Below are 288,358 nucleotides of genomic sequence, written 5' to 3' on the forward strand. Positions count from 1 at the left end.
TGTGTGTGTGTTGGGGTCAGTTGGTTGGACAGATGGTGATAATGAGGTTGAGTTGCTGGGTGCATCAGCAGGGTGGGTGGGTAGGATGGTTGGTAAAGGAGAGGGTGCAAGGTTGTTGGGTGTGGTGTGCGGAGTGGCTGAGGGTAGGTTGTAGGGGTAGATGGGTTAGTCAGTGGATGCTTTTGTTGTGCTGGGCGGGTAGGTGGCTGGATATGTGGGTGGTCGGAGAGAGGTCGTTAAGTTAGGTCTGGATGGGATAAGTTTGGTGGGTGAGTCGGGTTCGAATGGGTGAATGGGATGGGGGAGTGAATGGGGTTGAGTAAGAAGGGTGGCTGGGCATTTAGATGGCGGTTGGGTCAGTGCGAGCAGTGGGTGGATAGGATGGGTGAGTGGTCAGGATGGAGTGGGTGGGCAGGGTGGATGAATGTTCAGGGAGAGGTGGGAGGGTTGTGAGAGTAGATGGAATCAATGGCATTGTTGGGTGCCCAGGGTGGGTGGTAGGGGCGGTTGGGCAATGTAGGTAGTGGGAATGTGTGGGCAGAGTGGGTTGCATGGGTGAGTGTGCATTATGGGTCAACAGGGTGGCTGAGATGATTGGGTGGCCGAGTTGCTCTGGGTGGGTGGTCGGGTTGGTGGGTAGGGTGGTTGGATTGGCTCAAGGTGGATAGGTGAGTGGGTGGATGAGTTGAGTGGCATTGTTAGGTGAGCTTCGTGAGTGGCATTCGTGAGTTAGCAGAATAGATGGCTGGGATCAGTGGGCTGGATGGATCGCCCAGGTATCTGGGAAGGATGAGTGGTCGAGGTGAGGTAGGTGGGTTGCGTTGGACAGGATGAGTGGGTAGGTGGATGAATGGATGGGTGAATATGTGCCTCCCCCAATGGCAGGGCAGGAGAAGTACTTATATGGTTAGTAATCATATAATTTTTTGCTATTACTTCAATTTTAGTATGTTGTTTAGAATGTGTTGGACAAATAACTGGACACAAATCTCTATACATTAGCGTCTTCAATTGAAATCTGCTAAAACTTCTATATAATTACTTTTCATGGAACTGAATATGGATTTATGCACGTGATAATACTCCTGATACTAGGAAAAATGAAAGTAACATTCCATGCGGCAAGACGTGAGATTGAGCGCAGCTTCATATCTCTGATCCATCCCACTAACATATCAGTCATTGGTGGGGGTAAGGAGAGAGAGTTGAGGGGTAGATGTGTGTGATTAATTGGACCTCTAGTGGCGAATTACCCCTCTCCTGAGTGATGGAAGGAACCTTTGTGAGCAGGTGTACCTTAGGTAGAGCATATGATGTGGTGGGAGTCGATGCCATGGTTTTCAAGGATTCTTTATCTTCAGAGGTAATTATGTCAAGGGAAACTACTATTTTAATGAATCTAGTTACTTTATCTTCTCATTTCATAATCAAAGTGAAAACTGTAGAGTATATTAGTTTAGTTAATTTAGTGAAGTTATTTATTGTTTTACTTATTTTAACCCGCCGCATTCCGGCAGTTTTTTCACCAGTGACCCCCCCCCCCAAATCCGGGTAGATTTTCGAAAAGTTTTTTTTTTTTTTTTGCTAAAACCTCCGCTTTTTATGAGAAACATCGATAATACAGAGAAAGTGCATAGTTGAGTTTAGAAATACGGCAGAAGTAAGAGTACCTTTACCTTGTTACCGCGTTCACCAGGCTCAAAAGGAAACGTTTACTATGGGAGGGGTAGCTGTTTCAAACCATACATAACTGGTTAGATATTTTTTTATTTGGTACGAATTTATATGTGGTACAAGAGTATATTGGTTTTCAGACAATAATATAGGCGATATAAGCGTTGTTCACTCATCAAAAACATCAACATATGGCACCTTCTTTTACAATGCTACCACCTTATCACTTCTGCTTGTTTCTTCCTCTGGCTTATTTCTTCCTTTGTCCTCCACCTCAAGAATCACTTTCACCTTGAATTTTGTCATTGGAGAGACCATGGTGCAACATGTCTTTACTGGCCAGGTCACTGCTAACAGGTGAGTTGCTGAGAAAATGGCGTGTGGGGGGAGGAGGGGGGGTCAGGTGGAGCCAGGCATTATCCCCGCCTGGCACTGGGCAGAGGAAGGTCTCCCACATTTGCCTACCAAAAATCACCCGTGAAACTTAAAAAAAATGCAAATGATTGACCTCACAATTACAAAATGTATGGATACATCGTCAGGTGTAACTGTGACAAAACTTGGTGATGTATCCATACGTCTTCGGGAGCCTCGGGTTAAGGATACAATCAGACTTGTTCATAGGGACGACTTCCTTACCTGTGTTGGAATGATGTATAACCACATCCTTTAGCCCCTAAGCATTTTGTGATGGTTATATCCGATGCAAAATTGGTGGATGGGGGTCCAAGGGCCGGCTATAACTGTAAGTGTTTTTGCGCCACAGTTCGAAGTAGCCTCCACTTGATCTCATCACCAAAGGGTGGGGATAGCCTCCCAGCACCTGAGGCAAGCATACCTCAGTCGTCTCTGTGATCTGCCAGGTGTAGAACAATGTTTTCTTAGGTCTCTTGTCTGATTCCGTTCCCACCTTACTTGCACCCTTGCATCACCCACCCCTGCCAAACCTCTTTCCAAGAATACTAGAAAAGGGCTCAGTGATAGTGCCATAAGGCATGACTTAAATGTAACAGTGTATAGTTTATCTAGTAATGAAGTAAGTTATCACACTGAAGGCAAAGCCTTAGTTGGCACTGCAGGCACATGCATGAACACCTCCTCACTCTCACCGAAAATTAGTCCTTTTCCTCACGTCATATACTTTCGAGATATAAAGGTTTGAAAATAAGCAATTTTCAGCTCTTTCTGAGAAACTGCCCGTAGTGAAGTGACAACTACGGTAAAAATTGCCCAGCGTGTGGGAGTTAAGTACAGTATAAATTTTTGACTTGTACATTTTTGTAAAATATGTGTTAGTGTGTAGTCTTATACTGTTTTACTGTATTTCTTTTAGATCAGTGATGATATTTCATACGTTGAAACATCTGAAATAAAGATACATCTCATTTCTACTCTCATTGTCCTCTTCCTGCTCAAGCTGAGGTTCCCTATGAACACCCCAGTACCTGATGTTTATTAGTCATCAAACACACACACACACACACACACACACACACCATTAGGATGGGAATGTGCAAGGCAACTCATTATGGTAAAGGTGTAAGGAGGCCTGCTATTTAGCTTCTAAGATCTCATTCCCCGCCACTTAACTCATCACTTCCGGGTGACATGTATAGATGACAACCCAGGGACGTCTGTGTGGCACATATACATGATCTAGTGTGTTGCAACATTGTCCGAAAATATTGCAGGTTATTTTCACCACACGCAGCCACTGGCAACCCTCCTGCATGCATCTGAGTTACCTGCATACAGCGGTAATGGATAGACCTATGCAAAAAGTTTTCCCAGTGTCCAGATCCTTGGCTGAGTGCCAGCAGCCACTGACTTCAACATTAATGAAGTTTAAAGGCCAGAAGAGAAAAGGCCTTAGTGATAGTGTGATAGGAAGAGAACTTGAGGTGACATCATCGTCAATTATGAGTGGAGAAAGTGTCTCTTCCTCTGAGGAAAGTGACTGCCATGTTGAGTGCCAATATTTATGCATCGCATGAGGAGGGTAGATCACGTGAGTCCTCCACTGTGCACCCATCATATTCCCCTGTACGTTCATCTGCTATTTCCAATGATGAGAATGGTTCAGAGGGTATTGACGATCCTGGAGAGGGGGATATTGGCATAGATGAGGAGATGGAAGAGGAGGTAGGGAGTGGAGAAAGGGAGGAGGTGGAGGAGGGAATGAGGAGGGAGCGAGGTGCAGATTCTTGCATTATTGCTGTGTCTATTTACGTGAATAATGGAAGCAGAAAGTTTGTTTCATGATGAAATCAATGCCTTATTTCTTATTGAAAGTTTTCCTGTGTGTATCTTTGTTATGATGAAAAAGTACAAGTCACAGGGGAAAAATTCTGTTATAGTGGAAAATATGTTGGAGTGGAGTAAGGGAGGAGAAAATGCAGTGAGGCAAGCCTAGCACCACCGCTGTGTCCATGTATGTGAACAAGGGAAGCCTAAATTTTGTTTCATGATGAAATAAGTGTCTTATTTTTTTATTGTAAGTTTTCGTGTGTGTGTATACCTATAATGATGAAAAGTACAAATCACAGGAAAAAAAATTCTTATAGTGGAAAAATTTTTCCTGGTAAAACCGGACTATTTTATTGAGAGAAATCTTAGCAGATAAAGGTTAAATATGTTGATATCCATTCTGCTGTACACCTATACTACCTTAGTGAAGTATAGGGTCCAAGGCTAGACTGTCGTAATCCAGAATATTCAAGGACGAAAACCTCCGTCAGGCTAAGGTGGAGGAAATATGCTATAGGAAATACTATTAGTGGCACAGAAGGTTTTGTAGCACTTCCTCCTAAGCATCATATGTTGCATATTTTATTACACCAATGACATTCTCTTGTACGTTATCTATATCGTTTTACACTGAACATGTTTTGCGTCAGTGATTACAAGAGTTTACTGGGGTATAATGTGAAGAATAAATCGTAATGGGAGAGGTCCTACGAAATTTCCAAAGCAACTTAAAATATAACTCATAGTTATGACAGGCTATTGACCATACTTGCATTTGTCCGTGAATCTCGGGGTCTTGTCTTCTGTAGGTGAGGCGAGGGAAGGGGGTCAGTTTAAGACATTTATCTCTGTCTGTCCCATTGTTAAGCAAATATCCAGTGGTCATTCCTTGGACGCTGCAATCCTCTAGCGGTAATATGCAAATGAGGAGAGGAATGTTATCTTCTTTTACAGGGAAGGAGACGACATAGAGGAATGAAAATGATACCGTTTTCACAGAAGTAAGAGAATATGAAAACGATTACCTAAGCTACAGGAAAGCTAATTATATAAAATCAATAATGGTTTGAAAAGAAAATTGTAAGACTTCCGAAGAAAAGTAAACGATACCGGAGATTTTATGTCCGATTCTGCTTTATGGGAAAATGCTCTTATATGTGAGGACAAAAAATTTTATGAAAGATGCAGAAAATAGAGGAGAAGGACAGTGGCATGAAATTGATGGAAATGAATTGCAGGGCTCGATGGGGTATAAGAATATTAGCTAAGTCTACTAATACCAAGTCGGTTCACTTTCCGTCAGTGCGCAGGGAGGCGTGGCTTGTGTGACGTCAGCTGGCTTAAGTAACAGAAAATGTATAAAAGGGCAGACTCAAATTAAACATTTATGACAATGGAAAATGAAGAAGGGGAAGAAGTGTGGACTCGTTTAACCATATAATATAGCAGTAGGTTCCCTCACACACTTCAGTCCCTTCCCTCACTTCTCCTGACTGAAAATGTGTCATGATCTGATAAGTGGAGCAAGCACACACTCACCGTCATGGTCAGGAGTCAACTGAGGACTGAGCAGAAGTTTCAAGCCAGAGCCAGTCGATGTCACTCCAATGCTCCGCCCCCTGCGCGAGTTCAGAAGGAAGTGATCCGACTTGGTTTTAGCAGACTTAGAATATTAGAATAGACACCACCAAAATGTGCCAGGTTGGCAGTTTTAGCAGCTTATAATGCAATGAGGGATATATATAAAAGGAGGTTTTTGAGCATAGATGAAAAAAAATGAAAATGGACGCAATAGTATACGACTAAAGTTTTTATTGTTTTACAGCAAATATTCCTATATGAGACCAGGACATAATTAATCTTCAACCGGAGAATGGTATGCGGCAACCCAGAGGAGATACCACAAAGTTAAGTCCAGTTACTCTTTTAGTATACAGCGAAAATTCCTTTATGAGGGGGTGATACTGTTCTTGGGTTCGAATGGGAAATGAGGAAAGAGACCCTGTGCAAACAGAGACAGAGAGGCGAAATTTACAGCCCGACTTTTATTATAGTGTTTATCAAGGAAGTTGGTGGTGAAGTATGTAAAAAGCTGTATTTACTGGGGAACTTGGCAAAACAACAGGAGGCCTGCAGTGGACATGTTTATTATGAGGTTCTATGTTTACAGCGCGGTTTCGCATTTTGGCGGGAAGGAAGTCCTGAGTCAGGGACCCCTTATCTAAATGATAATACTTCCTACAATAAATTCATACAGTATTGTAACATCCTTCCCTTTGTAAGAAATAAATAGAACAGTGTATTTGTTTGTTGTTGGTAAACCCCAAGCTGCCCCACCTAAGTGTGCCCCACAGGTGTGAACAAAGTGTACCATCATACATGCCTAGTACCATTACTTTGATACTATGTAGTCCTTCAGTCTTTCTGGCATCTTGCCTCTTGTTGTTCTATGTTCCCTGCCACTGCTGTATGCCTCTTTTTTTGGACTGCTCGAAGTGACGGAACATGGGTTTTCACCATTAATGGCTCTACGAAAGTCAGTTGGACTATCACTTCCCTCGAGCTGATAACAACCCTGTTGTCTGTCAACTGAGGGCTTCTCTTTGGTCTCACCCATATTGCCATTTCTGTCCTCTTTTGTCTTCATTATGTGTCGTCTATTTCTCCTCAGAACACCTGATTCTCCCTCCACCAGGTATGACCTCTCATCAAGTTTCTCCACCATCGTTCCTGGTTCCCAGTGTTTCCTACCCAATACATACGGCTTCATGAGTACTTGGTCTCCCTCTACAAGTTTGTCAAGACCTCTAGCACCCCTGCCAAAATACCTTTTACTCCTCATGTTCTTCCTCTTTCTCTCCCTCTGCACTAGTTCTGTGTCTAAGTAGATTAGATACTGTAGGCAAGAGAGTACGTGTCCTACGTCCCAATTTGCATTGGGCAGGGCTGCCACTAGTGTCTTGTGTGGGTGTATTTCTGTAATCTAATATAGCCAACCAAGGATCCCTGCCACTCCCAACAGCCTTCCTAATGAGGCGCTTTGCCATTTTGACAGCTGATTCAGCCTTTCCATTTGTTTGTGAGTGGTGTGGGCTGCTAGTCCTGTTTTCAAAGTCGTATTTCTGGGCAAATTCAATGAACTCTTCATTCACAAACTGTGGTCCATTGTCAGAGACCACAATTGAGGGCAAACCATATCTAGCAAAATGGGCCTTCAATTTTCTTATAACAGTAGTAGCCCGTAGATTGTCTAAATGATCAATTTCCAAGAAGTTACTGAAGTAATCTACAGTGACTTAATAATTATAGCCCTTTATAGTCATTAGGTCCACACCCACTTTGTCCCAAGGTCTGTCAGACAATTCATGAGGCATCAGGGGTTCCTTCCTGTTGGCAATAGGGAATGCATTACATGTTTCACACATAGATATATATTGCTTCACTTCGGCGTCCATGCCGGGCCAAAACACGCATTCACGTCCCCTTCTCAGACACCCTTCGATGTCTAAATGTGAGGAATGGATGGCTTCTTTAGTTATTTTTATCATGTTGAAAGGTATAACAACTCTGTTACCTTTGAAAATTAGCCCATTCTGTATGGTTAGCTCATCTCTGCAGTGAAAGTATGGCTTAACAAGCGGCTGCACGTCACTCATATCTTCAGGCCACCCATTCAGAATTACAGCTTTAAGGGCCATCAGTGATTCATCTCTCTCTGTCTCTGCTCTTATTTCTGCCAATCTCCCTTCCCTGATAGGCAGGTGTTTTACTGCATTGATGAGCTCGAATTCTATGCCAGGAGGGTCACGGGTGTTGGACAAGAAGGCACGTGAAAGCGTCTCCGCCAAGAACATTTCACTACCTTTTACATGTCTAACTTCAATATCATATTGTAGAATATTCATCAACATACCCTGAAGGCTTTTAGGAGCATTGCATAAGGGTTTCAGATTGATGCTCTCCAGGGGCTTGTGGTCACTCTCTACAATGACCTTTCTACCAAAAGCATACTGATGAAATTTGTTCAAAGCAAAAACAAGAGCTAGAGCCTCTTTTTCAATTTGTGCATATCTTGTCTCTACATCTGTCAAGGCTCTACTGGCATATGCAAGGGGTTTTCCATTCTGCATTAGAGCGGCCCCCAAGCCTTTCTGGGAAGCATCACACTGAATAGTTAGGTCAATCTTGGGATCAAAATATTGCAGAACAGGGGCCTTAGTAATTAATTCTTTCACACTGCGGAATGCCTCCTCCTGTTCAGAGGACCAATTCCATTCTATGTCCTTGCATGTCAGTCTTTTTATGGGTTCCATCACATCAGACAAGTGAGGTAAGAATTTCCCTAAATAGTTTACCATCCCCGAGAACCTCTGTATTTCAGTTACATTGCTTGGGGCCTTCATTAACTTTATAGCTTCTACCTTTTGGGGATCTACTTTCTAACCATCATTTGTAATTCTGTGCCCCAGGAAGCTGGTTTCACTGTTCCTCAATTCAACTTTCTTTCTGTTAAGCTTGATATCCTTTTCTTTACACCTCTCCAACAATTTCACTAGTTTCCTATCATAATCTCTAAGTGCTTCTTCATTATTGTCACCAATTCTATACACAAGAATATCGTCAGCAACACAAACAATACCGTCTATGCCCTCTAGAGCCATGTTTAACCTCTTCTGGAATACTTCGCTGCTCACAGCAAGACCAAATGGCAGCCTAAGCCATCCGTACCTTCCCACTGGGGTTTGGAAGGTGGTGAGTGAACTGGATTCTGCGTCCAGCTTACAGTGCCAGTAACCATCTTTAAGGTCTAAACTAGAGAAGAATTTTGCCTTCTGCAGCTCTGGAAGTATCTCCTCCAGGATAGGCAAAGGATGTAGCTCCCTTCTGAGAGCCGTGTTCAGTTTCTAGGGTCTATGCATAAACGCAGCTCACCTGATTTTTTGGAAGCTGCAACCATTCGATTTACCCATTTGGTTGGCTCATTCACTTTGGGTATGACTTTCATCTCCTCTAGTTGCTGTAATTTCTTACACACTTTGTCTTTCATACTTACAGGGACCCTACATGCCTGTACTGTCACAGGTCTAACATCCCCATCAATAGTTAAGTGTACCTCATCTGACAGGGTTCCTAGGCTGTCATCAAATACATCCTCAAAATTCCTAAATACATCATGAACAGCACTAATGTTTTCGTAGTTCACTGTGATTAACTCCATGTCTTCTGAAGTTTCCTTACCAATCAGTGGCATGTATTCTTCCTCCACCACAATAAACTCCACCACATAATTCTTGTTGTTCTTACAGTTCTCTATTTCTAGACAACACTTACCAACAGGTGTGATCTTGGACCCAGACCACACTTCTAAAGTAGAATCACAGGGCTCTAATTGGACATTAGACACATATTTGCGAGGTAGTACATTCACGCTGGCCCCACAATCTACCTGAAACCTTACAATGGAATTTGCAACCTTGATGTCAGTTTTTACCAATTTCTTGGCTTTCTGTCCATTATGTTCATCAGATACAGTCATTAGGTAATGTGTAGTTCCTTCACACTCTGATTCATCTAAGCATTCATCTATGGGATGTACCCTAGCTTTACCTTTTGACTCACTATTAGTACACTTTATTGCAAAGTGTCTTACCTTACCGCATCTCGTACAGGTTTTGTCATGAGCTGGGCACATATCCTTACGCCACACATGTTTCCTGCCACAATACTTGCACTCTTTCGGGTTTGCAGGCTTGCTCTCCTGCCTGCCGGTGTTTTTCCTCCTCGGAAGTGTGCTGCGTGTCTCAGGGTGTCTGTCGCTGATCTTCTGGATGATTTCTGCATTATTCTCCTTAAATATGTTCATCTGTTTCCATGTAGCCTGGTGTGTAACACATATGTCCAATGTCTTCTTTAATGTCAGGTCCTCTGCATCAAAAAACTTCTGCCTGAGAGTGTCGTCACTGCAACCAAAGCCTATCTGGTCTTTAAGCTCCTTCTCTGCTTGGTTTTCATAATCTCAGTCCTTCACCATGATCCGCAGTCTCGTAATGTAGGAGTCCAGTTGTTCCTCAGGTCTCTGCATGCACCTCCTAAATTTATATCTAGCTGCCAACTCATTCTTACCAGGAGCAAAGTATTCATCTAACTTCTGGAGTACAATTTTCAGTGTAGGCTCAGAAGTGCTGGCCAAGTCAAGGGAGTTATATACTGCAAGCAACTCATCACCCCCCCCCCCATGTCAGTAGTAGTGCTACCTTAACATCTTCTGGCTTTTTATTCTTCTCTGACGCAAGGAGGTATAGCTCAAACTTCTGCTTAAATGTCTTCCACTCCCTGTCACTGTCATTACTTAGACACAGGTTACTTGGTTGGTTAGGTCCTTCTGCCATAGTTGCTGAGGTGGTTCTGCTTTCACTGGATTTACGATATGTAGGCTTAATGTCACCTCACCAGCAGTTGTCTCCGTCTTCTAGAGGCTGTAGGCTTCGTATTTAAACCGCTGCCACCATGTAAAAAGCTGTATTTACTGAGGAACTTGGCAAAACAACAGGAGGCCTGCAGCGGACATGTTTATTATGAGGTTCTATGTTTCCAGCGCGGTTACGCATTTTGGCGGGAGGGAAGTCCTGAGTCAGGGACCCTTTATCTAAATGATAATACTTCCTACAATAAATTCATACAGTATTGTAACAAAGTAGATAGAATGATAGACTGGGGCTGCAGGGTCGCGGGGTTGATGTTGGCTGTTGTGGGGAATTTTAACTTGATATCACTGCGTTTAGTGCTCATATATAGCGCTGTGGACACGTTCTAAAATTACCCAAACTAATATCATATTACCAAATCTAAATTAAATAGCCCTAGCGTATTCAGGCAGAGCTCACGGGCACAAGTACTTAACTGATGGCATCTAGGGGCTATTGTGGCTCAGTTTTCGGCTGGTGTGTGCTATTATGTACTGTTGGACTCACAAACACGTTTCCTGTCATATAAGCAGACCTGTATTAAAAAAAAAAAATCCCGATGAAGCACAGCTGTATGCAGTAAGAGAAAATAGAAAATGATCTAGAGTTGGAAGCGAGACAGAGGAGTATCTTTTTTTTTTTTTTTTGCCTATCGACCATTGGGGCCAGAGCCCCTGGTCATTGAGGCCGTATATATATACTGTATATATATATATATATATATATATATATATATATATATATATATATATATATATATATATATACAAACACACACACTTCCATACACACACACACACACACACACACACACACACACACACACACACATATATATATATATATATATACAAACACACACACACTTCCATGCATATATACAGACACACTTTCATGCACACGTACATATATATATATATATATATATATATATATATATATATATATATATATATATATATATATATATATATATATATATATATATATATATATATATATATATATATAATTTTTATTTTATTTATTTTTTGTATTTTTATTTTTTTAATTTCTTTTTGGTTTTGTATTTTTTAGACCTTATATTATAAAGAAAAACCTAATGAAAAGACCCTAAAACTAATCACCTAACAGACAAATCGCTAACCTATACTAATTCCTACAGAGACAAATAGCTAGACCTACTGTACACCAATGGTAAAAATACCCGGACCAAGAGAACACCATCGACTGCAGATATGTAATGCCTTTCTACATTTCATACTTGCACTCATCACCTGGTGACTGTCAGTCGAGGCACAATCTAATATAGGGGACATCAATATATATGAAAGAGAACCAGACGAGTCAGGAACATTTCCATGTACGTCAGCTGTCGGCCCTAATTAGAACAACTTCAACAAGGTTGTATAAGGTATTTACATAACATGTACAAATAGTGAAGGACCTCGCCCGACAGACCACCATCGACTGCAACTGCCCAATACCTTTCTACATTGCACACTTGCACTCATCAGCTGGTGACTGTCAGTCGAGGAACGGGGTTTAATGTAGGGGACATTAATATTAGAAATAGATCAGTGGGAAGGAGGAACTATTTCAAATATGTCAACTGTCGACCCTAATTAAGAGTACAATATATACATAATTACAGTCAATAAAAAAACAAAACCATATAGTAAAAAAGTCACATCACTCTGATCAGTCCGGTCTCTCTCAAGAAAGCCATCAATTTCTCAATCATAACAATGTCCCCATCACCCAGGATGGCGGAAAGGGTGAGGGGGACGCCTGCTGCGCTGCAGTAATTTATAAGTGAAGCACGTTCACGAATAAATCGCCGACAGCGCAGGATGATATGACTGATAGATAACACCGCATCACAGATGACAGTGCGGTGGGAATCGTTTTCCCATATAAGGTTTCATGTGCGTAAGCATGGTAGGATTAAGCCGTAATCGCGCCAACACTTCTTCATCCAGGCGACTGGGACGGTTGGCAGTGGCCCAGTCGCTCAGGTACGGCTTACACGTTCGAATATTTAGTCTGGTCCACTGACCTTGCCGCAGAAATTTATTGATTTCTTTCCGAGAGAGAGACTCGACCGTAGATCACGAGGAACGTCCCAAGTCTTCTCGAGCTCTACAGCCGACTTTGCAAGAAAGTTAGCCTGCTCATTGCCGTAGATGCGACAATGACCAGGCACCCTGATCAGCGTGCATGACTTGTTGCATGAATGCAACGTATTAACAATGCAGTCCTGGATCTCGTTCGAGTCCGTAGTGCAAGATGCGATTGCCTGAAGGGCTGACTTCGAGTCTGAAAATATGACAAATGAGTCATGCTGAGAATTTAGAGCATAGTTTATGGCAGTGTCAATAGCAAATGTTCGGAGGTAAACACAGATGTATAAGTCGGCAACCGATTCCTGAGGGCACATTCAGTCGACCATACACTAGCACCCACACATTCACTCGACTTGGAGCCGTCGGTGTACAATTGGTTGGACCCCAAGTGACGAATGATGTTACGAAACAAGTGGTGGACCTCCGCCTCCGGCGCCTTGGCCCTTGGTGCTGGGAGCCATGATACATCAACAGTAAAGCCGGGTGGCTAGCAAGGCGCTATATTTTTAAACACCAACTTGTCACAGTCATTGAGGTCCACACCAAGCTCCTGAGTTAGTAAGTGGAGGCGAACGGCAAGTGGCCGACGCATCCCCCGCAGAAGATGGTGGTATTGACATTGCCGATATTACTTTTCCTCGATGTTCTAAGTCCATAGCAGAGGAGTATCGGTTTTGTCAGCTAATAAAATCATCAGTACCGAGGAGTTAGCAGATATGAATAATGTAATGGGAGGGTATGACTACGTATATATATGTATATATATGTCAATGTATATACATATATATAATTTTGCCTTAATGACCAGGGGCTCCGGCCTCAATGGTCGATAGGCAAAAAAAAAAAAAAAAAAAAACATTAGGGAGCGATGCATCAGTCCCTTGGAGTCATGCAGGAGAGAGGTATATCTAATGTAATGCCATTCACGTCTCATTCTGTCTCTCTGTCTGTCACACACACACACACACACACACACACACACAACCAAAGGAATGTAATGTAGGGGCAGTAAGTACGTACGCTACATATACATCTATCTGTATCTATATCTATAAGTCTATCTGGTGGTAGGTGAGGGCACTCACCATCCACTCACGATGTAGTGCTGCTCTCCGGTCTCTGCCCTTTCCTCTCCTCCATCCTCCTCCTTCCATCCTCTTCTGTCTTTCTTTCCTTCATTCTTTCCTCGTCCTTCTGCCTACGGGTGATTTTACGCTTCCTCTTCTGTCTTTCTTCTCTTAATTTTTTCCTCTTCCTTCTGCCTGTGCGTGACTCTACATTGAGTGACAAGTCAAATGGTTTCCTGTACACCAGGAAACCATTTTCTGTGCTGGGTGGTAACCATACAACCAAATTTTGGCGTCTGGTGGTTTACTGGGTAATTACGGCGCTCCAATCAGATTGAACCGATGAAGGTTTATATCCAAGGGATAGTTGGGTTTATTGCTCACGTAATGCCGTGAGTAAGGCTGGTCACTCTCATCTTAAATGTCAGGACCAACTTGCCTAGCCTCGGGCTCCTCCGCTTCTCATGGGGCAACATGGGATTGGATGATATATATATATATATATATATATATATATATATATATATATATATATATATATATATATATATATATATCATTTCCTGTGGCACCCCACGGGATGCATAAGGCCTCGATGAACTCTCTCCACCAATATTTGTCTCTTGCCATCTCCTTCAGGTCCCACCAACACTCCACTCCTGCTTCTCTTTTCATTGTCCTCAACCAGGTTTCCCTCGGCCTACCCTTACCTCTTCTTCCTCTAGCAGTCCACTCTGGCACATCCTGTATTAAACTGCCTTCTTTTCTGTATATGTGCCCCAGCCACTTCCAACGAGACAGTCTCACATATTCATTAACTGGTTCCACACTCGTAATATCCCTTACTCTTTCATTTGTAACTCTGTCTTGCCACTTTACCCCAAAAATCTTTCTTAGTATTTTATTCTCAAATCCTAGTAATTTCTGATCTGTTGCAATTGTACTGTACCATGACTCATGCCCATAAATTAAAATTGGTCTAACCATGGACTTGTAAATTTTCACTTTAGTATGTACCGAAAGCATACTTCGTATTATTATTCCAAACAGAATTCAACATTCCAACAGCTCGACAAGCCTGTCTAATCCTCTCCTCAATTTCATTGTTTAATGATCCGTTAGATGATACTATCGTTTCCAGATATTTAAAGTTTTCTACATTGTTCACCACATTATTCCCAATTACACAATTGATTTGGTTCTCCAAGTTGATATTAATAATTTTAGTCTTTCCACAATTTATTACCAATCCCACTTTTTTTCCTTCCTCCACCAGACAATCAAGCACCCTCTGCATCTCATAAATACTTCCGCAAATCAGTACAATATCATCAGCATAGTCCAAATCCATCAGCCTCTTTTTTTCTTTCCAGTTAATTCCTGCACCTGTTCTTTTTACAGTTTTTCTCATAACATAATCCATAACCAAAACAAACAGCAATGGCGAAAGAACTCCTCCTTCATTCACGCCTGACTTAACTTCAAATTGATCACTCAAAGAACCACCCACCATTACCTTATAAAACGTACCTTCATGCAGACTTCTAATAATATTTACAATTTTTCTTGTATACCATAGAATCTCATAATTTTCAACATAGCTCCACGTGAAACACTATCAAACGCCTTTTCAAAATCCACAAAACACATGTTAAGTGGCATTTTCATCTCATTAGCTTGTTGCATTAGATGCCTTACAATAAAAATCTGATCATTACAGCCTCGACCCTTTCTAAATCCCGCTTGTTCTTCTCTTAAAATTTTATCAATTACTGGCTCTATGCTGTTCAACAAGATAATGGAAAACACTTTTGCAACTACAGGTGTCAACGTTATCCCCCTCCAATTACCACACACACTTAAATTTCCCTTTTTTGGTATTTTTATAATCACTCCATTTTTCCACTCTTCTGGAGTTCCACCATTGTCCCAAGCCACATTAAAGAGTTTCAAAAGCGCATTCATCAACTCATCACTTTCCACCTTAAGCATTTCAGGAAATATTCCATCCTCTCCTGGGGCCTTAAAATTCTTTAACTCCTTTATAGATTTTGCTACCTCTTCTAAGGTTATATCCCCTGTTTCTATCTGCAGATTTCTCTCGGCTGGCAAAATGTCCTCTTCAGCTGGGATTGGTCTATTTAGAACATACTCAGTATGCTCTTTCCACCTTCCTTTTATATCCAAATCTTTAGTCATCAAATTACCATTTCTATCTCGTACAGGAATTTCCTTCCTTCTCTTTTCAGTCCCAGTTAACTCCTTTGTATATATATATATATATATATATATAATCTTAAATGTCGGGACCAACTGCCTAACCCCGGGATCCTGAGCTCCTCATGGGACAATGTAGGATTGGATGATGGATATATATATATATATATATATATATATATATATATATATATATATATATATATATATATATATATATATATATAAAACAGAGAGAGAGAGAGAGAGAGAGAGAGAACGAACAGACTCTATGCTAGCAAAGACACTAATTTGTATCTAACTATCTATCTATCCATATCTATCTGTCTTTCTGTCTATATCTACAGTATATCTATATCTATATCTTTCTATCTATCTGTCTATCTATCTATATATCTATCTATATCTATCTATCTATCTGTCTATCTATATATCTATGTCTCTCTCTCTCTCTCTCTCTCTCTCTCTCTCTCTCTCTCTCTCTCTCTCTCTCTCTCTCTCTCTCTCTCTCTCCACAGTTCTTTAAAGTGAGAGCTGAATCATATCACCTTTATAATCCGAACTTAATCATACGTGTTTGTGTGACTCTCGATTCTTCTAGTAGGAATTAAAGATGAATGCAGGGAGTTTATCTTGATTTATTATATTCAGAGAAAATCTTAAGTTGAGCAGTGTATGTATTACAGAGACTGAATACACTAAATAAGTCTAGCTGGACCCCTCTTCTTGTTCACTCTCTCAACTACCTGTCGGTTCTAATGCTAGCCTCCTTCTGAACTCTGCTTCCTAAATTCTGGTGTAGTAGGGGTCGTGTCACGTGTGTTACACTGTGGTTGGAAAGTTCTAGAAGCCTGTGTGTGAGTATGTGTGTATGTGTGTGTATGGTCACGAGGCACTGTCGTGTGCCTATAAAGCATTCCTTGAGTTAAGAGTGTGTAAGCATGTTTAGCATTGCTCGATTCTCGCAGACACAATACCTTCTCATTATCTGACTTGCTGCTTCTATCTGTCTCTGTCTATCTATTTATCTATTTATCTATTATGATTTATAATTAAAATATGGAGTCCTGACACTGCTCGGCCACGTACTGGAGGTCCTCCGACAGCAATCATCTTTGACATTTACTAATCTAATCTAATAATATTGATTATAATATTGTATACATATAATATTCATGTTAATATTGTACTGATCGAGTAATATTACATTTTAAACAAGTTGTATACATATTTGAATAAATGCAATGGTTGTTGTATGACATTTTATAAGAGGTGTATGTATAACAGACATACGCATATAATTGTGCAATGGTAATACTGCTAGGTTATTACATTACATATTGAGTTATCCCTTTAGAAATGTCTAATATTTCACCTAACTTGTATGATGATTCTGGTAATACAGAATTGTGGTAAAATTGTAGTAACATTGTGGTAATACATAATTGTAACATTGTGAATTGTTACATAATTGTATTGTAATTGTTACATTGTAGTAACATTGTAGTAATACATAATTGTAATATTTTATGAATTGTTACATAATATTGTGGTAATGCATAATTGTGTTGGCCTTATAATTGTAGTTACATTTTGTTAATGCAACTGTTACATAATTGTGTTGGCCTTATAATTGTAGTTAAAGTTACATAAAAGTTACATCTTGTTAATGCAACTGTTACATCATTGTTACATATTGTTTGTAGTTACATATCGTTTGTAGTTACATAATTGTAATAATTGCAGTCCTGACACTGAATCCGGTCATGCTGCGGTCGATGATGTGCCATGCCACTAGCTTGTGGAGACAACAATTTGCTTTTTGTTTCACATATAGAAGGAGTTTATGTGATGATGTGCCATACCACTAGCTTGTGGAGACAACAATTTGCTTTTTGTTTCACTTATAGAAGGAGTTTATGTGATGATGTGCCATGCCACTTGCTTGTGGAGACAACAATTTGCTTTTTGTTTCACTTATAGAAGGAGTTTATGTGGTATTTTGGCATTTGTAGTAACACTTACACTTATTTTCATTTGTTTGTTTATGTGATCTTACTCTATTTCTTTTTCTTTCTTTTTTTTTCTTTCTTTTTTTTCTTTGTATGTATTGATTTTCTATAGTTTGTTTTTCTTCGTTTGTCTACGCTTTCTCGGTGTTGTTCGAGGTTGCATAATTGCTGGCTAATTTCTTTGGGACCCTTTCTTAAGGTTTAGTTTATATTGCACAGATATTACTGAAAATGATATTATATAGCCCCATATTTTATTTTATATAAAAAATATATATACACTGTATACAGTATTAACTATATACACTGACTTTCTCTTCACTTGTACCCCTCGTGGGCAAGATATGTGTCAGCACTGTGTGGAAATCATTGTCTTCACGATTGTGTGGAAGATGTTGTTCATTCTTGCTAACGTCAGTTATGTTGGCCATATATATTTTTTCTTTTCCTGGTTTTCCTTGTAATTTAATTTATCTGTTTCCACTAGGTAGCTTTAATTAATAAATGTTTTATACAGTTCTTTTAATCGCTCACTGAGTAACTGTGATGGTATATTTTCTTCATTACTTTGTAGATGTAATAATGTACAGCTGTATGTATGAAACACGAACTTTATGTAGGTATAAATGGTAACACTCGTTGGTAGTAAATAAATGCTATAGTAAATGAATGAATATATACAGTGTAGAATATTTATTGTTGGTGCAAGTATTGAATGACTGAATTATGAAGATAACTGAAGTAGGTATATGTATTTAAGTTGTAACTATACAGCACGTTTTATATGTTTGTGCAAAATGTGTTGTCTATCACTGTGTATTGTATAAATGAAGTAACTATGTAACTCACTAATTTTTACCGTGGTGGAAATGGTGTGAGTGGTGTTGCACGTGGTGATATCGTTGTTCTTCACGGGTTGATTGATGTGTTGTGGCGTGTCAGACACACGACTTGGCGTCGTCTCAGCACACGTATGGTGACGTCGACTTCCCACACTGGTAGCTGTGGTGAGTAAATGAGTAGCGATGAGTAACTTCAGTGAAGATAAGTGAGTAAGATGAGTTGTGAATATGGGCTTGGTATTTGCTTCGTCGTCTTGACCTCTTCACTCCTGCGTCAGCGGTGGAGGTTGGGTGGATGTAGCAGAGAGAGGAGGGTGAGGTCTGGTGGTTGTGAGTTGTAAGTCGTGTCTCATTCTTCGTTTGTTAGTTTTGTTTTTCTTTCTCGATGCATTCGCGGTCCTTTTTTCTTGTGATTTACTCGTTGTGGGATGAAGACTGCCGCTACTTGTAGGTACGTGTAGAAGATTATACAGACGACTCGTAGAGTTGTTACTTGTAGTTGATCGTAGATTGTTGTAGTTCGTTGGTTCGTCATAGAAATTGCAAGATTGTTTGTATCAGTATTTTGTTAAACTACTGGCAAGACGTCCTGTGACCTCTTCACCTCTACATCAGCATGATGATCGGGGAGACGGAGGGGGCTGGTTGGAGAGAATACTGTCAGGAGCTGGTTGTGAGTTGTTGGTTGTGAGAGGTATTTTTTGTTTTCAATCTTGATATTTTGTAGGAATTCACTGTAGATTCGTAGACGAGGTTCATACGTTCGCTGCCGCCATATCTCACAATAACTTTGTAGCTTCTTGTAGTGAAGTTTTGTGAATTGGTTATACATATATTAGACTTGTGGATGAGCAGTTGTTATACGTGAGTAGCTTTGTAAGTAGATAATCTTCGTTCCCATTTGTCATGCAATGACAGGAGAGGTAAAGAATAGTATGGGACTATTTTTATTTGTCTTGGAAATATTAACAAAGTCTCTCACACACGAATGAAGTATAAGTAGAGTTCCGCGAGCTACCTCCTTGTCTCTCTCTCTCTCTCTCTCTCTCTCTCTCCCCTCTCGCCCATGTTGCTAGGCTCGTTCTCCCTACTACCTGCCGGTTCTATGGCCTGCCTCATTCTGAGCTCTGATTCCTAAATTCTGGTGTAGCAGGGGTCGTGTCACGTGTATTACACTGTGGTTGGAAAGTTCTAGAAACCTGTGTGTGAGTATGTGTGTATGTGTGTGTATGGTCACGAGGCGCTGTCGTGTGCCTATAAATCATGTTTAGCATTACTCGATTGTCGCAGACACAATACCTTCTCATCATCTGACTTGCTGCTTCTATCTGTCTCTCTATCTATCTATCTATCTATTTATCTATTATGATTTGTAATTATAATATGGAGTCCTGACATATGCGAGAAGTCATATCAATTTATGCATTAATAGCCATGGAAGCATAAACACATTAATATCATTCAGGTTTGGTTCCTTCACTCAGGGAAAACACCGCTTATGGATGCATTGTCAGTTAAGCGAGAGGACTTTGCACAATTAGGGGATGCCTCAACAAACAGTTTTTTTGCGGATTTCTATTAACTTTTATGTATTTTATTAGAAATATTGTTGCATATCTGCCGAAGCAATTTATCCTTTGATATGTTTATGGGTGTGATTTTTTTCAACCTTTTCCGAGATCCTGTTCCCATCAAGAAAACTACTGTTGATAAAGAGTTATGAAGTAACTTCATTAACGCCAGTCCAACAAAGCTATTTACTTCATGCCATGAGGAGTCTGCAGAATTAACATAAGAGAATTAACATAAACAGTAAGAGACTGAATAATAGTTACTTGTGATTGCCAAGGCACTGTACATCCGTCCCCGGCAGTCATTTTAGTGCTGACGTATAAACACAACAGGATATCTTGTCAAGGATGTCACATGTCAAATTTGGAGTAAATCGGGTGAAAACTATATTATGCCCACTTGAAATTTTAGGCCCGACCCCCCTACCGCTAACTGGGGGATGGGGGTGACAATTCTGATGTAATGAAGCATGTTATAGGATGCATATTTGATAGATGCACCTTAAGGTTTTGGTTTCCTGTCATTATGACGAATATGAAAGAAGCTGTGGCGAGAACACAGTTTTTTTTGTTTACATTTTTTAGGCCTGCAGCCTGGGCCTGGGCCCAAAATAGACCAAAACTGAATCAGATAATCAGAAGGTCATAGCCCATCATCTTTGTAATTTTAGTCAAAATCGCACCAGTAGTTTTTGCGTAAAGTTGTTAACAGACAGACAGACAAACCGAGTGAAAAATAATACCCGTCCCCAAGCCCCTCCTGGGGGGGACGGGTAACCAGGAGATGAAGACCTAAGAAGTGTTGAGAGATATACATACTCATGGCAGCCTGTTAGCACAGTATCGGTACCAGTTCATGACCAGGAAATCAAACGTATAAGAATGGGATGCAGGGTTCATGGTAAACAAAGTAATACGATGAAGGACAGGGGTTGCCTTTGTGTCAGAATAGATAGCATATAATCATATTTTCCTTGCTGTTCTAACTGAAGGTTCAGAAACTTAATTTAAAAGTATCCTTGAAACTAAACTTAAGAGCGCTCACTTCAGAGGCAAGTTGAAAGGATTAAGTTAGGCGTGACATGATGAGAAAAAAAAGGGGGGATGGGAGCTTCGTGGATAAGGGAACAGAAACAAGTGAACATAATCTTCCTTATCAACAAGCCGAAATGAATATGGACAGGGCATGCTTTTCGTAGAGGAGAGAACATATGGAAAATCCGTGTTATAAAGTGAGAGGAAAAGACAGGAAACATGACAGTGTGAGGAAAACTGCTTATTTCCTGGAGATGGACAAAAATAATATGAGGAAACAAGTCAAAGTGAACTACAGATGAGGTACTTGTTTTGCAGGGGTCTGACTATGCCTCTGCTGCTGCTACTGATGATGATGAGTATGATGATAATGATGGTTACTTCCACATTTCCTTTCGATATTGAACAATAACCGATTGCTGACAAGCCGAGGGCAAAAATAAATAAAAAACGCTCACATTATAAAACCCCTCGAATATTTTAGTACTCTATGAGATTCTTTTGAAAATGACTTTTGAACAGGAAGATAATTGTTTTTAACCTAATGTTTATAGCATTTAAATACTGAAGGAAGGAAGTAGACTCTGTTATGTTCATACGCACATGGAGACCATATTTGCAATTTATATTCTACAGTATGTGTAATGGTAGTAAATTATTTTCATAACAAATGATAATGTATTTACTTTTAATGTAAAGTTTCTACTGGTAAATCCTAGCATTCCCTTAGCCTTCCTGGCTGATTCATTGGAATGTCAGGAGATTCTAAATTATCTTTGCCACTGTCATATCTACAGTAGGGCTTTAGTGTTACTGGACCCTTACTTTATGCTCAGATATTTAAGTTAATAATTCTCACTTCGACTTCCCACATGCAGCACCTACATTTTTTCCACGTTATCTGGTGGTTGTCAGTTTTATTAACCCTAAGTTATTTTGTTGTAATCTTTTTGTATTATGATCCTATTATTATTATTTATTATGGTATTCATAATATTTGTATTATCCACAAATTTTTATATATAGCTATTTAAGTTTTACATCAATATCGTTATTATAAGTGTGAACAAAAATGAATTTTACCGTATTAGCCTATATATGAATAAATACCCGCCGCATCCCCACCGATTTTTCACCAATGTCCCCATCGCAATCCAGACCTTTTTTTTTTTTTTTTTTTTGGCTCAAACCTCAGCTTTTTATGAGAAACAATGGCAAATCACAGACAAAGTGTTCGCCTGAGCTTACAAATGGGCTATACAGGTGACCCTTTAAACACCTGTACCGTGTTATCTGGAGCCTCGCTGCAGCTGTCACGTTTCCTATGGGTAGCTGTAACTATTGCAAACCACTCAGAATAGGTAGATACTTGTTCATTTGGTACAAATTAATATGTAGTACAAGACTATGTAGGTTTTCACGCAATAATATAGGCGATATAAGAGTTCTTTCACTCACTGAAGACATCAACATACCGCACCTTCCTTGGCGACGTTACTTCCTCATCACTTCTTCTTGTTTCTTCCTCTGGTGCCACATAATCTTCCTCCACATCATGTTTAACTGGGGAATCACTCACACCTTGAATTTCGTACCATGGCGCGACATGTCTTTACTGGCCAGGTCACTGGTAACAGATGAGTTGCCAAGACAATGGCGTCCTGGGGCGGGGGGCGGCGGGGTCACATGGGGTAAGGCTGTGTCCCTGCGTGGCAGTGGGTAGAGGAAGGTGTCCCGCGTATGCGTACCAAAAATTACACGCGAAATTTGAAAACTGTGCAAATGACTGACCTCGCAATTGCAAAAGCTATGAGTATGTTGTCGGGACTGAGCGTGACAAAACGTTGCAACATTTTTTTTTTTTTTATGTGACCGACTCTGGGCATAGGCTTCACAGCCTGCTTTCAGGGCCCAGTAGTCCTCCTATGTGCCGCACACCTCTACATGTCACCACTTCAGAGCTAACACCCACCGTCCATACTGAATACATGCTAGGGCTGTCTCACAGGACTGGTGTATTGGTATTAGTGGGGGTATTTTTACGACATGTCGGCGGGTCTTCTGGTTCTGGTAGATCAGTAAAGTCTGATATTTATGAAATTCAAATCCTTAAATTGTTCCCTGCCCCAGCGGGATTTGAACCCGGGTCCGTTAGGACTGCAGACAAACTCTCTACCGATTGAGCCACCGCCTCTCCCATACGTCACAGGGACACGGCGGTTTAATGTAAATAATAAACAGAAGAGGCCCCCAAACTGAACCCCTGAGGCACATCGCCACCCTAAGATGTAACATTTGACCGTTCGTATGTAACTGGCATTTGACAGCTAAAGTGCCACTACAGTATATAGTGCTAATCTTGCTGTAAATTTATCCTGTTTTTACTGGTTAACACGGTATTACTGATTTTAGTGCGGTCCAATGATTTTTTATACTTAAGTTTTTAAATCATAGCTAGATCAGTATCATCAACATGAAGAGTGCACAGGGGTGAAGTTACTTAATCACGCATTACTATCGTCAGTATCAGTAGTGAATAGAAATAATATGAAGGTAATCACACATCAGCATCGCCGTTAAAAACAGAGAACGGATAGGCCCCCAAACTGAATTCTGCTGCAAACCACTACTTACGGATACCCATGGAGATTCCCTAGTAACTAATGCAGTTTATCTCCTCTCATATAATCAACCTATTTAACTCGGTGTGTAATGTTTAATGTTTAAGGAACGATTATTTTTCCTGAGGTACCTTATCTTGGGGAAGAGAGAGAGAGAGAGAGAGAGAGAGAGAGAGAGAGAGAGAGAGAGGCGAAGACAAGAGATGTAAGGGAAAGAAACTGAAAAAGTCAAAATGAAGAGAGTAAGCGTTAAAAGAAAATATACTGAAGGTCACACTAAACTCAATTTCTCCAGCACACACACACACAAAATCACAGTGCATCTCCCTCTCTCTCTCTCTCTCTCTCTCTCTCGTGTGAGGTAGTTCCAATCGTTCTATCTTTAAAGCAAATTATTCTCATCACCCACACTTAAGGAGATATAACCTACATCTGCTTCATGACAAGTTGGGCCGATTTACTGCTTAAAGGTTTGCCGCGTCGCAGTGTCGAATTAAATGTGGGAGTAATGGGAGTTTAACAGGAGATGTTTCGATGTCGGATTATATGGGGAGTAACAGGAGCTTATGGGGACTTAATAGAAGAAATATAAGTGTTTAATGGGAGGGTAACGGGAGCTTAAGAAGAGAATCTTCGTGTCGAATTAAATGGGGGAATAATAGAAGCTTAATAAGAAGGTCCCAGTGTCAGATTTAATGGGGTAGTAACAGGAGCTTATTAGGAGAGACAAGATTAACAAACACAGATGAGGATATATATTTTTAATAATGAGAGAAAATTAAATATTTCTGTAAACAGAGGAGAGAGATACATTTTATTATCAGCATTAGGAGGTTTGACTACAGATCTAAATCAAAGGACAAAATTATTAACAAGAGAGATCACTTGCGTTTGCTGATCGTGTCACTCACGCTAAGATCCTATAATCCACCATATAATGTTAGATTAATACTGTATTGTTACTATGAGACTAGCACAAGCCTTTAAACAAGTGGATCATATAATTCTCTCGTCCTATTAAAACGAATACTCAAGCTTTTTCCCCACTTGTGTTTGCTTACAGTGAGGTTAGAGGGCCTGAACATTCTTTACGAACGCGAGGTTATATGACTCTTTTACTAGAGGAATCTGTTAGAATGAGAAGGGTACTAGATTATTTAATAAGCAAGTGAGATCTAGGAGGAATTTTCTCTTTTACCGGGAAGAAAGAGCTAACGCTATCCATTATGTTTATCACTAGGGTAGCGTTGCAAAAGGACGGCTTAGTACTTTCCCCAACCAGACTACACCCTCCATTCTTCATATTGGATCTTTCTCTTGTTGGCATGGAAGGCTTCTTATCACTTTTTCCTTATGTTAGCTAAGTCTCTCTGAAATCTATACAGTTTGGATCAGTAGCATAGAAAAAATTATACTAAAGTGCAACATAATGAATAAATCGCTATGAGAAAAGTGCTACGAAATTTCCCATACGAAAGAGAACACAAATTTTTAATATCACCACTTGGCACGATGGCGGCAACTCTATTACTCTGCTACCAAGACACGACCAGGACTATCCCCATATTTGATTAGCATGGGAGTCAGTTTCTTAAGTATATATTTTATACAAAAATCATTAACGACCAAGGCGTAGGCATTGTTCACTGTTTTTCTGTTTATCTTTTCGAATTTTCGTATACACTGTTTGACACTACGATTCAGGTTGTAGATTATACTCGTATGTCCCAGATCCATGTCATCACTAGCTGTATTTTATTTATTTATTTTTCATAGGACGTTTCGTGTATCCTTACACATCATCAGCAGCTGTAAAGACAGATACAATACACTATAAAACATCTGACATATACAACATATACCTATATGATAGGCTACATATACAGATACGACATGTACTGTACAACATCGACTGATAAAAGCGTACAGTTAAAAGTGGATAGATAAAAGAGCCAAACCTTACAAGTGTAGCCAGTTATGAGCTACAGTTAAAAGTGTATGGATAAAAGAGCCAAACCTTATAGGTGTAGTCAGCTATGAGCTACGTGGCTGACTGCGAAGGTTGTATGACTGAGTGGGTGTTTGTGGCTGTGTAGTGTTGCCACTCCAGTTGTGTTACTGTATGTGGGATGGTCATTGGCAACTGTCGCTGCTTGTGGTCGGGTCTTTGTGTGTTTGAACAATTTAAGGATACGGTCTTGTCCGGTGGTTTGGTTGTTTATGGCCGGTGTGTTTTCACATATGAGAATTGCTTTTGCAAGTTGTAGTCTGATGTGGTCAATGGCTACGCCTTGGTCTTTAATGATTTTTGTATAAAAGAAAACTTTCTGCCGAAATATACATACATACATACATATCTGTCTATCAATCTATCTATCTATCTATCTGTCTGTCTGTCTGTCTATCTATCTGTCTATCTATCCATCCATCCATCAATCTATATATCTATATCTATCTATCTATCCATCTATATATATATCTATATCTATCTATCTATCTATCTATCTATCTATATATATATATATATTCTGAATTAGGGTGACCCAAGGATGGTTTTAGGTGGTCAAAATTTAGATCTGGGTCATCTGAGGTCACTGTAAGAGTGTTTGCTCTTTTGGCTCGTGCAACGCCGGGTATTCCTGCAACCCAGTTTTTGGCATGGAGACTCACTTGACATTCAGTTGGACATAGGCTATGTGAGGTTGATCTCTGAAGTCATTTGAGGTCACCGGTTGGTCATTTGAGGTCACAGGTTGTAGTAAACAAGTGCACACAAATACTGTGCGTTATTCTGTGAAAGCTGAAATAGAAAGTTCCTGGACCAACTAAAATCCCTCATCGAAAGCATTAGAGGTACATGGTCTTTGTAGAGCAGAAAGACTAAACTAGAACAAATTGGATTAGAGTATTCGTCTTTTTGGCCCAAGCAACGCCGGGTACCCCTGCTGGTATATATATATATATATATATATATATATATATATATATATATATATATATATATATATATATATATATATATATATATATATATATATATAACGAATAATTTTTCTGGACGTCTTCCTAACAAGTTTTTTTTTTTTTTTTTACAATTTATACCTAAGCAGATAGAATAGATAGGCTAGGTATGTGGAAGGTATTAAGATTATATGGAGTGGAGGGGAAATTGTTGAGTGCTGTGAAGAGTATGTACGAGGGAGCTAGGGCTACGGTGCGAGTGGATGGTAAGCTGAGTGAGTTCTTTGAACTCAATGTGGGACTGAAACAGGGTTGTGTGATGTCTCCATGGCTGTCTCCATGGCTGTTTAATATATACATGGATGGGGTTGTAAAGGAGGTGCAAGGTAGGGCAGTGGATGTGGGGGTGGCTCTAATGAATGAGGGTGGGATTTGGAAGATTCCGGTGTTGCTGTTTGCTGATGATACAGTATTGTTGAGTGAAGATGAATGGGAGTTGCAAGGTTTGGTGAATGAATTTGGGACAGTGTGTAGGAGGAGGAATCTGAAAGTTAATGTAAACAAAAGTAAAGTTATGGTGTTTGAGAGGAATGAATTCACAGAGTGTGCAGTGAGGTTGGATATTGAAGATATGGAGAATGTGAGTGCATTCAAGTACTTGGGTAGTGTGATGAGTAAGGATGGAACTTTGGGGATGAAGTGCGTGAAAGGGTACAGCAGGGAAGGAAGGTTGTTGGTACACTGAAAACAGTGATAAGAAATAGGGAGGTGAGTATGGAAGTTAAGAAGTCACTGCATGATAGTATTGTGATCCCAACCCTGACGTATGGAAGCGAGGCACGGACCTTGCAAGAGGGGAACAAGTCAAGAGTGAGAGCAGTGGAAATGAGTTACTTGAGAGGAGCATATGGAGTGACATGGAGGGACAGGTTGACAAATGAAGTGAAGGAACGTTGTGGGGTGGATGTGGATGTGGTTGAGAAGATTAGGAGAAAATTACATTGAGGTGGTTTGGACATGTGAAGAGAATGGAGAATGAAAGACTGACTAAGAGGGTGTATGTAGGTGAGGTGGAGGGAGGGAGAGGGAGGGGTAGACCGAGGATGACGTGAAGGGATGGAGTTTACACAGGATTACACAGGAAAGCAAACAGCAACAGACCTTATGGTCCTTTCGAGGCTGCTTGTTAGAGAAAACTATGACTACAAGATCTAACTCTACATGCTGAAGGATAAGGATAGTAAAGCAAGAAGGCTCCCCCCAACACCAAACCCTCCAGGAAAAAGTGAGAAAAACCACCATGCAGCATGGAAAAACTGACATGGAAATTTTATAGGAATCACTGGAAAGGAAAAGTCACATTCTATAATATGTTATCTATAAGCTACCCGATAGAGTAACCTGAAAGAGAAAGTAAACAAATAAAATAATAGTTACGGCATGACATTATAAACCGGTACATTGAGTTAATGGGAAGTCTGTGGACATAACGTGGAAGCTACACACTGCACAGTGTGGATGTTTAGGGGTGGTGCGGCAGCCTTGTCTGGCGCTTTTAAGGTAGGCAGCAGTCAATCAGGCCCTAGCTGCGTTTGCTCCACTGAGACAAGGAACTCTCTCATGTGGAACAAGTACACAAGTTTCATCCTGAAGCAGTGACCCCTGGTACTTTAAAAAAATCCCGATGGTGGTCACTTGACTAACAGGGACCCTCAGTGATCCACATCCCATCACAGGTCGAAAGTAAGAGTAGTGACCATTAACTCAGGGTTATCTGTGCAGATCCTAATCTGTGCTTATATTGCTTTCTTTGCATTGAGGAGATTGAAAAATATATAAGACGGGTGTCTTAGATAAAAGGGGACTGCACAGTGCACAGTGTGGATGCGCAATGCACAAAATGGATGTTTAGGGGTGGTGCGGCAACCTTCCCTGGCGCTTTTTAGGTAGGCAGCAGTCAATCAGGCAATAGCTCCGTTCACTCCACTGAGACAAGGAACTCTCCCATGTGGGACAAGTACACAAGTTTCATCCTGAAGCAGTGACCCCTGGTACATTAAAAAAATCCCGATGGTGGTCACTTGACTAACAGGGACCCTCAGTGATCCACATCCCATCACAGGTCGAAAGTAAGAGTAGTGACCGTTAACTCAGGGTTATCTGTGCAGATCCTAATCTGTGCTTACTGTATATTACCTCATTTGCTTTGGGTAAATCGAAAAACGTATAATGACGTGACGTGACGCTATGTTAAGTTTACGGGGTGTCCTGTAGACACGAGGGGACTGCACAGTGTGGATGTTTAGGGGTGGTGCGGCAGCCTTGCCTGGCGCTTTTAAGGTAGGCAGCAGTCAATCAGGCCCTAGCTCCGTTCACTCCACTGAGACAGGGAACTCTCCCATATGGGACAAGTACACAAGTTTTATCCTGAAGCAGTGACCCCTGGTACATTAAAAAAATCCCGATGGTGGTCGCTTGAATAACAGGGACCCTCAGTGATCCACAGCCCATCACAGGTCGAAAGTAAGAGTAGTGACCGTTAACTCAGGGTTATCTGTGCAGATCCTAATCTGTGCTTACTGTATATTACCTCATTTGCTTTGGGTAAATCGAAAAACGTATAATGATGTGACGTGACGCTATGTTAAGTTTACGGGGTGTCCTGTAGACTCGAGGGGACTGCACAGTGTGGATGTTTAGGGGTGGTGCGGCAGCCTTGCCTGGCTCTTTTAAGGTAGGCAGCAGTCAATCAGGCAATAGCTCCGTTCACTCCACTGAGACAGGGAACTCTCCCATATGGGACAAGTACACAAGTTTTATCCTGAAGCAGTGACCCCTGGTACATTAAAAAAATCCCGATGGTGGTCACTTGAATAATAGGGACCCTCAGTGATCCACAGCCCATCACAGGTCGAAAGTAAGAGTAGTGACCGTTAACTCAGGGTTATCTGTGCAGATCCTGATCTGTGCTTATATTGCTTTGTTTGCACTGAATAAATTGAAAATGTATAATATCGTGACGCAACACTATGTACGGGTACATTGTTTACGGGGTGTATTGTAGACAAGAGGGGCATGAACTTACATGTACCGTAGCTATAAAAGCAAGTTATTCGGAAAGAAAAAGAGTCAGCTGAGGATTCTCGTGCAAATACTTGTCTAATTTGTTTTTGAATGTCTCAATTGAGATACTGTTCACGGTATCTGAGGGTAATCTGTTCCAGATATTTACAACTCTGTTAAAGAAGAAGTATTTTCCTTCTTGGGATTGGAATCGCTTTCCCATAATTTTGCAGCCATTACTTCTGGTTTGACTAGACCGGTCTATATCAAAATATTTATTCATGTCTACGTTGTCATATCCCTTCATGATTTTGAAAACTTCAATAAAGTCCCCTCTTAACCTGCGCTTCGTTAGGCTAAATAATTTAAGTTCTTCAAGGCGTTCCTCATATGGTTTGTTTCTAAGTCGTGGTATCATTTTTGTGATTCTTTGCTGAATTTTCTCTAATTTTTCAATGTCCTTTCTGTAGTACGGAGACCAGAATTGCACACAATACTCAAGATGGGGGCGCACTAGCGAGTTGTACAAGGCAAGTATGACTTTTTCCGATTTAAACTCGAAAGTTCTTCCAATAAAACCGACTAGCTTGTTTGCAATTTTAACCGCATCGGTACACTGCTTGCTTGGTTTGAGGTCATTTGATATTATCACACCAAGATCCTTTTCACTGTCTGTACTTGATAACTGAATATTGTTCATTTTGTAATTTGCATGGACATTGTTACTTCCAATATGAAGTACTTTACATTTTTCTGTGTTGAATTTCATTTGCCATTTTTCTGCCCAGCTTGCTAAAGTATTAAGGTCATTTTGTAACTGCTGCCACTGTAATTTTGAAGTGACTTTACTGGTTATTTTAGTATCATCTGCAAATTTGGATACTTTACAATTTAGACCCTCATCAATATCAGTTATACAGATAATAAAAAGTATCGGTCCAAGTACTGAGCCTTGGGGAACGCCGCTGATCACATTACGCCATTTGGATTCCTTTCCGTTTATCACAACTCGCTGTTTTCGGTCTGAAAGCCAGTCTTGTAACCATTTTTGCGTATTTCCTTTTATTCCATGTGCTTCTATTTTTCTCATGAGACGCTTGTGAGGGACAGTGTCAAATGCTTTCTGAAAGTCGAGGTAAATTATATCTACTGCTCTTGAGTCATCGCATGATTTGTAAACATCATGGAAGAAGTCCAGTAAGTTAGTTAAGCATGAACGACGATGTCTGAATCCACGCTGCGAGTCTTTAATTATATTTTCTTCTAGATAATTAACTATTTTATCTCTTATGGTTTTTTCCATTAACTTGCACACTACTGATGTTAAGCTGATTGGTCTGTAATTTCCTGGGTGCAACTCATTTCCTTTTTTGAAAATTGGTGTTAAATTTGCTAGTTTCCATTCGCATGGAACTTTCCTAGTACTTAATGAATTATTGAATAAGACAGAGAGTGGCAGCAGTAACTCATGTTTTGCTTCTTTGAGAATTCTCGGTGATATTTTATCGGGGCCAGGGGTTTTGTTTATGTTCGTACTATTTATGGCTGAAAGGATATCGTTATTATGGATAGCATAGTTACTAAGGACTGTGCTATTTGCTAGGTTTGTGGGTAACAGTAGGTTTCTGGTGGTGTTTTCTACTGTAAAAACAGACGCAAAGTAATCGTTAAGAATGTTTGCCATTTTGACGTCATTTTCAGTGTGTTTGCCATTGTTTGTTTCTAGAGGACCTATTGATGTAGCCATAACCTTTTTCTTTCTAATGTAACTGTAAAATTCTTTAGGATTTGATTTGCACGTATTAGCAATGTGGATCTCCAGTGCTCTTTTGGTTTGCTTAATAAGTCTTTTCGATATGAGGCATACATTATTGTACTGTAATTTATCATCATTATTTTGTGTAGCTTTAAATTTATGGTATGCCTGTTTTCTGGCTATTAAGTTACTTTTTATTTCACTGGACCACCACTTTGGTTTACTATTTCCAGCTGGACGTCTGTTATGTAGTGGCACACATGACTTTACCACTTCATTAAATTTTTTGGTGAATATTTCCCATGCTTGGTTTATGTCATCAGTTTCAGACATTTGATTCCGATCTGCAGTTACAAGTAGTGCTCTGAGCCTGCTGAAATTAGCTCTACGATAATCTGGGACCTTTTCTTTGCTCTCCGTTTCTTTTACTTTTTCAGTAGTAATATTAAACTGTATAGTTCGATGATCACTGGAACTAAACTCAGGTCCTATTTCAACGTTGTTGACTAGGTTATCATTTGTAGTCAAGATGATGTCTAGGATATTGTTTCCTCTCATTGGGTATTCTACGTGTTGGGAAAGGGCGCTTTCTTGAAGATTCGTATAAAGCTCTTGTCCTGAGTGTGCCGTCAGTGGTTCACCCCACTTTGTTACCGGTATATTAAAGTCTCCAAAAATTACGCTATCCTCTTGACAGCAAATTTCCGCAATTTGATCATAAAGTTTTTCATCTGTCTCAGTTGACTGTGCTGGAGGACGATAGATGAGACATATATTTATTTTGTGTGAATTAATACTTAGCTGAACATAACTGGCATCTATGTTGGTAATACTGGGTTTGGATAGCACAAGAGGATGGAGACTAGTTTTCTATCTATCTATCTATCTATAGCCCGACGCCCTAATCCCGCAAAGGGTGGCCGCAGACAAAACGCCTCCAAGTCGCTCTGTCACCCACCATTTGACTACCCTCCCCCTAACTCACCCCCCCTCCCTCATATACCTCTCAACTCCATCCCTCCACCTCATCCTCGGTCTACCTCTCCCTCTCCCTCCCTCCACCTCACCTACATACACCCTCTTAGTCAGTCTTTCATTCTCCATTCTCTTCACATGTCCAAACCACCTCAGTGTATTTCTCCTAATCTTCTCAACTAGTTTTCACACATAGTAAAACACCGTCACCAGTTTGATGTGGTCGCTCACAGCTGAAAATATTGTACCCTGTTAATGAGTATTCTGCTAGAAAGTCACGGTCAGATGTGTTAATCCAGGACTCTGTGATGCCAATGATGTCATAATTTTCTAGGTAAATTAGAGATTCTAAATCCTCAAACTTGTTACGTAGACTACATGCGTTAACATAGCAGACTCTAATTCCGTTCCAAACAGTTGGTGATCTGACTTTGTGGGTATTTACATTAAGGTTACTGTTCCTGGCCGTGCCGCGTTTTTTGATCTGAAGAGGGTGACTTTATTGTGTAAAAGTCTACCTAGCCGTGCCGCTCCTACTGAGTTCAAATGGAGACCATCTTTCTGGAATAGAGTATGTTGCTCATAAAACTGGTCCCACAGATTGACAAAGTCGATTCCCTCTTGTGTGCAAAGAGATTTGAGCCGGTTATTTGTGCTGAAGGCCTTATCATAGAAACTATTTTCTGCCTTGATCCTTGGGAGTATACCAGATATTATCACATTAATGGTCTTAGTTTTGAATCGTTTGATCATTTCATCATACTTTGCTTGCAATTCCTCTGGTCTATTGCGCTTCAGATCATTTGTACCAACATGGATAACATATAGAGTTTGATCATTTGCGTCTTTTGTGACCTCATCACAGGCTTCTGTGATATCACATAGTCCACCTCCTGGAAAACAGTACCTCTTTCTGCTGATGGGGGTGCGTCCACAAAATTCCTCCAGCTGATTGCATACAATAGAGTCCCCAATAAGCCTTGTTTCTTCTGTCTCATTAACCGCTTCGGCAAGGATCTGGTAGCAATTATACGTAGTTATGGGAAGATGCTTCCTCGTATCTTTTCCAGGTTTTGCGCCATTTCTTACCATAGTAAAGGGGACTTCGCTTGGCGAGGAACGTACTGAATCGCTGGGTGAGGAAGATGCTGGAACACTATTATTTGTAACTGCCTGATGGGCAGGGGCTTGTACGAGCTCAGTTTGTAAGCTTCTTCCTTCTCGAGTGCTGTTGCTGACTCCTACATTTGCCACTACAAACTCTTTCAGTGTCTCAAACTCTGCCTTGAGTTGAGAGGTATATGAGGGGGGGGGGGTGAGTTGGGGGGGGTGAGTTGGGGGGAGGGTAGTCAAATGGTGGGTGACAGAGCGACTTGGAGGCGTTTCGTCTGCGGCCACCCTTTGCGGGATTAGGGCGTTGGGCTATAGATAGATAGATAGACAGATACTAAGCACCTGCTATAATACATGTAACATACAATACGTCAATGTTATTTAAACAACACATCACAAACATTAAAAATAAAATAACACCAAGACACAATGCCTTGAGGTCACTTGCCCAGACAACATTTGGACACAACAAGGAAACCACCACCACAGTATACAAACAATACATATGTTCAGTGATGAATTATGCAAGCCCTGCTTGGGCTCCTAACCTCACTAAAAACACATACAACACGCTACAGACCATACAGAACAAGGCCCTAAAAATAATCACAGGCTGCACAGCTACTACACCCACAGACCGCCTATCTCAAGAAACCAAAGTCCTCAAAGTCAAGCATCACCTAGACATGAGAGGCACTCAAATTCTTGCTGCAGCCTCCACAAACCCACAACATCCACTATTCTGTATGGCAGCACATCCACACACACACCAAGGAACATCAAAACAACACCTAGCACACGATATCAGACATAAATACTATCATCTCTCTCTCCTCGCCTGCCTCAGACCAGCTTCCAGACTCAGATCACGCACCGCTCCGTTCAGTCACTTAAAGACAACACAACTGCATACACGACCTCGATATCCACCCTTCTGAATCCTATCTCCCTCGTGAGGACAGGGTTCACCTGGCCAGGCTGAGATGTGGACATCATCCAGCCCTCTTAATTTAAGTTACCGGAAGAGGCTGGACGACTCCGTCGCTGATGCCTGTCCAGAATGTATCACAGCACCCAATACTATTAAGCACATTATGGAAGACTGCATTGCACACAATCACGAACGCCAACAACACAGCACACACTCCTTGAGAGCTCTGTGGGAAAGCCCGGTCTCAGCCATGGCCTTCCCTACGGACTCAGGGCTGTTCGGCCAGACTGCCTAGGGAACAACAATTACTACTACTGCTATAATACATGTGATTTTTCTTGACATTTGTTCCTTCATAACAGGGATTATGTATGCAAATAGATAGATAGGCAAATAGATAGACAGACAGAAAGATAATCAGATAGACTGACAGACAGACAGATAGAAATAAATACATCAGTTGCGATTTTTTTACATGGGGCCGGAAGAATTGACAAAGAAGAAGAAGAAAAAAAAAATGTAGATCTGTCACTAGAGTGCCCAGCGATAATGGGTATCACTTCCATTATCTCATTATTCAAGCATTTGTAATTCAGTGCCCAACACCACAATCGAAGTACTCAGCAATAAACTCCCTTCGCCTGAAGTTGATCACTCAAAGCTTGTAGGATAGTCACTCCGCTGACGGCCATGGTAAAGAAATAAAAGATGAAGAGGCAGCAGGAACTTTAACCTTTATCTTGTGCGACGTAATACTCGTATATACTTTATCCATCCACTTCTACCTTCTAATCATCATCATCATCATCATCATCCCAACTCTAATTCCCATCTAGGGGTTGCGGTGAAGCTAAAGAGATGGAATGAAAAGTAGTCAGTGCATCTGTGAAATTATTTAGTGACCTAGCAACTGAAACATACTATAAGTAAAGACTATAGGACTGGACAGGGAACCAACAAAATCTATGAGATTACACATTCTCTCTCTCTCTCTCTCTCTCTCTCTCTCTCTCCTTGCAATAAACAACAGAACCTGCGCATCACGACTTTCCGCTTGCACACCCTTTCGGCGCATTCCTCAGTAATGAGAGAGAGAGAGAGAGAGAGAGAGAGAGAGAAAGAGAGAACACGTCTGGCTTATCAAACAGTTATATGAGTCTCACAGTCACTCACACATCACCCGTTTCTGAACTTTTGCCTTCATCTCATAAGCAAGAACGAATGAATATGTATGTGCTGTGTTTTGCTTTTTTGACTTGCTACAGCGATAATGAAAAATTATAGCCGTTTTCTTTGTTACGGTGCCAAAGGCAGTGTGTACATATTTAGTGTGTTTTATTACACTGAATGGTATCCTTTCCAGACTGGAGTCACTTAGCGTGTGCAGTGACGGCGGTGGCAGTAGGTGACGTGCGTGTGCCTCTGTTTTACCGTCATAGATAACTGATAATCGATTAGTTCCGTATAGTGGCCGCCCACAAGGAAAGGGGCTGGGGTGGAGCTAAGGGTGGCTGCATATGCTTCTGTCTGGGGTGGAATGAGAAGACATTGTTGATAATTGCTTGTGCAGTACAAGGATGGTTGGGGTTCATGGTATAAGTAAACTTCAGTAGTTCCTTACACCTGGTGGACTTACACCGTAATTTGTCGTAGCTAACGACAGATGATATTATTCAGCTTAAGTGACACCATCTCAGGCGGAAGTGGTTACATCCTTCCGTATTGTGACTTTTTATACTATTCTGGCTAATACCTCCTTGGAGCGTGACGTCTTGTATTTAAGGGGTTACTCATAGGAATTATGGAAACCTTACATAACTTTTTAAGGATCTACAATACCTATCGACACTAACATATCAGTACATTATTAAGAAAGAAGGTGTGGGACTTAGCCGCCTCCTTTGTATCCCGCTAACCTCCTTTCACATCTGCAAAGGCTAGCGGTAAGGAGGGTCAATTACGGAGGTGACGTGCGGTACAATGCCTGACGGTACAGTGCCTGGCGGTACAGTGCGAGACACTGACGGTGCAGTTCTCACGCCTGATTTAGAAAGTCTTCTGGAAGAATGAACTGAGACGGACACAGTGGGATAACTGACAGGCTGACTGTTCGGACGAGAACAGGGACCCTAATCTTTCAGCCCGTGTTATGGAAAGCCTCTGAAGGGATCACACAAACCATTACCACGTACTTTATGACAAAATATTGTCACTCTATCCATTAGTTTTGAAAAACCTACACATATTTGCCTGTGCCAGTCTTTGCTCAGCTGATGGCGGCTCTTCATGGTACACGATTTCTTGCAGCATTTTTGTCTCGTTTCCTGAACCCGGAGATAATATCGTAGGACTTTATATCAGGTCTCTTTATTATATTCGTGATATCATCAACCAGTTCTTACTCGGCTTTGGGGAGACTGTTCGCACTGGAGGAGTTCGATACAGCCTACATTTACCTTTCACTACAACAAGTTTCCCAAGAGCTGAGGAAAAAAAAAAAACTTTGGAGGTAGGAAGAATATAGTAATAATGCGCCTAACCTGATTGAAGGAGTTAAGTCTACCTTTTGATTATCCATCCTCCATATTCTCCCCTCTGTATCTCTAGTTTTCGCCCACCATTCTCTCTATATTTCCATGCCACCTTAACCTCCCCTTACGCATTAACAGCGCATCAAATTCCCAGCCGATCTCTGCTGCTCATTAGCAATAATTACATTTCAAATCTTTCATTCAGGAACGCGCTACACATCCATCTTACTATAGTATCTTCATTTCTGTACTGTATATGCAGGCTTGCGGATGTCGTCCTCCTTTACTGCTGGTGTTACTGCCATAAAGCGATAAATTTTTTACATACAAGCATATAGTGTGTACCCTTAGTCCACTGAGTGTCTAGAGAGAGAACAGTTCCTTAACTTTCACCACACAGTTGTAGCCATAACCCCACCCCCACCCCTAAAACAAAGATCATGTCACTCAGACAACAGAAACCCTTTACACACCATTACTCTCTCTCTCTCTCTCTCTCTCTCTCTCTCTCTCTCTCTCTCTCTCTCTCTCTCTCTCTCTCTCTCTCTCTCAAATGATGATTTAATAGGTAAAATTTTGTATAATACTCCTGGCAGCAATAAAATGTGTTCTAACTCGAATGCTGTCAAATTTAAATGAATTGTAAAAACATAGATTGATAAGTTGTCAGATACACTATCTGACACAGCATCTTTAACTTATTAACTTCTGCCATATCAGAGAGTGACATTCCCTGATTTATGCAGTTTTTCTATAACTGATGCATCTATCAAGTATAATATATTCGCCTACTTCATTATTTCTTTCAAAATACAGTTCTCATTAACTTATACATAACCACTATTTCTTTCGATCTATGCTACTCGTTTAACTTAAACATAACCAGAAAATTGTTATACAGGCAAGTCATTTCAAAGGAATGCTAATGCCTATTAGGCTTACCTTTTGTTCACTTTACCAAGAATTAAAGTTCTGTTAATTTATACAAATTATAGTTGATTTCAAAGAGGATTATTCAGGTTTGTCTCAGGCTGTACAGCAATTTTTGTTTTATAAAGTTTGATTTTTACAGTGTGTTTTAGTGTGAAGTTATGTGGATACTTAAGTCTTACAGATGTATGATATCTATATTTTCTTTCATATAATACTGAGTTGCTTTGGATGGAGATGATATATTTATGTCACTGACACAAAATTACTCGAAATAAATAGCTTGATATTTACCCTAATACAAAAATCACGACTTTTTTTTCAGTCCTAGCTAGTAATGAAGGAGTAAGGCTTGTTATCTGCTCTAGTCCCATCTGATCAAACAGACTGTGGCTGTGATAGGGGAAAGTAATTATAATGAGCACTGTTGTCACCCCAGATGCCTTTATAACGCCAGGGACAGACAGGCATATGAGGTGGCAGTGTGATCTGTGCATAATGATATCCGGCACCACACGCACCCATTAATAAAGCCTCATGTACTGTTCAGGCAGGCAGGCAGGTAAGGAGGATGGAAGGAAGACGGGCAGGGTGGGCGGAAGGGAGGAATGAAAGCAGGCAGATATGCAGACAGGCAAAATATACAGAAAAGATACAAGGTAGGAAAGATGTAAATAGAACCGGAAGACAGAAGGACAAGCAAGAAGGTAATATGGAAGGAAGGAAGGAAGGAACACATACAGTCACGGGCAGACAGAAAAGAATTAAAACATAGAAGCAGAAGAATATGACAGGAAAGAAATACAACGAAAATCTGGGCAAGCATGTAGACTGAGAGATAGGAGGGAAAGGAGGCAGACAGACATGATAGACAGACAGACAGCAAGGAAATGGGACAGGGAGGCAGGGAGGCATTTTAAAGTGAAATAGTTTAGGATGAAAAACTGAAAAGAAACAAGTAAGAATATGAGGTAGGAAGACACAAAAAGCAGAGGGGGAGAGAAAATACAAGAAGTATAAAAGAGGGACGGTAACAGGGCATGTGGAAAAAATATACAGGAATACAAGTAAGTAAGAAGGTAACCAGGCAGACATTCAGGCAGACAAGTATGCAGGTAGGGAAGTAAGCACGCGGAGGAAGGTATGCAGGTAAGTACTCTACTGTATTTACAGGTAGGTGCATAAGATGTGTTCTACCCCGACACGTCCAGACTGTCGCGACGACACACCAAAAATCTAGAACACTAGAGTGCCCACCACAACCCTCATATAGCCGCATATACCCACCTCACCACGAGGATACATTTGCCATACAATGCCTTAGAACTCGGGCGGTTTGTATCTTATTCTTGCTGCCTCGATATTGTTGGTGTTAACTTAACCCCTTTGTGACTGGGACACATTTTTTTTTTTAAATACTTTATTCTGTGGCGGAGGGGACACAATCTGGCCGCACTATGGGGTGGTACTACTACTCTGCGGCCAGGTTGTGTTAGGAAGAATACTGCCACCGTACTCCCTGCGTGTCGTAATAGGCGAGTAAAATGGGTGGGGCGAGGGGACTAGGGACCCCCTCCTCTGTTTTTTAGTTCCTAAAAAGAGGCAGGCCAGAGAAAGGGATGGGGGATTGAGTTATCCCCGTACCCTGAAGATTGGGTCTATGAATGTGCGTGGATGTAGTACGATTGAGGCTAAAAGGGAGGAGATTGGGAGAATGTTTGTGAGAAGAAAGTTGGATGTGTTAGCTTTGAGTGAAACGAAGATGAAAGGGAAGGGTGAGTCTATGTTTGGAAGTGTGACTGGAAGATTGTCTGGTGTTGATAGACGAAGGGCAAGAGAAGGTGTGGCCTTGTTAGTGAGTCCGGAAGTATAGCAGTGTGTGATTGAATGGAAGGAGGTGTCATCGAGACTGATGTGGGTGAAAGCGAAATTTGAACGGGAGTTGTGGGTGCTTGTGAGTGCATATGGGCCTGGTAGTGAAAGGGATGAAGAAGAGAGGGAGTCTTTCTGGAATGATGATGAGTGTCTGCAGAGTTTTGGAGCGAATGTGAATGTGGTAATGATGGAAGATCTGAATGCTAGAGTGGGAAATGTAACAGTTGAAGGCGTAGTTGGTATGCATGGTGTGCCTGGAAGAAATGAAGATGGGGAACGAAAGATAGGGATGTGTGTTCAGCGAGAGATGGTGATTGGAAATACGCTGTTTGAGAAGAAAGATATTTATAAGTATACATGAGTGAGACAGGAGGGTGGAAGGGTTGTTGATAGAGCTTTGATGGACTATGTGGTTGTGTCTAGGAATATAATAGGAAGATTGTTGGATGTGGGAGTTCTGAGAGGAGAGGATGGAGGTATGTCTGACTACTACCTGGTGGAGGGAAAGTCAAGAGTAGGTATGAGATGGGTGAAAGCCAGGAGAGTTAGGTGTGGCAGGGAGGTTTTGAAAATGAGTGAGTTTGGATAAAAGAGAGAAAATGATAGAGTATCAGGAGAAATTGAAAGATGAGTGGAACGCAGTGAAAGATCAGGAAAATGGCAGTGTGGAGGAGGAATGGCAGTTGTTTAAGAGTGCTGTGGTGGGGCATGCAGAAGAGGTGTGTGGTGTGAGACGTGTAGGTGGTGGTGTAAGAAAAGGAAGTGAATGGTGGTGCGAGGAAGTAAGTATGACTGTGGCAGAGAAGAGACATGCATATGAAGTGTGGCTGCAGAGGAAGGATGAGGTGTCATGTGAGAGGTATAAGGAAAGGAGGAATAGGGCGAGAAGAGCTGTGCGTGATGCTAAAGTGGCAGCAGATGATAGATGGGGTAGACGGCTAACTGAGAATTTTCAACAGAATAAGAAAATGTTTGGGAAGGAGGTGAAAAGGGTGCGAAAGGGAGAGTCTGGGAAGGAAAAGCGAGTAAAAGCAGAGGATGGAAGGATGTTGACTGAGATGGATGCAGTAAGGAAGAGATGGGCAGAGTATTTTGAAAGATTGGTAAATGTAGAGGAGGAAAGGGTGGCTGAGATTGTGGCAGATGGAAGGGTGCAAGGAATAAATGTGTTGGGAGAGTTGAATGATTCTTTGATCACGAAGGAGGAGGTAGAGAAGGCAGTAAAGGAGATGAAAACAGGGAAAGCTGCAGGTATGGATGGGTGTGCTGTTCAATGCCTGAAGGGTGGTGGAGTGACTATTGTTGACTGGTTAGTAAGATTGTTGAATGTGTGCTCTGTGAAAGGTATGGTGCCAATTGACTGGGCAAGTGCTTGTGTGGTCCAGTTGTATAAAGGCAAGGGTGATAAGTATGAATGTACTAGCTTTAGAGGTATAAGTCTGTTGAGTGTTGTAGGTAAGGTGTATGGTAGAGTGTTAATTATGAGAGTTAGAGAGGGTACAGAGGGAGCAATTGGTGATAAGCAGTGTGGCTTCAGGAGAGGGAGGGGATGCGTTGATCAGGTGTTTGCTGTGAGACAAGTGTGTGAAAAGTATTTAGCGAAAGGCAAGGATATGTTTTGTGCATTCATGGATTTAGAGAAAGCGTATGACAGAATTGATAGGGAGGTTTTGTGGACTGTTATAAGACTGTATGGACTTGATGGTAGGTTACTAAAAGGGGTGAAAAGTTTTTATTTCAATAGTAGAGCGTGTGTAAGAGTGGGAAATGCTGTGAGTGATTGGTTTCCCGTGAGAGTGGGGCTGCGACAGGGATGTGTGATGTCGCCTTGGTTGTTTAATATTTATATGGATGGTGTTGTAAGAGAGGTGAATGCAAGTGTTTTAGGTGGAGGTCTGAGTCTGATGAATGTCAATGGTGGAGAGTGGAATCTTAAGCAGCTGCTGTTTGCAGATGATACTGCACTGGTGGCTGATTCAGAGGAGAGATTGAGTTGGTAGAGGAGTTTGGAAGGGTGTGTTAAAGGAGGAAATTGAAAGTAAATGAGAATAAGAGTAGTTATGAAGTGTACGAGGTTGGTAGATGGTAGGGGGATGAATATAGTTTTGAATGGTAAGTTGCTTGAGGAGGTGGAGTGTTTTAAATATTTAGAGTCGCATGTTGCTATGGATGGAAGAATAGATGCAGAAGTGAAGTTTAGAATAAATGAAGTAGGGAAGGTGCTGGGAGGAATGAAAAAGTGTTTAGATGTCGTTCGCTTAGAATGGATGTAAAAAGAAGGCTGTATGAGGGTGTTGTGGTACCGACTGCGTTATATGGGGCTGAAACATGGAATATGGGTGTAGCAGAGAGGAAAAGTTTGAATGTAATGGAGATGAGGTGTTTGAGGAGTATGTGTGGAGTGACGAGTATGGATCAAGTGCGAAATGATGAAGTGCGAAGGAGAACTGGAGTTGTTCAGGAGATGGCTTGTAGAGTTGAGCAGAGGGTGTTACGATGGTTTGGGCATATGGAGAGAATGAATAATGAGCGATTGGTGAAAAAGATAACTGGATCTGATGTGAGAGGTGTAAGGCTGAGAGGGAGACCACGAATAGGATGGATGGACAGTGTGAAGAGAGTGCTGGATGTGAGAGGGATGTCTGTTGAGCAAGGAAGAGTGGCTGTGCGTGACAGAAATAAATGGAGAGAAATTGTGAATGAATAAATGATGACGCAGCCCTGAGGGGATATTCTCCCGCATTTGGTCTGATTAGCTAGTCAGGTCAGGTGCGAGTAAGGGGATGGGTCTATTATGATGTGGCAGGGGTAAACCAGCTCTGCTGTCAGGCCCTGCTGAGGATGTCACTGATTGCACTGCGCAGTTGACCTATGTGTTGTGTGGTGCGGTGAGGATCTGTCCCTTCTCCCCTTTGGGGCTAAGATGCGAATGAATGTGTTTGAATGGATGAGTAAATGGGGAGTGTGTCGTCCTGTTTCGGCTACCTCCCTTTCCATGGGGCAAGCAGCCTAGGTATATAGATAGATAAATAGACCAACATTAGGTGACAAGCCTTGTTGGGCATAATGGGCACTATTTCTACCACACAAACTAATTAACTACGAGATGTGTCTCGTAAGTAATTCTTATCAAACCTTGATTGCCTGCTTGTGGCGGAGCTTCCTTCTGTGGGTCCCCCCCCTGGTCACTTGTATCCTCCACCCCGCCTTTCTCTCTCTCTCTCTCTCTCTTGAAGCACGCACACTGCTGATTGAGAGAGAGAGAGAGAGAGAGAGAGAGAGAGAGAGAGAGAGAGAGAACATTACCAAGGCTGTCATTAAAGTATAAACTGATAAGGTAAAGCCTGAAATTAACGACTGGGATATATTGTTATGGTACGAAAATACTCATCATAAGAAAGCTGTCTGTAATATTCATTCATTCATTCATTTCCAGACGCCATGTATCCCAAACGGGGTGGCCAAGGGCTTAGAGTTAATTGTTTTACAGGGAGGGGCACTAAACCTCCACCAACCCCACTTGACACGTAGGGATACCAACAGCATCTGGTGTTCCCAGGCGGTCACCCATCCAAGTACTAACCAGACCCAACGTTGCTTATATACGAGAACAATGTTAATGCCAAACGTAGTTCGGCTTTGTATCATCGGGAAAATGTAGCCTCATATGAGAGAAATAATTAAATTACTGCAGCAGATACTAATGCCAAATACTGTCGTTTAATTTTCTATTTTCAAGTGAAATACGTTGTTGTGTCGCATGAATAATTAGATGGAGAATACGTTCATTTTGGGAAGAAGGTAGGTAGGTTTCGGTAACCAACATATATAAATCAATGTCATGCAAAAAAATGATCGGCCGGCTATGTTCTCTCAAGGGAAATGCTCAGTAAATAGAAAAGAACATTTATATTACCAAAAACTTGTCGATAAATAATGATAGCACAAATTGTTCCTCTCACTGACGAAACAACTCTAGTTAGTATTATGTTCCAAGTGTTAGCAAACAAATATTTTCATCCCGCTGAGAATACGTAATAGTTTTGTGAGAGTTATACTGTCACCAATATCTCTCATGGTCGGAACAACTCTAGAAGTCTGTTCCAGCTGGCGTCAGACGATTTTATTTTATCATCATACTATTTTATTCAGCTTAGTATGGGTTTTTCGAAGTGGCAGAGTTGAATATAGTTTCATTGACTCCTCCACTTGTAAGGGATCTCCTTACCATAGAAAAAATGTCTGATAACAGGAGGATTTGATAACAGGAGGATTAAATACATAACAAAGTCATGTTACTTAAATGTTTAACTGTTTCAATACAGATTTTTAATTACTTTTTTTTTAAAGTGTATTCTTGGTACCTCCAAACGATTACATTTACTTAGGGGAAACCTTTTATGCTTAAAGGGTTAATGAAGGCAGCATCCCTATGACTCTTAGAAGCGATTCTATAAGAAGTGATATTTCATTTTTCATTGCTCATTCTAAGATGTATATATTTCACTTGACAAAACATACCAACAAGGAAAAGGTGACAAAGTTTTCAGAAAAAAAATTATATCATTCTGACTGGCGGACGGGCGGGGAAGTTTCATCAGAATCCATGTAAGAATTGGAGTGTTTGTTTTCTGGTATCATTGGCATTGGTCCTCCCCACTTGCAGCAGGAGCTGAAGCTGTTCCTTTTTGTGTGTGAGCCTTTGTTTATAGTTCTGCACATGAACCACTCACCGTTCAGCTAAAACATTACAACTTGCAAAGGCATAACACACTGTTGGGCTTTTGTTTGTACCGATAGGCTCCTTCACTCTGCATGATCCCAACAGAGGAACTCTGTCAATCTGCAAATTTGTCAGCAAATTGAATTCTTCGTCCCAAAAGATTCTAGAGGTTTTCCACTGATCCCTCTCATGTCACCTGCAAGCTGCTATGGAGGATCTTCAGTGCGATCTTCATCTTCCATTGCCTCGATAATTTTTCTTTAATACTTGACTGTGGTTTTCGGATCAAAGAGCGCCAAACCCACAGGTTTTTCATTGAGATACTATAAGTGAGAAGAGAAGTCAATAGAAGCAGCTTTTCCAACAGTTTTGCCCATGTAGTTTGTAGGATAGTTCAAGAGTTCAAGGTCATTTGCAGGTGTGGTAGATGCAACAGGTCCTTCAGTCCATGCACACGTTTAGATAGTGACCATAAAGCGACACGTTGACTGCGTTCTCTGGACGCTGCTGATGTCAGCTGCATTTGCCATAGTAAGTGTCAACCTTGAGAAAACCAGGTGCTTACCATTCAGTCTCTGCCCTCCAGACTTCCCATTGATGCTTAGTGGCCACAGTCTGACACTTGTCACCCTTCACCAGTGTCTGGGGGTGTGGTTTGACATCAGGCTTATCTTCGCTAGGCATGTCAAATATCTCCGTGAGCGGGTGGCCACCCACACGGCTGCCCTCTGCTACCTCTCGAGATGCAGTCTCGGGGCGTCATATGCTGTCTTGAGACCTTTATACATGCATGCTATCCGATCTCTTGTGGATTACAATGCGGTCTGCTTCATCAATCTTGCCCCATGTTCCACTCGATCTCTGGAGGTGCTTCAAAAAGATGCATTGTGGGTTATTCTGGGTGCTCCCTGCTGGACCTGTCGGCTTAATTTACGTGTGGAGAGTGGCTTTCCCTCCCTGGAGCATCGAAGAGCATTGAGTGTGACAGTGGTGACGCTTAGGCTGCTGTAACAACAGCCTCACCTACCTGTTTGTGATCTATTGCAGCGGCTGTTAGATAGGCCCCCTGACCTGCTCCCCCAACGATATTGGGCTCGTGCCACAACTGCTGTTCTCTACAGCTTGGGTGTGGCACCGGAGGTATGTCGGGATCCCGACTTGCCTTGTTCGGATAATACTGCTCCATTTCCCTGGACACCTCCTCCTTTTGACATGTGCCCTACCATAGCGAAACCTCGACACTCCATTCCTGCCATCCTCTGGCAGAAGGGCCTCTGTAGGATAGCTGCCCTACACTCCCCTGACTCTGCTACGTACCTTACTGATGGCTCGGTCTGCCCTGATAGCTCTGCTGGCTCAACTTTCACCTTTGGGATTTACACTGAATCATGGCACATCTCCACAGGTTTCTCCACTTTTCAAGTTGAACTTGTTAAAATACTTGGTGCATTATGCCACGCTCATCTCCATCAGCATCGATGTGTTGTCATCCGTACTGACTCCCTTTCATCACTTCAGGGCCTGCAAACATTCTCTCTTACAGAAAACACATTTCTACTCACTGCCATATACACCACAGCGTCTCTCATCACAACAGAAGGTGGCTCAGTAAATCTACATTGGCTTCCAGGACATGTTGGAATTGCCGGCAACAAGCTGGCTGATCCAGCTGCATGCTCCAAGTGCTCCCTTCTGGAAGTCACATTTCACCTATGCCTCAGTACCTTGCACATCCTCTGCGGTGTTTCCAACACTATCAATAGACTTTCCCGTGCCAACCATCAACTCTGAATCTCAGAGAGTTCTCGGTCCGCTTCTTGGTACAGCCACATCCTATACTCCGATTTCGACTCCCTCTGGCCTGCCTAATTACCTACTAATAAGACTCCGAAGACTGCATATGGGGTTTCTGTGCTACAAGCAAATTGCCAGTTTGGAGCCTGACCCGTGGCCCATTGCCTTGAGAGAAATGACGAGCCTCTTTTACACTACATACTAGAATGTCTTGCTACCACCCTGCTCTGATCTTGACCCGGCTGGAACTTTGATTGTTCGGGTGATGACATTGTGAATGCAGCGGGCATCATTGGCAATACACTCCTCCACATACTTCTTAACACGGTCAGGGCTTACCCTCCCCCTCGTTAACGATAGCAGGCGTGTGCATAGCACAACTCTCTGACGGGCTCTCTGTTTGCCCGAGTCCCAGTTAACTCGGGACGAATATTACAACAACAGTAACAACGTCGCAAGAGGCTTAATATCAAGGAGAAGATGACTGCTACTATCCGTCATGCACAGTGTAGGTCTCTAGGAACCATAAAGTGCCTGCCATATGACGGTGTTTCGCCATGAGGAATGAATGCTAGCTTGAAAAGCTCGCAACAGTCATGTGGTTCTTTGTTTGGTGCTGATCCGAGCAAAAACTTCATAAACTTCGGGCCATCAGCATGTCCAACGATGAACAGATCATTCAACATCATCTATGAATTCCTTTTCTCTTTGCACGGGATAGATGAGTGTCGATCTTGTCTCTTTTCTTATTCATTTCAGTACCATGCAAAATCTCTCCCTGTTTATGTCACTTATCAACTGCTGCAGTTGTCAAGCTGTAACACTCAAAAGAATGAAGTCATCTGCGAACCTAAGGTTACTCAGATATTCATCTTCAATTCTAATTCCTTTATTGTTCTAGTCAAGTTTTCTAAATACTTCTAAGAATGTTGTAAACAGTTATGGTGAGGTAGTATTACCGTGTCTTGCACCTTTTTTACTGGGATTTTTTCCATCATCTGTATGGAGCTTAAAGGTCGCTATTCCGTCTGTGCATATGCCTTCCAGTATTCTGCAGTTACTCTCACTATTACACTTTGTCTACAAATTGAACTCAGTACCACTTTTGTTTTTTACTGAGCTGAATGCTTTTTCTTAATCAAAGAATGCGATACACAGAGTTTTTCTGAACTCATTTGTCTTCTCAGTTATTTGGTTTATTTTATGTATATGATGGATGAATGGCAATCCACTTCAAAAGTCTACTTGTTCCCTAGACTAGTTAGGGTCTAGCACGTCTGATATTTCATTGGTGGTGCTCTTCATGAATAATTTTTATAAAACTGACAACAGGCTAATTGATCAGTAATGTTTTAAATATATCAAGTCTCCTGTCTTGCGTATTAAAATATTACTGCATTTTTCCAGGCTGTTGGAACTTATCCTTCTCTGACACATTTCATAGAGTGATTTAATATATATATATATATATATATATATATATATATATATATATATATATATATATATATATATATATATATATATATATATATATATATATATATATATATATATATATATATATATATATATATATATATATATATATATATATCAAGTCTCCTGTCTTGCGTATTAATATATTACTGCATTTTTCCAGGCTGTTGGAACTTATCCTTCTCTGACACATTTCATAGAGTGATTTTATATATATATATATATATATATATATATATATATATATATATATATATATATATATATATATATATATATATATATATATATATATATATGTATATATATATATATATATATATATATATATATATATATATATATATATATATATATATATATATATATATATATATAAGGGCAATCTTTCCTGTATCTTTAAATCTACTGTGATACCATCTTCTGATGCCCTTCCTTTTTTTGTAGTTTTTTTGTAGTTTTCACAACTGTTTTTGTCTCTTCTATTGTTAGCTGTAATTTCTGTAGATACAGAGTTCCCCACAGTGCTTGGTCTGTTGTCTTAGTTATATAGATGGCCATAGAATCCTTACACCACATTGATTATTTCTGCCCTAATATCAGTTATTTCACCATTTTTTCAAGCATATATCTAACTTGTCACTATCCTTATCTCCTGTTTGCTGTCTTCATGCTATTTCCTGAGATTGAAACTTCTTTATTTCCTGCATGTTGTGTTTTTGCACATCTTGCTTTTTCTTGTCAAAGGTCATTGTTAATTATACGGCTTCTGTTAGGTATTTACCTTCATGTTTTTACGTTTTCCATTAAAAGTTTCGTTTCGTTTGAGGGTTTTCTGTTCGGTTGGTTTACTGCCTTCCATTCTATCGAAGTGCTGTTTCCTTCATTATCTTGGTCAAGTTTTTATTTCTTTGGTCAACGTCAAGGTATTCTTCTTTGTTAAGAATTGCATACGTGTTATGGATGCTGATACTTAATTCGGTTTCCTTATTACACCAGCTAGTTAAGTCAAGAAGCATCGTTCGTATGAAATTATTCCTTTCTCTTTCCTTAAATTCTTTCTCAGTTTACATTTAATCATTTTGTAATCACTGCCAACATTTACTAATACATCTTCGGATTATTACATTTTTTGTCGACCATGACATCTTTCATGATGTCACGTAGGTTTGTATGAAATCAGTCTCATTTTTACCCGGACTGGAGAAATCCAATTTCATTTTCTATATGTTCTCTTCTCATAGGAGGTATTCATAATTTTCATTGAGTTTCTGCAAATTCTACCAGAGCTTGACCTCTTTCATTTCTTGAATCTACACCATGATTTCCAGCTGAAATTTCTCAGTTTTTCTACTTTAGCATTGAGGTCACCAATGATCACAGTATAGCATCACAGAATAGTGGGTTTTTCCTTTGTCAATAGCTGACTACACAATTTCATAGAACTTAACGGCGTTCTCATCACTATAACTATTTGTTGACACATACTCTTGAACTGCATTTAATTTGTATCTAATGTACGAGGCGCCTAGTGGCAGAGTGACGTATGCACCAGGGTGCAGATGCTCAAAACTTTAGTCCCGGTCGTTGCTCTCCAGCGCGGTACTAAGTCATCAGCTATGTTCACAATGGCTGCCGTCTGCAATGTTCAAAACAGTTTGGGCGCCATGTTGTGACGTCAGCGGGACTATCTCTGGTCGCAACTCCATCAATATTTACGACTGGTTCCGAGCAGTCCTAAAGCCCATTCAGCACGGTCGTAAGGAAGCTTTGAGCCTCTCATCAGCGTTATCTACCCCTCAAAACATTAGTTAAGGCAAGTGTTTGTAATGCATACAAGCATATAGCGGTATTTTATTATGGCAAGGATCACAGGGAACTCTCTCATGCATAATTTGAGCTTGGTTATCGAGTTTTAAGTGACAAGCTATTGAGGCCTCTTATGAATTGTAGATGTGCAGCATAATTTTATCTCCTGAGACTGTGAAAGCCTCCCTATGATGCCACATATTTGCTGTAAAATGTAGGCTACTCATATATTTTCATTAGGTATGGCATGTGAGCTGTTTTGCTTCTACAAACCCTCGTTCTAAGTTAGATGTGGGCAGAATTGGTATTTTTTCTGGCATATTACAGTTTAGGACACTTCTGGAATTTCACATTTTAACCTCCATTCTCTAGAGTATGCATATTGAATTCCAGAGGTGTCCTAAACAGTTAATTTACTTTCTTTTTTTCCTTTAGGGACCTTTCATTAAAACTCACAATTTTATTATGACCAGTATGTGCTGTGAAGTGATAGGTTAGGGTCTTCAGGTAAGGATAGGGTAAATGTTTACAAGTGCACCTGCCTTCTGGTAATGAATTTGATATACCCGTAGCTCAATAGGTACATCTTGATGTTTACGTAAAATAATTCTAATTCATCCATGGCAAAATAAGTCTTTGAGATATTAACAAAAACCCACCACCACTTTGCACTTAGCTTAAAACCTAACCTAACCTACCCTAGTCTAATCAGAAACCTAACCTAACATTACTTAACTGCACCCCACTGACCTAAAAATAACTTAATTATCGCCGTAATCATGAGGTCTTGGCTTGACAACCTCCATGCAGGTTTGGGGTTTAGGTTAGGTTAGTTAATTTAGGTAGATTAGGTTAGATTGGGACTAAAACATTGATAGATAGGCCTAATGGTTATTAAAAAATATAAAATGTCAAAGATTATAAATTAGAAAAGAAAAACATTGCAAATCAGGTCTTAAGGAAAAAATTTCCAGTTTATTGACTAAACTGAATGCTTGAATTTTGTTTTTACGTCCGAAACATCACGTTGAATTCCATTGACAGCATTGACAGGATTAGTAACATACTGCCAAGCTGCCGCCTTCATCCTGATTTCCGTTGCGGCACTGCCAAATGAAAATTTTCCCAATATAATGTCTTGCTTCTCTGCAACACTTGTTGCCATAGCCAGCAGCTTTGCATCAGTGAAGTTTGGGCGCCGAGGTCTCTTGGCTTTAGGTTCACCTTCCATTGTGCAGTAGGCTAGTATTAGCAGACAGAGAGGCATGTGGCGAGTATCTAGACTGTGGCGGTGATTTTTGTTGTTACCAGCATGCACGTGTTGTCTGTTTAGAAACAACCTCCTTGATTCTAATTGGCTGCCTTTTTTGTCACACTGATTCTCATTGGTTGCTATCAGATCAGCTGGCGAACTGCCTGCCCTCTGCCACGTGATGGAACTAACACTTATACCCGCCCTACGACTGACCGCTTCTCGTTTGAACATTGATGGAGGCGGTCAGTCATAAGGCGGGAATAGCTTAAGACGGGACTAGAGGAGCGACCACCGACAGCGGGACTGAGATATGACCAGTTTTGAGTATCCGGCCCCAGGGGGTTACTTTTGAGTAATTAAAGCTAAAATCTTCAAGAATGTGTTATAAAAGGTATAAAGAAAAAACTAATGTTGTTTTACATCAAGGTAATGTTCTCAAAAAATGCAATTTAATGAAATCATTGTTTACAAAAAATAACAAACAAAAACCAAAACCGAACACACAAATGCACACCCCCCCATTGGGGGTCATACACAAAATATTAACATGGGTTAAAATTGTGATCCAAATAAAAGTAAACAAAAATTTATAAGTTATGAAAGTTTTTTATTAATAATGCGGCTTTTTTATTTTTGAATAATTTCTATATTGTAATTTTTTTATTAAATCTATTTTCCTGGATTATTACATAAGTTATCTAATCTACAGAGTGATTCTGGGTGCTTAATATTATAATTTCAGTATTCACCAATCCAATTCTGATGTGTGTCGTACATGTTGATGTTGTGTGGGGGGAGGGGGGGTACTCATCGAGAAAGTACTCTTATAATACTGTTCTTAAGGTATCAGTATGGCAACCCTCACTCATTCGCCAATCAGCTACCCGCCCAACTCTCTCTCTCTCTCTCTCTCTCTCTCTCTCTCTCTCTCTGATTTATAGCTTTTATAAAATAATTCCAAAATCATTCCATTCTAGTCTAAATTACAGTATGCTAGAATCATGCTAAACCTTCTAATATGCTAAAAAATATTCCAGATTCGAAAATTTGATCAATATTATGCTAAAAGAATATAATTATGCTAGATATGGTAACACTGCTTGTGGGGAACTGGCTGAGGCTGGGGGAAAGTACTGAGATGTGGCCTCCCAATGGCTAGCCGCTTGTGGAGCATACATCCTTCTGCCATGTGGGAGCAGACTTCATCTGTGGGTTTTCAAGGCCTAAAACATGCAACGTTTGCCCATCTGCCAGCCAGCCATAAGGGTCCTTTTTGTATGTAGCTTTATACAGGGAGGATCTAGAAGGCTCCACCTACATATTGGCAGGAATAACTCACCATAGGCCATTTTTGGCGCATACGTCACTCTGCCGCTAGACTCCTCATATAATTTTACTGAGACAGTAGGTACCCAAAAATTTATGCAAAAAATTCCTACAATTCTCTCCTCAAGATGTTTGTTAACTGCCTACTTCATGCACTTTCTTGCTACATCAGCTTTGCCTCTCCAATATAATACATGTCCAGAGTTTAATATTTGCTGCTCTTCATCTAATCTCCTAATTTCATTTAGTTCTACAATAGCTCATCTGTAGTGGGTAGTTGTTCAAGCAGTACTAACAGGTCAGCTTCCATTCTCATAGTCCTGGTATTGCAGGTGCAGATGTTCATTAACCTATTATGGCCTGCTTCTTAATACTGCAAATTCTTTGCATCCCCTGCTCCACAATTGTCCTGATTGCCACCATGAACATGAATTCTTTTGCTGTTGCGTGCTGGGCGCCTTTGTTTTGGATGTCTGTCCATGGTTTTGTCTGGCATACAGACAATATACCCAATCTGGCTGACGTTTGACTCAGGTGGAGGGAAGTGCTTTTAGTCCAACTGCTGCTAGTAGTCCCTTCTAGTATGTTTGCACACACACACACACACACACACACACACACACACACATACACGTATGTGTGTGTGTGAATGTGTAATTTGGCCATATTTGAAGTGGTGTATGCCTTTCTGCAATGTAACCCCGAGGAACACATGCATAACACTAGATACAGCCCCAGCCAGTTTCGCATTATACTGCTCATTTCTTCTAAAATCAGCCTTCTCGTGTCCACCCACTAACTACCACTACTTCTTTTAGGTATTCTGCCTGGCAAGATTTGTGGTGTTTCTTCACAGTGCCTTTTAAGGTTAATACAAATTGTGTCAACACTCACTGTGCATAGCGATGCAGTATGCAATGGGTTCACTATTCTTTTAAAATTTGTAGTCTGCCAAATTTTCTGCAACTCAGTAGATGTAACAAGTGCTCGTGGGCCCTTTGGGCCCCTAGCACTTTCTCCTGTGGAGGGCTCTCGCACTTATGTGCTGTTCTAGTGTAACTTTGTCACTATCGGCCGTCAAGGCAACATTGAAGGTCCCATGCTAATCAGTTTATGTGCTGTTCTAGTCTAACATTGTCACTTGGATTTTTTGCAGCTAACCAATTAATTGTGTTATTTGCAGCTTCAGGAATGGAACCCAAGTTGTCCAAACGCAAGTCCGAAGTACACACACACAGACACACGACTACTGCCACAGTTTATTTTAGTTCTACCTCTGGGTAAAAAATTCTACAGAGATCCTATGCCGGGCCTCGGGAGCAGCGGTTTCTGGTCAGAATGTGATTGCTCATTAACCCGCCCCATCCCGACCACTTTTCCACCTCTGACTCCCCCCAATCCCAACCATTTATGGAAAATTTTTCTTTTTGCTCAAACCTCCGCTTTTGGTGAGAAACATTGAAAATTCATAGAGAAATCGCTCACCTGAGGTTTAAAATACTCGATCCAGGTAACAGTACCTCCTTACCTAATTGGGTTTTCTAACAGGCTGGCACCAAAGAAAACGAGTTCTATGGAGGGTAACTATTTCACACCGCTCATAAACGGTATTTATTTATTTACTTGGTACAAATTTATATGTAGTACGAGAGTATATTGGTGTTCAAACAGTTATATAGGCATTATAAGCAATGTTTCACTCACTAACTCATCACCATACCTGACCTTTTTTTGCCACATTACCTGATCATCATTTCTGACTGTTTCTTCCTCTAATGCTATGTAAAGTTTGTCCTCCACATTGTCATTGACTGGGAAATCACTCTGGCCCTGAATTTCGTACCGTGGCAAGACATGGCTTTACTGGCCAGGTCACTAATAACAGGTGAATTGCTGAGACAATGGCATGCAGGGGGGGGAGGAGGTCATGCTGGGTAAGGCATTGTCCCTGTCTGGCATCTTGTAGAGGAAGGTGTCCCGTGTATACGTACCAAAAATCACTTGTGAAAATTGAAAATTGGGCAAATTAGGGACCTTGCAATTGATTCGCGTTTATGTACGTCGACGGGATTGGCAGTGACAAAACGTGTGGACGTTAATTCACGTCGACGGGAAGCTTCGGATTAAATATAATAAAAGTTTTTCAATCGTGATGGGACCAAGGTTTATCACATCAGTGATTTTTTTGCGATTTTTGTGCCAATTTTGGTGTGATTTGAATGTGTAGTTTTGGCAGCCCAAAATACACACACACACACACACACACACACACACACACACACACACACGGCTAGTGCTATAGTATATTAGATGAGGACGATTTAAGCAAGTAAGGTATAGCAGAGGCATTGGGTGGAGCCAAGAAATTCGAAAGATTGCATTGTGAGTGGTTAGATGTATGGCTCATTTCACTGGATGCTCTAATATCTCCTGCTTTTGTACTGTTACGTTACTGGTTCTTAATGATATCCAGTCCATTTATGATACTTTCAATAGCGTTCGGTTCATGATTAGGAGTAAGAGGAGGGAAATAAGTATTGGAGACACATATGAGGATATTTTGCATCAGAGTAACTTACACTTCATTTCCTTTACCATGAAGGTTCGTGCTGAGATATTTGGACAGGTACAGGAGGGCAATGGAGAAAAGTCTGACTTGGGACAAGACTATTCCTGATCGGTTTCACCATTATTTTCTTCAGCGGAAATGGTTCCTTCTATCCACTGAAGAAGCTCGCCGGGAAAATCGGTCAGTAATACCGTTGTGTTCCTAACGTGTGTTTTTCTGCGTCACCCACCCATAAAGAAGAATATAGAAACATGTGAATTATTGGCCACCACAACCTCTCATTCCATATTATGCGTGAATACAACCGGGCCGTGCGTGAGATATGTATGAGTCTCAGGCAGCAGAAATGCATGTTAGATTTACTTCATATGTAATAGGAACATCAGGCAATTGAACTGCACGTGAGATATATAATATGAGTCGCAGGCATAATACTTGCACTCGAAATATCTAAGCAAAGTTAATCTCATGCAGAATAAATGCACGTGAAATATCTAAAGATTATGAAGCTCAAGCAGAATAAATGTACACGAGAATTATAAATAATAAAAATCTTATGGAGAATAAATGCACGTGAGGATTAAAAGTAAAGTAAATATCAAGTAGAACAAATGCACGTGAGACTAAATATATGGTATCCCTCCTTAGTCGTTTCACTACTAGTAGGTTCTCCTAAGCTTAATAAAATCGCCAAGTGGTATCAAGGATAGGTTTGATGCAGTCTTAGCATCTACCATTTATATAATGACATTTTATTCTGTGTGATGCCACATGACCTTTTTCGGTCGAAGAAGATCCCTGCCGATAAAGGGCTAACCTTTTCACTACAAAGGGAGTCTCCTAAGGTAAGTAAAATCACCTTGTAATTGCAAGAATTTAAAAAGATCTCACCTCTCGAGTAGCACAAAAGGCATAGGGATCTTGTATTTAGTCTAATTTTAAAAGTCTCCAGTTCAGCAGCTTGAGGTGTTATGCAATGGAGGAACCGGGACTCCCATATTATTCTATAAGACATTCAAGGTGGGATTTATTTAGCCACAAGTGACTGGAGAATTCCTGGCTGAAATATGGCAGTAATTTTTGGCTATGATAATGTGCTGGGATTCCTGGGGTTTTCTTCTTGGCCATGTGTATAAGTGGATCCAGCTTAATTACTGTGTGCATCCTAACAAAATTTCTCACACACACAACCTTTCTTCATCTCCGCTCAACTGTCTCCCCCTCCCCATTTTTCCCATATCCTTGTCTCCTGTTTTTTCCCTCTTCCCCCCTCCCCCTCCTTCCTCGATCACTCGCATCCTTCTCTTCTTCCCTTCCCCCACTTCCTTCTCCTCTCTTCCCCCACCCCCTCTTCTTTCCCCTTCCCTTCTTACCAACCCCCAACCCTCCCTTCTTCTTCTTCCCAACCTCTTTCCTTCTCCCACTCCCTCCTTTTCCCTTCTCTCACCCCCTTTTCTCTTCCCCTACCTCCTCTTCTCTCCCCTGACCTTCTCACCAACCCTCAACCCTCTTTTCTTTCCCTTTTTCCCAGCTTCAACCCTCCCTTATTTCCCTCCTCCCCTTCCTCTACACTATCCTCATCCTCTTCCCTCTCCCCGCCCCCAGCCCCTCCTCATTACTGCCCCTCCCCTCTCCAACCCTCTTCTTTCTCCTCTCTCCTCTCCCCTTTCCCTTCCCTTCCCAAATTCTCGTTCTCTCCTTCTCCTCAGGCCCTAATCTCTGCTGCATGAGATACAAAGATTCTTAAAAACAGTTAGTTTATAATCCATTTATACGCACGTGGATAATACTCGTACGTTTCAGCAGACAAGGAGAGAGCTATTTACCATTATATTTACATATGATCTGTGGCAGCCTGTATGTTTACACATTACTGTAGGAGTTATGTATGTATATGTGTATCCTTGCGGTGGGCTGGGATGCGCAAAACTTGGAAGGCAGTATACGGTATGCATGCATATAATTTTGGCAAGTCCAGAGAGGAAACAGTTTCAGTGAGAAGTAACCCCCCCCCACCCACCCACTCAGTGCTACGAACATGTGCTTAGGTGTGAGAGATTTCTATTGTACGGTGTGATATGCATGTGGAAGCGCTCATGTCTCTAAGAAATAAACACACACACACACACACACACACACACAGATGGAGTGGCTGGTAAAAATAACAACTGGCAGAACTTCATCTGGAACGACAGACGAACACGGAAAAAATTATTCTATCTAAAAATATTAATCATCATCATCATCATCATCATCATCATCACAATTATCGTGGATGTTTGCGTGAAAAGAGTGCCGGATAATTTAGCTCATAATTCTTGCTGGCATATCTCGCGTTACTTGTGACTGGAGTTAGCTCTCTTGCTAGAAAAAGACTAATCTATCTCTTTGTTGCTACACAAAATTATGGTAATGCACATTATTAAAAGTGTAGCTCTCTTTTGCCATGGATAAAAGAGGGTGGGAGATTGATTTTTCTCATGCTTATAAAATATGAATTAGTTTCCGACCAAACTATAAATAATCTTGTCGTGCCAGTGATGTGCAAGGTAGTTCAGTCGTCTCAAGATATTACAAGACCTAGTTGTCGTTTGTTCGTAAAATACTGAATCGGGCTCCCTTTATAATTCTCTCTCTCTCTCTCTCTCTCTCTCTCTCTCTGTATATATATATATATATATATATATATATATATATATATATATATATATATATATAATAATCATGAGTTAAGTGAAAATAGTGCGGTTAATTTAGTATGAGATGTGAAGAGAGGGAGAGGCTGTTGTATTGCCACTCCGACTTTAGTTGGTTTTAGGTCTCTTTTGCTAGTAGTAAAGGTTAAGAGAAGAAGTTTGTACCCGCTTGGTACAAATGAAGGACGGAGGTACTCTTTATCTTATCGTGTTTGTGAATGGTTATGATGTAATCCTCTCATACTTGTAAAGGAATCTAATCGTTTCGTGATGGTAGAAGACGAATCTGTCTCTCTCATTCTAGTGAAAGTAAGGTAAAGGTGAATCTAATCCCCGTGCATTTCATAACTTTCTCATCTCTCTCCAGCTAACCCTCTTTGCTAGTCTAAAAAAAAAAAAAAAAAAAAATCGAATTCTTTTTTGCCAAGGACACCAAGGATATGTTCTCTTGCTATAAATCATTCGTTTTAACATGGCCCAGATTTTTGTCCCATTTGTAACTTATTTCGCGTAGCTCACTGGCAAAACAAAATAATATCGTGGCTCAGCATACCTTCTGCAGCACTGCGTCGTGACTAGCACCATATTCTAGTGTTAATCTCTTGTTACAACTCTGCATTCTAGGTGAAGGATGACAATGTTAGTCCAAGGTAGGGTGAACAGGGTACATACCGGTGTGTGTGTGTGTGTATATATATATATATATATATATATATATATATATATATATATATATATATATATATATATATATATATATATATAATCGGCATCTACATCCTGTAACATTCCACTTCAAGAAAAGCCTCTCCCGAACGTTTCCACATGGTTTTCTTTAGAATGAAATCTGTTTTTTTAAGCAAGAAACAAGGAACCAAAGGCCATGAGCCCGCAAACAAACTGTTCCTTCCAAGAGAAAAACAAAATACAAGAGAAAGCCAAATTCAAGATCCGATCATTTCGAGATGCCTGGATACACTGCGTTTGAAAGACCGGAGATCGCAGGAAGCAGGAAATACAGACAGAGGGAGACAGTTCCAGAGTTGACCTGTTGCATAAATGAAGGACTGGGAGTAACGGTTAACTCTTGCATTAGAGAGATGGACAGAAAAGGGATGAGAATTTGCTGCTAGACGGGTGCTACGCGCCTGTAGTAGAGATGAAGGAATGCAAGCAGATAGTTCAGAGGAGCTGCCAGCATTACACATCCTGGCTGGGTTATGATTCAGGTGGGGCATTGCTTTTGGTCTGACTGCTGCTAATAGTCTGACTGTTTCACAGTCGAAGCAGTACTCAAGCCTGCTTTCCATCGTATGGTAGCATTCTCACGAGCCGGCTCGTTTCCATCCCTTCTCCACATTGGCCTATAAGTAAGTCTCGCTTAGTTGCAACTACTGTCATGATCTGTACCAGTGGCGGCTCCTACGGCTGACGCCAAAACCTTAAACGCTCACCTCTCGATCCCTTCTATCTCACCTGGGCTTAAGGACTTGTATGGCGAAGCCTGTTGTGCCACATGATGTCAAGTATCGGCAAAATGTTTGTGCTCCATATACCATTATAAAGACTAGATGCTTCACCAGGATTCCAACTTCCATGTCCACAGTCAACCCTCCCTCCCTTCCTCACCAAACATCCCAATCCTCTCCATCACCTGTTCCACTTACTATCCAACCCACCCTCAGTATGTCTGTCCGCTCCCCTAACATCTGCTTCCCGTTAGCTCTTCTCCCCCTCATTAGCCTTGCTACCTGCTACCTAACCAGGGCCGTTACCTCTGTCGATTAAAGGCTATCACGCTGCAATTAAGAGCTTTCTATCAAGCACCTGACTGCAGTGGCCTCCCTCTTCTGCCCGTTCCTACCTACCAGGCTACCTGCTTGCTCGACCTTCTAGTCAGCAGCTTTCATCAGCCTCCTCTCATTATTCTCTCACTCTCTCCTCCACTTTCTTTATTTCTGTGTTACTCAAGACGCCTATGGCGTAGAAATGGTAATCGCATTAGTTTCTATATGTGTATCAACGGTTTTAGGTACTGTATGTATGGTAACAAAATATTTATTGAATTCTTGACCAAACTGAATCGAAACATTATGTACGTTGTGCACAAATCCGGGAGGAAATCATGTAATTTTGGTGCAGTTCGATCAAAGGTGAAGGTTATGCTGTTGGAACTTCGTAGCCACCATTTATATATATGTAACTCTTTAATCTTGTAATAGGTGAGTCTTGAGTTTTGGTTAATGTTATTTTGGTAATTGAAGAGCAGGAAGAGTTAAACATGAATACAGGGAGTTGATCTTGAATTATTATCTTCAGAGAGAGTCTAAGTTGAGCAGCATATGTATTACAAGGGACTTAATATACTAAGTCTAATTGGACCCCTCTTCTTATTCACTCTCTCCACTACCTGCCGGTTCTATGGCCAGTCCCTTTCTGAGCTCTGATTCCTACATTTTCGTTTAGCAGGGGCCGTGTCACGTGTGCTATACTGTTGTTGAAATGTTCTAGAAGCCTGTGTGTGTGTATGTGTGTGTATGGTCACGAGGTGCTGTTTGTGGGCTATTGTGCTGGTGAGACGCATTCTGGAGAGGTGCTAACGTCATTTCCTTTTGGCCCCTAGGTTAGACACTGACCTAACCTCTAGACTATATATGTTGCTAGCTATTATGTATTAAGATATTTTAGAGTCCTGACATCGCTCGGTCACGCAGCTGGCAGTCCTCTGACATCAATCATCATTGGCATATGCTAATCTATTAATATATAATATTCTCCTTCTTCATTCTTAATACACAATGTTGATTATAATATTGTATAGGTATAATATTGCAATGATCCAGTAATATTACATTTTAAACAAGTTGTATACATACTGTAATTGAATAAATGCAGTATAGTTAAATTGATTGTATAACATATTGTAAAATGTGTATGTATAACAGACATACGCATATAGTTGTGCAATGGTAATACTGCTAGGTTATTACATTACATATTGAGTTATCCCTTTAGTAATGTCTAATATTTCACCTAACTTGTGTGATTATTTTGGTAATACAGAATTGTGGAAACATTGTGTGAATTGTTACATAATATTGTAGTAACATTGTGGTAATACATAATTGTAACACTGTATGAATTATTACATAATATTGTAGTAACATTGTGGTAATGCATAATTGTAACATTGTTTGAATTGTTACATAATACTGTAGTAACATTGTGGTAATGCAAAATTGTAACAGTGTATGAATTGTTACATAATATTATAGTAATATTGTGGTAATGCATAACTGTAACATTGTATGAATTGTTACATAATACTGTAGTAACATTGTGGTAATACATAATTGTATCACTGTATGAATTGTTACATAATTGTGTTGTAATTGTTACATATCGTTTGTAGTTACATAACTGTAGCAAGTGTAACATAATGCATTCGTTTGTCGTTACATAATTGTAATAACTGTAGTCCTGACATCACTAATCCGGTCATGCTGCGGTCGATGATAGTGATGATGTGCCATGCCACTGGCTCGTGGAGAACAATAATTTTTTTTTTTTTTTTTTTCACTTATAGAGGGAGTTTATGTGGTACTTTGACATTTGTAGTAATACACCTATTTTCATTTGTTTGTTATGTGATCTTACTGATTTTTTTTTTTTTTATGTATTGCTTTTCTATAGTTTATTTTTCTTCATTTGTCTACGCTTTTTCGGTGTTGTCTGGGGTTGCATAATTGCTTGTTAATTCCCTTGGGACCTCTTTTTAAAGTTTAGTTTATATTGCACAGATATTACTGAAAATGATATTATATAGCCCCATATTTTGTTATTTGTATAAAAAATATATATACACTACATACAATATTAACTATATACACCGACTTGTTGTTCACTTGTACCTGTCGTGGGCAATATATGTGTCAGCACTGTGTGGAAATCTTTGTCTTCACGATTGTGTGGAAGATATTCATTCTTGCTAACGTCATTTGTGTTGGCCATTTTTTTTTCTTTTCCTGGTTTTCCTTGTAACATAATTTGTTTGTTTCCACTAGGTAGCTTTAATTAATAAATGTTTAATACAGTTCTTTTAATCGCTCACTGAGTAACTGTGATAGTATATTTTCTTTATTACTTTGTGGATGTACAGTTGTATGTATGAAGCACGTATTTTATGTAGGTATAAATAGTAACACTCGTTGGTAGTATATAAATGCTATAATAAGTGAATGAATATATACAGTGTAGAATATTTATTGTTGGTGATTATTTAGTGATTGAATTATGCAGATAAAGTAAGTATGTGTACGTAAGTTGTAACTACACAGCACGTTTTATATGTTTGTGCAAAATGTGTTGTCTATCACTGTGTATTGTATAAATGAAGTAATTATGTAAGTCACTAATTTTTACCGTGGTGGGAATGGTGAGAGTGGTGTTGCACATGGTGATAGCTTTGTCCTTCATGGGTTGATTGACGTGTTGTGGGGTGTCAGACACACGTTGATAGGCGTGGCATCGTCTCAGCAAACACGTATGGTGATGTCGACTTCCCACAGTGGTAGCTGTGGTGAGTAAATGAGTAGTGACGAGTAACTTGAGTGAAGATGAGTGAGTAGGATGACTTGTGAATATGGGTTTGGTATTTGCTGTCGTCGTCTTGACCCTCTCGCACTCCTGCATCTGCAGTGGAGGTTGGGGGCGGTTGGAGAGAGTGTTGGGGTTTCAGTGCTTGTTGGTTTGGTCTTGCTTTTCCTTTACTTGTTTTGTTTTTTATTCTTCTTGCTGATACTTGAAGTTGCGTGAAAAAGATGACAGAGTCTTGTAGACTTGTTATTTGTAGTTAATTATAGAGCTGTTGATCCTCACTCGTAACTCGTCATTGCTACTGTATGCTCGTAGACTCATAGACTCGTAGACTGTAGAACTGGAGCTGACCTTTGTTACAGGTTCGCCTGCTTTTGTAGAAATGATATTTCGTAGACGTAGAGTCGATCTATACTGCCACCACATAATGTTGGAACTTAGTAGCCACCATTTCTATATATGTAACTCTAATCTTGTAATAGGTGAGTCTTGAGTTTTAGTTAAAGTTATTTGGGTAACTGAAGAGCAGGAGGAGTTAAAGATGAATACAGGGCGTTGATCTTGATTTATTATCTTCAGAGAAAGTCTAAGTTGGGCAGCGTATGTATTACAAGGGACTTAATATACTAACTAAGTCTAGTTGGACCCCTCTTCTTATTTGCTCTCTCCACTACCTGCCGGTTCTATGGCCAGTCCCTTTCTGAGCTCTGATTCCTACATTCTCGTTTAGCAGGAGCCGTGTCACGTGTGCTATACTATTGTTGAAATGTTCTAGAAGCCTGTGTGTATGTGTGTATGTGTGTGTATGGTCACGAGGCGCTGTTTGTGGGCTATTGTGCTGGTGAGAGGCATTCTAGAGAGGTGCTAACGTCATTTCCTTTTTACCCCTAGGTTTGACATTGACCTAACCTCTTTATGTATTTGCTAGCTATTATGTATTAAGATAGTTTAGAGTCCTGACAATGCTTCAGGGGCAGCCTTCTTTCATGACTTAATCCATCTCCACTAAGCTTGGCATATACATTGCATGTGGGGATGGGAAGAAGTGATTCAGAGTTTATGCACAACAAGCATCGACCAAAGTCACGGGCCAATGTAAAAGTTGGGATGCTGTGTCGCTGTGCTGGCTGAGCACTTTGGATCTAGTTTTTGTCTGTCTTTCTCTGTCCCATTTTAATTCTCATTCCATCTCTCTTTCTGTCACTCACTTTCTGGTTACCCCTCTATTTTTTCTATATTTTCATTACTTCTTTTTTTCTTTCACTCTCTACATCAAGTATTATATTTGAGTTCCATGTCGGCTGCTCGACGTTAAAATTGTACCACCTATGTACATGCCGTCCACTTAAATGCCAATCCGAATACACACAAACGAATAACAAGCAAATTTTAAACAATGTTGTACGTACTAACGTTCTTGATTCCACCATGTCGCGAAAGGTGTACTGGAAAGAAACAAAAAAATCGTTCCAAAAAACTCAAATATCAAAATATACAATTTCACTATATTTGGTATTATTCTCCATTATCTACCTATTCTCATGGGGTTATTTGTTGTTGGACATGATGTGAATAGAGCATCAAAATATATGTACGTATGCAAAGCCTACCTCTAATTGGACTAACTTTCTGTTTGATCTCTTTCGGCGCATATCTCCCAGTTCATCATCATCATAAGCAGCAGCAGCAGCAGTATCAAAAGCATAATCTCATACCCATTCAACAACAACATGGAGTGGGGATGATCCATATACAAGAAAGTTTAACGTACAGGAAAGCTTCCATCAAAGTGCTCAGCATAAACCGGTCACCCCTCCTTTCACTCATCATTCAGGCTTTCATATCGACGACATCTTAAATCGACTTTTTATAATAAATAACGTGACATTCTCTCATTTCATTACCTGTCCATACCCTCTGACTCAAGCATATTCCGTTCAGCGCAAGGACTTCATTTACGAGTATGTTTTATGTCCTAAGGTGAATAAAATTCCCTGGTTGTAGTAAGAATATAATAAAATATGGTACGATTCTAAAGATGATCATAATCTCTCTCTCTCTCTCTCTCTCTCTTCCTATCATCTCAGTCCGTATTTCTCTCTCCCTCCTTACTCTCTCTTTCTCTCCCCTCCCCGTCTCTTCTTCCCTTCACCAGTCATCATTCGTCCATCAGTCCCACCCTCTCTTCACTATTCTCCCCCTCACTTTCCCTCTCCGTCACCTCCCAACCATCTTTCATGATTCATTAACTCAATTATGCTCCATCATCCACCTTGTTTATCGATCAGGAATATCTCAGACGTGATGGATGCTGGACTTATCACGCGAGGTAAAAGTGAAAAGTAATGAACTATGTAGTCAAACTTACATTCTGATTGGTTGCCAGACCCATCTAGATTAATTTATTTATTTTGTTCCTGAGTAGTCTTTTTTAATAACAGTTTGATGAGGGGTGATTAATTATGAAAAATTCTATACACCAGTAATGAATCAGACTGTATAATGATACAACTTTCCATATGTTTACTAAATTTGTACTTTCAAAAGGAGCTCGTTACAATGACATCATCGCCATCATTCCACCCTGGGTGGATTGAATCCATGCATAAGAAGAAGGAAAATACAAAACTCTGTAACGTACTCTACCAACGAAAGTGTGCCTCGTCTTCACTCATGCAGCATTTAAGTAACTGAAAGGATCTATGAATATACTAAAAACACTAAATTAAGGACACAAATAGGTAAGTATCATAATGCCGTATCATCATCGTCATCATCATCATAACTGTCATACTTCTTATCGGTAAAATATGGGGACGTTAAAATTCAGGAAAAAAATGCAAAATTAGGAAAATTATCAGAAGGCTACCCAGTGAAATAGGCCACACAATATTTCAAATATCATTCAAGCCTTCGAAATCCTGGCTCCTCACAGGCAGAACCATCCGTTCATATATTTTTATTTACTTTTCCTGTTTGAACGAGCTTCATTCCCCGATGCTGAGTCCTGTGAGGGATGGCCCCAGCAAAATTGTTTTAAAGCATTTATGTCAGCTGACTAGGAAGTTCTATTCCCACGACACGCCATCCTCCTTCATATAATTTCCTACTTTAACCCCTACACGCCGGGGGTTTTCTGACATCGCCCACTCCTCCTTGCAGGGGATTTCTGTAATTTTGGAAAAAAATACCTTTACTTCAAGCCTTAATATCTGCCAATCTATAATAGCTTGAGAAAATATTAAAGATACATAAGATTCACCAACTCCTCCTCTTTCAAGTGAATGTATCCCCATTTCTCCAGCTGGTCCTGTCGTTGAGTAAGAATAAGTTAAAGATGATTGGTTTTCCATGTTTTGGCAGGCTGTTTCCAAGTGCGCCCCACTGGCAGTGACTGGCTAGCTTTGGCAGCACTGACTGGAGTGGTGATTGTAACACTGCCCAGCCTTCCTTCGAGAAACCCAGAATTTTCCATTCAATCTTCGAATTTTCCTTGTTCACTATCATAAAGATGAGTCATCACCCTGTTCGTGTGGCTCCCCATAGGGTTTTCTGCCCATTTCATAGAGCCACTATGCTCCATGGGTGTGTGGGAAAAGAAAAGCTCTTTGATTTTCTGTACTCATTTCTTGCGTCAGTTATAACAATTTCTCTCTACTACGGGACTTTTAATTGCTCTTGACATCACAATTACGGTTAATTGCACTTTGAGAAGCAAATGCTCTGGTTGTTTCACGCAGTATGGTTGAGTATGAGGTAATTACATGTACTAAAATTGTGACTATTTTGTACTAATCTGGGGCATCATGAAAATATTACTAATGTTATACACAACTTAAATTTTTTTTTTTGTACTTCACATCAGAAATACGCTTATTCTCAGATATTCACCATTTTTTTCTGAGTAACGAGGGAAAAATAATTCGCTGTATCCAACCAGGTCATTTTCTTTCTCGCCAACACCCTCCTGCTTTTCTTTCATGTAGCAGGTAGGGTGACTCAAGGTATTTCCAATCATTGTTTTACAAATTACGATAAACAGTAACACTTATTGCATTGCACTTGTAAAACTTGTTACCGATATAAAACACTTACCAGTTGATCATACCACTTATTAGATATATCTTACATTTTTATCTATCTATCTATTGCCAGACGCCATAATCCCTTACGGGGTGGCCATTTGACTCTGAGTTATTTGTTTTACAGGAAGGGGCACTAACTCTCCACCAACCCACTTGACACGTAGGGAGCACGTGTGGTTTGGTTATATGGTTACCACCCAGCGTTGTAAATGGTTTCTTGGCTTACAGGAAACCATTTGGCTTGTCACTCAATGTAAAACCACCTGTAACGGAAAGAAAATGAATAAGAAGTGACAGGAAAGATAGGAGAAATAGGAAGAGAGGAGGGCAGGCACAGAAAAAGAATGATAAAGGCTAAGGAAGAAGTAGGCAGCACTACATCAAGTGAGTGGATGATGGTCGCCACCACCTACCACAATTACATTTCACTTATGTATAATAAAAGCACATTTGTGCATACTTTCTTTTAAGAGACAATGAATGGAGACAGTAAAAACAAAGGAAATTTAAACAAAAAAGTCCATGTGCCTATAGGCATCCTCCATTCATAAAATATTTATAACAACTGGATTTAAATAAAAGTGAATTAAATGTTTGTGGGAAGCAACTCCCAGGGAATGAATTCCAGAGAGTAGTAGTTCTGGGGATAAATGAATTATGACAGGCAGAGGTTCTGCATTGTAGAGGAAAGAGTCGGAGTTCATGGGCACTCCTGGCTGCCCGAGTATTTCGGGAGAAAATGTGAAGGGGAGGCACAATTGAAGCAAGTTCGTCAATGCACGTAAGGTAAAAATAGTGCCAAAATAATGCTAAAGATGCAACGTCTCTACATACTGATAGTGGAGGAAGGTCCTGCCTAATGGCAGGATTATTGATTAATCTAGGGGCTTTATTTTGAATTTTGTCCAACTACCTCAGTGCAACTGCTCCACATCCACTCCACAGTTGTACACAGTATTCAGTCTGAGAACGCACATGACTTTTGTATATTGTGGCCATTCTGTTTACTATTTACAATTTCCCACACACCTGCTCAGTCACTGAACCCCTTCCCCGGCTAAGGGCAGACCTCTCGCGGGGGTGAATGATGCAATCGGCCCCTCGCATGGGGGAGCAGAATCAGACAAAGGAGGATGAGGAAGACATCACTCTATACTCTACCAGTGCTGTGTACAGACTGAGCACAACGTCGCTGGGTTACCTTGGTTATCTACCTACACTATGGTTGTCATAGAAAACGGTTGTGGGTTCAAAGGGTGGTGGGGAGACGCTTGCTGCTGTAATGTCAACCAGCACTGCTGTGTGCCCAAAACTGTCATGGTTATACACGTCAGCCAGTGCGTAGGGGTTAACTCAACAGCTTCATGGTCGTCCTCTTTTGCCGTCGACTGCCTTACTCCTGGACATTCTTTGGCCCAGTTATGCATTCTCCATTTGATCCACGTACATGCACTGATGCTTTCTAATTTCTTAAGGTCTAGAGTCAAGACTCGGTTTTGAACCCAATCTCTGATTTAAAATCTGGATTACAGTATAATCCCAGATCACAGGTATTCAGAATGAGGTTTTGAGTCGCTGAGGCCGGTTTAGTCCATATCCGCGGTTTAAACCACCTTCAGGGGGTGGATTGACGAGACATCAAAGCTGGCAAGTGTCAACATGTATACAAGATTATTCTCTTCAAAGACTTCTGCAGAAAGGAGAGTTTGTGGAGAGGAGACTCCTGATTGAGCAGCATGATAATGTCATAACATTAAGTGTTAAACTTCCTTGTCCACTCTACGTTGAGAATGTTGTGCAAATAGTAAGGTATTATTATCGTCATTTACTACTCTATCATAGGACATTTCAGTCGAGTAAACAGTAGCCTATTGATACAGTACTTGTGTTCATCAGAGCTTTGTCTGTCGTGCAAACAGTAGCCTATTACCGTACTACCATACATCTGTACCATGAAATTTTTTATTGTGCAAACAGTGGACAAGTATTACCATACTTTTGTAATATAACGTTTTCATGAAATGTTTTCTAGTATCCAGAGTTCATGCTTTATCAGAAATTTAGACTTGATTCAAAGATGCATAGGTAATAGTAGTTCATATCAATTAAACGGGCTATTTAGAATGCCGCCATCCCCGTAATGCACTAAGACAGATGCAGTTTTATATTATTTCCGTCAACTTGCCATATTTTTACAGTGTATCGGTAATGAACAACTGATAATAACTATCACATTAAGACTTGCATGGTAATGAAAATCACATCTGGCAGATAGAGTAAATGTATATGTGGTAATAAAGAGATAATGAACCGCAAATCAAAAGAGTTTATGCACCCCACTAAAGGCTGTAACTTACCGGTACAGCATTATTCTTGAATAGCCGTGGACTTTTTTTTTTTTTTTTTAATTCCCTCGTGTTATAATGATATTTCGTTCTTTACTGGATTACTTTTTGTTATATCAATGCACTTGGGCAGGGAACTACTTTTTTTATTGTCTGTTTAGAGGTTGGTTTTCCCACCACATTCAAATCCCAGGTAGGGAAAAAATGAGTGCTGATTGGCTGTGATCACCGGGTCTGAATGCGTTCCTCAGTCTGAGGTTTAAGTCCCAGATTATTCCATCTCGGATTATGTATGACATAATCAAGGAATTTGAATATGACTAAACACTGGGCCTTAATCAGGGATCGAATAATCCCCAATCCATGGTTTGAACGTGCCTCAAACCCGAGGTTTAAACCGTCGTCATGAATTAGGACCGTAGTTTTTGATGGATTCATCTTCATGTCCCATTTCTGGCTTCACTCATATATACTTGAGTCTCTGTTCAGAGAGTCACAGAAAGTTTGACAAGCCATAAGTGAAAGAATGATTGAAACTGGAGTGGCATCATCAATTTCAGTAGGGCCTTTGGACCCTCTCAAGAAGTGGCGGCTGTGGCACTTTGGAGCTGCTGATTGGAAAGCCCTCAGGCAGTACTGTACTCTTTGATTTTCCCTTGAACGATAACTGCTTCCATGGCCGTCAGCTATCTGAGTGTGCCTTGTGCATTACGGAGGTTATTCTCTCGGACATGGAATCATGCATTCCTTTCTCTTATTCTGTGCCTAATGCAAAAAAAAAAAAAAAATTGGTTCAGGTAGTGGGGTGTTCGTAGGGAACCTCAATTTCAGAAGGAAGAGGACAACGAGCTTTGACGTGAGCTGCATCTTTATTCAAACGTTTCGACATTTAAAATGTCATCATCAGTGATCTAAAAATGGGAAACAGAAAAGTCAAGTCAAAACACCAAAAACGCTACATTGTGCATATGACGAAAATAAAATAATGGGATGGAAAAAGTATACTAAAAGTTACATAACATAAAGCGGTACTGCAGACAGTGTTATTTGGAGATGGATTATGGGACTTTATATATATTGCTTCTAGCAATCTTAAGTTATTATTTGATGAAGAAGCTAATATTTTAACATACTCCCTTTTAACTAAGACATCACAAGATTCACAATGATCTCTTACTGCTGTGTGAGGAGGGGACCTGAGTCGTCGGCCTGTCCTGCTCGACTGACCCATATATTCATCTGTCCTAACCTTGAAAGCACGGATGTGCTACCAATATGCCCGGCCTGTCAACCTGGGCAAGTGAGGCAATAAACAACAGACGAACAGAGGTCTGTCGGAACAGGGCCTTTAAAGTGAAAAAGTTAGCCAATTTTGAATAAATTACTTAGTATAATCTTAAAGTAAATTTGAGGATAAAATTTAACAAGGCTATGAATTAAAAGGTTTTTCAGTTGAACCGATATATCACCCGAGTAGGGTAAAATGAGATAAATTACTTCCTTACTAGCAGTAGAGATTTTTCTGTTTCCCACTGTTAGATCACTGATGATGAAATTTTAAATGTCGAAACATTTGAATAAAGATGCTGCTCACGTCAATGCTCGTTATCCTCTTCCTTCTGAAAAACTTGTTTTATATCACGTTTGTTCTAATACTGTCCACAACAAAGAGACGCCCTACAAATGGTTCCAGAGTCAACCCACACTTGAGTCATATCGCTCTTATGTTTCTGCCCTGAATCGAGCTAAGTCTGTCCCTCACTCTGCTACAATGTTCAGTCGTATTAAATGCTCTGAATTCTCTAACTCAAATTCTTTGCACTCCTTCTGGTACCTTGCCAAAAACGTTTCTTACAAGTTTATTTCATTATCCATTCCTTCTCTTTTCTGCTCTGATAGTTCTGTAACTGTTTCCACTACTGAAAAAGCAGAACTCTTTTCTCACACATTCTCCTCCACTTCCATATTAAACTATGCCAGTGCTGTTCCTCTATCACTTCTTCCCTCTGACTTCCTCATGGCTGACATTAAAACATCTTCAGCTGATGTATTTTCTACCATCACTGTCCTGAATACTAACAAGGCATATGGGACTGATGGGGTCCCTCCTGTTGTCCTCAAGAACTGTGTTTCTGTGCTTACACCCTGCCTAGGTAAACTCTTTCGCCTATGTCTGTCAACTTGTACCTATCCTTCTTGCTGGAAGTTTGCTATCATTCAGCAAGTCCCAGAGAAGGGTGACCATTCCCAACCCTCTAACCATCGTCCAATTGCTTTAACATCCTGTGTCTCAAAAGTTTTTGAGTCTATTCTTAACAGAAAAATTTTAAAGCATCTTTCCTATCACAATCTTCTTTCTGATCGCCAGTATGGGTTCCGTCACGGACGCTCCTCTCGCAATCTTCTCATCTACTTTTCAGACTCCTGGTCATCCTCCTTTCGGGACATTGGCAAAAGCTTTGCCATTGCACTTGACATCTCAAAGGCTTTCGATCGAGTCTGACATAAATCTTTAATTTCCAAACTGCCCTCTTACGGTTTCTAACCTTCTATTTGTGCCTTCGTCTATAGCTTCCTTTCTAGTCATTCTATAGCTGCTGTTGTATACGGCCATCGTTCTTCTCTTAGATTTGTCAACAGTGGTGTTCCTCAGGGCTCTGTCCTATCACCAATTCTCTTCCTTCTATTCATCAGTGACCTTCTGAGCTGTACATGTAACCCTATCCACTCGTACACTGATGATTCCATCCTTCACCTTTCCATTCGGTTCCCTCAATGTCCATATCAGCAGTTACTTCAACAAACAAAGACTCAGTTTTTACACCTATCAACCCGGCAAAATCTTCCACAGGAGTACCCTCTAATATTTAATAATATCCAGCTCAATCCTTTATCATCCTTGAACATACTTGGGGTTTCACTCACTCGGGACTTATCTTGGAAAGATCATATTACATCTCTTGTAAACTCTGCTTCCAAGAGATTGGGTGTGCTAAGCCGACTCCATACCTCCTTTACCGCTGCACAGTTGTTGACTTATACGCGGGTTTTATTCGCCCGTGTGGAATCCAACTCTCATGTGTGGGGAGGCTCCCCACATACAGCTCTTCTCAATAGGGTGGAGTCAAGGGCTTTTTGTCTCATTAACTCTCCTCCTCTTACTGGCTCCCTCCAACCTTTGTCTCTTCACTACCCTGTTGCACCTTTATTTCTCTTCTGTTGCTACTTCAATGGTCACTGTTCCCCTGAACTGTCTGCTTGCATCCCTCCACCTCTACGACAGGCGTAGCACCCATCTAGCAGCAAACTCTCATCCTTTTTCTGTCCACCTCTCTAATGCAAGAGTTAACCGTTACTCCCAGTCCTTCATTTATGCAACAGGTCAACTGTGGAACCGTCTCCCTCTATCTATATTTTCTACTTCCTATGATCTCCAGGCTTCCAAACCCAGTGTGTCCAGGCATTTCGAAATGAACAGATCTTGAATTTGGCTGTCCATTGTAGTTTTTTTTTTTTTTTTTTCATGGAAGGAACAGTTTGCAGACTCCTGGCCATTTGTTTTTTCTTCCTTGCCTAAAATAAGAAAAGGTATTTAGTATGCCTTAAGTGAAATTTTAAATGCCGGTGATGAAAAAAAGGAGCAAAACCAATATTTGGCTTGTTGGCCAACCAAGTGAAAGACTACTTGGAAGAAAGTTACCTTCTTGTGGAGAAGTGTTAAGCTGCCGTCACACTGGGACAAAGGTGGGTAACATGCTAGCCAGTTTTGCGACCCACTAGCCAAACTAACTCACGGTGAGTGAGATTTCGCCTGGGAGGCGAAATGGATAACAATTCTCGCTCACAGTTTATTGGTGGAATTAGAATTCGAATGAGCCTATCTTAATTTTGTAATTGGTGAGAAACTATTCTGTTATTCACAGAAGGAAACTTTAACTAAAACTCTTAACTAAATACAATTTAATTCATGTGGTTTATTCATTTTTATTTTATTTTATTTTTATTTTTTGTGTGTGTAACATGAAATAAATATTCGGACACTCAGGTGACCAGCCACGAAGGCTGTCTGTTTTGTCTCCAAACAATAAGTAAAAATCAGATTTCGATATGGATCCTGCGGCAAAGAAAACTCTAGAAGACTGCTTTGTGGCAGTGGAGTTGCTAAAGTATATGAGGCGGTTACAGAAATTGAGGAAAAGGGATTGAGTACTGCGTGGTGGTTTGTTTACAAATGACCTCAAGGCGCCAAGGCGGACGACACTGTTAACCGTTTCGGCTCATAAAAACACACGAGTATGACGGACACTCGACTCTGCTAGCCGTTTTCACTCGCAAAACTGGCTCCCATGTTAGCCACTTTTGGTCTAATGTGACACCGCCTTTAGCACGGCTTTTCTACCTCATGTAAACAGACACGAAGACTGAGGGATTCAGCATGTGTTCTGTTTGAGGAACTAGGGTGATTTTGGGAGAGAGCTCGCATTTCCGCATCTGAGCCACGGAATCGTTTCCCCAAAATAGAATCTCTCTATAAAGAACGGAGAAAGTTGGAGAAGAGTAAGAGCCAGAATTCAGAAAGAGAGGAGAAGAAGAGAGAGAACTTCCAAGAACTGATGAAAGATCCTTTTGACACTGCACACACGAATGCCTTCGACCTCATCAGAAATCGTGAGGATAATGAGTTTCTTGTGGTTCAGAGGAAGAAAGGGAGGCGAGGCTCTGTGCTGGGTATTGATGTCAAACTCCACCGGAAAGAACGAAGACAGAGACAACAGACTGAACAGGAGAGAAGAGAGCGTGAGGAATGTCAACGAGCAGTAAGAGAGGAAATAGAGGAGTTGGAGGAAAGCCCAACTAGTGATGATGACGAAACAGGTGACAATTATACGGATAGAGCAGGTCCTTCCTTTTCATTTGCAGCTCCTCCTCTGAAATGCCAACGAGCATGAAAAACAGTTGTCACTTCTTCAGTTGCTGCTGCTTTATATCTGACCAAGACTTCACACAGTGCTGCAGCCCAGGTGCTTGCTGCGACCATTTCTGCCTGTGTACAAGATCCAACAATGTATACTGTTTACAAGCAAAGTATCCTCTGAGATCAAATCAAGAGTTGAAGGCTATCTCCAGAATGTCTGAAGAAATCATTCCATCCAACTGTGCCACTTGTAGTACACTGGGATGGAGAACTAATTCCCTATACAAAAGGAGCAAACCTAAGTCTACTAATACCAAGTCGAATCACTTCCTTCTAAAATGACTCCAAGCTGTCGCAGGGGACAGAGCATTGGGGTGACGCCGACTGGCACGAAACCCCAGTTCAGTTGACTCCTGACCATGGTGGGGAATGGATGCCTGCTCCACGAAAGTATAAACACTACGTTCACGACACGACCAGGTGTGGGGATGTGAGGGAAATATGAGAGTGTGAAGGAAGGTATGAGGGTGTCAGGGAGGATTTGGGGGTGTGAGGGAACTTCCCTCACACTCCCATATTCTCCCTCACACCCCCACACCTTCCCTCACACTCCATACCTTCCATCACACCCCCACACCTTCCCTTAGGGAAGGTGTGGAGTGTGAGGGAAGGTGTGGGGGTGTGATGTAAGGTGTAGGGGTGTGAGGGAACTTACTGCTAAATTATGGGGTTAAACGAGTCCACACTTCTTCCCTTTCTTCGTTTTCCCTTATTATGAATGCTTAATTTGAGTCTGCCCTTTTATAAATTTTCTTTTACTTAAGCCAAATGACGTCACACACAAGCCACGCCTCCCTGCGCCCTGATGGAAAGTGAACCGACTAGCTATCAGTAGACTTAGGAGCAAATGTCACTGAATGACTTACAATTCTCATCTCAGGCGATGGAGTTTCAAAGCTTTTGAATATACCCAGTTTGGAATCAAGGGCAGGAAAAGCCATTGCTAATGTCATCAATAAAATTTTGAATAACTGGGGTACATCTGAACTTGTGGTAGGAAAGGCATTCGACACCACGGCCAGGAATACCGGACTGTGGGCAGGGACGTGCACCCTTATTCATTAAAGTTGCGCAAGGATCTCCTCCACCTGGCTTGTGGGCATCACATTTTTGAGATCCTTGTTCAAAAGACCTTCACCATTTGCCTTGGACCGTCCTCTGGTCCCGATATTCACATATTCAAGCAGTTCAAAGCCAAGTGGAATACTGTTGACACAACACTCTTTCAGACCTTGAATGACAATGAGGAAATGCCGGTGATTGATAGTGTGCAGTGTAATGAGCTCATAGCATTTTGTATGAAACAGCTGTAAACAAGCCAACCTCGAGATGATTGTCGAGAGCTGCCAGAACTGTCCATTGTTGTCTTTGGTGGTGTACCGCCCCGTAGAATATGGTTTCAGTGCCCTGGTGCTTGCCACCATGCCAAATGGATGGTGAAAGTTAAATACAGCATCAAAGTCTATCTTTTCCATCATCAAACAAGCATCAGACGGAAGCAAGGCCAAGGATTGAAGCAGTTTGTTGTGCACATCATGAAGCAATACCTGAAATCATGGTTCATGGCAAAAAAAAAAAAAAAAAAAAAAAAAAGCTCCAGAATCGATCTGAGACTTCTCCAGGAACTGTCACTTTATCGTGGTAAGGACATATCACAAGTCTGCTTGAAAGCGTTTGGTCATCACTTGTGGTATTTGTCAGAATAATTAGTTGGATTGGCAGTTTTTGATCCAACTATTTACCCTTAAGAGAAGTGAAAAATGGTGATGACTCTTAACGAAGAAGGAAGCAAAGATGAACTAAAGACAGCAACAGTTAAACTTGGGGTGACAGCACTGAATCAGAAAACAATTTCAAGTTTTGTGACCAGTAACACCAAGAAGATCTACACACTGCTTGGCCTGCCTCATTCATTCTCAGAATTCGATCCATCCACATGGGAAAATCGTGATGATTAGAAGGAAGCTGAGCGCATCGTCCAGAGGCTACAGGTAAGTTGTAACAAATGACTTGGCTGAAAGAGGGGTAACACTGATTCAAGAGTTTAATCCAGTGTTGACCAAGAACGAAGATCAAGGCAGTTGCTTCTCCAGGTCGTTGAGCAACACTGGCAAGTGCATCCAGATGCGAAGAAGGTCACAGTTGGCCGCAGTAACAAGCTATAAAACTAGGCAACAATGAGTGAGAATTGAGTTCCCATGATACATCCCCCAGTGAGGGGTTAACACTTTGCAAAGAGGAGGACCTACAGTAGGTAACCCAATGGCACATTAATATTACGCCATAGTAGTATAACTTTGAACATGATGCAGCACCAGTTAAAATTATTTAATATACATGAAGATATGCATACACCATTTTTTAATCAATAGGAATGAAGGCCAGCAGCAGCTGAAGCTAATTTTTCAAGTTGAAAAATAAGAACCACCCTAATATATATATATATATATATATATATATATATATATATATATATATATATATATATATATATATATATATATATATATATGTGTGTGTGTGTGTGTGTGTGTGTGTGTGTGTGTGTGTGTGAATTAAATAACAGAACAGAGGAGGAAACAACAAATGAATAAAAAATCCATACACCAGATTAATGGCGTCCTTCATTCATAAAAATCTGTACCAGTTGGACTTGAACAGCTGCAGGTTGAAGTGAGGGGGGAAACAGTTCTGAGGAAGCGAGTTCCAGAAAGATGCTTTTCGGGGAATAAAATAATTCTGATATGCAGATGTTCTGCAATGTGGCTGTGTGACATTCCAATTTTGAGCACTACCAGATGCTCGTGTAGCACGAGGGAAGGCGTGGAGAGGTGGCACAATGGATGCAACTTCGTCTGAGCATTTGCCATAAAAGCATCTGTAAAATAATGTAAGGGTGCCACATTCCTTCTTACTTCTAGGGGAGATACTTTATTTATAATAACAGGGTTATTAATGAGTCCCAAAACTTTGTTCTGAATTTTGTCTAGTTATTTTAGTCCAACCTCTCCACATCCATTCCACAAGGGTGAGCAATATTCTAGCTAAGAGTGCACATGACTCTCTCTGTCTCTGTCTCTCTCTCTCTCTCTCTCTCTCTCTCTCTCTCTCTATATATATATATATATATATATATATATATATATATCATCCAATCCTACATTGCCCCATGAGGAGCGTAGGAGCCCGGGGCTAGGCAGTTGATCCCGACATTTAAGATGAGTGTGACCAGCCTCACTCATCCCTGAGTGGCATTACATGAGCAATCAACACCAACCATCCCTTGGATATAAACCTTCACCGGCTCAATCCGATTGGAGCGCAATAATTACCCACTAAACCATCAGGTGCCAAAATTTGGTTATATGGTTACCACCCAGCGTAGTAAATGGTTTCCTGGTGCACAGGAAACCATTTGGCTTGTCACTCAATGTAGAGTCACCCACAGGTTGAAGGAAGTGGAAAGAATGAAGGAAAGAAAGACAGAAGAAAGAGTGTAAAGTCACCTGTAGGCAGAAGGACAAGGAAAGAATATTATATATATATATATATATATATATATCTATATATATCTATATATATATATATATATATATATATATATATATATATATATACAAGGAAAGAATAATATATATATATATATATATATATATATATATATATATATATATATATATATATATATGTATGTATGTATCCCCCTTCCCCCTTTTTTTCTCGCCATGCAGAGAATGTGCCCAAGAGACCATAAGTAATGTAGAACTGCAAATCTCGTTTAACCCAGCCAGTTTAATTGCCTGTAATTTTATGGTAATCAAATGTAACCTGAGGCGAGCAACTTGTTAGGGCACCAACTCCTCAGAACTCCCAAAGTAAGGCCCGGATCGTCACAACTTAGTGAATGAAATGAACACAATGAGCACAATGCATTCGATGTGCATGCCTTTTAAGAGAGTTAGTGTTCAGGTTAATTATGTATGTGCTGAATACCCCAAATTAACTGATACACAGGATTCTGATGTTAATGGAAGCAGGCAGTCCAGCATGCTTTTTCGTCTTGATGGTGGTTGTGGTGGAGTCGACAGTGCGTAAGAGGGTACGGAAGATGTGGAAAGATTACGAGCAGAGAATGGTGAGATGCAATGACGGAGAAGAGCTGGAAACTCCAGGTGTAGCCTTAGCAGTCTTTTAACACGATTTTATATCACCTGCAGGCCAGTGCAAAAGTCCTTGTGAGTGCAATGGTTCTCTTTATCGTCATTCAGGGATACTGAAGAAAGAACTTGGACTTGTGTACTTCATTGGTGATACTCTCGAAAGTCAATCAGCATAGGTTTCAGTATTTGGCCTAGGTGTGGAGATTACCCAAAGAGTGAACATAGTCCTGGTTAATGGGAAGAAGGTGGCTCCTTGTTGTCTTCGTGGCTGGTGGATCACATCAATTAAGTTAGTTGTAGCTTCAAGGTGAAATAAAACAACTCAGGGTTTGTAAGTGAACTGATGAATCACATTAACAAAATTGGCTGTAGCAGGTTGATGAGTAGTGACTGCTGCAAAGATGTAAGGTGAAGATCTGTAAGATGATTATGCTGGCTTCATAGGCCAGTTCTGCTGGCCTTTAGTTCTATGCATGCACCCTTACTGCATGGTAGGTCATGTTGTCCTATTCTGAACTCATGGCAGACCTAGGGAAATTATGTCCGAGGGGCCTCGAGTCGAAGGTAGAAAATGGTAAATAGTAGTGGGACTGCGGCTGAGTGAGTTTCCCTTTAGTCCTACATAACAACAGATGCTCCTGCTGTTACCTCTTGGAGATCTGCCCCTGGTGGAATATAAGTGTAAAGTTTTTAGATTATGAGTGTAATCATCTTCCATTTGATGCTGGGCTGTTTTTACCATACTCGTCCACTTAGTATGGGCACTTTTTCCAAAACTCCTTTTTCTCAAAACTTAATATTTCGGAAAATATAGCAAATAGGGAAACAAATTAAAGACCATATTACTCATAAACTCTTCTTTCTGCGAGTAAAAGCATCCCCAGGTCTGTTGGTGGTTGCGTTATGAGTAACGACGTGGAGAAGATAATTAACTTTTGGCTCTTAAGGATGGATGTATTCGTGCATGTGTGCTCGGCTGGGACTTTGGATTCACAATGAACGTGATAACTTCTCCATTACTAGATAAACTAGACACAGTTGCGCCCAAGGCACACCCTGCGGCACTGTCATTGAGTCCTATCCTAGTATCCTTGGAAAGAGGCTTGACTGGGGTGGATGAGGCAAGGGGTCCATGTAAGGTGGGAACGGAGTAAGACGAGAGGTGTAGGAAAACGTCCTACATCTAGCTAAGCCATAGAGGCGACTGAGGTATGTTTGCCTCAGGCGGCAGGAGTCTATCCTGCCTCTTTGGCGATGAGATCAAGTGGCGGCCACTTTATAGTGTGGTGTGAAAACAAATGCAGATCTGACCGACACCCAGCAGCGTCTCTCAACCTATTTTGCATCAGTCCCGACCAACGCCCGGAGGGTATGCACTGAACATGGAGTGAATGAAGGGAGGAATCTTTTGTGTTTAGTGCATGTTCTTCCATTTTCACGTAAATTTCGTCACTAATATAGTTTTTTTTAAGCTGATATCAAATTTGAGATTATTTTTGGGGTGAAATTATTTTTTGAAAAGTTGGGTTAAGTCAGTTAATAATAATAATTAGATTACTTAATAATAATAACAAATAATGTTTAAGTATAACATTTATCTCCTTGCTCCATGCTTAGATAAATGCAGCTATGCTGGATAACAGAAGTGTGCCACAACCAAACCTCATTCCTTTCCTGACAGAAATCCACTCATTACAGACACTTTTAGAGCACCACCACTGAGCAGATCCACCACCAATGTTTATGTTCATTGAATGCTTACGGCGGCATAACATTGATTTTGGATCTTTCATAGTTATTTATTTTTTGTTATTATTGTTAACTAGCCTAATTATTATGCTAGTTAATAAAAATAATTTCTCCCAAAATATAAGTTCAAATTTGGAATCAGCTGAAAAAAAATGTATTAGTGACGAAATCTACAAATATAGGAGAACATGAACCGAACACAAAATCCAAAGGGAGTAAGGCCGAGGTAGAAATAACTCCCGTGGCTTCATTTTATACATGAGGTTAAGTGATGCTGAAGATAGTGTTTCAGAGATAGTATGGCTGATTTTCTTTTTGCTTTAATTTTCCTCTTCGAGTTTGGGCATGCTGACATTCCTTCCTCCATTGTAACTCTTTCTAGTACTGGATGATTTTTCATTAATCTGAGAAGGGAATTAGTACCTCGTAACAGTAAGGTTAACTTGAAAAAAATATATATATAAGAAAAAAAAAAGAATCCCAAAGTCCAAGTTGGATAGTCCAACATGCAGCTGCAATAAGTGAAAGTGATACTTCTTGACACTGTGTGTGAGGGTAACGGGTGGGAGGCCAATAAAGCCATCCACCTGCATGGCCTGTTGTCCACCACCATAACCTGGAGGGGTTTATGTTGGCTACACCGCTCTCTGGCCCACAAACATGGATGTCGAGTTGAACAGGGACCGTATTCATAAACTTTCTTCATAGCATGTAATTTATAAGATTTCTTGAATATATTTTTACCCTCGCTCAAATTTATAACATTTCTCTAAGTTCATTGTTTAAAAAAAAAAAATTGTTCCATCGAATGTGTATTTTCACTCGTAATCATTGACCTTCTTGAGTGTAAGTTGGGAATAAGATCACTTAGATGTTTATCTTCACTCAAACAGATAGCAAGTGCTTCACAACAACATTGGAGTAAATTTTAAAGTGAGAAAATTATATGAGTCATTATGTAAATTAAGTGCTACAGAGATTTCTTTTCCGAGGATCTTAAATGAAAACGGTTCCACGAAGTTGTCAGACCTTCCCAGACCAAAAACACGACCCAGTCTGATAAACTAAATAGCCATCATTAGTGTGGAATTTCCCCTGACCGAATATTTTTTAGCGTTCCCCTTCTGAAAATCTGCATAAACCCAAAAATAGTCTATTGAAGCGGGGAATAACAGAGGAATATAAATAAAAACGAACAATTTAAATAAGCCGGTTCATATGAGACAATTACTAATCCTAAAGATAATGCTTTTATTTGAACGCGGAGAATTGAGAATGAGCAGAAACCTCAGCCTCCCTCCCCCACCACTACTCCAATTCCTCAAGCAAATTAAGGAACGAAAGAATGACCAGGTTGTACAGAAAACTTCGATATTTCACAAGAAGGTGCAAAAATAATACAATCTTAAGCACACGCACAACGACAAGGACTGTAAATATTAAGGTGATATATAAGATCTTGTAGCCCAAAAGGATTGAGGATCCATGACCGTACACAGAAAGAATGAAGGAAGGTAAAAAGAGGGAAATAAGAAAAGCATCAGACAGGAAACAGAAGGAACGCAACAGAAGGAAGGCAACAGACGGCAGTGAAGAGAATATGAACAGAAACAGAGCAACTTAAGTAGAGCAAGAAAGAATCAATGAAGGCAAAAAGACACTTGAAGGAAACCAAGCAGGAAGAAGACCTCAGAAAGCAAAATAAAAATTTTCAAATTCTTACAAGGGGATGAGTGAATTAACCTAATGAAGGAGCAATGAGGGAAGGGGAGAGCGAGGGGAAAGGGAGGGGGATGAAGGAAGGATAACTGGGGAGAGGACTGAAAGGAAACAGAATGGGGGCAGGAGAGGAAGGGAAAGGAGTGGAGGAATAGGGGAATGGGAGGGAGAGTGAAAGGGGGAGAAAAGAAGAGAGTGAAGAAAAGGGGAATGGAGGCGAGATTGAGGGATGGGAAAGGGAAGAGAAACATGGAGGGGAGAGGGAGAGAAGGGGCAGAAGAAAAACTTGGAGGGGAAAAGCTGAGAGGGAGGATGGAGGGGTGATGAGAAGATGGGAGGGAAGAAGGGGAAGCAGAAGGGGGGGGGGCGGAAGGGAAAGGTGTGGGCGAGTGCTTATGATTTGCTCGTTTCGCATGTGTTGCTCCTGTTCGATACCCAGCACGCGAAGGAAAAACATGGACATTCTGAAGCCACATAATTTTGTCCTTGACAGCTCTAGTAGGCTGCTCTTTAGATCTTTAGCTGAAACACTTCAGTTCGACTACGACATTCTTAGTTTATACTTGTTGCTGACAAACCACTTCATTCAAGTCATGAAGGGTCTCTGGTAGTGGGGGGATCAATGACCTCCATTCTGTTCCCGTCAGACCCATTCAGGTCCCCGAGAGGAGAATGATGGAGTGCAGGAGGAGGGTAACTTAAGCTTGCATTCCACAGGGTTCACGTTTCTGATAACTCTGGTCCCATCATGTCTATTTTAGGTCAGTACAGTATAAAGATTCAGTTCATGTCGAAGAAAGTGTGTGCCAAATATCAGCCCTATCGGTACTAACAGTTTCAGACAGGACTAAAAGAAAAACGTACCTCAATATGGCCGTCAGAGTAGCATTAATGTTAGTTGTAGCCCCGGGTTCTTCTGAAAACGTGAACCTTGTTGACTGCAGGCTGAAGCTGCCTTTCTCCTGCAGTTCACTATCTTCCTTCTGTGGGAACAGGGGGCGAGATGAGAGACGCTTGAATAGCCAGGCAGCTTCAGCACCACGTGAAGGCGCCCCTCTCCAGCATCGACCATCAAAGCAATACGACAATATATATTCGGGCGTCAGGTATGGGTAACCAGACCCAATGTCTTATGAGAGATTACAGTTCAGTTGGTTCACATATTACTGAGTAACTGTATGTTCAGTGAGGGAGAGTAATGAATTAGGTGAGCGGAGATCGGTGTGCAGGACACGTTGGGATGGTGGTGGATAGCGGGGCAAGGTAAGGGTAGTCTACTCGTATCTACCCATTGTATATTCATAGGCCTTATTCCCTGAGGCCGTGGCCGCGAACAGATCAATGCCATGTCACCCTGTGCTTTGCCAGCATGCTGCCCTCCCTCCAACTCACACTACCCTTATTCATAACCTATACCATTCGAACCGGTAAAGAGGAGTATTTAAAGTCTGGTAGTACTGTTGACGTAAAGTTTAATAAATAATTCCTCTGGCAGATATAATATCTTACGACACAAGAAAGTTCCTTATACATAGTTACTACAGTGACTAAGTTTGGTTATGATCGGATAACATGTGAGTTCGTTGTCACATGTAATAGTTCTGCGGACACGGACAGAAGACAGACACGGTCACAGGCATGCGCTCTTGCATCCTCACACACACACACACACACACGTCTTGTTTGTCGGATGAGTTTCTATTTACTATATCATAAAAGGTCTTCATATGCTGAGAGCCACAGTGCACGACATACCATTGTGTAGAAAGCATATCTTAAGTTTCAAAAGTATCATAAGAGATAAGCCAGGGAGTCGTAATTAACCGAGGAATAATGGTATACAAAAACAACCCGGTACCGGAAGGAGCAAGAGCTCTGGCGAGTATGGCGTCCAAACACCAGAAAAACAAGAACAAAAACAAAAACAAGAATAAGAAAAAAAACAAGGCAGCATAAATGTAAACAGTGAAGAATGAGGGAAAAAGAGATAAACAGGATCAGAATGGGCAAAGACCACTGTCATCTTTACCACTACATCCTGACTAGTGTAGAACGTGAGAAAATAAAAGAAAAAGGAAAACGAAGAACTATTGTTTTTTAAACTGACGAGCTGTTACAATAAAGCACTAGAGGAAAGAGCTTGAAGAAAACATAAAAAAAAAAACTACTTCTGCCATTAAAGTCGACACCCCTTTTTAAGGAAATACAGAGAAAAAAGTGTACAAAATAATTCTCATAAATTCTATTCGAAGTGACTGCTTCACAGGAAGAAAAATAACAAAAAATACCAATAGTACTCTAACCGACTAACTTATAAAGAACCTAACTCCAGAACTGTTACTAGATTTTTGGAGTCCTAAGGGGAGGCATTCACGAAATACCTTAACATTTTTTTACGATAAAGAAGTCCCCTGAAGTGCATGGCGTTCTTGAAAGAACGAAAGCAAAAGCAAGCAACTTGTATCGGCAACCGAAGCCCGAAAAAGTTTATACATACCCCTGGACCCGGCGTCTTTTACTACTAATAATGTGAGTGAGAGATATTGCTAACTAAGCAGAGCTGGTTCCCATCTAGTGCAGGATAAACTTCACATCTGAAGAGGAAGACGTCTAATAAAGTTGAGGGAACGAATTACAAACGAGTTCTTTTGTCGAGAGGGGGGAGTGAGGAAGGGTATGTGGGATGCAAAGAGGAAGGACGAAGGGAAAGGTGAATGAGATAGGATAGTATAGGAAGAAAGGAGCGAAAGGCGAAGAGGGGGAGAATAAGGAGAAAGAGGTGGAAGTGAAAGTTTTAAGGGGAAAGGCAGAAATGAAAGGATGGCAATGCGAGGTCGGGTAGGAAGGGGTGAGGGAGAATTTAGGAAGAGAGCTGAGAAAGGGAGAGAGAATGGGTGAGGGGGATTTGAGAGAGAGAGAGAGAGAGAGAGAGAGAGAGGGAGGGAGGGAGGGAGAGAGAAACGGCAGGAAAGGATGGTGGGTAAGGAGAATGGGAAAAACGGAGGGAGAGGGGGTGATAAAGAAAAATGTAAAGAAGGAAGAGGTAGCGTTGTGGGAGAAAGGAGGAAGGGAGGGAGAGGGATAGATCATGGACAGAAGTGGAGTAGAGACGAAAACGAAGGTAAAGGACAGATCAGTACGAAAGGCGATGAAGAGAAAGGAGAAAGAGACAGGTGAAAATGACAACGGAAGAAGTGGGAGGTTGAGGGAGAGGTGACAATGAAAAAAATAGAGAGGATTGATCATTAAGAAAGGTGGGGGGAAGGACGAAGAGGAAAAGATAGAGATGTCAAGATAAGAGGTGAAAAAGAAAAGAGAATGGAGGGAGAAAAGGAGCCAGGGAGAGAGCTGACCCAGAAGAAGACTGGAGAGGAAGATAAAATATCAGTGAGAGGCGAAACAAGAGATAGGAAGAACTGAGATTAGAGAAAAAAGAAAAAAAGAAGGAGAGAAAACAACAGTGTGAGATGCAGAGTAGGAGGAGGAGTAGGAGATAGAGTTACAGTAGGTCCGTAGGGCGCCGCATCGCAAAGCTAGGGGTCCATAGTCCACACAAAGCAACAGGGGCAATGGAGGGCAAGTTACATCATTTTCATTGCCAACACTGCCACTGAACTATTACTTGTATCATAAGACAGCAGGCATATGAGATAGGGGCGTGCTTAATCTCATCTTATCCTTGCTTCTGTAGTTCTTTGAGGCATTATTAAATATTCACTACTCCCATAGCGACCAACCTACAATGCCAATATAAGCCTACCTATAACGCTCATATTCACAGGGTCTACTCGTTCTGGCCTCATTCTACCAGTTTTCACCCTAGCCTGTCAATTTCTTTTCGTGTGTTCTCCATAGAGTATTCAATTTCTACGCAACCAGTGACCCAATAAAATTAAGATTATCCATAGCTTACACCAGAATAAAAAAGATATCTACACTTCTCTGGCAAAGTGTGAAGAAATTAGTTACCTGAAGTTACTTGAGTGCAGCTGAATCCACCTGTTCGGGTCGGGATGGATATAAACGGTCTTAATCGACCTGAAGTGGCCGAAATTGACCATTGGATTAGACTTACCCTCTCAGAGCGGGGACAACTCTAGTATTCTATACCAGCTGCTGCTAGACGGCTTTATTCTGAAGAAAGTGTCATGGGATACTGAGTGTTAATAATGGTATAATTAATCCTTTCGCACGGTCCACACAATTCTAGTACCCTATTACAGCTATAGTTATTAATCTGAGAGTGAGCATAAGAGTCTGAGAATGTGAATTTATTCCTAATTATGACAATCAGGAAAACAACGAGGCAATTCTGCTGTTTCCTGACGGGTTTGCACACTCGTCCTCCTCTTCCCCCAGTCTCTATCACCTAGTTCCACCAATACTTCCCTAATATCCCCTAGCCAACCCTCTGCCCCATACCCTATACCACCTCCCTCCCCACCCCCACCAATCAACACCAGGGCCTGGATTCACAAACGGTCGCACGCTCTTGGCGCCTCTCTTACCGGTCGCGCCGCTCCCTTTCGGCGTTACACCGGCATGCACGAACTGTGTCGGCCGCCATTTTTTGTCGTAGCGTCTCCCTTTCGCTAAGAGTCCTCCAGACCACCCTTACAGGATCGTGATTCGGAAATAAAGGCACATTGTATCGATTACACGACCCCCGACCAAAACAACTGTGAGATGTGCGGCATGAAGGGAATGTACACGTACCTATGTATGTACCGTACTTACATACGCACCTGTGTACATACGTCTGGATCTACGTACATACTTACGTACACATCCACATACATAATTACGTACGCATGTATTTGTGTTTATGCATATACGTGCCTACCTATGCACCCATATACGTACCTACGTACACACCCATGCACGTATTTACATACACACCTATGTACTGTACGTACTAACGCATTCATGTACTTACCTATGTACGTACTTACGTACGCCCGTATATACATGCTTATGGAAGTACATACGTACGTCCTTGCGTAAGTATTCACGTACGTAAGTACGTACGCTTGTACGTACGTAAGTACGTACGCATGTACGTACGTAATTACGTACTCATGTGTTTATATAAGAACGTATGTATATGCCTACGAATGCACCCATGTACGTACTTAAGTACATACGTACATGTATACGTACTTATGTACACCCCTATGCACGTATTTACGTACGCACCTATGTACGTACTAACGCATTCATGTACGTACGCACGTATGTACGTGTTTACGGAAGTACGTACGTACTTGCGCAAGTATTCACGTACCTACGTACGTACATACGTAAGTATTCACGTACGTACTTCCCTAAGTATTCACGTACGTACTTGCGTAAGTATTCACGTACGTACTTCCCTAGGTATTCACATAGGTACTTACGTTAGTATTCACGTACGTACGTAGATGCATGCTTACATGAGTTGACGTACGTACATAAGTATGTACTTATGTAAGTATTCACGTACGTACGTACGTACGTGAATACTTAAAATCATATGTACGTAAATACCTTAGTCCGCCTTGGAATACATTTGTCTTTGAGTACGTACGTAATCACTTGCGTAAATGCATATGTACTTATTTGTGTACAGTATGTACTTGTTCTGTGGGAAGAGGGAGGGAGAGAAGGAGGAGGGAGGAGAATGGGGGAGGGTGTGGTCTGTTTAAATTCAGTCACGTGATAGATCGGTGCCTGCTGATTGGTCGAGTAAATTTTCCCCAGAAAAATCCCTGCTCGCTACGGAAGCGACTTGGAAGAGAGCCAAATACAGCGTTTGTGAATCGCCCTTGAGGGGTGATCGTTGACTCCCGTAAGACGTCGTCCGGCGCTGTCGCCCAGCAGCCGTTTGTGAATCCCGGGCCAGGCCTTCTAGCCCCATTAATCCCTCCACATTCTTCCTTCAATCTCAACCCCCACAAAGCTCCCTAATAGCCATCACTCTGGAATATTAGCCCCGGTTTCTTGCCTCGATATTGGATTTTTCTTCCCTCGTCATCAATTATGGCAACAGGTAATACCTGATTCTGGCCTACGAATATATTACATGGGGTGCTAGTCATGAGAAGCTTGAGGCGAGGGAGGCTGCCAGTAAGTGGCGTTTATTTACTGATTAATGGAGTGGGATAGGGACTGGGGGACAGGAGAGAGAGAGAGAGAGAGAGAGAGAGAGAGAGAGAGAGAGAGAGAGAGAGAGAGAGAGAGAGAGAGAGAGAGAGAGAGAGAGAGAGAGAGAGAGTGAGAGAGAGAGAGAGAGAGAGAGAGAGAGAGAGAGAGAGAGAGAGAGAGAGAGAGAGACAGACAGACAGACAGACAGAGACAGACAGACAGACAGACAGACAGACAGACTAGCATATAAACAGAGGCAGACAGGGCAGACAGACCAGTAAACAGATAGGAATCCACTACACCAGGTTCCAGTCATGAGGTAATAGCTGTGTTACTTTATATTAAGGGAAGTTGCCGACAGACGAAATGGATACATAGGAATGTAGATAAATAAAGTGAGACAGACAGACAGACAGATAGAATGAGAGAGTTATAATGACAGATAGATAGATACAGATGGACTGACAGATTGACACACATGGACAAAAGTAGATAAATTTATAGACAGATGTAAAGATACATAGAGGTAAAGCTAAATAAATAAAACTGGAAATAAGTATGGATACACAGAGCTATGGAGAAGAATGCAAGAAAAAAACAGATGGGTACATCGAAATTTGGATGTATAGAGAGATGGAAATAAGTCATACTGATGAATAAACAGAAGTAGACACAGACAGATACAATAGAATAAATAGGTAGATGAGCAGATAGTTGATAAAAATATAAAATAGTGTGTGTGTGTGTGTGTGTGTGTGTGTGTGTGTGTGTGTGTGTGTGTGTGTGTGTGTGTATCACAAGTATATTTAGCTCGGTGAAGATCTTTCGTGGTATTTCCATTACAAACTATATTTGCTCGAAAAATAATTTACATACTTATCAGTACGTCATGCTTGTTCTATTGTTTATTTACATATTTATTTATTTTTTTATTTCATTTTTTTCTGCAGACAGGCCACTGCGAGTATAATTCAAGTCAGAAAAAGTCCTTCGCAGCATTGGGATAATGAAGATTCATTTCTAGTCCCTTCAGTGCAAGGCCGACCTACTTAAAGAAAATCGTCTAGCATTGACAACAAAATAAGCTTTATGTTATTTCTGAGGGAGTTAACCTCAAGAGACATCAAGACCAATGGGGTAATGGGTCATTCACTCGTCCACCTCCTCGTCTTCTATCTCTTCTGGTCTCTAATTCTTTTCTCTATCTCGTTTCCTTCACTCTTTCTCTCCCTCTCGTCTCCCACCCCGTCATCAGTTTCATCCTCCCTAACTCTCTTTGCCCCCCCCCCCCACCCTTCAACTGTTCTCCCCTCGCCATGAACGCAGCAGTTGAAGTAAATTGGGATCACCGAGTATTTACCTCCTCTCTTTCCAAACCCAGACTGCCCTGCACCCTCCCAACTTATCCTCCTCATCCCAGTTTCCTTCCTTCTGCTTGTTTTTTTTTCTTCTTCCTTTCCTCTCCGACCCTCACCCCTCGCCCAAAAATTTCACTGTGAGCTTGTAACAGGGGTCAGACAGGGTCGCACACGACCCTCAGTCCACTCCACTCGGCCCTCTTACTCTCATACAAAAACCCCATTCTTCACTCCTTTCCTCTTCCTCCCTCATTCCTCTCCCCTTCTCTCCTTCTCCCCCTCCCCCACTACCCTCCATCGTGAATTTCACAGAAGGAGCTCAAGCTGGCATGCAAAAATTTTACACAACTCTCAGTCACTTCACTATTCCCTTTTACTTGTACTTTCCTGCTTCATTCCTCTCCCCTTGCTCCCTCTTTCCTCTTCTCTCCTGTCTTCTTTCCTCATACTTCTTTTCTTCTCCTCCCCTCTGCTTTTCCTTCTCCAAGTTTCTCCCCTGGCTTGTCTTTCTTTTCTTTCTCTTCCCTCTTCTCCCCCCTCCCATCCTCTCCACTTTCATGAATTCAACAGCAGCAATCCAAGCTGGGGAGCTAAAATCTCACACTACCCATTGTCCACTTGATTCATTCCTCTCACTCTCGCATCATCTCTTCTCCTCCCTCTTCCCCTCTTCCTCACTCCTCTTCCCCTCCCCCTCCCTCTCTTCCTCACTCCTCTTCCCCTCTCCCTCCCTCTATCCTCTACCAATACCCACTCCGGATTACCCTCCCTCCTCCTCTCCACCCCCTCTCTTCCCTCACCCTTCCCTCCCTCTGCTAACCGCTCCCCTTTACCTTGCACTCAGCAGAAGCAGTCAGCCCTCTCTCGTCCACCCTGGTCGTGCCTCCTTTGTCCTGGGAACAAAAAGCGAGATAAATTACAAACAGTAGTTTTTTGAGAGCGAGGAATAGTTTGATGCTCAGGTTAATATACTGTTTTATTATTATTATTATTATTATTATTATTATTATTATTATGCTGAACTACTTTTATGATGAAGATTTTAGAGTCGGTTGATTTGTTGCTACTATTTACTGGAGAGTACTGGGGTAGGATGAGCCTGATGATGATGATGATGATGATGATGATGATAATAATAATAATAATAATAATAATAATAATAAATAATAATAATAATTTAGATGTTGAGCGTTTGTATTTCAGTGGAGTATTTTCACGCTGGTTTAATATATTGCTCTTACCATTTGTAAGCAACGGGCTTTGGATGATAATGTTGGCGACTATTTATTTTTAGAATAGTTTTACGCTTTAATAATATACTTTTCTTAATGTAATTTACCCCAAGGTACGAAGATGAATGTCTCAGTGAAGAGTTATTTTTCCTTATAAAATATGAGTCTTTTATTCCATGTGAGATTGCGGTCTTCTGTTGCATAATTATTTATATCATGTTACGTTCGTCACTAGACAGATGTCGGATATGTTTTTAGGAGAATGGGTCTGGCCTTGCCTCAGTTACAGGTGCATTTGCGAAGCGACCCTGCAACCCATGAGTCGAATCCGCCACAGATCAGTCACCACATCCAGCCGTTATCTACTGTGCTACCACAGCGGCTGGCAGGACTGGCAGCCTGGGACTCATCCCAGACACCATTCAGGCAGTATAGTCACTTTATGTCTGGATCTGGGTGTCCCCAAGGCATGGCATTATATTAATCATAACGTTGTTCATTTTTCACCCATTCTAGTGATATGAGTTCACAAACGGTCTTCTTGCTACCACCAAACTATTTTACTTAGCCTAACTTAGCAGTGACCTCTCTGACTGAAAGGTTAAGAGATAAGCAATTTTGCACTTGGGTAATGGGATATTATGTTGTGTTTACTATTTATATGTGAGTAACAAGATGACGGCGATAGCGATGATTACCATGATGATGATGATGATGATGCCAAGGATGACGACAATAATGATGATCGTTTTTTTCTGAAAATGAAACTACACACTCGCTTACTATACTGGTTTTATCATTATGCTGAATCATTCTTACAAAACTCAGCTTCACATTCCCTCGCAGTCTAACACCTCTTGATAAACAAAGGCGAGGGGGCAGTGTCATGAGAGGAGGGACGGAGGGAGGGGGATTCATGCTATATGAGGAAATTGGGGGTGTTAGAGACAGACAGACAGACAGACAGACAGGTTTCTTGGTGACACTATGACCGCGCACACTTTTACCTCACATACCATCTGGCCTTGAGAGAAATGTGGATAAAAATGTGCAGACCTTAAATAAGAAATAAAAATATATAATAATATACGTTCTACTGCGAAGTTACAGCCACGGCAGGCCCCTGACACCATGGTTATGTTTACCCTACTGGTATTTAGGAGTAACCTGAAATCTCTCTCTCTCTCTCTCTCTCTCTCTCTCTCTCTCTCTCTCTCTCTCTCTCTCTCTCCAGTTCAGAAGGCTGGAGGAGTTAACCATTAAACTTCACAGGGAGTCTTAGTTATTTTACCCTAACGCCAGACGATACAGCTATTAGGAAATTCTAAACTTCTGACAGTTAACATCCTATCTAGATTTACCTCTAAGACTAAGGCTTGATTTCCTACTCTCCCATACCCTGGTGAATGGCAGACAACTTAACGTTACCCACCACTGGAGTACCTGCCGCGGTCTGAGGATTAAACCTTTCATTATGAGGGCATTCCTTTAATAAAGCAAAGCAGTCTGACAGAGATAAAAAATAGTAATGAAGCCTCTGACAGTGTAGGGAGTATATACGTTTCACACACTAGCCTGCCTCGTGTTGTTGGTCTATTACTTATTTTTTGTTTTCTGGCAAGGAATATGAGGTGTGTTTATAAGTATGGTATGATATCACGTCATAAAATGATGCCGCATCGCTAGCCAGGATTGACGACCGTTCAGAGGGGGGGGGGGAAATGCCCTGACAAGGCGATGGTTAGGGATGAGTGAGTGGGTGTGATTGTTGGGTGGATGGCAGGGTCTGGGTAGGTGAGTGTGGCTGATGGACGGGTGGGTGTGGCTGATGAGTGGATGGCAGTGAATGGGTGGGTGGGTGTGGTTGATGGGTGAGTAGCAGAGGACGGGTGGGCGGCAAGGGATGGGTAGATGTCAGGGGATGGGAGAGTTAGAAATGAATGGATAGCAGGGGATGGGTAGATGGCAGAAGATGACAGGGTAGCAGGGAATTGGTGTATGGCAGGGGATAAGTAGGTGTGGCTAATGAGCGGATGACAAGGGGTAGGTGGAGGAGAGAGGAAGGGTGGATGGATAGGTGTGGTTGTTGGACGAGGTTGAGCTAGTTAACACCCCAGTCCCACCAGCCTTTCTAAGCCTCTGACGACAGCAATATATATGTGTGGTTTTCCCCCTTGCTCACGATAAAAGTAGTACTTGACGTCTTTGTTTCAATATTTCCCCTGATGCCAACGAATCTCAGAGTGAAAATCTTGACCAAAGAAGAGTGAATTTCCACTGCCTGAAAATAAAAAGGTAAGCAGATGAATCTACAATAAAAAACGCGGAACTGGAAACTGAGGGCTTAATTATTTTTCGCTTGAGATCGTCCCCAAGACGTTAGTGAGTGACCTAAAGTGAAAATAGTAATCAAAACAACTGTGATTACAAATTATTAAAAAAGTAAAAGAAAATGACGCCCATGGTTTCAGTATTATTTCCCTGATGCAATAATACAAAGTGAATATCAGGACCAAAGCAAATGAGTCCCTAATGTTCAAACACGGAAATAAATTATGTATGAAGAAATATAATCTGCACACTTAAAAACCCGTGGTTCACTGTGTTTCCCGATTCTAGAGCATGCAAAATTAGGAAAAAAATATTTCATAGAAGAAATCAGTGAGTTAACTCTGATACCCAGGGTTCCTCTTTTTTACTGTGACTCCACATAATGTAAGCTGCCGTGAAAACCGAGCAGAAACACAAATGCTGACATTATAGATTTAAATATTTCCCGTGAGACCAAAGTATGGAAATGAAAGTAAAAATCGCGATTAAAAATGAAATATGAGACCTCTTACAACTGTGTCATCTTATTTCCTAAAATGCAACAGTAGGTTAAGTGAATAAAAGTCCAGATTAATGGCAAAGGAAACATGATATCTAAGGTTTCAGTCCTAATCCAGTTAATCCATAGTACAGAACTTGAAGTGGAATCATGAATATGAAGCTAGTGTCTCAGTTAAAAATAAAGGATAAATAATTACATAAATAAAAACACTTCCCTGAACTCCGACATGTTGCTTTCAGTATTCTTTCACACGATACCGCAGCATGTATGTTGAACTGCAGATCGCTCACTAAGCCACAAAGATTTTTTTTTTTTCCCAGACGCCTCAATCCTGTAAGGGGTGGCCACAAACAAATCGCCTCCACGCCGCCCTGTCCCCCGCCATTTCACTGCCCTCCCCCCCAGGTTACACACCCTTCTCTTATATACCTCTTCATTCCATTCCTCCATCTCATCCTTGGCCTCCCCCTCCCTCTACCCCCCTCCACCTCACTCACATATACTCTCCTCGTCAGTCTCTCACTCTCCATCCTCTCCACATGGCCAAACCACCTCAATGTGCATCTCCTAACGCTTCCTATCATATCCACATACACCACATCCTCATTTGTCACTCTGTCTCTCCATGTGACTCCACATGCTCCTTTCAAATAACTTATTTCCACTGCTGTCACTCTTGACTTCTGTCCTTTCAACAAAGTCCAAACTTCACTTCCATATGTTAGAGTTGGTATCACAATACTGTTATGTAGTAGCTTTTTCACATCCCTACTCACTTCCCTGTTTCTTATCACTGCTTCTAAGGAACCAGGAACCTTTTTTCCATGTTGTACCCTTTCAAGCACTTCACTCTCCAAACTTCCATCCTTACTCACACTACCCTAGTACTTAAACGCACTCACATTTTCCATTGCCTCCTCATCCAACCTCACTGTACATTCACTGACTTCATTTCTCTCGATGACCATAACATTACTCTTCCCTACATTCACCTTTAGATTCCTTTTCTTACATACTCTCCACCAAGTCTTGCAGCTCCCCTTCGTCTTCACTTAACAACAGAGTATCATCTGCAAACAGCAGTACAGAAAGTTTCCAAACACTGCACTTTCTCATTAGGGCCACTGAAACATCCACTGCCGAAGCCTTGTATCTCTTTTATAACCCCACCCATATACAGATTTAACAACCATGGAGATATGACACATCCCTCTTTCAGTTCAACATTCAAGTAGAAAAAGTCAGTCAGTTCACCATCCACACACACTGCAGCCTTAGCACCCTCATACATACTCTTCACAGCATTCAACAACGTCCCATCTACTCGACATATTCTTAATACTTTCCACAATCCTTGTCTATCCACCCTGTCATATGCTTTCTCCAGATCCATGAAGGCCGCATACAACTTCTTTCCTTTCTCTAGAAACTTTTGCAATAAGGATCAAAGAATGAATATCTGATCTACACAACCTCTTCCCTTCCTAATATCTCCCTGTTCTTCTCCAACTAATTCATCTGGTATTTCCCTAACTCTGTCAGTAAGGATCCTACCATATACTTTCCCATTACACTTAGAAGACAAATGCCCCTATGATTACCACACACTTCTTTTCCCCCCTTTTCCTTTGTACAAAGGAATAATTACACCTGACTTCCAACCCTCCGGGACTCTACCTTCCTCCCAGTACAATCTGAACATAGTCCACATCCATTCTACTGTTATCTCTCCCCCATGCTTCAGCATTTCAACACACACTCCATCAGTTCCTGGGGTTTTCCCCATTTTAACTTTCTTCATTGCTTCTACAACTTCCATCTTACTGATTTCTTCCTCTGTTCTCACATCCCTCTATCTCCTAGCCATTCCTCAGCCACTTATATCCGCATTACTTTCATTCTCTATGTTCAACAATTCCTTAAAGTGTTCCCTCCATCTGCTGACTTTTTCTCCCTTCTCCACTAGTAATGTACTATTTTTATCTTTCATTCCCCGACTAACTTCTTTGCCACCCTGTCTAACTCTCTTTACCTCTTTCCAGAACATTTTCTTACATGCCCTCTACTTTACACTCAGATTCCTTCCAAATTCTTCATCCACTCTCTTCTTACTCTCTCTTACTAATATTTTCACCTCTTTCCTCCTCTCTACATATAACTCTCTCTTCCGTCTCTCACCTTCTTCAACGCCACTGTTTGTCACCCACTCACTATACGCTTTCTTCTTTTGTGTCACAGCCTGTCTCACATCTTCATTCCACCATGCTGCTCCTTGCACACCCTTTCGTCTTCTCTTCACCCCACACACCACCTCACATGCTGCACCTATTTCTTCTGTGAATATCTTTCACACACCTTCCACGTCCCCCATCTGCTCCGTTTCCTATTTACCCAGTCGCTCCTCCATTTCTATCTTATATTCTGCCCTTTTCTCATCCTCTTGTAACCTTTCCCCCCTCCTTGCTTATACTACTTCCTGCTGTCCTTGCCTTCTTCTATTTCTCCATTTCACTTAGACCTTCATTCTAACCACCATCAAATGGTGGTCAGAAAGTTCTCTCCCCCAACCTCTATATGCACTTGCATCCATGAGACATCTTCACATTCTTTCATCCACACACACATAATCAATCATTGTTCTATGTTCATTCAGTTCACCACCCACCTTTCCCATCACCCCCCACGTTTACCTATGGATCATTTTGTGCCTGAAGAGGGTATTGGCTATCACCAATCCCCTCCCAGCACAAATGTCCACTAAAGCACTGCCATTCTCATCTGTCTCAGCAGGCACACCCCACTCACCAACTACTTCATCCACCTTCACATTCCTAACTTTACCATTCATATCACCAATCAAAAACACCCTCTCATTCCTTTCAAAAGTTTCCATGCATGCTTCCACATTCGTCTAGAACTCTGCTCTCTGTCTGCTTGCACGATCTTGAGTTGGCAAATACATGCACACAGTCGCCTTCATTTGTAGTCCAATTTTCAATCCTACCCACACAATCTATGAGCCAACTGGTCCATACTCTCTTACATTCTCCTTCCATCTGTTACTCACAACAATACACACTCCTTTTGCCCTCTAATTCTCACCTACTCCCGCACGTATACCCCATCCATACTCCCATTCTCTCACACTCTCACCTCGCCATTTAGTTTCAGTTAATCCACATACTGTACATCCACTTTCGCACCCTCAAGCACCTGGCCAATCTCTCTCTCTTTCACCTCATCATTTGCACCCGATTCATTCCACGTCGCAATCCGTATCATGTCCTTTACTCGGTCTTAGTCGTCACCTTTTTGTCAGTTCTGGTCTAAGGCTTCTTGTTCGTATTTTTAGTTAGTTGTTTTCCGGGGAGGGGCACTGGCCCTCCGCCAACCCACCTGTTGCCACGCTGGGAACACATTTTGGTTGGTTATAAGGATACCACCCAGCGTTGTAAATGCTTTCTTGGTTTACAGGAAATCATTTGGCTTGCCACTCAGTGTAGAACTACCCTAAAAACAGAGTACCACTACACTAAGTGGGTGGATGACGGGCGTCTCCACCTACCACAATGTCAAATAAATAAAATCCTGATTAACAATATAGCATCTCTGATCAAATCTACTAAGACATTGCTACTTTCACTTCTACTGAAACCTGAGATGCTCAACCATTTCAGCTGAGAGGATGAACTTATTATTCAGCAAGACTTCGTGGGCCTCATTCTTCTAATGTATGCATGTAAAACAGAAAAGAGCACCAGAACTCATCCATGGGAGCTTTAACATGACATGTGATACTGCTAGTCCGGTTACACAATGTATCAGAGTCATGGTCCTTGTTTTATTGACTATATATACAAGAGCATGATACAAATAATTAAATACGAGTATAACTATAATGCGGACACCAACGTCATTCAAACATGTAAAAAGAGTACAGCATACTTATCTGACTTACAGAAGGAGGCCAGATAGAACTGCTGATGGGGTCTACTGAGGCCATTGACTATTGGATGGGTATCCCTGCTCTAAACGGAGATGTAGTTAAACATATCAGACCCATCTTACAAAGCAAATGCCGGATCAAACCTGAACAGACGCCATAACTCAAATCTCGACAAAGAGAACTTGTGGATGATTTGTGATCATCATCGCTGACTTATAGCAACCATGATGATTTGTAAGAAGTCTGAATGAGGTGTTGGTGTATAGAATGCTTGAACTATGGACAGCCAGGATCAATGTGCTTGTATAGGGGTCAGGAAGGTGTGCTGGTTTGACTGGCTTTGTATATGATCTACAGTAAGAAGTGAGTGCAAGTCAACCACCTACAGCACATGGACATCATCTGTAAAATGAATTCGTAGTTTAAAAAAAAAAAAAATCGAGAACTTTGATATCTGTGGCTTTAATAATTCACCTTTCTCATCTTATCTTCGTCTCAGCCATCACCAACACCAGCACCATCATCATCATCATAAACATAATTTCCATTTAAGAGGTGGGGTGAGGTAAGATCCAGAGGCAAAGAAAACAAGCATACAATAATGAAAACTAGCAACAGTATTCTCAGAAGTATAAACCACACAATTATTCATACATCGTTCAAGCTTTCGAAATAAGGGCTCTGTTTCATAAGCATGCCCAAGTGCGTGCAAGCTTGCGTACACACATAGACACCTCATACATATTCCTTGTACTTAGTATGATGACCTTCAAGCACAGATCTGGTGGAGAATAATTCCGATGACATGGTAAAAAATACAGTACTCATTATCATCAACATCATCATCATCATCATATTTAACAATAAAATAATGATTAATAATAATAATAATAATAAACTATAATAGTGATAATGATAATACTAAAAGAGGCGGTGCCGAATTTTTGTCGCGTGCTACTCCGTACATACTTCCTCCATCCATTTCGATTCATAACATGTAACAAAAAGAAAACGAGCGAGTTTCTACAGCTCAAAAATAAATACGAGTATATGAAAAGTAAATGAAAGAAAAATAAGAATTGAGTCATTTGTTGCTTTAAATTCCCCCCCGCCCATATACTCCCTGATCTCGGTGTCACTGAGTTTAACCTGCGGCGTCCCGGGGACGTACTTCCACGTCCTCACGTTTTGTCACAGCTAATCCCGAGGACGTACTTCAACGTCCTGCAATTGCAAGGTTCATAATTTCCACAATTTTCAATTTTCGCGAGTCATTTTTGGTACATATACACGTGACACCTTCCTCAACAAGATGCCAGGCAGAGACAATGCCTTACCCAGCATGACCTCCTCCCCCCCCCTGCATGCCATTGTCTCAGCAATTCACCTGTTATCAGTGACCTGGCCAGTATAGCCATGTCATGCCACGGTACGAAATTCAGGGCCAGAGTGCTTCCCCAATCAATGACAATGTGGAGGACAAACTTTACATAGCATTAGAGGAAGAAACAGTTAGAAATGATGATCAGGTAATGTGGCAAAAAAAGGTCAGGTATTAGTGAGTGAAACAATGCTTATAATGCCTATATTACTGCTTGAAAACCAATATACTCTTGTACTACATATAAATTCGTAACAGTAAATAAATAAATACCGTTTATGAGTGGTGTGAAATAGTTATTCTCCCATAGAACTCGTTTTCTTTGGTGCCAGCCTGATAGAAAACCCAGTAAGGTAAGGAGGCTCTCCTACCTGTAATGAGTATTTTAAACCTCAGGTGAGCGATTTCTCTATGAATTTTCGATGTTTCTCACCAAAAGCGAAAGTTTTAGCAAAAAAAAAAAAAAAGGGTCGAAAAATGGTCGGTATTGGGTGGTACCAGTGGTCAAAAAGTGGTCGGGACGGGGCGGGTTTTAATGTGGCATCACAACAAAAGGACCAGGGAGTGAACAAAAGTAACCCAAAAACACCGACATCTACGCCACAAACATTTACCTCCCTCCTGACGGCACAGTAAGTAAATTAAAAGAAGCATCATGAACGGGAGAAACGATGTCAGAAGCGACGGGAAGTGGAGCTACATTGCAGTAGGTAATGAGGGTGGCAGCGGCGGTGTTGACTGGTGGTGATAAGGGGCGAGATAGAGAGAAAGTTGATCGCTATATTAATGGAAACTAGGGCAGAAAATGGTGATGATGGAAGTGGTAAATGATGACTTTGGTGATGAGGAAGAGAATGGTAATGATAGTGGTGTAGATTGTAGAAAATGATGAGTGTGGTGATAATGGCAGTAAACAGCTATCCTGGTAGTGGTGATCATGGTGGCAGAAAATGAAGGAGGTGAATCCCCCTAGCTAGGACCAATGGACCATATAGCTCTGCAGGGCAAGAAGAGATCCATGGAGAGACTGCTGCATCTCTCACTATAAATACGCTACCCTGATGCAGGCTCGAACTGCCAACCAGATGGTTGTGAAGAGCCGAGCTCTGTCACAGCTACTCTGGCCCCATTATTTATTTTTTTTTTTTTTAAGACTCGAGTTTGTATGGCGGCATCACTCGGCTGATTAAAGTCAATAGTAAAAATAAATAGCTAAATACAAGATTGCTGCTGATGTCTCTCTGGCTGGAGCGCTATAACCCAGTAGACAACCAGACGTCAAGCTGGATAATGTAGTTATCATCGAACGTCAAAAATGTTTTTTTTAGGATAAAGGAAACCAACTGGTTTATCACTTATCAGTGGGAGTGACGACCACAACAAGTGACTGCTAGATTCTCAGTCATGCCATACCACCAAGGGAGCAGACTCGTCACCTAACCTTAACCTTTCGTTAGTCCTATGGGGTATTCAAACATGGTTAGTCCGGTGGGGTGTTACAACACCCCAATACAAAAATACATGTAGTGTTACTAAAATGTAAAATATATTCATACTGCCGCATCAGCATATCTCTGCACTCACTAATGAGAAGATTTAATGCCTTGTAGATGGTGTTTATTAATTTAAAATATTAAAATACAAAAAATTATATCAGTAAAATAAATAACAAATGAACTCATATCTCATTTGTCAGGTAAACACGCACAGGAAAATACATTTTGTGCTTTTTAAAATCAGTATAATGATAAACAATACGCAAAAATAAGATTAAAAAAAAAACAACAATCCATATCACAATATGATCTTAATGGATATTTTGATGGGGTGACTGGGCACCCCACGGGGGGGGAGTGCCCCTCTCTCTCACTACAGCAGAGGCAGGACTAAACCAATCACCATGCTCCGTCACCTCACTGAATAAGGAGAGTATTGGAACGGAGAGGAATATTCGAATTACCGGCTAGGAAATGTGAGCTTTTAAAAAAGTTTGGGGTGCCAAAACATCCCACCTGACTAATGAAGGGTTAACTAGTGGACTAAGATAGGGTTCCCCACGGCCTACATTGTGGAGACAGTGTGTAGGCAGCAAGGTGAACTCATTACTTTCGATTGCAGCGGACACAGGGAATCGTTATGGTGATTTCAAACCTGACGGAGCATGCAAAGGGTGTGCCCTTGACACCCACGGAACCTAAGGTTCGTCCCTCGACGCCCATGGACTCTGAGGTATGTTCATTGACGTCCACGGACTCATAGGTTTGTTCCTCGACGCCCACGGACTCTGAGGTTTGTTCCTCGACGCCCATGGACTCTGAGGTTTGTCCCTCGACGTCCACGGACTCATAGGTTTGTTCCTCGATGCCCACGGACTCTAAGGTTTGTCCCTCGATGCCCAAGGACTCTGAGGCTTGTCCCTCGACGCCCACGGACTCTGAGGTTTGTTCCTCGACGCCCATGGACTCTGAGGTTTGTCCTTCGATGCCCACGGACTCTGAGGTTTGTCCCTCGACACGCACGGACTCTGAGGTTTGTCTCTCGATGCCCATGGACTATGAGGTTTGTCCCTCGACCCCCACGGGCACTGAGGTTTGTTCCTCAATGTCCATGGACTCTGAGGTTTGTTCCTCGACGTTCACGGACTCTGAGGTTTGTTCCTCGATGTCCATGGACTCTGAGGTTTATTCCTCGACGTCCATGGACTCTGACGTTTGTTCCTCGACGCCCATGGACTCTGAGGCCTTGACGTCCACGGACTCTGAAGTTTGTTTCTCGACTCCCACAGACTCTGAGGTTTGTCCCACGACGCCCACGGACTCTGAGGCTTGTCCAACGACGCCCATGGACTCAGAGTTTTGTCCGTGCTCGTCCACGGACTCTGAGGCTTGTCCCTCGACGCCTACAGACTCTGAGGTTTGTCCCTCGACTCCCACGGACTCTAAGGTTTGTTCCTCGATGCCCACAGACTCTGAGGTTTGTCCCTCGACGCCCATGGACTCTGAGGTTTGTTCCTCAACGTCCATGGACTCTGAGGTTTGTTCCTCAACGTCCATGGACTCTGAGGTTTGTCCCTCGAGGCCCACGGACTCTGAGGTTTGTCCCTTGACGCCCACGGACTCGAAGGTTTGTTCCTCGATGCCCACGGACTCTGAGGTTTGTTCCTCGACGCCCACGGACTCGAAGGTTTGTTCCTCGATGTCCACGGACTCTGAGGTTTGTCCCTCGACGTCCACGGACTCTGAGGTTTGTCCCTGATCGTCTGTGGACTCTGAGGTTTGTCCCTGGTCGTCCACGGACTCTGACTTTTGTCCTTCGACACCCACGGACTCTGACGTTTGTCCTTCAACGCCCACGGACTCTGACGTTTGTCCCTCGGCTCCCACGAAGTCTGAAATTCTTCCCTCGGCGCCAGTGGACTCTGGTCCCTGGTCGCCGTTGTGCTCTGAGATTTGTCCCTCTATTTAAAAGGACTCAGAGGGAGATGCAGGAAGGGGAGCTGCTGTGGGCAGCAATGGGGAGGGGGAAGAGCTAGGTATGGGGCAGATGGCTAATGTTTTGGTGTGGGTGATCAAGGGGAGGGTCAGTGGCAGGGTCGAGGTGAGGTGGAGTGAGGGAGTGAGGGTGAGGGTGCAGGAGAGGGGTGAGGAGTCGGGAGTGAGAGAACTATACTCGGTTTCACGGAGTCTGATGCACTGATTTTGCCAGCCGAGGACAGGTGGATTTGGTAACACTGAACGATGCACTCGGGCTGGGATTGGTCGATTTCCATTGTGTTTGAACGTGCTCCAAATTGACTTTGTATTCCAAGCAAGGCCCTCATTAATTTGTTAGATACTGGAAAATACAGATACAAATTAAAACAAAGATATATTTAATAATAAATAAGTGCTTTTTAAATTACTAGAGATAAACCTGAACGACAATGATAACAAAAACTAAGTAAAGTCGCGACTGGATGCATACGAACACAGCGCCTATGGCGGGAATTCAGACGTTCATAGCGAGGTGGTTCCAAGGTCCTGTAAAGGCTAGAATGTTTTTCCCACCACTACTACAAAGTGGCACAGTCTACAGTCTACACCATGACGTTCATTACCTCATCTGCTAATATACAACCTGACCCTTGATACACTTAGCTTATCTTCTAATGATTATGATTTGTGTGAGCACACACACACACACACACACACACACACACACACACACACTTTGCTGGGGTTAATACATGCTGTTCTCAATACATATAGTGTACATACATATTTTCAATACCTTCATAGGTAACAGTAGCTTTAAAAATATGCATTTGTTTGTATTCCCAGTCAGATTCAGTAAAATAATTTCTTACATGAATAAGTTTGGTATTTGATTTTCCCTAACATATTCGTATCATGAGACAGACATACAGACTGACAGACGGACACCCTGAACCTGGTCACCATGCACCCTCTCCTCAAGTATGTATCTCGGTTCCCTCGACAGAGAGCCGGGAAAGTAATGGATTAAATCACTATAGGATGAACCGAATTTTTTTTAGTGGTGGAAGAAAGGAAAGTAAGATAAAAGCAAAACCCATGAGAAAATAATAGTTGAACTCTGCTGCTCTAAAACTGTGAAACTGCATGCAGTGTGAACGAACTCAAACATAATGAAATGAATTTGAACAAATAAATCAGACGCTGCCTGTTGTCTGTATGCGTACAGTCGCGACTTTACTTAGCTTTTGTTATCATTGTCGTTCAGGTTTATTTGTAGTAATTTAAAAGGCACTTATTTATCATTATATATGTCATTGTTTTAATTTGTATCTGTATTTTCCGGTATCTAACAAATTAATGAGGGCCTTGGTTGAATACAAAGTCAATTAGGGGCATGTTCAAACACAACAGAAATCGACCAATCACAGCCCGAGTGCATCGCACAGTGTTACCAAATCCACCTGTCCTCGGCTGGCAAAATCAGTGCATCAGACTCCGTGAAACCGAGTATAGTCCTGGATCCAATCTGTCTCCTCGATATACTCTCTCTCTTTGATCCACTTCATCTCCCCGATCAGCTCCTTTTCCCCGATCCACTCCTTCTCTGCGATCCACTCCTTCTCCGCGATCGAGCCCTCATTCTGCTGCCTGCCTCCACACTGACAACATCTCCTGCTCCTGTCTTGCTTCAACAAGGGTAACAGCTCTCCGGTTCGCCGTCGATCGAGCTGCTCTGCCCTTTTTGTCTCTCGCCAGTGCTTGAAGTGTTGTTGTTGTCGTTGCTCGCCGCTTTCATCCTGACCACGCCTTGGTCTCCAGCCGCTGTTGTGTACCGCGGTGCGCACGCTTGTGTGCAGTCGCCCTTCAGTGGTTTCTTTTTTGCCTCTTACTGTTTTCCTTTTCCGCTCTTAGTGTTCCCCTGGTACGTGGTACGAAGCCGAACCCCGCGGTTTCCATGCGCAGGCCTGGTACACAAGGGGGCCCCGTAGTCGTGGTGGTTATAGGAAGCTGCAGGGGTGAGCCAAACACTGGTTAGGGCTAGGAGTAGGCAAGACCTTCGGGGCTGTGGCAAGGGCTGTCTCGCCCTCTGCTAGCGGGGAGGCAGTTTCCACCACAGTAGGTAGGCTCCTTCCTGTGTTTCTGTGTGCTTGTTTGTGTGTTTGTGTGCGTGCCTGTGTGAGTGATTCTGCCTGTCTGTCATGGCAGGCAAGGCTAGGTCTAGACCCCCAGGGTCTTCGAGGAATCCTCTGCCATCGAGGATCCCGATACCTGATCCTTCTGCTAGAGTCCTCACTGCTGGAGATAGGGTTGGGACGGTTCCTGGGGCGTTGGGTGAGGGTATGGCTGCGGTCACCCATCCAGGAGCTGCCACAATTCGATGTGACTCAATATCGGTCACCCACCCACCTACTGACAAGGGCAAGAAGTGCTTAACTTCTGGAAAGAAGAGGGTGCGGCATGGATCAGGAGACAGCTCAACTGTGTCTGCTGGCGATCGGGCTTGTCCAGGGAGTCCTGTCTCTGGCTCCTCTGCTTCCTCCTCTGCTGCACCCAGGAAGGTCGCCCGTCGCCATGAGGGGATGGACGTGATTCTGCCTGCTCCTCTGTCTCCATCCCCCACCACTGCTCCTTCTGCCACCACTGCTACTGCTGCCAATCCCGCCGTTGATGCTGATGCCTCTGAGAGTGCTGAGGGGTTTACCCTTGCAACTCGCAGGGCTAGGCGTTCACCCGTTACCAAGCCTGCAGCCCAGGGTTTTTCAGCGCCTGCTACAAAAAGGCCTCCACCTGCACCTCGCCCTTCTGTGTCGATGGCAGCTCCCCCTCCTCCCCGCTCCTCCTTCCCCACTTTCAGGGTTCCTCTGCAGCCGGGCTACACCACCAGCTACGACACAGTTGCGGCCCTGGAGAGGCAGCTGCCGGGTCTTGCTGTGACCAATTGCTTTGGGAGGGACGAAAGCTGTGTATTGATTCCAGCAACAGAGGAGGCATACCTGCAACTCAAGGCGGTGGCAGAGGACGAGGCAGCTGTCGTGAAGGTGGTAGAGCTAACACGGGGCGGACAGGTCACCAAGGCCGTGGTGATGGGATACCCTCGTCGTATGCCTGTGGACATCCTGCTCCAACATGACTTGGTAGAGGAGGCGACCAGGTGTCAGCACCAGAGGACTCGGGAGGAGACGCTGCAGGTGTGCGTAACCCTCCGGGGCCCTCTTGTTCCCTCCCTAGATCTGGGGAACTGGGGTGTGTACTGGCTGCGCCCTTACACTCCGGAGCCGCTGCGATGCTTCCGCTGCCAGAGGTTCAGCCACCACCGTGCAAGCTGCAACAGACCTGTGGTGTGTGGGATGTGCAGTGGCTCCCACGAAACCGAGCAGTGCCCTGTGAGGTTCAAGGCGAAGGAGCCGGTCGCCGCCCGCTGTCCCAACTGTCAGGCGCTCACCATGCCTGGCATCCCAGCTGCCCTGCGAAGGGCAGGGAGGGGCAAGTCTCTTGGGTGCGGCAGCAACAGGCATCGATAGCGACACCCGCTCCCCCGGGCACTTTTGTTTGGGGTCAGCAGCGCCGCTCTCAGGAGCCAGGCCCACCGGTTCTGAGCGAGTCGGCCTTTCCCCCCTTGACACCTGCTTTGAGGACAGCCAGTGCGGTGGCAGAGGTTCACCATCCAGCGACCCCGGTGGCTCGGGTGCCCTCACCTCCTCCTTCCCGGGCGGCTCCTGTGACAGCGCCAGTGTCTCAGGCGTCTACTCCAGAGGAACCGCTATTTACCAAGGACGAGCTGCGTCACCTTGGGACTCAGATGGCGGAGGCCATCACGAGTGCCGTGGCTCGGGCTTTGGGGGTTCAGCTGGGGTCAGGCCCCTTGGTGGCTGTGATCGACAGGTGGCTGGAGTGGAGCGTCGGCAAGCGGCGAGGGACCCCTGCTCCTGTCTCGGGCAGGCCTCCTCGCGCCCCTCGGAAGTCGGGCTCGCCCACATGGACGACTGCACAGAAGGCATCCAGGGCTGGGGTCAGGGCTCGGCCCCGTCGTGCCCAGACTCCTGCCACTCCCCGACTCCCGTCTGCCCCTCAGGTGCTTCCATCAACTCCTCCTTTGACTCGGGGGTCGAGCGATCCCCGCCTCAGTCTGTCTCCGGATGCGGGGATGTCGTCTCCCTTCGCCTCCTCCAGTGGAACTGTGTTGGGGCAATGAGCAAGCTACTCCTCCTTCAAGAGGTGGCCGTCAGAGATCGCCCGCATCTTATTCTGTGCAGGAAGCCCTTCTGTCTGAGGGCTCCTCCTTTCGTTTGGCGGGTTATACCGCCCATCTCCTCCCTCGTGAGCGTGGTGTGTCCAGGGGCTGTGCCATACTGGTCCGTGACCACATTGCCTCCACTAGCTGTGTACCCCCTCCCTTCTGTGGAGATGGTGTGGAGGTCCAGGGTGTGGTGCTTCACTTGGCGGGGTCGCCCCTTACTGTGTACAATGTGTACCATAGTTCTCAGGCAGCCCTGGAGCTGGGGGACTTGTTCTCCCAGGCTGCCGGGGGGCCGGTATACACTGGGGGCGATTTCAATGCACACCATGCTCTGTTGTCCTCGCCTCTCCCCTCCAACGAGGCAGGTCGGCACATTTCCATCACTCTGGAGGAGGTGGGTGGTGTATCACTGCTGAATGATGTCAATGAACCCACACATGTCCGTGGGGGTCGGCTGGACCTGGCCTTCCTCTCGGCTCCTCTAGCAGGCTCCACTGTGTGGTCGCTCCATCCCTACCTTATGAGCGATCACTTTGCCATTGTGGTGGACCTGCCATTGCCTCCCCTCCCTCTCTTCGAGCCACCTCCGCTACGGTGGGATGTGGGCAGGGCGGATTAGGAAGCCTTTGATAAGGCCCTCACTCTCGCCTTCTCCTCCTCTCCCCCGGCGTTGGACCTAGAGAGTTGTGCAGATCAGGTTGCCACCGTCTTTCGGCAGGCTGCTTCTATTGCCATCCCTTTGCGGAAGCGCTTTGCAAGGTGCTACCGGGACGGTTGGTTCTACTGCAATAGGGTCAAAGAGCTGAACCGCAGGCTTAATGCGGCACGCAGACAGTACCGGCAGCGCCGCACTTCGCCGTGCCGCCGCTGCTTATTTGCCGTGTCTCGTCATGTCCTTGCGGAGAAGCGCCGCCTTAGGGAGGAGGCGTGGATTGTATGGTGTCGCACCCTTGATTCCCACTCCACACTTCGTGAGATGTGGAGGAGAATCAGGTCCGTCTCTGGTCCACATCCCTCCCGTCCACCTTCGCATCCCGACCCTGTTGCAGAGGCCGACCGCCTGGCTCAGCACTTTGCTGACTGCTCCGCCTCCTCCAATCTCCCGCGATCAGTCTTGGCTGTTCAAGAGCAATTATCCGACTCTCGTGCTGCGGCTGTCCAGGCGGCGTGTGGTCAGTCTGACCCAGCCGATTGCCCCATCACCAGTAGGGGGCTGCTGGCAGCTTTGCGGCGCAGGGCGGACACTGCTCCAGGCCTTGATGGGCTGACATACTCCATCCTGTCACACACGGGAGATTGTGGTATGGAGCGGCTTCTTGGTCTGCTCAACCTCTCGTGGTCTGAAGGGCGTCTCCCGAGTTTGTGGAAGACTGCTGTTATTCACCCCATCCTGAAGCCGAATGCTCCCAGTGCCATGCGCCCCACTTCCCTCCTTAGCTGTATTGCCAAGACGGCTGAGCGAGTTGTGCGGGCGCGTCTTGCATGGAGACTGGGTCCGCTTCACCCAAGGATCTTTGCTTATCATCCTGGCAGGAGTGCTTCTCACTGCCTTGCATCGTTCCTTGGGGAGCTTCGGGGTGGTGTGGGGATGGCGGTCTTCCTCGACCTCGAGAAGGCCTTCGAGCTGGCAAGCCCTGCGGTCATCTTGCAGGCTCTGGCGGCTCGGGGGGTGGGCGGTAAGCTTTGTCATGGGTTAGTGACTTCTTTTGTGGTCGCTCAGCAGGAGTCCGATTTCAGGGACGTCTCTCCCCCTTTTATGACTACCAGAATGGTACTCCTCAGGGGAGTGTGTTGAGCCCTCTCCTTTTTAACGTTCTGGTGGAGGGGCTCCTTGATGTAGACTTCGGTCGTGGGGTCACCCTCTTATCTTATGCCGATGATCTGGCCCTGGTCTTTACCAGGAGGGACTGCTTTGCCCAGGTGAACGAGGCTCTGGCCAGGTTGTATGGCAAATGCTCAGAGCTTGGCCTCAAAATCAACTTTGCCAAGTCAAAGTGTTTGCCTTTTGGCCTCCTTCCCCCACATTTTCCACTCGTGCTGGGGGGTCACCAGCTGTCCTTCGTGGCCGTCCACAAGTATCTTGGGGTGTGGTTCGATAGTAACCTCACCTTTGCGAGCCATGTCCACTATTTGCGTGAGCGAGCGTTCACGCGTCTCTCTGCCCTTCGCTCCCTCTCCAAGAAGAGTTTGGGGGCCTCCTATATGGTACTCAGAACATTTTACACACACGCTATTAGGTCGCTGGTAGATTACAGTGCCATATGCTTGACTGGTCTTGCCCCGCGGGTTTCTCAGTCTCTTGAGGGGGAGAATAAGGAGAAAGAGGTGGAAGTGAAAGTTTTAAGGGGAAAGGCAGAAATGAAAGGATGGCAATGCGAGGTCGGGTAGGAAGGGGTGAGGGAGAATTTAGGAAGAGAGCTGAGAAAGGGAGAGAGAATGGGTGAGGGGGATTTGAGAGAGAGAGAGAGAGAGAGAGGGAGGGAGGGAGGGAGAGAGAAACGGCAGGAAAGGATGGTGGGTAAGGAGAATGGGAAAAACGGAGGGAGAGGGGGTGATAAAGAAAAAAGTAAAGAAGGAAGAGGTAGCGTTGTGGGAGAAAGGAGGAAGGGAGGGAGAGGGATAGATCATGGACAGAAGTGGAGTAGAGACGAAAACGAAGGTAAAGGACAGATCAGTACGAAAGGCGATGAAGAGAAAGGAGAAAGAGACAGGTGAAAATGACAACGGAAGAAGTGGGAGGTTGAGGGAGAGGTGACAATGAAAAAAATAGAGAGGATTGATCATTAAGAAAGGTGGGGGGAAGGACGAAGAGGAAAAGATAGAGATGTCAAGATAAGAGGTGAAAAAGAAAAGAGAATGGAGGGAGAAAAGGAGCCAGGGAGAGAGCTGACCCAGAAGAAGACTGGAGAGGAAGATAAAATATCAGTGAGAGGCGAAACAAGAGATAGGAAGAACTGAGATTAGAGAAAAAAGAAAAAAAGAAGGAGAGAAAACAACAGTGTGAGATGCAGAGTAGGAGGAGGAGTAGGAGATAGAGTTACAGTAGGTCCGTAGGGCGCCGCATCGCAAAGCTAGGGGTCCATAGTCCACACAAAGCAACAGGGGCAATGGAGGGCAAGTTACATCATTTTCATTGCCAACACTGCCACTGAACTATTACTTGTATCATAAGACAGCAGGCATATGAGATAGGGGCGTGCTTAATCTCATCTTATCCTTGCTTCTGTAGTTCTTTGAGGCATTATTAAATATTCACTACTCCCATAGCGACCAACCTACAATGCCAATATAAGCCTACCTATAACGCTCATATTCACAGGGTCTACTCGTTCTGGCCTCATTCTACCAGTTTTCACCCTAGCCTGTCAATTTCTTTTCGTGTGTTCTCCATAGAGTATTCAATTTCTACGCAACCAGTGACCCAATAAAATTAAGATTATCCATAGCTTACACCAGAATAAAAAAGATATCTACACTTCTCTGGCAAAGTGTGAAGAAATTAGTTACCTGAAGTTACTTGAGTGCAGCTGAATCCACCTGTTCGGGTCGGGATGGATATAAACGGTCTTAATCGACCTGAAGTGGCCGAAATTGACCATTGGATTAGACTTACCCTCTCAGAGCGGGGACAACTCTAGTATTCTATACCAGCTGCTGCTAGACGGCTTTATTCTGAAGAAAGTGTCATGGGATACTGAGTGTTAATAATGGTATAATTAATCCTTTCGCACGGTCCACACAATTCTAGTACCCTATTACAGCTATAGTTATTAATCTGAGAGTGAGCATAAGAGTCTGAGAATGTGAATTTATTCCTAATTATGACAATCAGGAAAACAACGAGGCAATTCTGCTGTTTCCTGACGGGTTTGCACACTCGTCCTCCTCTTCCCCCAGTCTCTATCACCTAGTTCCACCAATACTTCCCTAATATCCCCTAGCCAACCCTCTGCCCCATACCCTATACCACCTCCCTCCCCACCCCCACCAGTCAACACCAGGGCCTGGATTCACAAACGGTCGCACGCTCTTGGCGCCTCTCTTACCGGTCGCGCCGCTCCCTTTCGGCGTTACACCGGCATGCACGAACTGTGTCGGCCGCCATTTTTTGTCGTAGCGTCTCCCTTTCGCTAAGAGTCCTCCAGACCACCCTTACAGGATCGTGATTCGGAAATAAAGGCACATTGTATCGATTACACGACCCCCGACCAAAACAACTGTGAGATGTGCGGCATGAAGGGAATGTACACGTACCTATGTATGTACCGTACTTACATACGCACCTGTGTACATACGTCTGGATCTACGTACATACTTACGTACACATCCACATACATAATTACGTACGCATGTATTTGTGTTTATGCATATACGTGCCTACCTATGCACCCATATACGTACCTACGTACACACCCATGCACGTATTTACATACACACCTATGTACTGTACGTACTAACGCATTCATGTACTTACCTATGTACGTACTTACGTACGCCCGTATATACATGCTTATGGAAGTACATACGTACGTCCTTGCGTAAGTATTCACGTACGTAAGTACGTACGCTTGTACGTACGTAAGTACGTACGCATGTACGTACGTAATTACGTACTCATGTGTTTATATAAGAACGTATGTATATGCCTACGAATGCACCCATGTACGTACTTAAGTACATACGTACATGTATACGTACTTATGTACACCCCTATGCACGTATTTACGTACGCACCTATGTACGTACTAACGCATTCATGTACGTACGCACGTATGTACGTGTTTACGGAAGTACGTACGTACTTGCGCAAGTATTCACGTACCTACGTACGTACATACGTAAGTATTCACGTACGTACTTCCCTAAGTATTCACGTACGTACTTGCGTAAGTATTCACGTACGTACTTCCCTAGGTATTCACATAGGTACTTACGTTAGTATTCACGTACGTACGTAGATGCATGCTTACATGAGTTGACGTACGTACATAAGTATGTACTTATGTAAGTATTCACGTACGTACGTACGTACGTGAATACTTAAAATCATATGTACGTAAATACCTTAGTCCGCCTTGGAATACATTTGTCTTTGAGTACGTACGTAATCACTTGCGTAAATGCATATGTACTTATTTGTGTACAGTATGTACTTGTTCTGTGGGAAGAGGGAGGGAGAGAAGGAGGAGGGAGGAGAATGGGGAGGGTGTGGTCTGTTTAAATTCAGTCACGTGATAGATCGGTGCCTGCTGATTGGTCGAGTAAATTTTCCCCAGAAAAATCCCTGCTCGCTACGGAAGCGACTTGGAAGAGAGCCAAATACAGCGTTTGTGAATCGCCCTTGAGGGGTGATCGTTGACTCCCGTAAGACGTCGTCCGGCGCTGTCGCCCAGCAGCCGTTTGTGAATCCCGGGCCAGGCCTTCTAGCCCCATTAATCCCTCCACATTCTTCCTTCAATCTCAACCCCCACAAAGCTCCCTAATAGCCATCACTCTGGAATATTAGCCCCGGTTTCTTGCCTCGATATTGGATTTTTCTTCCCTCGTCATCAATTATGGCAACAGGTAATACCTGATTCTGGCCTACGAATATATTACATGGGGTGCTAGTCATGAGAAGCTTGAGGCGAGGGAGGCTGCCAGTAAGTGGCGTTTATTTACTGATTAATGGAGTGGGATAGGGACTGGGGGACAGGAGAGAGAGAGAGAGAGAGAGAGAGAGAGAGAGAGAGAGAGAGAGAGAGAGAGAGAGAGAGAGAGAGTGTGTGTGTGTGAGAGAGAGAGAGAGTGAGAGAGAGAGAGAGAGAGAGAGAGAGAGAGAGAGAGAGAGAGAGAGAGAGAGAGACAGACAGACAGACAGACAGACAGACAGACAGAGACAGACAGACAGACAGACAGACAGACTAGCATATAAACAGAGGCAGACAGGGCAGACAGACCAGTAAACAGATAGGAATCCACTACACCAGGTTCCAGTCATGAGGTAATAGCTGTGTTACTTTATATTAAGGGAAGTTGCCGACAGACGAAATGGATACATAGGAATGTAGATAAATAAAGTGAGACAGACAGACAGACAGATAGAATGAGAGAGTTATAATGACAGATAGATAGATACAGATGGACTGACAGATTGACACACATGGACAAAAGTAGATAAATTTATAGACAGATGTAAAGATACATAGAGGTAAAGCTAAATAAATAAAACTGGAAATAAGTATGGATACACAGAGCTATGGAGAAGAATGCAAGAAAAAAACAGATGGGTACATCGAAATTTGGATGTATAGAGAGATGGAAATAAGTCATACTGATGAATAAACAGAAGTAGACACAGACAGATACAATAGAATAAATAGGTAGATGAGCAGATAGTTGATAAAAATATAAAATAGTGTGTGTGTGTGTGTGTGTGTGTGTGTGTGTGTGTGTGTGTGTGTGTGTATCACAAGTATATTTAGCTCGGTGAAGATCTTTCGTGGTATTTCCATTACAAACTATATTTGCTCGAAAAATAATTTACATACTTATCAGTACGTCATGCTTGTTCTATTGTTTATTTACATATTTATTTATTTTTTTATTTCATTTTTTTCTGCAGACAGGCCACTGCGAGTATAATTCAAGTCAGAAAAAGTCCTTCGCAGCATTGGGATAATGAAGATTCATTTCTAGTCCCTTCAGTGCAAGGCCGACCTACTTAAAGAAAATCGTCTAGCATTGACAACAAAATAAGCTTTATGTTATTTCTGAGGGAGTTAACCTCAAGAGACATCAAGACCAATGGGGTAATGGGTCATTCACTCGTCCACCTCCTCGTCTTCTATCTCTTCTGGTCTCTAATTCTTTTCTCTATCTCGTTTCCTTCACTCTTTCTCTCCCTCTCGTCTCCCACCCCGTCATCAGTTTCATCCTCCCTAACTCTCTTTCCCCCCCCCACCCTCCTTTCAACTGTTCTCCCCTCGCCATGAACGCAGCAGTTGAAGTAAATTGGGATCACCGAGTATTTACCTCCTCTCTTTCCAAACCCAGACTGCCCTGCACCCTCCCAACTTATCCTCCTCATCCCAGTTTCCTTCCTTCTGCTTGTTTTTTTTTCTTCTTCCTTTCCTCTCCGACCCTCACCCCTCGCCCAAAAATTTCACTGTGAGCTTGTAACAGGGGTCAGACAGGGTCGCACACGACCCTCAGTCCACTCCACTCGGCCCTCTTACTCTCATACAAAAACCCCATTCTTCACTCCTTTCCTCTTCCTCCCTCATTCCTCTGCCCTTCTCTCCTTCTCCCCCTCCCCCCCTACCCTCCATCGTGAATTTCACAGAAGGAGCTCAAGCTGGCATGCAAAAATTTTACACAACTCTCAGTCACTTCACTATTCCCTTTTACTTGTACTTTCCTGCTTCATTCCTCTCCCCTTGCTCCCTCTTTCCTCTTCTCTCCTGTCTTCTTTCCTCATACTTCTTTTCTTCTCCTCCCCTCTGCTTTTCCTTCTCCAAGTTTCTCCCCTGGCTTGTCTTTCTTTTCTTTCTCTTCCCTCTTCTCCCCCCTCCCATCCTCTCCACTTTCATGAATTCAACAGCAGCAATCCAAGCTGGGGAGCTAAAATCTCACACTACCCATTGTCCACTTGATTCATTCCTCTCACTCTCGCATCATCTCTTCTCCTCCCTCTTCCCCTCTTCCTCACTCCTCTTCCCCGCCCCCTCCCTCTCTTCCTCACTCCTCTTCCCCTCTCCCTCCCTCTATCCTCTACCAATACCCACTCCGGATTACCCTCCCTCCTCCTCTCCACCCCCTCTCTTCCCTCACCCTTCCCTCCCTCTACTAACCGCTCCCCTTTACCTTGCACTCAGCAGAAGCAGTCAGCCCTCTCTCGTCCACCCTGGTCGTACCTCCTTTGTCCTGGGAACAAAAGGCGAGATAAATTACAAACAGTAGTTTTTTGAGAGCGAGGAATAGTTTGATGCTCAGGTTAATATACTGTTCTATTATTATTATTATCATTATTATTATTATTATTATTATTATTATGCTGAACTACTTTTATGATGAAGATTTTAGAGTCGGTTGATTTGTTGCTACTATTTACTGGAGAGTACTGGGGTAGGATGAGCCTGATGATGATGATGATGATAATAATAATAATAATAATAATAATTTAGATGCTGAGAGTTTGTATTTCAGTGGAGTATTTTCACGCTGATTTAATGTATTGCTCTTACCATTTGTAAGCAACGGGCTTTGGATGATAATGTTGGCGACTGTTTATTTTTAGAATAGTTTTACGCTTTAATAATATACTTTTCTTAATGTAATTTACCCCAAGGTACGAAGATGAATGTCTCAGTGAAGAGTTATTTTTCCTTATAAAATATGAGTCTTTTATTCCATGTGAGATTGCGGTCTTCTGTTGCATAATTATTTATATCATGTTACGTTCGTCACTAGACAGATGTCAGATATGTTTTTAGGAGAATGGGTCTGGCCTTGCCTCAGTTACAGGTGCATTTGCGAAGCGACCCAGCAACCCAGGAGTCGAATCCGTCACAGACCAGTCACCACATCCAGCCGTTATCTACTGCGCTACCACAGCGGCTGGGAGGACGGGCAGCCTGGGACTCATCCCAGACACCATTCAGGCAGTACAGTCACTTTATGTGTGGACCTGGGTGTCCCCAAGGCATGGCATTATATTAATCATAACGTCGTTCATTTATCACCCATTCTAGTGATATGAGTTCACAAACGGTCTTCTTGCTACCACCAAACTATTTTACTTAGCCTAACTTAGCAGTGACCTCTCTGACTGAAAGGTTAAGAGATAAGCAATTTTGCACTTGGGTAATGGGATATTATGTTGTGTTTACTATTTATTTGTGAGTAACAAGATGACGGCGATGGCGATGATTACCATGATGATGATGATAATGATGATGATGATGATGATGTGATGATGATGCCAAGGATGACGACAATAATGATGATCTTTTTTATCTGATAATGAAACTACACGCTCGCTTACTATACTGGTTTTATCATTATGCTGAATCATTCTTACAAAACTCAGCTTCACATTCCCTCGCAGTCTAACACCTCTTGATAAACAAAGGCGAGGGGGCAGTGTCATGAAAGGAGGGACGGAGGGAGGGAGATTCATGCTATATGAGGAAATTGGGGGTGTTAGAAGCAGACAGACAGACAGACAGGTTTCTTGGTGACACTATGACAGCGAAACACTTTTACTTCACAAACCAACTGGCCTTGAGAGAAATGTGGATAAAAATGTGCAGACCTTAAATAAGAAATAAAAATACATAATACTATACGTTCTACTGCGAAGCTACAGCCCCGGCACGCCCTTGACACCATGGTTATGTTTACCCTTCTGGTGTTTAGGAGTAACCTGAAATTTCTCTCTCTCTCTCTCTCTCTCTCTCTCTCTCTCTCTCTCTCTCTCTCTCTCTCCAGTTCAGAAGGCTGGAGGAGTTATCCATTAAACTTCACAGGGAGTCTTAGTTATTTTACCCTAACGCCAGACGATACAGCTGTTAGGAAATTCTAAACTTCTGACAGTTAACATCCTATCTAGATTTACCTCTAAGACTAAGGCTTGATTTCCTACTCTCCCATACCCTGGTGAATGGCAGACAACTTAACGTTACCCACCACTGGAGTACCTGCCGCGGTCTGAGGATTAAACCTTTCATTATGAGGGGATTCCTTTAATAAAGCAAAGCAATCTGACAGAGATAAAAAATAGTAATGAAGCCTCTGGCAATGTAGGGAGTAAATACGTTTCACACACTACCCTGCCTCGTGTTGATGGTCTATTACTTATTTTTTGTTTTCTGGCAAGGAATATGAGGTGTGTTCATAAGTATGGCATGATATCACGTCATAAAATGATCCCGCATCGCTAGCCAGGATTGACGACCGTTCAGAGGGGGGGGAGGGGGAATGCCCTAACAAGGCGATGGTTGGGGATGAGTGAGTGGGTGTGATTGTTGGGTGGATGGCAGGGTCTGGGTAGGTGGGTGTGGTTGATGGACGGGTGGGTGTGGCTGATGGGTGGATGGTAGTGAATGGGTGGGTGGGTGTGGTTGATGGGTGAGTAGCAGAGGATGGGTGGGCGGCAAGGGATGGGTAGATGTCAGGGGATGGGAGAGTTAGAAATGAATGGATAGCAGGGGATGGGTAGATGGCAGAAGATGACAGGGTAGCAGGGAATTGGTGTATGGCAGGGGATAAGTAGGTGTGGCTAATGAGCGGATGACAAGGGGTAGGTGGAGGAGAGAGGAAGGGTGGATGGATAGGTGTGGTTGTTGGACGAGGTTGAGCTAGTTAACACCCCAGTCCCACCAGCCTTTCTAAGCCTCTGACGACAGCAATATATATGTGTGGTTTTCCCCCTTGTTCACGATAAAAGTAGTACTTGACGTCTTTGTTTCAATATTTCCCCTGACGCCAACGAATCTCAGAGTGAAAAGCATGACCAAAGAAGAGTGAATTTCCACTGCCTGAAAATAAAAAGGTAAGCAGATGAATCTACAAGTAAAAAACGCGGAACTGGAAACTGAGGGCTTAAGATTTATGGCGTCAATATTTTTTCGCTTGAGATCGTCTCCAAGACGTTAGTGAGTGACCTAAAGTGAAAATAGTAATCAAAACAACTGTGATTACAAATTATTAAAAAAGTAAAAGAAAATGACGCCCATGGTTTCGGTATTATTTCCCTGATGCAATAATACAAAGTGAATATCAGGACCAAAGCAAATGAGTCCCTAATGTTCAAACACGGAAATAAATTATGTATGAAGAAATATAATCTGCACACTTAAAAACCCGTGGTTCACTGTGTTTCCCGATTCTAGAGCATGCAAAATTAGGAAAAAAGTATTTCATAGAAGAAATCAGTGAGTTAACTCTGATACCCAGGGTTCCTCTTTTTTACTGTGACTCCACATAATGTAAGCTGCCGTGAAAACCGAGCAGAAACACAAATGCTGACATTATAGATTTAAATATTTCCCGTGAGACCAAAGTATGGAAATGAAAGTAAAAATCGCGATTAAAAATGAAATATGAGACCTCTTACAACTGTGTCATCTTATTTCCTAAAATGCAACAGTAGGTTAAGTGAATAAAAGTCCAGATTAATGGCAAAGGAAACATGATATCTAAGGTTTCAGTCCTAATCCAGTTAATCCATAGTACAGAACTTGAAGTGGAATCATGAATATGAAGCTAGTGTCTCAGTTAAAAATAAAGGATAAATAATTACATAAATAAAAACACTTCCCTGAACTCCGACATGTTGGTTTCAGTATTCTTTCACACGATACCGCAGCATGTATGTTGAACTGCAGATCGCTCACTAAGCCACAAAGATTTTTTTTTTTTCCCAGACGCCTCAATCCTGTAAGGGGTGGCCACAAACAAATCGCCTCCACGCCGCCCTGTTCCCCGCCATTTCACTGCCCTCCCCCCTAGGTTACACACCCTTCTCTTATATACCTCTCCATTCCATTCCTTCATCTCATCCTTGGCCTCCCCCTCACTCTCCCCCCCTCCACCTCATTCACATATACTCTCCTCGTCAGTCTCTCACTCTCCATCCTCTCCACATGGCCAAACCACCTCAATGCGCATCTCCTAACGCTTCCTATCATATCCACATCCACACCACAACAATCCTTCACATCCTCATTTGTCAGTCTGTCTCTCCATGTGACTCCACATGCTCCTCTTAACTTATTTCCACTGTTCTCTCTCTTGACTTCTGTCCCTTCAGCAAAGTCCAAGCTTCACTTCCATATGTTAGAGTTGGTATCACAATACTGTTACGTAGTAGCTTTTTCACATCCCTACTCACTTCCCTGTTTCTTATCATGGAACCAGGAACCTTTCTTCCATGTTCTACCCTTTCAAGCACTTCACTCTCCAAACTTCCATCCTTACTCACACTACCCAAATACTTAAACGCACTCACATTTTTCATTCCCTCCTCATCCAACCTCACTCTACATTCACTGACTTCATTTCTCTCGAAGATCATACCAGTACTCTTCCCTACATTCACCTTTAGATTCCTTTTCTTACATACTCTCCCAAACTCATCCACCAAGTCTTGCAGCTCCCCTTCGTCCTCACTTAACAACACAGTATCATCTGCAAACAACAGTACAGAAAGTTTCCAAACACTGCACTTTCTCATTAGGGCCACTGCAACATCCACTGCCGAAGCCTTGTATCTCTTTTATAACCCCACCCATATACAGATTTAACAACCATGGAGATATGACACATCCCTCTTTCAGTTCAACATTTAAGTAGAAAAAGTCAGTCAGTTCACTATCCACACACACTGCAGCCTTAGCACCCTCATACATACTCTTCACAGCATTCAACAACTTCCCATCTACTCCATATATTCTTAATACTTTCCACAATCCTTGTCTATCCACCCTGTCATATGCTTTCTCCAAATCCATGAAGGCCGCATACAACTTCTTTCCCTTCTCTAGAAACTTTTCCAATAAGGATCAAAGAATGAATATCTGATCTACACAACCTCTTCCCTTCCTAATGCCTCCCTGTTCTTCTCCAACTAATTCCTCTGGTATTTCCCTAACTCTGTCAGTAAGGATCCTACCATATACATTCCCATTACATTAAGAAGACAAATGCCCCTATGATTACCACACACTTCTTTTTCCCCTTTTCCTTTGTACAAAGGAATAATTACACCTGACTTCCAACCCTCCGGTACTCTACCTTCCTCCCAGGACAATCTGAACATCGTCCACATCCATTCTACTGTTATCTGTCCCCCATGCTTCAGCATTTCAACACACACTCCATCAGTTCCTGGGGTTTTCCCCATTTTAACTTTCTTCATTGCTTCTACAACTTCCATCTTACTGATTTCTTCCTCTGTTCTCACATCCCTCTATCTCCTAGCCATTCCTCAGCCACTTATATCCGCATTACTTTCATTCTCTATGTTCAACAATTCCTTAAAGTGTTCCCTCCATCTGCTGACTTTTTCTCCCTTCTCCACTAGTAATGTACTATTTTTATCTTTCATTCCCCGACTAACTTCTTTGCCACCCTGTCTAACTCTCTTTACCTCTTTCCAGAACATTTTCTTACATGCCCTCTACTTTACACTCAGATTCCTTCCAAATTCTTCATCCACTCTCTTCTTACTCTCTCTTACTAATATTTTCACCTCTTTCCTCCTCTCTACATATAACTCTCTCTTCCGTCTCTCACCTTCTTCAACGCCACTGTTTGTCACCCACTCACTATACGCTTTCTTCTTTTGTGTCACAGCCTGTCTCACATCTTCATTCCACCATGCTGCTCCTTGCACACCCTTTCGTCTTCTCTTCACCCCACACACCACCTCACATGCTGCACCTATTTCTTCTGTGAATATCTTTCACACACCTTCCACGTCCCCCATCTGCTCCGTTTCCTATTTACCCAGTCGCTCCTCCATTTCTATCTTATATTCTGCCCTTTTCTCATCCTCTTGTAACCTTTCCCCCCTCCTTGCTTATACTACTTCCTGCTGTCCTTGCCTTCTTCTATTTCTCCATTTCACTTAGACCTTCATTCTAACCACCATCAAATGGTGGTCAGAAAGTTCTCTCCCCCAACCTCTATATGCACTTGCATCCATGAGACATCTTCACATTCTTTCATCCACACACACATAATCAATCATTGTTCTATGTTCATTCAGTTCACCACCCACCTTTCCCATCACCCCCCACGTTTACCTATGGATCATTTTGTGCCTGAAGAGGGTATTGGCTATCACCAATCCCTCCCAGCACAAATGTCCACTAAAGCACTGCCATTCTCATCTGTCTCAGCAGGCACACCCCACTCACCAACTACTTCATCCACCTTCACATTCCTAACTTTACCATTCATATCACCAATCAAAAACACCCTCTCATTCCTTTCAAAAGTTTCCATGCATGCTTCCACATTCGTCTAGAACTCTGCTCTCTGTCTGCTTGCACGATCTTGAGTTGGCAAATACATGCACACAGTCGCCTTCATTTGTAGTCCAATTTTCAATCCTACCCACACAATCTATGAGCCAACTGGTCCATACTCTCTTACATTCTCCTTCCATCTGTTACTCACAACAATACACACTCCTTTTGCCCTCTCATTCTCACCTACTCCCGCACGTATACCCCATCCATACTCCCATTCTCTCACACTCTCACTTCCCCATTTAGTTTCAGTTAATCCACATACTGTACATCCACTTTTGCACCCTCAAGCACCTGGCCAATCTCTCTCTCTTTCACCTCATCATTTGCACCCATTTCATTCGACGTCGCAGTCCGTATCATGTCCTTTTTTCGGTCTTAGTCGTCACCTTTTTGTCAGTTCTGGTCTAAGGCTTCTCATTCGTATTTTTAGTTAGTTGTTTTCCGGGGAGGGGCACTAGCCCTTCGCCAGCCCACCTGTTGCCACGTTGGGAACACATGTTGGTTGGTTATAAGGATACCACCCAGCGTTGTAAATGCTTTCTTGGTTTACAGGAAATCATTTGGCTTGCCACTCAGTGTAGAACTACCCTAAAAACAGAGTACCACTACACTAAGTGGGTTGTCTCCACCTACCACAATGTCAAATAAATAAAATCCTGATTAACAATATAGCATCTCTGATCAAATCTACTAAGACATTGCTACTTTCACTTCTACTGAAACTTGAGGTGCTCATCCATTTCAGCTGAAAGGATGAACTTAAAATTCAGCAAGACTTCGTGGGCCTCATTCTTCTAATGTATGCATGGAAAACAGAAAAGAGCACCAGAACTCATCCATGGGAGCTTTAACATGACATGTGATACTGCTAGTCCGGTTACACAATGTATCAGAGTCATGGTCCTTGTTTTATTGACTATATATACAAGAGCATGATACAAATAATTAAATACGAGTATAACTATAATGCGGACACCAACGTCATTCAAACATGTAAAAAGAGTACAGCATACTTATCTGACTTACAGAAGGAGGCCAGATAGAACTGCTGATGGGGTCTACTGAGGCCATTGACTATTGGATGGGTATCCCTGCTCTAAACGGAGATGTAGTTAAACATATCAGACCCATCTTACAAAGCAAATGCCGGATCAAACCTGAACAGACGCCATAACTCAAATCTCGACAAAGAGAACTTGTGGATGATTTGTGATCATCATCGCTGACTTATAGCAACCATGATGATTTGTAAGAAGTCTGAATGAGGTGTTGGTGTATAGAATGCTTGAACTATGGACAGCCAGGATCAATGTGCTTGTATAGGGGTCAGGAAGGTGTGCTGGTTTGACTGGCTTTGTATATGATCTACAGTAAGAAGTGAGTGCAAGTCAACCACCTACAGCACATGGACATCATCTGTAAAATGAATTCGTAGTTTAAAAAAAAAAAAAAATCGAGAACTTTGATATCTGTGGCTTTAATAATTCACCTTTCTCATCTTATCTTCGTCTCAGCCATCACCAACACCAGCACCATCATCATCATCATAAACATAATTTCCATTTAAGAGGTGGGGTGAGGTAAGATCCAGAGGCAAAGAAAACAAGCATACAATAATGAAAACTAGCAACAGTATTCTCAGAAGTATAAACCACACAATTATTCATACATCGTTCAAGCTTTCGAAATAAGGGCTCTGTTTCATAAGCATGCCCAAGTGCGTGCAAGCTTGCGTACACACATAGACACCTCATACATATTCCTTGTACTTAGTATGATGACCTTCAAGCACAGATCTGGTGGAGAATAATTCCGATGACATGGTAAAAAATACAGTACTCATTATCATCAACATCATCATCATCATCATATTTAACAATAAAATAATGATTAATAATAATAATAATAATAATAATAATAAACTATAATAGTGATAATGATAATACTAAAAGAGGCGGTGCCGAATTTTTGTCGCGTGCTACTCCGTACATACTTCCTCCATCCATTTCGATTCATAACATGTAACAAAAAGAAAACGAGCGAGTTTCTACAGCTCAAAAATAAATACGAGTATATGAAAAGTAAATGAAAGAAAAATAAGAATTGAGTCATTTGTTGCTTTAAATTCCCCCCCGCCCATATACTCCCTGATCTCGGTGTCACTGAGTTTAACCTGCGGCGTCCCGGGGACGTACTTCCACGTCCTCACGTTTTGTCACAGCTAATCCCGAGGACGTACTTCAACGTCCTGCAATTGCAAGGTTCATAATTTCCACAATTTTCAATTTTCGCGAGTCATTTTTGGTACATATACACGTGACACCTTCCTCAACAAGATGCCAGGCAGAGACAATGCCTTACCCAGCATGACCTCCTCCCCCTCCCCTGCATGCCATTGTCTCAGCAATTCACCTGTTATCAGTGACCTGGCCAGTATAGCCATGTCATGCCACGGTACGAAATTCAGGGCCAGAGTGCTTCCCCAATCAATGACAATGTGGAGGACAAACTTTACATAGCATTAGAGGAAGAAACAGTTAGAAATGATGATCAGGTAATGTGGCAAAAAAAGGTCAGGTATTAGTGAGTGAAACAATGCTTATAATGCCTATATTACTGCTTGAAAACCAATATACTCTTGTACTACATATAAATTCGTAACAGTAAATAAATAAATACCGTTTATGAGTGGTGTGAAATAGTTATTCTCCCATAGAACTCGTTTTCTTTGGTGCCAGCCTGATAGAAAACCCAGTAAGGTAAGGAGGCTCTCCTACCTGTAATGAGTATTTTAAACCTCAGGTGAGCGATTTCTCTATGAATTTTCGATGTTTCTCACCAAAAGCGAAAGTTTTAGCAAAAAAAAAAAAAAAGGGTCGAAAAATGGTCGATATTGGGTGGTACCAGTGGTCAAAAAGTGGTCGGGACGGGGCGGGTTTTAAGGTGGCATCACAACAAAAGGACCAGGGAGTGAACGAAAGTAACCCAAGAACACTGACATCTACGCCACAAACATTTACCTCCCTCCTGACGGCACGGTAAGTAAATTAAAAGAAGCATCATGAGCGGGAGAAACGATGTCAGAAGCAACGGGAAGTGGAGCTACATTGCAGTAGGTAATGAGGGTGGCAGCGGCGGTGTTGACTGATGGTGATAAGGGGCGAGATGGAGCGAAAGTTGATCGCTATATTAATGGAAACTAGGGCAGAAATGGTGATGATGGAAGTGGTAAGTGACGACTTTGGTGATGAGGAAGAGAATAGTAATGATAGTGGTGTAGGTTGTAGAAAATGATGATGAGTGTGGTGATAATGACAGTAAACAGCTATGCTGGTAGTGGTGATCATGGTGGCAGAAAATGAAAGAGGTGAATCCCCCTAGCTAGGACCAATGGACCATATAGCTCTGCAGGGCGAGAAGAGATCCATGGAGAGACTGCTGCATCTCTTACTATAAATACGCTACCCTGATGCAGGCTTGAACTGCCAACCAGATGGTCGTGAAGAGCGAGCTCTGCCACAGCTATTCTGGCCCCATTTTTTTTTTTTTTTAAGACTCAAGTTTGTATGGAGGCATCACTCGGCTGATTAAAGTCAATAGTAAAAATAAATAGCTAAATACAAGATTGCTGCTGATGTCTCTCTGGCTGGAGCGCTATAACCCAGTAGACAACCAGACGTCAAGTTGGATAATGTAGTTACCTTCGAACGTCGAAAATGTTTTTTTAAGGATAAAGGAAACCAACTGGTTTATCACTTATCAGTGGGAGTGACGACCACAACAAGTGACTGCTAGATTCTCAGTCATGCCATACCACCAAGGGAGCAGACTTGTCACCTAACCTTAACCTTTCGTTAGTCCTATAGGGTATTCAAACATGGTTAGTCCGGTGGGGTGTTACAACACCCCAATGCAAAAATTCATGTAGTGTTACTAAAATGTAAAATATATTCATCCTGCCGCTTCAGCATATCTCTGCAATCACTAATGAGAAGATTGAATGCCTTGTAGATGGTGTTTATTAATTTAAAAAGATAAAATAAAATAAATTATAATATCAGTAAAAAAAATAACAAATGGACTCATATCTCATTTGTCAGGTAAACACGCACAGGAAAATACATTTTGTGATTTTTAAAATCAATATAATAATAAACAATACGTAAAAATAAGATTTTAAAAAAACAATCCATATCACAATATGATCTTAATGGATATTTTGATGGGGTGACTGGGCACCCCGGGGGGGGGGGAGTGCCCCTCTCTCTCACTACAGCAGAGGCAGGACTAAACCAATCCCCATGCTCCATCCCGTCACTGAATCAGGAGAGTATTGGAACGGAGAGAAATATTCGAATTACCGGCTAGGAAATATGAGCTTTTAAAAAAGTTTGGGGTGCCAAAACATCCCACCTGACTAATGATGGGTTAACTAGTGGACTAAGATAGGGTTCCCCACGGCCTACATTGTGGAGACAGTGTGTAGGCAGCAAGGTGAACTCACTACTTTCGGTTGCAGTGGACACAGGGAATCGTTATGGTGATTTCAAACCTGACGGAGCATGCAAAGGGTGTGCCCTTGACACCCACGGAACCTAAGGTTCGTCCCTCGACGCCCATGGACTCTGAGGTATGTTCATTGACGTCCACGGACTCATAGGTTTGTTCCTCGACGCCCACGGACTCTGAGGTTTGTTCCTCGACGCCCATGGACTCTGAGGTTTGTCCCTCGGCGTCCACGGACTCATAGGTTTGTTCCTCGATGCCCACGGACTCTAAGGTTTGTCCCTCGATGCCCAAGGACTCTGAGGCTTGTCCCTCGACGCCCACGGACTCTGAGGTTTGTTCCTCGACGCCCATGGACTCTGAGGTTTGTCCTTCGATGCCCACGGACTCTGAGGTTTGTCCCTCGACACGCACGGACTCTGAGGTTTGTCTCTCGATGCCCATGGACTATGAGGTTTGTCCCTCGACCCCCACGGGCACTGAGGTTTGTTCCTCAATGTCCATGGACTCTGAGGTTTGTTCCTCGACGTTCACGGACTCTGAGGTTTGTTCCTCGATGTCCATGGACTCTGAGGTTTATTCCTCGACGTCCATGGACTCTGACGTTTGTTCCTCGACGCCCATGGACTCTGAGGCCTTGACGTCCACGGACTCTGAAGTTTGTTTCTCGACTCCCACAGACTCTGAGGTTTGTCCCACGACGCCCACGGACTCTGAGGCTTGTCCAACGACGCCCATGGACTCAGAGTTTTGTCCGTGCTCGTCCACGGACTCTGAGGCTTGTCCCTCGACGCCTACAGACTCTGAGGTTTGTCCCTCGACTCCCACGGACTCTAAGGTTTGTTCCTCGATGCCCACAGACTCTGAGGTTTGTCCCTCGACGCCCATGGACTCTGAGGTTTGTTCCTCAACGTCCATGGACTCTGAGGTTTGTTCCTCAACGTCCATGGACTCTGAGGTTTGTCCCTCGACGCCCACGGACTCTGAGGTTTGTCCCTTGACGCCCACGGACTCGAAGGTTTGTTCCTCGATGCCCACGGACTCTGAGGTTTGTTCCTCGACGCCCACGGACTCGAAGGTTTGTTCCTCGATGCCCACGGACTCTGAGGCTTGTCCCTCGACGTCCACGGACTCTGAGGTTTGTCCCTGATCGTCCATGGACTCTGAGGTTTGTCCCTGGTCGTCCATGGACTCTGAAGTTTGTTCCTCGACGCCCACGGACTCTGACGTTTGTCCTTCAACGCCCACGGACTCTGACGTTTGTCCCTCGGCTCCCACGAAGTCTGAAATTCTTCCCTTGGCGCCAACGGACTCTGATCCCTGGTCACCGTTGTGCTCTGAGATTTGTCCCTTTACTTAAAAGGACTCAGAGGGAGATGCAGGAAGGGGAGGGAAGGGGAGCTGCTGTGGGCAGCAATGGGGAGGGGGAAGAACTAGGTAGGGGGCAGATGGCCAATGTTTTGGTGCGGGTGGTTAAGGGGAGGGTCAGTGGCAGGGTCAAGGTGAGGTGGAGTGAGGGAGTGAGGGTGAGGGTGCGGGAGAGGAGTGAGGAGTCGGGAGTGAGAGAACTATACTCGGTTTCACGGAGTCTGATGCACTGATTTTGCCAGCCGAGGACAGGTGGATTTGGTAACACTGAACGATGCACTCGGGCTGGGATTGGTCGATTTCCATTGTATTTGAACGTGCTCCAAATTGACTTTGTATTCCAAGCAAGGCCCTCATTAATTTGTTAGATACTGGAAAATACAGATACAAATTAAAACAAAGATATATTTAATAATAAATAAGTGCTTTTTAAATTACTAGAGATAAACCTGAACGACAATGATAACAAAAACTAAGTAAAGTCGCGACTGGATGCATACGAACACAGCGCCTATGGCGGGAATTCAGACGTTCATAGCGAGGTGGTTCCAAGGTCCTGTAAAGGCTAGAATGTTTTTCCCACCACTACTACAAAGTGGCACAGTCTACAGTCTACACCATGACGTTCATTACCTCATCTGCTAATATACAACCTGACCCTTGATACACTTAGCTTATCTTCTAATGATTATGATTTGTGTGAGCACACACACACACACACACACACACACACACACACACACACACACACACACACACACACACACACACACACTTTGCTGGGGTTAATACATGCTGTTCTCAATACATATAGTGTACATACATATTTTCAATACCTTCATAGGTAACAGTAGCTTTAAAAATATGTATTTGTTTGTATTCCCAGTCAGATTCAATAAAATAATTTCTTACATGAATAAGTTTAGTATTTAATTTTCCCTAACATATTCGTATCATAAGAGACAGACATAGAGACTGACAGACGGACACTCTGTCCCTGGTCACCATGCACCCTCTCCTCAAGCATGTATCTCTGTTCCCTCGACAGAGAGCCGGGAAAGTAATGGATTAAGTCATTATAGGATGAACCGAATTTTTTTTAATGGTGGAAGAGGAGGAAAGTAAGATAAAAGCAAAACCCATGAGGAAATAATAGTTGAACTCTGCTGCTATAAGACTGTAAAACTGCATGCAGTGTGAACGAACTCAAACATAATGAAATGATTTTGAACAAATAAATCAGATGCTGCCTGTTGTCCATATGTGTACAGTCGCGACTTTACTTAGTTTTTGTTATCATTGTCGTTCAGGTTTATCTGTAGTAATTTAAAAGGCACTTATTTATCATTATATATATCATTGTTTTAATTTATATCTGTATTTTCCGGTATCTAACAAATTAATGAGGGCCTTGGTTGGAATACAAAGTTAATTAGGGGCATGTTCAAACACAACAGAAATCAACCAATCACAGCCCGAGTGCATCGCACAGTGTTACCAAATCCACCTGTCCTTGGCTGGCAAAATCAGTGCATCAGACTCCGTGAAACCGAGTATAGTCCCGGATCCACTCTGTCTCCTCGATATACTCTCTCTCCTCGATCCACTCCATCTCCCCGATCCGCTCCTTTTTCCCGATCCACTCCTTCTCTGCGATCCACTCTTTCTCCGCGATCGAGCCCTCATTCTGCTGCCTGCCTCCACACTGACAACATCTCCTGCTCCTGTCTTGCTTCAACAAGGGTAACAGCTCTCCGGTTCGCCGTCGATCGAGCTGCTCTGCCCTTTTTGTCTCTCGCCAGTGCTTGAAGTGTTGTTGTTGTCGTTGCTCGCCGCTTTCATCCTGACCACGCCTTGGTCTCCAGCCGCTGTTGTGTACCGCGGTGCACACGCTTGTGTGCAGTCGCCCTTCAGTGGTTTCTTTTTTGCCTCTTACTGTTTTCCTTTTCCGCTCTTAGTGTTCCCCTGGTACGTGGTACGAAGCCGAACCCCGCGGTTTCCATGCGCAGGCCTGGTACACAAGGGGGCCCCGTAGTCGTGGTGGTTATAGGAAGCTGCAGGGGTGAGCCAAACACTGGTTAGGGCTAGGAGTAGGCAAGACCTTCGGGGCTGTGGCAAGGGCTGTCTCGCCCTCTGCTAGCGGGGAGGCAGTTTCCACCACAGTAGGTAGGCTCCTTCCTGTGTTTCTGTGTGCTTGTTTGTGTGTTTGTGTGCGTGCCTGTGTGAGTGATTCTGCCTGTCTGTCATGGCAGGCAAGGCTAGGTCTAGACCCCCAGGGTCTTCGAGGAATCCTCTGCCATCGAGGATCCCGATACCTGATCCTTCTGCTAGAGTCCTCACTGCTGGAGATAGGGTTGGGACGGTTCCTGGGGCGTTGGGTGAGGGTATGGCTGCGGTCACCCATCCAGGAGCTGCCACAATTCGATGTGACTCAATATCGGTCACCCACCCACCTACTGACAAGGGCAAGAAGTGCTTAACTTCTGGAAAGAAGAGGGTGCGGCATGGATCAGGAGACAGCTCAACTGTGTCTGCTGGCGATCGGGCTTGTCCAGGGAGTCCTGTCTCTGGCTCCTCTGCTTCCTCCTCTGCTGCACCCAGGAAGGTCGCCCGTCGCCATGAGGGGATGGACGTGATTCTGCCTGCTCCTCTGTCTCCATCCCCCACCACTGCTCCTTCTGCCACCACTGCTACTGCTGCCAATCCCGCCGTTGATGCTGATGCCTCTGAGAGTGCTGAGGGGTTTACCCTTGCAACTCGCAGGGCTAGGCGTTCACCCGTTACCAAGCCTGCAGCCCAGGGTTTTTCAGCGCCTGCTACAAAAAGGCCTCCACCTGCACCTCGCCCTTCTGTGTCGATGGCAGCTCCCCCTCCTCCCCGCTCCTCCTTCCCCACTTTCAGGGTTCCTCTGCAGCCGGGCTACACCACCAGCTACGACACAGTTGCGGCCCTGGAGAGGCAGCTGCCGGGTCTTGCTGTGACCAATTGCTTTGGGAGGGACGAAAGCTGTGTATTGATTCCAGCAACAGAGGAGGCATACCTGCAACTCAAGGCGGTGGCAGAGGACGAGGCAGCTGTCGTGAAGGTGGTAGAGCTAACACGGGGCGGACAGGTCACCAAGGCCGTGGTGATGGGATACCCTCGTCGTATGCCTGTGGACATCCTGCTCCAACATGACTTGGTAGAGGAGGCGACCAGGTGTCAGCACCAGAGGACTCGGGAGGAGACGCTGCAGGTGTGCGTAACCCTCCGGGGCCCTCTTGTTCCCTCCCTAGATCTGGGGAACTGGGGTGTGTACTGGCTGCGCCCTTACACTCCGGAGCCGCTGCGATGCTTCCGCTGCCAGAGGTTCAGCCACCACCGTGCAAGCTGCAACAGACCTGTGGTGTGTGGGATGTGCAGTGGCTCCCACGAAACCGAGCAGTGCCTTGTGAGGTTCAAGGCGAAGGAGCCGGTCGCCGCCCGCTGTCCCAACTGTCAGGCGCTCACCATGCCTGGCATCCCAGCTGCCCTGCGAAGGGCAGGGAGGGGCAAGTCTCTTGGGTGCGGCAGCAACAGGCATCGATAGCGACACCCGCTCCCCCGGGCACTTTTGTTTGGGGTCAGCAGCGCCGCTCTCAGGAGCCAGGCCCACCGGTTCTGAGCGAGTCGGCCTTTCCCCCCTTGACACCTGCTTTGAGGACAGCCAGTGCGGTGGCAGAGGTTCACCATCCAGCGACCCCGGTGGCTCGGGTGCCCTCACCTCCTCCTTCCCGGGCGGCTCCTGTGACAGCGCCAGTGTCTCAGGCGTCTACTCCAGAGGAACCGCTATTTACCAAGGACGAGCTGCGTCACCTTGGGACTCAGATGGCGGAGGCCATCACGAGTGCCGTGGCTCGGGCTTTGGGGGTTCAGCTGGGGTCAGGCCCCTTGGTGGCTGTGATCGACAGGTGGCTGGAGTGGAGCGTCGGCAAGCGGCGAGGGACCCCTGCTCCTGTCTCGGGCAGGCCTCCTCGTGCCCCTCGGAAGTCGGGCTCGCCCACATGGACGACTGCACAGAAGGCATCCAGGGCTGGGGTCAGGGCTCGGCCCCGTCGTGCCCAGACTCCTGCCACTCCCCGACTCCCGTCTGCCCCTCAGGTGCTTCCATCAACTCCTCCTTTGACTCGGGGTCGAGCGATCCCCGCCTCAGTCTGTCTCCGGATGCGGGGATGTCGTCTCCCTTCGCCTCCTCCAGTGGAACTGTGTTGGGGCAATGAGCAAGCTACTCCTCCTTCAAGAGGTGGCCGTCAGAGATCGCCCGCATCTTATTCTGTGCAGGAAGCCCTTCTGTCTGAGGGCTCCTCCTTTCGTTTGGCGGGTTATACCGCCCATCTCCTCCCTCGTGAGCGTGGTGTGTCCAGGGGCTGTGCCATACTGGTCCGTGACCACATTGCCTCCACTAGCTGTGTACCCCCTCCCTTCTGTGGAGATGGTGTGGAGGTCCAGGGTGTGGTGCTTCACTTGGCGGGGTCGCCCCTTACTGTGTACAATGTGTACCATAGTTCTCGGGCAGCCCTGGAGCTGGGGGACTTGTTCTCCCAGGCTGCCGGGGGGCCGGTATACACTGGGGGCGATTTCAATGCACACCATGCTCTGTTGTCCTCGCCTCTCCCCTCCAACGAGGCAGGTCGGCACATTTCCATCACTCTGGAGGAGGTGGGTGGTGTATCACTGCTGAATGATGTCAATGAACCCACACATGTCCGTGGGGGTCGGCTGGACCTGGCCTTCCTCTCGGCTCCTCTAGCAGGCTCCACTGTGTGGTCGCTCCATCCCTACCTTATGAGCGATCACTTTGCCATTGTGGTGGACCTGCCATTGCCTCCCTCCCTCTCTTCGAGCCACCTCCGCTACGGTGGGATGTGGGCAGGGCGGATTAGGAAGCCTTTGATAAGGCCCTCACTCTCGCCTTCTCCTCCTCTCCCCCGGCGTTGGACCTAGAGAGTTGTGCAGATCAGGTTGCCACCGTCTTTCGGCAGGCTGCTTCTATTGCCATCCCTTTGCGGAAGCGCTTTGCAAGGTGCTACCGGGACGGTTGGTTCTACTGCAATAGGGTCAAAGAGCTGAACCGCAGGCTTAATGCGGCACGCAGACAGTACCGGCAGCGCCGCACTTCGCCGTGCCGCCGCTGCTTATTTGCCGTGTCTCGTCATGTCCTTGCGGAGAAGCGCCGCCTTAGGGAGGAGGCGTGGATTGTATGGTGTCGCACCCTTGATTCCCACTCCACACTTCGTGAGATGTGGAGGAGAATCAGGTCCGTCTCTGGTCCACATCCCTCCCGTCCACCTTCGCATCCCGACCCTGTTGCAGAGGCCGACCGCCTGGCTCAGCACTTTGCTGACTGCTCCGCCTCCTCCAATCTCCCGCGATCAGTCTTGGCTGTTCAAGAGCAATTATCCGACTCTCGTGCTGCGGCTGTCCAGGCGGCGTGTGGTCAGTCTGACCCAGCCGATTGCCCCATCACCAGTAGGGGGCTGCTGGCAGCTTTGCGGCGCAGGGCGGACACTGCTCCAGGCCTAGATGGGCTGACATACTCCATCCTGTCACACACGGGAGATTGTGGTATGGAGCGGCTTCTTGGTCTGCTCAACCTCTCGTGGTCTGAAGGGCGTCTCCCGAGTTTGTGGAAGACTGCTGTTATTCACCCCATCCTGAAGCCGAATGCTCCCAGTGCCATGCGCCCCATTTCCCTCCTTAGCTGTATTGCCAAGACGGCTGAGCGAGTTGTGCGGGCGCGTCTTGCATGGAGACTGGGTCCGCTTCACCCAAGGATCTTTGCTTATCATCCTGGCAGGAGTGCTTCTCACTGCCTTGCATCGTTCCTTGGGGAGCTTCGGGGTGGTGTGGGGATGGCGGTCTTCCTCGACCTCGAGAAGGCCTTCGAGCTGGCAAGCCCTGCGGTCATCTTGCAGGCTCTGGCGGCTCGGGGGGTGGGCGGTAAGCTTTTGTCATGGGTTAGTGACTTCTTTTGTGGTCGCTCAGCAGGAGTCCGATTTCAGGGACGTCTCTCCCCCTTTTATGACTACCAGAATGGTACTCCTCAGGGGAGTGTGTTGAGCCCTCTCCTTTTTAACGTTCTGGTGGAGGGGCTCCTTGATGTAGACTTCGGTCGTGGGGTCACCCTCTTATCTTATGCCGATGATCTGGCCCTGGTCTTTACCAGGAGGGACTGCTTTGCCCAGGTGAACGAGGCTCTGGCCAGGTTGTATGGCAAATGCTCAGAGCTTGGCCTCAAAATCAACTTTGCCAAGTCAAAGTGTTTGCCTTTTGGCCTCCTTCCCCCACATTTTCCACTCGTGCTGGGGGGTCACCAGCTGTCCTTCGTGGCCGTCCACAAGTATCTTGGGGTGTGGTTCGATAGTAACCTCACCTTTGCGAGCCATGTCCACTATTTGCGTGAGCGAGCGTTCACGCGTCTCTCTGCCCTTCGCTCCCTCTCCAAGAAGAGTTTGGGGGCCTCCTATATGGTACTCAGAACATTTTACACACACGCTATTAGGTCGCTGGTAGATTACAGTGCCATATGCTTGACTGGTCTTGCCCCGCGGGTTTCTCAGTCTCTTGAGGTCGTGCAGAATGACTCTTTGCGGGTCATTCTGCATGCGCCTCCTTGGACCCGGCTGGTCAATCTGAGGTTGGAGAGCAGTGTCCCAACTTTGAGGGGTAGAATTATGCTCCGTGCTGCAGCAACTACTCTGCAGCTGGTACACCGCAGACCCGCTCTCCCTGTCTCTGCTCTCCTCCTGCGGCTCTTGTCATGCCCTCCTGACCCGGCCCCTCGACGAGACTGGGCTCGAGCAACGGTTGCTATGTTGCATGACATGGGGGCTGCTGACTTCATCTGCCAGGTCCCTGATGCACCCTTTGCTGGGTTTGAGTATCTGCCCCCATGGGAGCCTCCCCCATTCCAGTAGATTTGTCCAGCATGTGCCAAGCCCCGTGGCACCATCCCTGCCCTCCTCCGTCAGGATGGTCTCCGCCGGGTTGCGGCTCTGGGATCTCCGGGATCGGCTGTGTACTACACCGATGGTTCTGTGGCGGCTGATGGTGCTGCAGGGGCAGCCTTCATTTTTGGGGACACGGTGGAGTCTTGGTGGCTTTCACAGGGGGCCTCTGTGTTCCAGGCAGAGCTGGCGGCTATACTGGGGGCTTTGCGGCATGCTCACCACCATCAATATCGCCGTGTGGTCGTCCATTCGGACTCGCTCTCTGCCATCATGGGTCTCTGCTCCTTCTCCCTCAAGGATAATGTCTTTTTGCTGTCGGCGATTTACACTTTCGCCTCTCTCCTGGTCTGCAGGGGTGCATCTGTTGTCCTGCACTGGCTCCCGGGGCATGTTGGCATCCACGGGAACGAGTTGGCGGATGAGGCTGCACGCTCTGCGTGTTCCCTTCCTGCTGTCACGTTCCCACTCGTCAGAGACCGGGATCAGATTGTCAAGTCTTTCGCTGCTACAATCTGGCAGTTGTCGTTGGAAGAGCATAGGCTAGTGGTATCAGAGGGCTCCCGTTCTGCCACGTGGTATGCCACTGCTACATCATACTCCCAGCTGCAGCCCCCCCCAGGTCTGCCGAATTTTTTGCTTGTGAGGCTCAGGCGCTTGCGGCTTGGCTTTTTATGTTATAAGCAGATCACTGGGGTGGAACCTGACTCGTGTGAACATTGCTTAGAGAGGGAGACGGAGCCCCTCCTTCATTATATGCTAAGGTGTCCTGTCACTGACATCTTCCGCTCTCATTTGGGAGGTGCTTTTGTGCCATCTTGGGATGATGTCCTTGATGCCTCTGCCATTGTTGCCTGTTTGCTGATGGAACTTCTGCTGCGGGTGGTCAGTCGCCACCCCCCTCCTCGCTAATAAGAGCAGCGCATGCTAGCGCACCTGTGACGGGCTCACTTATTTGCTCGTGTCCCAGTCTGATCTGGGACGAATATCACAACAACAACAACGATCGAGCCCTTCTCCCCAATTCACTCGCGGGCCCCAGATTGATCGAGCTGGAGTCACTGGATGTGCTCCAGCCTCTGTGAGTCCAGTCACTTGTGGTGCTAGTCGATTCCACTCTCACTGCTTGGCCTGGCCAGTCGCCACTATGCCTGAGCTCCGTTCCATCTCCAGCGACTCTGCTTGTGCCTGCGACCTATTGAGGGGGGCACCCAATAGCAGATCCGAGCCGTCAGAAGCCAATACCATCCCGGGAACCATGAAGTGGTACAACGTCAGAGCGTGCTACGGGTTCATCAAGCTCCAGGACACTGGTGCGGATGTTTTCGTTCACGTCTCTGGGATCTCTGTACCGAATCCACGGTATTTCCAGCGCTCACTCAGCGACGGGGAGACGGTGGAGTTTCGTGTCGTTCAGGCTGCCAAGGGTCCCGAGGCTAAGGATGTCACTGGACCAGGTGGTGTTGCCATGCAGGGCTCTGCTCATGCACAGCGCCACCCCCCGGCCCAGAGACGCCAGCCAAGGGGTCCTGGGAGTTCTGGCGACACAAACACACTCGTTGCCATGTGTATTGCGACGGCTGAAGCTTTCAGTGGGGGTAACAAGGCGGTTCTGGCTGTTCTCCTTCCTCAAATCTTCAAGGAGAACGGTCTTCCACGCCTTGCTATCCCCCGAAGCTTCACCTGCAATCCTCATCTCCCCCCTCAGGAGCATCAGGCCCGTCGGCAGCAGCCACCACCACCCCGCACAACACCGCAGAAACGGCTGCTGCTGGATGCCCCTCTCAACAGGGCGACTGGCACCACCACCACCGACCTTACAATCACCGACCCAGAACTGTCACAGGCCATGGACATCGAGCATGGGGAGACTGTCATGGAGGTTCATCTCCCTTCGCCAGGAGCTGCAGAGGAGCAAGTCTCTTCTCCCATCTCTTCTATCCATCTGGACGAGGAAGAGCCCTCCTCCTTGCCTTCTCCATCTGCTCCTGACGAAATGGAGGTGCCTCTTCCACCTTCACCACTGCCTGCCGCCATCGCTCCCTCTTCTTCTCCCCCTCCACCTAAGGAGAAGAAGAAGAAAACTAAGAAAAAAAGGGGAAAAAACAAGGGCGACCCTCCTACCGTCGCTCGCTGGATCGAGGCCCTCCTTCCGCCACTCTCCGATGCTGCTGATCTCGATGCCCACACGGATGCGGACCTAGAAGAGCTGATTTTCTGCCTCACGGATCCTATTAACGATCAGGATACACTGCCTCTCGTCTACCAGACTCTGTATCATAAGATCCGTGAGGCATACACCTCCAACTCCCTCTCTCCATCTGAGGAAGCCGCCATCCGTGAGGGCATCGAGTTTGATCCACCACGTGCTGCCCTGGTCAATTACATCGCCACCAGACTCCTCTCATAACTGCTACTCCCTTCCATCCTCGCAGTTACTCTTGATCTCGTCCTTCCTTTGCTGCCTCCTCTGCCAGTCATCGTTGTCCCCGCTATGCTGTCATTTGGAGAGCCACCTTCTGCCACTTCCCTGACGGGCTCTTTGTTTGCCCATGCCCCACCAAGTGTGGGGCAAATATCCACACACACACGGTGCTCGTCTCACTCGTGAAATCTTGGTACGTGTTCACAGTCTGGACGCCCGGACATGATCTGGCAGTGTCTGATGGGGCCCTGGGCGATGTTGACGTGACTGTTTTTCGGGGCGCGGCTGATGTTGATGGAGATGGGAGGCAGGTTGGTCGAGGTGGTTACGGTGGTGGTCTTGATGCAAGTTTTGATGATTCTACCCCTCACGTTGATCGTGGTGGTTTTGGTCGTGGAGATTTTGCTGCTGCAAGGTGTGGTGAAGTGTGAGATAAGTTCTTCCAACTGTTTTTTTAAGTTCTTCAGACTTCATTTTGTTATTTTACTTTTGTTTTTCTTTTGTAAAATTTTCAAGTTCACAGTATGTTGGAACGTAACGAATATAGTCATAATGGGGAAGAGAATGTGTGATGTAGGTTGTAGATGATGATGACTGTGGTGAGGATAACAATAAATAATGATGTTGGCAATGGTGATCATTGTTGTAGAAAATAGTGATGACAGTCTTGATGAGAGGTAATGGTGCAAATGTACTTACACATCATTGGAAATGGGGGTGATACTTGTGGTAATGATTATGGTGATGATGAGTTATAAGACTGAATGGCTGCCGAGGGCTGTAGCACTGGGAACTGGCACTGCAGAAAATGATTATGATGGTCGTGATCAGTGTGATGAGAGTGATAAAGAAGGCTGTAGAAAATGGTGATGATATGGCAAGGGGTGTAGAAGCAGAGATGCATGAAATGGTGACGTTAGTGGTGCAGGGCACAAAAGCAGGCCTACTGATGATGAAAGTAGAATATGGTGATGGTAGTGATGATGATGATGATGATAATGTTTGGAGATGGTGATGACTGTTAAGTCAGTAACGGTAGAAAAAAAATGACAGCAGTGATCATGGTGAAACATGGTTTGATAATGGTGATGACGGTAGAAAATGGTGATGACAGTAGTGACGATGGCGGTAGATAGTAATGCAAGTGAAGATACATTTCAGTGGGACAGAGGGTGGCAGTGGTGGTGATGACAGGCGTGGTGATGAGTCACGACATGTAGAGATGTGGATGGCTATATCTTTGAAAACGAGAGTAGCGGATAATGGTGATGAGGATAGCAGTGTAAATCATGAGGCTGGTGATGAATGCTGGTGATGACAGTGGTGATGGTGGCAGCAGAAGTAAATGATGACAACAGAACTGTCTGTACGACATGTGGTCATAGTCTAGAGATTTTATCATATCAATGTCCTGGAGGTTTTAGTTTCCGTTTCTTGTAACTGCTAAAGTTTTGTTTACATAAACATTCCAGCACCTTCCGACTCGAAAACTACACTACTCCACAGCGCTCCCTGGCCTACCCTTACACCCACCCTTTTACACCACTCCTTCACACTCTTGGCCAACACAACTCATTTTGCTACTGCGTTGGAGAGGGGCACCCTCCTGCAGTGGCAATGATGTAACTGCACTGCCGTTATAAAGATGTCCCTCACCTTCCTCCCTCTCCCTGGAAGAAGGATGGTGGACTGCAGTAGGCCAACTTCAGCCTGCGTTCTACTGGGTTCACGTCCAGATAAGCCCAGGGGTTTCAACCACAACCACAACAACGACAACAACAACAACCATAACGACAACAACAACGACAACAACAACAACAACAACAACAACAACAACAACTACTACTACTACTACTACTATTACTACTACCACTACTACTACCACTACTATACTGTTCTGCACCCGTAGCCTTCCACCCACCATCATATTCAGCCTTTTCATCACGTCCTCACACTCCTCACCCGGAACCCTGACCTTTTCTCCCTACTCCAGCTGTCTCTCCCTGCTCCCTAATCCAACACAGGTACAGCTGACCCTTACCCTCATCCATCATAGACACACTAGCCTGGCAAGAGCTCTGTCATTAGCCCTGTCCATATAATAATTTGGGTGTGGATGTGGTGGATGAAGTGAAGGTGACCACATCAGGTACTGGTTTTGTACTTCAACAAACTATTTTTAAGGAGGATAAAGTAAACACACACACACACACACACACACACACACACACACACACACACACACACACACACACACACACACACACACACACACACACACACACACACACCGCATACCTGCCTACGTGTCAGTCTGTCCGTAACCATCACATTATACACAGGGAAATGAGTGTATCTCTAAACTCTAAGGAGTTTTAAACAGGTTAATTAGAGGAGAAAGAGGGATAAGGCCCATGTCTCACTAAACATTGCCCTATCGCTATTGTCAGTTTGGTTTCATCTGACAGAAGCGACGGTCGTGAGTGCATGAAATTTGATGAATCTGTAATGAGACAGGAATGAATCTGCCTGGTGATCTGTCAGATCAACAGTTTAACATGATTGCACTTGGTTATTAACCCATTTGCTCCCAGCATCCTGAATATTGAACGGAACTAGGCAATTTCAAAAATTATTAAACGAGGAGTTTAGGACTACAGAAGTTGTTAACTTAGCCCAATCACGATTTAACAGGTGAGTCTACGACGAAATTAGACTGTTCTTTTATGCCACTTGGGATATAATAAGTAAGCCTAGAACTGCAGTAAATACAAAGGTACGTTAAGCACTACAGTACTACATACGTATTATGTATGTACATGACAAACATAACAGGTAAGTCTAGGAATACAGCAGACAGTAGTTTATGTCAACTAGGTGACAACAGATCAGTCCAGGATGCTATTAGGTTGTTGCTTCCTGTCAAACAGGAAAGGAAAACGAAGTCTCGCAACACAGTACATACATAATACGTAAGCAACACAGTATATACATAAAAATTTAAGACAACAATAGGCTGTTAGTTTATGTCATCGAGGATATAATAGGTAAGTCTTGGACTGCAGTAAGTAAGAAATACGCCTACGACTATAGTAAATACCAGGATCTAGGACTGCTGATAATCACAGGTCAGTCTGTGACAACAGTAGGATGTTTATTTTAAGCAGAACAAGAAATAATAGTTAAGCAGTTCATGTCAACAGAGATATAATAGGTAAACCCAAATAACAGCAGGCAGCTAAATTATATTAACCAGGATGTAACAGGTAAGTCTAGGACTTTAAGGAATAAGAGACAAGTCTAGGAATATTTGCGGCTGTTAGTTTCTGTTCCCAGAAAACAAGTGGTTCTAAAACTACAGTAGTGAAGAGGAAAGTCTAGTATTAGCATAAACAGCTTATGTAAACAAGAAAATAACAGGCAAGACTGGAACTTTAGTAGGCTCTTTTTATATGCCAACTATGAAATAGCAGGTAAGTCTAGGATTACCATAGGCTGCTAGCTTATGTCATCCAGGAAAAAATGGGTACATTTAAGACAATATTACTTCCTTTCTGTCAGTCGGGATATAAGAGGCAAGTATACGACTAAAATAAGTAGTAGGTAAGTCTAGGACTACAGTAAATTATAGGTTTGTCTGAAACTTGGGTAAAATTTGTCTTTAACAATTGTTGGTTGATCTTTTGGTAACAAGAAATAACAGTTAAGTCTAGGACAAAAGTGGCATGGTAGTCTATGTCAACCAGTTTAACAGGTAAATCTTGGACTACAGGAAGCAAAAGGTAAGCAAATGAGTACACTAGCAATTATTTGATATCAGCCAAGAGGTAAGAGGAAAGTCAAGAACTACAGTTCCGTGTTCATTGATGTCAACCACGAAAGAAGAGGCAATACAAGGAATACAGTGTATACAAGTAAGCTGAGGATAACATCAGAACGTAAAATTTTGTACACAGGGAAATAATTGGTAAGTATGAGACTGCTGTACATGACAGGCAGGTCGATGAGTAAAGTACATACTAGATATGTCTAGGACTACAGTAAATAAAAGTAAGTTGGTAACTATTTAATGTTAACCAAGAATTAATGACAAACAGTATGGTTTTCGCCACGTAAGATCCACTATTGATATACTCAGTCTTCTGACTCACACCATCCATCAATCAACTGACCAACATGGAAACACCCATGCAGTAGCCCTTGATACTCCTAAAGCTTTTGACAGGGTGTGGTACCGGTCCCTTCTGTCCAAACTCCCTTGCTATGGCTTTTCTCTGGTTTCCTCATATCTTAGCGACAGGAAGATAAGACTAAAAGTAGACGAAGTATATTCCACTATCCACTCGATTAATGCTTGTGTCGTATGCACGGAGTGACTTATGCTGAAAGTTACCGTTCCGCTCAGTGCGCATGCGCCGAGTGGCCGTTTAGCCTCTGTTTTGAGAGTATCTGCATGTTATCTCAAATTTTGTGCCATTTATCAACAACACTGTATGAAATACATATGTCAGGAAGATAACTGGACGTCTTATCGACCTGTAGGTAACTGTAGGTCGCCATATATATATATATATATATATATATATATATATATATAGATATATATATATATATATATATATATATATATATATATATATATATATCTATATATATAGGTATGTTACAGACAGATTGTGAAATTAGTCATTTCGTGAATTAAGATTAATTTAATTTAGGTTTATTTAGGTTAGGTTGAGCTAGAATAAGGTTAGGTTAAGGTTAGGTTAGGTTTGGTTAGGCTAGGTTAATTTAGGCATAATAGAGAAGGGAACGGTAACTTCCAGCATAAAGTCACTCCGTGCATATGACACCAGCATATCACAAGGATCAGTTCTGGCTCCAACCCTACTCTTAATTCATATTCATGATCTCTTATCTGTCACTCATAATCCCATCCATTCATATGCAAGTGACTCAACACCACAGTTCATTTACACCTAATCACCCATCACAAAGTTTAATATCTTTAATTCACAGCTCAGTACCGCAGTCTCCATAAACCAAGACATATCTAAGATCAGAGAATAGGGACAAAATAATATTGTATCATTTAACACTAGGAATGCCAAACATATACAGTTTACTGATAGACAGATATTGCCTAATTCCTATATTACCTTCAGTGCTACCAATATTCCCATCTCTAAAAGTATTGAGATTCTCTGTGTTTCACTTTACAATGCCCTCAGCTGGACCATTCATGTTAGCTCATTGCTAATATTGTTTCAAGGAAACTTGGATTATTGTACAGAGTCCGTAACTTCTTCACTGACGAGCAGTTGGCTATAATTTACAAAAGTCATGTGTGCTCTCAGCTGGAATATTGCTCACCCTTGTGGAAATGATGTGGAGAAGTTGCACAAACATAGCTGGAGAAAATCCAGAACAAAGCTGTTAGAATTATAAATAGCCCTACTATTACAAATGAACTACCTCCCCTACAAGTAAGAGGGAATGTCGCTTCCCTTGCGTTATTTTAAAAGACACTTTTATGGCAAATGCTCAGACGAAGTTGCATCCATTGTGCCACCTCTCCACGCCTTCCTCCGCGCTACACAAGCATCTGGTAGTGCTCAAGACTGGAGTGTCACACTGTCATATCGCAGAACTTCAGCCTATAAGAATTCTTTTATTCCTCTAACTGCATCTCTTTGGAACTCGCTTCCCCACAGTGGTTTCCCCCAAAACTTCAACCTACGGCGCTCAAGTCCAACTGTTACAGATCATATATGAATGGAGGACACCAGTAACCAGGTGCACGGATTATTCTTTTTATTGTTTTGTTTTTCCTTCCTCTGTTCTGTTATTTAAAAAAAAATGAGAAGAATGCATGGGAAATACAGATTTTTATTTTATTTTATTATTTTTCCCTTTCATGCAAGCCTCAGGAATAGAGTTACTTCACAATGCAGCAAAAAGGGATTCCAAATTTTTCCGTCTTTACAGTTTGAAACACGAACTGAAATTCTGAAACATTCACCAGTAACTTTTTATGTCCGTGTTTGGTTGCTGCTATTTGTAATGCAGCATGAAAGTGGACTTTTATTTAACAGAAATTACAGCGTACATTATTCAATATCATTCTGAAGAAAATAGAGCGAACAACAACGCTCAATTTAAAACCGTCGATCACCTGTGTAAGGTTACTTTTTTCATTCTGTTCCCTGCCCTCCCTTTTGGGCCACTCTATATCTAGTAAGTAGGAGCCCATCATCCACTCACTGGATGTAGTGCTGCCTTCAGGTGACTCTACGGTGAGTGGGAGCTAATGATTCATTGCGAACCAGGAAACCATTTACTACGCACATTGGTAACCATGTAACCAAATGACGCCTGGTGGTTTAGCGGGTAAAGCCGCTCCATCAGGACTGAGCCTTATGACTATATATCCGAGGATGATTAGGGTTTGTTGCTCACATAATGCCACTCAGGAGAGAGTGAGGCTAGTCACCCTCGGCTTAAATATCTGGACTAAGAAGCCTAGCCGTGGAGCCCTACACTCCTGAGGATGCAAAAAAAGAAAAGATGATGATGTGTAACTGGAGAAAGTCCATTTCGACCCTCGACCTTGGCTTCAGTCCTCGTGCCATAGGGTTACCTCTCACTCTTACTAGCATTCAAGCCACGCAGCAGGAGAAACAATGTTAATTTTATTTTAGTAATCTTATTTAAACACAACGTTACTCAGCTCAGGAGAGATATGCTGTACTGAAAGGGTTAATTAAAGCTAAATCTAATTATGATTCAGTTTATTTATACAATCTAGAGATAATTTTATTTAACTTAGGAAATATCTCTTTCACTGAAGGTTTTAATTAACCATCAAACCACTTCTCTTCGTAAATTCTCTCTTAGCTCTAGATACACGCTGGTTCATAAATACCACTCCACTGGAAACTCAACTTTTGGAATTTTGTGTTGTGGAGACGAATCAGTTTTATTGTGTGGGCTCGGATGTGGCAGTGCGTGTAGGAAATAAGTATATAAATAGTACAGGATGGACATTGGTAACGCTGGCTGAGACGTCCCCGCAACACACCAGAAATTGCCCGGTGGAGTGGAAGAGCGGCGCTATGTATGGACCACCCTGGATAAGTTTCAAAAGAGAGATGTGGTTCTTGGGGCGATGAAGTTGTAGATGCAGTTTGTCCTTTTACTTTTTTATATGTTTCGTATTCTCAGATATACCTAATGAACTTTTTGAACTTCTTTTCATCAATATCAGCCAATAATATTCATTTTGAGGGCCCTAAGGATGAGAGTCTTGGCCTAAACAACCCACACACTCGCCCAGTTTTGCATGAACAGGCCAGTTTCTTCAGGCGACCGGACAGGCTGACCCTACGTGGACGAGTATGGGGACCTTTTGGAACTCTCTCAAAATGCTTCACCTTCAAGTATTGGTTGCGGTCCTGTTCCTTCTCTTTTGAGCATACCAACTTTCGAGCTCGTCCTCTTCCTACCTCATCCGCTTACACCATCTCCGAGGTTCCCAGTTTGTTATCGTAGCTGCTTGTCTGTTGTCTGTTCATGACGATTTCTACTTTTCATTGTTGTAGTTATAGCCTTTACTTGTTCCCTTAACCAAAAAGGTCAGGTGTTTCCAGTCTTATCGTAGTTACTTGTTTGTTATCTTTCCAATAAAATGTTATCTGTTAATATTTCAACATCTTTACTGTAGTGGTTATATTTGAACTTACTGTACTCCGTCAACTAAGAAGGTGAGTTGCTTTTTCCATCAATGTGATCGTTTCGTTTCGTTTCGTTTATAAAAGCTCCGACTTCCTTGCATCCGTTGGCTTTGGTCACTTCATGGCGGCTCCCCACGTTGCTCGATCTCTGGCAGCCACTCTCCAGTCTCTACTCACAGTTATTTATTCCAGCTACGAGTGTGAGACAGAACATTATCCTCTCCACTCTTCTTTCACCCCTGTTAAATATGCGTATCGGGGCCTCTGTCAAATGATCATAACAACGAATCTATTTAATGCTTTATTCAGAAACAAAATAAATATATGACAAAACTCTCCCACAGTCATACGTATAAGGTCATTCTTCAACAAAACTGCATAAAGGCCCTCTCCCACTTCGGCGTAAATAGACACGATGAAGCCACGATGAAAATCGTGGCCGAAGTCGGTGATGTTTCGACGATTCTGACCAAGAATCGTGGTGTCGGCGTAATACCGGCGACACCAGTACGACAAAACGCCGACACCTCGGCGGAGTATACGATATAACTGGCGACTAGTAGCCGACATATCGCCGATATGTCGGCGTAATGTGCAAGCATTATTCTAAATTCAAATTTTAACCTTTTTTTTTATGGCGACTCAACGGCGATAAAAGTACAACGGCGGCGTGCTGTCGACGATGTATCGTCGATGTGTCGGCGAATGCATCGCACACGCCTTGCAGACAAAACGCCGAGGCCATCGCAGGTGCCTCGCCGTCATCGGCGTATTTAAGGCGATTAATCGACGGTTCATCCACGAAATGTCGGCGATATATCACCGACATTCATAAGATGAAATATTACTGTCGCACAACCCGGTACATATCGTACGGTTTACGTAGGCTATGTCGTATTAACCTCACCGATGCATCGCCGATACATTGCCAACGCTTCGCCGTATGACCGTATGACATCTCAACGGTTTTTTTCACCACCGACGCCTCGCCGATGTCGGCGATCATACGCGGTTTATACACCGGGTAATCGCCGACGTCGCCGAGGCTTCGCCTTGTTGTCAACGAGTAATCTGCAAAATTTTACAAAATCGTGGAGAGCCACGACGTTTTCATGCAGCATGAAAACGTCGTGGCCCCCCACGACAATTTTCCACCTCGTGCGACGTATCGGCGCCATGCCACGAATGGACAAGATTTTGATCACGAATACCCACGATTGGGGATTTTTGACACATCGTGACTTTATCTTCCACACTTTCGCCGAAGTGGGAGAGGGCCTTAAAGCTGGGAAAAGTAAAGGTTGTTGGATTTTGTCGTTGTTCTTTTTGTTTGTGGTGGTGACGGTGGTGGTGATGTGAGGGTGGTATTCGCTGTGTGGTAGCAGTGTTGGATGGATGTTGAAGTTATGTGCTGATAGCGGTGGTGATGTTGGCTATTGAATGATGATGTTAAGTAGTAGTAGTAGTGGTAGTAGAAGTGGCAGACCCAGGTTCATTTGCAATGCGACCTCAGTGAACTGTAGGCCGAAGTTGCCCCTATCCTGCAGCCACCATCCTCCTTAATGGGGAGATAGGGAAGGGGATGAGTGACGTTTGTAAAACCAGGTAGTGAAGCCACCCTGTCATATTGATGCAACCATGAGAAGGCGCTCCTTTCTAGTACCTGATATTAAGTATCCAGTACTGGTGGTATTGGCTGACTGTACAGTAGGTCAGTAGGTGTGCTGGTTGGATGTTGGCACTGAGTGTTGGCTGAGTGGTGTTGCTAGACTGGATGTTGGTGATGTTGGAAAGTGTTGTTTATTGGTGGCGATGGGAAAGCTTCGTTGGCTCTTCACAATGCACTCTGGCAGTTTGAGAAGAGCAGCCAGAACAGCACCCAGACAGAGTACTATGAAGGCGCCTTGTAGATGCTAATGGTGGTGGTGGTGTTGCTGTTGGTGATGGTGGTGAGCATCATACTGACTCCACAACACACTCCAGCAACAGGGTAAAGACAGCTAGAACAACACCCAGACCCAGTGCTATGAAGGCTCCCTGTAGATGCTCCAGGTTCAACACACCCGTCCCATGAACCTGCACAGAACAAGAACAGTACGTGGACTCATTTTGGTGTTTGTCACCTCATGGGAACTCAAAACTATACTTCTGTTATCTTACAAAACAAGGACAGTCTGAATACTCATTTTCGTATTCATATCACTTCTTGACAATTCAAAACTATATTTCTGATGCCTTGAAAACTGACCAACTACTGTACTTATTCCAATCTCCGTTTTCCTTTCAGTGATCGTCTGGTCCTAATTATATGAACCTGTGAGTACTATTTCTCAGTCCTTATATTTCTCCTCTGCTATCCTTGTCAGATTATGTTCAGGTAAGGTTATGCTTGGGTGATGATGATAAAGATTTCAGTTGATTAGGCGACGACTAGGGAAGACTAAGACACTCTTAAGATGATACTGATAAGGTGATGATGATGATGATGATGATGATGATGATAATGGTCTGATTCGTGCTGCTATGATGATGATGATGATGATAATAATAATAGTCCTGATTCGTGCTACTACGGTGATGATGATGATGATAATAATAGTCCTGATTCGTGCTGCTACGGTGATGATGATGATGATAATAATAATAGTCCTGATTCGTGCTACTACGGTGATGATGATGAAAATAATAGTCCTGATTCGTGCTGCTACGGTGATGATAATAAAAATGATCTAATCTGCACAGGCGAAGGTTAAAAACAAAGCCGTGCAACAAAACTTACTTGCGCGGTAGGTACGTCGATACTCCTAACGTGCGTCTCATATATTTTTCCAAGTATGCCTGTTTCCACGATGCGCTGAAGGCTGTGCGATATTAGAGGGGTGAAGGCTGTGTTGCGGCGCAGATACCATGTCATGTGGTCGTTGTAGAGCTGTGAGGGTGGATAATGGTTTGGTGAGAGAGAGAGAGAGAGAGAGAGAGAGAGAGAGAGAGAGAGAGGGTTTATTAGTTTCACACACACACACTCACACACACAGTTAAATAAAGTAGCTTCACACACACACATACGCAGAGAAAAAAGGAGAGTCTAATACAGTAGCTTCACACACACACACACTCACACACACACACACACACACAGAAAGGAGAGAGTCTAATACACGAGCTAGACACACACACACACACACACATACACACACACACACACGCATAGGAGTTCCATTTATCTAGCAAGTATTTTTGCAGAACTGAAAATTGCTACCCATTTCTAATATTGTCCCAAGACTTACATAAACATACAGTGAATTTGTTGTGATTATAGTGAAAGCAAGTACTTTTTTTTTTAACGAGAGAAAATGAGAAAATAACTGCTGACCTCATTCGCCTGACTCTCTCCCTTTATCGGTTATCCTTTATCAATTATCTTTTATCAGTTATCCTTTATCAGTTATCCTTTATCAGTTATCCTTTATCAGTTATCCTTTATCAATGAGACGTGAAAATGTCGACTGAGCAATAGGTAGAATGATAAGGAACAGACAGGTAGAGCTTTTAATAATTATATTCTTTGGTTACCATCGCCTTAATGGATCTCTCTCTCTCTCTCTCTCTCTCTCTCTCTCTCTCTCTCTCTCTCTCTCTCTCCCCTGAGCTGACTAAAAATCGTCATGTGTTAGCAAGAACATATTGTAAGGCGTCGTCATTGTGTGTACGTGTGTGTGTGTGTGTGTGTGTGTGTGTGTGTGTGTGTGTGTGTGTGTGTGTGTGTTTAAGTAAGAGGTCTTTCAAGATGAATAAAAATAGTCGGAGGGAAACAGGATAAACGTGGAAAATGCTAATGTTATAGGAATTTTTTTTTTTCTCATCCTATTTTGAGGTCGAAGCAAGCGTCGACATGATTATAATTAATTTTGAAGATTTTTTTTTTATTACTAAGTTGTTTAAGCCATAAACAAATGGATGCCTGGTGGTCTAGTGGGCCAAGGGGCTTCAACCGGATTTAGCCCATAAAGATTCAAGCCGTAGGGTATGTCAGGGTTCATGTTTTGCTCATTTAATGCCACCTGGGAGTGAGCGACTGGTCTCCTGGTTTTAACTCTCAGGACTGAATAGCCTAGTCCTCCTAAGTGGGATTTTAAACAGTTAGGGAGGGGACGGCCGAGGATGAGATGGAGGGATGGAATGGAGAAGTATATGAGGGAGGGGGATGTGAGCTGGGAGCAGGGCAGTGAAATGGCGGGGGACAGGGCGACATGGAGGCTATTTGTTTGTGGCCACACCTTAAGGGACTGAAGCGTCTGGCAATAGACAGACAGATAGACAGTTATTATAGATAGTTGGTTAGGCATATAAACACACAGCCAGACACCTACCTTCTCATCCATTATATATGTGGTACGAACAAGGCCTCTCTTGATCTGAAGGTAGATAACGTAGTGAATGGACTCGAGGTAGCCGTGTGTGCCCTTGTCAACCTGCGACAGGAGGAAGGCCACAGGGTCGTCAGGGTTGATGGGGTCCAGGTACACCCGACGCCCCAGGGTAAGGTACACAGGGTTCGTTGATTGCAGGAGGGCTTGGGGCACAAACCATTCACCGTCCAATATGCCGGGGCTGGAAGAAAACAAAGGAGGAGGAGGAGGGGAGGAGGAAGAGGAAGAGGAGGAGGAGAAGGAGGAGGAGAAGAAACAAAGATTAATGCGTTCTGACTGTCGAGTATTGTTGCGGACATAAATAGTGATCCACCACATTATGTTAACGAAACACTAAGCATTGGCTTTTGAAATCCTCTGATGTCATCTTAGGAGTCTAGCAAATTTTTTAGAATATATTATAAGAGATTTCTAATTCGACTAAATATTTTTGATGGTTCAGGCACAGAGGGGGGAAAAATTCGACGACACTTCTCTGACGGGTGTGATATGAAGCAAATAATAGATGAGTATAAGAAGGAAGGATACTCTGTCATCTGAAGAGAAATGAGCATTATGGAAAGCAGGACTAATTGCTGGCAGGTGACTGACGGCAAACATTTTCTCTTGGTTGCACATCCTATGCCTCTTGGAGAACTAAAACGGGTATATAGTTTGATTCTTTTAAGGCTTGGTGAACGAATCCTCTCTAGTCTACCATGAAAGAGCAGAAAGGAGAAGGTTTAGATTATGATGTTACACTTTCTCGAAACTTTGAAACTTCGGCGTCCAGCCCAACCATAATCTAGGCAAAGTTTGTATTGGGAATAAAGAATAATATACCACTAATTTTGTCCAGAAAATCATTTTAATTGATCTATCATTCTCAATTTTGCAAGCGGTTACTTGAGGCCAAGACGATTCACAGGGTCTGCGTGATATCAGACCAAAGAGAAAAAGAGTGGTTAGATTTATCAATAGTCAGAGCACAGGAGTTATTAAAGAAATAATTCATTAGATGTTAGCCATCCCTTCCATGAATTCAGGTTAAATAAAATGTTTGTAAGCCTTTGATGTTGGGTGATGACGACACAAGAAAAACGGTAACACGAATTTTCTTAAACCCACACATTATCCCAGATTCAACCAATTATTCCACCGTGTGTATGAGGTGCCAGTAGAAAGGCACAGTGAACAGAGACATAAGATTTTACCAAAGGAGTAAACTGATTCAGATAAATCTTGATTACAAGTAAATTCACAGTGAAAATGCAACTCTCACACTGTAGCTGAGTCTACTATTCGCTCCAAAGTCTGAATGCTAGTAGGACAGTAATAGTAGCTGTAACCCAAGGCTCTTCTGCCATGTGAACCCAGTGGACTTCAGACTAAGATGCACTTCTGCAGTTCACCATCCTCCTTTTGGAGAAGAGGAAAGTACCTGAGGTAAGTTTGTATAACCAGACAGTGGAGCCATATGGCTATATCGGTGCCACCACATCAAGGCGTACCTCTCTAGCACAAGTCAAAAGAGACATAATGAAGATGAAAATAAAGAATCAATCCTCAGTTTATGTCTGAGTGAGCCAATTCCCCCAGCGTCTGTATGCAGCGCTGACGTAAAGTATATTGATAAGACATGATAACAATTAAACTGATAAAACAATAAATGCTACTCTTACATGATATCAGATTCAGCCAGTTCCTCCAGCGTCTGTATACGGTGTGGGTAGACGGGCACGGTGAGCACTGACATAAGGTTGCTCATGTAGGCCGCTGCTAAGATGTCCACAGCCACCCACCAGAAAATCAGCCACACACGCGCCCACGAAAACACCCGCACCCTACTGTCATTCATGGCCTGGCCCAGCAGACCCGACACAACCTGGGAATGTATATGGGAATTATTAAACTGGAAATCTAAAGTAGGGAATTGAGAAAGTTTAGTCCGGGAATATTGAGGGGACTTTACAGCTTGGGAACTTTGACAGGACTTTACACTGTGAGAATTGTAACCTTCCTGATATTCATGGCCTAACCCAGCACCCTGGATACCATCTCTGCCACAATGATTGAGACAAAATCCATTAGCCCTTGCACTTCAAGAGGTCTCCCTTAAGTTGAATAGATATGTTTACATGGGATCATTTTGAAATGGTTAATGGAAATTGTTGCTACAATACCAAATACGAAGGGTCACAGAGATTGGAGGACCTGCATATAACAGTTTAATAACCGTAGTTTGATAATTCCAAGCAAAATTGCCCCAGCACTTTGGCAGTGTTCTGCAGTTCATTAGAGTCTCACAAAGCCAGACACTTGGCATTTCCTTTGGCTTCGTTGTCTGTTCAGATCTGTCAAAGGGTAGTAGCAGAAGACAGTGCTCCTTACCACTGCTTGTGTACCATATGGGTGTATTTTACCCAGAGTTGCATAATATGTCATGACAAATATGTCAGCCAGCTTATATTATCTAAACTCACTGCAGAAAAATCGTGCAAAGGAAATTCTTGCGATGGACTGATGGAATTTCCTAAACAGAATTATATGAAAAAAGAAATGTCATTATCCCTTAAATGAATTATATAGTAACTGTGTCCTTCCTATTCTGAAATAACTAATGGGTCTGAAATAAGGAGTTCTGCAAAATTCTAGATTACCATGGGGTACCTAATCCTGACACAGTTCTAGAATGCAAAATTAGAAATACTAAAATGGTAATATTAATTAGATGACTTAGAATTATGCCTCTCAAATTCAAAAAGGTCATCAAGACTTGCAGTTTTTTCCCTCACATAAGAGTGTCTGGTATCACGTTGAAGAACTGATATAATGAAGTTCTTTACTAAACGCACAGAAGAACGATGATGATATAGTCACATACTGTAAAATAGATAGTTGGTATATTTCTAATTACAGATAACATATACATTGCAGATTCGTCAGAGTGGCAGCCCAAATGATGTGAGATTAAATGTACAGTAAAACATTCATAAAACTGTTTGCCTGAGTCCAGATTTACTAATAGGTTTACAGTTAATTTTCTGTCGTAACAAGGATTCGTTCATGCGGGAAATACAGGGAAACGAGAGTTCAAAATCTTCCCATCTCCTTTGATCTTCCTGCATAGCCAAATAACTTCACCGATCAAAACCTTGTCGTAAATAGGATTGGTTTATACAGGATAGACAAGGGAAAGGAAAGTGCAGAATCTATTTATGTCTCTAATTCTTCCTACAAAAACAAACTTTAGTTACGAGAGACAGTTGACCACATGTGTGTTAATCCAGACTGTTGTGATGGAATGGATTTAATATCACTAGGCTGGAGTGGTAGAATTTAGGCCTCTTCTTTGTCCTACACTTGACCGGTACAGAGTGATGAACATAAGTACTCAATCACTTGGTTGTTTTGAGACTACTGAGAGGGCACATCAACCGGTACGTGACTATATCTATAATTGTGGCAGAATTCACGCCTTTGTCCAGAGAACATTTCCTTCGGGTCTCCTCTGTACAGTTAGATGAGTTTCCTAATTTGCGGAAAGATCCCTTGGGCTGGTGTTCATTCAGTCCGGTAAGAGGGACCAGACATGGAGCAATTATTCAGGTAATATAATTGATACAATAACTTGGTTGATTCTTCATTATAACTGTATGAATTGATAGCTACAATTATACTGATAAAGATATATTTTACTGATGCAGTAGGTTTTTCATTTGCGTACGTTGTACCTTTACGGTCTTCTAAGTTAAAACTAATTCATTCTATTGCGCTTTTATGTTTGTTTTGTTAACCGTTGAGCTGAGCTTGAAAATATTCAGAAACTGGTTTAATATAATTATATTAATACACCCGGGTCTTCAGTTATAATTACTTACAATACAAATACATTTTAAAATTCCAGTTACTTTTATATGCAAATTGTATTAATTTACTGTGTTTATTAAAGTCTATTATAATATGCGTCCTGATTACGACCGCCTTACTGGGGCAAACTTATATAAATGTATTAAACTCTAACAAATATCTTGAAGGCCATTCTTAACATCATATATAAATTCATGAGCAGGAATGACAAAATAATTTCATAGAGGATATGCTCAAGTATTACAAAATAATGTAAAAGCTTACATTATGCTTAAGAAATATGAAATTAATTACGTAGAGATGACATCATGCTCAGTAACCTGGTGTTTCAAAATATCAGTAATTTCAGTTACCACGTAGTCACATTCTTAATGTAAGTGTCCTTTCCAGTATGGTGGCACCTTTACTAGTGTCAAGGCAAAACTTTAGCAGCAGTACGCCTAAGGTAAGGTAAAAAAACATGTTGACGTTACCAGCTGCATCAAGTGTCGTAGCAGATCTAAGAGGTTAATCACCTTGATAACGATGTCGATGGGGTCACTGAGATGGTGGAGGTAGTGGAGCAAGCAGGAGAGCAGAGAGGCAGCAGCGATGGTGGAAGCCAGGGTTAAACCCCATAGCAGAGGGGAAAAGGGGTACAAGATACTCCTCCAGCGGGGTATGGGCGGTGGTATACGAAGGAGAACTGCAACGCCGTATCGCCAGTAAGGGTAAACGAAGTCGAAGTCACTAAAACTGTCTGTGCTAAGCCTGAATGAACTGATCGCTATGTCCTTATTATTATACATCATATCACCCAACATCCCATTCCAGGTTCCATTTTCCTTGACTCCCCAGGAAATTGTGTCAATGAGGGTGATTTTATACGTGAAGTTGTATTTATCGCCAATGACCTGAAGCGCATCAGAGTTTGCACCACCGCATTTACCGTCCTTTCCAGAGTACAAGAAGGGTTCATCGTAGCAGGAGACTGGTACCTTTAAAACGCGCCCACTAAAGTCCCTGAAGCGATAAGGAAAGAGTGCACGTCTGGTGTGGAATTTCTCGGTGCTCCAGACTCCCAGTGGCGCCCTGGTGCTTGTAGGTAAACTGGTGTAGGCAATTAAGTTTTGATGTCCCGCTCGTGGCTGCAGCAACAAGATGAACTCCGAGCGCTGCACAACAGGCTGAACAATTACTGATGTGGTGTTGAGGTGAGGGTTGAGGCAAAAGAGGACGAGGTAACTGGGGTTCCAGTCTTTGTTACCTGCCAAGAGAAGGAGGAAGGCGGTGGGGTCACGATGGAAGATAATTATGGCAGTGAGATGGGATCCTTTGGTGTGGTGTGAGGGATGGGCGGTGTGGAGAAGTGAGTGTTGGGTGACGAAGAAGACAGGCGTGAAGGAGGCTCCAGCCGCCGCCACCACCTGACTCATGTCAGGGATAAGCTGGCTGTGGATGTCGCTCACCATCAGAAGGTCATGCCCGCGCAGTGGACCACTAACCAGTGATGACAGAGTCTGGGCAATCATACTGTGACCATCTGTGTGGGAAAAGAGGCATGATATCAGGACAAGGCCGTTGTTAATACTTTTGTGAAGTACTCGTTATTCAGAATAAACTAATCAGCCAAGTCAAGATTAGGGTATAGGTGAACACGAAATACAATCGTTATTAAGACCTGGCATCGCTTCATACTTATTTTACGGAGCTGACACACACAAAGACCGGAATCTGCAGAATCACTTGAAACTGTGGGATGCCACTTAACACACTACACCTCGAGTTGCAAGCCACCAGACTCTGATTTAGGGTTACCACTCGGGAGTTTGCCAGGACAATAATGGTGGCAAAATTTGAAGTAAATCGACCAGAAACTTTTCAAGAAAACTGGGAGAACACACTCTGACATTTCCAAACCTGAAACAAAAGCTGCATAAATAAAATATAATAAAAAACGTTGGCGTGCGTCATCCTGAGAGTGACAAAAGCGAGTTTCTTAAGATACTTTATGTCACGAGTCAGCTAGTGACATAGGCTTTTGTGGGAAACCACGAACTCAAGTGGAATCCCAGTTTATCGTTCAGTTAACCGTTCATTCGGTCGGGAGTCTTTTCAAATCAATTTTTCATTGTCATAAGTGATTGTCTTTGTGTGAGACATTAGCGCTTCCACTGAGCGATTTGTTTTGGGCGCGTTTCGCTCACTCTAGCCGTTAAAAAATGCGGCCACAGCGCTTCTTTCTTTCCCACGAGTTAGTCAGTCAAGTGTCTGTCATGACGGAGTGAGGTTCTGTGCTCCAGCAGTGAGAGGTCAGCTAGCACCCAGACTCCACTAGACTACAGTTCTCCAGGCTCCCACCCTTCGTTGGTGATACACTGCATTCATTGACCAGTATATTCTTTTCGTTTTCCTAGACTTAAGAGTTTAGTTAAGGTGCTTTTCCTAGGCGTAAGAATTTAGCTTTTGAGTGAGTGAGTGAGTACGATCTCTTTATTTGAATTCATTTGAAATGTAACATTAAATTTATTTCTTTGTAATCAATAAATTTAACAGTTCTTTTTCTTGAGCTTAATGTAATGTAAACTCGTGTTTCATTTCTCCACAATTAAGCTTATTTCCCTTATAGCTCCTAGCTTGCATAAACGTTTTGCCATTCATAACTGGTACTTAGGCCAGTCTTGTTGTATTAAGCTTAAAATCCGTTGTGCCTTCTAGGAGTTACGCATCAGCAAGAACCTGATATTATTAATAGTATTAGTTATTTATTGTCAGGGGTGAAGTAACTTTCTCCAGAGGCTAACAGTACTAATAAACAGCAATAGAGTAATTAGTCTCTGCTGTGTACTGTTGAGAAAGTTTAGAAATTCTCGTTCTTAGGGAATCGTGCGAAGCAAGCCAGCGTAAAGTAATCATTACTTGATTTAGCAAGACAATTCATTGTCCCTGCTCTTCAGTATTATTGAACATTATCACTTAATGATTGCTTTTATTTTAAAAACCCCGTGACACTTTAAACATGGCTAGGACAGTATAAAATTTGAACCCAAGCCAAAGTGTTGTCTTAATGTGTCATTTAGCTACCTGAAATAAGCATTGTCTGAGATGGTTTGGCCATGTGGAGAGGACAGAGAATAAGAGGCTGACCAAAAGGATGTATGTGAAGGACGTGTAGGTGGGGAAGGGGAGGGGGAGATCGAGAATGAGATAGGGGGATAGGAAGGGGAGGGGGAGATCGAGAATGAGATGGGGGGATGGGATGGAGAGATATAAGACTGGGGCGTGAGTTGGAGGGATGGAAGAATAATGCCAGAGGATAAGGTAATATGAAGACGATTTGTCTGTGGCCATCTTTTACGGAACTGAGGTGTCTGGTTACAGGAAGATAGATAGATAAAATAAATAGATAAAACGGAGAAGACATTACACTGAATAGCAGGCCTAAGGATCTCAAGATTTTTCAAAACAATTTAGCCAGACATTCCGAAATTAACTCCGTCAGTCCTATTACGTATTCTTATTTTCCGTTCTTGCTACCACCGGAGGGTTTATATACGGTTCCAGAATGATGTCCTAGCAGTGGAGAGGACAATGAAGGCAACATTTATCCCTGTAGTTGCAAAACCCTCTCCTGAGCTGAATAAAATCGTCTGAAGGAAGGAGAATTGAACTGATATAGACGTAACCGACTTGAAGCAGGTAATGGTTCTTTTTTTTTTTTCTTTGTCTATTTTGGAAGCGACAAATTTTACAGAGATTTTTTTTTTCAGTTTATTTTGGAAAGGGCAAATTTGTGCAGTAACCATTTTGAATTACTCTGCATGGAACCATCTTTGCATTCTTTTTTTTTTTTTTTAGTGGTATCACTGTGCTAAGATATCCTTGCTCTCGTGGGTCGTTGGCGTCCGCTACTTGTTACAATCGGGGCAGTTACTGGCATTCGACTGCAGAAAAAAAATAAAATAAAATAAAACAAAAACTGTAAGAGCCGTGGATGCGAGCGATCTAACCACCTCTTGCGAAAAATTGGTCTCCGTAAGAGTTAATAATATATCATAAATTTTTCTTTTTCGTAATATGGTAATTGACATTCATTGTATTTTGACTGTAGTGTTTAAAAGCTGTATGAGTGAAGGCAGATGTACAGTACAGTATATACGCTGCGTACACAGAGAAAGCAGGTTGCCAGCGCGCTGGTTTCCGGCGCCGACCCGTGCTAGTTACCTGCGCGGGTAAGTGTTCGCAAAGGAAGCAGGTAACCATCTCCGACCCGCGCGACGTTAAAGGGACTTTAAAGGGACAAGATATTGATATAAGAACAACAACTAAAACAACATTAAATAATAGTAATAATAAGAAGAATAAGAATAAGAATGATAGTGATAATAATAATGATGATAATGATAATTTAGTTTTCTCATCATCATTACTTCTATTATTATCAATTGCATGAAAAGACAATTTTTACTGTTGACCTGTATTTTGTATTAATATTATTACTCTATATATGTATGATAGCTATCTTTGGCATAACTGAGATTCTAAAGGAGAGTGAGTGTAGTAGGAGTAAGGAGACATCTGTGCAGTTTGAAGAGAAGCTGAGGAAGGTGAACTGTACGTATTTGGAAGGGAAGATATGATTGGTACTTGGTATGCAAACTCCTTTTGTCCTATAATGGTGTTAGCGGTACTTTGGTAATTAGGAGCTCAACGTCCATCTTGCTCTCCAGTCTGTACACCTTTACCAACCTCTACCCTCGCGGGTTGAGCAGGCAAGAATGGTCCGAGGATTCCGGAAAGGGGGTTGAAGCAGGCTGCCTGCTCCGACACGCTCGACCCCGCTTCTTCTATGAACACCCCCACTTGTTTGTATGGTTTGATTCTTGGCACAGGTCAGCGCCGGTAACCCGCGCGGGTAAACCCGCTTTCTCTGTGAACGCACCCCAAGACACAGGATAAGCTTAGGAGAGTAGGTAAATACAGTCCTGAGTCTCAACAAGCAGAGCATAACACGAAAGGCTTTACTTTCCCTTTACTGTCCGTCACTTGCTGGTCCAGTGTTCGAATCTGGGGGACCTGCGTCAAAGGTTTCTCCATAGGCACAGGAGCAGGTGGTGCTTACTGTGTGTCATCCTTGTTTGGAGGACACTCTAGCTGTCAAGGTGACGTTTTTAACTTTCTGGAGGTGACGGACCTTCTTCACCTTATATAGTTAGTTGATTTTGTTTTTCGATTTTTTGGCTTTTCATGTTATCTATTCAAGCAAGGAGGTATTAACTTTGTTCTAGTATGCAGGATCTGACTTTTTTTCGTCGCCATTTGACTGAGTTGCTGTGATTTTATTATTTAAATGTTCAGTTCCGTTCTCCCTGACCCCTAATTGGTTGATTTCAAAAATATAACCCGAAGGATATCTTTGTGAAGCATGACAGAGCGAGTCTTAATTTTTCACAGATTAAGAACAGAAAGGAGGACGAAAACTCCCATTGGCCGATCGCTACATACCAGGTACCGTATATATTTCCTACCAAAGACTGAAGTAGATTTGGAGAGTAATAAAATTAGAAGGCTTTAACCCGCCTACACATCTCTCCAGTCAAATCATCAACTCTGTCAGGAAATTGTAAGAAGGAGCATCATACATTATACAAAACATGACAGAAATTCCATGGAAAAGGTCAAAGGAACATACAGTCATGTACTGGAACCTGAAAATGAAAGAAAATCGTCTGGGAATTCATTATGCTGTACATTTGTATGGTATGCTAAAGGTCAGAAGTTCTTTTTGTATGATAATTTCCAAGTTAACCATTACTGATATCCACTTGTCGTTTATAACAAGCTACGGATAGTACGGCAGGCTAAGCAGTGGTTGAGAATTAAACTGCCTGATGTTTGCTCGAGCTACCAGCGTTCTGTAGACTGAAGAGTATTTTAAGTCAGATAGATAATTGATGCAACTTGTTCGTGTCTGAATCCAAGCGTCTCTGTCGATATTAAGATTTGGTGGCAAACTAAAACGATGCATTTTTTTTTTTTTTACTTTTATTTATGAAAGAATAGCTGATATTTACTGATTAACAGTACTGTACTTTACAGCTGTGTACTTAGCTAACAACATGACATTCAGCGTACTTCGTACTGTGGTGTAACGGGAAACACACTTCCCGTTGTTACAGGCCGTTTTCTACCCCCTGGCCAGTTAATACCCTGGGTTTAAAATGGTTTATACCCCGGGGCATATTTCAGCCATGGGCCAAAATATACCCCCCTTTTTTATAATAATAATAATACAAATTACAAGTAAAATATGAATAACAATTTAAAATTTAATCCTGTTTAGGTGGGGGCGCTCACCATCCACTCACTCAATGTAGTGCTGCTCTCTGGTGTCTGCCCTTTCCTCTCCTCCATCCCTCTTTCCTTCCATCCTCTTCTGTCTTCCTTTCGTTCATTCGTTCCTTGTCCTTCTGCCTATGAGCAACTTTATACTCCCTCTTCTGTCTTTCTTTCCTTCATTCTTTTCTATTCCTTCTGCCTGTGGGTGACTCTACATTGAGTGACAAGCCAAATGGTTTCCTGTACATCAGGAAACCATTTACTACGCTTGGTGGTAACCATACAGTATAACCAAATTTTGGCGCCTGGTGGTTTAGTGGGTAATTATTGCTCTCCAATTGGATTGAGCCGGTGAAGGTTTATATCCAAGGGGGGGTTGGGGTTGATTGCTCGTGTAATGCCACTCAGGGATTAGTGAGGCTGGTCACTCTCATCTTAAATGTCAGGACCAACTGCCTAGCCCCGGGCTCCTACGCTCCTCATGGGGCAATGTAGGATTGGATGACAGATAGATAAAATCCTGTTTGAACTTATGTGGATGTGGTGAGTTTGTTAAGTACATGATAGCTTCGTAGGCAAAGTACAGTACAGTACATGTCATTGTTTTTGCATAATTTCTACCTTTGCTACTCTAGTTTGTCATATTGTCTGGAATGTTTTTTTGTGTAATTCATAATTTGTCATGCATGTATCTTGTGAGAAATAAAGAACTGAATAAAATGTCGCTATTATTATATCTTCATATGAAATAAAGAGGGGAGGGATATAATCTGGCCTAGGGGCGGTTATAATAGCCTAAGCTGAAATATGTCCCGGGGTATGTTCTGATCTAGGCCATTACATACCCGAGGTATAAACTGGCCTGGGCTACTTCATACGCTGGTATATTCTGGCACGGGGTTAAGCTGGCCTGCTACACCTGGCCCACCACGGGACCTTGGGACAGGGACGACTTCGTCCCAGTCTGTTCGTTACCTACAAGTGAAAATATGGACCTGGATTTAAATCGGCGGTTGCGTGTCATGTTTTGAGGGAATGTTTGGGTGCTTTCCTTCTCAGCTATATACAATTCATCTACAGTTGCCACTCGAGATAGAGGGGCAATTGTATACACCCATGATGAAAAGACCGATACCTGTGACCACCATATGGTGCAAATAACAATATATGTTATCAACAAGAGATGAAGGTAAACACAGTTTAGATTTTCCAGCTTCTCAGCCTGTGGCAAAGGTAAACTTATAAGGAAAAGGCACTACACAGTAGCTCCTGTAAGCTGACAAGAATACCACCCTTAGATTAGAGTTTTTTGGTCATATACTCGTCTGCTTAGATTTTTTTTGTTTTCGTTAATGCACGGAAGAAGGAACCGAAGGCTGGAAGCCTGCAAAATTGTTCCCTTCATACAGGAACGGATAAAATCCCTATATAAACTCAACAGCTGTACTGGGGTTAAGAAAGTACGAAGTCTGTTTAGCACACAAATTCTCTTGTAAGCAGATTCTGCAAGAGAGGTAACATGAACCCTATTATTGTCCTGTATGTTATCATGTTTTTCTTTTCTTTTTTAATTACCGCCATTAACTGCATAAAACGCCAAATAACAGTGGTTTCCAAACTCTCGCCCATTGCACCCCCCTAACTACCGAATAATCTGATGTGGTTGAAAAGATTAGGAGAAATACACTGAGGTGGTTTGGACATGTGGAGAGAATGGAGAATGAAAGACTGACTAAGAGGGTGTATGTAGGTGAGGTGGAGGGAGGGAGAGGGAGGGGTAGACCGAGGATGAGGTGGAGGGATGGAGTTGAGAGGTATATGAAGGAGGGGGGGGGTGAGTTGGGGAGAGGGGAGTCAAATGGTGGGTGACAGAGTGACTTGGAGGCGTTTTGTCTGCGGCCACCCTTTGCGGGATTAGGGCGTCGGGCTATAGATAGATAGATAGACCACCCTCCTCCACTACACTTTGCAAGATCGAAATAAGTACGAGGAATAAAGGCATTTTATAGCCTTCAATTTAGACTATTTTATCACGTGTGCAATAATAATAAAAGCATTGATTACATATACCCTTTTCTCTCTCAAGCTGGGTTTTCCATTTCAAGTATTTTTCCGTTTCCATTTTTTCCGTTTAACTTCAGAAAATTAGACTTCTGCAAATAATAATGTGAAAACATTTAAATATTTTTGTATCAAACACCTAAAAAAGAATAAACCACAGAAAACCATGAGGATAAATAAGATATATACCTTGCAATATGCCGATCGTGACGCCAGTACGTAAATAATCCAAAAAAAAAAAAAAATTATGTTTTTGTAATGACGACCACACAAGTACGAATGTTGTGCAAAACCCTGAAGATTCGTGTATTCATGCCGTCTTCGTCAAACAACTAGCAAACATTATGAAACTTTTTCTAAAGAGGGTTAAGTTCACTAAATATATATAACAAGAGATATGTGTAAATACTACTGTAATATCGTTCTCAGCAACGTTTTTTTAATGCAACTTCTTAAATAGTACACTCCCCCACTGATTGGAAGACATTGTCATACGAGATAATGTTAACGTGCTGTATACAGAAATAAACTGGCAAGGAAAATTTGCTGGAAGTCCTCCTAAGCTGATGAGAATATAGACAGTCGTGCCTGACCTGAGAGGAGGGAGGGCAGCCTTAGGGAGCCGAATCCAACCACTGCAGGGACGGGTATACACAGCAGAGGGAGGAGGCCGAGTTGCCTGGCGGGGAGCGACATGGTGAGTGAAGCAGCCACAACCACACCACCAACCTCAACACTTTACCATCAACACATCAACCTTTAGCACATCCCTACTGCGCATGTCAGTGGGAAAAACACTAGACACAGTAAACAAATCGAACTTTTCGATCTCCCTAGTGCGGACGTCGCGGTGTCAAATCATTACCCTCACAGACAACACGGTACTCCTTGTGCTCATGTTCCTAATGCCAAAACACTAACACATTAACATTTATTTTCACTACCCTCCAACGCATGTCACAGGCCAAAACATTATCATAAGCCAACATCTCAACCATTATGATCACCCTACAAATTGACATGCGCTGGATACACGCATGTCACCTCTGCAGGTACATTTCACATAAACACTTCAACCTTTATCATAACCCTACAACGCATGTCACAAGTCAATATACTGTATTAGGCAATTTTTTAAAAATTCCCATTAGCCGCATCTGACCTTCAACACCAAATTACCTTCACTGTCAACATCTCAACCTTCATCATATCACCAAAACACCCGTCTTCTCTGCATTATCGAGCACACAATCTGTTTTCTGTGATGGTTCTCTTGGATTAAGCGTGCATGCAATCAGTACTCCAGGAAGAATAACAGTTTGACATTAGTAACCTCAGCGATCAGGCAATTTGTGTTTGTTTATATGTAAGGGAAAGTGAAGTAGTGTAGGTGAGAGATACGTGAAATATTAAATCTGATAATAAACCAGGTATCAAAACCAGAAAGGTCTATAAATAATAAGATTTTTTAAAGTGTTTACATTCATATATATTATTTTCGGTACATAAAGATAATAGACGAAAAAGATGTATAAATATGAAGAGCAGGCAGTTAAACATTACAAAAGGAAGATGTGTGTGTGTGTGTGTGTGTGTGTGTGAAGGTGGAGTGGTAGCAACTGCATTATATGTGTTTTTCACTCGTATAACTCAACCCTTTTCACATTTTTTTTGCTAACTTCATACTATTTAAGGGGATGAAAAAGTATGCGAGGATGAAAGCAATGATCGCAAAAAACAGCCAGGCTAGTAAAGGAATTAGGGGAAAAAAAAAAAAGCCATACGCTAAGTAATCACTCAAAATCCATGCAAAACAACATTTTTAAGCTATATGTTTCCGATTGATGTGGATTGCGACTCTGAAGTTTTTATTATCTCATTTGTTTAAAACTTTCAGCATAGACATTTATTGCTATTTGATGTGCGTTATTTACGGCTGTTGAACACTAGCTAATATTCAACTCTTTTTATGCGTATAGTAATTCAGTATGTCATTATCAAAACAGACAAGCAAGAGATTCTATCATTGTTATTATTGTCTTCCCTGCAAAACTCCCTCTGGACCTGCATGGTACGTAGCTAATGGGAGTGGGAAGAAAGTATGTGGCAGTACGGTAAGATAGGACATTCGTAGTGAGGCCTCAGTATTCTAGGCAGACAAGTCCTGTAACTTCCTTGTGCTTTACTAGATCGAGCGAAAACAGCGAAAGTCGTATTCCAGCTGATGAGGGAGGCTTCACAGCAGCTCGTCTTAGAGAATTATTTTCCTCATACACCTTGCCATTCTCTTGTGTGTTATTTATATCACTGAGTAACAAGCCAAATAGATTCCTGTAACCCAGGAAACCATTTATGACGCTGGGTGGTAGCCGTACAATCAAATGACGCTGCGTGCTCTAATGGATTAAGGGGTGGTTGGGGTTTATTGCTCATATATGCCACCCAGGGAAAAATGAGGCTGGTCAACCTTCCCTTAAATGTCTGGACTGAGTAGCCTAGCCTAGGGGCCCTATACTCCTAATAAAAAAAAAGAAAAAGAAATAAAAAGGATTGAATGATGGATGGCTGCTTCTATCGTTGTAATATCGACATAGTTTCCATCAGTAACACACATGAGGATAAAAATTATTTAGGTGTGGCGTGGAAATTACATAGCTAAGGAAGAGATGTGACAAAATTTCTCCTGTGCCAAGTAGAATGCGATCCTCAGTCAGAACCTTCTGGCAATGTCACCTGGCAAAAGTAATCGAACTGATATTCTAAATAGTTTTCTTTTCTATTGGTCATGATTTAATAACAAGAAAATAAATTAATAAATAATAATCAATCGCTTATACCTTTATTGTCTCAGTGTATCTCGCTGCTCAGAGGGAAAAAAAAGATGCGTATATTACAACAAAAAACGGAACCATTCAAACTTACTTCAGAAAAGGAAAAATGCCAAATGAATAAAAATTTGTGTCACTCATCCACACTAGTGCAATTACTTTTAACAGATGGAGTAGCTATACATTATCAAATCTATTTCTACCTCTAAAGGAAAATGAAGTTACCAGCGACAGAGACAGTGCAATGAACAGGGAGGTGTGTCAAATATTTCGTTATTTAGAGAAAGTATGTCGCTTCCAAAATGACCCTGATTTGTCGATAGGATGTTTGTCAAATGAACTGAGCCAAACACACTACATTATTTGTTCAGAGTACCTTAAAGATCTCGACACATTCTGTAGGTATGGACTATTTAGTGAATCAGGCAACATTTCTAGTATCTTTTAACAATATGAGATGGATGGTATTTAATAACTTTACTCATGAATATAACCTGCTGACATAATCAAAAGTTTTTCAGTAATGGATGAAACACAAAGCAACCTTAATTTTATATGAAACAAAAGAGAATTATATTGTGTAGAGTAAATACGTTTTTTCCGGTGCTCAAGGTTATGCCCCCACAACTGTCAGCATTGTTTATATCACTTTTATTTTTATTTTATCCTACAGGAACAGTACAGTACATACACCGTACAGGGATCCGGCGTCCCCTTGTGGTAGACAGCGCCCCACCAGGGTCAAACCAGGGTCCTTCCCACGGAGGGATGCAGGGTAATATGAGGAGGTTTGGTTCCCGCATGAACGCCCCAGCTACTCCACCGAGGATGACAGACTGCACTTTTTATTTTGAGAGAGAGAGAGAGAGAGAGAGAGAGAGAGAGAGAGAGAGAGAGAGAGAGAGAGAGAGGCTTAATTATACCTGTCGTTCAGTCTTTGAGAATAATTGCTAGATTTATTTTGACTTTAACCTCTTCTGTCAGGGTACGTGTGTGTGTGTGTGTGTGTGTGTGTGTGTGTGTGTGTGTGTGTGTGTGTGTGTGTGTGTGTGTGTGTGTGTGTGTGTGTTCTCGCTACTTCCAGACGATTTATCCAACTTTGGGAGACAATTTTGTAGCGGAAAGATTGACAGAGGCTTTATATAACCTTTTCTAATTCGCAATGTCTCTCAAGAGCTGAATAAAATCGACTGGTGATTTCAGAAATATTAAACTACAAGATACAACACTGAGATTAAATAACAGTACTAGTAATATAACAGGGGAAAATGCGTGACTGATAAAGCCACTTGATTTTTTTTCCTATCCCATGGACTTTACTGTTTTTTAGTCTTTTTTGAATGTCTTTCGCTCCTCAAACGAGAAATCTCTTGTGACTGTTTCATTATTAAGATTAATTTTTATGTCACATGGATCAGTTGCTTTTTCCATTTTCTTATGCACTGAACACGTAACTTTTAACATAAAATTCAACTGTTGTCGAAGTTTTATTTTCCTATTATCTGATTTCATTTTTATTTTACATTTATCACACTGGTTCTCGACACTTTTACCTCTATGGATCCTATGTATTAGGGAAAATATTCGAGGGATTCCTTTAGGGTTTGGGGCCTTGAGACTGAGGTAGCTATTAACACAGCCAGCATATACATGAAAGAAAAAATATCTTTAGAATCATTCCAGAAGAAAGTGGCCCACAGAATGAAAACAAAATCGTAATGCGGACTGCCGACTCAGAAAAATTGTTTATACCTGTGTTAGTGACAAAAACCCTGCTACAGCTGATTGTCTGCTCGATTAAGCATTATTATTAGTCATATGCATAGCAGATTTCACTGGACTTGCAGATGTGGTTGGACATGAACCGGATAATCGTTCTCCCAGTATACTATAAGTCAGTATCATGATTTAGCAGAAGTGACGGTGTTCAGTAATTCCTGAAAATGATGACAAATGAGAAAGTTCATTGATGTGATGACTGACACACGGCCACCAGGACACAACTGGGAAACTTTATTATAAAATGTGGCCTAATCTTTCTCGTAAATGCCTGCCTGGAACACTGACACATCTACAGAAGGCATATGGCATGATTCTAGGAGATATCTAGGAATTTCTAACTCTAACATCGAATCACACCTACAAGACACTAGAGAAGAGTGTTATGTGATCAGCCATACTGAGAGTAGAGGTTACATCATTGGTTTCACTATCTAAGAACTGTTATAAGGAGACTTTCACTGTGCGTGTTACGGATAAAAAGATTACTGTAACTTCTTTAGCATCACTTATAATAAGAAAGGTAAACAAATAAACGCCGGAAGAATATGTCTGAGAATTTTTTCGACGGCTACATCCTGTCTTGAAAATTTGGCACACACACACACACACACACACACACACACACACACACACACACACACACACACACACACACACACACACACACACACACACACACACACACACACACACACACACACACACACACACACACACTGATCGTTTTGATTTTATATATAGATACAAGAATTTCTGGTCTGTATAAAGGCAGTCCGATTACCCAGTGTCCTATGTTGGTTTCGTGTGTCAGAGGATACGTGGAATGTATGACGGAGTCAGTAGTAAGCAGAATCAAGTATCACAATACTCCTGGCATAAATATGAATATTTCACCGCTGATTAAGATATCTTCATCATGTGCATTAACCATGTCATGCGACGAACAAATGATGAAATAACAGCTGCGTTTGATCGTTACTGTGGATTACAAGGTAAATGACTGTTTGTCGCTTCTCACTGAGTAAAATTCTATAGCGTCAAAGGAAGTGTATCACCAACGAAAGGGTTCACCAGATTTCCCAGTGATTTGTAAATAAAGTAAAAAACACACCAGGTCATTACATTTAACTTTTGTTTTTTTTAATAACGGAGAAACAGAGGATATGCAGTTTTATGTTTTATTTTGGTATTATTTTACAAGTTGCCAATATGCAGTTCAGGGATATTACCACCATGATCCTGAAACTGCGAAAATTATCGCACACTAAGATAAGTATACGACATTTTTTACTTTCTAAGGCCTACGCTTATTTATTACCAGAGTCAGCCTGATGCCGGTTATGTTTCAGCATACTGCAGTCTTTGGCGTTCTTTCTTAATTGCAAAGAGACCATAAGCCTTTTCTGTTCGAAAATATTTTTCATTTTAGTTACTCTACCGCCAGGCTATTTTGTTAAACTATTTTATTGCACTCTGTCACTGAAGAAGTTGGTTAAGACTATTTGTCTAACCACCGGAGTTCAAAAATTCTCCTTAATGAGATCTATTTTTCTCTGCCTAAAATGTCATAAACATGAAAATTATTCAAAACTCAAAACAAAGCCTTAAGACTAATTAAAACATGCACAAAGACCACAGGTATAGATCACTTGCATCAAGTAACAAAAATACTTCAGTCAGGAATCCTGTGAATACTCGTATATGGCAGACAGACCATCGCTTTTCCTCAAGACCCATCCCATCCATGTAACTATGTGGCTCCAACTCCCTCCTCCCCCCAAAAGAAGAAGAGGAGGAGGAGGAAAGAGAAGGGGAGGAGAAGGAGGAGAAGAAAATGATGATAACACAGGTGACACAGGGTAAGTGTGTTTTGCGTCACGGGTGTTTCCTAAAGAACCATGAAATATAAAGGGCTCGCTTGCTCACAGTCTCGCTTATCCAGCTTTAACCCTTCACTATGATGACGTCAGTTTTCATTCACGTTATCACCAGACGGTTTTACTAAACGAGAAAAATATAATAAGAAAATAAGAAAAATGTATCATCAAACTACTACTACTACTACTAATACTAGTAGTGGTAGTAGTTGTAGTAATTGTAATAATAGTAATGGTGGTGGTGGTAGTAGTAGTAGTAGTAGTAGTAGTAGTAATGGTGGTGGTGGTGGTGGTAATAGTAGTAGTAGTAGTAGTAGTAGTAGTAGTAACAACCCAAAGCTTATGTGAACATGAACCAGATGGACTGAAGCTGCCACAGTCCACCATCCTTCTTCCAGGGAACAGGGAGTGAATCAAGGAAAGTCTGTATAATCTGCCAGCTTCACCGCCAGTCATATGGGTGCATATTTTACATTAATCACAGTCATTTGTTTTGCGACGTTGTGTAAATTATCTCATGGGTTGTTCGAATTTTAGGATGGTTCATTTCGAAGCTCCGGAGCCGAACTGTAGTTGAGTGGGTGAGGTTCGATGCTTAGTATTCATTTGACACTAGCTGAGGGTGGATGTTGTTTGGCTTGGCTTAAAATTTATTATTATATTCAACTATTTTCCCTTGCATAACAATCATTTCCTTGAAAATAATTTCCTTAGGTCATTTACGAATCAAAGGCCGTATGATTAAACTTAATATCACGTATACTAGGAAAGCTCTTGATTTTTTACGATAATTTCTGAAAATCGTAAAGACTGGTCAGGCTTGTGCGAACTTGGTTCTTGAGGTGGTATTCTCGTCAGCTAAGTAAGCTCCCTAACACCTCTCCTAAGCTGTTGATTTTGCTTATTACACCTTACACCCATTTTTATTGTACACTCTATGCACTTTATAACCACTGACTCATGTAACTGTACCATGTCAATGAAAACTCACCAGTAGGTTATATGTGGTTTACTGTATGTAAAGTTCGACACATCTAAAAGTAGTTCACACAGTGAGTCCATCAATATCTCCTACAGGTTTACGGCAGAATAAAAGGCCAAGAAATTCAATACATAGTCATCAGTGCACTTGTAACTTTACTCCTAGGGACAATTTCACACTGTCAGTCAGTACGGGGTGTGGTCACCATTTGCAGCCATGCAAGATGTAATACTACTCTTTATACAAAACACTAGTTCACGCAGTGTGTACTGTGGAAGCCTCTCCCACTCTTCTTGCGCTGCCTGCATCAGTTGGCGTCTGTTTTGTGGTTTGGGGTCACGATGATAGGCACGTCTTATGATAATCACACACATGTTCAATTGGCTTTAAATCGGGTGAGAAAGCAGACCATGGCAAATATGTCGGCACCTCAGCCTGCAGAAACTCAGCTGTGACTTGAGTAGCATATGGACAAGCGCTATCCTGTTGAAACGTTGTTGCACCTGGATGATGGCGTAGAAACGGGATGACTTGGGACTTGAGACATTGTCGACATATCCTTGAGTCGTCAGGTTGCTTTCGATGATCACTGGAGGTGTTCCGTAGTCGGCTGGAATGCCTGCCCATGTCATGATGCCGGTCCACCCCAGCGGTTACCCTGTCTTACACAACAGTTAGCATAGCGTTCACTACGTAGCCTTCAAACACGCAGACGTCCGTTAGTGTGATCCCACACAGAAACGACATTCATCAGTGAAGAGAACAGCTTTCCACTGACTGGTACAATGTTCATGTTGGCTACACCATTATAGTGTGTTCTAGCGATAGGCGAGTAAGAAATCCAAACCCCTCACAGGTCTACCTGCGTTTATGCCAAACGACCTATGTCGTCGCCGTACGGTGGACTTGCTTATCCGATGATTATGTCGACCAGGAGTGATGTTTATGTTGCCGACTGGAATCTGTCCCGAAGTTGCAGCATCTGGATGTGATCTTAACGGACGTTCTGTTGTGATATGTAATCTTCCAGGACGCAGTCTATTTTCAGCTGTTTCATGATGTCCCTGGATAAGCCTAACAATAGCTGAATGATGACACCCCATTCTACGGGCTACCTCACGTTGCGCCATGCCATCCTCCAGCATCCCTAAAGCATGATGACGTTCAAGGCATGATAAACGTGGCATGTTGGCAGTCTTTCAAGAACTAACAGACCATTTCCAACTTACACACGATCTAATCTTCATCCTAGACGTAAAACAGCCCCTGGTTCCATTTCCACCAATTGGCAGCGAACGGAATGGGGTAAAAAGATCAATCTTATCTGTAAGACGCTGCTTCGTGAACGAAGCCAATCTTTTTGTTCAGATGGGTGTTGTATTACATGATCATACCAGATCAGATCAGTGTTGGAAAGAAGCAACGGTACACCAAGCACTGCAGCTGTATATGGTGGTGCGTTTTCATTGACTCCCAGTATATATTTACTGAAGGAGGTGTGTGGCAAGACCCACCACCTCCTTTCTTTTATTTGTACTCCGTATGCCTTTACAACAACAAGCATTTCATTTCATATACGTACTGTTTGTTTTTTAGACCATTTATTTACCATTCAGTACAAGCCTCAGCACTCCGGGAAACGCTGAAGGCCAAGCAGGAGGGGCACAAGAGAATATACTCGTACGTATTGTGATCCTACAGACAAGCTAGTGACCACTCTAATGGTCGCGTTTTCTTTCATGCTTCGTTTTTAGATAATACCAGACTCAGGTCTCGGAGAGTGAATAATAGGGGCCTGGGATGGGATTCTCAAGCATGTTTACGTTCGGTTCCCTGCCGTAACTTATATATGCTTTTATAGGAATAATTAGACAAGGGAATATTTTGCACTTCTCTCCATAAGCGTCCTGCTGATAACAATTGTAACCTACAGTAATTTTCATCTCGCAACATATCTACGAAGCTGGAACAGGAGACAGAGGAAGATGCGACAGCTTCCTTGTCCTTCCTGTAGATTAAAACGTATGACAGGGAACTGATTGAAAGTTCGTTTGTGCAGCCTGTCCTGAGTGTTGATACTGGTTGACCTCCTTAACCCTCTCAGTCCGATTATGTATTTTTCATTTTATTCTTGCAGCCTTCAGACGATTCATCCAATTTACTGGAGACTTCTGGAAATGGAGAGGTTAAAGATTATGGTACTATACTGCCCTAATGCTACTTTCCTCTCCTGTATGTGATATATCTCAAGAATTCCTTTGCATTTTGTAGTACACTCTATCTACTAATTGTATGTTACTCCATCTCTATTGCTGATGAAGGTATAGCAAGACCCACCACCTCCTTTTAATGTATATGTACTCTGTATGGCCTTGATTAACCCCTTCATTACTGAGATCCTTTCTAGCCGAGTAAATAGCGAAATACGCTAAATAATTACAAAATACGTCATCGAACTGGAGGGGTTAAGGTCGGAACAACTGTGCTATATATAAAAGATAACACCAGATGATTTTCTTCAAATGAGAGGAGTCCGATTTTGCCTTATTCATTTTATCTGCAGGCGATTTTATTCGGCTTAGGAGAACCCCTGGTTGTGATGGGGCTTATGATGGCTGAATTGAACGTCTGTAGTTTAAATAAGTTTACCCTAATGAATGCAGTTGCTAGGATAGCGAGGTTATTATTTTGCCTCCGCCCAGTTGTAGAGGAGGAGGCATTAAGTGTTTGGTCTGTACGTCCGTGCGTGCGTGAGTGAGTCCGTGCGTCCGTAACACTTGTGGCCGCCATATCGTCTGAACCCATCAACGGATTTCCGCCAAACTTTTGTCAGTGATGCAGTATGGGGAGATGATGAACTGATTGGGTCAGCTAGGTCAAGGGATCAAATGTCAAGGTCATACGGGGTCGACTTAGTTTATGATTGTGGGCGCGGTATCTCCTAAACCCCTCGACGGATTTCAACCAAATTTTGCCAGTGATGTAATATGAAGGGATGATGAACTGATTAGGTCAACAAGGCCAAGATCAAAGGTCACGGTCATATGGGTGTGGACACAATACCTCCTGAACCTCTCCACGGATTTCGACCAACATTTTGTCAATGATACAGTGTAAAGTGATGATGAATTGATTAGGTCAAGAAGGTCAAAGGGTCAAAGGTCAAGGTTATATTGGTATGGGTGCAATATCTCCTAAAACCCTCAACGGATTTAGAGCAAACTTGTCAGTGATAATATGCGAAGGGATGCTGAATTGATTAGGTCAGCAAGGTCAAGGGGTCAAAGGTCAAGGTTATAAGGGTGTGGGCACGATATCTTCCAAACCCCTGAACGGATTTCAACCAAACTTTTGTCAGTGATACAGTATATATGAAGGGACAACGATTGGATTAGGTCAGCAAGGCCAAGGGGTCAAAGATCAAGGTCATATGGGGTCAACTTAATTTATCTTCAGTATCATTTCAATACACAATGACACCCTGTCGTGGAGGTCGTATGGCGAGTCCGTAGCAAGGTTTGGCGGAGGAATACTGAGTTACTTTTTTGCGTCGACAGATTGAGCCCCAAGTTCTCGGCATTTTATTATTATTATTATTATTATTATTATTATTATTATTATTATTATTATTATTATTATTATTATTTTTACATAACTAAAATAATCCCACAATTTCCTGATAATCTGAGAGGTTTGGGTCGATGCTAAGCCCAGAGGAGGAGGATGGAGTTACAAATTGGCTATGCATTATTATACACACCTTCAAGCCAGCAAACAACCTGACCTATATCGATAAGCTTTCTTCTTCCTGGAACCTGATCTCAAGCTATTGCAGTCCTCCGTGACCAATCTGTCTATGTGTGTGTGTGTGTGTGTGTGTGTGTGTGTGTGTGTGTGTGTGTGTGTGTGTGTGTGTGTGTGTGTGAGAGAGAGAGAGAGAGAGAGGGGGGGAGTTTATGAGAGGTGTGTGTGTGTGTGTGTGTGTGTGTGTGTGTGTGTGTGTGTGTGTGTGAGATAGAGAGAAAGGGGAGAGGGGGAGTTTATGAGGTGTGTGTGTGTGTGTGTGTGTGTGTGTGTGTGTGAGTGTGTGTGTGAGATAGATAGAGAGAGAGAGAGAGAGAGAGAGAGAGAGTGAGTTTACAGTTCTAGGTGTGGCGTATAATTCTTCTTTTTTAATAATTTACACAGGAGAGGATCCAGCACTAGGAAGAGAGGGATCCAATATTATTTTTTTATATAACACACTAATAATACAGCAGAAAATTACCACACGTACCAACACATAGAAAAATAAGTACTTTCCAAATCTGAACGAATACATAGCGGAAAAATCGAAACATCTGAAACACGCACTACAAGACAGGGTTTTCACTGTGTTTCGCCCTTCGTAAATTTTTTTGAGATGGGACTGGCAAGATGAGTTGTTTCTTTGACTAGGCTATATGCATACTTTTTTTATTATTATTATTAACTACAGAATGTCATAAGTATTATTGGAATTATAAGAGAAGGAGTAGGGAATCATGTGTTGCTTTAATTCTGATCATTCCTTACGGGTTGTGTTAGTTTCTTGTGTTTTCTGCCGAGCTCTCTCTCTCTCTCTCCTAGTAACCCTACAATAATATGGTGTGTACAACTGAACAGGAGGGTCGATCTGATTTACAGTTAAATATTTCCAACTGTGAGCATAGACTAGACTAGACAACCCGTTCCCTAAAGTCCAGCAGTCCTCATACGTGCCATTCTCCTTTATGTCACTCTGGTACCTTTTAACTTTTTTTTTTTTTTACCTTTTTCACTATGGCTGTTTTTTGCGTGTTACTTCACAATTAGATGCTGGAATGAGACGCCTTCAGGTAGTGGCACTGATATAACCGGGTGGCTCCACTGCCCCGTTATACAAATGTCCCACAACTCTCTCTCTATCCCCGGAAAGAGGATAGTGGATTGAAGAAGGACAGTTTCAGCCTGCACTCCCCCGGGTTCACGTTTCAGATGATCCTGTGGTTACAACATAAAATAATTGCTGCTACTACTGGTACTGCTTAATAATAATAATAATAACAATAATGATAATAATAATAATAATAATATAATGCAGCAAAATTATTTTAATGTACGAATGACATCAGTCGCATCCCTGGGGCTAAGATGCGAATGAATGTGTGTGTGTGGATGAGTACATTGGGAGTGTGTCGTCCTGTCTCGGCTACCTCATTTTCTCTGGGGGAAGCAGCCTAGATATATTGATAGATAGACGCGTGCTATTTCTTTCCATATCAGCATTACTTCTTAAATAGCATACAAAATAATACTAGCTTGCTATATATACGCTCCTGCTGAAGTTCACCATCCTCCTTTAGGGGAATAGGGAGAGAGCTGAGGGACTTTCGTATAACTAAGCAGTGGAGCAGCTCGGTTATATCAGTACCACCACATGAAGGCGACCCTCTCCAACACCCAGGATCAGACAATTATCTAAAACAACATTGCTCTTCCTCATGAGTTAGTTTGTTAAGCTAGGATGGGTTAGGCTAAGTCTTATCCAGGGTTTGTCCACAAGCAGTACATAAACTAATCCACTCTAAAACAACATTCTGGCAGTTTTGTTTTGAAGCAGTATAAAAACGGAGAAGATATCCTTAGCCACTCTAAGTTTTTAATTTCAAACTTATTACGCCCTTTTTTTAATGTGTGTGTGTGTGTGTGTGTGTGTGTGTGTGTGTGTGTGTGTGTGTGTGTGTGTGTGTGTGTGTGTGTGTGTGTGTGTGTGTGATTCGTTCGATTGTGACACTCTTTTCTATCACAAGTGACACCAAGGCCCTTCCCCAAGTTTATGAATCATCTCAAATCAGTTTGTGTAGGAAATAACATTGAAGAAAAGTCATTAATATTAATGAGTACTACTTACTAGAAGCAAAAATTCATTGATATCGTCTGAGAGTCGCTTTGTAAACTAAAATCCAAAAACTAACTAAAAAAAAACACCCTAACAAACCGGACCTAACCCATCCCAGCCTAATCTTAGCTAACTCATGAGGGCAGATTTGTTTTGGATAATTACCTACCTGACGATGCTGGTGAGGGGAGCCTTCACGTGGTGGCATCGATACATTTGGGCGGCTCCACTGCCCAGTTATTCAAACGTCCCTTAACTCAATCCCAGTCCCCCGTAATGAGGATGGTGGACTGCAAGAGAAGGGCAACTTCAGCCTGCAGTCCATTGGGTTCACGTTCAGATGAATGTGGGGTCGCAACTACTACTCTTACTACTACTACTACAACTACTATCACCACCACTGCTACCACTACAACTACTACTACCACTACGACGACGACGACAACTACTACTGCTACTGCAACGACTACTACTTCTACTACTCTTACTACTGACTCAGCCGGAATACAAGGATAGCTTTTAATAATCAAAGAAATAAATATGCCAAATTAATGCTCAAGTTAAAGTATGTCTGCTTTTCTTTGTAATTGTTGGTCATATGTTAGTCAAAGAGAGCGAATTTCCCATCGTAGCATTGACAGAAAACTGGTCTTACGTTGTTTCTACGGTAAACTAAAACTGGCTGCTGCTTAAGGATTAAATCAAGGACTACAGTAGGTTGTTAAATCAGTTAACAAGGAAATAACTTAAGTTTAGGACTACAGTATGTGAAATTATATTGTCCAGTTAATAACAGACACTATATAACAGGTACGTTTGGGATAACTGTTGGCTGTTAGTTTACATCAACTGGGGAATTACAGGCAAGTCTAGGACTACAGTAAATAGTAGGTACGTCTAGGGGTATAGAAAATAGCAGAAAAGTCTAGGACAACATTATGTTGTTATGTTAAACAGGAAATAACTGGTATATCTACAAATACGGTACGTTGGTCTCTAGTTACTCTCAAAGAGGAAATAACAGGAAAGTTTTGGACAATGTTAGGCTGTTAATGTACGTCAAATAAGAAATAACAGATAATTCAAACAGATATTAGTCTCTTAAGTTGCGTCAACCAGAAAATAAGAGCGAATTCTAATACTTCAGTAGGCAGTTAGTCTGTCAGTCTGGAAACATCTGGTAAATCATGGACTTCAGTAAAGTGCACGTAAGTGTATGCCGACACTTGCTTTTAGTTTATGTCAACCAGTAAATAACAGATAAGGAGAGGGCGGCAGTAAGAGATAAATCGGGTACTACAGACAGACAGACAACTCTTTATTTCATAAAAAGCTGAACCCACAACTTTTTACATATAGCCTACATTACGTAAATTTATACACCCTTAGTGGTGCACTAACATAATTATGCAACATGTAGCCTACATGTTTAATATACAAGTGTTACCGGTAGGAGAAATACACTGAGGTGGTTTGGCCATGTGGAGAGGATGGAGAGTGGAGACTGACGAGGAGAGTGTATGCGAGTGAGGTGGAGGGAGGGAAGAGGGAGGGGGAGGTCAAGGATGAGATGGAGGGATGGAGTGGAGAGATATATGAGAGAGGGGGGTGTAAGCTGGGAGCAGGGCAGTGAAATGGCGGGGGACAAGGAGACATGGAGGTGATTTGTTTGTGGCAACCCCTTACGGGAATGAGGCGTCTGGCAATAGATAGACAGATGGATATATTCAATTATACACAAGGAAACGTAAATATATGCTGTTCCTAATTTCCTTGATACTACCACATAGTTGGTTCGTGAATTTGAACAAACATAATCCTAGATTTAACAGCATCAATATCATTATCATTTAAACACTCAACATCATTCAATGTTAATAACAAGTTCCTTACTTCTTTCATCAGAAATAATTCATCATGTGTGTTCAGCAAACTTCTATTCAGAATTACACAAGGTTTCTTAAGAACTTTATATGGAAATCGTATCTTATCCCAATTAATTAAACGTCATAAGGTCTGCCATTCTACATGCTTTATGGTTGCTTTCCAAGTATTTTAATTTCAGCATTTTCTTTACTGCCTTGTGATATCCAGCTGCAAACTGTTTGAGGGGAATGTGGCACTTTGCATTACAAAATCAAAATTCTGAGCCATATACACTTAGAAAATAACTTTCAAGATTGTCTTTAAAAAATTTAAAATGGACATACACTTGAAATTTTTATTAAAATACAATTAAATGTGTTATAAAATTTATTCTTACACCTAAACATATCCTTACGGTTTAAAAAATTGATTGTCCAAAATAAAACCTCAATACTTACATTCTTTAATGACATAAACTAGTGGCCTACTGTAGTCCTAGAATTGATTCGTACTTCCTGGTTGACATAAAACAACAATCTACTGCAGTTCTAGACTTACCTGGTATATACTGTAGTTCCACACATTCCTGTTATTTCTTTGTTATATAAACAAACTACATATTTTCGTCGTAGATTTACCTGTGTGTGTGTGTGTGTGTGTGTGTGTGTGTGTGTGTGTGGAGCAGCCGACACTGGAAAAAGGACTTCTATGAAACTTGGGAGGATGGTCACACCTGGGTTACAAATGAACCCGTCTCAATTTCACGTCGATTGAAATCCATAAAGGAGTATTTTGACTCTTAATTGTTTCTAATGGCCTTGCTTTACATGCGTTGGTGATTTTCCGGGAATTTTCTTGCTCTTGCATCGATGTATAAATCGTTAGTTTCAATAAATGCAAAGTGCTGTCTAGATGCAACTCTCATTTGATCAAGCGATGAACAGTCCGATAGGGCCTCAAAGCGCTTGTATGATCTAACACCCTGCTCTAGGCTAGTTTTAAATTTACCATTTATTTCCTAGTTGACATTAACTAGTAACTCGCTGTAGTATTAGGATTATATGTTATTATTTACTAGTCGTTGACATACCTGTTATTTCTTGGCTGATGTAAACTAACGCCCCTGGGTAGTACTAGACTTCCCTGTTACGTCCTAGGGGATATAAACCAATAGCCCATTGTTGTCTTCCACTTACTTGCTATTATCTGAATGTAAAAAGTGGCAACCTGTTGTAATCCTAGACTTTCCCCTCTTCGTTGTGGACATAAACTAAGACAGATAGTGTAGTCCCACGCTTGCCTGTTATTTACTGTTGGCCAAGACTTACCTGTTATTTTTTTTATGAGAGGAAGGAGGAACCAAAGGCCATGAGCCCGCAATAACTGTTCTTTCCAAAAGAAAAACAAAATACAAGAGAGAGCCAAATTCAAGATCCGATCATTTTGAGATGCCTGGACACACTGCATTTGAGGACTGGAGATCATAGGAAGCAGGAAATACGGACAGAGGGAGACAGTTCCAGAGTTGACCTGTTGCATTAATGAAGGACTGGAAGTAACGGTTAACTTTTGCATTAAAGAGTTGGACAGAAAAGGGATGAGAGTTTGCTGCTAGACGGGTGCTGCATGCCCGTCGTAGAGGTGGCGGAATGCAAGCAGACAGTTCAGAGGAGCAGTGACCACTGATGTAGCGATAGAAAAGAGATAAAGATGCAATAGTGCAATGAAGAGACAGAGGTTGATGGGAGTCAGTAAGAGGAGGAGAGTTAACCCCTTAACCGCGGGGCGTCACTTTCGTGATGCTCGGCCACAATGGATCATACCGCGGGGCGTCACTTTTGTGATTCTGTGTTATTTTGAATTATCCCGGGCTCTCAAGTGGTGGCTTGTATCATCCATCAGTACTGCCAATGTCCAACACTAGTCAGCACTCCAAATCTCATCTGTACTCTCATCCAATGTTGACAATTTAGCGATTTTACCCCCTTCATGACTCCCCTCCCTACCTGCCCTCCATTACCCTGTCCTCTCACCTCCCACGCCGCGCTGCGCTATGCAAATTTCCCCCGGATTTTTCCACAGATTTCATCCATTGAAATAAGCCCTATGCCCTATACTTATACAAAATAATATATACCAAAAAAAAAAACAGATAAGTGATAGTGTTATACACCAGGAATTGGCTAATTATCACCTGACAACACCTCACGTGCATTCATTCGCTACATTACCACGGTAATTTCCCCTTTGAACTATGCCTTGTAATCGATGTCTGAAATAAAAATATATATCAGAAAGGAAGGGAGAAGCCTAAGTGACATTTACATTCACCTGGAACTACCTATTTCTTTATGTATTGCCGAGATTTTCTACCTATAAAAAATTAGCATGTAAGTTAGCAGCAGTCAGCCTAAGTGTCACTGTCAACCATTCCCTTCTCAGATAAGCGCGGCATTTAGTTCCTTGTCCTCCGCTGTAGTGAAACACTGTCGCACTCGCGCCCCGCCATTCCTGCCGCTTCTGCGCCCATTGCAAAGGGCCCCATGACCTCTACCCTTAAGAAAAGTAGTGAGGGAAGCAGGAAAGGCCTTAGTGACTCTGCAGTGGCACGTGAACTGGCAGAATTGTCCATAGTGATGATGGACAGTGATTCTGACAATTCAGGTGAATCGTGTGACGAGCCGGGTGAGGTTATCGTGCCAGAAACTGCTACAACGAGTGCTTCAGTGTCGGAAGTAGTCTCTAGCTCCAAGGGAAAGGAGCCTTTAGCGCAGCAAGGCCAGGAATTTGGGAAGGGAGTGAAAAGGTGGCATGTTAGCCCCAGAACAATGCCCCCACGTGACCCAGCCTGCCATGAGTCACGAGTGCATTCACCTTCCCGTTCCCCAAGCCCTACTTCACTCATTTCTTCATCATCGTCGGCTGAGTTATCTCCAGAGTCACCACCAGCATCAACAGTGAAGGCAGGCCGTAGAGGTAGAGGTAAATCAAGGAGAGTGAAAAGTAGTGTAGCTAGTATGGTAAGGGCTGCTAGTGCTGTACGGCAACCTAGGGTCAGTGCGAGTGACCTTGACTGAGATAAATCTGCCTCACAGCCGACCTCCACCACCACCACCACCACCCACCCTACACCGCCACGACAGGGAATCCTGGACGCCTTCGCATGGACGGAAGGGTCAGATTTTGTGCCTGAAAATTTATTATTTGATGAGAGCTCATCAGGAGTTCAGCCTGCCTTCACTATTGACGAAAATGCTGAGTGTGTGGACTACCTTTTGGCCTTCCTAGATGATGAAGTCATGCAGCACATATGTGATGAGACCAACAGGTATGAATCACAACGTGCTGCAAGTGGTACAGGTGCAGCCAAGATGCAACATTGATCCAAGCTGGGAGTGCAGGAGCTGTATGTGTTCTTTGCCCTCATGCTTCCCATGCCACACTCCAAGAAGCATGAGTTGGAAGAATACTGGTCCATGGACCCCTTACTACCCTCACCCACCTTCAATAAGTACATGGCCAGAGATCGCTTCCGGAACATCATGGGAAACCTGCACTTTGCCGACAACGATGTACCTTCCCAAACCGACCCACTCTGGAAGATCTGGGAGATTCTGAGCAGAATGAAGGATAAGTTTATGTCATTCTTCCACCCCTTTCAGAAGGTTGTCATAGACGAATCCTTGGTTTTGTTCAGAGGACGTCTTCGGTTTGTTCAGTACATTCCAAGCAAACGCCATCGCTTTGTAATTAAGTTCTTTGTACTGTGCGACTGTAAGACGGGGTACATCCTTGACTTCGTCATAATATTCAGCCAGCGCTGTCGATCTGGATAAAACACACCCCCTTGGCTTCTCAGGCTGTGTAGTGAAAGTGCTCCTAGAAAAGTATTTTGGTGGGAATCATGTGCTGTATACAGACAACTACTATACAGCACCGAAACTTGCCAAATACCTTTCTGAGCATGGCATTGGCTCCTGCAGCATTGTCAAAAGTAATCGTGCCCACTTCCCCAAATTCCCAGAGGCAGGAACCTCGCAGCGAGGAGACGTCCACCAACACAAGTCTGAGAAGATGCTGGCAATACGGTGGCTTGACAAGAGGGTCGTGCACATGCTCACCACCGTACATAAGGGGGAGATGACAGACAGTGGGAAGGTCGACCATAGGACAGGCGAACCTGTGATGAAACCTGATGCTTTGTTGGACTATAATATCAACATGCAGCTGGTGGAAAAGTCCGACATGATGAATGGTGAGATCGACTGCCTCAGGAAGAATACTAGGTGGTACAGGAAAGTTTTTCTGCATCTCATAGATATGACGATGCTGAACGCCTTCATCCTGTACAAGATGAAGGTCAAGCCACCCAAGTCCTTCTCCCTGAGGTTGTTCGCCAGGACTTGTGTCCAGCAGCTGCTGGAAAGATATGGTAAGGTGACAGCAGCAACTCCAAGGCGCCATCCAGTAACACTTCCCGACCGAGTTGAGCAGAGGGCGTATATGGATCGGCACAGACTTGAGCTTATGCCTGCCACAGGGAAAAGGAAGGCTGCCATTCGCAGGTGTCAGGTATGTGCACATACCACCCGCCGCATACCTGAGCACAAACGCACCTCTTGGCAGTGCGCTGAGTGTCAGGTTCCCCTCTGTGTTACCTGCTTCTTCGATAACCACAGCCAGAAGCAGTTCTAACAGTGCAAGTGTGAAAGCAGAATAATTTGGAAATAATGTGTAAATAATGTGTAAATAATGTGTAAATAGCAGGTGAAAGCAATGGATGTTCAGTACATATAATTGAACAGTGTATTATAGTTTTATGTTACTGAGAGTGACAGTGAATAACATAGTGTAAGTAAAATAGAAGGGTAAATATTGAAAATAGAATAGAAAATGTAAATAGTAATGTAAGTAATTAGTAATATAAGAATAGGAGTACAAATAATTTATGTTACAACAGTGAAAGTGAATCCGTGGCTCTCTACGTATTTTACTGAATGAAAAATTTAATGACTTCAGTGACAATAAACTAATACGACTGAAGGAAACTCATGGAGAAAGACTCCAGATATATATACGTGTGATATAGTAATGGAAATATAAAGTGTGAGGGGTTTTATGAATAATAAATGACAGAGTACCAAGAGCGAACTAGTGCAAGTGCGACGATCAGACGCGCTCGTAATTTCCATTGCTTTCACAGTGTTTTTTTTTTGGAGTATGGATCCCAAACTACTTGAAGAGTCTGTCGGAGCCCGAATAACCCCACGGAACACGCAAAACACTGGTAAACATGCCCGCGGTGTAGGGGTTAAGGAGACAAAAAAGCCTTTAACTCCACCCTATTGAGAAGAGCTGTATGTAGGGAACCTCCCCACACATGAAAGTTGTACTCCACACACGGGCAGATAAAACCCATGTATTGAGTCAACAATTGTGCAGGGGTAAAGAAGGAACGGAGTCGGCTTAGCACACCTAATCTCTTAGAAGCAGATTTTGCAAGAGATGTAATATGATCTTTCCAAGATAAGTCCCGAGTAAATGAAGCCCCAAGCATGTTCAAGCATGTTCAAGGATGCCTAAAATAAACTAACAGGTCATTGTACTCCTTTTCTAACCTATTTCTTCTTCACTGACATAAGATAACACCCTGCTATATTTCCAGACTTACCTGCTATTTAGACTTGCCAATAATTTATTGCAGTGCCAGATGTAATTTATTTTTTTGTCACATAAACAACGTCCTAAACTTACCTGTTATTAACCCGCCCCTTCCCGGAGACGTGAATTCACGTCCTCACACGATGTGCACTCATATCCCGGAGATGTAAATTAACGTGGCAACATTGCAAGGTCCCTAATTTGCACAATTTTCAATTTTCGCAAGTGATTTTTGTCACATATACACGGGACACCTTCCTCTACAAGATGCCGGGCAGGGACAATCCCTTACCCAGCATGACCTCCTCCCTCCCCCCTGCATGACCTTTTCTCAGCAGTTCACCTGTTATCAGTGACCTGGCCAGTAAAGCCGTGTCATGCCACGGTACGAAATTCAGGGCCAGAGTGATTCCCCAATCGATGACAATGTGGAGGACAAACATTAGAGGAAGAAACAGTCAGAAATGATGATCAGGTAATGTGGCAAAAAAAGGTCAGGAATGGTGATGAGTGAGTGAAACAATGCTTATAATGCCTATACTCGTATTACCGTTTGAAAACCAATATACTCTCGTACTACATATGAATTCGTACCAAATAAATAAATAAATACCGTTTATGAGTGGTGTAGAATAGTTATCCTCCCATAGAACTCATTTTCTTTGCAGCCAGCCTGATAGAAAACCCAGTAAGGTAAGGAGGTACTCCTACCTGGATCGAGTATTTTAAACCTCAGGTGAGCAATTTCTCAATGAATTTTCGATGTTTCTCACCAAAAGCGGATGTTTGAGCAAAAAAAAAAAAAAAAAAAGAAAAAGGTCCAAAAATGTCGGGACTGGGGCGTACCACTGCCCAGAAAATGTCGGGATGGGGCGGGTTAGCTCTAGTCCTAGACTTTTTGATATGATCTAAGAGCTCAGTGAATTCCTAGACTTAATTGTCATTTCCTGTCTGAAACTATATAAAAAGATCAAGCTACCTTTTACTTACGCTTGTCCTAAACTAACCTCTTGTTTACTTTTTTGTAAGCTTTTAGATGCTAGTATCCCTAATGTCTATGTTAATGTGTTATCTGATCTGTATAGAAATCGAATGCTTGTAACTAGGCCCGAGGATGTAGCATCTGAACCATGGAAAATCATGAATGGAGTACGTCAGGGTGGAATCTTATCACCACCGCTCTTTAATGTATATGTTGATAAGCTCTTTGAAAATGTGTCAAATTCTAAAAGAGGATGTGCACTTGGTAATAAGATGAGTAATAAGATTGCTTATGCAGACGATATAGTCATTCTAGCTTCTGCATCAGGCCTATAGTTGCTACTGAATATATTAGAGAAGGAAGCAAGGATACATACTGTATATGTATTGAAATTAATACCACTAAATCATTAGGCATGTATTTTAAAGATGAAAATGACAGGTCCTTGGAACGGTGTATGGCTCTGTATGACCAAAAGTTGTTACTGTTAACCCCTTAACCGCTGGGCGTCACTTTCGTGATGCTCGGGTGCAATGAATCACACCGTGGAGTGTCACTTTTGTGATTCTGTGTTATTTTGAATTCTCCTGGGCTTACAAGTGGTGGCTTGTATCATCTATCAGTACTGCCAATGTCCAACAGTAGTCAGCACTCCAAATCTCATCTGTACTCCCATCCATTGTTGACAATTTAGCCATTTTTCCCCATTCCTGACTTCCCTCCCTACCTCCCCTCCATTACCCTCTCCTCTCGCCTGCCCAGCCGCGCTGCGCCAAGCAAATCTTCCCCTGAATTTTCCACTGATTTATTCCATTGAAATAAGCCCTATGCCTATTCTTATACAAAATTATATATATGAAAAAGAAATAAGGTAAGTGATAGTGCTATACACCTGGAATTGGATAATTATCACCTGACAACACCTAACGTGCACTCGTTCGCTAATTTCCCACGGTAATTTCTCCTTTGAAATATGCTGTATAATCTATTCTCATAATAAAAATATATATAAGAAAGGAAGGGAGAAGCCTAAGTTATATATATATTCACCTGGAACAATCTATTTTTTTATGTATTGTCGAGATTTCCTACCAATAATTTCTTAGCATGTAAGTTAGCAGCTATCACCCTGTTGACATTGTCGACCCTTGCCTGCCCACATACACCGCGTCATTCAGTTCCTTGTTGTCCTCTGAGGTCAAACCATGTCGCATTCGTGCCCCGCCATTTCTGCAGCTTCTGCGCCCATTGCAAAGGGCTCTATGACCTCTACCCCTAGAAAAACTCATGGAGGAAGCAGGAAAGGACTAAGTGACTCAGCAGCAGAACGTGAACTGGCAGAATTATCAATGATAATGATGGATAGTGACTTTGATCCTTTGGGTGAATCGTGTGATGAGCCAGGGGAGGAAATCATGACAAACTCTTAGCACGAGTGCTTCAGTGTCCCAAGTTATCCCTAGCTCCAAATGAAAGGAGCCCGTAGTACAGCAAGGGAAGGAATTTGGGAAGGGAGTGAAAAGGCGGTGGGTTAGCCCCGGAACAATGGCCCCACGTGACCCAGCCCGCCATGAGTCCCGAGGTGAATCACCTCCCTGCTCCCCCAGCTCCACTTCACTAATTTCTTCCTCATCTTCAGTGGAATTTTCTCCTGAGTCTTCAACGTCGAAGTCTCCACCAGCACCTACAGTGAAGGCAGGCTGTAGGGGAAGAGGTAAATCCCTGACACATAAAAGTAGAGTAGCATGTAGAGTAAGGGCTGCTAATGCTATACGGCAACCTAGGGTCAGTGAGAGTGACCTTGAAACAGCCCAGTCTGCCTCACAGCCACCCTTCACCCTCACCCACCCTACACCGCCACGACAGGGAATTCTGGACACCTTCGTTTGGATGGAAGGATCCGATTTCGTCCCTGAACATCTTCATTTTGACAAGAGTTCCTCAGAGATACAGCCTGCCTTCACTCTTGACGAGGATGCTGAGTGTGTGGACTTCCTTTTGGCCTTCCTCGATGACGAAGTCATGCAGCACATATGTGATGAGACAAACAGGTATGAATCACAACGTGCTGCAAGTGGTGCAGGTGCAGCGAAGATGCAACAGTGAACCGTGCTGGGAGTGCAGGAGCTGTATGTGTACTTCGCCCTCATGCTTCTCATGCCACACTCAAAGAAGCATGAGTTGGAAGAATACTGTTCCATGGATCCCTTACTACCCTCACCCACCTTCAATAAGTACATGGCCAGAGATCGCTTCTGGAACATCATGGGAAACCCGCACTTCACCAACAACGATGTACTTTCCCAAACCGACCCACTCTGGAAGATCCGGGAGATTCTGAGCAGAATGAAGGATAAGTTTGTCATTCTTCCACCCCTTTCAGTGGGTTGTCATAGACGAGTCCTTGGTTTTGTTCAGAGGACATCTTAGGTTTGTACAGTACTTTCCAAGCAAATGCCATCGCTTTGGAATCAAGTTCTTTGTACTGTGCGACTGTAAGACAGGGTACATCCTTGACTTCGTCATCTATTCAGCCAGCATTGTCGATCTGCACAAAACACACCCCCTTGGCTTCTCAGGCTGTGTAGTGAAAGTGCTGCTTGAAAGGAATTTTGGTGGGAATCATGTGCTGTATACAGACAATTATTATACATCACCAAAACTTGCTAAATATCTTTCAGAGCACGGCATCGGCTCCTGTGGCACTGTGAAGAGCAAGTGCTGATTTCCCCAAAGTCCCATATGCAGGAAACTTGTAGCGAGGAGACGTGCACCTATGCAAGTCTGACAAGATGCTGGCAATATGGTGGCATGACAAGAGGGTTGTGCACATGCTCACCACCGTACTCAAGGGGGAAATGAAAGACAGTGGGAAGGTCGACCGTAGGACAGGCGAACCTGTGAGGAAACCTGATGCTGTCATCGACTATAATATCAACATGCGGCTGGTGGAAAAGTCCGACATGATGACTGGAGAGATCGACTGCCTCAGGAAGAACACTAAGTGGTACAGGAGAGTTTTTCTGCATCTCATAGACATGACGATGCTGAACGCCTTCATCCTGTACAAGATGGTCAAGCCACCCAAGTCCTTCTCCCTGAGGTTGTTTGCCAGGACCTGTGTTCAGCAGCTGCTTGAGAGATATGGTAGCGTGACAGCAGCAACTCCAAGGCACCATGCAGTAAAACTTCCTGACAGACTTGAGCAGAGGGCGTACATGGATCGGCACAGACTGGTGCAAATGCCTGCCACAACCAAGAGGAAGGCTGTGATCCGCAGGTGCCAGGTGTCTGCACATACCACCTGACGCACACCTGAGAACAAACGCACCTCTTGGCAGTGCGCTGAGTGCCAGGTTCCCCTCTGCGTTACCTGCTTCTTTGATTACCACAGCCTGAAACAATTCTAAAAGTGCATGTGGAAAATTTAAATAATGTGTAAATAATGTGAAAATAGCAAGTGAAAGCAATGGATGTAAATATGATGGAACAGTGTAATATAGTTTTATAAGTTACTGCAAGTGACAGTGCATTACATAGAGTAAGTAAAATAGAAGTGTAAATATTGAAAATACAATAGAAAATGTAAATAGAAATGTAAATAATTAGTAATATAAGAATATGAGTACAAATACTTGAAGTCATGACAGTAAAAGTGAATCCGTGGCTCTCTACGTATTTTACTTAAGGAAATAACAAGTGACTAAGATTTTCGTCACACTGGAGATAACAGGTGAGTGGAGTACAACTGCAGGCTGAGAGTATATGTCAGCCATGAAAATCCAGGTGAGTATTGGACTACAGTAGCAATTATGAATATTTAATGTCAACCAGGGAATGACAAGGAAGTCACATCAGGCCGTTAGTTTATTTAAACCAGCATGTAACAGGTGAGTCTCCTACGATATTAGACTACTTGTTTGTGTCATATGGGAAACATGGGATAAGTCTAGGACGATATAAGGTTGTTATTTTATGTCACTTAGGAAGCAACAGGTAAGTTACATTAGGTTGTTAGTAGGTATGTCCTGATCTTTTTTTTTGTGTGTGTGTGTGTGTCCGACTCTGGGTATATGCTTCACAGCCTGCTCTCAAGGCCCAGTTGTCCTCCTACATATCATACACCTCTACATGCCACCATTTCGGCGCTAACACCCACCGTCCATTTTGAATACATGCTAGGGCTGTCTCAGACAGGACTGGTGTAATGGTATTAGCGGAGGTATTTTTACGACATGTCGCCGGATCTTCTGGTAGATCAGTAAATTCTGAATTTTGTGAAATTCAAATCCTTAAGCCTCGTACACACCAAGATACAAAGTCGCGCAACATTGTCTCTGGACTGTCTCGCATCTGTCTCAGAAAAATCTAAATTTGTCTCGCAACAGTCGCTAGACACTGTCTCTGGGTCACGTACACACCAAAATACTTTATCCAGCAAAAATCGCGCGACAATGTCACTAGACTGTTGCGCGACTGTCTCAGGAAAATTAAATTTGTCGCTGGACAGTTGCGCGACAGTTCAGAGACAAGTTTTCGGCTGTATCTTGTCTCCCACTAGATATGGGAGACAAGATACAAGTTGCTCAGTGCGGAGGGATCTGACAATGGATGACAGAGTTTTTTTTTTTTTTTTTCGCATTTAAAAATGCACGCCTCCTGCTGTGAGGCGTCAGTATTCACTTATTTTAACATTATTTATGCATAACAGTTGTACATACTCGTACATTGAATAATTATATGTATATGGTTCAATCCTATATAATTAGATTATATTTATACACTCTAATTTTGCATAAAAGTTATACATCATCGTTGAAAGATTATACTGTATGTATACGGGTGTGTCCTAATAAGAATTATGGTATATTTACACGTTTTACATACATCGTTTTAAAATTATGGGTACTTATATGGTTCAGTCATGACAGTTCTTAGCTTTAGTGACTCCACTGTTGGTTTTGGCAATTATTCACACACACACACACACACACACACACACATATATATATATATATATATATATATATATATATATATATATATATATATATATACACGTAGGTGCGGGCGCTCGCCATCCACTCACTCGATGTAATGCTGGTCTCGGATGTCTGCCCTTTCCTCTCCTCCATTCTTCTTTTCTTCCATCCTCTTCTATGTTTCTTTCCTTCATTCTTTCCTCCTCCTTCAGCCTACGGGTGACTTTACACTCCCTCTTCTTTCATTCCTTCATTCTATCCTCTTCCTTCTGCCTGTGGGTGACTCTACACTGAGTGACAAGACAAATGGTTTCCTGTACGCCAGGAAACCATTTACTACGCTGGGCGGTAACCATGTAACCAGATTTTGGCGCCTAATGTTTTAGGGGGTAATTTTTGCTCTCCAATCGAATTGAGCCAGTAAGGGTTTATATCCAAGGAATGGTTGAGGTTTATTGCTCACGTAATGCCACTCAGGGATGAATGAGGCTGGTCACTCGTCTTAAATATCAGGACCAAATGCCTAGCCCCGAGCTCCTACGCTCCTCATGGGGCAATGTAGGACTGGATGATGAATGAATGAAATGAAATATATATACTGGTATATACGGTACATTATCTATCTATCTATATGTATATCTATCTATCTATCTATCTATCTATCTATCTATATATATATATATATATATATATATATATATATATATATATATATATATATATATATATATATATATATATATATATATATATATATATATATATATATATATATATATATATATATATATATCTGGACTATAGTATTATTACAAGGAACAACTGTGATGGGGAAGATATTAAAGGGACACACAGGACGAGGACGAAGATCTGAACTGTTGACGAACTCGAGTATAAGAGATCAAACGGGACACGTGGTCCTGAGACGGAAGAAAGAAGTCAGGGTACAAAAATGTAGTATAAAGAGTGTCATTGTTATATAGAGGGAAGGAAGTTAGTTGGAAAAGATGAAGATGACTGCAGAACGAACAGGAATATGATAGTCGTGGAAAGAGGGGTAGCTCCTAGTATAGGAAAGTACAAACTTGAGAAAAAAATAAGACTGAAGGTAGTGCAAGCCCATCGTAAAATTAAACGAAGATTTGACATTGGGACAAGGTCTATGGTGGCATAACAGTTGGTAAATTCGCTACTTGCAACGTGAATTATTGGAAGGTGGTATTCAGTATTTCTATAATAACACTGATCTTACCATTTCAGGAAGACACTCAAACCTTTGTACAATTGCATACTTATTTTATTCATATAAGTAACAATACTGCTGTAACAGAGATGTAATAAATATATGTAACAATACTACCTAGTAACAGAAATATAATAATATATGGAATAATCTGCCTATTATCCAGAGATGAACCATGGACAGCTAGTGATAACAAGCTTGTCTACTCTTTCCACAACATCTTACCTGGAAAAAGAATCCAGATTAATGATCAGCACAGTTAAATGGTCCTGACAGGGACAGACACAAGTAACAGTGGGGAGAGCTGCTGAGTGAAGCTTTCGTCTGTTCTCACTGACAGGTAGGGTAGAAGGTGATGAAGGGGTAGCAAAGGAAGGAGGAGGAGGAGGAGGAGGAGGAGATGCATCATTTTCCTGATCTTCCTCCCACTCGAAGTGGGAGTTCCCTTAACCCGCCACATCCCGATAACGTATGGATATCTTGCAATGTTTTGTCATGCTCAGTCCTGATAACGTATCCATATATTTTGCAATTGCGAGGTCCGTCATTTGCACATTATTCAAATTTCGCGTGTGATTTTTGATAAATATAAACAGGACACCTTCCTCTACCCACTGCCAGGCAGGGACACTGCCTTACCCCGCATGACCTCCCTCCTGCACGCCATTGTCTTGGCAACTCTTCTGTTACTACTGACATGGCCAGTAAAGACATGTTGCGCCACGGAACGAAATTCAAGGCGAGAGTGGCTCCCCAGTCAATGATAATGTGGAAGACAAAGATTATGTGGTTCCAGAGAAAGAAACAAGCAGAAGTGATGAGGAGGTAATGTTGCCAAGGAAGGTGCAGTATGTTGATGTGTTCAGTGAGTGAAACAATGCCTATATCGTCTATATTATTGTGTGAAAAACCAATATGTTCTTGTACTACATATAAATTCGTAGCAATTGAACAAATATCTATCTATTCTGAGTGGTTTGCAATAGTTAACACTACCATAGAAAATGCAACATCCACAGCATGGCTCCAGAGAACACAGTACTGGGTGTGAAGGGTCAACTGTTAGACCACTTTTAAGCTCAAGTGAGCACATTTTCTCTGAACTACCATTGTTTCTCACAAAAAGCAGAGGTTTGAGCCAAAAAAGAAAATTTCCGAAATTGGTCAGGATTGGGGGGAGTGTGTGATGAAAAATCGGTCGCCACACGTCAGGTTAAGATCATCTGTGTGAACCCACTTACTCTCAGATGACAAGTCCTTAACCCCCCCATGCCAATGATGTACATGTACGTTGGCCCCTATATGTGTAGACAGTGTCATTGACGTACATGTACGTCTGCAATTTGATATGTTTGCCAAAATTCGAAAATTCAAATTAGGCACCAAAAAATTGGCTGGGATATTCCTGCGCCTCTCTAGGGCTCTCTAGGCCTTCCTATATCATCTATATACCCATCAAGAGTGATTTTTGGCTCGAATAGCATAGTTACCAATTAAGAAAATGAAGATCTACCTCAACTCAGTGGATGTGGAATGCAGCCGTTAAAGTCATTGAGCGTTACTCCAAAATTTTCAGCCACTAGTCAGGGAGAATCGACCTCAAAATCGACCTAAATGGCTTCTGTGAGTACTTTTATGGTTGTTCTCCAGGTTTTCTCATCATTTCTAACCTATATAGCCCCCCCCCAAAAAAAAAAGGTGAAAAATTGACTGGCACCAAGACTCCATGGGGGTCCAAAGTCTGCTGGCACTCGGCGGGTTAATCTCAAATTTGTTACCATTACAAGATGTCATGCAAGGTGGCCTTGTAAGTTTAAAATCTAATTTAGAACTACGTGCATATGAATGAGTAAATGCTAAGTCTCCAATGTTAATGTTGATAGGTGATGCAGACTTATGCTGGCATTGTATCGTATCCTCTTTAGATAAGGCCAAGTTAACTTTTACATAATGGTGTTTCTTCTGGAAGTCTGTCATTTTGACCTTCACGTAATCATCCAAATTATAGAGTTGACAAAGTTTCGGGAATAGCATTGAATAGGGCCATTTTTTTTTTTTTTTTAATCAAATCCATATGACAAACAATGGAGTTTTGCCAGTGGATGTATTAATGGAACTATTGATTGAGGCCTCAACTTGGGGTATCCACTCATTCCAACAGGTGCTCTGAGAAACTAAATACCTCAGTCACTCCAGTACCTTACGATTTTGCCTTTTGGCAAGGCCATTGGACGTCGAATGGTTGGGTCTGACATTAGTTTCTTAATGTTATACTGCTTACAAATCTGAACAAGAAATGTTAAACTCTCACCCATTATCGGTAATAACAGTGGATGATGTAGTGAATGGACAAATGGTGTGATCACTGAAGGCACGTGTAATACTCTTAATAGTTTTGTCTTGGAGAGCTACGAGAACACAGAAATGTGAGAAATGATCATCTGCCACAAACAAATACTCTGCAACAGACTCCATGACAGGCAATGTAAGGAGGTTAACAGAAACAGTTTTCCATGGACGTGATGGAACTGGATATTGGAAAAAGGGAGCAGGTAATCAAGTTGACCCTTTATGATGATTACAGGAAATGCAGGAATCACAGTGAGCATTGATGTCCTTATGCATAGTATGCCAATAAAACGAAAGACGTGCCTGTCTCAAACACCGATCCTTTCCTGGATTGGACGCATGAGGTGTGTTATGGATGATGTGGAGTACTGCAGGTATTAAATCAGTGGGAACAACAGGTTGACGCACCTCTCTGTTAGGTATGTCCCTCCCGGTAAAAGATATCTTCCTATACAAAATATCATTCTCTAACATGAGATCATTTACTGACACTGGCAGAATTGGTAAAGCTGAAGTGTCTCCCAATTCAAGGGAATAAATAACTTTAGACTGCAGAGGATCTGTGCACTGACAATTTTAAACATCTGAGGTGTTAGAGTTATGTAAGGAACTTCATTTGGTTGACAAGGTGAGACTGCCACGGTTACGTAATGTGAAAGAGCATCTGCAACTACATTTGATTTACCAGACATGTACTCAAAAGTTGGGTTGAAGTTTTGGATAATAACTGATCATCACGCTAAATGTCAGGTATGGTTTCTTCCTTTGAATAAATCATAAAATGGGAGATGATCATTCTGTTTGGATATGTACTAGATATCCATGGATCATATCTCTGAAATGTGTGAGAGACCAAACAACTGCTAAAGCCTCCCAATCAGTAACACTGTAGTTATGTTCAGCAGCATTAAGGGCACGACTGGCATACGCTATTACGTGTATCCTCTTTGCATGATCAATTTGCATCAATACCGCACCAATGCCCACTCAAGATATGTCTGTACGAAAAAGAAAAGGTTTCTTGTAATCAGGGAATACCAGGACTGGGGTATTAATAACAGCTGTCTTCATTGTATCAAAAGCATGAGACTGATCATTAGTCCAAACAAAAGGTTCATTAATTTAGTCAGAGGAGCGGCGATTTGTACATAACATTGAATAAATCGCCGATAGTAGCCACTCAGTCCAAGGAAACCCCTTACATCATCAATACTGGTAGGTTCTGGGGAGTTAGAAACTGACCTAACTTTCTCATCTGGGGTATGAATTCCCTTCAGCGTCAACCACGTGTCCAAGAAATTTATTTCTCTTGCATAGAAAGTTGCATTTGCTGAGTTTGACCTTTAGACCTGCCCTGGAGGTGATCAAACAGTTGTTGTAGCTTGGCAAAATGTTCAGGGATTGACCTACCCACTACAATGATGTCATCTAGATAAGTAAAAAGGGAACGCCCAGTCATACCACAGAATACAAAATAGATAAGCCGCATGAACACTCGTGGAGCATTTCTGAGACTAAGGGGAAGTCTTCGAAGACGATAGTGGCCACAAAGGGGTACTTATTGCAGTTATAGGGCAAGATTACTCTTCCATTTCTACTCTCCAGCAGCCACTGATTAAGTCAGGCGAGATGAAAAACGTTATTTTCGCCAAGTGATTCCAGTAAATCTGTTCAGACTGGTAATGGGAATCGATCGGATACAGTGGTAGAGTATTTTACGATAGTCAACTACTGGTCTAAATTCACCTCCTTTCTTTGGGACTAAGAAAAGCAGACTATTCCAAAGACTGACGGAGTATTCAATGATGTCTCGCTTTAGCATATCCTGTACTATCTTGTCAGTTTCTTTTCGTAATCTATATGCCAGGACATAAATTGGTGGAGTACCGGGAATCAATTCGATATTATGGTTAATCATACCAGTATTATCCATAGGTTCATCAGATAAGGCCACAACGTCTCTATAGGTCTGCAAAAGATTTATTAATTGTTCTTTATACTGACAGAATTCGCCTGCATCTACTGGCAAGGTGAGATCAACTAGCTGTAAGAGTCGTAACAGAATCCATAGAGTTTTCAATGGTGTATGCACCAGATAATTTTTCATCATCATCTTTATCAGTTACAGAGAATGGTATATCCTGGCACACCTTTACGGCCGATGGGTACACCAGAAAATTACCAATCTTTGTACCACTAAGTTTTAGTGGAGCATTTGTTACTTTTAATAAGTAAAGATGACACAAATTATCCTCCAACATGGAACATAGTGCTGGCTCGTATGTCAAATCATTCACACAACACGTCTCAGGTACTGTTAATGCATTCATTCCTTCTCTCGCATTTACAACACGGACCGAGACTCGTGAATTCACGCGGCAACAAAATTGTGCATCATTTTTTCACTGCTCGTTTCATCTCTGCGTGTTGCAAATGTCACCAAGACTATTTGAGGAAGTTAAATGAGACGTAGATGAGTCAATCATTGTGTCACTGTTAGAGGGGGTGTCCTGAGATACTAGTAAATGATCCTCATTGCTTTCTATTGGTGGTGGTGGAGTTATGGTATACTGTGTGATCGAATTCACCTGTGAAAGGACAGTGTGTGGGAAATTCTTGTTTGATACATAAAGTCCCTCTACTTTAATACTACCACAAGCAGGTATCAGTTCAATAGCATGTTGAGGCATGGTGTCAATACCAATTAAAACATCCCCAGGATAACGGAGTTTGTTTGTAACATAAAGCTCAGCTGTGAAGGGTTTTAATAAATTATCAAGTTGTATCTCAAGAGTTACCCTGCTCTTCACATAAAATTCTGAGCCGTCAACACCACAAAGACGGATGTCAGGTGGCTCAAAAGGATCCAAACTCGTTTGATCCTTCCTTTAATACTGTTTAGGGAGGACTCCGATATCAAGTTCACCATAGACACAGTCCATAAAAAAAAGATGTAAGGACTCCTTCAGCTTTACCTAAGATAATTGTACCTAAGCGAGTCAGAGGGCCAATCTGGCGAATGGGGGGCTCATAATTTTGTTTAGCTATGGAGAATTCTGTCTACTCTGGCCCAAGTTTTCCCCCGGCTACGTTTTGGCAAGGGCACAACATTCACTGGTGGAACGATAATGGCTTTTATGATAATTACAGTCCTTATTCCTGAGTACTCGTGAAGGTGATCTACTATCACACCTGTGTCCTCGTTCACCTCCTAATCTTTTATAACAACTGGTTTCACGATGACATGTTAGTTTACAGTACCAACAACCTGTCCTCGTTCTGCAAGTAGATCTGGAGCTGTTATGAGAGAAAGTGCTTTCTGACGCACGTCTTGCACGTGATATGGCTGGCGAACGTGGTGTGACGTTTTGGCTGGTCAGTGAACGTGAGAAGTGTCCCTGACCTTGTGACTGCAATGGCTGTGCTGCGCTAGTGAGAGGGTGAACATTGTTTCTTGTTTGAAAAGGTATGATACCGAGTTTCTCCTCTATCAGTACAGCTAACATGGTTATATCATCCTCTGGAGAAAACTGAATCTCTAATGCTGCATCTAATTCATCCTTACTAAGACGATTTTAGAATCTAAGATAATCAAATAATGTTGCAACATTATTTAGTGATAGGGCAGTGTTTCTCTTATCATCATTTTCCGTCCACAGACTGTTTCGTAATGCCTCTGAAATTTCTGTTTCTGTTGCTGCTGACACCACTGCTGCTTTTAACAGCGTATTTTGTTCTGATGGAGTGAACTTATCCTGTCTCTTATACTTTGTAATAATCTGTAAACGCTCATCAAGCATCCTGCTTTACCTTGGTTAAAAAAAAATAAAAAAAAAAATCTACGAATTTCTTACAGCATTCATCAATGGAAGTAAACTTTTCAAGAAATCTGCAAAGGACTAGTGACCCGACTCGTGAGTAACCAGCATTTAATAGGCTCTGAAAATGGGCGATTTTGGCACTGTCTGTTGTATAATTATAAGTCCTTTGTTTGTGGCTGCAGACTGGACATCACTAATGAAATTATACATGCTAATTGTAGGATTCTTTCCAGTGAATACGGGACGCGATTCATCTTCCACAATAATTGTCTTGAGGGCAGGAGGGGTTGCCATATATAAAAAAGTAGAGGAAGTAGAGAGTAACTGAGAAATGTGTAATGTATTGGAGGTGTGATACTTAACTCAATGAACTGCTTCTCGAGAATATTTCCAATTCTTAAACAAGTAAGATTGTCAGGTTAGATTTCGGTCTTAGTGGGCTTTATTTCATCTCAGGAAGTATGTGTGTCATCTCTCTCTCTCTCTCTCTCTCTCTCTCTCTCTCTCTCTCTCTAAAAGGGCCGCATTGTTTGTTTGTCCTTCAGTCACGCCCAAACCAAGGAATTCAGGTTGACCTTAAAGAATCCATATTACTCTGCATACTTTATTAGGAGTCTAGATGTTACACCCACGGAGTATAGTTGATCTCTAACTTCTCAAACAACCATGGAGTATGGTTGAGCTCTAACTTGTCATACAACCACGGGGTGTAGTTGATCTCTAACTTCTCATACAATCTTTCAGGGCACAGGTAGAGAGTTTCCTTTTGTGTGTTGCCACCCCTATGTCACCCCTACGCTGTTTACAGATAGAACTGTCTCTCCATCAGAATTTGCAAAAGGCCTGCTGTCCTGACTCACAGATGGGTCAGTGCAAAACATCCGATTGCTCACTCTTACATCCTTCTTTTTTTTTTATCTTTTTCTTTTTTCTCCTCCTCCTTCTCCTTCTCCTCCTCCTCTTCCTCATCCTCCTTCTCCTTGTCCTACTGTTCCTCCTTTTCTTCCTTCTAACCACACCACCTGCAACAGTCAGCCTCTTATCTTACATTCGCCCCATATGGAAGACTCACTTTAAAGTACAGGTCTGTCCAAAAAGAAAGTGATTTTTTTAAAATAGTCACCAACGTGCCAGTGTAGCGTGGACGCAATGGGACCGCTGTGTAGTGGCGACTTTGAACTTTGATTTAACACTAGTTGCATCCCGCAGCGTCACTTAGTCATTGAGGTACATGCACTTGAGTGATCTTGTGTTTAGAGAGTTTGGCGATTTGTTGCAAGTTGAACAATGAAGGATCTCGAAAACATGCATGTGTGAAATTCTGTTTCCAGCTGGGAAAAACTTTTACTGAGACTTTTCAAATGCTGCAACATATTTATGGAGAGGATTATTTGAGCCATACGCAATGTCACAAGTGGTTCCAGTGGTTCAAATCGGGAAGAACATACGCTGAAGACGATCCCAAATCTGGAAGTCCTTCTTTGTCAAGAGACGACGATCACATCGAGAAAGTGCGTGCTGTGATCCGTGAAAATCGTCGCCTGACTGTCCATGACGTTTCCGAAGAAGAAGTCATTTGTAAAAATTCGTCCAACACGATTTTAACCGAAAAACTGAAGATTAGTTATGTTGTTGCAAAATCTGAAGAGAACCTTGTCACAGTCAGTCAGCAGCTGTTTGATTGTTTGAATGCTGACGAAAGCTTTCTGAAAAAGGTCATAAAAGGTGATGAAATGTGGGTGTACGGCTACGATGTCGAAACAAAAAGAAAGAAATCTCAGTGTACTGAAACATCGTCCCACCGCCCCCCAAAAGCACGTGAGAATCGCTCCAATGTGAAAGTAATGTTGATAGGCTTTTTAAACTGGAAGGGTGCCGTTCATCATGAGCTTGTTCCACGTGGTCAGACAGTCAACATATTGCCTTCCTGGACGTCCTGAAGCGTTTCAGGGAAGTAGTGTGAAGGAAGAAGCCTAAGGCGTGGACAAACAAAACCTGGATGCTGTGCCATGACAATGCTCCTGCTCACTCGTTGCCCCTTATCGATGATTTTCTGGCGAAGCAAGAGACGAGTATCGTTCTTCAGCCTCTCTGCTCTCCAGATTTGGCCCCTCCGGACGTTTATCTATTTATTTATTTACTTATTTATTTGTTCCCAAAGCTGAAATACACCCTAAAAGGTTGCCCATTTCACACGATAGAAAACATAAATGAAAATTCGCTAAATGCACAAAACACACGTTCACTCAAGCCCGTGTGCCTCGATGACTAAGTGACCTGCTGTGATGCAACTAGTGTTAGAATAAAGCTCAAAGTCGCCGCTTCACAGTGTTCACGTCACGCCAGCTACATGGTGCTCTATGTAAAATGTTTGGTCTCTTTCTGGACAGACCTTGCATATCCCTCTGGCTCGTATTCTGGAGAATTAAGAAGGCTCCCTTCGACCTTTCATCAATACTTTTGTTTTACATATTACACCTTAACATTATCATCTACGGGCTGTAATCTACCTGACATAGGAGACTTCGTAGCAACTCTGCCGTAGAGACATATTTTTCGCATTGCCTTGTAACATTATCTTGTTTACCATATATGCGCTTTTAATACACAGTTTTCATTAATAAAATATAAGAGGATATTAAGGAGTGATATGCAAATTAAATCGCTAAGGAACAGGTATTACGACATCTATGAAGCTTAAAAGATGGCCTTACTCTCACCTTTGTGTTATCAAGACAGCTGGACAAATAACACACAAGAGAATATTGACTACCCACATGTAGAATATTTCAGTAAGGATGGGATGCTGGGGAACCTCCTACTCCTACCAGACACAGGTTTGTTATGGCACAGTGGGAGTAGCGGCAAAATAACCTCTTCATTGCGGTGGCTTTTTTTTTAGGGTATTCCTTCATCTTTCACACAGCTTTATTCTGCTTAGGAATGACTTTTCATGTTGGAGAGATCAGATACAACCTTCATTAATTCTTTCACTGCAAGAAGTCTTTCCAAAATGGAATAAAAATCGTCTAAAAGTAGCATGAATAAACTGACAAATAACGTCACTGTATTAAAGGTGTTAATGGTGGTCGGCAGAGATTCTGCTAATGCATCTGAAGTCTCACTAAATGTCCACACAACTCGTTACGATAATCTGTTCGGCTTTAACAAAAACGCTTGGCATATTTATAATTTATCTGTCTGTCTATTGTCTGATGCTACACTCTATGGTCAATGGCTTTGATGAAGAGTCTTCGTGCAAAACGTGTGAACCACCTCAACAAATATTTTTTTCCTCGACATTCCGTTCTCCACACATATTCCCCTATCCACTTGGTCTCTTCATGCTGTTCTCATTGCATCTCTTTCTAACCTCACTTTCACACACTCTGTGTATACTCCACATTTTCGTGCACCTCTTAACTGATTCACTTTTGTTTCTTTTCCTGATTTCACATTCTCATATCCTTCCCCTCACACGCTTCCCCATTATCTCGTTACTTGTCGTCCTGTTCGTCTTCTTCCAACATACCTTCTCTCAAGCACCCCAACCACCCCACCACCATCTCTAACTCCATCTCCTCTTCTCCCTCGCACAGAACCCCACTACCTGTATATCACATGCTTGGTTGACCTCTTCTTCCTCTTTAAGTCACAATACACTATCCCTTCCCTCACACACTACCCCACTATATCACGTTCTTGGTTCACCTCGTCATTGCTAAAATCCCTTTCATCAAATACTCCTCTCACTATACCTCAGTTTTAGTCTATCTTTCCTTCCTCGTCTAACAACCCCCTTCCACATCCACTCCCTCAAATACTTCCAAAACCTTTTAGCTGTAGACCTGCCTCTTAGTCCTCTTCTAACCACACTACCACGCAAACTCTCCCACTACCTATACTTTGATAGACTTTTTCTCCTCCTTCAAACACCACTTCCACCCCACCCCCCCTCACATTTCCAACTTCTCTAACTCAGCCTCTCTAGCACACTGACAATCACATCCCACCCACTTAACATGCACAACCAACAACAATAGCGCGACATCACACGTGCCCACCCTCAGCGGATTACGACGCGCTTGGCTGAAATTAAATATAAATGGTTCGGCAACAACGGACGACAGGAGGCAAAAAAGAGAAAAACGAGAGGTAATGGATTGTGTGTCGAGCTGACGACTGAAGAAGGACGAGGCATGCAGAGTGGAGGTGCTTTTGCAATTCTAATGAGAGAGAGAGAGAGAGAGAGAGGAGTGTGTGTGTGTGTGTGTGTGTGTGTGTGTGTGTGTGTGTGTGTGTGTGTGTGTGTGTGTGTGTGTGTGTGTGTGTGTGTGTGTGTGTGTGTGTGTGTGGTTTAGCGTGGTTGGGAGAAGATTAGTTGTGCTGAAAACCAAATGGAAAGGAAATTAGAGAGGAAATAAAAAAAAAAATTACAGTCAGGCTCTCAGAAATGGTTTTGCAGTTCTAATATGGAAGGGATGCAAGGGATGTGAGGGCGGAGAGAAGAGACAGGAAGGTCAGAGAGAGAGAAAATGGAGAGGAATGGAGGGGGGGGGGGAAGAGAGGAAAAAGAGGAAAAAAGAGGTAAAGGGAGGGGCAGAGTGGGGCAGTGTAGAGTTAGGTGTTTTGACCATTAGTAACTCTAGCCTGCTTTACCTTAGGAATGGGATTATATTTCTTAAAGCATGCAAAAGGGTGTTATTTATGGTAACTGTGGGTTTTCTAACCTTTGAGAGGGTATTCCTAAACTGAACAGTCTGGCAGGAACGAGAATCCGTCTGTCAGACATCAAAGCCAGCATTGTTAAGTCAAGAGTGCATGGACCGAGAACTAGACTATCTATAGCCTAGACTCTTTAGGCAAAGTTGACCTGTCACTGACATCCAAGTGGTATTAAGTGAGCAGTAAATCTCAAAGGTTCCTCGGATTCAAAACATTAAGGGTCAGATCCTGGTGGAGCCACTTAACCCCCATCTGCCGGGGGTGTCCCTCCATCGCTCACTCCTCTTTATGGAAATTTTCCAAGATTTTGGAAAAATACCTTTAATTCAAACTATAATATCTGCCAAACTGTTATAGCTAGAGAAAAAAATAAGTATACATAAGACTCATCAACTCTTCCTCTTTCAAATGAAAGTATTCTGAGGTCTCCAGGTGGTCCCATCGATGAGTAAGGAGAAGTTGAAGACTACTGGTTTTACACACTTAGGCTGGCTGGTTCCAAGCGCGCGTCACTGGCAGTGACCTTGGGCTCGCTGGCTAGTGTTGGCAGCACTGAACAGAGTGGTGATTGTAACACTGCCTGGGCGTCCTTGGAAGGAAGGTGGAATTTTCCACTCAATCCTTGACTTTTCCTTACTCATCGATGTAAGGATGAGTCATCACTCCGTCCATGTGGCTCCCCAAAGGGTTGCCCACTTCATAGTGCCACTATGCCCCGTAGGTGTGTGGGAAATGAATAGCTCTTTGACTTTTTGTACTCACTTCTTACATCAGTTATAATAATTTTCCTGCACTATGACACTTATAATTGCACTTGACATCACGATTATGGGTAACTGTACTTTGACAAGTAATGCTGTGGCTGTTTCACGCAGTGCAGTTCAGTATGAGGTAATTACTTGCACTATAATTCAGACTGATTTGTACTAATCAGGGGCATTGTGAAAATAATACAAATGTTATACACAACTTACATTATTTGTACTTCGCATCACATCTGTGCTTATGCATTCATATTCAGCACTGTTTTCTGAGTAACGAGGGAAACAAGTTAGTTATAGCCAACCAGGTTATTTTCTTTCTGGCCCGCTCACAAGTGGTTTTCTTTCCTGTAACTGTTAGGCTAACTCAAGGTATCTCCAATAACTGATTCACAAATAACCATAAACAGTAACACTTACTGCACTGTACTTGTAGAATGTACTATAACACACTTATATCATAGCACTCACCAGATTTAACTTACAATACCTAACATTTCACTTGTGTATAAACAATAACACACTTGTGCATACCTGTATACTATTTACATTTTCCCACACACCTGCTCAGTAGTCATGATCGGCGTGATACACAACTCACAAAAACGTTTAGGGCACAGGGGGACCTTGCATTCTGCACATTGATAAGCTGTCTCTTTTCATGCTGGGGGACAGCGTTTGGTGGTGTTACAAACATGGCACCGCCTGTACCCCTGACAACCTGCTGTGGTACAGCCAATTTCCACCAGCCTGTGCCACTAGAAACAATCTGCACAGCTTAGCCAGTCCACTGTAGGAACTGTCTGCATCCTCTGCCTGGCACCTGGCACCTGTGCAGTTGAATATTCTTCAAGGAGTTTGCATGCAAGCTGTATCTCAAACTTTCATAGAGAGAGAGGTTTCCTGACGAGCTCCTTCAACAGTATGAAACTGTTCACGACAGTGATATAGCAAAGGTGAAAAAATGCGTTTTTGTACCATTGCAGAACTTGCATAGGCAATCAACCTCACCAATTTCCATGTCCGATTTATCAATGAGCCGCGTGTTGATATTATAATAGTTGACGGCATCTGGCTTCAACACGGGTTTCCCAGTCCTTCGTTTTCCCGTTTCCTTAAACACACCTTTATGTACTGTTAACAACATGTTAACCTGTCTCTTGTCATGCCAGAGAAGGGCTAACATTTTGTCACATTTCTTGGTAAGAATGGCTCATTTCTCAGTACCTGTTGGGAATATAGGGAAATTCTCTCTGTTTGCCTGGAGAGTTCCACAGGACCCAGTACCATGTTCAAGCAAATACTTGGTCAGTGATTATCGGTGTACAGAGTGTGTGCTTGTTGAAATACCTTTCATCAGCACTTTCACAAATGATGCTGAGAAACGATGAGACACTCACTAGATATATCAACACCTGTAACTGAATAAACTATCACACCGAGTGCATATCGAGCTTTGCAGTAGCAAAGGACAAAGAATTTTAGCCAAAAGTGGTGACGCTTGGATGGCACATACTGAATAAATGCCAACCTGACCCGGAATAACACCAGTGACTCGTCAGTTACCATTTTCTGAAACGGACGAAAAACCCTGGAAAATGACTCCTTGAGCATTGTCAGGATGGGTCTAATTTTCCACAACCTGTCATTTGGTGCAGGCTTATTATGGAAGTGCAGGAACCTTACTTCTCACAGGCCATATACTTACCGAAGATAGGTGTGCCTATGAGTTCATCTACTGACCAATAGTCATGGAGCACATGTTTTCTTATGTGAGCCAACAACATGGCAAGGGCTAGCCACACAAACAACTCCCCCACCTCCACAGGTTGCCAGTCCCTTATGTGCATGCTTTCACTGGCAGCCACGTCCAGCCACCACACACTCATAGCCTGATGGAAATTAATTTCATTCAACATGTATTGCCTGATGGTGGTTGTGAATATTGCCCTGAAAATGTTGCCTTGGGGAAAGCTCATCTTCCTGTACACCTGCTCCTTCCTCATCAAACACCAGAACAGGGGGCTCAAATTCTGCTCCTTTCTCCAAGACAAATGTATCCAATCTACCCACACCTGGTAAAACGGGCCATTTGTCATGTGCAGCTTGTTTTTTCTGGTTGTATACACAATCTCATGCATGCCCACAGGCAGGGGATGAGGGGAAAGGAGAGAGTGAGGTGTGGGATGTGGGGGAGAATGGGGGTGATGACTCACCTGATGCAGGCCTTCCCTGGGGAGACGCTTCGAACTGAATAACACCACATGGGGCCTGTATGAACATTTCCACTCCTGAAGGGCCCAGTTGTGGTGATTTCGCCCTTGAAGTACTCGACTGAGGTGAAGGTTGATGTTTGAAGGTGAGATGACAGCAAGCAGGTGGCGAGAGTGGTGGTGAGAAGGCTCATTGGTGTTTATTTCCCAGATGACTGCCAACTCCATGCTCACCTGCCCAGTGTGCTGGGTCATCTACGTCCTCTTCCTCAGTGAATTCATCACTGTCGAAGGCCCTGCCCTTCTCCTGCAGGACTTTGAAAGCCTTTTCAGGCATCTGAGAGTGGGAAAGGGTCGGAGGGCGAGAGAGTTCACTCTCCACATGGTAACTTCTCTCCTCGGAAGACGTACTCTCACTAAGTGTCTGTGAGGACGTGGTGTCATCCAAGGCATGACCGAGGGCACTGTCACTGAGCCCTTTCCCCAGCAATAAGGGCAGAACTTTCATGGGGGTCGATGAGGCAATCAGCCCCACACACGGTGGGACAGAATCAGATGAGGACAATGACGAAGACATGACTCTTCACTCTACCAGTGCTGTGTACAGATTGAGCTGTGCATCAGTGGGGTACCTAGGGGACCTACCTACCCTATGGGTGTCAAAGAAAATGGTCACAAGTTTAAAGGGTGGCATGAAGATGCTTGCGGTGAATCCCGTCAACCAGTGATGGTCTGTGCCCCGAATCGTGACGGCTATACACGTCAACTGGCACGTAGGGGTTTATTCACTAGACTAACAGGCATATACTTACTGGCTATAAAGTTACCAGCCAATGTGACAAATGGTTATTTAGCTTACAGGATGTAATAGGATGTAATTTGGTTTATCACGTAATGAAACTTTAACCCACCAAGTGCCAGCTATTCTTAGCCCTTTGGGTCACGTCTGTGCCGGCCATTTTCTGATCTTTTTTTTTATTGGTTAAAATGGTAGATTTTGATATGAACACAACGAATTTCACCATTAAAATGCTCACCGAAGCTAGGAAATGGATTTTATTGAGTCCTGCATACACTTATACAAATATACCTGCTCTCTCACGCTCATCACGTAGATGAGAGAAAGCCATTTTCTAGGTAAGGAATACTCAGGTATTTATGCTGGGAAGGTATAGCAATGTTCAGTACACTTTTCTGATTGCTTATTACTTCAACATCTATCAGAATTTGCATATCTTTCTCACTGTGAATGCATTATCTTACACTTACTTGAAGATAGGTACAACCTGACTTCATTATGTACAGTCCTGACACTTACAAGAAGGTATTTACAACTTGACTTCACTATATAGTCCTTGCACTTACAAGAAAATATTTACAACTTACACTGGTGAAAATATTTACAAAATGCCTTCACTACGTACAGCACTGAGCGAGGCACACAGGCAGAGTGAGGCAGGGTGAGCATGAGGGGGGGAAGCGAGTGAGTGTATGGCCTTGACAGCCTGGGCAGTGGTAAAGGAACAGTTACCATAAATGCCTGCCAATTTTTACCTGCAAATCTTGAACAAATTTGGTCTCAGTGATTTTTTTTTACTTTAAACCGTTTTAAAACGGCGCTGGCGCTGGCTGTGGAATTATGTCAGACCGTTTTAAACTGCTCTGGCACGCGGCTGGTTAAAAGTAATTCATGTAACACTACATTGTGTGTGTTGATGATGGGCCAGTGCAAATTATAAAGAAGGAAAAATGGCATTAATTGACACATTCCCAGAATGTTAGCACTTTATACTGAATAATCATCCACAATATCATCATCATCATCACTATATCATCATCAGTATCATCATGAGCAGCAGCAGCAGCACCAAGATTACAATCATCATCACTGTCATCATCACCAACACAGTCCTGTTTCACACTGAGAAATGGACAACCACACACACATAAAAAAAATACTGAAGAAAAACTGGAAGGTGAGTTGTATTTGTTATTGTCCGCCTAGAGAGGCAGTACAGTAACAGCCTGGTGTGTGTCTGGCAATTTCAGAAAGATCTCGAAATCAAGTGGGTAAATTGTATCAAGACTTTTGTGGACAGTGTCCTGGTATATATTGCTTGTTTATTAATAATTTTGGCACAGCTGTGATAATATACCTCTGATTGCCAGAGAATTAAAAAAGAATCTAACTTTTTCTTTTAGCTTGCTATTACTTACCATTATCTAATGTACCCTCAATGAAGAGAATGGCTATTTAAAGGGTTACTTTTAGAAATTCTTTAAAGGCACTGTTATACTCAATGACCTTCACCAACATAATACTCATACTTCAGGCATCTGAATGCTAGTGTGATATTTAACTTAGCAGGAGTAAGCAGCTAAATCCTGCATTTTTACGATTTTGGCAAAGCTTTGATGATACGCCTCCGATTGCCAGAATTTTTTTTTTTTTTTAATGATGGCGGGTGATATGCATTCGTGGGCAAATGCTTTGGCTTTTATTATTCCTCCACCCAACTATGGTGGAGGTAACATCAAGTGATTGGTATTTCTATTCGTGTTTGCATGGGTGCATGCGTTTGTGTGTCTGTAACACTCTTGTGAGTGTGATCCTGAACCTAGTGATGGATTGCACCAAACTTTTGTCAGTGATGCAGTATAAGATGATGAACTGATTAGGTTAGTTAAGTCAAGGGGTCAAAAGTCATAGTTTATGGGACTGACTTTGTTTATCATTGTGAACATGATATCTCCTGAATCCCTTGATGGATTCCAGTCAAACTTTTGTCAGTGATACAGTTTGAAGGGACGATAGACTGATTAGGTCAGCAAGGTCAGGAGGCCAAAGGTCAAGGTCATGTGGGCATGAGCGCATATCTCCTGAACCCCTCGACGGATTTTGACCAAACTGTTGTCAGTGGTACAGTATGAAAGAACGATGAACAGATTAGATCAGCAAGGTCAAGGGGTCAAAAGTCAAGGTCATATGGGTGTGGGGACGATATTTCCTGAACCTCTCCACAGATTTCGACCAAACTCTTGTCAGTGATACAGTAGGAAGGGACATTAAGTCAGCAAGGTGAAGGAGTCAAAGGTCCAGGTCATATGGGTCGACTTACTTTATCTTTAGCCTCATTTCAGCTCACAATGAACTCTGTCATGGAGGCTGTATGGTGAGTCTGTGCACAAGCCTTGGCTGAGGCATACCGAGCAACGCTCTATGTGAAGAGCTCGGGGCCCAAGTTCTCAGTGTTTCATTGAGGGTTTTGCATTTATGACCTTAGATGTGGATTTTACTTGATATTTTATGACTATTGGCATATTTTTGTTCTTGGGGTTCTTTGTACTTCACCCTTTCGGTATGATCCTGTTTTTAAAAATTTCTTTCATGTCATTTTCAGTCAATTTTATTAAGCTTTGGGGAGACATCTTGTAGTGAGTTAAATTCTTTCAGGTCGAAGGTTCCACTGATATTCAGTTCCAACAATTGTCAGGTGGTTTTATTCAGCTTAAGAAATATTCCTGTGGCTGATGGAGTTTAGAGTATGAAATGAAACAAGTGAAAAGGAAAAAAAAAAAATCGGAGTTTAAGGTTTAAGAGTTACTGGTAACATACAAATAATTTGAGATAAGAGAGTATCAGGTCTTTGGCGAAGGGGGCTTTCTCTTGAAAGTTCCTGGTTAAAGAGGTTGTTTGAAAGCAGAAGTGTTATTGTAAGGGCTTAAGATTTAAAACAGTTTTAGATATCTGAGAGTACTGTTTCTTGGAGGGCCGAGGCTAACTCCTTGTATCATGTGAAGTATTCTATTGATTTATTCTTGATATCGCGAAACTGTTCGTCTTATTACCTTCAAGCATTTTCATTCAGTTTGATGGATATCTTTTGTCCTAATGGGTTAAATAAGGCTGTTATTAAGAATTCCACTTTGAAGCCATCCCTCACTTGAGTAAAACAGCTAGAGATAGAAAGAATGAAATAAAACAGTACGGTACGTCAATGGTGCCTCATCTAGTTGAAATAGCAAGATCAGGGAAGAGAAAGAGAGTTTGGATTATGGTTTAAGGCTCAGCATTTTATTTTTATTTTATTTTTATTTTTATTTTTTTCAGGGCTGGGGGTACGGGAAAGACAGAAAGTTTAATTTTAAGTAAAGGGAGAGTTGTGACGAAAAGAGAAACTTAAAATTAATGTCAAGAAAGTTTCAGGTGAGAAAGGATACTTTTCCTTGAAGGGTCGGGGTTAAGGAAGGAAGAAAAGAGATAGTACTGGATAAAGGTTTAAGAGGGCTTTAGTTTTGGGGGTACTACTTCTTGAGGGCCAGAGATATTTTTGAAGTCTTACTTTAAGAGAAGGAGGAGTATTAAGAAAAGGTGAGATTTTAGGTTAAGATTTAAGAGAGTTAAAAGTTTTATTTTAAAGAAAGAAGGGGGAGGAGAGTTAAAGGGAAGGAGAGATTCAGTTAAGGCTTTGCAAGAGTTTAGGTTGCTGGAGGATGCTTTTTTCTTGAGAGTAGGTAGATAATATTAGTGGAATGGGATGTAAGAGCGGAAACATGAACAGAGCATCCCGGGACGGAGCACTCACTGGCTTTATGCGTGTTGCTCAGGTTCTCGGAAAGATAAGCAGCTTGTGGCTGACAGCGACAAGAGCGTTGTAGTGGTGTGGGGGTGAGGTGAGGTTTAATGGCTGGGGATTGGGAAACTAATGGAGGCGGATGATGGATGTGATGTGGAGGGGTCAGGGAGATGATCAAATGATCTGGGGGAGGGGGGATGCTCAATGTGATGCGGTGGTGGTTATATTGTGGCGATGGTGGTGGTGGTGGTTATGTGGTAATGGTGACTAAAGTGTAGTTGTTGTGAAGATGGTGTCTATAATGCATTGGGTGACGGTGGTTATGTGTCAGTGGTGATAGTGGTGGTGGTGTCTAAAGTTTGGTGGTTTGTGATGATTGTGTCTAAAATGTGTTGATGTAGTCATGTATCAGTGGTGACGGGGTGGTGTTGGTGGTGGTGGCAGTGGTTCTGTGCCAGTGGTGATGCGGGTGGTGGTGGCAACAATGAATATACTCCAGTGGTGATGAAGGTGTTGGAGGTGATGATTATGTGACAGTGGTGATGGTGGTTCTGGACCAGTGGTGATGATAAGGGTGGTGGTGATAGTGGGCATGTGCCAGTGGTAATAGGGGTGGTGTTGATGATGGTGGTTATGTGCCAGTAGTGATGAGGGTAGTGGTGGTAATTATCTCTAAAATCTGCTGGTTGATAGTGATGGGATGTGAAATGTATTGGGTGGTGGTGTGGGTGCATGGGGCAGTGGTGGTGGGGAAAGTGGGGAAGGGAGATGTATTTGTGGTATGATAGTGATTATGTTCTATAGTTTTCACACACCACCTCACATGCGGCACAGATTTCTTCCGTGAATAACTTGCACAAACCTTCCAGGTCCTCATCATCTTCAGTCCATATTTATCCAATCGTTCCTCCACTTCCCTCTTATATTCTGCCTTTTGTCCATCCTCTTGTAACCTTTCCACCCTTCTTGTATGAACTACTTCCTCCTGTCTTCTTTATTTCATTTGGACTTTGATTCTGACCACCACTTGGTGGTGGTCAGAAAATCCACTCCCCCAACCTCTGTATATCTTGCATCCATTACACACCGTCTCATCCTTTCATCCGCACACACATAATCAGTCATTGCCTTTCGTTCATTCAGTTCACCACCTACTCTTTTCATCACTCGCCACGTATACCTATGGATCATTTTGTGCCTGAAGAGGGTATTGGCTATCACTAACCTCCTCCCGGCACAAATGTCCATTAAAGCACTGCGTTTCTCATCCATCTTTGCAGGCATACCCCACTCACCAACTACTCCACCCACCTTCACATTCCCTATTTTTCCATTCATATCCCCAATCAGAAACACTCTCTCATTCCTTTCAAACTTTACCATGCACGCTTCCACATTTGTCCAGAACTCATCTCTCACTCTGCTTGCACGATCTAGCGTTGGCACATACACACACACAATCGCCCACATTTGCAGTCAAACTTTCAATCTTATCCTCACAATCCTTGAGCCAAATGATCAATACTCTCTTATATTCTCCTTCCATCTGTTACTCACAACAACACCCATTCCTTCTTTTGGCCTGCCATTCTCACCTACTCCTTAATAATAATAATAATAATAATAACAATAATAATAATAATAATAATAATAATAATAATAATAATAATAATGATTATAAATACTACTACTACTACTAATATTAATAGTAATAACAACAACAACAACAATACTGATAATAGTAATACTAATACTGATACTACAATTAACCCGCTGACTCCCATTGACGTACATATATGTCCACACGTTTTGTCACTGTGACTCCCGTTGATGTATATAAGCGCACAGCAATTGCAAAGTCCCTAATTTGCACAATTTTCATTTTTCATTTGTGATATTTGGTACGTATACACGGGACACCTTCCTCTACAAGATGCCAGGCAGGGTCAATGCCTTACCCTGCATGACCTCCCCCCCCCTGCACGCCATTGTCTCAGCACTTCACCTTTTACCAGTGACCTGGCCAGTAAAGACATGTCGTGCCACGGTACTAAATTTAAGGCCAGAGTGATTTCCCAATCGATGACAATGTGGAGGACAAAGTTTACATAGCATTAGAGAAAGAAACAGTCAGAAATGATGATCAGGTAATGTCACCAAAAAAGGTTAGGTATGTTTGAGGGTGAGAAAGTTGATGTATGCAGAATAACTGAAACGAAATGGAGAGGTGAGAGTGTGAGAAAATGGGAGTATGGATGGGGTATATGTGCAGGAGTAGGTGAGAATGAGAGGGCAAAAGAAGGAGTATGTATAGTTGTGAGTAAAAGATGGAAGAAGAGCATAAGAGAGTATGGATCAGTTCGGTCAAGGATTGTGTGGGTAAGATTGAAAGTTGGAATAAAAATGTGGGCGATTGTGTGTTTGTATGCGCCAACACAAGATCGTTCAAGCAGAGTGTGAGAAGAGTTCTGGACAAATGTGGAAGTGTGCATGGAAAAGTTTGGAAGGAATGAGAGAGTGTTTTTGATCGGTGATATGAATGGTAAAGTAGGGAATGTGAAGGTGGATGGAATAGTTGGTGGGTGGGGTGTGCCTGCTGAGATAGATGAGAATGGCAGTGCGTTAGTGGACATTTGAGCTGGGAGGGGGTTGGTGATAGCCAATACCCTCTTCAGGCACAAAATGATCCACAGGTATACATGGTGAGTGATGAGAAGGGTGGGTGGTGAACTGAATGAAAGGAAGGCACTGATTGATTATGTGTGTGTGGATGAAAGGATGCGAAAATGTGTAATGGATGCAAGAGCATGTAGAGGTTGGAGGAGTGGACTTTCTGACCACTATTTGGTGGTGGCCAGAATTAGGATCCAATTAGGATGAAGAAATAGAATAAGGGAAAGACAGGAAGAAGGAGTATTTATAAGGAGAGTGGAAAGGTTACAAGATGATGAGGAAAAGGCAGAGTATAAGAGAGAAGTGGAGGAACGATTGGGCAAATATGAATTGGAGCAGATGGGGGACGTGGAAGGTGTGAGAAGAATATTTACAGAAGAAATATGTGCAGCATGTGATGTGGTGTGTGGGATGAAGAGAAGACGGAGGGGTGTGCAAGGAACAGAGTGATGGAATGAAGAGGTGAGACAGGCTGTGGCACAAAAGAAGAAAGCATACAATGAATGGATGAGAAATAGGGGCGTGGCAGAAGTTGAGAGGCGGAAGAGAGAGTTATATGTAGAAAGAAAGAGAGAGGTGAAAAGATTAGTAAGAGAGAGTAAGAAGAGAGTGGATGAGGAATTTGGAAGGAACTTGAATGTAAAGTGGAGGGACTGTAAGAAAATGTTCTGGAAAGAGGTGAAAAGAGTAAGACAGGGTGGAAGCGAAGTTAGCAGGGGAGTGAAAGATAAAAATGGTAGATTACTAGTGGAGAAGGGAGAAAAAGTGAGCAGATGGAGAGAACACTTTAAGGAATTCTTGAACATAGAGGATGGAAGTAATGCGAGTATAAGTGGCTGGGGAATGGCTCGGAGGAGGAGGGAGGTGAGAAGACACGAAAAAATCTGTAGGATAGAAGTTGTGGAAGTAATGAAGAAAGTTAAATTAGGGAAAGCTCAAGGAATTGATGGAGTGTGTGGTGAAATGCTGAAGTATGGGGGAGAGATAGTAGTAGAATGGATGTGGAAGATGTGCAATTGGCCTGGGAGGAAGGTAGAGTCCCGAAGGATTGGAAGTCAGGTATAATTATTCCCCTGTACAAAGGAAAAGGGGAAAAAGAAGTGTCTGGTAATCATAGGGGCATCTGTCTTCTTAGTATAATAGGAAAAGTGTATGGTAGGATACTTATTGACAGAGTTAGAGAAAGAACAGAGGAATTAGTTGGAGAAGAACAGGGAGGCTTTAGGAAGGGAAGAGGTTGTGTAGATCAGATATTCATTCTTAGATTTTTAGTGGAAATGTTTCTAGAGAAGGGAAAGAAGTTGTATGCAGCTTTCATGGATTTGGAGAAAGCATATGACATGGTGGATAGACAAGGATTGTGGAAAGTATTAAGAATATATGGAGTAGATGGGAAGTTGTTGAATGCTGTGAAGAGTATGTATGATGGTGCTAAGGCTGCAGTGCGTGTGGATGGTGAACTGAGTGAATTTTTCTCTTTGAAGGTTGGAATGAAACAGGGATGTGTCATGTCTCCATGGTTGTTCAATCTGTACATGGATGGGGTAATAAAAGAGGTGCAAGGTAGGGTAGTGGATGTTGGAGTGACCCTGGTGAGAGAGGGTACTGTTTGGAAACTCCCTGTACTGTTGTTTGCAGATGATACTGTGTTGTTGAGTGAAGACGAAGGAGAGCTGCAAGGCTTGGTGGATGAGTTTGGGAGAGTGTGTAAGAAATGGAATCTAAAGTTGAATGTAGGGAAGAGTAAAGCGATGGTCTTTGAGAGAGGTGAAGTCAGTGAATGTACAGCGAGGCTGGATGGTGAGGAATTGGAAAATGTGAGTACGTTTAAGTACTTGGGTAGTGTGATGAGTAAAGATGGTGGTTTGGAGGGTGAAGTGCTTGAAAGGGTACAGCAGGGAAGAAAGGTTGCTGGTTCCTTGAATGCAGTGATAAGATGCATGGAAGTAAGCATGGAAGTGAAAAAGTTACTACATGACAGTATTGTGATATCAACTCTAACTTATAGAAGTGAAGCTTGGACATTGCTGAAAGGACACAAGTCAAGAGTGAGAGCCGTGGAAATGAGTTATTTTAGAGGAGCCTGTGGAGTCACACGGAGAGACAGGCTGACAAATGAGGATATAAAGGAGCATTGTGGTGTGGATGTGGATGTGATAGGAAGCGTTAGGAGGAATACACTGAGGTGTTTGGCCATGTGGAGAGGATGGAGGGTGAAAGACTGACGAAGAAAGTGTATGTGAATGAGGTGGAGGGGGGAAGAGGGAGGGGGAGGCCAAGGATGAGATGGAGGGATGGGGTGGAGAGGTATATGAGAGAGGGGGATGTGAGTTGGGAGCAGGGCAGTGAATTGGTGGGAGACAGAGCGACGTGGAGGCGATTTGTTTGTGGCCACCCTGAATGGGATTGAGGCGTTTGGCAATAGATAGATAGACAGATAGATAGATGTTGATGTGTTTGGAGAGTGAAACAATGCTTATATTTCCTACATTACTGTGTGAAAACCAATATAGTCTCTTACTACATATAAATTTGTACCAAACAAATAAATAAATACTGTTTAGGAATGGTGTAGAATAGTTACCCTCCCATAGACCTCGTTTTCTTTGGAGCCAGCCTGATAGAAAACACAGTAAGGTAAAGGGTACTTCTATCTGTATCCAGTATTTTAAACCTCAGGTGAGTGATTTCTCTATGAATTTTCGATGTTTCTTATCAAAAGCGGAGGTTTGAGCCAAAAATTTTTTTTCCCAAAATTGGTCCGGATTGGGGGGGGGGGGTCAGTGGTGGAAAATCAGTCTGGATGGGGTAGGATAGTAATAATAGTAGTAGTACTAGTACTAGTAGTAGTAGTAGTAGTAGCAGTAGTAGTTGTAGTAGTAATAGTAGTAGTAGTAGTAGTGAAAGTAGTAACTACAACACCGTTAAATTGTCCAAGGACACTTTTAATGAAAAATTTCCCACAGCCACTGCATACTACTAAAAGCCGAGTTTTATAGGAACCTTATGATCAAGGTCACTGATCATGTGCCTGTCACAGTCTGTAAGTCCACCAGGTTTGATGGCTCTAGCTTTTATCCTTCACTGAAAATTAAATGCCGTCTGCTGTATCCGCAAAATAATAATTTTTGACCTTAGCCGATCTCAAAGAATAATCAACCATTTGGAACCATACTCCTTTCCGCAAAGCAGCCTCCTTAGGGCTATATTATAGTGAAATTTCAGTTTGTAAGCTTAAGCGGTTTCTGAGCTAGTGTCCAGGAATACATTTTTCTTTTACCTTCCAAATAATATTCGGTGATCCGGTTGTGATGGATTGCCATCATATTTGGCCAGAAGAAGCTGCAACTGGGCGATTAATCTGAAAATTTTGAGGCTGTAGGCCAGGGCTATTCAACTTCTTTAGAAGTAGGGCTGAATTATGAAACTCAGTTTAACTAAGAGGCCATACATTATTTTGCCTGTATTTTTACCCTCTATCTAAACGCTTAAAAACAAAGAATGAGAAAATACATAAATGAAAAGAAAAATGCAAAACTTTCTATTTTATGCTTATTTATTTGTTTATTTTCATTCTTCTGAGTCGGTCAAAGGGCCAAACAAAAACGACTGAAGGGCACCAAGCTAATGTATGGCCCGGCCTCCACTATAGGTGGAGGAAATCTTCAAAAGAATGAACGAACGACTGAAGGGCCAGATTTCGCCCGTGGGCCGCCAGTTGAATAGCCATGCTCTGGGCCAAAGAGGATCCTGATAATGGTCATTTACTTTTTAAGCGGAAAGACTAATAAGAATATTGAAAAAAAAAAGAAAACTTCCCACATGGATGTGGGAAGGTTTAATAATAATAATAATTATAATAATCATACTGATTAGGGGGGTTAGGTAGGGGGGTTTCAAGAATACTCCCCCAGTATCCCTGCTTGTCATACGAGGCGATTAAAAGGGTTGGTGGTGAGTTAGTGCCCCACTCTGTAAAAGAACTAACTAAAAAAGCGAATAAAGTGCCTCGGACCTGGACGGACCATACGTTGACGACTAAGGAACGGACAAAGGACATTCTTAGGGTGGGAACATGGAATGTGAGAGGAGTGAATGATGAAGTGAAAGAGAGAGAGATTGCTCAGGTGCTTGAGGATGCAAAAGTGGATATATGTGGATTGACTGAAACTACATGGGTAGGTGAAAGGGTGAGAGAATGGGAATCTGGTTCAGGTATATGTCCGGGAGTCTGTGAGAATGAGAGGGCAAGAGAGGGAGTATGTCTGATGATAAGCAAGAAGTGGAAGGAGAATGTAAGAGAGTGTGGAACAGTGGGTGCAAGGATTGTATGGGTGAGGAGGAAAGTAGGTATACAAGCGTGGGCGATTGTATGTGTATGCCCCGACAGAGGATCGAGTGGCAAGAGTGAAAGATGAGTTTTGGGCGAGAGTAGAAGCATGTATGGACAAGTCTGAGAGGAGTGAGAAAGTGTTGTTGATTTGAGACATGAATGGCAAAGTTGGGAATGCACGAGTGGATGGAGTGGTTGGTCAGTGGGGTGTGCCAGCTGAAGTAGATGGGAATGGTAGTGCTTTGGTGTACATCTGTGCTTGTAAGGGGTTGGCAATAGCCAACACCTACTTTCGTCATAAGATGATCCACCAGTATACATGGAGAGTAATGAGGTGGATGGATGGTGAACTTGCTGAACGAAAGGCAATGATAGACTACGTGTGTGTGGATGAGCGAATGAGAAGACAAGTGTTGGATGCAAGAGTGTGGAGAGGGTGGGGGAATGGAGTCTCGGACCATCACTTAGTGATGGCCAAGGTAGAGCTGCAAAGAAAGTGGTTGAGGATACGAAGGGGAAGACAGGAGGAAGCAGCTCCTGTGAAAAGAGTGGAGAAATTGCAAGATAGTGAGAAAATGAGAGTATAAGAGCATAGTGGAAGAAAGATTGGGAAGGTATGAGCTAGAGCAGATGGAAGGGGTGGAAGAAGTATGTAAGATATTCACGGAACAGATAGGCACAGCGTGTGAGGCGGTTTGTGGAGTGAGGAGGAGATGCAAGGGTGTGCAAGGGACAGCATGGTGGAATAATGAGGTGAAACGAGCTGTGGAACAAAAGAAGTAGGCATATAGTGAATGGTTAGCGAGTAGAGGTAGGGGAGAAGATGAGAAAGAGAATAGAGAGGTATATGTGAGCAGGAGAAGGGAGGTTAAGAGACTGGTGAAGGAGAGTAAGAAGAAAATGGATGAAGATTTTGGGAGGAATCTGAGTGTGAAATGGAGGGAGAGTAAGAAATTATTTTGGAAGGAGGCAAAGAAAGAAAGGCAGTGTGAAAGGGGAAATAGTAGGGGAGTGAAAGATAAGAATAATAGACTGTTGGTGGAGAAGAGAGAGAAATTGAGGAGATGGAAGGACCACTTTGAGGATTTGTTGACTGTAGAGAGTGAGAGCAGTGCGAGTATAAGTGGTTGGGGAATACCTGGGAGAAGAAGAGATGAGAGGAGGGAGGAAGAGATCAGTAGGGCGGAAGTAGTGGAAGCGATGAAGAAGATTAAGTTGGGAAAGGCCCCAGGAATTGATGGAGTGTGTGGTGAAATGCTGAGGTATGGGGGTGAGATTGTTGTGGAGTGGATATGGAAGTTGTGTAGATTGGCTTGGGAAGAGGGAAGGGTTCCAGAGGACTGGAAATCAGGTATAATTTTTCCTTTATACAAAGGAAAAGGGGAGAGAGAAGTATGTGGTAACCATAGGGGTATTTGCCCTCTTAGAGTGACTGGTAAAATATATGGTAGAATACTCATTGATAGGGTTAGGCATATGACAGAGGAGCTAGTTGGAAAAGAACAAGGGGGATTTAAGAAGGGAAAAGGATGTGTAGATCAGATATTTGTTCTAAGATGTTTAGTGGAGAAGTATCTAGAGAAGGGAAGGAAAGTGTATGCTGCCTTCATGGACTTGGAGAAAGCTTATGACAGAATAGATACAGTAGGCTAGGTATGTGGAAGGTATTAAGAATATATGGAGTGGAGGGGAAATTGTTGAGTGCTGTGAAGAGTATGTACGAGGGAGCTAGGGCTACGGTGCGAGTGGATGGTGAGCTGAGTGAGTTCTTTGATCTCAATGTGGGACTGAAACAGGGTTGTGTGATGTCTCCAAGGCTGTTTAATATATACATGGATGGGGTTGTAAAGGAGGTGCAAGGTAGGGCAGTGGATGTGGGGGTGGCTCTAATGAATGAGGGTGAGATTTGGAACATTCCGGTGTTGCTGTTTGCTGATGATACAGTACCTCGTATTATTGAGTGAAGATGAATGGGAGTTGCAAGGTTTGGTGAATGAATTTGGGACAGTGTGTAGGAGGAGGAATCTGAAAGTTAATGTAAACAAAAGTAAAGTAATGGTGTTTGAGAGGATTGAAGTCACAGAGTGTGCAGTGAGGTTGGATAGTGAGGATATGGAGAATGTGAGTGCATTCAAGTACTTGGGTAGTGTGATGAGTAAGGATGGAACTTTGGGGGATGAAGTGCGTGAAAGGGTACAGCAGGAAAGGAAGGTTGTTGATTCACTGAAAGCAGTGATGAGAAATAGGGAGGTGAGTATGGGAGTTAAGAAGTCACTGCATGATAGTATTGTGATCTCTACCCTGACGTATGGAAGCGAGGCGTGGACCTTGCAAGAGGGAAACAAGTCAAGAGTGAGAGCAGTGGAAATGAGTTACTAGAGAGGAGCATGTGGAGTGACGTGGAGGGACAGGTTGATGAATGAAGAAGTGAAGGAATGTTGTGGGGTGGATGTGGATGTGGTTGAGAAGATTAGGAGAAATACACTGAGGTGGCTTGGACATGTGAAGAGAATGGAGAATAAAAGACTAAGAGGGTGTATGTAGGTGAGGTGGAGGGAAGGAGAGGGAGGGGTAGACCGAGGATGAGGTGAAGGGATGGAGTTGAGAGGTATATGAGGGAGGGGGGGTGAGTTGGGAGGAGGGTAGTCAAATGGTGGGTGACAGAGCGATTTGGATGCGTTTTGTCTGCGGCCATCCTTTGCGGGATTAGGGCGTCGGGCTATAGATAGATAGATTATTCTATCTATCTATCTATTGTCAGACGCCTCAATCCCGTTTGGGGTGGCCACAAACAAATTGCCTCCACGTCGTCCTGTCCCCCGCCATTTCACTGCCCTGCCTCCAACTCACACCCCCCTCTCTTATATACCTCTCCACCCCATCCCTCCGTCTCATCCTCGACCTCCCCCTCCCTCTTCCCCCCTCCCCCTCACTCACATACACTCTCTTCGTCAGTCTTCCATCCTCCATCCTCTCCACATGGCCAAACCACCTCAGTGTGTTCCTCATAACACTTCCTATCACATCCACATCCACACCACAATGCTCCTTTATATCTTCATTATTATTATTATTATTATTATTATTATTATTATTATTATCACAGTGATCAGATTTATGTATGTTCGTTGGTTTGTTGTTTTTTTACCATAACATATCAAAAACGGCGCATGTAGCGCCCATTTCTTTAAGAGCAAGATACTGTTAAAATCCTCTACCTTGAAGAATAATGCCATTTCCAGGCCAATCGGACCACCAGTTCCCGAGTTATGACTCATTTCTGAAGATAAGAAGTGATGACATCGAGGGGAGGAGGCGGCGTCACAGGGAGTAATAATTATAATACTGTAACAATAGTGTCAACTATTCCTCGGCCTACCTACATTCCTCGGCCTTTATTTGTCTTTGTGTGTCTCTCTGTCTGTTTATCCATAGAGGTATGTAAAGTTTCAGCCTAAATATATGGTTAAAGAATGTATGGAAATAATATGACCCATATTTACTGCAAATTAAAGAGCGACTTAATATTGTTAACATTTTAGTATTTCTAGAATCGAGAATAGCAGCTAACAGTCTTCCAAATGCTATCTTCCACATCTGAAAGTAGGCATGCAGTCTATGCAGTCCGAGGAAACTGTATCAAAATTATCTCCATCACCAAATCTGCTCGCACTGGAAATTATGTGGTACGTTTTCAAAAGTACCTTTCTCATGTCTGCATAGGCTTGTACTGGAAATAAATGAGTCGTCCGGGAATTAAGATACACGGAGATTACGACTGTGTATTGGAGAGAGAGAGAGAGAGAGAGAGAGAGAGAGAGAGAGAGAGAGAGAGGAGGGGGAGTTAAGATATACAAAATGGTTAACGTAACCATAAAACCATCAGCACCAGTATCATCATCATCATCATCATCGTCATCATCGTATCCATATCCTCATAATCAATAAGTGCTTTCCTCACCACATAAGCACCACTCTGCACCATAGCCATCCAAGCCCTTAGCACCACTAACACCATCACATCATCAAAAGTACACCATCAACACCACACCCTATCACACGAGACCAACCATAACAACACATAATCAAACTGTAACATTGTACACCAGTAGTCCACATCTCAAAAACATACCAACACCACTAGCGCACACCAAAGCACCAATCACACAACAGCATCCACACCACATCACATCATGCATAATGAGCAGTCCACACCACATCCAAACAACCCACCACACAACAGTACCCATACCACATCACACGAAACCATCATAACTTGTCCACGCCACTTAAAAATACCCCACCACACCACACCATCACCTACCACACCACACTACACCAACATCAAACAACCACAAATCACATTATACCACATCACACCATACCACACCATTAATTACAAACTTCAGTATATCAGCAAATCAACACCACCACCACACTAAAGAACACCACACCCCACACCACACCACACCATCTCATCCCAGCTATCATCAATGAAGAAGCAGGTAGGAACACTATTTTGGTGCTGCTCAGTCGGTAGAGAGGTGGCCTGCAGTCCTACCGCTGGGGCAGGGAACAGTTTCAGGATTTGAATTTCATGAAATCAGACTTTCTAATCTACCAGAAGACCCGCCGACATGTCTTAAAAATACCCCCGCTAATACCAATACACCAATCCTGTATGAGACAGCCCTAACATGTATTCAATAAGGATGGTGGGTATTAGCGCTGAAGTGGTGACATGTAGAGTGGTGTATAGTATGGAGGATTACTGGGCCTTGAAAGCAGGCTGTGAAGCCTATGCCCATAGTTAGAGACATAGAAATATATATATAGATAGATAGATAGATAGATAGATAGATATTAATCAGCAATAGATTTTTCCTGGAGGATCTGGTTTTAAGTTTAGGTTAGACATTACGCATGCTTATTTCACCCGATATTGGCTCAGTTTGCTACCTTCTCGCTCCATCCCTTTTCTCGGTTGGTCATCTTTACGTACTCTTATCCGCTTTGTATAATATTTTATTCTTGCCACCGTTGTGTAATAACTTTCCTACATCGTCTGCTTATACGCAGGGATGTTCTCAGAATCATGTCTTTATCTGTTGTTATTTTTCTTGCCACGGGAGGGGACTTTGATGAATGGTTGCAGAGAGGACGGATGTGTGCTGAACTCTCCTTCAGATTCTAGGGCTGCCCCACCGGCAATAGTTTTTTGCATCCTTCTCTAATAAAGTTAGGTTAGCTAGTTCTCATATTCCTCCCTACCCTTCTTAGATATATAGTAGGTGTCTGTATCTGTTTACTGAGATTGCCTTTGCTTACTCGCCTCTGGAGTGTACCCCCCACTGATCGCTCTGGGGTGTGAGTTATACACAGGCGCATCCTCCCAAGAGTGGTTTGAGAGGGTAATCTACTAATCTCAGCCTAGGTGCGTTTTCCCCTGGTACTCTGTCCCTTGCTCGTTCTTCTCTTTCATCCCACTTCCCCCTCACGGGGGAAGTGGTAACTATGGCGGACGTCCCTGCTGCCTCCCCCCCCCTTCAGTGAGGGAGGTAGTCCTGACCGACCCCCGACTGACCAACAGATGGACTGTCCCCCGACTGAACGGCCCCGGAGCCGAGCACTTCATATCAGTGTACATAATGCCTCATTCGTCCTCATTCACGAGGTTGGTTCTACTCCCTTGTCCAGCCTCAATCCCTTCATCATCAAGAAGGTGATTGATGGGTGTGCAGGTGAAGTGGAACAAGTAAAAAAAACTTGCAAGTGGAAATCTCTTGATAAAGACTATAAATTCTGCCCAGGTCAAGGATTTGCTGAAACTGAGGAAGTTCCACAGTTACGATATCCAGACAACGATCCCGCATGCCATGAATTCCTGCAAGGGTGTTATCACCTGCAGGGATCTTGTGCTTATGGAGGAGTAAGAAATCGTAAAGGAACTTGCTCAGCAAGATGTAATAGAGGCCAGATTCATCACAAGATTTTCGAAAGGCATAAGGACAAAGACTGCAACGGTTGTTTTGACCTTTGGAAAAGTATCTCTTCCATCCAATGTGAAAGTTGGATACGAAATAGTAAATGTAAGACCATACATCCCGAACCCCCTCAGTTGTGCAAAGTGTCAACTCTATGGACACCACGAAAAGGCTTGTCGGGGTTCCAACTTCATGTGTGGCAGGTACGCGACTGTGGGACATTCTGCTGAACACTGTACATCCGAGACTGAATGTTGCTTCCACTGTAAGGATCCTCACTCCACTTCCTCTAGGGTTTGTCCCAAGTGGAAGGAGGAGAAAGAGGTCTGCACTGTGAAAGCAACTGAGGGCATATCCTTTTACAATGCTAGGAAGAAGGTGAAGGAGTTGCATGCAACTCCCAAGCCTAATGTCTCCTATACATCGGCGGTTGTGTCCCGTCCCGTGATGTGCACCGTGGAGACACAGACTGACCTAACATTTGCTCCTCATGCCCCACGCCCTACCTCTCAGTCTAAGCCTCCTCTACTCTCCAACTCTCTGACTGACATTCCTGTTGCTACTTCATACTCCCAGGCTGCCGCTGCTCCTTCGCAGTCAGTGCGGCCAAAACAGAAGCCTGACAAGCCAGAGAGAATTAACTTAACCACCCTCACCAAGCCAGCATGTCCTCATGTCCTTCCCGCTCCTGGTCCAGCGAGGGAGAGAAAGAATAGCTCTTCCTCGGTGGAGTCTGGGAGCCTTGTTATTGACGAGACTATGGAGATCTCCACAAACAAGCACTGGAATAGGTCCCTCGGTAGTCGCTCGCCTGCTGGCGGGCGACAAAAAAAAGACCAAGCACACTGGCTCCCAACGAAAATCTTAAACCGCCACGTTCACTCTATTACAGTGGAATTGTAGAGGTGTCGGGAATAAGTTACCAGATATAGCAATCTTGCTTTCACTACACAGGCCAGACATTGTATGTTTACAGGAGATGCGCCTGGAGGATCATCCTGATCCTCCACAGTTCAAACACTACCGCTCATATAGAAGATATGAAGGTCAAGGAGTTGCCATTTACACACACAAATCACACCCACAAACGGAAGTGATTCTAAATTCTACTCTGGAAGCTGTCACGTGCAGAGTAAAATTTAATAACACGTATCTGTCTATTTGCTCTCTGTACTGTCCTCCACATGGCCTCATTGATAGTGATGCTTTAAAATCACTTTTCGAACATCTTCCTGACAATAAGTTAGTGTTGGGCGATTTTAACGCCCATCACTATCAATGGGGTAGCTTGAGGATTGATGGTCGTGGGGAGCAAGTAGCCAACCTAATACTACAGCCCAACCTCTATCTTCTGAACGATGGTAGAGCGACTCGTGTAGATGATCGTACTGGTAACTTTTCGGCCATTGACTTATCTTTGGCCTCCCCTGGTTTACATCAAGATTTCTCATGGGACCCTTATGGCGACTCCTTGGGAAGTGATCATTTACCCATCTGTCTTTCTTATACACGCGACATCATTTCAGTCCCTCCACCTCCAAAATTTAACTATAAGAAAGCAGATTGGGGATCCTTCTCAAGGATCACCAACTTAGATATATCTGGGGAGACCATAGATGTTAAGGTCGAAAATGTAACTACTTCCATATTACACGCAGCTGAGGCTGCTATTCCCAAGACTTCTACAGTTCATATGAAGCATAGAGCACATTGGTGGACGCCGGATTGCCGACAAGCATTAAGAAAACGCAATAGGAGATACAGGATTTTTGATAGTCAGCCAACTGAGAAAAATTTTATTGCATACAAACAGGCACGGGCTGAGGCAAGGAGAATAATAAGAAGGGCCAAACGTGACTCCTGGTGGTCCTTTGTGTCTACGGTGACTCATACAACACCATTAAGTAAAGTCTGGTCCACCATAAGAATATTAAATAATAAAGGCCCATACTTCCCTATTACCACAATGCAGATCAATAATAACATCTATGACGAGCCCGTGGACGTTGCTGATATCCTCGCCAGGAGTTTTGTTCATGTAAGTAGCTCAGCCAATTATGACCCGCGTTTTCAACACCATAGACGCACAGCTGAGCTACAGATATTAGACTTTGCCACAGAAGACATAGACTCCCCGTATAACCAAGAGTTTACGCTAGATGACCTGCTCCTTGCCCTTAAATCCTGTAAAGAAACCAGCCCTGGACCAGACACCATCACTTACGGTATGATCCAGCATCTTAATCAGGACAACCTGATTAAGATGTTAGCATTGTACAATGAGATTTGGGCGTCTCGAACGTTCCCAAACTCATGGCACTTTGCGCATGTCATACCGATACCCAAAAAGGCTGGTCGTCTTATGAATCCCACTTCATTTCGTCCTATTGTGTTGACTTCTTGTCTATGTAAGGTCATGGAACACATGGTTAATAATAGGCTTCTTTGTGTTTTAGAGTCAAAGAATTTGTTAAATGATCAACAATGTGGCTTCCGTAAATACAGAAGTTCACTAGATCATTTAATGAATTTGGAGCATTGTATTGCAGAGGCATTTGCCAATAAAGAATTCATGATATGGGTGTTCTTGGACATCCATAAAGCCTATGACATGACATGGTGACACGGTATACTAATGTAGTCTATTCTTATGGTTTAAGAGAAAATTTGCCTATATTTATTTGAAATTTCTTAAGGGACAGGACTTTCTTTGTCAAATTGCCCCGTAACGTAACATCAGATATATTTATCCAGGAAAACGGGGTGCCGCAGGGAACTGTGCTTAGTCCTACTTTATTTAGCATTATGATCAATGATATTCTGTCATCAGGTCCCATCCCCAGGAATCTTAAATACTCGCTCTACGTTGATGATTATGCAATATGGCACTCTTCCCATAATGCACAATTTTCGGCTGGGCGGATTCAAGCAGCCCTTGGTTCCGTCCACCAATGGGCCTTGCAGTGGGGATTTAAGTATTCCGTCCCTAAGTGTGCCGCTGTAGTCTTCACTAATCGTAACGTACCTAATTTGTGTTTAACTTTGGATAATCAGGCGGTACCTTTTCAAAATTCTGTAAAATTTTTGGGAATACATTTTGATCATCGGTTGAACTTCAAAATTCGTGTTAATAATTTGCTTGCTCGTTGTGATAAATCAGTAAATGTCCTCAAGTACCTAGCGGGTACTACATGAAGTGCCGACAGAAAATTTTTCTTAATAAGGGACTTAATCGAATAAGTCCCTTATTCGATCAAAGCTAGACTTTGGCGCACAGGTGTATGGCTCGGCATCCGATGCCACGCTGAAAGGATTGGATGTGTTGCGGAATAAATGTTTGCGAATGTGTCTTGGAGCCGTCCGGTGTACCCGTGTAGCTCGTATGGAAGTGGAGGCGAATGCGCCTCCCCTCCGTATTCGTCGTGACCACCTGGCTTGGTCCTATGCCTCAGAACATTGAGGAAAAGTAATACTGGCAATGTAGCCTGTACCCCACTGTGTCAATACCACCACCTTCTGCGGGGGGTGCGTTGGCCACTTGCCGTTCGCCTCCACTTACTGACTCAGGAGCTTGGTGTGGACCTCAGTGACTGTGACAAGTTGGTGCTAAAAAATATAGCGCCCTGGGAGCCATCCGGCTTTACAGTGGATGTATCACGGCTCCCAGCACCAAAGGCCAAGGCGCCGGAGACAGAGGTCCATCACTTGTTTCGTAACATCATCATTCGTCGCTTGGGGTCTCACCACTTGTACGCCGACGGTTCCAAGTCGAGTGAATGTGTGAGTGCAAGTGTATGGTCGACCGAATGTGCCCTCAGGAATTGGTTGCCGACTCATACATCTGTGTTTACCTCCGAACTTTTTGCTATTGACAAAGCCATGACTAGGCATGACTCATTTGTCATATTTTCAGATTCAAAATCAGCCCTTCAGGCAATTGCATCTTGTACTACGGACTCTCACGAGATCCAGGGCCGCTTCATTAATAAGTTGCATTCATGCAACAAGTCATTCACGCTGATCTGGGTGCCTGGTCATTGTCGCATCTATGGCAATGAGCAGGGTGACTTACTTGCAAAGTCGGCTGTAGAGCTCGAGGAGACTTGGGACGTTCCTCGTGAACTACAGTCGAGTCTCTCTCTCAGAAAGAAATCAATAAATCTTCTGTGGCAAGGTCAGTGGACCAGACTAAATATTCGAACGTGCAAGCCGTACCTGGGCGACTGGGCCACTGCCAACCGTCCCAGTCGCCTGGAGGAAAAAATGTTGGCGCGATTACTGCTTAATGCCACCATGCTTAAGCACATGAAACCTTATAAGGAAAAACGATTCCCACCACACTGTGACATCTGTGATGCGGTTTTATCTATCAGTCATATCATCCTGCGCTGTCGGCGATTTATTCGTGAACGCGCTTCACTTATAAATTACTGCGGCACAGCAGACGTCCCCTTCACCCTTTCCACCATCCTGGGTGATGGGGACATTGTTATGATTGATAAATTGATGGCTTTCTTGAGAGAGACCGGACTGATCAGAGTGATGTGACTTTTTTACTATATGGTTTTGTTTTTTTATCGACTGTAATTATGTATATATTGTACTATTAATTAGGGTTGACAGTTGACATATTTGAAATAGTTCCTCCTTCCCACTGATCTATTTTTAATATTGATGTCCCCTACATTAAACCCCGTTCCTCGACTGACAGTCACCAGCTGACGAGTGTAAATGTTCAGTATAGAAAGGTATTGGGCACTTGCAGTCGATGGTGGTCTGTTGGGCGAGGTCCTTCACTTTTTGTACAAATTATGTAAATACATTATACCATCTTGCTTAAGTTATTCTAATTAGGGCCGACAGCTGACGTATATGGAAATGTTCCTGACTCGTCTGGTTCCCTTTCATATATTGATGTTCCCTACATTAGGTTGTGCCTCGACTGATAGTCACCAGGTGATGAGTGCAGGTATGTAATGTAGAAAGGCATTACATATTTGCAGTCGATGGTGTTCTGTGAGTCGAGGTATTTTTACCATTAGTGTAGGTCTAGCTATTTGTCTCTGTAGGATTTAGTATAGGATAGCGATTTGTCTGTTAGGTGATTAGTTTTAGGGTCTTCAGATTAGGTTTTTCTTTATAAGATATAAAAAATATATAAAACCAAGAAAAAATTACAAAAAAAAATTAATAAAATAAAATTATATATATATATATATATATATATATATATATATATATATATATATATGTACGTGTGCATGAAAGTGTCTGTATATATGCATGAAAGCGTGTGTGAGTGTATGTATGTATATATATATATATATGTTTGTATATATATGTATGTATGTTTATAAGTATATACATATATATATATACGGCCTTAATGACCAGGGGCTTTGGCCCCAATGGTCGATAGGCCTGAAAAAAAAAAAAAAAATGCCACCGGCTCATCTTCTTATTTAATGAACGTGGTTGTACAACAGCAGCCCCTGTTTCGAAGATGGAGTAGGAAGTCACACACAACTCACCACACGCACACACACACACACACACACACACACACACACACACACACACACACACACACACACACACACACACAACTCACCCCCCCACACACACACTCACACACACGCACGCACACACACACACACACACACACACACACACACACAAAACTCACCCCTCCCAACACACACACACACAACTCACCCCCCCTACACACACACAATTTATGCCTTCTCTATCGTGAACGTCTTTGTCTATTTTGTTTTATTCTTGCCTCCATCTGATTTTTATATTTTGCAGCATATATTCTTCATTGGCGTTTGACGTATTTTCGTCTTAGGGTCATTAATCTTGATTCGCTCTTCCTTAATGAGACGTCTTTCAAAGTGCGGCACGTTTCATGTATTATTTTTGTCACCTTTACACGATTTTAGTCAGCAGCGTCTGATTACACGCATTCAGGTTCACTCTGTACAAGGCCAGTTTACTTTTCTGTCTTGTGGACGATTTAACCTACTTTACTTTATTCTTGCTACTATTTAATCCACCATGGAGAGATACAACTTCCATTACCTGTCCATTCCCAAGAGACTCTTGTACGCTGAGAAAATCATTTGGTAGCTGCAAGAATAAAATGTAGAAAGATGACATTCCATTGTGTTAAGCTCAGAAAGAAAGGAACCAACCCGCTAATTCAGGGTGACGACCACCATCTACAGTATCCCTTACCCTTCCAGCAAAATTGTGTTTTTATAGTATATTCTTGACGGTGCTGGAGAGGTGGACCTTCTCGCTGTGGCACCAATATAGGTGTGTTGTTCCGCTACCAAGTTATACAAATGCCCCACAACTCCTTCCTGATCCCCTGAAAGGGATTGGTGGGATAGAGGAAGGTGTGCAATTCCAGCTAGTAGATTACCGAGTTTACATTCACATGAACCGGGTGTTACAGCTACAACTGTTTCTAGCATATTCTCGATACCGCCAGACGATTTAATGTGTGAAAGGAAAGGTCTCCCTTGCTAGTGTGGTTTACCAGTGTCCAGTGACTCCATCACCTCAGGGACGTCCTTTTTAATTTACATGCTACCTCCAGACGATATTATTGAGCTTGGGGGACACTTTTCTAATTGGAGGGGTCAAATAAAACGGTCATTGACCTCTGCAATAAAGAGGGGTTCTCCTAGGCTGATTATCATCGCCTGGTAACAGCACAAACTCAAAAAATACTTCATCGCACTGGAAGAGTTCATGGATACTCTTCATAATCCCTCCATTATTAAAAACTTTCACACCTCTTCACAACGTTGTGTATCTCCCAGGATGAACAGAGATGTCTGGTGGTGATAAGAATGAAGTCAAAACAACACATCATCGTACAAAGAGGAGTTTGAGTCACACGAGAAAAAAGACACCAAAAGTGGTTGTGAGAAGAATATAGTATGACGGTGGCAAGAATAGGATAAAAACCAGGACATCGCACTTTGAATGCTAACCGCTTCACTACAGTGAATCTCATTCCTGCTACCACCATATGATTTCACTCAGCTGCGAAGTGGCTTTTGGTAATGATGGGATTAGAACTAGCTTACCTTAGCCCCTTCACTGCTAAGACAGTTTAAACTGAATGTGTTCGACGTTCAGCAATGGTAATAATGAAGCAAAACCAAGACGTCACAGTGCGCAGGAGGGGTAATGGTATGGCATAAGAATGAGTGCTCTGAATTGGGGATGAAGTTAAATTGTGAGGATGGGTATAATGGGAGAAAAAGGCAGTGTTGGCAGGGTTGGTGGGTCGGAACGGAACCATTCAGAAAATGGAAGATATTTACCATTTTTCCTCAGAATGCAGAGACACAGGCACGAAATCACAGCAGTTAGCGTCCTGCCGAGGGAGTGAATAGTACTAGAGGTTCTATAATCTGAATTTAAGAGTTCCATTGTTAGAATTCGTAGTCATCAAAACTTAATAATGTTACCGTTTGACACATAAACTTTAAAATGAAAACACAAATTGCTGAAAATTTAATTCTTTGTTCAGTAAGATTATTCTCAGCTGAATATAGTCGTTCGATGCCACGGTGCAAAGTCGGAGGCAGCAAAATATAGTGGTTAGTGTCCTACTTAGAAGTAAAGGTGCTGGAGTTTCTCACATCTGAATATAATAGATCTGTGTTTGAATGCAGAGAGAGAGAGGGAAGACTACTAATACTACGGTTGTATGCTTAAATTTGGAAATGAAGACATCAGATAGAAAGCATCAGCGTTAAATATGGTTGCATCTTTAGTGTTGTTAGCACTAAATGATGTTATCCATCTAACCAATGACCTCTCGTAATGATGGAATCAACTATTAGGCTGCTGGGTTCTCTCTCACCTGTATACAATCGTCTTACCTGAGAATACAGAATCAGAGGAAGAAAATAAAATTGTGTCCAGCCGAGAAGTGAAGATTTTTTGCTTTTTCTCATAAATATAATGGTTCTACTTTAGAATAGATACAGATCAGTAAGAAGATATATATATATATATATATATATATATATATATATATATATATATATATATATATATATATATATATATATATATATATTTGCCTACTGGAATTACTCTCAGCCGAACAAAATGGTTTTACTTTACAATGCAGATTAGGGAACAACAAACTCTGTATCCCAAACAAGTAAGGATTAGCTCTTTTACCGCTATTGTTTTGGAAGGAGGTAAAGAAAGTAAGGCAGTGTGAAAGGGGAAATAGTAGGGGAGTGAAAGATAGGAATAATAGATTGTTGGTGGAGAAGAGAGAGAAATTGAGGAGATGGAAGGAGCACTTTGAGGATTTGTTGAATGTAGAGAGTGAGAGCAGTGTGAGTATAAGTGGTTGGGGAATGGCTGGGAGAAGAAGAGATGAGAGGAGGGAGGAAGAGATCAGTAGGTCAGAAGTAGTGGAAGCGATGAAGAAGATTAAGCTGGGAAAGGCCCCAGGAATTGATGGAGTGGGTGGTGAAATGCTGAGGTATGGGGGTGAGATTGTTGTGGAGTGGATATGGAAATTGTGTAGATTGGCTTGGGAAGAGGGAAGGGTTCCAGAGGACTGGAAATCAGGTATAAATTGTTCCTCTGTACAAAGGAAAAGGGGAGAGAGAAGTATGTGGTAACCATAGGGGTATTTGCCTTCTTAGTGTGACTGGTAAAATATATGGTAGAATACTCATTGATAGGGTTAGGCATATGACAGAGGAGCTAGTTGGAGAAGAACAAGGGGGATTTAGGAAGGGAAAAGGGTGTGTAGATCAGATATTTGTTCTAAGATGTTTAGTGGAGAAGTATCTAGAGAAGGGAAGGAAAGTGTATGCTGCCTTCATGGACTTGGAGAAAGCTTATGACAGAATAGATAGGCAAGGTATGTGGAAGGTATTAAGAATATATGGAGTGGAGGGGAAATTGTTGAGTGCTGTGAAGAGTATGTACGAGGGAGCTAGGGCTACGGTGCGAGTGGATGGTGAGCTGAGTGAGTTCTTTGATCTCAATGAAACAGGGGTGTGTGATGTCTCCATGGCTGTTTAATATATATATGGATAGGGTTGTAAAGGAGGTGCAAGGTAGGGCAGTGGATGTGGGGCTGGGCCTAATGAATGAGGGTGAGATTTGGAAGCTTCCGGTGCTGCTGTTTGCTGATGATACAGTATTGTTGAATGAAGATGAATGGGAGTTGCAAGGTTTGGTGAATGAATTTGGGACAGTGTGTAGGAGGAGGAAGCTGAAAGTTAATGTAAACAAAAGTAAAGTTATGGTATTTGAGAGGAATGAAGTCACAGAGTGTGCAGTGAGGTTGGATGGTGAGGATATGGAGAATGTGAGTGCATTCAAGTACTTGGTTAGTGTGATGAGTAAGGATGGAACTTTGGGGGATGAAGTGTGTGACAGGGTACAGCAGGGAAGGAAGGTTGTTGGTTCACTGAAAGCAGTGATGAGAAATAGGGAGGTGAGTATGGAAGTTAAGAAGTCACTGCATGATGGTATTGTGATCCCTACCCTGACGTATGGAAGCGAGGCGTGGACCTTGCAAGAGGGGAACAAGTCAAGAGTGAGAGCAGTGGAAATGAGTTACTTGAGAGGAGCATGTGGAGTGACGTGGAGGGACAGGTTGACGAATGAAGAAGTGAAGGAACGTTGTGGGGTAGATGTGGATGTGGTTGAAAAGATTAGGAGAAATACAGTGAGGTGGTTTGGACATGTGGAGAGAATGGAGAATGAAAGACTGACTAAGAGGGTGTGTGTAGGTGAGGTGGAGGGAGGGAGAGGGAGGGGTAGACCGAGGATGAGGTGGAGGGATGGAGTTGAGAGGTATATGAGGGAGGGGGGGGTGAGTTGGGGGGAGGGCAGTCAAATGGTCGGTGACAGAGTGGCTTGGAGGCGTTTTGTCTGCGGCCACCCTTTGCGGGATTAGGGCGTCGGGCTATAGATAGATAGATAGATTTCTCTTATATGCATACAGTCATCACCGATTGGAAATATGATCTTGTACAGATTGCAGACACAGATGAATGATAATCAGCTGGTTTACTGTTATTTTTTACAGAAATTTCAGCTGAACAAAATGATCGCGGATTAGCAGGCTGACTCTGGGAAATAAAGCTGGGATGCTGCCCACCACAAAAACAAGGGAAATCGCAAAGCATTTTTAAAATGTAGGACTTAACTCACTGGGTGCTAATACTTATCTCAACTAAATAAAATTGTTATGGGTTTGCCTGAATAGGATCCCTGGGTAAACCCAGGGCAGAGAAACAGTGAGTGGAGATAATTCTTACCTATTCTGTTGACTGAAATTGGTGTCAAGATGAACTGCATACCTTAGTGCGTCCACAGCAGCGAAGTGCTTAATCGGGTGAGTTTTTAACCTGTTTACAAGTTAACAATATCTTTCGATATAAAAAAAAATACTATTGTTAGCCTTAAAAAAATAAAGTCCATTCATAGGAGCCATGTAAAAAAAAAAAAAAGGAAAGAAAAATTTAAGCAGTATGGATTGAGATAACAGGCGAGACATATATGAGAATGCAGGTATAAACAAGCTACATAAACTTGTTTGGTAAAAGCAAAGGTAGCAAAAAGTAATTATACTGAAGTGCTTATAAAACATGACATCACTGCACTGAACAGGGAAATCAGCGACAAGAATGCAAGTAACAGCATGACGGAAGGAAAACCCAAGTAAGTCCTCAGGCAACAGTAATCTCATTTTTGTACTGTTTCCTTGATTTTTTCCTAGCCGTAAGCCCCAGATTCTTTGTCATCATCTTTTATATCCTATAATTTCGGGTGCTGTTACACTTTTCCGTGGTTACCGGTAAAGGAGTTTAATAGCCAGATTCAGCCTTTTGTTGCCACGATCATACTAGGATGTTTCATTCATATTCAAGCTAGATTACTTTATTCAGCGAGGAGAAGCCCTGTATACTCATTGTTTAAAAAAGTCCTCATAACCCATTCACTAGGGCTGTACAACTTCAACTCCTGACGATTTTATCTATCTATAAACCTAGGCTGCTTTCCCAAAAGAAAGGGAGGTAGCAGAAACAGGACGACATTCTCCCAATTTACGCATCCACACACACATACATTCATTCGCATCTTAACCCCAAGGGAAGAAGGGACAGATCCTCACGGCACCACACCGCACGAGGGTTAACTGCGTAGTGCAGTAAGCGACATCCACAGCAAGGCCCGACAGCAGAGCTGGTTTGCCTCTGCCACATCATTATGGACCCATCCCCTTACCCGCACCTGACCTGATCAGCTGATCAGACTAAATGCGGGAGAATATCCCCTCAGGGCCGCGTCATCATTTATTCATTCACAGTTTCTCTCCAGTCATTCCTGTCATGCACAGCCACTCTTCCCTGCTCAACAAACATCCCTCTCACATCCAGCGCTCTCTTCACACTTTCTATCCATCCTATTCGTGGTCTTCCTCTCAGCCTTACACCTCTCACATCCGATCCAGTTATCTTTTTCACCAGTAGCTCACCATCCATTCTCTCCATATGCCCAAACCATCGGAACACCCTCTGCTCAAATCGATCAGCCATCTCCCGAATAACTCCAGTTCTCCTTCGTACTTCATCATTTTTCACTCGATCCATACACGTCACTCCACACATAATCCTCAGACACTTCATCTCCATTACATTCAAACTTTTCCTCTCTGCTGCACCCAGATTCCACGTTTCAGCCCCATATAAAGCAGTCGGTACCACAACACCCTTATACAGCCTTCTCTTAATATCTAGTCTAAGTGAACGACATCTAAGCACTTTTTTCATTCCTCCAAGCACTTTCCTACTTCATTCATCCTAAACTTCACTTCGGCATCTATTCTTCCATCCACTGCAACATGTGACCCAAAACGCTTAAAACACTCTCCATCCTCAAGCACCTGACCATTCAAAATTATATTCATCCTCCTACCATCTACCAACCTCGTACACTTCATCACTTTACTCATCTTCTCATTAACTCTCAATTTCCTCCTTTCACACAGTGTTCCAGACTCCTCTACCAACTGTCTCAATCTCTTCTCTGAATCAGCCACCAGTGCAGTATCATCCGCAAACAGCAGCTGATTCAGATTCCACGCTCTACCATCAGCATTCACGAGACTCAAACCTCCACCTAACACTCTAGCATTCACCTTCCTTACAACACCATCCACATTAATATTAAACAACCAAAGCGACGTCACACATCCCTGCTGCAGCCCCACTCACAGGGAGGAAAACAATCACTCACAGTATTTCCCACTCTTACAGAAACTCTACTTTTACATAAAAACTTTTCACTCCTTTTAGCAACCTACCATAAAGTCCAAACAATCATAAAAGTCCAGAAAGCCTCCCTATCAATTCTATTACACTATCCATGTATCTATTGTCAGACGCCTTTATTTCACAAAGGATGGCCACAAACAAATCGCCTCCATGTTGCCTTGTCCCCCGCCATTTCATTGCCCTGCTTCCAGCTCTCTCTTATATACCTCTCCATTCCTCCATCTCATCCTTGGCCTCCCCCTCTCTATCCCCCCCTCCACCTCATTCACATAAACTCTCCTTGTCAGTCTCTCGCTCTCCATCCTCTCCACATGTCCAAACCAACTCAGTGTGTTTCTCCTAACACTTCCTATCACATCCACATCCACACCACAACGCTCATTCACTTCCTCATTTGTCAGTATGTCTCTCCATGTGACTCCACAGGTTCCTCTCAAATAACTCATTTCCACTGCTCTCACTCTTGACTTCTGTCCCTCCAGCAAGGTCCAAGCTTCACTTCCATACGTTAGAGTTGGCATCACAATACTGCCATGTAGTAGCTTTCTCACTTCCATGCCCACTTCCCTGTTTCTTATCACTGCTTTCAAGGAACCAGCAACCTTTCTTCCCTGTTGCACCCTTTCAAGCACTTTACCCTCCAAACAACCATCCTTACTCATCACAATACCCAAGTACTTAACCCGCCCCATCCCGACGTTTCTGGGCAGTGGTACGCCCCTGTCCCGACATTTTTGGACCTTTTTTTTTTTTTTGGCTCAAACATCCACTTTTGGTGGGAAACAACGAAAATTCATAGAGAAATCACTCACCTGAGGTTTAAAATACTCAATCCAGGTAGGGGTACCTCCTTACCTTACAGGATTTTCTATCAGGCTGGCTGCAAAGAAAACGAGTTCTATGGGAGGATAACTATTCTACACCACTCATAAACGGTATTTATTTATTCATTTGGTACGAATTTATATGTAGTACGAGAGTATATTGGTTTTCAAATGGTAATATAGGCATTATAACATTGTTTCACTCACTTACTCATCACCATTCCTGACCTTTTTTTGCCACAATACCTGATCATCATTTCTGACTGTTTTTTCCTCTAATGGTTGTCCTCCACACTGTCATCGATTGGGGAATCACTCTGGCCCTGTCGTACCGTGGCATGACATGGCTTTACTGGCCAGGTCACTGATAACAGGTGAATTGCTGAGAAAAGATCATGCAGGGGGGGGTTAGGAGGTCATGTTGGGTAAGGCATTGTCCCTGCCTGGCATCTTGTAGAGGAAGGTGTCCCATGTATACGTGCCAAAAATGACTCGCGAAAATTGAAAATTGTGCAAATTAGGGACCTTGCAATGTTGCCGCGTTAATTTACGTCTCCGGGATATGAGTGCACATCATGTACGGACGTGAATTCACGTCTCCGGGACGGGGCGGGTTAATGCACTCACATTTTCCATTTCCTCTTCATCCAGCCTCACTGTACATTCACTGACTTCACTTCTCTCGAAGACCATAACTTTACTCTTCCCTACATTCATCTTTAGATTCCGTTTCTTACACACTCTCCCACACTCATCCACCAAGCTTTGCAGCTCCCTTTCGACTTCACTTAACAACACAATATAATCTGCAAACAACAGCACAGGTAGCTTTCGAACACTGCCCTCTCTCACTAGGGCTGCTTCAACATCCACTGCCCTACCTTGTATCTCTTTTATAACCACATCCATATAAAGATTGAACAACCGTGGAGACATGACACATCCTTGTTTCAATCCAACCTTTAAATAGAAAAATTCACTCAATTCACTATACACACGCACTGTAGCCTTAGCACTTGCATACATTCTCTTCACGGCTTTCAACAACTTCCCATCTACTGCATAAATTCTTAATACTTTCCACAATCCTTGTATATCTACTCTGTCACATGCATTCTCCAAATCCATGAAGGCAGCATACAACTTCTTTCCCTTCTCTAGAAACTTTTCCACTAAAGATCTGAGAATGAATGTCTGATCTAAACAACCTCTTCCCTTCCTAAAACCTCCCTGTTCTTCTCCAGCTAAGTCCTCTGTTATTTCTCTAACTCTTTCAATAAATATCCTACCATATACTTTTCCTATTACACTAAGAAGACAAATGCCCCTATGATGACGGCACATTTCTTTTTCCCCTTTTCCTTTGTACAGGGGAATAATTATACCTGGCTTCTAATCCTCCAGAACACTACCTTCCTCCCATGCCAATATGCACATCTTCCTCATCCATAGTAGTACCATCTCTCCGCCATGCTTCAGCATTTCACCACACACTCCATAAATTCCTGGGGCTTTTCTCATTTTAACTTTCTTCATTCCTTCCACAACTTCCATCCTACTGATTTCTTCCTCTCTTCTCACATCCCTCCTTCTCCCAGCCATTCCCCAGCCACTTATACTAGCATTACACTCATTCTCTATCACTCACTTTCTCTATGTCGACGAACGCCCAAAACACATCCTAGCTTTTCATACACCTGTCTCACAGCAAACACCGGATCCACATATTCCCTCCCTCTCCTAGAGGCACACTGCTCCTCACCAGTCACTCCCTCTGTACCCTCTCTAACTCTCTTAATTAACACTCTACTTTACACCTTACCTACATGTCACGGGGTTTTTTATATATCACGGGTTTTTTAAAATAAACACTTAAATATTATTTAATTGATACTAATGTTCAATAATATTGAAGAGCAGGGACAATGATTGTCTTGCTAAATCAAGCAACGATTCTCTAAGAACGAGAATTTATAAACTTTCTCGACAGTACACAGCAGAGGCTAATCACTCAATTGCTGTTTATTAGTACTGTAGCCTCTGGAGAAAGTTACTTCACCCCTGACAATAAATAACTAAAACTAACAATAGTATCAGGTTCTTGCTGATCCTTAACTCCTAGGAGGCACAACGGATTTTAAGTTTAATACACAAGACTGGCCTAAGTACCAGTTATGAAAGGCAAACGTTTATGCAAGCTAGGAGCTATAAGAGAAATAAGCTTAACTGCGGAGAAATGAAACAAGAGTTTACATTACATTAAGCTCAAGCAAAAGAACTGTTAAATTTATTGATTACAAAATAAATTTAACGTTACAATTCAAAATCAAATTAATGAGATCGCACTCACTCACTCACACGAGCTAAATCCTTACGCCTAGGAAAAACACCTTAACTAAACTCTTAAACCTAAGAAAATACAAAAAGGAAATACTGGTCGATGAATGCTGTGTATCACCCAAAGCTGAACTAAGGTGGGAGCACTGGATAACTGTGGTCTAGTGAAGTTTGGGTACTAGCTGACCTCTCACACTTCTGGCACAGGACCTCTCTCCATCACAGCAACAACTGGACTGAATTCAAATGATGTATGGGTAGGACGCACAAGCCACTGGAAGAAGGCGTGGCTAACGGTTGAGGCAAGCAGGGCGAACAATAAAGAAACAATAGTATCCCTCAGTAGAGCACTTAGTGACGTGCATTAAATCAGTTACTTTTGAAACAGTGACGAATGTTTTGAAAAGTAAACCCCGAAATGGAGATAGAAACAGTTAACTGAGCGATACACAGTGAGTTTTCCACTAATAGTTCGTGGATTCTCACAAAAGGGAAATGTCGCAAATTTGATTCGTGACATTACGCCCCTACAAAATTAAATTTTTTCCTTACGGGAAAAAATTTGTGGAATATATATATATGTACACATCCTAACTCATTCACACAAGATTCACACTGTGGTGTGTGTGCTATCCTGCTACAGGAGAAAGTCGCAGTCGCCAGTGAGTGAAAAAACCTCGTATTTATGTTAATAGAAGCAAGCTTCAGGGAAAAACTCCATGACGACGGTGAAAATCCTGTACTCAGGTCAAACTGAGCGAAAAGTCGCTATATTTACACTGACAACTAATTGTTGTGTAGCATGGTGTATGTAATACACGGTGTAGGTGTGACAGTTGTAGTGTAACTGTACCTACGTGTAAAATGACACAGTAAATAATAATATGGCGACGACGAAGGCAGAGGAGAAGAGGCGGCAGCGTGCGGCAGACGATCAGCTGGCCCGCACAGCAAAACTGCTTCAGCCATTTCTGTACCTGCAAAACCAATTAAGGTGGAGCATCAAAAGTGTCAATGAGACAAAATTCTTATTAAGTTACAATTACTCTCTCTGCCTAGCAATCAGTACATGCTACGAAAAGTACGCTCTGGCTGAAAAATACGAGTGACAGCCTAAGCTTCTTACATTCGAGGTTGCCATTATTTACAGCACACGATTATTAATGTTGACAAGTTGAGAATCCCTGTGCAAACTCGGGTCTTCCATAGCCTTGAACTTCACACGGGTCCTCAACCTGTGCCTTAACCTACAGTACTTATATTAATATCGGGGAGCTGAGAATCGTTGTGCAAACTCGGGTCTTCCATAGCCTCGAGTCGCTTCTGCGGAGTTCTCACTTCCCCCTTTACCTACAGTACGTACATTAATATTGGGGAGCTGAGAATCCTTGTGCAAACTTGGGTCTTCCATAGCCTCGAGTCGCCTCTGCGGAGTTCTCTCTCGAACTTCCCCTTTAACCCACAGTACTTATATGTATGTACAGGCCCTGGACATGATGTGTCCTGTGGGGCCAATGGGCGAGACATCAGGTCTGCACCCACTTCACCACTACCCTGTCTCTCAACTGACTCGGAGATTACAGGTGTGGTTACGAACGGCACAGGAAGGGCAGGTCCCTGATTAGTGGTGTTACTTTGACACATACTGCAGGAACGGACAAAACTATCTATGTCTCGTCCCATCCCTGGCCAGAAAAAGTCAGCTCTGATACGGCCCTGGGTCTTCCTTTTGCCCATGTGACCTCCTGAGGCTGAACAATGACCCCATTGTAACACTGCTAGGCGGTACTTGGCGGGAACGACAAACTGCAGTTGAACCTCGCCCTCGGGTGTTCGTGACTCACGGTTGAGCCGTCCTTGTTTGCAAAGGAACTTGGCTCGACCGCCCCGTGAATACTTAATCACTCGACCCTTTTGTTTGTTCCGCACGGCAGCAAGTGTCGGGTCAGAATGTTGTTCTTGCACAACAAGTTGACTACACATCAGATCTTGCGGCGATTCAGTGATCACTGGGGCGACACAGTCTGGAGATTCAGCCATGGCTCGTGTTACCGCAGCAGCCGAAGTCTGAGTAGCGTCATCATCGGAGCAACTATCCTTGACTCCGTGAATATTGCCAATGATGAGGTCAAATAAAGGTTCTGGCATGACAACTGCGAGTGTCATACCAGTATAAAATGGAGATGCCACCTGGATACATGCCACAGGGAACAATCTCACTGATCCATCAATAAGGTTTGCATGGATCTGTCGACCTGTATACTGCTCAGGCCGAACTAGACTCTGCTTGACAGAGCAACCTGAGGAACCATTGTCTCTCAGGACCTTCACAGGAATGTCTCCCACAAACCCTGACTGAACAAGGAAGGTACTATCACCTGTGGGAGGGCCTGTGGAGGAAGCAGCTAGCCACTCATGAGGCTGCTGAATTGATGCGGCAAACATTGTGCCTTGTGAGTTATAAACTTGAGGTGTCGTATTCACTGCCTGTGGAGATGGAACATTGGCCATCTGTGGAGGGGGGTTCACTGTCACTGTGAGACTAGTGAACTGTGGGGAAGTACCCATACTGGTAGGGACGTGACCACCGTGCTGCTGCTGAGGAATGAAGGCTGCATTTGCTTCCTGCCTCTTTTGAGCTGGTGGTGAAAAAGTTTGTCCCGAAGGTCGGTTGCGTGGCTGATACTGCTGCTGGTTAGGGTACTTGTACCTCTTCCACTCAGGTTTCTGAGTGTTTTGCCCCTGGTCCTTCCACTGCGGTTTTGGACCTTGGCCATTATTCTGAGAATGGCCTTGTTGCTGGGGTTCAGTCTGAGACGATTTCCCAGATTTATCAGGTTTTCTGTTCCAGGTGTTTTGCTTACGAGTTTGATACCTGTATGCAGTAAAGAATGCGTCAGCCTTTTCTGCCATTTGGCTGGCATCTTTCACCTGGCAGATCTTAAGCTGTGCTATGAGCTCAGCAGGCCACGACCTCTCTAGCTGTGTACGCAGCATAAGGTCAATTATCCCCTCACGCGTGGAAGGAGTTTCATCTTTCTCCATCCACTCATTTAAGTAATCTGTGAGACGATCAAGGAACTGAACAGCTGTCTCCTTGTCTTGGAGACGAGCTCGCATGAGCTGAACGTTGGCGTCGTCAACTGTGAGACCATACGCCTTAATGAGTGCAGCTTTCATCGTCTCATATGTGAGATTGACTCCACGAATTCTGTGGAGAATATCGAGGGCAGGGCCCTCAAATAGGCTAAGAAACTGAAGCCGCTTAGGTGCCTCATCCAGTTGATACATGTCTGCCATGTCCTCAAAACGAGCTATGTACGGCTCGATTTGCTCGCTTTCCTTGTGTGAAGGAAGCTTGATGCGTGGGGTCGCCAGGACATGTGCAGGGAGAACGCTCGTGGAGCTTTGACCAACTGCACCAGATGTATCTGAAGCCAAGGAATCTCGCTTGAGCTTCAGCATTTCAAGTTCATTTTTTCTCGTGCCTCACGTTCGGCACGTTCATATTCACGTTGTTCCCGCACGTGTTTTAAGTCGATTTCGCGCTGTTTTTGCTCGTGTTCACTCTGTTGTCGCTCTTTTTCTAACTCGAGCTAGCGTTGTTTCTGCTCGTGTTCGCGTTCCTCGCTCATATTCGCGCTGAATCTTACGCTCTTCATGGGCATCATTCTCGCGCTGCTGCTCCTGATTATGTCGTGAGAGTATATACTCTTTAATTTCGGTTGGGTCTGTAAGACCCATATCTTTGGCTTCCTGTAAAAATATGGTGGTAGCCATGGCGCTAATTTACTAAGTAAACCGAAACTGAGTACTGACTGCTTAGCGACGAATACTAATAAACACAAGCAAAGAATACAGACACAAGCTAGTGGTGACCAGTCTTATCTAGTTAACTCGAAAAGAATAAAGCAAAAATGGAAATAGCTGAGAAGACTCAATAATTAACACAATGGGTACGGCGGCTACCCAGGAGCGAATAAAATCATCTGGCGTTACCAAAAATAAAGTACTAAATAGAGTTAAGTACTCTATGAATTAATAAAGCAAAAATTCACTTGCTAAATTAATGGTAAACACCAGTAAACTTGTGCCTATAAACTTTAATTATAAATACCCAAATATGAACGAGTGAGCACTATCTTGTGAATAGCTTTAGAGCTAGGAGTTAATATCCTGGAATGAGGTCGCCAATTGTCACGGGGCTTTTTATATATCACTGTTTTTTTAAGATAAACGCTTAAATATTATTTAATTGATACTAATGTTCAATAATATTGAAGAGCAGGGACAATGATTGTCTTGCTAAATCAAGCAACGATTCTCTAAGAACGAGAATTTATAAACTTTCTCGACAGTACACAGCAGAGACTAATCACTCAATTGCTGTTTATTAGTACTGTAGCCTCTGGAGAAAGTTACTTCACCCCTGACAATAAATAACTAATACTAACAATAGTATCAGGTTCTTGTTGATGCTTAACTCCTAGGAGGCACAACGGATTTTAAGTTTAATACACAAGACTGGCCTAAGTACCAGTTATGAAAGGCAAACGTTGATGCAAGCTAGAAGCTATAAGAGAAATAAGCTTAACTGCGGAGAAATGAAACAAGAGTTTACATTACATTAAGCTCAAGCAAAAGAACTGTTAAATTTATTGATTACAAAATAAATTTAACGTTACAATTCAAAATCAAATTAATGAGATCGCACTCACTCACTCACTCGAGCTAAATCCTTACGCCTAGGAAAAACACTTTAACTAAACTCTTAAACCTAAGAAAATACAAAAAGGAAATACTGGTCGATGAATGCTGTGTATCACCCAAAGCTGAACTAAGGTGGGAGCACTGGATAACTGTGGTCTAGTGGAGTTTGGGTACTAGCTGACCTCTCACACTGCTGGCACAGGACCTCTCTCCATCACAGCAACAACTGGACTGAATTCAAATGATGTATGGGCAGGACGCACAAGCCACTGGAAGAAGGCGTGGCTAACGGTTGAGGCAAGCAGGGCGAACAATAAAGAAACAATAGTATCGCTCAGTAGAGCACTTAGTGACGTGCATTAAATCAGTCACTTTTGAAACAGTGACGAATGTTTTGAAAAGTAAACCCCGAAATGGAGATAGAAACGGTTAACTGAGCGATACACAGTGAGTTTTCCTCTAATAGTTCGTGGATTCTCACAAAAGGGAAATGTTGCGAATTTGATTCGTGACACTACAACACTCAACAGACTTATACCCCTAAAGCTAGTACATTCATATTTATCTCCCTTACCTTTATACAACGGAACCACACAAGCACTTGCCTAGTCAACTGGCACCATACCTCTCACAAAACACAAATTCAGCAATCTTACTAATCACTCATCAACAGTCGCTCCACCACCTTTCAGGCATTCCACAACACACTCATCCATACCTGCAGCTTTCCCTATTTTCATGTCCTTTACTACCTGCTGCACTTCCTTCATCATGATCAAAGAATCATTCAACTCGCCCAACACATTTATGCCTTGCACCCTTCCATCTGCCACAATCTCAGCCCCCATCTCCTCACCTACATTTAACAATCTTTCAAATTACTCCGCCCATCGTGTCCATACTGCATCCATTTCAGTTAACATCCTTCCATCCTCTGCTTTTACTCTCTCTTCCTTCCCAGACTCTCCATTTTGCACCTTTTTCACCTCCTTCCAAAACATTTTATTCTGTTGAAAATTCTCAGTCAACCACCTACCCAACCTCTCATCTGCTGCCACTGTAGCATCATGCACAGCCCTTCTCGCCCTATTTCTCTTTTCCTTATACCTCTTATATGATACCTCATCCTTCCTCTGCAGCCACACTTCATTCATATGCATGTTCTCTTCTCAGCCACAACCATACTTACTTCCTCGCATAACCATTCACTTTCCTTTCTTACACCACCCACTTGTCTCACACCACTCACCTCTTCCGCGTGCCCCACCACAGCATTCTTAAACAACTGCCATTCCTCCTCCACATTGCCATTCTCCTGATCTTTCACTGCATTCCACTCATCCTTCAATTTCTCCTGGTACTCTATCATTTTCTCACTCTTATCCACCTCACTTACTTTCAAAACCTCCCTGCCACCCCTAACTCCCCTACCTCTCACCCACCTCTTACCTACTCTCAACCTTCCCTCAACAGGTCAGACATACCTCCACTCTCCCCTCTCAGAACTCTCACATCCAACATTCTTCCTATCATATTCCTGGACACAGCCACATAGTCCATCAATGTTCTATCAACAACCCTTCCACCCTCCTGTCCCACTCATGTGTACTTATAAATATCTTTCTGCTCAAACAAGGTATTTCCAAGCACCATCTCTCGCTCAACACACATCCCTATCATTCGTTCCCTATTTTCATTTTTTCCAGGCACACCATGCATACCAACGTCACCTTCAACTGCTACATTTCCCACTCTAGCATTCAGATCTCCCATCAGTACCACATTCACACTCGTTCCAAAACTCTGCAGACACTCATCAACATCGTTTCAGAAGGACTACCTCTATTCTGCATCCTTTTCACTGCCATAAGAACAACAACAGAAGCAACAACAATTATAATAATAATGATAATAATAATAATAATAATAATAATAATAATAATAATAATAATAACAATAATGATAATAATAATAATAATAATAATAATAATAATAATAATAATAATAAATAGCACGAAGAACAACAACAACAAGTTATAATAATAATAATAATAATAATAATAATAATAAATAACACGAAGAACAACAACAACAAGTTATAATAATAATAATAATAATAATAATAATAATAATAATAATAGTAGTAGTAGTAGTAGTAGTAGTAGTAGTAGCAGTAGTAGTAATAGTAACTACGCACCGTAATATTGTCCATGGACAATTTTGATGAAAAATTTCCCACAACCACTCCCTGCTATAAGAAGCCGAGTTATAACGGAACCTTGTGGTCCAGGTAACTGATAGTGTGCCTGCCACGCTAGGTCATCACAGTCTATAAGTTCACCAGGTTTGGTGGCTCTAGCTTTAATTCTTCATGGAAAACTAGGTGACATCTGGAGTACCCGGAAAGTTCCAATTTTTTACCCCAGCCGATCTCAGAGAATAATCAACCGATGGGAATCATACTCTTTTCCGCAATGCAGCCGCCTTAAGGCTATATTATAATAATATATCAGCTTGGTAGCTTAAGCTGTTTTTAAGCTAGTGTCCCGGAATACATTTTTTTACACTCTGAATAATATCCGGTGATCCGGCTGATGGATTGCCATCATACTGGGCAGGAAGATGCTGCCGACTAGCATGAAAATTTTAAGGCTGTAGACCAGGGCTATTCAATTTCTTTAGAAGTAGGGCTGAGTTATGAATATCACTTTAACTAAAGGGACATGCATTATTTTGTCTGTAGTTTTTTCCCTTTATACACAGAAAGAATGAGAAATTCGCCCATTATGTGCGTTTACATTTTCCTGTAAATATATAAATAAAAAGAAAAACACAAAACTTTCTATTTTATGCTTGTTTGTGAGATTATTTTCATTCTTCTGAGTCGGTCAAAGGACCAAACAAAAACGACTGCAGAGCCGGATTTGGCCCGCGGGCTGCCAGTTGAATAGCAGTGCTCTGGGCCAATAAGCATCCAAACATTGGCCATTTACATTATAAGATGAGAATATTGACAAAAAACGAAAACTTCCAACATGGATGTGGGTAGTTTTAGTAGTAGTAGTAGTAGTAGTAGTAGTAGTAATAATAATAATAATAATAATAATAATAATACTGTAGTAATAGTAATCTATAATATAGTGATCCTATTTCTGTATGTTCGTTGGTTTGTTGCCGTAACACAGCAAAAACGGTGAATGTAACGCAATTTTTTTTTTAGGAGCACGGTACTGTTATACAGTAATGCTGTAACTTGAAAAATAAAACCATTTCCAGGCCAACCGGGCCACCAATTCCGGAGTTATGACTCATTTCTGAAGATAGGAAGTGACTTGACATCGAGCGGAGGCCGCCAAAGGCGGGCTCTCAGCGAGTAATAATAATGATAATACAGTATTGTAATAATAGTGTCACCTATCTATCGATTTACCTACCTATATCCCTCGGTCTTTATCTTTCTTTATCTTTATGTGTCTCTCTGTCTGTTTATCCATAGAGATATATAAAGTTTCAGCCGAAATATATTATTAAAGAATATCGAAATATTAGTACCCATTTTTATTGCAAATTAAAGAGCGTTATAATATTGTGAACATTTTGATATTCTAGAGTCTTGAGAATAGCAAATAACAGTCTTGCAAAAGTTATCTTCCACATCTGAAAATATCCATGCAGTCTATGCAATCCGAGGATACGATATCAAAATTATCTCCAAGATCACCAAATCTGCACGCACTGGATATTAGGGGATACGCTTTCAAAATTATCTTTCTCATCTCTGCATACGCTTGTACTGGAAGTAATTGAGTCGTCTGGGAATTAAGATATACAGAGATCACGAATGTGTACTGGAGAGAGAGAGAGAGAGAGAGAGAGAGAGAGAGAGAGAGAGAGAGAGAGAGAGAGCGGGGGAGGGGGGTATTTTCGTTGGATTGGAAGATATCACAAGAGCTTTTACTCAGTTGTTTTACACGTTGCCTATGTAGTATTTAATTGATGCAAACTCCATCGATATGAAGAAATGTATAAATCGCATGCCAAAGAATTTTAGCGGTTTCAGCTAGATGTGTTTTTTATTCTGTTTACTGAACAAACAATTTGAGACAGAGTAGGGGAAGCATTTCCTAGTGAAGGGGTTAATGAAGCCTGTGTCGTCCTCTCATTAAAGAAAAAAAAAAAAACATGATTTTGCATATTATCGACTCCTCAAATCCGATGGCGATTTTTTTTTTCTTCTTACTGTCAGAGGACTTTAATCACCTATATGGAAAATTTCTTGTAGTGAAGGCTATAATAAGGGATATATTTAACTTTATGTTGGAAAAGTCTCTCCCAATCTTAATAAAATCATGTGAAGGTGTCAAGAATAAAGTTTACAAGTGCTTCATACTAGCGAAGCGGTTAAGAGGACACATATAACATCCCCGTACAAGAAAATATTTAGGTGTAATATGCAAAATAATTCGCTGAGGGAGAAGTACTACGGAGCCTCCGCAACTAGAGAGAAAAAAAAAAAGAGGGGAGGGGGGACGTAAAGATCAGGTGGGGCAACTCCTGAGAAGGGTATTAGCATGTAAATATTATACTTGCCGTGAGATGCTGCGCTTAATTTACTTTTATCGTCCATCCAAGCAAGGTACGGGCGGGGAGGAGAGGAGAGGAGGAGGGAAATAGGAAGAGAGGAGAACTGAGGGAAAGGGAAAAGGGAGGTGAACTCAGGACTGGAGAAACGAGGGAGTCTAGAGAAGAGAGTGAAAAGAAGTGAAGGAGGGGCTAACAGAGGAGATAAGGGGGAAGAAGGGTTGGAGAGAAGTAATAAGATTAGAGACGTGAAGACTAGAGAAGAGAGGAGAGAAGAGAAAAGGAAATGAAAGGATACGCTACAGGGAGAGGGGGAGGAATTAAGTCGAGTGAAATGCAAAGGGGAGGAAAGCATAGGATGAGGAATAGCGGAGGATTCCCCTAGCTGATTATCTTATTTTGGATACTTCATTTCCATTTTGCTCTGGCCGACTCCAAACAGATTTATTCACTTTTGGTTTAACGTTTCCGAAATGCTGAGATTAATAAAAGAAGAAATAAAGTGGGAAGTGGGAAGAAAGGAGAGAAGAGGAGATGAAGAAGAAAAGGAAGAAGAAAAAAACGGATACACACAAGACGACCAATGAAAGGATAGCTGAGGACAGGAGAGAATAGGATGAAAATGGCAGGAATGCAAAAAGAAGAGCTAAGGGGAGAAAACAAAATATCCATAACTCAACCCAAAGTACAAGGGAGACGTGAGGGAAAGAGGATAAGAGCAAAAGGAGAGGAGAACTAAGGTAAAATGTGAAGTGAGGGAAGATGGGAAAAAAAGAGAGTAGCGGAAAGACGAAAAAGGACAAGAGGACAGGAGAGAAGAAAAAAGATGAGAGAAAGGGACAAAAGAGGTGAAAAGAAGAAAGGAGAGGAAAGGAAGGGGAGGAGAGGAAATAAAATGAACAGTGTAAGGAATACAGACGGATTCCTTTTTCCTGTAAAAGGATACAGAAGACAAGAGAGAAGAGGACAAAATATAAGAGGAGAGGTATAGGAAGGAAAGGAGAGCTTATTTAAGGTGAGGAGAGGGAAAAGGTGAAAGCAAGGTAAAGAAGAGAAAAGGAATTGCGCAGGGCATCAACAACTAAACACCAAGTATACAGAAGAGGAGAGAAGAGGGAGGATGAGGAGACGAGACAAGAGAAGAGATTAGATGAAGAAAAGGGAAGACAGGGGCGGAAGAAGAAGAGAGAAAATACTAAATGCACAGGATACTGTAAACACCCACAAGCAGCCAGTTGGGTGTCCTTGGCCAATAAAACAGTGGTGGACGTGAAACGAGGAGGGAAGTTGTGGGACTAGCTCTAATGTATCTTCTCTCTCCTTCTATCCCTTTCTTGATGAGGATCTGGACAGCGGAGATGCGTGAGACAGGGTGACGTGTACTGAGAGTACGTAAGGTGGGGAGTAGGAGTGCAAGGGGTTCTCTCAGCCCAGTGATATCGCGTGTCCAGGTAATTTTGTCTAGTCGTGGTTGTAGATCTATTTAAGCCATTTGCTCTTAGAGACGAGTATCTTTCAAATAAGCAGTATCGTCGGTCTCGATGCATTTAATACTTTGACTATTTAGGTTTCTCTAGGTTTAAAATTCGTCTGTCTAGATATTTTTGGTCATTCAACTACTTGGAAATTTCTCGGGCGAACAAAGTGATTGTCTGGGTAAACTCCAAGAGAGATATGTGAGATATTGTAAAACGTGCAGACAACGTTTGGCAGAGATTGTGCCAAGATTTCTCTCAGCTGATATAAACCGTCCCTTTAGGTATTTCTGGATGTAACTGGTACTTTTAGATTATATTTAATTCAACCTTTCAGTTAAACAAATTCATCTGTCGAGTTAATTTCAGTCTTTTGACTGCGAGGGGTTTTCAGGCAACAAATCGTCCACTCGTTTTTCAGTGTATTCTGTACTTCTGATCTGTTATAATTATATCACACGTGAATCAAATTAACTATTGTATTTTTTTATTAATAATGCTTGGGTAGGTATGATGACGTGGAGAGATCGCGAGGTGGGTTTGGTAAATATTAGTAAGAATGGATTTCAGCTAAACAAAAAACCTGTGTTCAGGGGTGATTACCACATTGTAGTGGAGGTGACATGGATTTTTTTTTCTCTGTCTCTTTCTGTCTGTCTGTCTGTCTGTCTGTCTGTCTGTCTCTGTCTGTCTCTCTCTCTCTCTCTCTCTCTCTCTCTCTCTCCCTAGCACACTGTTGTATCTCTGTATCTAAATTTACAGGCAACTCAGTTTCTTCCACTACAGGCGTATGTGGACATGTGAAAGGTAACTTTGAATGCGTATCACATTATTTCAAGTGCGTGAAGATTTTGAGATGTTGGAGATAAATTTGATACTGTGTCCTCCGTTTACTACTACTGCATGCATATGATCAGTTGTGGAAGATAGCTTTTGGAAGACTTTCATTTACCATTCCCAAGACTCTTGAAATATTATGATTTTCACAATACTGTATTACGTCTGTTTGATGTACAGTAAAAACAGGTCATACTACTTCCATACATTCTTTAGCTATTATATTTAAGCTGATAATTTAGGAACATGTATGGATATACAGAAAGACAGAATGACAAAGGCACATACAGACCGTGGGATTCAGACAGATAAATGGATAGATATTATTATTATTATTATTATTATTATTATTATTATTATTATTATTATTATTATCGCCAGAGACAAGATCTACCCGTAAAATAAAAATAACCTCTGTACAGTTGTGGAAGTTTTAATCAATGTACAGTATATTCAGTATCGACGAAATTCCTTCCAGTCGTGTTTAGAATTAATAAAAAAATTGGTAAAGAGGAGGGCTTAGGTTTACGTCTATCGACCACACTAGGGTCATCAAGCTATACAATCTTCCCTCAGGAGACGGACGCTATAATCGAATTTACTTCCAGGTACCATAATATCTTACCGAGTTGAATAAAAACAAGGCGGAAGTAAACTTTATGCAAGCGTCTGACCGCTCTTAGAATCAAACTTGGGTTTCCAACTGCAAGCTAAGTGTGTTAACCACATTACCCTCCCACTGTTAGAAAGTGCTTCACATGCCATCTTATACTTCTCTGTAGGTTTTTCCTTTGTTGGACATAAGTATCATTAACTGTGTTATGTACCATTACAGTAAATGGGTAATGACGACTTTTTTTTAACACTGCCTATATGAGGCTTCTCCCGGGTGAATAAAGTCACCTGGATTGAGAATTAATAAAACAACTGAATATGATCGGGGAAGTATAAGGCTGAACCCTGCAATTAAATTTCTTTGCCTGAAAACACGGGAAATATGACTGCGCCCGAAATTCTAGGATATAAAAGATGATGGCAAATAATCTAGTGCTTACGGCTATCAAATGGTCTAAGAAACAACCAAAAAAAGCGATTACTGTTACCTGAGAAATTTCTTAGGTTTTCCTTCCGTCATGCTGTTACTTGCATTCTTGACGCTGACTCCCCAGTTCAGTGCAATGATGTCTTTATTATTATTATTATTATTATTATTATTATTATTATTATTATTATTATTATTAGACCATCTCATTTGTTCTGTCCATAACCTGCACCTCCCACTTCATACTGATTCTAAAATATATATATGTATACACACACACACACACACACACACACACACACACACACACATATATATATATATATATATATATATATATATATATATATATATATATATATTTATTTATTTATTTATTTAAGCACTTCTGTACATCTATATTTTATCTCTTTTTTTTCTTGTTTACGCCAGACCAAAAAACTAGGCTTCGTATCAACCACCACCACCCAGTTCATTGTGCCTCAGATATTTTTGGAAGCATTACGTTACAATAACTTTTTTCATAGTTTACTCCTGTTTCGACCAGACTAACCTAATATTGTGGTCTCAATTTCACCTTTTTTTTTTTATATTCATTCCATTTGCCTTCCAATATATTTTCTCTGAATGACGACATTTCCACTTATTTCTTGTCACTACCCCACTCTTTTATTGAGCTTCGTTTCTGACTCCACCTTCCATCCCATTCTGCTTCTAATACATTATTTTTTTCCTTTTTCCAAACCACTTCAACTTAAGTGTCTTTTTTTTATTATTGTTGCTGCAGTTACAAGGCTATTCTATTAAGCTTCGCCACAGTCTCTGCCTTTCCTTGCACTCTGCTCCCAATACCATGTTTTTTACTTCATTGCGATGACTTTTTTTTTTTAATTAATCTTGCCACTACCAGACTACGTGAGGAATTTTCATTTTCGCACAAGCCACTATCTCTCATTCCATTCTGCTCCTAGGATCATCTTTTTATAAGCACTGCAAAATGACTTTTTTTTTTTTTTCATTTCTGCTATTACTAAAGCATGTTTCCACCTTGTCTGTACCTGCATTTTCATATATGTCTCACATGTTTTCTCAATTCATACTGCTTCCTATTTTTTTACGCAACTCCCATAAACGCACTTTTCTTTTAAATTTCACAGCAGTGTATCATATTTGCCGAAAGAAATTGCTAATAGTAAGAAGGTTAAAAAGTCACTCAACTAAGCCTTTCACTGATGTGGACACACTAAGATATGCTATTCATCTTAACACAAGACGATTTTAGTCAACAGAATAGGTAAGAATTATGTCCACACACTCATTCCCTGCCCTGGGGTTACCCAGGTATCCTATTCAGGCAAAGCTATAACGATTTTATTTAGCTGGGATAAGTATTAACATCCAGTGGGTTAAGTCCAACTATTTCAAAATGCTTTGCGATTTTCCTTTTTTATTTTTTTTGTGGTGGACAGCATCCCAATTTTATTTCCCAGAGTCAGCGTCCTAATCCACATAATTTTGTTCAGCTGAAATTACCGTATAAAATAACGGTAAACAAGCTGATTTATACTCATTTGTTTTTCCATTTCATTGTAAGGTCATATCTCCAATCGATGATGATTGTATGCATCTGAGAAAATTACTAGCGGTGAAAGAGCTAATCCTTACTGGTTTGTGACACTAAGTTTGATGTTCCCAAACTCTGCATTGTAAAGTAAAACCATTTTATTCAGCTGAGAGTAATTCCAACAGGCAAAAGAAAAAATATATACAGATGATAACTTCCTACTGATCTGTGTCTCATTTCCAACTTTGCGAGTAAAACATTAATATAACCTTTCCGTAACTGTATTCTAAAGTAGGACCATTTTATATATATGAGAAAATATCCAAGCAGTCTTTATTTCCGGCAGGACACAACTACTATGTTTTGCTCCTCTGATTGTGTATTCTCTGGTAAGACGATTGTATACAGTTGAGGGAGAACCCAGCAACCTAGAAGTTATTTCCTTCACTACGAGAGGTAATTGTTTAGGTGGATAACATCATTTAGTCCTAACAGAATTAAAGATGCAACCATATTTAACGTTGATGCTTACTATTTTGTGTCTTTATATCAAAATTTATGAATACAACCGTAGCATTAATAGTCTTCCCTCTCTCTGCATTCAGACGCAGAACTATTTTATTCAGATGTGATAAACCTCAGCACCTTTACTTCTAGGTAGGACACTAACCACTACATTTTGCTGCCTCGGACTTTGCACCGTAACATCGAACGACTATATTCGGCTGAAAATAATCTAACAGAACAAAGAATTAATTTTTAGATATTTGTGTCTTCATTTCTAAGTTCACGATTAAAATGCAGACGGTATTAAGTTTTCATGACAAAGAATTTTAACTATAGACTTTTTTTTTCTTATTCATATATTGGGAACTCTGGCACTTTTCACTTCTTCGGCAGGAAGCTAGCTGCTATATATTGGTGCCTGTGACTCTGCATTCTGAGGAAAAGCGGTAAATATCCTCCACCTTCTGGTTCCGTTCCGACCCACTAACGCTGCCAACACCATCTCTCTCCCTCTCATTATACACATCAACACACATTTTAATTTCATCTTCAATTCAGAGCACTCATTCTTATGCCACACCATTACCGCTCCCTTACACGGTGACGCCTTTGTTTTTGCTTCATTCTTACCACTGCTGAAAGTCGAATATTAAGTATAAATCAACCTGGCCGTGTAATGGCTAAAGAACCCTAATTCTAATGCCGTCAGTACGCAAGTCTCTCTGCTGCTGAAACAAATTGTCTTGTGGTAGCAAGAATGAGATTCATCGTAGTGAAGCGGTTAACATTCAAAATGCTATGTCTTTTTCTTTTTTAAATTCTTGTCACCGTCATACTGTTCTACTTACATCCATGTCGGGGTCTTTTTCTCTTATGACTCTTAAACTCCTATCAGTACGATGGTGTGTTGTTTTGACTTCATTCTTGCCACTACCAAACGACTATGTTCATTCTGGGAGACACACAATGTTGTGAAGGGGTGTGAAAGTTTTTAATAATGGAGGGATTATGAAGAGTATCCATGAACCCTTCCAGTGTGATGACGTATTTTTTGAGTTTGTGCTGTTACCAGACGATGATAATCACCTTAGGAGAACCCCTCGTTACTGCAGAGGTCAATGACCTTTGTATTTAACCCCTCCAAATAGAAAAGTGACCCCCAAGCTGAATAATATCGTCTGTGCAAATAAAATACAAAGGAAGTCCCTGAGGTGAAGGAATCAGTGGACTCTGCATAACCACACAAGTAAGGGAGGCCTTTCCTTGGACACATTAAATCGTCTGCCGATATCAAGAATAGCCTATACAAGTAAAAGTTGTAGCTGTAACTCCAGGTTCATGTGAATGTAAACTCGGTAAACTACTGGCTGGAATTGCCTCCACCCTCCTCCACTCCACCAATCCCTTTCAAGGGATAACGAGGGAGTTGTGGGGCGTTTGCATAACTTAGTAGCGGATCCACACACCTATATTGGTGCCACAACGAGAAGGTCCACCTCTCCAGCACCGTCAAGAATATACTATAAAAACACAATTTTGCTGGAAGGGTAAGGGATGCTGTAGGTGGTGGTCGTCACCCTGAATTAGCGGGTTGGTTCCTCTCTTTCTGGGCTTAGCACACTTACTGGAATGTCGTCTTTCTACAGTTTATTCTTGCAGCTACCAGACGATATTCTCAGCATGCAAGAGTCTCTTGGGAATGAACAGATAATGAAGGCTATATATCTCTCAGGTGAATTAAATGATTAAACAGCAGCAAGATTAAATTAAAGCAGTAGATTAAATCGTTCACAAGATAGAAGAACAAGTTGGCCCTGTACAGAGTAACCCTGAATGCGTGTTATTAGATGCTTCTGACTAAAATTATATAAAGGCAAGAGGAATAATACATAAAAAGAGACGTCTGGATGAAAAAACGAATCAAGTGGCCTTAAGACGAAGTAATAATCAAGCTCCAATCGGGAATATATGCTACAAAGGATAGTAATCTGACGGTTGGCAGAATAAAACAAAGAAGACAAAAACGTTCATGACTGAGAAGGAACAAACTGTGGATGCAGTGAATGAATAGTGTGTGTGTATTTCCTGTTCCAGCTTAGAACCAAAGGTTGCAGCTGTACAATCATGTTCGTTAAATAAGATGATAAGACGGTGGCATGAATAAAGCAGAACAACAAATGAAGACATGAACTTGAGAACACCCCTACTTAAAAACAGAAGGTGCAGATTATTTACCACAAGATGGTGACTGGAAGAAAGTATGAGTAGGTAAAGACGTCCAACTTGGAAAAGCGATAAAGCAAAAAAGTAGCAAGTTGAGCCAATATCGGGTAAAATAAGAACGTGTAGTGTCTAGACTAAACTTAAAATCAGATGTTCCAGGATAAAATTTACTGTCAGTTAAAATAATAGAGCGGCAGCAATAACACAGTAAAAAGAAAAAAAAAGTAGAAAAACACTTCTAATGGAACAAGTTGGTTCTATGTTCAGCGTAATTCAATGCACCCTGGCCTGCAATCAGATGCTCCTATATAAATTCACGTATAATTACATACCTAGGCTGCTTCCCCCAAAGAGAAGGAGGTAGCCGAAACAGGACGACACACTCCCAGTTTACTTATCCACGCACACATATTTATTCGAATCTTAGCCCCAAAGGGAAAGGGGAGAGATCCTCACCTCACCACACAGCACGAGGGTCAACTGCGCAGTGCAGTCAGCGACATCCACAGCAGGACCTGACAGCAGAGCTGGTTTACCCTTGCCACATCATAATGGACCAATCCCCTTACCCGCACCTGACCTGATCAGCTGATCAGACAAAATGTGGGAGAATATCCCCTCATGGCCACGTCACCATTTATGCATTCACAGTTTCTCTCCAATTATTCCTATCACGCGCAGCCACTCTTCCTTGCTCAACAGACATCCCTCTCGCATCTAACGCTCTCTTCAAACTGTCCATCCATCCTATTCGTGGTCTTCCTCTAAGCCTTACACCTCTCACATTCGATTCAGTTGTTTTTTTCACCAATCTCTCTTCATCCATTCTCTCCATATGCCCAAACCATCGCAACACTATCTGTTCAACTCGATCAGCCATCTCCCACATAACTTCAATTCTCCTTTGCACTTCATCATTTCTCACTTAATCCATAAGCATCACTCCACACTAGGGATGTGCCGCTAGGATCGGTATCGGTATCGGCATCGGCAGTATCGGCCTTTTCTAGTAGTATCGGTTTCGGTATCGGTAAGATAAAAATATGGCCGATACTCCGATACTTTTCTGGTTTATTATGTGATTCAAGAGACTCATGTTTCATGACACTGATAAACAGATGGTTGTGATATATTATAATTACATGGATGATGTAACATTATCATATATTAATAATATATATCGATTACTATACTGCTCCTGCATGAACAACACTCACGTTACCGGCATTAAATAAACTCAAAATAAAATCAAATAAATAAAGTCAAAATAGAAAAGTATCGGTATCGGTATCGGTATCGGCAAAGTATCGGCCATCTGTTAGTATCGGAGTATCGGTATCGGTATTGGCTGAAAACTGGGTATCGGTAACGGTATCGGTATCGGCCAACATCTTGGTATCGGCACATCTCTACTCCACACATACTCCTCAGACACCTCATCTCCATTACATTCAAACTTTTCCCCTCTGCTACACCCATATCACATCTTTCAGCCCCAGATAACGCAGTCGGTACCACTACACCCTCATGCAGCCTTCTCTGTACATCCATTCTAAGCGAACGACATCTAAACATTTTTTCATTTCTCCCCGCACTTTTCCTACTTCATTGATGCTAAGCTTCACTTGTACATCTATTCTTCCATCCACAGCAACATTGACCTTAAATGCTTAAAACACTGTACCTCCTCAAGCAACTCATCATTCAAAACTACTTTCATCCTGCTGCCACCTACCAACCTCGAACATTTCATCACGTTACTCTTACTCTCATTTACTCTCAATTCCCTGCTTTCACACACCCTTCCAAACTCCTCTACCAACAGTCTCAGTCTCTCCTCTGAATCAGCCACCAGTGCAATATCATCCGCAAACAGCAGCTGATTCAGATTCCACTCTATACCATCAGCACTCACGAGACTCAAACCTTCAGCAAACACACTCACATAAGCCCCCCTTACAACACCATCCATATAAATATTAAACAACCAAGGCGACATCACACATCCCTGCTGCAGCCCCACTCTCACGGGAAACCAATTGCTCATAGTATTACCCACTCTTACACACGCTCCACTATTTACACAAACAACCTACAGTACCATTAAGTCCATACAATCTCAAAACAGTCCACAAAGCCTCCCTATCAATTCTGTCATACAGCTTCTTTAAATCTTTGAACAGTCAAAACACATCCTTACCTTTCACTAAATACTTTTCACACACTTGTCTCACAGCAAACACCTGATCCACGCATCCCCTCCCTCCTAAAGCCACACTGTTTATCACCTATCACTCCCTCTGTACGCTCTCTAGCGCTCTTAACATTCTACCATACATCTTACCCACAACACTTAACAGATTTATACCCCTAAAGCTAGCACATTCATTCTTATCACCCTTACCTTTATACAATTCATCTCATACATCAAGCACTTGCCCAGTCAATCGGCACCATATCGCTTACAAAACACACATTCAGCACTCTTACTAATCACTTAACAATAGTCGCTCCACCACTTTCAGGCGTTCTGCAGCACACGTAATAGTATGGAATGTTAAATAAAGTAGAGAGTGTAGGCCGGGAAGAAAGGAGGTAGAAAATTAGGCCTATATCGGATGAAGTGAATGTATGAAACGTTTAACCCCAGCTTAGAATTAAAGGCTGAGAGAGGTTCAGTTATGCTGGCTGAGTAAGCACGTTTGCCGGAAAAGGGCTTTGCTGAAATTGTTCCAGCTCACCGTTCCCCGACACACGGATAAATCTGTAAAAACACCCCCGACACACATTAAGGTAAAGTGAAGAAGTAAATGAGTAAAATGTCACCACAAGTAAGGGGTAACCACATCCCACCCAAAATATAAATGAAACTGTTGAATGAGATAAATCAGACGGGCACAAAAATTATATATACACGTCCCCTAACCCTTAATGATGAGGTAAATATAAGGTCATCATAGTGAAGAGCAGGATGAGTTTTGAAGAACTTTGATTATAAGCAAAATATCATCATGAGCATCATCATCACCATCACCGGCATCTTGAGATGGGAACAATAATATACCGGTATTCGGTAAGATGTCATCGTAGCGCAGTGATTAGCGAAGGTTATATTTAACCCATCGAGTTTGAAAATTCTCCTCTGAACCTAAACAAATTATTCACAAGGTAGGAAAAACAAAGCAAAAAAGATGTCATCGTCGTGAAGGAATTAGATTGGTCGGTTAAACCTATCTTAGTGGAAACTGGGTGATGATGAAGATGATGATGATGACGATGAAAACTGTACCGGTAGAGCTTGAAGATGAAATCCCTATATACATACGTATGTGCACATATAACTGTGGATAACAGTGGAAAATGTTAGACATCTTCCAAATAACCTTGCAGGAGCTGTTGATGGTTTACCTCCTTATATATTCTCCTTTTGCCATTTGTGAATTCTACTCTCATCAGTTTTTAGTGAGAGACATTTGCAGCAAAAATTATGATAGTTATGGATACAAGCACACATACAAGTACATGCATAAATTTACATACATACACATACCGTCTGCTCAGGAAGATTTAAATATAGAAACATGAGAGTTGAGGCTTGCAGAAGTGGAGAAAGCAGTAAAACAGTTAAAGAATAATAAGGCACCAGGGAAGGATGGTTTATTTCCGGAAATGTTTAAAGTGGAGGGGGATAGATTAATAATGATCTTGACCAAGCTATTCAATAAGATATGGGTGACGGGGTTACTACCATCAGTTTGGAAGAATGGTGTAATTGTTAAAGTTCCGAAGAAGGGAGACCTGAGTGAATGTGGTAATTGGAGGGGAATCTCTTTGTCACCGATAGCTTTGAAAGTTTTCAGTAGAGTGTTGTTAAATAGGTTGGAGCCGGTGGTTGAGGGTATTCTGAGGGATGAACAGGCTGGTTTTAGAAAGGGACGTGGTTGCAATGATCAGATCTTTATAGTTAAGCATTTGATGCAGCAAGTTAATGAAATGAGAGTACCGTTAAGTCTTTGTTTTGTTGATTTTGAAAAGGCTTTTGATAGTGTTTCGAGAGAGACTATGGGGAAGATCATGAGACATTATGGAATACCAGAGGAGTTTGTGAGGGTCATTATGAACATGCATGAGGACACATTTTGTAAAGTGATGGTTGATGGTTGTCTGAGTGATTCGTTTGAAGTCAAGTCCGGAGTAATTCAAGGTGGTGTTCTATCGCCTTTACTATTTATATTGGTCATTGATTACATTATGAAACGCGTTGGAACAGAAACCGGTGCAGGTATACTTTGGGGAGAGAACAGGAAACTTTTGGATTTAGATTATGCAGATGATATAGTTTTGATTTGTGATGGGCCAGAAGAGATGCAGAGAGTGTTGGACTGTTTGGTGAGTGAAGGTCGCAAGGTGGGTTTGGTTATTAATTGTGGAAAAACTGAAATAATCAATATGAATATGGAAAATGCGCAGGAATGTGTAATTGGAGGTATGGTTGTAAAGCAAGTTGATAGGTTTAAATATTTAGGTACTTATTTAGCCAAGGATGGTTCTTTGAACTTTGAATTCGAGGAAAGGTTAAAGAAGGCTAATCAGACAATGGGAATGCTTAAAAATATTTGGAATAATAACAATTTTTCTGTGCATACAAAAATCAAACTTTATAAGGTAATGGTTAAGAGTATCTTAATTTATGGACACGAGTCTTGGCACAGCACAGTGACTATGGAAAATAAATTCTTGGTGTTTGAAAAAAGACCTCCAGTCTTTTAACACTTAGAAGAATAATGGGAGTTAAGTGGTAGGAAAGGATACCAAATAGTAGAATTAGAGAAATAACGGGAGTGCAGCCGGTCGATGAATATGTTAGGTTCTCACGATGGAAGTGGCTAGGACATGTGTATATGAGACAGGGGATAGTACGAGGTACACCAGGGTGGGTGGCACTTGGTAGGAGAGGTAGAGGAAGGCCAAAAGAGACGTGGGTGAGGACAATGAGACGGGAAGCTGGAGATGAGTGTTGGGGAGATCTTGAGGAGTTAGCACAAGATATGATGTGGTGGTGTGAGTTCATCGAGGCCCTATGCATCCCCGAGGGTGCCACAGGAAATGATTGATTGATTGATTGACACATATACGAGTATATATATGTTTATACACATACAAATATATATGCAGTAGGCTATACAAAAATTTGAATGTATACCAGAAAATTTCATAGCACACAGTCCCTCTTATGAATAATTGGCACAGCTCGGAAATATTTGTTATTCTGTCTTTCCCGCTGACTAAGACATCCAGTCTTTAACACAAACCTCGGCCCCTCTGCTTAAGACCTCCAGTCTTTTAACACAAACCTCGGGGAAAGAATTATCTATATTTATCCTGGTTAACTCTGAAGTTTTTACTCCCCGTTGGGAATGTTCCTGATGAAAAGGTGTAACTAAAATGTATTTGATGCATCTCAGAATGAGCGGATTCCTCTGCCGTAATGGTTTCATTATGATCAAATTTCCTTGACTGGGAAAAACTTTTGCAGACTTTTACCGTTTGGTTTCTGTATATATAAACATATCTATCCATCCATCCGTCCATCCATCCAACCATCTATCTATCAATCAATCTATCTCACAATATATATATATATATATATATATATATATATATATATATATATATATATATATATGGAGCCTCTGTGGTACAGTGGTAGTGTGCGTTTCGTACACGGCTAAGCCAGGGTTCGCTCCCCGCCAGGGTAATAAACTTTGGGAGTGTTCACCCGGCCACGTACTGCATTGGCGGACACAAGGGGTGCTGTGGTTGAACCAGTGTCGCATACTATAAAGTGTGCTTGCATCCAGTCGGCTTGCTTGTGCCGATTACACTTGGTTCAGAGACCACACACACATCCAAAGCCACTCCAACACTACAATTATACTTACAAGCACTTCTCACCCAACATACAATCTCTACCCGACAGCCTAAGCCACTTGGTAGAGATACATTGGTTGTATCGTCCCCATTTTCGTCGGGATAGACCGGTCCTGCAGGGGACACTCAAACGGCTGATGAGATGAGAGAGATGATATATATATATATATATATATATATATATATATATATATATATATATACATATTGTTACATAGCCTATGATTTCATCATCCTTTGTGTAATTTTAACGCACAGTATGCTGCATGTTTGATCACGAGCGTGTTCTGCCTCAGTCCCCCCCTTCTACCGTTATAGTAGAGTAAGTCGTCCTTTCTGTTATTCAGTGCGGGATTGTCGACCGTTTGTCCCCATCGCTTCATTTGCGCGTCCTTATTACAAGTTGTATCAGGCTCTGCTGGCCGCTATATAATGAGCTCAGTCTCTGCATCATTGCCACTTAGATCTGCTCCTCATTTTGTTCACATCTCTGTCCTCCCCTGTACAGATATTATTATTGTGAGTGCTCAAGAAATCTCCAACCATCTAGCAGCTGTGTGTAATTTAAGTATAACTGTTGTTGCATTTTTTCTTGTACTGTGTAGCATAAGTTTAATTTGTAGGCCTAGTGACGTTTTTGTAATTCATGTAGGGTTCTTTATGTCAGTCGTTTTTGATAATAGTTTGTATCTGTAATTATTTATCTGGCATTCACTGAGTATTATCTGGGCCCCTATTCAAAAACGTTCCTAGGAAAGTCCTAAGAACTGCTCTCAGCTGGGACTGTGTCCTGGGAATCGATTCATAAACACTACCTAGGACGTACATGGCAATTCCTACGCAGGAATTTTCCCAAGTCCCAGACTTAGGAAAAATGCTAACTGTAGCAATATTTTTTTTCGAAAATGCAGTTTTTGGCCAAGATAGAGAGATATATTATTTAGTAAAATACTCTAAGTCATAAAATGGTTATAGAAATAATGTAGGTGGATTTCTTGATGAATGTAAGTATCTATTTTCCAGTTACATTTTCTTTTTTCTGTGGACGCTAGGCTATCGTGTATTGTAAACATACAGACGACGCGGGAGCATTCAACCTCATTTGGCAACATATTCAGTACAGAAATGGAGACAATGGACATAATCTTCAACAGCACAACTAACATTCTTTTAAGTCCACTTTCACCGAGTATCCTAGCATCATGCACTGACCCTGGCCACTTGGCCAAACAGTTAATAATTCTGTACTTGGCATAAAAAACAACTTGTACATTAATGTTATGATACCGCTTTCTTTTCACATATTCTTCTTCAAACTCTTTTGGGGCTATTATTCTCATATGTGTCCCATCAATTGCTCCAACCACCCCGGGAAGCCAGCAATCTCCATAAATTCGATTTTTTCCTCTGTAGTTCTTGGGGGTCTGTGGGGAACTTCAAGAATCTACACATTATTTCACGTCTGTAGAACACATTTAATGTCTGTGATATAACTCTGCTGACTGTAGGCTCTGAGGGTCCCAAATCATCACTGCTGCGTAGTTGCATTTTACCTGTGGCCAAATATCTCAACAAAATGATCACTTTCATCTCCGGGGTGAGTGCCTGGTTCCTCTCAGATGGACTTTGCAGGACATCTCTTACCAAGTCAGTAACAAAAATAATTCCTGCACGATCCAAACGGTTTCTGCTTATCAGTTCTGCATCACTTAATTCATTCAACACGTCCCTACGTGGGCGAAAACTTCTCTGCTGACGCCTCGGAGCTTGTTGTTGTTCAGCCATTTTCAGGTCCTAGGAATATTCCTAAGTCGTAAGTCACCTCCCTGGCTACACCTAAAATCTCCGTGTCTTAGGACCAGTCCTAGGACGTGGGAGCGTTTATAAACAAGTCCTGCGACTTGGGATCAGTTCCTACGACTTGCGACTAGTTCCTAGGTCCCAGGACCTTTTATGCATACGGGCCCTGGTATCTCATTTTATCAGGGCTGACTTAGATAAATTTAATCTTGCTAATTTCGTGTTAATAGAGGCTATTGCAGTTAACCATATATTTAACCTGTTTATTTGCCATTACATTATCCTTATGAGTCCTGAATGTTTTGTTGTTAGTTTAAGCATTAAACTTTAACTTGTAATTTTACCTAACTCTTTTGTTTTGAACCTGGAACTTTACGGGACAGTAGTGACTCTTAGTATTCTCACTTAATGTGTACATTATCTTTCTCTGTTCTGTAACATAAATTTGGCGACCTCATATCAGGATATTCAGGATATTATCATAAGGATATTGCTTGATATTTTGTGACTGTTTCTTATTAATTATGTCTACTATTACTACACTTGATGAAGCCAAGGACTTTTTGTCAAATGTGCAAACAGTGTGTGATATAGAAAACAGAACAAAGAATGAACTTAAGATTGTTGCTCAACAATTGGGATTTGTTGTTCGCTCTCACCAGTCTAAAGATCAGATTGTTGCCATGATTAATGAAAGCTTGTTCAATGTAACTCCTCCAAATGAGCAAACGCAGATTGAATTAGCTAAGTTACAGCTAGCCCTGCAGGAGGCTAAGGCTAAGGAGGCGGAGTCTCGTGTGAAGGAAGCTGAATTTCAAGCACAGGCTAAGGAGGCTGAGTTTCACGCACAAGTTGAACTTGCTAGGATTCAGGCAGACCATGAGTATCGCATGAAACAAGGTGGAACTGGATCATCTTGCTCTGATGATTTTGATGTGGCTAAAAATGTTAAACTTGTCCCTCCTTTTAATGAATCTGATTTAACAAAGTATTTTCAGTTGTTTGAGAGGGTAGCTACAGGTTTTAATTGGCCAAAAAAAGTATTGGCCAGTACTCCTTCAAACTGTTCTCACCGGTAAAGCTCAAGTAACTTATGCATCTTTGCCTCAGGATCAGTCTGATAATTATGATGTAGTTAAGAGCTTGATTCTTAAGGCCTATGAGCTTGTTCCTGAAGCCTATAGAGTAAAATTTAGGACAACTTACAAGCAAGATAAACAATCCCATGTTGAGTATGCAAAAATCAAAGAAGATCTGTTAGAGCAGTGGTTAAATTCTAAGAATGTGGATTCTGATTTTGGTAAATTTAAGCAGATGATTTTGCTGGAGGATTTCAAAAGGTGTATTTATAAAGATGTAAGCCTATATCTTGATGAGAAAAGAATAGATAATTTGTCTGATGCTGCAGTTTTAGCTGATGAGTATGTTCTCACTCACAAGAGATATTTTAGAGGAAAAAGGAAAGCTGAGAGTAAGTACGTTGCCTCTACTCAGAGTACAGGTAACAGGAAAGAATAAAGATGATGTTTCTCAGGAAGTAAATACCAGCTTCACCTCTAGATTTCAGAAAAGTAAATGTACTTATTGTAGTAAGCTTGGTCATACTACGGAGAGATGTTTCAGGAGACAGCGTGATGTGAACAAAAAGGAGTCTTTAAATATTCAGTCAATTGGTCTAGTGTCCACTCTTGAGAGTTCCCAGAATTCTTTAACTGAGTTAACTGAACCTGCTTTGAGGGGTAACTTAAATTCTCATGATGGAGCTCCTCTTTTGAGCAGTAACGTGGGTGACACTCTCAAGAGTTCATGTGCTAATTTCCTGTCTGATGGTTTTGTCAGTCCTCTGGACAGTAATGACAGGAAATCAGTTAAAATATATCGTGATACAGGTGCTTGCCAATCCCTTATGCTGACCAGTGTTCTAGGCTCTAATGTTAATTCCTCTGATGAAACTGTGATCTTACAAGGTGTAGGGAATAATTACTTCTCTGTCCCTCTGTGCAGAGTGAATTTAGAGTCTGGTTTTGTTAATGGTTCTGTTATGGTTGGGTTGGTTGAGACACTCCCAATGTCAGGTGTAACTTTCTTACTTGGAAATGATATTGGTGGAAGTCAAGTGTGTCCAGCTCCTCAGTTGTCTGGTGAGCCAGTGGCTGCGTCCCAGGATTGTGATGTCCCTGATGTGTTCCCTGCATGTGCTGTCACTAGGGCTAAGTCTAAAGTTACTGGTGATTTAGAGGATAATGATGATGATGATGTTATCCTAGCTGACACTTTTCTTGCTAATTTGGACCACTCACCAGATGAGGCAGTACCCCGTAGTGTTGATAATTTGTCTCGTCAAGAGTTGGTTGAGTTGCAGGTTGCTGACCCTGAGTTGAAAGGTCTAGCTAACTCTGCTTACAGTGAGAAAGAGTCAGCCGGTGCTTCTACTTGTTATTATGTAAAGTCAGGAGTACTTATGAGGAAGTGGAGACCCCCAACAGCATCAGCCGACTGTGAATGGGAGGTTGTACATCAAGTTGTCATCCCTCGTGTTTGTAGGCAGGATATCATTAGAGTGGCTCATGATTCCAGTTTGGCAGGACACCTTGGAGTGAGGAAGACTGTGGCACGCATTTTGAAACACTTCTACTGGCCAGGTATCTTCAGGGATGTTTCCTGGTATTGTAAGTCTTGTCACACCTGTCAAGTTGTGGGGAAGTGTAATCAGACCGAGAAGGTTGCACCTCTAGTTCCCATTCCTCCTTTTGAGGCGCCTTTCACCCGTGTGTTGGTGGATATTGTGGGCCCTCTTCCTAAGACTTCTTCAGGATTTTCTTATGTGTTGACCATGATTGATATGGCTACTCGTTATCCTGAAGCCATTCCACTTAGAAATATCTCAGCAAAGAACGTGGTTAAGGAAATGCTGGGGTTCTTCACAAAGTTTGGTCTGCCTAAGGAGGTACAGTTAGACCGGGGAAGTAATTTCATGTCAAACGTTTTCAAGCAGTCTCTGAAAGAGTTGGGCATCACCCAGATCATGTCTTCAGCTTACCATCCCCAGACCCAAGGAGCGTTGGAGAGATATCATCAAACACTCAAATCGATGCTCAAGAAATACTGTTTGGAACATCAGAAAGACTGGGATAAAGGTCTTCCATTCGTTGTGTTTGCCGCAAGAGAATCTCCAAATGAATCACTGGGCTTCTCACCTTTTGAACTACTGTTTGGCCATGAAGTAAGGGGACCCCTTAAGTTACTCAAGGAATGCTGGCTGTCGGAGGAAGATGACGTCAACCTGCTGGAGTATGTGATGAAGTTCAAAGAACGGCTGTCCACTGCTTTAAACTGGCGAGAGAGAATTTAGGAGCTGCTCAGGAGAAGATGAAGACTTGGTATGATAAGAAGTCCAGGTTACGCCACTTTCAGCCAGGAGATCAGGTTTTGATTCTGCTACCAGTTCATGGGCAACCTCTTCAAGCCAAGTTTAGTGGCCCTTATTTCGTGGAGAAGAAACTCAGTGATGTCAGCTATGTCATCGCCACACCAGATCGTAGAAAGAGCAAGCAACTATGTCACATCAACATGCTAAAGTTATATCACAGGCGGGACGAAAATAATCCAGTCTGCACTGTAGCTGTTCCACCGAGTCTGCAAGTGAAGCTCTCCCATGCAGTATGAGCCTGAGTGATAGTTTGGGGAAGAATCCTGATATCATGAATGATCTCCAGACTAAGCTTTCTCATCTACCTCCCAAGGAAAGGCAGGAGTTTTCGGCATTACTGCAGGAGTACCCGCAAGTGTTCCGTGCTACTCCAGGAAGAACCACTGTGTTGATGCATGATGTCGATGTTGAAGACGCAAAGCCAATTAAATTGCCTCCTTACCGTGTGAACCCAGTGAAAGTTCCTCTCATCCAGAAGGAGCTTGGCTACCTGTTGGACCACAAGATGATTGAGCCCTGTCAGAGCGAGTGGAGTTCTCCTGTCACTCTAGTCCCTAAGCCAGGTGGGTCACAGAGGTTTTGCATCGACTACAGACGTGTTAATCAGATAACCAAAACAGACGCTTACCCTCTCCCTCGTGTGGAAGATTGCATAGACAAGATTGGAAAGGCTAGGTACATAAGTAAGTTTGATTTGTTAAAGGGATACTGGCAAGTACCTATGACTGAGCGTGCTAGGGAGATCTCATGTTTTGTACTATTAGGAAAGACTAAGAACAAGAGAGGGAGTCTTTCTGGAATGATGTTGATGAGTGTCTGCAGAGTTTTGAAGCGAATGTGAATGTGGTAATGATGGGAGATCTGAATGCTAGAGTGGGAAATGTAGCAGTTGAAGGTGTAGTTGGTATGCATGGTGTGCCTGGAAGAAATGAAAATGGGGAACGAATGATAGCGATGTGTGTTGAGCGAGAGATGGTGATTGGGAATACGCTGTTTGAGAAGAAAGATATTTATAAGTATACATGGGTGAGACAGGAGGGTGGAAGGGTTGTTGATAGAGCCTTGATGGACTATGTGGTTGTGTCTAGGAATGTAATAGGAAGATTGTTGGATGTGAGAGTTCTGAGAGGAGGGTGGAGGTATGTCTGACCACTACCTGGTGGAGGGAAAGTTAAGAGTAGGTAAGAGATGGATGAGAGCTAGGAGGGTTAGGTGTGGCAGGGAGGTTTTGAAAGTGAGTGAGTTGGATGAAAGAGAGAAAAAGATAGAGTATCAGGAGAAATTGAAAGATGAGTGGAACGCAGTGAAAGATCGGGAAAATGGCAGCGTGGAGGAGGAATGGCAGTTGTTTAAGAGTGCTGTGGTGGGGCATGCAGAAGAGGTGTGGTGTGAGACGTGTGGGTGGTGGTGTAAGAAAAGGAAGTGAATGGTGGTGCGAGGAAGTAAGTATGGCTGTGGCTGAGAAGAGACGTGCATATGAAGTGTGGCTGCAGAGGAAGGATGAGATGTCATATGAAAGGTATAAGGAGAAGAGGAATAGAGCGAGAAGGGCTGTGCGTGATGCTAAAGTGGCAGCAGATGAGAGGTGGGGTAGGCGGCTGACAGAGAATTTTTAGCAGAATAAGAAAATGTTTTGGAAGGAGGTGAAAAGGGTGCGAAAGGGAGAGTCTGGGAAGGAAGAACGAGTAAAATCAGAGGATGGCAGGATGTTAATTGAGATGGATGCAGTAAGGAAGAGATGGGCAGAGTATTTTGAAAGATTGTTAAATGTAGAGGAGGAAAGGGTGGCTGAGATTGTGGCGGATGGAAGGGTGCAAGGAATAAATGTGTTGGGAGAGTTGAATGATTCTTTGATCACGAAGGAGGAAGTGGAGAAGGCAGTAAAGGAGATGAAAACAGGGAAAGCTGCAGGTATGGATGGGTGTGCTGTGGAATGCCTGAAGGGTGGTGGAGTGACTATTGTTGACTGGTTAGTAAGATTGTTGAATGTGTGCTTTGAGAAAGGTATGGTGCCAATTGACTGGGCAAGTGCTTCTGTGGTCCCATTGTATAAAGGCAAGGGTGATAAGTATGAATGTACTAGCTTTAGGGGTATAAGTTTATTGAGTGTTGTGGGTAAGGTGTATGGTAGAGTGTTAATTAAGAGAGTTAGAGAGGGTACAGAGAGAGTGATTGGTGATGAGCAGTGTGGCTTTAGGAGAGGGAGGGGATGCGTTGATCAGGTGTTTGCTGTGAGACAAGTGTGTGAAAAGTATTTAGTGAAAGGCAAGGATGTGTTTTGGGCATTTATGGATTTAGAGAAAGCGTATGATAGAATTGATAGGGAGGCTTTGTGGACTGTTTTAAGATTGTATGGACTTGATGGTAGGTTACTAAAAGGGGTGAAAAGTTTTTATGTAAATAGTAGAGCGTGTGTAAGAGTGGGAAATGCTGTGAGTGATTGGTTTCCCGTGAGAGTGGGGCTGCGACAGGGATGTGTGATGTCGCCTTGGTTGTTTAATATTTACATGGATGGTGTTGTAAGGAATGTGAATGCAAGAGTTTTAGGTGGTCTGAGTCTGGTAAATGTTGATGGAGGAGAGTGGAATCTGAAGCAGCTGCTGTTTGCAGATGATACTGCACTGGTGACTGATTCAGAGGAGAGATTGAGACAGTTGGTAGAGGAGTTTGGAAGGGTGTGTGAAAGGAGGAAATTGAAAGTAAATGAGAATAAGAGTAAAGTGATGAAGTGTACGAGGTTGATAGATGGTAGGGGGATGAATATAGTTTTGAATGGTGAGTTGCTTGAGGGGGTAGATTGTTTTAAATATCTAGGGTCACATGTTGCTGTGGATGGAAGAATAGATGCAGAAGTGAAGTTTAGAATAAATGAAGTAGGAAAGGTGCTGGGAGGAATGAAAAAAGTGTTTAAATGTCGTTCGCTTAGAATGGATGTAAAAGAGAAGGCTGTATGAGGGTGTTGTGGTACCGACTGCATTATATGGGGCTGAAACATGGAATATGGGTGTAGCAGAGAGGAAAAGTTTGAATGTAATGGAGATGAGATGTCTGAGGAGTATGTGTGGAGTGACGCGTATGGATCGGGTGCGAAATGATGAAGTGCGAAGGAGAACTGGAGTTGTTCGGGAGATGGCTGGCAGAGTTGAGCAGAGGGTGTTGCAATGGTTTGGGCATATGGAGAGAATGGATAATGAGCGATTGGTGAAAAAGATAACTAGATCTGATGTGAGAGGTGTAAGGCTGAGAGGAAGACCACGAATAGGATGGATGGACAGTGTGAAGAGAGCGCTGGATGCGAGAGGGATGTCTGTTGATCAAGGAAGAGTGGCTGTGCGTGACAGAAATAAATGGAGAGAAATTGTGAATGAATAAGTGATGACGCAGCCCTGAGGGGATATTCTCCCGCATTTGGTCTGATCAGCTAGTCAGGTCAGGTGCGGGTAAGGGGATGGGTCTGTTATGATGTGGCAGGGGTAAACCAGTTCTGCTGTCGGGCCCTGCTGCGGATGTCACTGATTGCATTGCCCAGTTGACCATTGTGCGGTGTGGTGCGGTGAGGATCTGTCCGTTCTCCCCTTTGGGGCTAAGATGCGAATGAATGTGTTTGAATGGATGAGTAAATGGAGAGTGAGTCATCCTGTCTCGGCTACCTCCCTTTCCTTGGGGGAAGCAGCCTAGGTATATAGATAGATAGATAGGAAAGACTTTTGCATGGTCTGTAGTGCCATGTACAGATTGTTTTAGAGTAATAAGAAATTTCCTTTGTAAATTTCTTTTTTCTTTGTGGGGAGGTGTTACATAGCCTATGATTTCATCATCCTTTGTGTAATTTTAACGCACAGTATGCTGCATGTTTGATCACGAGCGTGTTCTGCCTCAGTCCCCCCCTTCTACCGTTATAGTAGAGTAAGTCGTCCTTTCTGTTATTCAGTGCGGGATTGTCGACCGTTTGTCCCCATCGCTTCATTTGCGCGTCCTTATTACAAGTTGTATCAGGCTCTGCTGGCCGCTATATAATGAGCTCAGTCTCTGCATCACTGCCACTTAGATCTGCTCCTCATTTTGTTCACATCTCTGTCCTCCCCTGTACAGATATTATTATTGTGAGTGCTCAAGAAATCTCCAACCATCTAGCAGCTGTGTGTAATTTAAGTATAACTGTTGTTGCATTTTTTCTTGTACTGTGTAGCATAAGTTTAATTTGTAGGCCTAGTAACGTTTTTGTAATTCATGTAGGGTTCTTTATGTCAGTCATTTTTGATAATAGTTTGTATCTGTAATTATTTATCTGGCATTCACTGAGTATTATCTGGTATCTCATTTTATCAGGGCTGACTTAGATAAATTTAATCTTGCTAATTTCGTGTTAATAGAGGCTATTGCAGTTAACCATATATTTAACCTGTTTATTTGCCATTACATTATCCTTATGAGTCCTGAATGTTTTGTTGTTAGTTTAAGCATTAAACTTTAACTTGTAATTTTACCTAACTCTTTTGTTTTGAACCTGGAACTTTACGGGACAGTAGTGACTCTTAGTATTCTCACTTAATGTGTACATTATCTTTCTCTGTTCCGTAACAATATATATATATATATATATATATATATATATATATATATTGTTACATAGCCTATGATTTCATCATCCTTTGTGTAATTCTAACGTACAGTATGCTGCATGTTTGATCACGAGCGTGTTCTACCTCACTCCCCCCCTCCTCCCTTATAGTAGAGTAAGTCGTTCTTTCTGTTGTTCAGAGCAGGAGTGTCAACTCTTTGTCCCCTCTTGCTTCATTTGCGCGTCCTTCTTACAAGTTGTATCAAGCTCTGCCGGCCCCTATGTAATGAGCTCAGTCTCTACATTAATTGCCACTTAGATTTACTCCTCATTTTGCTCACATCTCTGTCCTCCCCTGTACAGTTGTTATTATTGTGAGTCCTCAGGAAGTCTCCAACCATCTAGCAGCTGTGTAATTTGAGTATAAGTGTTATTACATTTTCTTCTTGTACTGTAGGCTATAGCATAAGGTGTTGATTCGTAGGCCTAGTGGAGTTTTTGTAATTCATATTGTCAGCCAGTGGTAATAATATTTTGTATCTGTAATAATATATATTGCATTCACTGAGTATTATACAGTTTTCTTATTTTATCAGGGCTGACTTAGATAAATTTACACTTGCTAATTTCGTGTTAATAGAGGCTATTGCAGTTAACCATATATTTAACCTGTTTTTTGCCATTACATTATCCTTATGAGTCCTGAATGTTTTGTTGTTAGTTTGAGCATTAAACTTTAACTTGTAATTTTACCTAGCTCCTTGTTTTGAACCTGGAACTTTGCGGGACAGTTTTCTCTGTTCCATAACATAAATTTGGCGACCTCTTATCACGATATTCAGGATATTATCATAAGGATATTGCTTGATATTTTGTGACTGTGATTTATTCATGATGTCTACTATTACTACACTTGATGAAGCCAAAGATTTTCTGTCAAATGTGCAAACAGTGTGTGATGTAGAAAAGAAAACAAAGAATGAACTTAAGCTTGTTGCTCAACAATTGGGAATTGCAGTTCACTCTCATCATTCTAAAGATCAAATTGTTGGCATGATTAATAAAATCTTGTTTATTGTAACTCCTCCAAATGAGCAAACGCAGATTGAAATAGCTAAGTTACAGCTAGCTCTGCAGGAGGCTCGTGCTAAGGAGGCTGAATTTCAGGCAAATGCTAAGGAGGCGGAGTCTCAGGCTCGTATTCAGGAGGCTGAATTTTAGGCAAATGCTCGTATTCAGGAGGCACAGGTAAAGGCTCAGGCACAAATTGAACTTGCTAGGATTCAGGCAGACCATGAGTATCGCATGAAACAAGGTGGAACTGGATCATCTAGCTCTGATGATTTTGATGTGGCTAAAAATGTTAAACTTCTCCCTCCTTTTAATGAACCTGATTTAACTAAGTATTTTCAGTTGTTTGAGAGGGTAGCTACAGGTTTTAATTGGCCTAATATTGGCCAGTTCTCCTTCAAACTGTTCTCACCAGTAAAGCTCAAGTAACTTATGCAACTTTGCCTCAGGATCAATGTGATAATTATGATGTAGTTAAGAGCTTGATTCTTAAGGCCTATGAACTTGTTCCCGAAGCCTATAGAGTAAAATTTAGGACAACTTATAAGCAAGATAAGCAATCCCATGTTGAGTATGCAAAAATCAAAGAAGATCTGTTAGAGCAGTGGTTAAATTCTAAGAATGTGGATTCTGATTTTGACAAATTTAAGCAGATGATTTTGCTGGAGGACTTCAAAAGGTGTATTAATAATGATGTAAGTCTATATCTTGATGAGAGAAGAATAGATATTTTGTCTGATGCTGCAGTTTTAGCTGATGAATATGTTCTCACTCACAAGAGATATTCTAAAGAAAAAAGGAAAGCTGAGAGTACGTACGTTGCCTCTACTCAGAGTACAGGTAACAGGAAAGAGAATAAAGATGATGTTTCTCAGGAAGTAAATACCAGCTTCACCTCTAGATTTCAGAAAAGTAAATGTACTTATTGTAGTAAGCTTGGTCATACTACGGAGAAATGTTTCAGGAGACAGCGTGATGTGAACAAAAAGGAGTCTTTAAATATTCAGTCAATTGGTCTAGTGTCCACCCTTGAGAGTTCCCATAATTCTTTAACTGAGTTAACTGAACCTACTTTGAGGGGTAAATTAAATCCTCATGATGAAGCTCCTCTTTTGAGCAGTAACGTGGGTGACACTGTCAAGAGTTCATGTGCTAATTTCCTGTCTGATGGTTTTGTCAGTCCTCTGGACAGTAATAGGAAATCAGTTAAAATATATCGTGATACAGGTGCCTGCCAATCCCTTATGCTGACCAGTGTTCTAGGCTCTAATGTTACTTCCTCTGATGAAACTGTAATCTTACAAGGTGTAGGGAATAATTACTTCTCTGTCCCTCTGTGCAGAGTGAATTTAGAGTCTGGTTTTGTTAATGGTTCTGTTATGGTTGGGTTGGTTGAGACACTTCCAATGTCAGGTGTAACTTTCTTACTTGGAAATGATATTGGTGGAAGTCAAGTGTGTCCAGTTCCTCAGTAGTTGTCTAGTGAGCCAGTGGCTGCGGCCCAGGATTGTGGTGTCCCTGATGTGTTCCCTGCATGTGCTGTCACTAGGGCTAAGTCTAAACTTACAGGTGACTTAGAGGATAATGATGATGATGATGTTATCCTAGCTGACACTTTTCTTGCTAATTTGGACCACTCACCAGATGAGGCAGTACCCCGTAGTGTTGATAATTTGTCTCGTCAAGAGTTGGTTGAGTTGCAGGTTGCTGACCCTGAGTTGAAAGGTCTAGCTAACTCTGCTTGCAGTGAGGAAGAGTCAGCCGGTGCTTCTACTTGTTATTATATAAAGTCAGGAGTACTTATGAGGAAGTGGAGACCCCCAACAGCATCAGCCGACTGTGAATGGGAGGTTGTACATCAAGTTGTCATCCCTCGTGTTTGTAGGCAGGATATCATTAGAGTGACTCATGATTCCAGTTTGGCAGGACACCTTGGAGTGAGGAAGACTGTGGCACGCATTTTGAAACACTTCTACTGGCCAGGTATCTTCAGGGATGTTTCCTGGTATTGTAAGTCTTGTCACACCTGTCAAGTTGTGAGGAAGTGTAATCAGACAGAAAAGGTTGCACCTCTAGTTCCCATTCCTCCTTTTGAGGCGCCATTCACCCGTGTGTTGGTGGATATTGTGGGCCCTCTTCCTAAGACTTCTTTAGGATTTTCTTATGTGTTGACCATGATTGATATGGCTACTCGTTATCCTGAAGCAATTCCACTTAGAAATATCTCAGCAAAGAACGTGGTTAAGGAAATGCTAGGGTTCTTCACCAAGTTTGGTCTGCCCAAGGAGGTACAGTCAGACCGGGGAAGTAATTTCATGTCAAATGTTTTCAAGCAGTCTCTGAAAGAGTTGGGCATCACCCAGATCACGTCTTCAGCTTACCATCCCCAGACCCAAGGAGCGTTGGAGAGATAATCAAACACTCAAATCGATGCTCAAGAAATACTGTTTGGAACATCAGAAAGACTGGGATAAAGGTCTTCCATTCGTTGTATTTGCCGCAAGAGAATCTCCAAATGAATCACTGGGCTTCTCACCTTTTGAACTACTGTTTGGCCATGAAGTAAGAGGACCCCTTAAGTTACTCAAGGAATGCTGGCTGTCGGAGGAAGATGACGTCAACCTGCTGGAGTATGTGATGAAGTTCAAAGAACGGCTGTCCACTGCTTTACAGCTGGCAAGAGAGAATTTAGGAGCTGCTCAGGAGAAGATGAAGACTTGGTACGATAAGAAGTCCAGGTTACGCCACTTTCAGCCAGGAGATCAGGTTTTGATTCTGCTACTGGTGCATGGGCAACCTCTTCAAGGCAAGTTTAGTGGTCCTTATTTCGTGGAGAAGAAACTCGGTGATGTCAACTATGTCAACTCCACACCAGAATGTAGAAAGAACAAGCAACTTTGTCACATCAACATGCTAAAGTTATATCACAGGCGGGACGAAAATAACCCAGTCTGCACTGTAGCTGTTCCACCCGAGTCTGCAAGTGAAGCTCTCCCATGCAGCATGAGCCTGAGTGATAGTTTGGGGAAGAATCCTGATATCATGAATGCTCTCCAGACTAAGCTTTCTCATCTAGCTCCCGAGGAAAGGCAGGAGTTTTCAGCATTACTGCAGGAGTACCTGCAAGTGTTCCGTGCCACTCCAGGAAGAACCACTGTGTTGATGCATGATGTCGATGTTGGAGACGCAAAGCCAATTAAACTGCCTCCTTACCTTGTGAACCCAGTGAAAGTTCCTCTCATCCAGAAGGAGCTTGGCTACCTGTTGGACCACAAGATGATTGAGCCCTGTCAGAGCGAGTGGAGTTCTCCTGTCACTCTAGTCCCTAAGCCAGGTGGGTCACAGCGGCTTTGCATCGACTACAGACGTGTTAATCAGATAACCAAAACAGACACTTACCCTCTCCCTCGCGTGGAAGATTGCATAAACAAGATCGGAAAGGCTAGGTACATAAGTAAGTTTGATTTGTAAAAGGGATACTGGCAAGTACCTATGACTGAACGTGCTAGGGAGATCTCATGTTTTGTAACACTAGGAAAGACTTTTGCATGTTCTGTAATGCCATATGGTATGAAGAATGCACCAGCCACTTTTCAGAAGCTCATGAATGTTGTAACAGAGGGTTTGGCAGGGTGTGTTGTATATATTGATGATGTATAAATCTTCAGTGACAACTGGAATGATCACCTATGCCATGTCAGTAGATTTCTTGAGCGTTTGGTTCAGGCTAATCTTGTAGCTAATTTATCAAAGTGTGTGTTTGGTCAAGCTAAAGTTCAGTACCTTGGGTACGTAATCTGTGATGGACATGTTGCACCACCAGGAAGTAAGGTTCAGGTTATAAGTGAATTTCCCAGACCTAAAAGTAGGAAAGAGCTACAAAGGTTTTTGGGAATGGTAGGTTATTACAGGAGATTTGTTCTTAACTTTTCAATTTTTGTATCACCACTTACAGACCTACTGAAAAAGGGAGTTAAATTTGTCTGGACCGATAACTGTGAATCCTCTTTCAGCAAACTTAAAGCTATCCTATTGTCAGCCAGTGCTCGCTACTCTAAATTTTGCTAAGCCTTTTAAGATGGCTGTTGATGCAAGAGATACAGGAGCTGGGGCTGTTTTGCTGCAAGAGGATGATCAGGGTATTGAACACCCTGTATCTTATTACAGTAAGAAGTTCACTCCACCTCAAAAGAACTACTCAGCTATTGAGAAAGAGCTTTTGGTCTTGATTTTGGGTTTACAGCATTTTTCATTTTATTTGTGTTCTGGTTTTGACCCCATAATCATTTATACCGATCATAACCCACTGAAATTCCTTAGTAAGTTTAAAGATAAAAATCAGAGATTGACAAGATGGAGTCTACTTCTTCAGGAGTATTCATTAGACATACAACATGTCAAGGGGAAGGAGAATGTTATTGCAGATTGCTTATCTAGACTTTAGACAGATTGTTTTAGAGTAATAAGAAATTTCCTTTGTAAATTTCTTTTTCTTTGTGCGGAGGTGTTACATAGCCTATGATTTCATCATCCTTTGTGTAATTCTAACGTACAGCATGCTGCATGTTTGATCACGAGCGTGTTCTACCTCACTCCCCCCCCTCCTCCCTCATAGTAGAGTAAGTCGTTGTTTCTGTTGTTCAGAGCAGGAGTGTCAACTCTTTGTCCCCTCTGGCTTCATTTGCGCATCCTTCTTACAAGTTGTATCAAGCTCTGCCGGCCCCTATATAATGAGCTCAGTCTCTACATTAATTGCCACTTAGATCTACTCATTTTGCTCACATCTCTGTCCTCCCCTGTACAGTTATTATTATTGTGAGTCCTCAGGAAGTCTCCAACCATCTAGCAGCTGTGTAATTTGAGTATAAGTGTTATTACATTTTGTTCTTGTACTGTAGGCTATAGCATAAGGTGTTGATTCGTAGGCCTAGTGGAGTTTTTGTAATTCATATTGTCAGCCAGTGGTAATAATATTTTGTATCTGTAATAATATATCTTGCATTCACTGAGTATTATCCGGTTTTCTCATTTTATCAGGGCTGACTTAGATAAATTTACACTTGCTAATTTCGTGTTAATAGAGGCTATTGCAGTTAACCATATATTTAACCTGTTTTTTGCCATTACATTATCCTTATGAGTCCTGAATGTTTTGTTGTTAGTTTGAGCATTAAACTTTAACTTGTAATTTTACCTAACTCTTTGTTTTGAACCTGGAACTTTGCAGGACAGTTTTCTCTGTTCTGTAACAATATATATATATATATATATATATATATATATATATATATATATATATATATATATATATATATATATGTATATATATATATATGTCGCATAATATAAAGTATGCTTGCACCCACTCGGCTTGCACGGGTCGGTTACACTTAGTTCACAGACTACACAAACATCCACAGCCAATCCAACACTACAGTAACACAAAGCACTTCTCACCCTACATACAATCTCTACCAGACTGCCTAAATGACTTGGTAGAGATAAATAGGCTGTATCGTCTCTACTTCGGTCGGGATTTGCCAGTCCTGCAGTGGACACTCAAACATCTAATGATAATATATATATATATATATATATATATATATATATATATATATATATATATATATAATCATAATATAAATATATATATATATATATATATATATATATATATATATATATTATGTGGTTGATGGGGGAGCTCACTATCCACTCACTCGATGTGTGATTGGGTGTCTGCTCTTTCCTCTCCTCCCTTTTTTCCTTCTTTCCTTTTCTGTCTTTCTTTACTTCATTCTTTCCTCGTCATTCTGCCCACGGATGACTTTACACTCTCTCTTTTGTCTTTCTTCCCTTCATTCTTTCATGTTCATTCTGCCTAAGGGTGACTCTACACTGAATGGCAAGCCGAATCGTTTCCTGTTCACCAGGAACCCATATACTATGCTTGGTGGTAACCATATAACCAAAGTATGCCGCCTGGTTGTTAAGTGGGTACTGGCGACGCTGCAATCGGATTGAACCGGTAAAGATTTCTATCCAAGGGATGGTTTATTGCTCACGTAATGCCACTGAGGGATGAGTGAGGCTGGTTACTCTCATCTTAAATGCCAGGACAAACTTGCCTAGCCCCGGGTTCCTACGCTCCTCATGGGGCAACGTAGGTTGGACAATGGATGGATGGATATTTTATATATATATATATATATATATATATATATATAAAGTGGTATATGTATACAGTACATGTACATAATATATATATATATATATATATATATATATATATATATATATATATATATATATATATATATATATATATATATATATATATATATATATATATATATATATATATATATATATATCCATCATCCAATCCTATATTGCCCCATGAGGAGCGTAGGAGCCCGGGGCTAGGCAGTTGGTCCCGTCATTTAACCCTATATAGCATAGATTTTCTTTTTTCAGCAGAAAAATGTTTCAGGGTAATAAACATTGAATATATGATATAAATATCCTTTATTTATCGTGTCATTATTTTTTTTCTTGTTTTTATAAAGTTACAGGTATGTCGCTTCTAGGCAACATTGTGCAAAACATATAAAAATAGGATGTTGTTTTGTTTAAAAATACATCTTCCTTTTGAGGTAATCAAGTCATTAACCTAAAAATTATAGGCTGGCACTTCTTTGCCACAAAATTCCCTCACAACTCTGAACAGTTTTCATCCTGAAGACAACAAACAGGCACTTCTTTATCAATACATAGTTCCCTCAGAACTCAAAATTATAATAATTCTGACAATAGACAAACACATCTAGCATTGTAGAGTTTCTCCATAACACAAAATTATACTTATTCAGAAAACAATAGACTAGCACTTCTTTAGCACTAATTACACTATTTCACTCAGAAATCAAAACCATACCTTCTGAAAGCAGTGAAGACTTATTTTGACATGCAGAGGGCTAATCTTATATAATTTGTCTGTGCAACCATCATGGCGACTCTGATTATCATTACAGTGAAGATTTAGTTTATTTTTACATATCTTTGATGAGGCATAGCATCTGCTATTTTTGGGAACCTCAGGTATGAACTCCAGTAAAGTCTAGCTCTAGGAAGTTTTACAATGCTCATAATGTATAACATACCAATAAACTTTTCCTACTCATTCATTGTCAAATCAAGTGGTTTGTTAGGGTCATTTTGAATTGCATATTTGTTAGACTCTTCAACAAGTATCTTTTTTTTTTCTTTTTTTTATACTGCAGTCATCTAAGTCCTAAAAATATTCTATAGGACTTCTTATTCTACGATCACCAGCATAAACTTGGCCCATGAACACTTTCTCTAAAGATTCTACGTCTTCTGGTCTTTTAGTCTTCCATACAATTCTTCTGCCTAGTTTCTTTTCTCTAACAGAGGTGTTTGGGACATCATCTTCACTTTCTTCACTATCAGTACTATCCTCGGAATTCAGGCTTTTCAAATCTTTTTCAGAATCATATCATCTTCACTCTCCAAATTTTCATCTTCAGATTCCTCTGGTATACATACTTCAGATCGCTTGCCTTTGAAATTTGAAGTATTCATGGCCCCGAAAAGTTTCCATGAAAATCCATTTGCACAATTATCCTTCAAGATACATACGGTACCGAACGTGTTATTTTGCAAACTCAATAAATTACAGGACTAATATTTTACCACAGTTCATTTGCGTTATTGCTTCTAGAACATGCACTAATATTCATTATCCAAACACCATCATGTAGTGGTCCAAGTGTATTATGTTGCCTCAAAGACACAAGCATACAGCAACCCAAGTGCATAATGTTGATTCAAAGACACAAGCATACATTGACACAAAGCATGGGCATTTAAATGCATACGGCGACCCAGGTGCATAATGTTGCTTCAATTATACAAGCATTCATCGACCCAACGCATGGCCAAGTGCATAATGTTGTTTCAAAGACACTATCCTACTTCGCAACAACACGTGACCATGTATTTTTTATATTTATAAATACTTACAAAACCATAGGCATACATTATCCTTATTTTATGTTGTGATTTTAGTATAAACTTGCCTGAATATAATCATGAGCAAAAACTATCATTCAAGAAAATTCCCAACACCAAGTACCTAATGTTGCTTCAAAAACACAAGTATACATTGACCCATGGCATGGGCATTATATGTCAGACTTCTCAAATACTTACGATATTGTAATCATACATAATCACTTCATACACTGTGATTTTTAGGAAAACCTACCTGTGCATATATGGGATTGACAAGCCTGACTAACCAGTCAAAATGTACAGAAAAGTAGAGTGCAAATAACAAACATTCTCTCTCCAGTGGTTGGACTCGCACCGAACTCCAGCTGAGCTGCTGATGAGATGTATCATAGAAAACGGATCTACAAGGGAGGCCCGTATCAAAGCTCAGACCGTTAACCTCAGGCAACACTGAGCTGCTGAGGATTTTTCAGATCGTTAACCTAGGGACACAGTATGCCATATAGGGTTAAGATGAGAGTGACCAGCCTCACTCATCCCTGAGTGGCATTACATGAGCAATCAACCCCAACCATCCCTTGGATATAAACCTTCACCGGCTCAATCCGATTGGAGCGCAATAATTACCCACTAACCACCAGGCGCCAAAATTTCGTTATATGGTTACCACCTAGCGTAGTAAATGGTTTCCTGGTGCACAGGAAACCATTTGGCTAGTCACTCAGCGTAGAGTCACCCACAGGCTGAAGGAAGTGGAAGGAATGAAGGAAAGACGGAAGAGGGAGTGTAAAGTCACCCGTAGGCAGAAAGTCAAGGAAAGAATAAAGGAAAGAAAGACAGAAGAGAATGTAAGGAAAGAAGGATGGAGAGGAAAGGGCAGACACCCGAGAGCAGCACTACATCGAGTGAGTGGATGGTGAGCGCCCCCACCTACCACATATATATATATATATATATATATATATATATATATATATATATATATATACTGTATACATATACCACTCTCTCTCTCTCTCTCTCTCTCTCTCTATATATATATATATATATATATATATATATATATATAATATATATATATATATATATATATATATATATATATAACAGAACAGAGGAAGGAAAAACAAACGATTAAAAAAAAAAATCCATGCACCAGATTACTGGTGTCCGCTGTTCATAAAATATCTGTATCAGACTTGAACAACAGTAGGTTGAAGTCTGGAGGGAAACAACTCTGGAGAAGCGAGTTCCAGAGAGATGCAGTTCGGGGAATGAAAGAATTCTGATAGGCAGAAGTTCTGCAGTATGGCTGAGTGCCATTGCAGTCATGAGCGCTGCCAGCTGCCCGTGTAGCACGAGGGAAGGCATGGAGAGGTGGCACCATGGACGCAACTTCGACTGAGCATTTACTGTAGAAATATCTGTAAAATAATGCAAGGGAGGTAACATTCCTTCTTACTTGTAGGGGAGGCAGTTTATTAGTAATAGCAGGGTTATTAATAATTCTAACAGCCTTGTTCTGAATTTTGTCTACTTGTTTTAATGTAACCTCTCCACATCCACTCCACAACGGTGAGCAGCATTCAAGCTGAGAGCGCTCATGACTCTTATAAATGATAATTAACTGCTCGTCGGTGAGGAAGTTACAGACTCTGTTCAATAATCCAAGTTTCTTTGAGGTGGTTTTAGCAAGTGATCTGACATGAGAGGTCCAGCTGAGGGCATTGTTAAGCGAGATGCCGAGAATTTCAATACTTTTGGAAATGGGAATATTTGTAGCATTGAAGGTAACATACGATTCTGGCAATATCTGCCTATTAGTATATTGTATATATTTAGTTTTACTAGCATTAAATGAGACAAGGTTGTTTTGTCCCCATTCACTGATCGTGGATAAGCCTTGATTTAAAGAGATGGCTGTACTGAGGTGAGAGTTAGAGATATTGGACTTTGCAAATTAATGTCTGAGTGTGAATGAACTATGAAGTGTTGAGTCATCTGCATATGAATGGATGGGATTGTGGGTGACAGATAAGAGATCATTAATATGAATGAGGAACAGGGTTGGTGCCAGAACTGATCCCTGCGGCACTCCGGCATTAACTGAGTGGAAAGTGGAATATACATCATTTACTCTTACTCTTATTTTCCTATTGATGAGATATGAGGAAATCAAAGGAACAAAAGAGTTTAGTCCATAGCAAGGGGGTTTGGACAACAGGGAACGGTGCCACACTCTGTCAAAAGCTTTAGAAATATCCAGGGCTACTGCATGAGTTTCACCATGTACATCAACTGATTGATGGATGGTATGAGTTAGGAGATTGAGTATGTCAATGGTGGATCTTTCTTGGCGAAAACCATATTGTCTATCACTAATTAAGTTGTTGGATTCAAGATGTTTAACTATGTGCTTATTAATTACAGTTTCAAAAACCTTACCAAGAGAAGTTGTGACAGCGATTGGTCTGTAATCAGAGGGGTCAGAGGAACTTCCTTTCTTTGGAATTGGATGGATATTGGCTTCTTTCCACGAATTAGGGAATGAAGAAGTACGTATGCATGGTCTGAATAATTTTGCAAGAATAGAGGCAAGTTCTGGGGAACACTTTTTCAAAACAATTGATGGAATTCTATCTGGGCCTGGAGCTTTGTTGGTAGGTAAATTGTCTAGGATGGATTTCACGTACCTTGTCTGTATCTTAAGTGGAATAATGTCGGGAGAAGCAAGTTCTAGTGCTGGAACATTCTGGCTGGCTTCCTCTAAGGTAGAATTTCTGGCAAATGTACTGGTAAAGATATCTGCTTTCCCTCGCTGGTCATTAGTAATGTTGCCATCTGGAGATTTTAGTGGGGGAATGGATGATGACTTGTTAAAGTTATTATTGAAAGAACTGTGAGTTGACCAGAATATTCTATTGTCATTAGGGTTGTTAAGTAGTTTTGATGCTTGGTTTTGAAGGAAGTTTGATTTAGCAAGACTTATTATATATATATATATATATATATATATATATATATATATATATATATATATATATATATATATATATATATATATATACCACTCTCTCTCTCTCTCTCTACATATATAAAGTGGTATATATATACAGTATATGCATGTGTGTGTGTGTACAGTATATATATATATATATATATATATATATATATATATATATATATATATATATATATATATATATATATATATATATATATATTTATATATATATATATATATATATACGGGTGGTCATGAAAGTAACCATGGTTTTGACTGGAAGATTGCAGTGCTGTACATGACCCATGGGACATCACGAATGTCCATGATGGACAGAGTGGAATTTATCTCACACATTAACATTTTAATTTCGTTTGTGCCTCACCTCGTTTGTCAGCGAAATCGATGACCTGTACTCACTTCGGCCAATCATTTGCCCCTTAAGTTATCAGTTTCTTTCTTACTCCCAACTCCACTCTTTTATCTACATTTCCTTCCCACACTCAAAAACGTTTGTCATTCCCTCCCCCACGAGCTGTTTCCTATTTATTTTCCCTTTTTTAAGTTCAATCCTCAGTCCCACGCCCACTCAAGCTCATTACTGTTTCGCTCAGTCACCTTCCACTACCTCTCCCTTTCATCACTCCTCTTTCACTTCCCTTATACTCCTTCCCACTGACCCACACTCTCTTTTCCCCACTTCCTTCTGAATTCCCATCCCTTTCGCGAATCCCACCCCTCACTCCCCTTCCCACTCTCTCTCTCTCTCTACTCCCTTCCCATTCCTTTCCCTAATCTTCCGATCACTCCTTTCCTCCTTCCAATACTCCTACACTTTCCAAAGCTATCCCACTCCCATACTCACTCCCGAGGTCCCCACAGCCTGCTATCAAGGCCCAGCAGTCCTCCTGCATATCATACACCTCTACATGTCACCACTTCGGCGCTAACACCCACCGTCCATATTGAATACATGCTAAGGCTGTCTCATACAGAACTGGTGTGTTGGTATTAGCGGGGGTCTGCAAAATGAAAGTCATTAAGAATTGTTTTAATTCTGAGTAGTTATTTTTTATTGCACTTGTAAACAAAATAAAAACACACTTAGAATGTTTCCGTCACATCACATTTTAATACAAAATCAAAAGGAAATTTAATTATATATAGCATATAAATTTCCATCAGTCTATACAATGTGAGAAACGAGGAAGAAATCAGAGGAAGAAATCAGTAGGATGGAAGTTGTGGAAGCAATGAAGAAAGTCAAAATGAGGAAAGCCCCAGGATTTAATGAAGTGTGTGGTGAAATGCTGAAGCATGAGGGAGAGATAGTTGTACAATGGATGTGAAATATGTGCAGATTGGCCTGGGAGGAAGGTAGAGTCTCGGAGGATTGCATTATTCCCTTGCACAATGGAAAAGGGGAAAAAGAAGTGTGTGGTAATCATAGGGGCATTTGTCATTTTAGTGTAATAGGAAAAGTATATGGCAGGATACTTATTAACGAGTTTGAGAAATAACAGAGGAATTAGTTGGAGAAGAACAGGGAGGATTTAGGAAGGGAAGAGGTTGAGTAGATCAGTTATCCATTCTTAGATCTTTAGTGGAAAAGTTTCTAGAGAGGGGAAAGAAGTTGTAAGCGGCCTTCATGGATTTAAAGAAAGGATATGACAGAGTGGATAGACAAGGATTGTGGAAAGTATTAAGAATATATGGAGTAGATGGGAAGTTGTTGAAGCCGTGAAGAATATGTATGAGGGTGCTAAGGCTGCAGTGCTTGTGGATAATGAACTGAGTGAATTTTTCTATTTGAAGAATGGATTGAAACAAGAATGTGTCATGTTTCCATGGTTGTTCAGTCTGTATATGGATGGGGTTATAAATGATATACAAGGTAGGGCAGTGGATGTTGGAGCGGCCCTAGTGATAGGGGGCAGTGTTTGACAAATACCTGTACTGTTGTTTGCAGATGATACTGTGTTGTTAAGTGAAGACGAAGGGGAGCTGCAAGGCTTGGTGGATGAGTTTGGGAGAGTGTGTAATAAACGGAATCTACTGTAAAAGTGAATGTAGAGAAGAAGGAAATGAAGTCGCTGAATGTACAATGAGGTTCGATGAGAAGGAAATGGAAAATTTTAGTGCGTTGAAGTCCTTGGGTAGTGTGATGAGTAAGAATGGAAGTTTGAAGGGTGAAGTGCTTGAAAGGGTATAACAAGGAAAAAGTGTTGCTGGTTCCTTGAAAGCAGTGACAAGAAGCAGGGAAGTAAGCTTGGAAGTGAAAAAAATATTACATGACAGTACTGTTATACCAACTCCAACATATGGAAGTGAAGCTTGGACCTTGCTGGAGGGACAAAAGTCAAGAGTGAGAGCAGTGCAAATGAGTTATTTGAGAGGAGCATGTGGAGTCAGAGGGAGAGATAGACTGACAAATGAGGAAGTGATGGAGCATTGTGGTGTGGATGTGGATATGATAGGAAGCTTTAGGAGAAACACACTGAGGTGGTTTGGCCATGTGGTGAGGATGGAGAGTGAGAGACTGACGAAGAGAGTGTATGTGAGTAAGGTGGAAGGGGGAGGAGAAGGAGGGGGAGATCAAGGGTGAGATGAAGGGATGGAGTGGCGAGGTACATGAGAAAGGGGGTGTGAGCTGGGAGCACGGCAATGAAATGATGGGGGACAGGACGACATGGAGACGATTTGTTTGTGGCTAACCCTTACGGGATTAAGGCGTCTGGCAATAGATAGACTTCCTAATATATTCACATAATATGTTCCTAATATATTCACATAATATATTCACATATCTTTAAAAAGGGCGATGGAAACGTGCCACAAATTATCGTCCAATAAGTGGAACATCAGTACAGTGCCAATTTTTAGAAAACATTGTTGAAGATCAAATTACGTATAATCTTGTAACAAATAATTAGCACGGGTTTCCTAATAATAAATAATGCCTCACAAATTTACTCAGATTCCTTAGACATATAACTGGGACTCATAAAATACCGTTGGATGCCTTCTATCTAGATTTCCAGGAAGTGTTTGATAAGGTCCTCCATCTAAGACTACTACAAAACTAAAGGTCCACGGTCTTTCTGACTAATTATTGAATGAACTTGTGAGATGGTTAAAGAATCGCAAGCAGCGTGTAGTGATAATGGGTAAGTCATCAGACTGGCTAGAAACAACAAGCGGATTTCCTCAAGAGCCAGGTCTAGGATCAGTTCCTTTTATAATTTATATCGAATATGAACTCACTACTAAAGTACCGAAATTTGCAAATGACAAGAAAATTGGAAGTAAAGTAACTATGAACCCAGACTGTGAATCTGTACATAAAGGCCTGAATAAGTTAATAAATTGGAATGGAAAATGGCAGAGAAAATTAAATGTTGACTAGATGTCGTTCCCGGTGTTGCCTGGGTAAAACCCTATGAGCGTGCATTACCTTGGACCCTGGATGGCCACTCCTTGTGGGAGAAGTCCCTTGGGTTTCCATGTTATCCTTGGGTTCATTTCCCCAGGGTTATATTCTCCATGAACCTATTCCTACTATGGACCGATTTTCCCACTATCCACCCACACACCAAGCCTGCCCACCCATCCCACCAATTCGTTTACCCATCCAACCCGCAGTAGCTAATAATATGGTTATACAAGTAAAGAATTCAACATTAACTGGCTACCATCTTTCCACCACGTTGCCTTGAGTATTTCTGATTTATTATAATCTTGGCAATTACAGGAGCCGCTTTAGCTTATGTAATGTACACGTTTAAAACGTTTAAACTCGTTGTTAAGAAGTTACACCTGTCAGAGCTGTTAAGAGTTCTATATCCATCCCCACTGATTTCCATAGAGGAGAAACAGACAGGCAGACAAACACACACACACACACACACACACACACACACACACACACACACACACACACACTCTCTCTCTCTCTCTCTCTCTCTCTCTCTCTCTCTCTAAAACATCTAGTAATATCTATTTCAGTAGTTTCAATTCGCGGAGACCTTCTGCCATGGTCGTTGAGGATATATAGGTCTATGCTGAATGCAAACTCGCAGTTGAGTGAGTAGTCCACCTGCATCACATCCTTTATATACTGTATATATTTTTGTTTTGTTTTCGCCCGACACTCCTGACAGATTTGCATCAAATTCTTGATGGTCGTAGCGCACTCATAACTACTCTAGTGGGGGTCTTAGCTACTCCCAGCTACTCTTATCTACTCATGGCCACTCGTCGACCTTTACGGATCATTTAGTTCGGCAATGCTCAGTGACTCTTAGCTACTCATAGGCCGCCCTATGGAACTCGTAGCAATGCGTAAGCTATGCGTAGCTACTTGTAGCGCCCACCTAGATTGCCGGATTCTTGGCCAAATTGACAAGAATCCGCGAGGAGCTTGAACTCTTGGCGACTCCTCGTCTGACTCCTGAATGTGTGAAAGCCTCTTTAGAGGACGCGTCCTGCAATGGCATGTAGAAAAAAAAAAAAAGGCTCTACCAGTGAGTGTAGTATTCATCCAGTGTAATAATTTCACTGGCTACTTAATCTTCCAACATTACCATCCAATTTCCCGCCAGTCACGAATCGATTATGAGGCAGGTTAAGTCAAGGTCTTGGGTTCAGTCTTCTTTCCCTGAGAGACTACGACCCGTATTCTCGTCCAGCTAGGCGGTTCCCTGGCATCTTTTCTTAACCTTAATGGCTGTACTACACATTCACCTTTCGGCCCCGAAAATGTATTTTCCATAAAATCATGCAACATTGTGTGTGTTATTTACGCCACTTAATTATCGTTATACTTTCCGTAGGCAAAATAAAGCATGATAAAGTGCCATAAGCGAAAAAATGATAAGGAAGAGTTGCTGGCAGCCTCTTAATCAATGAGAATAAGGGCTCTTGTGTTACCCTTAAGGAGAGATATTTTAGCCATTCACTACCATTCTTGATATCTCCAGACGATTCCAGTAAACTTAGAAGTGCCCTCACCTACTGATGGGATTAATGGGGATCATATCTAATCCCTCCCAATCCGAAAAGCTTTTTCCTAAACTGACAAAATGCTCAGCGGAGGTATAATTAACAGAATAATACGACAAAGTGGTCAAGGATGATTCTCCAGAGATAGCTTGTTCTCCCTAAAGTATTCCTGTGTGTGTGTGTGTGTGTGTGTGTGTGTGTGTGTGTGTGTGTGTGTGTGTGTGTGTGTGTGTGTGTGTGTGTGTGTGTGTGTGTGTGTGCGTGCGTGTGTGTGTGCGCGCGCGCGCGCGCGCAGAACGATGCATTTTTGTAGTTCAGTCTTGCTTCTTCCCTACAGTCTGATTCACTTAAGGAGAGAGACCTAACAGTGAAAAGGCTGATGAAGCAATATCGATCCTTTGCAATTCAGAGTCTATCCTAAGCTGAATCAAATAATGTGAGGAGAGCAAGGACTACATTACAACATCCTCAAGTTGAAGGAGTTAGGGAAGGACATAGACAAATGAATAAAAGTATGACGTTCACAGCAAGACCATACCTTCCTCCTTCGATCTTTCTCTATCCTTCCTTTCTCCCTTCCTTCATTATCTGTTTGTGGTCTCTTCTTCCCTCTCCTCTCCTTCTTTTCTTCCCTCTTGCCCTGATTCCTTCAACCCCTCAGTTTATCGTTGCAACACTTTTATAAATGTAGCTAACTAAGATTAATGATGAGAAGGAAGTAGTTCAGTCAAGAGAGATTTAATTTACTAATGCTGACAGCATCCTCAAAATTATGATACAGTCTAAGCTTGGTGTTTTTGGTACATAACTCTGAGCGCATAAATAAATACATATATATATTTTTCTTTTTCGGTTCAGCCCAGTCACGCACGGCGTCAGCAAAATGTGGGCATTTTTAAAAGTAAGAATTGCATTCTGTCAAAACATACAAAAACGGAAAGATATTGAAAGGTAAAAATTAACTTCCTCTGAATTGCCTGCTTTCGTATGGCCGGGAGACTTAACTCCAGCACAATAACGTATGTTCTTTAGCTTTGCCGCCGCCAGACGATTTTATTTCAGTTTTGCAGAGGTTCCTCCAAGGAAAGATAAAGGGATGTATAGTACGTGGCACAGGCGACTTCGAAGCACAGTTTTCTTGGTGATATACCATTATTTAACCTACTTTTTAATCCTCTTGTGCAGCACCGAGGCAAATTAGGTCAGTCCTAACAACATAAATAAATCATCATCTTCATCACCCGGACCTCCTTTCCCACTCTAGGGCAGGGTGAGGAGTAGCAACGTCCAAACAGCCTAACTTTGCCCAATCCAATGGGCCACCCTTTCACTTACCATTGAAGTCCCCGGAATCCTGGCTCTATCTGCTACTCCAGAAACATTCACCACGTTCTGTAGCTTCACATAACGTGTCCGATAAAGTCAATCCGGACGCTGTCACGTTTAAAAGAGGTGTCAAATCATGCACTTCTCACAATATTCATCCAGCCAGCTCGATCTCTTGTCGGTTCCCTAGCCTCACCGACATCCAAACCTCTCTTCCTCACACACTCGTCCACCATATCCCTCCACCTTCTCCTCGGCCTACGTCGCTTCCTCCCTCCTTCAAGTTCGCTCAGAAATAACCTTTTCACCATTCTACTGTTATCCATTCTCTCCACATGACCATACCATCTCAGTACACTCTCTTCGATTCTGGTGTTCACAGACTTCTTCACTCCACACCTTTCACAAATTTCATTTATTTCGTATCCTATCCACTCTCTGTATTCTACATACATTCCTCAGCAGTCTCATCTCCGCTGCTGTCACTCTTCACTTTTCATTTTCATGCCACACCATAGTCTCACTTCCATAACGTTAAAGTTGGCACTAACACTCTTTCATGTAAGCCTCGTGCGGCTGCAACAGTCAAGCCTCGGTTTCTTATCAAGGCCCTCATTGCACCAGCTACTTTTCTTCCTTGTGTCACTACTTTCCACTTCTTTTCCAAATTTTGCTCTCATTTCTATCACTGTACCCAGGTATTTGAACTCTTTCACCAATTTCAGTCTCTCTCCATTCACTGTAACATCACACTGGGATTCACCTTCTCTCTCAACAACCAGCACTTTACTCTTTTCTACATATTTTGCTCTCAAGGCTCGACGCTCATAGACATCACCAAAACTCTGCACTAGTCTACCAAGTTCTTGTCCAGTATATGCAAGTAGTACTGCAACATAAATATAAACAACGAAAAATATGCTGTCAAAGAGAAGACATATTTAATGCATTAAAAAGCATAGAAATGGATGCCAAAGAGCAGAAGACATACAATAAGAAGGTACTACGATGTCGAAGATACCACCTATAACACGGGACTTAGGGTACGGCTACACATGCTGGAGATAAATAATCGAAAACATGAAACGAAGCACCGGGCTAGAACTGCTACAGTACTCGAGTCTGAACGGTGGACGGACCGCTGAGCCTTGTTTCCTCCTGTCGATCACATGTTCGGGACAAGTGTGGTCGCACCCTTAGGGATAATCTTCGCCCATACAAACTTTCATCCATCATCCATCTTTTGTTGCCCCATCAAAGTGACAGTGGCCGGGCGTTAAGCTGGGTTTGTGCCATTTTCTCTCTTTATACTCACTATTGTATATATTTCAGGCTAATACCAGACAATGTTCTTCGCCTGAGAGATATTTCAGTAGTCAATGATCTGAAATCTATCTTGAATATCCCTTTCTCTTGCACTTTTTATGTTGCTCAGGCAAGCAAGATTTTATTTAGTAGAGAAATTCATGAAATGAGAGAGTCAACAAAGTCGCTTCGAGGGGTCTCTTCTAAGCTAGATAAAATCGTCTGGTGGTAGAATAACAAATGGATAAAATGTCTTGTCGTTCTAAAAGGGTCAACAGAGACCGTCTCTGACCTCATCACTATGAAAGTTTTCCTGCAAGCTGGATAAAATAGTATGGCAGTTGTAAGAACGTAATGAATTCTTTAAGTAAGATTTTTTTTCTTCTTGCTGTTGTCAGATACTTCACTCACTCCTTCAGTACGATGACGTCATATTTTATTCTGGCTTCCTCCGGTGCAATGTATTCAAAACAGGGTGGACATCTCGCAGTGAAGATGCTACAAAGTGAGAGTACAACGCTTAAGTGATAATCTGTTAACCCTTGCACCTAGATGACCTACTTCTAATTTTAGTCTAGCTTTCTCCAGATTATCTTATTCACCTTAAGCAGAACCACATAGCAGTGATAGGGATAATGAAGGCTGCACCCAACACTTCTAATTTAACCTGTCACGTCCCGAGGTTTTCCGCACCTCCGACATCCCCCAATCCCGAGGTATTTTCGAAAAAAAAAAATTTTGGCTAAAACCTCCGCTTTTGGTGAGAAACATCGAAAATTCATAGAGAAATTGCTCACCTGAGAGTTAAAATACTCGATCCATGTAGGAGTACCTCCTTACCTGACTGGGTTTTCTAACAGGCTGGCACCAAAGAAAACGAGTTCTATGGGAGGGTAACTATTTCACACAACTCATAAATGGTATTTATTTATTCACTTGGTACGAATTTATATGCAGTATGAGAGTATATTGGTTTTCAAGCAGTAATATAGGCATTATGAGCATTGTTCCACTCACTAACTAATCACCATATCCGACCTTCTTTTGCCACATTACCTGATCATTATTTCTGACTGTTTCTTCTTCTAATGCTATGTAAACTTTGTCCTCCACATTGTCATCGATTGGGGAATCACTCTGGCCCTGAATATCTTTACTGGCCAGGTCACTGGTAACAGGTAAATTGCCGAGACAGTGGCGTGAGGGGGGGAGGGGGGAGGTTATGCGGTGTAAAGCATTGTCCCTGCTTGGCATCTTGTAGAGGAATAGAGGAAGGTGTCCTGTGTATACGTACGAAAAATCACTCTCGAAAATTGAAAATTGTGCAAATTAGTGACCTTGCAATTGCACGACGTAC

This window comes from Coenobita brevimanus, chromosome 24 (assembly GCF_032717465.1).
Source record: "Coenobita brevimanus isolate Jiangsu-jjx chromosome 24, ASM3271746v2, whole genome shotgun sequence".
In the NCBI taxonomy this organism is placed as follows: domain Eukaryota; kingdom Metazoa; phylum Arthropoda; class Malacostraca; order Decapoda; family Coenobitidae; genus Coenobita; species Coenobita brevimanus.